At 42.9% G+C, this 235,367-nt stretch overlaps 1 protein-coding gene across 1 annotated transcript; it reads left to right on the forward strand.

The window, feature by feature from the left end:
• Positions 1-96,529: 96,529 nt before the first annotated feature.
• LOC126209794 (G-protein coupled receptor moody) lies at positions 96,530-228,408 on the forward strand. The gene is made up of 9 exons (XM_049938932.1): positions 96,530-96,666; positions 122,528-122,812; positions 162,050-162,260; positions 164,177-164,330; positions 182,991-183,132; positions 185,614-185,800; positions 201,952-202,063; positions 205,995-206,246; positions 224,907-228,408. Exons 1-9 carry the CDS (start codon positions 96,530-96,532, stop codon positions 225,032-225,034), a joined length of 1,608 nt encoding a protein of 535 aa, XP_049794889.1. The 3' UTR covers positions 225,035-228,408.
• Positions 228,409-235,367: the final 6,959 nt, after the last annotated feature.

Below are 235,367 nucleotides of genomic sequence, written 5' to 3' on the forward strand. Positions count from 1 at the left end.
GACTTGTATAATTGTTCAAAGGGGACGTTTCATATGTCGACCCTTAGCCGAGGATACCTCACTGGAATCTTCTGATTTTTTTTTCTTGTAGTCTTTGTAATTAGTGTAGCTTTTGTTTATTGCTAGCGCGTAATTGTAGAGAAAATCTCCTTTGTAGTTGCAGTCTTTCATTGTTGTACAGTAAAACAGTTGTGGCATGCATGTAGATTTGCACCAAGTATTTCGCAGCTGCAATTAACTAGATATTATTTTCAGTGTTATGTTAATGTGTTTTCTTATTTTTGCTCTTCAAATTGTGTTTTTCTGTGTTGTCGTGTGAAATACTGTGACAATAATGGCGTGTGAAAAACGTAATACTAGGCTCCAAAGTAAACTGCGAAATGACAGTGAAAACGAAAGCAGTGTGTTAGCGCCACCGAGTAATGAATTAACTGATGTTCAAAGTAATAATTTGGTAATTGTGCATAGGGAAATGGAGCGGGCGGCAATCAATGGCGTAGACAGTGAAACAATTAGTGAGCAGGGAAGCATTATCGATCGGTCGGTCGGCAACAGCTCGCCTCAGGAATCCGAAATGACAGGACACAATTTCGCAAATACTGTAGATTCAGGTTCTGGGTCATCACCGTTTTCTCAAATGAGTCAAGACACATTTTCTGCTTGTCAAAATGTGAATGTTGTCGGTGAAAATGCACTGCCAAAAAGCATAGAGAAACAGATTCCAGACACTAATACATTATTATTGCAATTAATGCAACAAATGGAACAAAATCAGAGACAAATGGAACAAAATCAGAAACAAATGGGACAAAAGCTTGAAAAATTAGACACAATGGAACAAAATCTTCAAAAGTTAGACACAACGCTCGAACAAAATCAGAAACAAATGGGACAAAATCTTCAAAAGTTAGACTCATTGGAGCAAACTCTTGAACAAACACGTGAGGATTTAACTAATGAGTTACATCACATTGAATCGAAATGTCAAAAAGTCTGTAATGACGTAAAAACACAAATTTGTGAGCATTTCCAACCTATTTTTTCGCGGCATGAAAATGCACTACAGAATCACGAAGCAGCCATAAAAGAACTGCAAACTACTGTTCACGAAAATCATGAGACCTTGCAAGCTAAATTTGACTCAGTTGCATCTACCGATTCGGTTATGCAACTTGCAAAAACTCAGGAAAACTTAAAGGACACAGTAGATACTCTGAAACTTGATTCAGAAAAACACACTGAGGAAATGTGTTCACTATCGGAGAAAGTAGCCGAACTTTCGGATCAGTTCACTAACTTATCTACGAAGGTAGATGATAATCTGATTGACACAAAACCGGTAGTCTTTAATGACACAGAAGAGAGCGAACAAATTAGGAAACTGAAAGAAAATCTGAATCAAATTAATACGCAACACCAAAGAGAAATCCGCGAAGTACAAGATCAGCTGACACAGGTAATACAAGAATTACGTATTTCAGAGGACACTCGCGCCCCAACACGGGCAGAGGGACTTAGAAATACGGAAAAGACGCAAAATAATAACACAGGGCATTTCGGAAGTTATGAAACAAACTGGCAATGTGCACCGAATTTTGAGATGGAACGGCCGACACGACCTAACAATGACCGATATGCGACTCGCCGACATGATGATTTTGACTATAAGCTGTTCATTACTACACGTAAATTCAAAACGTTTAAGAATTCTGCCAACGACATTCATCCACAAGCGTGGCTCCATCAATTCTCTCATTGTTTTCCTCCCAACTGGTCATTGGAGCACAGGTTAGAATTTATGTGTGGCTACTTGGAGAATGAACCAGCTGTAAGAATGCGATCGGTCATTCACGATTGTCACAGTGAAGGAGATTTTTATCATGCCTTCCTCTCAGCATATTGGTCTCAAGCTACACAAGACCGAGTAAAACATAGCATCATAATGATGAAACGTTTCGAACAATCTGAATTTTCCAGTATTATAAAATATTTTGAAGATATGTTGCATAAGAATCAGTATCTTTCAAACCCATACAGCCCCTCAGAACTCATCCGAATTTGCTTAATCAAACTGCCTGAACATTTACGACATATTATTTTGGCAGGACGTTGCAAAGACGACATTGAAGTTTTTCAGGGACTGTTACAAGAACTGGAAATTGACACTGACAATCGCGGAACGCGAGAACAGGAACACAACAATTACAGGTCACATCTGTCACAATTCCGCGATGACAGAAATAATACACGACAAGGCTATTCTTATAACGTAAATCGTGACCAAAACAGACACCACCCGTATAACAACCGTTGGCAGAGTAGTAATAATTACAGGGAAAGATCACCTCTCCGCGGTAATGACTATCACAGAGACAATCAGAGAAACAGACAATATGGGAACCAAAACAATTATTATTACGGGAGACAGAATAACTTTAGACGCAACGGTCCAGCGCGCAGTTACGATTCAGGGAGAAATTCTCCACCACTTAACCGACAAGAAAGAAACTACAGGAACTACCAACATGACGACAGACGATGTGATCGTAACGACAGACCTGAATTGCATCAGAACTGGCTGGATTTAAACAGGGCAGGGCCCTCTGGTCACGGTGAATTTGTAGAAGTTAGGTCTCCAAATCCCAATAACGACGCGCGCCAACAAAGAGACAATAGGCAATGACTCATACCGCAGGCAGCCACAAAACGTTCGTATGAGACTAACGACGCAGCTGCCGTAGCTAGTAATTACGTAAAAATGGAAGACATTAGGGACATCTTACTCCAAGAACACGACGTAAAACATAACAACATTGCATATGCTGTGATTCACATTACAGTAAATGACGTAAAATTTACGGCAGTACTTGACTCTGGCAGTCCCATTTCAGCAATTAGTGAAACAGCCTTTAGCAAATGCAACAAATCGAACGATTGCCCCACACTTCCGTTACGTAAGATCAAATTACAAGGTGCAATCTTTGGAAAAAGTGTAGATGTACGCCAACAAACCAACTTAGAATTCTTTTGTCAAAGCCACAGTTTCTCTATGAACTTTCTTATTGTTCCATTATTGTCGACGGAAATTATATTGGGAGTAGACTTTTTGAATGAATACAAAGCAATCTTAAACTTTCACGATGCTGAAATAAGTTTAGAGAAAGAAGGTAAGTCAATAGCTTTGAAATTTGAAGATTGGCTCTCAAACCATGACGAGGAAATTAATCGGCTTTACCTTCTGTTAGACAACAGTTCGGAATTTTCTACGGAACTTGACACTAACAATCACTCTGCAAGTACTGACAGGGGTGATATCGACGGCGCATTTGATACTTATGAGTTAATTCAGAATAAAATTCAAACAATTGAGAATTGTAATGACACTGATAGGCAGGACCTTTTTGAGATTTTACAAGCACATTCCACAGTGTTTACTCACAAAACAGGAACAATCAAGGGATTTCAATACCAATTTCGTGTTCGTGAGCATACTAAATTTTGTGTTAGACCATACGTAATTCCGGCGCATTATAGGGACCGTGTTAGAACAGAAATACAATCTATGCTTGACGAGGGCATTATTGAGCCTGCAGTAAGCTCATACAACAATCCATTACACGTTGCTGAGAAGAAAAATGGATCGATCAGGCTTGTCTTAGATTCGAGACAAATCAATACTATCATTATTCCTGAAACAGACAGGCCGCAAACGTTGGAAGAACTTCTTCAAAATTTTAATGGTGTAAACGTGTTGTCTTCCATTGATCTCAGATCCAGCTTTTATCAGATCGTACTTCATCCAGAATGTAGAAAATACACAGCTTTCCTTTGTTTCGGCGTTTGTTATCAGTTTCGGAAACTTCCTTTTGGTTTGAACATTTCTTCAGCAGCATTCATTCGCGGGCTAAATTCCATATTACCTGAGTTCTTAAAACGTCACATCACCTTATATGTGGACGATATTCTAATAGCAGAAGCTTCATGGGAACAACATAATCGCATCCTCAACAGTTTGTTACGTATTTTTTCAGAATCTGGAATTACAGTTAACTTGGAAAAGTCTGAATTCGGTAGGTCAAAGGTGAGGTTTTTGGGACATATTATTTCTTCTGAAGGCATTCAGCCGGATCCTGAAAAGTTAGAAGCAATCAGAGCCATTCCAGTTCCATCCACAAAAAGACAAGTCCGCAGTTTTCTAGGTCTCGTAAATTTTTACCGTCGTTTTCTGAATATGCAAATTCTTGTTACATCAAAACTTTGTTCTCTCACTGGAAAAAATACTATTTGGAACTGGGACGAAGAAGCACAGTTGGAATTCAATTCTTTGAAAGAATCTCTACTTAACGCGCCAATACTAGCTCATCCAGATCTGTCACAAGATTTCTGCCTTAGCACGGATTCTTCTAAAGTCGGACTTGGTGCCCATTTATTTCAAGAAGCCATAGAAAATGACACTACTGTTCAGAAAACCATTGCTTTTGCTAGCCGAGTGCTAACGAAATTTGAAAAAAATTATTCCGTTACTGAATTAGAAGCTTTAGCTATCGTTTGGGCATTTAACAAATTCCGTTTCTTTCTTTCTGGTAAGCACGTAAAAGTATACAGTGATCATCGTGCATTACAATTTCTTATGTCTTCAAAATTAAATCATGACAGGTTAAAACGTTGGGCATTGTTTCTGCAAGAATTCCGCTTCACAATAGTCTACATTCCCGGCAAGGAGAACATTGTTGCGGACGCGCTGTCACGCGCACCGGCTGGGCTTGAGAAAAGTAACACAGAAGGCAACATTGAGAAAAATTTCAGTATTCTTTACATTCAGAAAGTCGCCTTTGAAAACTTCATCACCACATCTTTAAAGGACATTGCTCATGAACAAGATAAAGATCCGATTTGGAAAGACATCAAAAGCAAATGGCATGAAAAGACACACACACTCAGATTCGGCATTATTATCTGGTTAGAAACAACATACTGTTCAAACGCTGCACTGTTGATGATAAGCTATGGGTACTCTGCATTCCTGACGATTTTGTTAATAAGCTCATTTGGTACATTCATTTCAGCTACGCACATTTTGGCCCACGAAAATGTTATCATATTCTTCGAACGACTTGTTATTTTAACAATATGGAAAAGTGAATTCGAAGAGTCTTGTCTATTTGTAAACTTTGTCAAAAGGCGAAACCATCTACTATCTCCCATCGTGCTCCGTTGTTTCCTATCATTCCTTCTAAATTAAAAGAATTTGCTGCTGTTGATCTCTTGGGACCGCTTGTCAGAACATCTAATGGATTTTCGTACGTTCTAGTCGCTGTTGAACTTACTTCAAAATTTGTTTCTTTCACACCGTTACGTAAAGCCACTGGACGGTCTGTATCCAACGCCTTCGTTAAAAATTTCTTACGTGCAGTTGGATACGTTAGTAAAGTCATTTCAAATAACGGACCGCAATTCAGATTTGCTGTTTGGTCACGCATGCTTCGCAACCATAAAATCAAACCTGTTTTTATTTCATTGTACTCACCACATTGTAACCCCTCCGAACGGATTATGAAAAAAATCAATAAGCTTTGCAGACTTTATTGTCACAGAAAGCATCAGCATTGGGACAGATATTTACACTTATTTCAAAACGTGCTGAATGAAATGCCTCATGATTCCACTGCTCTACCACCTACTCTTGTACTGAAGAATGAAAAACTACCGAACAGAATCAGAGAGCTTGTACCTTTCCCGAATACACGTAAACTTCGACACAAAGACATAATTGATTTGGCTCTTAAAAATATAAAATCTGCAGCAGACAAAAGGAAAAAACTACACGGTAAAGCAAATGCAAAGAAATTGTATATTGGTCAGAAAGTTCTCATTAAAGCTCATTCATTGTCACATAAGAAGAAACACTTGAGTCACAAATTCTTTCTAGTTTACAATGGACCTTACAGAATCCGACGTATACCACATGATAATTGCGTTGAAGTTGAAACTCTGCGTACTAGGAAGAGTAAAGGTTTACACCACATTTCACATGTAAAACCGTTTATAGAAAGATAATCTGCTTTTTAACTTTGTCTTTGCCATATAACTTTTCACTTTACATTGCTAGTAAGCTTTGTCAGACTTAGAATCAGTTAACATACAACAATGTTTGAAGTTAAATATCCAATCAAGAACCAAGAGAACTTATTTAAACAGAAATTACGAATGCATTGTTATTGTGAACAGATGACACAGCGTTATTGTGTGTGTACATTCTTGCTTGTTAGTTGCACGATTACGTAACGATTATAAGGCTCACATTCTTAGAACGTTTACCAGTACTGCTAATGAATTTTAATGCAACATTTTGGTTTACTTGAAAATACATTCCGAAATTAAAGTGCTTTCTGAGAGATACTAGATGACACACAGGTTAGTTTATGTGACAGCTACACGATTTTATCACGACGCTACTAATGAGTGACAATTTACAATGTTGCTTTTGCGGTGTATCTGTTTTATATCTGCACAGTTTTCTGAATTCTTCTGGAAAGAAAAACATGTTTTAGTAGTAACTTTTGTGGTATAGCTACAATGAGACAGCCTTTTTCGTAGCACAACAATACGTTACAGTACAGTACTTTCTTCATCACAACAATAAGCGTAATAACTAAGATATCTATACACAAAGCATTTCACTTTTGTTTATCATGAGCTAAGTACATTGACTTCTGCAGAACTTAGCTTTCGGAGGACGATAACTACGAGACTTTCACAGAGATTATCTTACAACAAGACGCACAGTTTAGCGCTACAGTACACGCATTTGAGTGATTAATTTTGTACTTAAAACATTTATTTTTAAAGATATTTGAAGTACAATGATACGAAGTTTTTCCGTGATACATTTCATTCCATTGCAATAATCTGTAACACCTGAGGGTATAATTACATTAATCCTCAGGGGGGTACACGCTTACTTTGTGTACCATGTGTGTGGCAACCACAAGGAACCCTAGCTAATATGGTATTTGCTTATAGAACTTTACACATTGGTACCATATTTCTGTAACACACAAATTACACAGCTATCTGATCATTTAACTGAGAGATAAACATTTTTTTTTTACTACGTCAGTGACAGATGTTTACGTAATTATACCGTTGGATAACTTCACACTTACGAAATTGTATTTTGTCTGTACTTTGTGAAATGCTCATATTTTTCTGGAACCATTGTGATACTATGAGAGCTTTGAATGATGTATTTGGTATGGGATCATGATTTTAAAGTACGTTTGAGGTAGATAACACTTTTGAAATGAGCAGAGAATTACTTTTAGGTTTTAAAATATTCAGGAAGCTACGACGATTTTGAGATTTGACTGAGGTGTTATGATGTTATTTTTACGACGACGATGTGTATTATGCTGCTGAGGTATGTTTATGGTCAAGAAGCTGATGCTATATGAGGAATTTGATTAAGCTACGTATTTCATATAATGAAATATTAAAGAAGCGTCGACGAATATATATATGTGTAATAAGGTAAGGAGTAATGAGTAGCGGTTAGGGAATCTGATATGTGAAAAAGGATGTTGGAAACCAAGAATCATACTTTAAGAGTTATGAAATGTGTGTAAATGCGTGAATGTATTACAATGCCGACGAAAATTTTTGGACTCTTTTATATTCATACGATTTTGTTTCTACAGATTTGTAACGCAAATTCTTGACCTATGAAATTTTTATATGAGACTGTCGCTGTAGCGAAAACTGCTGTCGTAAATATTTCAGTAAGAAAGGTAAGTGACCGTGACGTAATGCGTCTTGAGCGGCCACCTGTGCCAGCCACCTGGAGAAAAAGCCATTAGGTGGTAGAAAAAAAAAAAAAGGAGGCCATTATCCTCGCTATTGACGTTCCTTTGTAGAAAGCATCGCAACATTTCACGGCTATTGTCGTGCTAGTTGAGAGAAATGCCATATGGCGACAGAAATGCCTAATGAAATGACGAGAAATATTTTTACATCTGCACACCTGATTACGACAAGCGTCTTTCTACGAGAGTTGTGGGAATTTCTACTAACTTATGAAATGTCACATGACTATTGACTGATATTTTTATGCTTTGCCTTTCATAGTTGCTTATTTCATTTGATATCTAGTTTCCAGCTGTCTTGCAGCATTGGTTTCATAAAATAAAATTAAATGCATTTGCTAATGTGGACACTTTCTGTCAACAGATCTATTAAATAATTATTTTATGACCCACATTCTTCGAAAAAGGAGCTCTTGGAATGGAAAGAACAATAAGAAGGGACTAATAACAGGAACTGCATACATAATTTTCTTTTCAACTACTTGTTAATTTTTTTTCGTAGAGTAAGTTTTTGTGATGCATCACTCTAGTGTTAAGATGTGACGTAAGTTTTAAACATGGCCATTTTTACTGTAATACTTTTTCTGCTTGAACTTTGTCATGTTTAGGTATAAGTTTCTGCTGTTTGCCAGGCATAGTGTTATTGAATTTGACTTTGTATTATTCTGTTAAGCCAGTTTTACCAATGATTTATTTTTATTGTTTGCTGCGCATTGCCTTATATTAGTTGTAATATTACAATTGCTTTGCTAATTTCTTAATGCTGCTTGCTTCGCAAATCTGCGTTTTTTTTATTATTGCTGTTTATATTAATTGTTTTATGTTCTGCTGCATTGCCTCGTCCCTTAGTTTAGCATCTGAGCTCAGTAGATTTAAGTTAGCTTAAGAGGGGGTAGACTATATAAGAGACTGCGTTGCGATGAATTGAAGAAATGCATTTAGAAGTTATACAAAAAAAGTACAGAAAGCAGGTATAGGTAGGATTTTCTTGGAAATAAATAATGAGGTAAGAAATATGTGAAATAAATACAGAAAGCATGCTTGGATAGGATTTTTTTGGTAGAAGCAAAGGTTGAAATAAGACGAAAGATCTATGGAATGAAGTTTTGGGTTGGACTGCAGTACCAAATGTTACACTGAAAACAAACCCTGTCTTTTCCTTTTGTGTTATCCCACTAGGTGTTTGTGTACCCTTGTGTATTTGTTTTCTTCCTGTCTCTGTGTAGTTTCATAGAATTTTTTTTCTAATACTATTCACTATGATGAGGAATACTGTTATCCTCAAATATAATTGGTATTAATAATATGTTATTTAACTTGTAAATATGCTAAGCTATTATTTATTCTGTTTTGTTTTAATGCTCACATGTGAAGGTGATGTTTCAAAAGTTCTTCTGATCTTTATGTGTTTACTTATGTCATAATTCCTGTAACACTGATGAATATGTTTATTTCTATTCTTTTGTAAAGCCCCTATTACCTCAAATATTATCTGTATTATTATGTTTTTAATAATGTATTTTGTACCTTTGTTATTGTATTCTTATGTTATAAAATTGTAATTGACACCAGTTCATCAAATTAAGTAACTTGTAAGTTACATTTCACTGCACACATTTCTGTATAGTATATGGACAATATGTGAGAAGTAGGGACTGTTAGTGTTTGTATGTGTGTTAATAATTCAACAAGGGACTGGATAACAGCATTGCTGGTTCTAAGGACAATTCCAAAAACTTTGTGAGTGCACAAGTGGTGGTTATGGACTGGCTACATTATCCGCAAGACTCTTCGATGGTGATTGTGCACCTGCACAGTCGCAGCAGATGGCTGCTGGCCATCTCTACAAGGACTGCAGTGGGTCTACACCTTTGATGACCCACCAGTACCATTATCTCTACAAGGGCTACAGTGGGTCTGCATCTTTGATGACTCACCAGTACCATTATTTCTGCAAGGACTGCAGTGGGTCTGCGCCTCTGGTGGCCCACCACTACCGTAATCTCTACCAGGACTACATTGGGTCTACTCTGTGATGACCTACCTACCAATATTCTTCAAAACTTCGACTGACTCTGTGGTGGGTTTGCTCTGTTGTGGCCCATTACCTGTCTGCATGTCGAGTCAGCACTGTCTTTCCGTTGGAAGGACAACACTACTTCTTCAAGACTGCATGGAAATCCACTACTTCCATGCGCATTTTCTTTTACTGCGCAGACTTTGAGAAAAATACTGCAATGTGATGAACGATTAGGACTGTCTTTATGGACTGTGAGAAAATTTTAGCTTTTGACCAACATTGTATCAATAAGTGTGTGCATTTGACTTCTTTGTTATTGTAATTACGATTATGAAAAATTTTAACAAATATGTATTGGCCAGTGAAACGTCCCCTTTAAATAATTTTACTGGACTGTGCTTAACCTGATACACAATATTTTTAGCGCAACGCAATCTGACTTTCAAAATTCCCTACAAAAGAATGGCCCTGACTAACATTAAACTATACCTTTCACAAATCACTTACCTCACAAAAATCTTCGCTGCTCAAGCTACTGCAATACAGCGAGCGCCACTACTGCCAGCTAAATAAAAGATTCAAACTACTGAAGGCACTAACTACTGATAGGGATAGTTAGCAAATGAAAGATATTAATAGAGAACAAACAATGTATTTACCATATGATGATATCAAGGTAAATACATTGTTTGTTCTCTATTAATATCTTTCATTTGCTAACTATCCCTATCAGTAGTTAGTGCCTTCCATAGTTCGAATCTTTTATTTAGCTGGCAGTAGTAGCGCTAGCTGTATTGCAGTAGTGGGAGTAACCAAGATTTTTGTGAGGTAAATGATTTGTGAAAAGTACAGGTTAATGTTAGTCAGGGCCATTCTCTTGTAGAGATTATTTAAAGTCAGATTGCGTTGCGCTAAAAAAATATTGTGTGTCAGGTTAAGCACAGACTTGTATAATTGTTCAAAGGGGACGTTTCAAACTTCCGCTGAGCAATTGGCAGACACAGCACAGAGTCATCACCACTGCACAGTCTTGCCGAGTTCCGACTGAACTGACGCGAAATATTTCAGTGCGTCACAACCGACGATGCGAAAACTTCTTTCGTGTAAAAATATATGGCCAAATCACGACACAGACTAGCTTGGAACTTCTTCTACCAACCCACTTCGAACTCTGTCAAAGAGTCACAAGCTCTCTGCCCTTTCAAGCTCTCAGCATGCCTTTCCCCTGAAAAACCAAGCATTGGCCTCGCTTAACGACTTCAGGCCGTCACCACCCACTCTTACAAATTTTTGTGTACAAATGCAATTCAAAATCTGAATGCACCGTTAAATGCGTGCTAAAAATTTGAACAAAACTGATGCCTTGTACTTAATTCTACATGCAATAGTTTGCGCTCAAATTAATTTTAAATGGTTCAAATGACTCTGGGCACTAAGGGACTTAACATCTGAGGTCATCACTCCCCTAGAACTACGTAAACCTAACTAACCTAAGGACATCACACACATCCATGCCCGAAGCAGGATTCGAACCTGCGACCGTAGCGGTCGCGTGGTTCCAGACTGAAGCGCCTAGAACCGCTCGGCCACAGCGGCCGACTAAATTAATTTTAAACAATTGCAGATTTTAGCTACACTAATCAAAATAATTCTTTATCTCTGCGCCTTTATTATGTAGAGTATAGGCATGTATGGCACCCCTGTCTTCTACGAATAATTTGCCTGCTCTTTCCAATGCCGTAGTAAGAATTAGCATAGTTCTAATTAGTTTCCAATTACGGACAAAACTGTACAAACGTATAAACAATGGAAAAGGAGTGTGTGTGTGTGTGTGTGTGTGTGTGTGTGTGTGTGTGTGTGTGTGTGTAACTTTGAGGTTTCTTGTAATAAGATTTCTCTCTTACTAAATTTATAAAAAATAAATGTTACACATATAAAACACTCATATTCCAATACAACGTTGTCAAAAATTTCGTAGTATTCTGCCAAAAACTTCCGAAGATTTGCAGTCAGGAACATTTATAGTTCAATATAAGTACAAACGAAAATGTCCGTTTCTTCAAAGTCTCAAATATCCGGAAGTTCTTCACGGATTGCTCTGAAATTTTGAAATAACGTCTCCGAATATGTAATAAAAGGGGAAACGTTATAACAATCTGAATGTCGGTTTGCTCAAAATCGTTAATCTCCAGATGTTCTCGACCGATTGCTTTGCAATTTAGACACAGCGTTGAACCCTTCAGATTTTCACACATTTCTGTAATAAACTTTCAGACAAACAGATTTTATACCTTTTTGTATATAAATATATATGTAAAATATATAATAGTGAAACGTTGTTAGCAAACAGAAAAGTTATATGTATAACTTATTAGTTTACGATTAGAATACAACTACAGAAACTGAATTTGCAGTAACGGTAAACAAGGCTCAAGATCAGAGAAAGGTGGACAAGGAGTTGGACAAAGGGATGGGAGGGAATAGACATAGAAAAAAGGGGGGGGGGGGAGAGAGAGAGAGAGAGAGAGAGAGAGAGAGAGAGAGAGAGAGAGAGAGAGAGAGAGAGAGAGAGAGAGAGAGAGAGGGGGGGGGGGGGGGGGGGAGGGAGGGGGGGGGATCACAACTCCTGCCTTTAAGCATTCAAAACTAATTACGACTACTGCCTTCAACTTGCTTTACAGAGCGTCTTTCACCAAGTTTCGATATGCAAACATTTCTCTGGAACATTGTTTATACGAGCAGTATAAAATACACTTTTATATTAGATTATGACCTCTTGTGCTTACTTTACAGATTTATTTACACAGAGAAAAATGATTCTTAATGTTTCTTAGCATTAATTAAACTTTTGGGGCATGTTTTATTAATTAAAAAAAAAATTTCACTGGGCGTCCACACCCGTACTGTACAGCGTCTGGCCTGGTGCTCAGTGTTTATGACGTCATATCTCCTGAAATTTGTGTTGCACAATGACATAATTTTGCCCTGACATTCAGTGATATACAGGGTGTTACAAAAAGGTACGGCCAAACTTTCAGGAAACATTCCTCACACACAAAGAAAGAAAATATGTTACGTGGACATGTGTACGGAAACGCTTACTTTCCATGTTAGAGCTCATTTTATTACTTCTCTTCAAATCACATTAATCATGGAATGGAAACACACAGCAACAGAACGTACCAGCGTGACTTCAAACACTTTGTTACAGGAAATGTTCAAAATGTCCTCCGTTAGCGAGCACGCATGCATCCACCCTCCTTCGCATGCAATCCCTGATGCGCTGATGCAGCCCTGGACAAGTGCGTAGACAAGTGCTTTCATATGCCCCCATAAATGAAAGTCAAGAGGGTTGAAGTCAGGAGAGCGTGGAGGCCATGGAATTATTCCGCCTCTACCAATGCATCGGTCACCGAATCTGTTGTTGAGAAGCGCACGACCACTTCGACTGAAATGTGCAGGAGCTCCATCGTGCACGAACCACATGTTGTGTCGTACTTGTAAAGGCACATGTTCTAGCAGCACAGGTAGAATATCCCGTATGAAATCATGATAACGTGCTCCATTGAGCGTAGGCGGAAGAACATGGGGCCCAATCAAGACATCACCAACAATGCCTGCCCGAACGTTCACAGAAAATCTGTATTGATGACGTGATTGTACAATTACGTGCGGATTCTCGTCAGCCCACACATGTTGATTGTGAAAATTTACAATTTGATCAAACCTAATCCGTAAAGAGAACATTTGCACTGAAATGAGGATTGACACATTGTTGGATGAACCATTCGCAGAAGTGTACCCGTGGAGGCCAATCAGCTGCTGATAGTGCCTGCACACGCTGTACATGGTACGGAAACAGCTGGTTCTCCCGTAGCACTCTCCATACAGTGACGTGGTCAACGTTACCTTGTACAGCAGCAACTTCTCTGACGCTGACATTAAGGTTATCGTCAATTGCACGAAGAATTGTCTCGTCCATTGCAGGTGTCCTCGTCGTTCTAGGTCTTCCCCAGTCGCGAGTCATGGGCTGGAATGTTCCGTGCTCCCTAAGACGCCGATCAATTGTTTCGAACGTCTTCCTGTCGGCACACCTTCGTTCTGGAAATCTGTCTCGATACAAACGTACCGCGCCACGGCTATTGCCCCGTGCTAATCCATACATCAAATGGGCATCTGCCAACTCCGCATTTGTAAACATTGCACTGACTGCAAAACCACGTTCGTGATGAACACTAACCTGTTGATGCTACGTACTGATGTGATTGATGCTAGTACCGTAGAGTAATGAGTCGCATGTCAACACAAGCACCGAAGTCAACATTACCTTCCTTCAATTGTGCCAAGTGGCGGTGAATCGAGGAAGTACAATACATACTGACGAAACTAAAATGAGCTCTAACATGGAAATTAAGCGTTTCTGGACACATGTCCACATAACATCTTTTCTTTATTTGTGTGTGAGGAATGTTTCCTGAAAGTTTGGCCGTACCTTTTTGTAACACCCTATATATGCATACTGTTTGTAAAATGCATCACGAATACAGTTAGCAGTAAAGAAATAATAAATTATAACGTCGTGCCTCGTACCGGTCCTTTACAGCATTAGCAGAGGAAAAGTAGTAAGCGATAAATGTTTTTCCTTTGATCGTTTTGTGGGTGTTATCAGCGAGAAAAAATTTCGTAAGGTTTGGAATTTATATGTAACGTTTGTTACACGTCCCTATTGCTCTCGTTCTCGAACACTGGATGAATGGAGTCTGGGAATTCACGCACCCCTTTGATGTTTAGGTCGTTTCATATTTAGGGGGTTTGATATTTAGGTGGTTCTTACTGCCACAACGACTGTCGCCTGGCAGTTAGGTACAAGTGTACCAAGTTTAGTTGAAATTGGTCCAGTCGTTTGAGGTTTGAGGAAATGTTGAAAACACACACACACATGTTTAGTTGAAATTGGTCCAGTCGTTAGAGGTTTGAGGAAATGTTGAAAACAAACAAACACACACACACACACACACACACACGCGGATTAGGGCCTACTGTCTTTCATTAAATGAGTGAAGTAGCAAGCATCATTACATTTGTTTTCTTTTTTAAAGTCGCGCGTTATTTCTCACATAAACGATATTTTGTACTCCGAATCGTAGAAAATTATTTCCCTGCTGTCGTAATTTCTGTAGCATGTCAACTCCTACGGACTGTTCGGGTTTCACATTCCGGGAAAAAGTTTTCCAATCTGACAAGTCATCGCTGGTAATGTTCCATGTTAGCCTCCCTGTAACCCTGTAAATAAGCACAAACTGCATCCGACAAAAGAGCGTGTCAACACACACGCTGATGTCAAAAGGTCAAACGGAACACGGTGTAATTTCCGCTGTTTAAAGTCTGCTGTGTCATGTTGAACATTTCCCTGACAGGACGTTCACTGACTCCCAAAAGCCGCATTTTACAAATCGCAAAACATTCTCCATCGTGTTTTACTAAGGGGAACAACCATGTTGTTCCGTACGAATTGTTGCCTTTACAAAGAATCAGGAATGCTCGGGTTTGAGTATACTGATAACAACATTGTTTGAAAAAAAAAAAGGTTCAAATGGTTCAAATGGCTCTGAGCACTATGGGACTCAACTGCTGTGGTCATAAGTCCCCTAGAACTTAGAACTACTTAAACCTAACTAACCTAAGGACAGCACACAACACCTAGCCATCACGAGGCAGAGAAAATCCCTGACCCCGCCGGGAATCGAATCCGGGAACCCGGGCGTGGGAAGCGAGAACGCTACCGCACGACCACGAGATGCGGGCCACACTGAAAAAAAAAAAGGGAGAAGAAGAAACTAATAGGATATCAGCAACCGTCGACATTTATTTCATTACAGACAGAGGATAAGCTCGGATTGGAACGAAGGATTGGGAAATAATTAAGGAGTATTCTTTTCTACAAAATAATCGCGGCATTTCCCATAAGCGATGCCGGGAAGCAGCAAAATCGCCAATCTAGATGCCTTGTAGAAGATTTGATGCCCTCTCCTTTCGAATAACTGGCCAGGTCACCCTAATACACGAGGAAGGTAGACGTAACCTGCTAAAAACAGACCCGCATTATTGGGGTCGATTCGGAGTATGATATTTGAAGATATACTCCTTTCTAACATTATGAAATATCTCCACCAAACGCTCTATTCACACACAACCAGCATAATTTCAGAAAATGACTCTCTTATGAAACATAACTGGCCCTTTATTGACACGAATTATTGAATACCATTGACAAGTCATGTCAAATTAATTCCATATTTGTAGATTTACAAAAAGCTTTTGGCACCGTTCCGCACAACCGACATGTATCACATCACACCACTTCACTTGACACGATGGGTTATGTTACATGACATGGGTACTAATACTAACAAGCAAAAATAAAAAAAAAGTCGCGAATATGCCAAGATGTTTCGATTTAAATATCTTCGAAGCTGTCAGTTACGTCGAAAAGTTAGTTCTCCTCTTTTACATCCCTAACTGCCGAGGACATATTCCCCTTTATTGTGCTATAACAGGAGAATTTTCCGTTCTGGTTCAGATATAGATGGGAGAGTTTCGCGGATATGATACGAATGTTTAGGTGACAGTCATTAAAACAAAGGCGTTTTTCGCTGAGACGAGTTCTTTTCACGAAACTTCAGTCACAAACTTTTTCCTCCGAATGCGAAAATATTTGTTTGTCTCGCACCTACACTATGTGATCAAAAGTATCGGGACACCACCAAAACTTTTTTTTTTCATATTAGGTGGATTGTGCTGCCACCTACTGCCAGGTACTCCATACTAGCGATCTCAATAGTCATTAGACATCGTGAGAGAGTAGAATGGGGCACTCAGTGGAACTCACGGACCTAGAACGCGGTCAGGTGATAGGGTGTCACTTGTCATACGTCTGTACGCGAGATTTCCACACTCATAAACATCCCTAAGTCACTGTTTCCGATGTGATAGTGAAGTGGAAACGTGAAGGGACACGTGCAGCACAAAAGCGTACGGGCTGACCTCGTCTGTTGACTGACAGAGACCGCAGACAGTTGAAGAGGGTCGTAATGTTTAATAGACAGACATCTATCCAGACCATCACGCAGGAATTCCAAACTGGATCAGGTTCCACTACAAGCATTATGACAGTTAGTCCGAAGGTGAGAAAACTTGGTTTTCATGATCGAGCTGCTGCTCATAAGCCACACATCAGGCCGACAAATGCCTAACGACGCCTCACTTGGTGCAGGGAGCGTAAACATTGGACGATTGAACAGTGGGAAAACGCTGTGTGGAGTGACGAATCACGGTACACAACGTGGCGATCCGATGGCAGGGCGTGGGTACGTCGAATGCTCGGTGAACGTCATCTGCCAGCGTGTGTAGTGCGAACAGTGACATTGGGAGGCGGTGGTGTTAGTGAGGTCGTGTTGTTCATGGTTTGCACCCCCTGTTGTTTTGCGTGGCACTATCACAGCGCAGGCCTGCGTTGATGTTTTAAGCACCAAAGTTGATGGATGGCGATTGCATCTTTCAACACAATAAATCAACTGTTCATAATGCACGGCCTGTGGCGAAGTGATCACACGACGAGAACATTACACATCCCTGTAATGGCCTGGCCTGCACAGAGTCCTGACCTCAATCCTATAGAACACCTTTGGGATGTTTTGGAACGCCTACTTCGTGCCAGTCCTCACCGACCGACGTCGATACCTCTCCTCAGTGCAGCGTGAAAAATGGGCTGCTATTCCCCAAGAAACCTCTCAGCACCTCACTGAACGTATGCTTGCGTGAGTGGAAGCTGCCATCAAGGCTAGCATTACCGAGGTCGCCACGAACTTCTGTCATTTTCAGCCAGGTGGCCGGATACTATTGATCACATAGTGTAAGTAGGGAGAAATGACGATCATGATAAGATAACGGTAATCAGAGTTTGCACGGAATGGCGAAGGTGTTCATATCTCCGAATAGCTATTCAAGGTTGGAACCGACTGGAAATAGTGCGACAGTGGTTCTACGCACCCTCTGCTGGACATTTACCTGTAGCTTACTGTGCAGCCACGTACATGTAGGCGACGATGGAAGCGATAATGCGCGCAGAAAACACAAGGGATGTCGCTGTTGAAATTTTAACCAACGCGACATCTGTACCACTGTTGTTGTTTAGCCGACGCCACTTTGCTACGCTATCAAGGATGCCTCTTACACTCTCCAGGAATGAGGACACTAGATACACGACACCATAAACTCGTATAATGGGAGAAACTATCATAAAATTCAGAAAACCGTCTTTCAGAGCGGAAATTAGGAATATGCTCCCTCTTCAAGCGTATTTATGCCGTAGAGACGGCGCATATAAAAAAAATCATACAGCGACAATAGCTCAGACCGCGCAGAGACGCAGAATGTGTCTTATCTTCCACGCTCCATCCTAAACGCCAACGGAGACAGACTCTTAATACATGATACAGTAAGAACTACCTTCTCCCGCGCAAGTAGTTCGCAAAGCATAAGTGTAATACGGATGCGGTGCGTTTGGCTTTCTTTTGTCGTTGGTGTCTTCTCAGGCAGTACACGGGGGCATGCTGTAAAGTAATGTCTCCGGATTTTCTGTTCTCGGTATCGGTTGAGATGTTACATGTCACTCACATTACTGGGCCGAGTTTCCCGCTTCACTGACGCGAGCTGAAACCCACTGCCGCTAGGGCGCTCCGAATTGTAGCGTGTAACATAGCAGTGTGTAATGTAACCTCCGACTGAAACCTGTAACAGAATGGAAGCTGTGCACTGTGCTCCTTAATAGCATTGCGACTGGTGATGAAATCTCGGTTCGCCATTTTGACTCCAAAAACACGACAGCCTCAGGGAATCTCTGACGCCAAAGAAGTTAAAGAGGATGTATCAGCATGCAAAATCATGTTCACAGCGTGCTGGGATGTTGAAGGTGCGGTCCATTTGTAATTCAAGCCTAAAGGCACTACCATAAACTGTGCAAGGTACTGCGAGACCCTCAGAAAACTGAAAGCATTTAGCCGAAGAGTTCGACCGCACGTGTAGCAACCTGTCCTTCAGCATGAGAACGCCGGACCACACAACGAGTGCTGCGACATCTGAAAGAATCCTGAGTTGATACCATCTGATTTTCATCTGTCAGCAAGACTTACAGAACTTCAAGGACTTCACTTTGACAGTGATAAAGCGGAGCAAGCAGAGACGTAACTGTGGCTCCGTTAACAGAGTGTGACATTTTACAGTGACGGCACCAACAAACAGGTACCTCGTTGGGAGAAATGTGCTCGTCGGCAAGGTGACTATGTTAAGAAATACAGTATGTAGACATGAAGAATAAAGATGTAGAGTGTTAATAAATTTGATTTAAAAAGCTTTAAAAAGCATTCACATAAAAAATTCGCAGGCGTTATTTTTCACGACGCCCTTGTAGTATTATCAAATACTGACATACAATTGTCATGTCATCTTACTGCACAGGCAGAGTGTTGTCACTGAAGTACGTGTGTTACACTACATTTATGCATAGTGCTACAGAAAAAAATCCATCCAATATGGACATTTAGTGAGGGTTAAAAAAGCGACAAACTACACCATGTATATAAAAGCGTTTCTATAACATGAGGAGCAAAAACATCCTATCTAAAATTTCATTAATTTGTTGTTGGAAATTTCATCCTTATTTGTTTTTACAATGTAAATATTACAAAATTTAGGAAAATACTGACGCAGAGCTGGCCAGCTCCGCTAGCGGACACTGCCCCCTTAGACGGGTGGTTTTTCTGCCTCGGAGTCAGTCGGTTCTCAGAGCAAGACGGCCGCACAAGTGGGACAGTTATGAGTTACTTATTGGGCAGTTCAATAAGTCACTGCTGCAAAATACTAACGCGAATTCTTTACAGACGAATGGAAAAACTGGTGGAAGTCGACCTCGGGGAAGATCAGTTTGGATTCCGTAGAAATGTTGGAACACGTGAGGCGATACTGACCCTACGACTTATCTTAGAAGAAAGATTAAGGAAAGCCAAACCTACGTTTCTAGCATTTGTAGATTTAGAGAAAGCTTTTGACAATGTTGACTGGAATACTCTCTTCGAAATTCTGAAGGTGGCAGCGAAGGGCTATTTACAATTTGTACAGAAACCAGATGGCAGTTATAAGAGTCGAGGGGTATGAAAGGGGAAACAGTGGTTGGGAAGGGAGTGAGACAGGGCTATAGCCTATCCCCGATGTTATTCAATCTGTATATTGAGCAAGCAATGAAGGAAACTAAAGAACAATTTTTGAAAGAAATTAAAGTCCACGGAGAAGAAATAAAATCTTTCAGATTTGCCGATGCCATTGTAATTCTATCAGAGACAGCAAAGGACTTCTGAACGGAATGGACAGTGTCTTGAAAGGAGGATATAAAATGAACATCAACAAAAGCAAAACGAGGATAATGGAATGTAGTCGAATTAAATCGGGTGATGCTGTCGGAATTAGATTAGGAAATGAGATGCTTAAAGTAGTAAATGAGTTTTGCTATTTGGGGAGCAAAATAACTGATGATGGTCGAAGTAGAGAGGATATAAAATGTAGACTGGCAATGGCAAGGAAAGCGTTTCTGAAGAAGAGAAATTTGTTAACATCGAGTATAGACTTAAGTGTCAGGAAGTCTTTTCTGAAAGTATTTGCAAGTGAAACATGAACGATAAGTAGTTTAGACAAGAAGAGAATAGAAACTTTCGAAATGTGGTGCTACAGAATAATGCTGACGATTAGATGGGTAGATCATATAACTAATGAGGAGGTATTGAAAAGAATTGGAAAGAAGAGAGATTTGTGGCACAACTTGACTAGAAGAAGGGATCGGTTGGTAGGACGTATTGTGAGGCATCATGGGTTCACCAATTTAGTATTGGAGGGAGACAAAGACATGAATACACTCAACAGATTCAGAAGGATGTATGTTGCAGTAGGTACTGGGAGATGAAGAAGCTTGCACAGGATAGAGTAGCATGGAGAGCTGCATCAACCAGTCTCTGGACTGAAGACGACGACGACGACGACAACAACCTTGGGCAACAGAAGGTCGTTGTATATAATGTTGAAATACGCGTCCGTGATTAATTCATTTCGACCATTCAGTTTTAAATAATCGGGTCCTTCCTGTTTGCCGTTTTTATGTCTAGCTCCTTTTAATTTTAAACCTGAAGATGTCCGTTGGAAACACTTGCAACCCGTCACCTGTAAAGATAATTGTGGCTGTGCAGTAAAATAAAATTTACGTATTTATTCTCTCTATACCCTTCTTCCAAAAGTCTGTGATGAGAAATCAAAGTAATTAAGGATCAAATGAAGACTAACCGACTGTCATTTTTCCCAAGCACCGTTCGCTAACGGAACAGGAACGGCGAATTTGTCAGCTGTGTAAAAAGCATCCTGTGTCACACCCCATAGTGTGGTTTCCGGAGCTCAAATGTAGATTATTTCACATTTGCATTGTTAGTAATGTGTCCATAAATGATGGAAACAGTCTTAGAACCCATCCGACATCAAACCCTGAAGCTTCTGATATTTCGCTCGAAAGTGGCTAATTTGTTTCTGTTGTATGGTAATTTATAGTTATATTTATGGTATTTTCTGTGTGTGGTAATGTGAAATTGAACTCGTGAATAGAGAAATAGTTAAGCTCGTATTTAAGTTCGTAAGCAATTTAGTGATTCTCGAAAAGCGATCAGCAATGCAAAAGTTAATCAGAAATGAAACATTAAAATGTGTGTACTGCAACGCTTGTGGGCAGAGTGCAGTCTCTTATGTTAAATCCTTTTAGCAATAATACAAGCAATCTGACTTCCAGAAAAATATGAGACATAAATAACTACCAACAATGCCCTGTCTGGAAGGTGCGTCACTGTTAAAGTGTATCAGATGTTAATTATAAATGGCCTACCTGTTTGCGCAATGAATAAACGCCATTCTGCTGTTGTCTTCAATCCGCTGTGGCTACAAGCAATGCGATGTGTAATGAATACTTCAAACTATGGAACATATACAAAAATTATCTGCAAATAAATCTCATTACTGTAATGATCATTGTCAATTAAAGTTGAGGCACTGAGGGCCCCGTAGTTTGGTCCCTTTACTCCCCAAACCGACCAACCAATTAATGTTCTGTTCCTGAGAAACTAGGGAAAACAAAATTACGTATGTGACACTTGAAATAAAGAGACGAATGCTGATTGATGGAAAAACAAAGTAACCAAAGTAACTAACTGTATTGACATAGGTTTACATCACTAAGACAAAATATTTTAACACTTGGTATATTAAAAATTCACTTGACATTAATAGTTGAAAAACGTGAACAAATTCTCTTTACTTTCATATCAACACTTATGCTATCCATCTTCGAAGAAAAATCAATAAATCACACTCTGCTATCATAAAAATCTCCAATTCTAAATCCCTGACCAAATTAACTACTACGCTTGAATGTCTCGGCAAATGGGCTATTACAGTAACTTTTCAAGTCTTCTGAATGAATTTACAAAATATCTGTCCATAAATGAAATATAATATAAGAAAATTATCGCCGGTATACAGCACAGCCTAAAGACATCTTACCCCATCACAACTCCACACTCACACTCCCTCTCCCCCTCCCAAAGACTGCATTCTACTCACAAGCAAAGGTTGTACTAACAGCCTCTCGCAGCGTAACCTCGTTGGCAGAGTGGTTGCCCAGATGCTATTGAAGCTTTACTTCTCCGCGTGATGTCCAAAATATTAACAAAATTACAATTTTCTGTATAAAACAAAACCCTAACATGCTAGACGCTTAGCGGTAGTATTACACCATTACTACTAGAACCTCACTATGTAAACTCCTGCTGCCACTAAGAGCTAAAAGTGAAACCTTTCAGACCATGTGCTTTTTTAATTTCTCAGCTCATGATTGATCACGTCTAAGGAGCCACCTAATCGAGAAACTGAAATACGTGTCTGCTAAACACTGTGACAAACACACTAACGGAAAGGTTACCGAAGGAAACTGTCAAGATTCACAGTGCATCGATGTGATTCACTATGTGTGTGTGATAGAACTAACTGATGCAGTGGGTAAAACAACTCAGCTGTTTCCTCCTCCTCCTCCTCCTCCTCCTCATCATCATTATCATAATACATTTCCTCCTCCTCCTTCTCTTTCTTCTTCTCCTCCTCCTCTTTCTTCTCCTCCTCCTCCTTCTTCTCCTCCTCCTCCTTCTCTTTCTCCCTTCTCTTTCTCCCTTCTCTTTCTCCCTTCTCTTTTTCCTCCTCCTTCTCTTCATCCTCCTCCTTCTCTTTATCCTCCTCTTTCTCCTTCTCTTTATCCTTCTCCTCTTTCTCCTTCTCCTCTTTCTCCTTCTCTTTATCCTCCTCCTCTTTCTCCTTCTTTTCTCTCCTCCTCCTCCTCCTCCTCCATCTCTTCCTTCGTCCTCTGTATTTCTTGGATATCCCTCACCATCAGCAACTAAATGGACAAGAGTGATCAACGAGCTCCTGCTGCAAGCAAGTGCAAAGTACATACATGAGTACATTTAATTAATTTGCCGGCCTGTTGTGGTGTGCAACACGTATAAATTTCCACTTTGATGACTGGTTGCACCACTCGCAGTAACACACACTGTAGCACGTCCCCTGTTGTGACTCGGCCCTGCTTGTCGTCCCTCATCCGCGCGTTGCTCGCATGTCACCACACGGGAATGCCCTGCGCCCCCCCCCCCCCCTCTCTCTCTCTCACGTGGAGAGAGTTAATCAGCGCAGGAATCCTCGCAATCTCGCCGCGTGCCGTCCTCCCCAGGCGGATTAATTTTCCTCTTCTTTTCTTTTTTTTTTTTTTCCTCTCCCCTCCACCCTCTCCCACGCACGTGTATGGCGTTCCAGCCCGTCCAGTCCTGGCAGTTTTATATTCTGCCGCCAGGGGCACGCGCGTAGTCTCCTCACCTCTGCAGCGCTTACGAGTGTGTATGGGGAGTGTGAAATGCGAGTAATTTGAGAGGGAGGAGGCGTGCGCCCCGAGTTTAGGTATTTAATACTTCTGTCTCATGTTGCCGACGCTACAGGGGGAGCAACAAATGAATATTTCCTGAATTCTTGCACAGACTTTCTGAATTTGGGGTGTCAAGTGCCGTACCCATCACTGATGTCCCTCAGCGTTTCTCTATTGTTTCCTGTGAGACATACCTGTCTGCGAATATGGTACAAGGCAACTTAGAAAAAGCCAAGAGGAAAATTCTGAGACAAATTAAGAGGAACGAAAAAACTGATAGAAGCCGGTCTCGAGGAAGGTCAGTTCGAGGTCCGGCGAAAGTTTAGAAACACACGAGGCAATACTGACCCTATGATTTAAGTTAGAAGACAAACTGAAAAGAAATAAAACCTACATTTGTAGCATTAGTAGATTCAGAGAAAGCTTTCGACAACGTTGATTGAAATACACTTTTTGCGATGCTAAAGGTAGTGGGGTAAAATTAAAGCAAGCAAAGGTTTTTTGCATGTTGTAAAGAAACCAGACTGGTGTTAATAACAGTTGAAGTACGTGAGAGAAAAGTTGGCAGTTGAGAGGGAAGTGAGACAGGATTCTAGTCTTTGCCAGATGTAATTCAGTCTGTAAGTTGAGCAAAAAGTGAAGGAAACCAAATCTGGAGAAGCAGTTGAGGTTCAAGGGGAAGAAATAAAAACTTTGAGATTTGCTGATGACATTGCAACGCTTTCAGAGACAGCAAAGCACTGGCAAGAGCAGGTGAACGGAATGCGTAGTGTCTCGGAAAGAGATTATTAGATGAACATAAACAACGAATATCCCAAAAGTAAGGTCTCCTATTTTTTTACAAGTACATAGACCTGTTTATTTTTACAGTAGTTTACATCAGTTTACAGCTTGAACATTTAGCTATTTTTCGACATAATCATCATTTCTGTCGATGCATTTTTGTAGACGCTGTGACAGTTTTTGTATGCCCATGTCATACCAGCTCGCCGCCATGCTGTTCAGAAAGTTGTGAACCTCTTCTTTTATCTCGTCGTCGGAGCTGAATCGCTTTCCGGTCAAATTTTCTTTTAACCTAGGGAACAGGTGATAAGTCACTGGGCGCCAAGTCAGGAGTATATACTGAAACTGTTGCAGGAGAGCAACGGTTTGCCGAGTAATGTGTGGGCGAGCGTTGTCAAGGAGATTGTGGACGCCCTTGCTCAACATTCCCCTTCTCCGGTTCTGAATTGCCCGTTTGAGTTTTTTCAGAGTGGTGGTACTGTCAGCGTTAATTGTACACATTCTGTGTTGTGCTCTCCTGCAACAGTTTCGGTGGAACATAATCACCCACCCACCCTATAGTCCTGACTTGGCGCCCAGTGACTATCACCTGTTCCCTGGGTTAAAAGAACATTTGGCCCGAAAGCGATTCAGCTCCGAAGACGAGGTGAAAGAAGAGGTTCATAACTTTCTGAACAGCATGGAGGCGAGCTGGTATGACATGGGCATACAAAAACTGACACGGCGTCTACAAAAATGCATCGACAGAAATGGTGATTATGTCGAAAAATAGCTAAATGTTCAAGCTGTAAACTGATGTAAAGAAGAAATAAATAGGTCTATGTAAATGGTTCAAATGGCTCTGAGCACTATGGGACTTAACATCTGAGGTCATCAGTCCCCTAGAACTTAGAACTACTTAAACCTAAGTAAGCTAAGGACATCTCAGACATCCATGCCCGTAGCGGTCGCGCGGTTCCAGACTGAAGCGCCTGGAACCGCTCGGCCACAACGGCCGGCCAGGTCTGTGTACTTAAAATAAAACAGGAGACCTTACTTTTGGGACTACCTTCTTAGTTGAATTAAATCAGACGACGCTCAAGGAATTAGAGCAGGAAAAGCGACAATGGAACAGTAGACGAGGTTAGTATTTGCGCAGCGAAATAACTGGTACCGGTCGACGTAGAGAGGGTGTGATACGCAGATCAACTACAGCACGAAGATTATGTCTGAAAAGAAGGAATTTGTTAACGTGAAACATAAATTTAAGTGTTACGACGTCTTTCCTTCAGGTTATTGGTGGTAGTGTAGCTGTGTACTGATATGAAACGAGGGAGATAAGCAGTTCAAAAGAGATTGCAATGTTTCTTTTTTTTTCATTTAGAACGTGTAATAATGCGACTGCGATGAAAAAAGATTTTCAAAAGAAATGTAGGAAGACCATACGAGAGGTGGAGAACCGAAGCTGGCAAATTGCGTAATACATGAAGCGAAGAAGTAGTAGCCTTTTGTGATGGTACAACTTCTATTATACCAAGACCGGTTTCGAATCGCCTAGAGCTTCGTCTCCGGCTGGTACACACTTCCCTTCAAATGATTTAGTTTAGCATTGGAGATGTGCGGTAGTTAGTAGCATTCATCTCACTCTAGAAAACATAATTTATGCCAATTTCTATTACAAGCTGATACTGATCTCCCAGTGAAGCTAATTCTGTCATTGTAAACCCGTAGACTTTTCTTTCTGTTGTGTGGATTCTACATTATTCTAGTCTTATTGTAGTGGATTTTTTAGACTGATCTGAAACATTCCCTACTGCATCCTTCTATTAGTTGTTGGTTTTTTGTGATGGTAAATCTAAGTGAACAACTTGCAGCTGTGAAATTTTGTTTTCTGCTCGATAAAAATGCTGCTGAAACTGTTTTAATATTGAAAACAGCTTACCAAGATGACGCTATGGGAAAAACTCAAGTTTGCGAGTGGTTTGCTCCATTTAAAAATGGCGACATGTCGATTGCTGACAAACCTCGTTGCGGACAATCATCTGCTGTCCGAATCGCCGAAAATACTGAAAAAAGTCGAGGCGCGCGCGCGCGCGCGCGCGCGCGCACACACACACACACACACACACACACACACACACACACGTGCCCGAGGGAAGACTCGAACCTCCGACTGGGGGAGACGCGTGAACCGTAACAAGGCGTCTAAGACCGCGGGCGACCCCGCGGGTCTGTCAGAGTTTAGTGGGCTACCTTGGACGAACTGTGTTGGTCATAAAAGACCCGATTTGTGGCAGACAGGAGACCTTCCACCCCGACAACGCACCTGCACACACGGCCATGTCTCTTAAGACAGTTTTTGGCTAAAAATGGCACTGATCCGCTGCCCCACGCACCTTACTCACCTGACCTGGCTCCGTGCGACTTTTTCTTATTTCTACCAACGAGAAGGAGCATCAAAGAACACGGATTTGACAACATTCAAGAAGTCAGGGGAAAAAAAACTAGGAAGGATGACAAAAATTGTTCCGAACAGTGGAATCACCGGTGGGACAAATGTATCAATTGTAATGGAGAGTATTTTGTGGGGATAAAAGTTGTTTTGTAAACGATTAGAAAATAAACAGCTTTTAAAAAATATTCCGTTATTTTGGGTACCCCCCCCGTAGGCGTACCCGAAATAACTAATTAAGCTGACCACTAGTGATGCCAGTCCGTCTCGAAAAACACCTCTCTTCGTTTCGCTACTTACGTGTTAGCAGTTCGGATGTGCACATATTTTGGTCTGCCATGGAGTTTGCCGCCAGATGTCTCGTAATCTTACACTGACGTTCACGAATAGAAGAAAGGGGTTCCGGCAATTTTGTCTCGACGTAATAGCAGAATTAGGGTTCCGTCTCTCTCTCTCTCTCTCTCTCTCTCTCTCTCTCTCTCTCTCTCTCTCTCTTTTTCTCTCCAAATGGTTCGTGCAAAGAGAGCAGCGGTGCTGACGTGTGGCGTGTGGTACACGCTACGCCTAGTGAGTTGGTGATGAACAGCAGGCAGACGGGGGTTGCAGCCAGGCAGCTGCCTAGCTCGGGGCGGTGTGAGGTGCAGCCGACTGCAGATGCAATTTTTCTGCATTGTCTCTGATTGGCGAGCCGAACGTGCGCCTCTGTGTGCTCCGGCCTGCAATTTGCAGCGCGGCTGAAAAGAAAGTGGGTGGAGTTTGGCAGCTCTGGCGTAGCAGCATTGGTGGAGGGGGGTGGGGGGGGGGGTGGGGGAGGTACGTTTGGCTCGTTAGCCAGCGATACAGCTGTGAAGCGCGGGGAAAGGGGGGGGGGCGATCTCGCCTTCAGTCCCGTAGCAGAACGAGGAACGAGAATGTAGGTCGCTGGGATCCTGGCTGTAAAGATACTGCCTCCCAGTTCAAGAGACAGGACTTTTTAGGGTTGCGTGACTCAGTCTCTAAGGACGGAACCCTTACGAGGATCGCTTTGCTGTCCGTCTTTCTGTCAGTCCGCCCGTCCGACTGTTCATCTACATCTACATACATACTCCGCAATCCACCATACGGTGCTTGGCGGAGGGTACCTCGTACCACAACTAGCATCTTCTATACCTGTTCCACTCCCAAACAGAACGAGGGAAAATGACTGCCTATATGCCTCTGTACGAGCCCTAATCCCTCTTGTCTTATCTTTGTGGTCTTTCCGCGAAATATAAGTTGGCCGCAGTAAAATTGTACTGCAGTCAGCCTCAAATGCTGGTTCTCTAAATTTCCTCAGTAGCGATTCACGAAAAGAACGCCTCCTTTTCTCTAGAGACTCCCACCCGAGTTCCTAAAGCATTTCCGTAACACTCGCGTGATGATCAAACCTACCAGTAACAAATCTAGCAGCCCGCCTCTGAATTGCTTCTATGTCCTCCCTCAATCCGACCTGATAGGGATCCCAAACGCTCGAGCAGTACTCAAGAATAGGTCGTATTAGTGTTTTATAAGCAGTCTCCTTTACAGATGAACCACATCTTCCCAAAATTCTGCCAATGAACCGAAGACGACTATCCGCCTTCCCCACAACTGCCATTACATGCTTCCCACTTCATATCGCTCTGCAATGTTATGCCCAAATATTTAATCGACGTGACTGTGTCAAGCGCTACACTACTAATGGAGTATTCAAAAGTTACGGGATTCTTTTTCCTATTCATGTGCATTAATTTACATTTATCTATATTTAGAGTTAGTTGCCATTCTTTACACCAATCACAAATCCTGTCCAAGTCATCTTGTATCCTCCTACAGTCGCTCAACGACGACACCTTTCCTGTACACCACAGGATCATCAGCAAACAGCCGCACATTGCTATTCACCCTATCCAAAAGATCATTTATGTAGATAGAAAACAACAGCGGACCTACCACACTTCCCTGGGGCACTCTAGATGATGCCCTCACCTCCGATGAACACTCACCATCGAGGACAACGTACTGGGTTCTATTACTTAAGAAGTCTTCGAGCCACTCACATATTTGGGAACCCATCCCATATGGCATCCGTCTGATACCCTTCATCCATGGTTCGCAAGATATCATGTGAAAGAAAGGCGAGTTGCGTTTCGCAGTAGCGATGCTCTCTAAAGCCGTGCTGATGCAGGGACAGCAAACTTCTCTGTCTCAAGGAAATTCATTATATTCGAAAGAATATGTTCGAGAATCCTGCAACAAACCAATGTTAAGGATATTGGTCTGTAGTTTTGAGGATCGGTCCTTCTACCCTTCTTATATACAGGCGTCACCTGCGCTTTTTTCCAGTCGTTCGGGACTTTACGTTGGGCAAGAGATTCGCAATGAATGCAAGCTAAGTAAGGAGCCAATGCAGTAGAGTACTCTCTGCATTAAGAACCCTTTTTCTCAAGAACAGTTAGACGTATCAAGTTGAAACTTGTCACCTATTGAGGTCTATGGTCCCTAGGCACTGTAAAAATTCTAAATCAGTTCATCCAGAAAAGGCCGTTTATGTCACATGGTTTGATACTCGAAAACCCGTTAAAACCTATAGTGAACTTCGAGTTCACTTAGAAACAAGAAATTTGGCAAGAAGCAATTCTTCACAGTACAAGTAAAGGGAAAGATCTGCAAGTTCTCAATTTGTCATTATATTAAAAAAATCCTTTTTTTAAATTTTAATCTGTGTGTGTGTTGATCTGTGAAGAGCCCCTTCTTTTCTGGAACAGGCTGGCATATGAAGCTCAGATGTATGTAACATACTAAAGTCTGTGACCCTTTAGCGGTGTAAAACATTTAAACTTCTAAGATCATTCAGTACGAAAGATTCGGCCATTTATGTCATATATTTTGAAACTCGCAAAACCACTCATCAGAACCTATAGCGTATTTCACGTTCACCTGCAATCATAAAATTTGGCAATAAGCAATTTTTCACAGTACAACTGAAGCAAAAAAATCTGAAAATCGTTGAATTGCAACTGTATCTCATAAAAAATGTCTTTTTACCATTAGAACATACATTGCATTTATCATCCGTCAGTAGTGTAACAGACGAACATTACTGCATGGAAATATAAAATGAAAGTTGTAGTCATGTTTTAGTAATTGACACATATTTTAGTAAATGTTCTACAAACTCAAGCCCCGTGCTCGCTTCTTTGTGTATGCCCTGTATAGTCTGAGACATTACTAGACAGAGTTTCCTGTGGTCTTGGAATTCCCAGGTACGATATCTCCCCTTACCTCTGCCGAAAATAGGCAAAAATCGTTGAGATCTCGATTCCCACGAAATTTGTGCTACGAAAGTTGTTTCTAATGTGAAAAACAAAATATGAGAAAATGTAATGTAGTAACATATTGAACTACTACATAATACATTTATTATATGTGTATTAAAAAGAAGTACTACGGGCCACTGCATATATTTCATCAATAAAAGAAGCAAAATACGTATGGCAAAAAGCAAACTACCTTTCACACACCTCCGTGAATATATGCAAGTTTGCAAGGAACCCTCAATTGTGTGTGTCCTACTTGGACTCGGCCTTTCTTTTTTTCGTTTCATACAGTCTCATACTTACAGTAGTTGGTTGGTTTTTGGTAGTAGCAAAATCTGTTGAGTCCTTGTAGAACTGAACTAAGTAGCGTGTTACCAGAGCTGTTTGCTGTACGATAACTGTTAACTTCGTGTTAATACATAAAAATGTTTTTCAAATTGGATGACTAATTTTTGCTTTGTACCTGTTAACTGTTAATATGGATGTAATAAAATTTCAAAATGTGTACATTTATGTAATTTTCAGGAGGGACTGAAAACTTTATTAAAATTTAATATATGGCCACAGTAATTGTTCAAACACAAGCAGCAAAATGTAGGGACTGTGTGACACTGGCGTCGCTGCTAAGAGTGGAGTTGCAGTGGTCAGTGTGGTGGGGCGAGGGTACGTCGATAGGTGTCTAGACAATACAGATAAGATGTGTCTAGGGGGGAAAAATCAGAATAACAGACTGGACGCGGAATGGCAGATCTATGATACAGGAGAATGGCCGCGGTATGTGGCGGAAATGTTGCCATGTGGTACCCGCTGCACTGGTAACTGCTTTAAAATGGCCTCTGAGAATCAAGTACTCCAACTGCGACCACCCTTTAAATTCATATTTTTTGGTAAATAACAATGTTTAAAATCTGATCCTGGTTTCTGCCAACGATATTGCTTTCTTAACGATCAGTCGGGTTATTTTTGTTAGTACTTACTCAATAGTTACAAACATTAATTTCTGAATCCAAATGTTTATAAAATATCAAAAAAGCCATTACCTTTCTTTTTTCGTGTGTTGGATCCACTTGTATCGTAGCTGTAACTTGCAGAAAATAAATTTCCATGTACAGCATTTAGTTATGTGTTTCAGTAACTTAACATGCCTCACTTAGTTCCTGACTACCCACTTTTTACATACTTTTATATCTTCCTATTTTTGTGATAACCACAATGGTAAGTTGGTGGTACTGTGGACTCAATTTCACTACCACATAAGCATTGCATGTAATGTCTGAAATAGTCACAGGCGGAAAAGAACAGAGTGACGTTCATACTATACGAATTGAGTAGGGGGGACGGTGGGGGGCGGGGGGGGGGAGACTTATAACAAGTTAATTCTTCGAATGTGATAATGTAATTCTTAGGGCAGTTCACATGAGAACTCAGTAACGGCATTGTAATATTCATCCAGTCCGCAATACTAACACGCCAAACACAACCAAGACACTAGGAGATTTTTTTGTTTCATGGTAAAATTTTATTTGTATCCGTGTAAGAAGCCGGCGAATGGAGAATAGGAATCCTTGCAAAATCTATAACATATTCAAAAGCCGTAGTGTGATTTGTACAGAGAATAGGATGGGTGGGGTGGCTCTATTTCTACATCCGTACTCTGCAAACCACTGCAAAGTGTATGACAGAGGTTACTCCAAATTATACCACAAGTTAAGATTTGTTTCCGTCCCATTCACAGATGGAGAGAATGGAAGAAAGATTGCTTGAAAGCCTCCGTACGCTTTGTAATTATTCTGATCGTGTCTTCTGGATATGCAGGAAGCTGCAGTGTATTCCTTGATTCGTGACTTAATGCTGTTTCTTGATAAATTGTAAGTAGGCTTTCAGCTTTCATGGGATGGTTTGCGTCTGTCTGTAGACGTCAGCCAATTCCCGTTTTCAGCGTTTCCGTAACGGTCTACCAGGCATGAAACAAGTACGTGACCATTCGTGCTCCCCTTCTCCGTGTTCCTTACATTTGACGCGTGATGATACAGTCAAAATCAAAGAGAAATGACTAAAATATTTTTATTTATTTAAACGTTAGCGAATGCAGACCGACTCAGTAAAATTTTCCATGTTATAGTAAAAATTGCCGGCCTCTGTGACCGAGCGGTTCTAGGCACTTCAGTCCGTAACCGGGCTGCTGCTACGGTCGCAGATTCGAATCCTGCTTCGGGCATGGATGTGCGTGACTCCTTAAGTAGTTTTAAGTCTAGGGGACTGATGACTTCAGATGTTTAGTCCCATAGTGCTCAGCGGTCTGAGTAGATGCGGTAAAATACACAGCCATTCCACGCAACACAACGGACGACAGCCTGGGTGAAAAAGTGTGGTATGAACGCGAGGGCACTTAAGACTTCGTGCTGCGACTTCGTGGACAAGTATAGGAGGCAGTGTTCCACAAACGAGCGCATCCCACTCCTGGAAAGGCAAAAAGGAATTCTACTGTGTTTCACGATTTACGCATAAGCTTTAAGTCACCGGCCTTCAGTTAGGAGTTTTGGTTCAGTTCTGTACTGCCCATGTTCGGTATGTTCCTTTTCCTCCCATAATACACTCTTAACACTATTATGCGACTTACTTGTGACATTATTTTTTTTTTTTGTTCTCCTGTAAATCACTTACTCAGATGGTGAATGGCCGGGCTAGTTGGTCCCGCATTGGGGCAGATCGCAGTATTTCTGCCACTACGCTACCCCGTGATCTGCTCTGCGCTGGTGCTACGCCGCGTCCCGTACTGTTCCACCGTGGCGCTCGGCGTCACACCACAAAGTGTTAAGCTGTCAGAGTGAACGGTACTCTCACATAGTAAAGAGACGCGGTTTGTAGGCGCATGCTGTTCTCGCTGGCACAGTAGAAGGGCACCCACAGTGGTGGCTGACGGAAGCTGTAGGTTGTGTAGTGTGCAGAGGCCAACTATTTGTAAACAAAAAATCGCGGAACAGGCACTGTGTGTGTGTGTGGGGGGGGGGGGGGGGGGGCGCTCCCCGCCCTGGCGTCAGGTTTCACTGCGCCGCCTTCAGATCTCGGCGGGGAACCCCGCAGCTCTCTGAAGTGACCGCCCACAGCAGGGCTGTTTGTTTCCCGCGCGTTCGGAGCAGCACGACCTCTCCGAGAGTGAGAGGACTACACTGTTGCCTCGACAATTACATCTACATCAACATCATTACTCTGCAATTCACATTTAAGAGATTGGCAGAGGGTTCATCGAACCACAATCATACTATCTCTCTACCATTCCACTCCCGAACATCTAAACCTTTCTGTTCGAGCTCTGATTTCTCTTATTTTATTTTGATGATCATTCCTACCTATGTAGGTTCGGCTAAACAAAATATTTTCGCATTCGGAAGAGAAAGTTGGTGACTGAAATTCTGTAAATAGATCTCGCCGCGACGAAAAACGTCTTTGCTTTAAAGACTTCCATCCCAACTCGCGTATCATATCTGCCACGCTCTCTCCCCTATTACGTGATAATACAAAACGAGCTGCCCCTTTTTGCACCCTTTCGATGTCCTCCGTCAATCCCACCTGGTAAGGATCCCACATCGCGCAGCAATATTCTAGTAAGCTGTCTCTTTAGTGGACTTGTTGCATCTTCTAAGTGTCCTGCCAATGAAACGCGACCTTTGGCTCGCCCTCCCCGCAATATTATCTATGTGGTCCTTCCAACTGAAGTTGTTCGTAATTTTAACACCCAGGTACTTAGTTGAATTGACAGCCTTGAGAATTGTACTATTTATCGAGTAATCGAATTCAAACGGATTTCTTTTGGAACTCGTGTGGATCACCTCACACTTTTGGTTATTTAGCGTCACCTGCCACACCATACAGCAATCTTTTCTAAATCGCTTTGCAACTGATACTGGTCTTCGGATGACCTTACTGGACGGTAAATTACAGCATCATCTGCGAACAACCTAAGAGAACTGCTCAGATTGTCACTCAGGTCATTTATATAAATCAGGAACAGCAGAGGTCCCAGGACGCTTCCCTGGGGAACACCTGATATCACTTCAGTCTTACTCTATCATTTGCCGTCTATTGCTACGAACTGCGACCTTCCTGACAGGAAATGACGAATCCAGTCGCACAACTGAGACGATACCCCATAGACCCGCAGCTTGATCAGAAGTCGCTTGTGAGGAACGGTGCCAAAAGCTTTCCGGAAATCTAGAAATACGGAATCAATTTGAGATCCCCTGTCGATAGCGGCCATTACTTCGTGCGAATATAGAGCCCTGCTCTTTGACAAAGTCGTTGGACATAACGGTAAGACGTGAACAATAAAATACTGCACCGAGTAATAAAACAGGATCTGACGGAATTTCTTGCAACTAGTGAAGTATGCGATACCGCTTAAATTCCGGCCAGTTTGGTCTTGTTTTCGTTTGTAAAGTACGTAATCTATTACTATGGTTGTTTACCAACGTTATCAACAGTATAGCATAAATGTTCTCGTAAATGTATGTATTTATTTATTTATTTATTTGGTTATGCATGGATATATTCACTTAATTTAACGATGCAATTTGAATGTGTGTTTACAAAAATCCGACAGAAAATTCTGTTTAAACAGAACTACAGTATTTATCAATAATTTCAACAGATTATTTGAACTTCAGACAAAACTTTTGTCGCCATTCATCGCCGCGCGGTATTAGCCGAGCAGTCTAAGGCGCTGCAGTCATGGACTGTGCGGCTGGTCCCGGCGGAGGTTAGAGTCCTCCCTCGGGCGTGGGTGTGTGTGTTTGTCCTTAGGATAATTTAGGTTAAGTAGTGTGTAAGCTTAGGGACTGATGACCTTAGCAATTAAGTCCCATAAAATTTCACACACGTTTGAACATTTTTTCACCACTTATATTTTTGTAGCCGGCCGGTGCGGCCGAGCGGTTCTAGGCGCTACAGTCTGGAACCGCGTGACCGCTACGGTCGCAGGTTCGAATCCTGCCTCAGCCATGGATGTGTGTGATGTCCTTAGGTTAGTTAGTTTTAAGTAGTTCTAAGTTCTAGGGGACTGATGACCTCAGAAGTTAAGTTCCATAGTGCTCAGAGCCATTTCAACCATTTTATACTTTTGTATTTCTTATATCGGTATATGAAAGAAACAAAAGAAAAATTCGGAGTAGGTATTAAAATCCATGGAGAAGAAATAAAAACGTTGAGGTTCGCCGATGACATTGTAATTCTGTCGGAGACAGCAAAGGACTTGGAAGAGCAGTTGAACGGAATGGATAGTGTCTTGAAAGGAGGATATAAGACGAACATCAACAAAATCAAAACGCGGATAATGGAATGTAGTCGAATTAAGTCGGGTGATGCTGAGGGAATTAGATTAGGAAATGAGACACTTAAAGTAGTAGATGAGTTTTGCTATTTGGGGAGCAAAATAACTGATGATGGTCGAAGTAGAGACGATATAAAATGTAGACTGGCAATGGCAAGGAAAGCGTCTCTGAAGAAGAGAAGTTTGTTAACATCGAATATAGATTTAAGTGTCAGGAAGTCGTTTCTGAAAGTATTTTTATGGAGTGTAGCCATGTATGGAAGTGAAACATGGACAATAAATAGTTTAGACAAGAAGAGAATAGAAGCTTTCGAAATGTGGTGCTACAGAAGAATGCTGAAGATTAGATGGGCAGATCAGATAACTAATGAGGAGGTATTGAATAGAATTGGGGAGGAGTTTGTGGCACAACTTGACTAGAAGAGGGGATCGGTTGGTAAGACATGTTCCGAGGCGTCAAGGGATCACCAATTTAGTATTGGAGGGCAGCATGGAGGGTAAAAATCGCAGAGGGAGACCAAGAGATGAATACACTAAGCAGTTTCAGAGGGATGTAGGTTGCAGTAGGTACTGAGAGATGAAGAAACTTGCACAGAATAGAGTAGCATGGAGAGCTGCATCAAACCAGTCTCTGGACTGAAGACAACAACAACAACAACAATATCGGTATGTAATCGTTGTTGTACGATGACAAGAAGTTTCCAGTTTCAATATTTCCAGCTCTTCTTATCTCGTGTAATTACCAAAAATCTTCACATAAATAAATGTCATCAGAAAATTCTCAGTAAACTAAATCTGATGAATAATCTAAAAACTCTCACATAGTATTGACTCACTGAAAGTTCTATAAGCTCCGAGAGACAACAGCTTATCATGTATTGTTCGCAGACACAAACGGCGTCAGACTGTTTTTGCTGTAGACTAACACCTGTAAAGTTCGTTGCGAGGTGTGCGGTATTTAGACAACGAAAATAGTTCCATGTTTTATGTGTTGAGACTGGAAATGCGAAACTGTGTGTGAAATTTTATGTCGTATGACACACAAACCATATTTTCTGGCAGGATTACTATTAACTCCATGCTTTGTCATATTACGCAACATTTCAACGCCTCTGGGCACCGACACCGACACCATCTTAAACAGCTAAGTGGAGCGTCTGTTAAGGTTTTCCACGCATTGCACGACTCGTTTCAGGAATTTGTTCCCATTCTCTAAATGCTATTTGAGTTTATATTAGTACAGGGTTATTCGTAAGTACCAACGGTGTTTTATAAGACGTCTGCAGAAAGAGAAAGAGATACAGAAAAATGGCACCAGAAGAAAGACAGTGTCCCTCCAGTGTTTCGTGCCTCCGCTGTCTTTCTGGATCTTAATTCTTCCTCAGCTCTCTTAAATTCTGACTCCAGTACTGGATCCCCCACCCCTTCCCTGTCGACTCCTACTTCTTCCTCTTCAGTCAACAAAATGCAGACAAAAACCACAGACCCACTTCACAGCAGTCACTTCAAGCCAAATCAGTGTGCCACAGAAGCCAAACCTAAATACGCTACTCTCCCATACATAGGCCCACTATCATACCTAATAGCAAACTTATTTAAAAAGAAAAATATCACAATAAGCTTTTCCACAAATAATAAATTACAACAAAAAGTAATCCATGATGTAAATACCTCCAAGAGTCCCTACCGTAAATAAGCAACATACAAACTCAAATGCGATACATGCCCAAAATTCTACATTTAACAGACAGGCAGAAATTTTGAAATTAGATACAAAGAACACATTGATGCTTTAAGACTTGGAAACTTGAACAAATCTGCATTTTCAGGCCCATATTGCTGAAGAAAACCATTCGATGAGAAACACTGAGAACAACTTAAAAATTTCACATCTAGCAGAAAGAGGAGCCACCATGAATATATTAGAAGAAATAGAAATACACACACGAAAACAGCACCCCAGACTATATCCTTAATGAACAGAGTTAGCTAACACCCCTTTCCTGAAAAATTTCGAAAAATTATTTTCCATCCTCCAATGCGCCTATCTGCAGATCAAGTAGCAAATTTATATGTTACTATAATTCTCATGATGCTAAATGTAATCAAATAATGTACTATTGTATCTATACAGTACTAAAAAAACTTTATAATTAATGTAACAGTCTCAACTCAAAAAAATCAATGTCTCTGTACTAGTGTAAAATGCATTTCAGTTGCGTAAGTGAAAATATAATTGTTTCCAAACATAGGACATCTTCAAATGTTACGATATATCATAGCATCTGTGATACATGTTTGTAAACTCTTTGTATGTATCTAAACATGTGGTACGTGGTAGAAATCTTCTGAGTGACAATAACAATGCAATGGGAATATATTCACATCTGTTGGACGAATGTCATGGAAAACAAACACTCCAAACCGACATTTCACGTAAGTCACATGCAACGAAAATCTGTAACGCAACCATCTGCGTGTGGCGTGCTTATAATTACGTATTATTTATATTTTAGGACAATTAATCTGTAAAAAACACACCATGTTATAAGGAAAGCGTGTAAACCGTCTGAAGAGGAATCACGATTCGAAGCCGTTAACGGTACCCTTTGAATAAAGGAACTGAAAGTAAATTTGTGGCTGGTTGCTGTCCCAGCACCATCAACATTTGTCTTCAAACAACAGCCACCGTCTCCAGCCACTTTTCACACCATTCAGATATTTTTTCTAAATCGTTTTGCAGTTTGTTTTGATCTTCTGATGACTTTATTAGTCGATAAACGACAGCGTCATCTGCAAACAACCGAAGACAGTTGCTCAGATTGTCTCCCAAATCGTTTATATAGATAAGGAACAGCAAAAGGTCTATAACACTACCTAGTGGGTCCGCCCCCGGTAGCTGAGTGGTCAGCGCGACAGACTGTCAATCCTAAGGGCCCGGGTTCGATTCCCAGCTGGGTCGGAGATTTTCTCCGCTCAGGGACTGGGTGTTGTGTTGTCTTAATCATCATCATTTCATCCCCATCGACACGCAAGTCGCCGAAATGGCGTCAAATCGAAAGACTTGCACCAGGCGAGCTGTCTACCCGACGGGAGGCCCTCGTCACACGCCATTATTATTACTACCTAGGGGAACGCCTGAAATCACTTCTGTCTTACTCGATGACTTTCCGTCAGTTACTACGAACTGCGACCTCTCTGACAGGAAATCGCAAATCCAGTCACATAACTGAGACGATATTCCATAAGCACGCAGTTTTGCTGCGAACCGCTTGTGTGGCACAGTGTCAAAAGCCATCAGGAAATACAGAATCGATCCCTTATCAATAACACTCAACACTTCATGTAAATAAAGAGATAGTTGTGTTTCACAAGATCGATGTTTTCTAAACCCATGTTGACTGTGAGTCAATAGACCGTTTTCTTCGAGGTAATTCATTACGTTCGGACACAATATATGTTCTAAAATCCTGCTACATATCGACGTTAACGATATGGGCCTGTAATTTAGTGGATTACTCCTGCTACCTTTCTTGAATATTGGTGTGACCTGTGCAACTCTCCAGTCTTTGGGAACGGACCTTTCGTCGTGCGAACGGTTGTATATGATTGTTAAGTAAGGAGCTAATGCATCAGCATACTCCGAAAGGAACCTAATTGGTATACAGTCTTGACCAGAAGACTTGCTTTTATTAAGTGATTTGAGTTGCTTCACTACTTCGAGGATATTTACTTCTACGTTACTCATGTTTGCAGCTGTTCTCGATTCGAATTCTGGAATATTTACTTCGTCTTCTTTTGTGAAGGCATTTCGAAAGGCTGTGTTTAGTAAATCTGCTTTGGCAGCACTGTCTTCGATAGTATCTCCATTGTTATCGCGCAGAGAAGGCATTGATTGTTTCTTGAGGTTAACATACTTCACATACGACCAGAACCTCTTTGGATTTTCTGCCAGGTTTCGAGTCAAAGTTTCGTTGTGGAAACTGTTATAAGCATCTCGCATTGAAGTCCGTGCTAAATTTCGAGCTTCTGTAAAAGATCGCCAAACTTGGGGATTTTGCTTCTTTTTAAATTTGGCATGTTTGTTTCCTTGTTTCTGCAACAGTGTTCTAACCCGTTTTGTGTACCAAGGAGGATCAGATCCGTCGTTTGATAGTTTATTTGCTATAAAACTCTCAGTTGCTGCCATTACTATTTCTTTGAATTTAAGCCACATCTGGTCTACACTTACATTATTAATTTGGAATGAATGGAGATTGTCTCTCAGGAAGGCGTCAAGTGTATTTTTGTCTGCGTTTTTGAATAGGTATGTTTTTCACTAATTTTTCGAGGATTTGGGGATTACAATATTCGCTGGCCGGTGTGGCCGTGCGGTTCTAGGCGCTTCAGTCTCGAACCGCGGGACCGCTACGGTCGCAGGTTCGAATCCTGCCTCGGGCATAGATGTGTGTGATGTCCTTAGGTTAGTTAGGTTTAAGTTGTTCTAAGTTCTAGGGCACTGATGACCACAGATGTTAAGTCCCATAGTGCTCAGAGCCATTTGAACCATTACAATATTCAGTTTTGCTATGACAACCCTGTGTTCACTAATCCCTATATCGGTTTTGATGCTCGTTATTAACTCAGGATTATTTGTTGCTAAGAGGTCAAGTATGTTTTCAGAACCGTTTACTATTCGCGTGGGCTCATAAACTAACTGCTCGAAATAATTTTCAGAGAATGCGTTTAGCACAATTTCGGATGATATTTTATGCGCACCTCCGGAATTAAACATGTATTTTCGGCAACCTATCAAGGGTAAATTAAAGTCACCACCAACTATTATCGTATGAGTCGGGTACGTGTTTGAAATCAGACTAAAGTTTTGTTTGAACTTACCAGCAATTGCATCATCTGAACTGAGAGGTCGGTAAAAGGATCCAATTATTATTTTATTCCGGTTGCCAACAAAGACCTCGGCCCATACTAACTCACAGGAAGTATCTACTTGAATTTCGCGACAAGTTAAACTACTTCTAACAGCAACAAACACGCCACCGCCAACCGTGATTAGCCTATTCTTTCGGAACACCGTTAGGTTCTTCGCAAAAATTTCGGCTGAGCTTATGTCCGGCTTTAGCCAGCTTTCAGTGCCTATAACGATTTGAGCATCAGTGCGTTCTATTAGCGCTTGGAGCTCTGGTAGTTTCCCAACACAGCTACGACAATTTACAACTTTTATACCAATGGTTCCTGTATCTATGCCCGCATCTCGTGGTCGTGCGGTAGCGTTCTCGCTTCCCACGCCCGGCTTCCCGGGTTCGATTCACGGCGGGGTCAGGGATTTTCTCTGCCTCGTGATGGCTGGGTGTTGTGTGCTGTCCTTAGGTTAGTTAGGTTTAAGTAGTTCTAAGTTCTAGGGGACTTATGACCGCAGCAGTTGAGTCCCATAGTGCTCAGAGCCTGTATCTATGTTCTTCCTGTGTTCGCCTGCACCCTTTGTGACTGAAGCCCTTCTTGTGTTTTCCCGAGACCCTCTAACCTAAAAAACCGCCCAGTCCACGCCACACAGCCCCTGCTCCCCGTGTAGCCGCCTCTTGAGTATAGTGGACACCTGACCTATTCAGCGGAACCCGAAAACCCAATCACGTTTTGGCGCAAGTCGAGGAATCTGCAGCCTACACGGTCGCAGAACCGTCTGAGCCTCTGATTCAGACCCTCCACTCGGCTCTGTACCAGAGGTCCGCAATCGGTCCTGTCGACTGTGCTGCGAATGGTCAGCTCTGCTTTCATCTTGCACGCAAGACTGGCAGCCTTTACCACTTCTGTTAGGCGCTCGAAACCAGAGAGAATCTCTTCTGATCCAGAGTGACACACATGATTGGCACCGACGTGAGCCACCACCTGCAGTTGGCTGCACCCTGTGCTCGATTGTATTTGCAGTACAGTTAGGAAGACGGAGTGACACGGTAGTTTAACTGGATATCTACCGCAAGAAATGTCTTTCTGTACATACAAAATTGAAATACCTCGACCGAATGAATGAGAAAAGGCTAAGGAAAGCAATACTCCTGTATTTCTGGAAAAAGAAATCAACCCGTGGACTACAAAAATAAAAATAAAAACTCTCATAGATGTCAAGGAAACTTAAATACCTGGAAGAAGCTATTTTAAGAATATGAAATTTAGAAGGCGTTTGAAAGAATAATAAATTGGGACCAATAAGGAGTAATGAAAGAAAACGAGAACATGGGGAGGAGGTGAAGCACTGGAAACAACGAAGAAAAAGAGGTGTGGAATTTAAGTGACCTCAGTTTGTCAATAAAAAAGGCAAAAATTTTGGAACTTACCGCTATTTTTATCTGTCCTAAGGATTTCATATTTTTATCTTATACTGTAACATGTTGAAAGGCATTCTTAGATTTTACGTGCGAAAATCTGTCACGTTTTCCGGTGGTAGTTATTCGTTTCCTTACGTTTTCAGGCGTCGTGTTGTGTGTAGCTAGGGACGTGAACGCTTCACTGGTGATGAGGCAATCAACTGAGCTGAGATGTTTAACGCGAGAAATGGGTTAGATGTGACCCCACAACTGTTTGTTTATACACTGTCTTGTTTCCGTGTAGAAGTGTGGCCAGTCTCAAGGTGGCTTTCATTCCCCCCTACCCCTCCCCCCCCCCCCTCTCTCTCTCTCTCTCTCTCTCTCTCTCTCTCTCTCTCTCTCTCTCGTCTGTAGTACTGCAGTGGTTTCAACTAAACTAAGTTAGAGGATTTAATCGTCATAAAATTTATAATCACAAATTTTCAGTGGCTATAAGTAACTACCTAAGAGATATCAACAACGTCGCATAATTCACGCACAAAATCTGCGGTACGTTGACTGTTAAGAAAATGGTAGCTACATTTTAGATAGTACTCGTAGTAACACGTAAATATTCAAATTTTTGTCTGCATGTGATATCCAAGTAAATGTGTCACATTACTGAGCACCCATAACAATTACTGCACACGGGAAGTATCTGTCTTTATGTCACGTTGCCTCGTTATTGACCATTTTTATGAGGGTTACCGATCAGTTATATAGTTGTGCAGTTTTCCACATAAAGTTGCTATATGGGACTAGGGAGTGTATACCCCGCGTTTGTATCAGACAGCACAACTGGGGAGCACGCGGTCGGTCGAAGCATATTGTCTTCGCGCCCGAAGACAGAGCTGCGAAACTAACACATGAAGGAGGAGGTCAAATTCATCGGTGGTTAATACTCTGTACAGACACAACGATAAGCACTCGTTGTGTTTACAATACTGTAAATGACATATCGAGATCCTCTTCGCAGTCTCATTTCAGATTTGACATCTCGACTTTTATCGTGTGACAGATTCTCTGCCACGTAATGTAAATTCATATTTCATTTTTTACGAGTCCTTGGCCGTGACAGAATCATCATTGTTTCAGGTTGTTATCCCTAGTGTACATAGAACTTTGTTTATTGCGTTGTTACTCCCCCTCTACCACGCAGTAATGACCCTTCTGTATTTCTTGCAGGTAATGGATAGCAGAAACCGCATACGCACCTGCAGCGACGGCTGATTCTAGAGGCAGAAAAAAGGTCAGACTGACGAATTTACCTCTCACTATTTTCGTCGTAAAAAGTATTTGTGCTTGATATAGCAGACTACATAACGATTTTACCTGCGACTTTCTAATGTGCACACAAATTATGTGACGTATAGAGACTCCTGAGAGTGTGCAACAGACGTGACACATCGAGGAAACCGAGCATATTTTATACCAGCTTGTCTTCGCGAAGAACGTCGATCTCACATCCTGACAGGAATCAAAACTTCATTTATCGACACCGGTATCTGGAAAGTATCACTACTTTACTGATGTGGCAAGTCATGGGATAGTGACACACACACACACACACACACACACACACACACACACACACACACACACACCACAGTGGCGATGGTATCGCGTACACATGGCATAAAAGGACAGTCCAGTGGCGGAAGCGAGACAGGTGATTCATGCGAAAAGGTTTCGGACCTGATTATGGCCGCACACCGGGAGTTAAGACTGTGAACGCGGAATGGTAGTTGAAGCTAGACGCATGGGTAATACCATTTTGGAAATCGTTAGGAAATTCAGTATTCCGAGCTCCACAGTGTCAATAGTGTGCCGAGAATACCACATTTGAGGCGTTACCTCTCGCCACAGACACCTCAGTGGCCGACAGCCTTTCACTTAACGACCGAGAGCAGCGGCGTTTGCGTAGAGTTGTCAGTGCTGACAGACCGGCAACACTACGTGAAATAACCGCGGAAATCAATGTGCGATGCATGAGCTAGGACAGTGTGGCGAAATCTGGAGTTACTGACATCTGGCAGCAGACGACCGACGCGAGTGCCTTTGTTAAGAGCACGACATCGCCTGCATCGCCTCTACTGGGCTAGTGACCGTATCGGTTGGACCACAGACAACTGCTTAACCGTGGCCTGGTCAGGTGAGTCCCGATTTCAGTTGGTAAGAGCTGATGGTGGACCCCCACGAAGCCACGGACCCAAGTTGTCAGCAAGGCACTGTGCGAGCTGGTTTGGCTCCAGAAACGTGTCGGCCGTATTTACATGCAATGGACTGAGTCCTCTTGTGCAACTGAACTGATCACTGGCTTTCCAATTATTCCAGAATGAGATTTTCACTCTGCAGCGGAGTGTGCGCTGATATGAAACTCCCTGGCAGATTAAAACTGTGTGCCCGACCGAGGTAGGAGACGAGATACTGGCAGAAGTAAAGCTGTGAGGGCCGGGCGTGAGTCGTGCTTCGGTAGCTCAGATGGTAGAGCACTTGCCCGCGAAAGGCAAAGGTCCCGAGTTCGAGTCTCGGTCGGGCACACAGTTTTAATCTGCCAGGAAGTTTCTTTCCAATTATTATTTTCGGCTACTTGTGGGCCATTTGCAGCCACTTATGGACTCCATGATGAAATTGTTGTGGATGTCAATGCGCCATGTAAACGGGTCACAAGTGTTACCGATTGAGTTTGAAGAACATTCTGGACAATTCGAGTGAATGATTTAGCCACCCAGGTCACCCGACTCCAATCTCATCGAACCTTTGGGGACGTAATCGACAGGTCATTTCGTACACAAAATCCTGCACTAGCAACACTTTCGCACGGCCCAGTATTTCTGCAGGAGACTTGTTGATTCCATGCCACGTCCAGTTGAGCACTATGCCGGGTGAAAGGAGGTCCGATACGATATCAGGAAGTGTCCCATGACTTTTGTCACCACAGTGTATGTAGCACACAAAACATCAGTCGAAGAAATATCACACTGCCTAATCAATGTTTAAATTAAAATGTTTGTGGGCGAAGTTGACAATACCTCCAACACAACCCATTACCAATAGCTTTTGTTTTACTGCGTTTTATTTTGCCTACGAAGCTGCAATCTCTTTTAGGTAATAATCAAAAGAATGTGGTTAGAGTTTTAAAGTTTCGTGAATTGTCCAACGTCATTACCAAGATTTTATGGCGAAGGCTTTAATTTGTTGACAGAGTGATTGGCTTGCCCATATTTTGCGTAAGTGGCCGGCCAGTGACATTTTCCTGTGGCTTCCTTGTAGCTCCTCTCTCTCGTTTTACCAATGTTTTAGTCTCTTGTATAGCATCCCACTGTCTTTACGCGTATGACCACATTTTGTGTCCACATTCGTTTCATGTGTGCAAGGGCGCTGATAACCTCGGCGTTGAGCGCCCGCAAAGCCCCCCCCCCCCCTCCCACCACACCCACCCACACACACACACACACACACACACACACACACACACACACACACACACACACACACACACACACACACACACACACACTCCCTCTGTTTATTTTCTGTCTGTTGCTACTTTTGGTTCCCTTGTTGCACACTACAGTGGTTGTGGAGACGTGAGTGGTCATCACATCGTAGTTATCGCCAGACGTCTCCTGTATCTTTCGCAGCAGTGTATTTATAAATCGAGCTCCCTTGATAGTGTTACCGAGCTTTCGGGAATTTTCTCGAATGTTCTACAATAACCCTCTAATGTTCTACAACACAGCTTTGAAGCGATATACGAGTACAGTCGCACTGTTCCGCACGCCTGCAAGAACTCCGGACACTTAAGAGTTGCGCAACGTAATACATACAATTTCTCGAGGCAGTATATCTACTTATTCAGAAAAACTACGTAACGCCATGGCTAGTCCTCTCAGTCCAGTGGTGGCCAACTTCTTCATGGAACAATTCGAAGCACAGGCACTGGACTCGGCGACTTGCAAACCTAAGGTGTGGTACAGGTACGTCGATGATACTTTCGTGGTGTGGAGCCATGGTGAAGAACAGCTCGGTGACTTCCTAAGACACTTGAACAGCCTCCATGCCAACATAACATTTACCATGGAAGTAGAAAAGGACAAGAAACTGCCATTTCTAGATGTGCTGGTCACAAGGGACGGCGAAAACCTGGGACACAGCGTGTATCGAAAACCGCCTCACACGGACCGATACCTGCACAAACTGTCAAACCACCACCCGAGCCAGAAAAGAGGCATGATTAGTACGCTCGTAACGAGAGCAGGTCGAATATGTGAGCCGCAACACCTCAAACGAGAAATGCAACACCTGGAAACAGTCCTGAGGAGCAATGGGTACTCCACAAATTATATTAGAAGTGTAACTGAGCCAAACACTCGGCGAAGTAAGGAACCAGAAAAAGAAATGTCGGGTACGGCCTTTCTGCCATACATTCCCAGAGTGACGGACAGAATCGGCCGTATATTGCGCAAACATGGCGTAAAGACGATCTTCAAACCGACAAGGAAGATCAAAGAGTGTCTTAGATCGGCGAAGGAGAAAAGAGACCCACTTGCAATGTCGGGAATATACCGCATACCGTGCACATGCGGAAAGGTTTATGTCGGGATGACTGGACGAACCATTAACACCAGGATCAAGGAGCATAAGCGACATTGCAGGTTGGGGCAGGTGGAGAAATCGGCCGTGGCAGAACACGCACTGAATGAGACCGACCACGTAATAAAATTCGCCGACACGTAACTTCTGGCTGTAGAGAACCACTATCACACGCGCTTGTTCAGAGAAGCTGTAGAAATACAAAAACACGCGAACAGTTTGAACAAGAAAGAGGAAAGCCTTAAGGTAAACGGATCCTGGCTTCCCGTACTGCAGCGAACGACCGTCGCAGGTAGCAAGAGGAGAACCGCACCGGAAATGACCGCGGAGAAGCCCTCGGACGTTGGCGCGCCAGGTACATATAGTCTGCGCCCGCGAGCTCGGCTCCAGTTCACCACCGGCAATGGAGGGTGAAGCTTTGACAATGCCAGCCACTCGTGCTGGCGAAACGTCAGAAAAATCATTAGATGAACGTCGGCCGAAGAACCCGAGACAGAAGCCAATAGCCAGTTTGTCAACAAGTGGCCACGAAAGCCTCAACAATTTTGTAAATGTAGAATGGTTGTGTGAGCAAACAGTTTAAGCAACAAAAACTGATGTAGCTCAATAAACAAAATCAGCGAATATGAAATACGATACCAGGGAATAGAAGAAAATAATACATTTCAGTGCACTGATACAGTGATAACGCAAGACGAATGAGTAAACTTCCCAATAGAATTCCTAAATTCGCTCAGTTTTCCTGCACTGTCCTCGCAGAAAGTGCTTGTAAACAATACCATAGAACTGGGAACAGTAGCTGGAAAGATTAGCCGAGAAGATTAGGGTACAATATTATCGTCAATAAAGTGGTCCGTTAAACCAGTTGCGAATGTGAAAACCTTCAGCTGAATGATTCAAATGGCTCTGAGCACTATGGGACTCAACTGCTGAGGTCATTAGTCCCCTAGAACTTAGAACTAGTTAAACCTAACTAACCTAAGGACATCACAAACATCCATGCCCGAGGCAGGATTCGAACCTGCGACCGTAGCGGTCTTGCGGTTCCAGACTGCAGCGCCTTTAACCGCACGGCCACTTCGGCCGGCAGCTGAATGATTGAATGACAGAATTTGTGCCGACCGGGAATCGAACCCAGGTTTCGTGCTTATCTCGAGCAGTCGCCTTACCATTAGGCTATCCGAGCACGGTTCACGGCCAGACCCAAACTTCCACTTTCGATATTCGCCCCCATCAGACAAGCGACCTCCAGTTGAAATGCCTCCCATGTACCAGAATATACATACTAGATCCACGAGTGCAGGTCGTAGACACACGGTTGACGGCATACGGAAGTTGGGGTCTGGCTGTGAACCGTGCTGGGCTAGCCTAATGGTAAGGCGACTGCTCGAGATAAGCACGAAACCTGGGTTCGATTCCAGGTCGGCATAAGTTTTCATTTCCGTCATTCCATTGTGCAGCCGACTGAGTCCATATTCGGAACAGCGAATACATTTATTTCGTAACGGCTGTAGTTGCTGCAGTGCATTTTCCTTCGAACATGCGTGCACCTCCGAAGGAATTTTGCATCGTACATCTGAACAACGTAGGGAAGGCAATATTGTAGCTGCCTAAATGTAATTGGAATCGATGCATACAAGCCTCTGAGCGCGCTCTAATGTTTGTCTTCGTAATCTCGCAATACGTACGTGAGTGAGCCAGTACTACTTGATGAAATGAACACAACTAGGTTACGTCGTCTTTCTTGCATTTCTCGTTTGAGTTCGACGAGCCTATGTTCTACACTTCCATCTTGTCTTTGTACGATCCTAGCATCCCGTCCCGTTCGCTGCCTGCTATCACATCTGATAAATACTCTAAACACTGGAACAGTGAAGTAGTCTTTTTGCTCTTCTTCCTTCCAACAGAACTAACTCTGCTTTGTACGCTGCCGAGCGCGTCTGCTGCCTTGCGAAGAACATTTCTGTCCCCCTCATATACTGTTAGTCACAGGAACGTTTGTGCCCTTCATAGTACTGCCGCTCCACGACTGCCGAAACTGACTGTTCCGCGGAAGAAAGGGGACACCTGCAGTGGCTCCGGCGCTTTGGGAATCGGTTGCTGTACCGGAGGAGGGAACAACAAACCATCTCGGTGGAATTCCTCGGGGAGCAACGTCGGCCGGCCACGGGGACCTTGTTTCTCGGAGAACTGCCGCAAGTTTCTGGCAGTTACGACCCGACTAAAGAAAAGTTGGCGCAGCTCTCGAGGTTTTTCCTCGGAGGCGAAAAGCGGGCCGACCGCAGAATACGAGCCGGGGCAGCCCAATCTGCCGAGATCTCGTCTCAGCGGCGTGGGTGGGAGGGAGGGAGTGGTCCTCCACCGGCGTGTGCACCCCGTAGCAGTGTCTGATACGCGTGCACGGCTTCTGTCACGAGAGTGACCTGCTTATTGTTCTTCTCGTCACTTAATTCTGACATAAAATGCTTCAGATAGTTGGCTACGATCAAGCATAACAGTCTGCAGCCGAAAGGGCTTACTTTACCGTAAACGGGGAAAACAATAATGTGGAAAATAAGAGCCACACTATTACTAAATCTACGCGCTGATTTCAGAAGCGGTTACAGCACAATTGCAAGGCGTGAAAGAAGTTAAAGAACGGACCAGTAAGTACGAATTACGGGTCCTAATCCCGTAGTTTCAATAATGATGCAACAAAGAATACTCAAAACTCAAAGTCGGATTCAGAGATGATGAGAGAGCCTTGGACTACGTCGAGAGAGCTGTTTACTGTGAGTTTGAGCAACGTCTATACTGACATCCCATGAGAAATTAGGTGCTGACTGAACATATTCAGCATTTAAAGACGAGTTGGGCAATGAGATTCCACATCAGCAGCAGACCAAAAGGCTGTTCCAAAGTCCTTAAACTAAGAAATCGGAGAAGGGACAAAAGATGGTAGAAAATATTCGCAACCCTATCTTCTTGTTAACATCATACTATTTGCCTCCTAGTCTTCTTCGTCAGTGTCTCGACTGGTTGGCAGCTTTCCATATGGATCTACTTACTCGTGTCTGCATAATTAGACTCTTCGGCATTATGTGTAGCTTGTTTTAAAAAGTCCTTGCGGAGGTTCTCTTCGGGATGCCTGCCCTTGGAATGTTCCTTGTAGGAATGTACATTCACGAGGAGATGGCTGTGTCCTGTTATGTCACCATTAGATACCTGTCTTCTTTATTGTATCCTTCTCCTAATCACCTTTCCTGGCGAAATTCTTTCCAGGACATTCTGATTGTGATATGATCTGCCTGCCCTCTTTAAAAGGCAACTCCAGCATCTCGCCTTGAATTCAAGAGATTTCGTTTCATTTTTCACTGTTGTCCATGTTTCACAGCCATAACGTGCTATGCTCCAAATCCAGTTGTTAACCACCTGTTTCCTCCATTACCAACGTCGTTTGAACAAAACATTTTTTGTTTATTCGTGTACATCCTTTTGCTTCTCTGATTCTTTCTTTTATGTCTTCTCCGTACCTCCAGTCTTGCTTCTAATGCAGATAAACTTCGCCAGGCAAAATAGGTGAAGATTCAAAATGTGTCCCAGAATCAGTCATAACCGGACCAACGGAAGAATGCTCCTGTCGTAGCAGAAAGAACGCGAATACACTCCTCATTAAAAGATTCTGACAGAAAATTAGGGGACCAGCTGGTTTAAACTTCATTCCTTCTTACTCACCAAAAATTTCGTCATGCGAACGTATTCGAGCGCTTTTAACACAGACCATTCTATATCTTCTAGTATTACGCCTTCATACTAGGCATCTCGCTCTGTCTGTACAGGGCGATTCACGAAGATAAGCACATATTTTAATACGGTAGTCTACAAATAAAACTGAAGAAAATAGTTCATACAAACATAGGTCAGCAAATGTTTAATTACGGAGCTACGGCTAATAAAACATTTTGCCTGAAATTCAGCAACTTCCCTAATAACTTGACCAGGTTAAAGTAAAGCACTATTTCCATTTATTTTGTTATTGATCTGGTGAAACTAATAAAACATTTCCCACACGTGTATCTGCAGTAGTTTTCCAGAACATCCAGAGAAGCAAAGCTTACGAGAGAAGTAAATTCGTTTAATTTCCATTAACAATGTAGAAACGTTTACGTCATTGTTGGCAATCGTTAGTGAGTTGTTACAATCGTTTTCTAACCTTCAAACGAGTTAGTTTTCTGTATTGCTCAGTGAAAGAACATAATAACAGCAGTGTATTTAAGTGAAAGAACATATTAACTGTTGTAGTTTGTATATTATTTATGAAATAGGGATGCCTTTCAAACTTACGACAGAGGAATACTCCAATATGGAGTTTATTTACGGCAAATGTGACGGTAAAGCTACTGCTGCAGTTAAAAAATATCGCGTACGTAATCCAGATCGGAGGATTCAGAATGCACGGACCATTAGTGGAGTATATCCCATGTTATGGGAGACAGGCTCTCACTTAGCGTTCATAATCAGTACGAGTGCTCGATACGTGCAGACGATGATAAGGATATTATGGATGCTGTTCAACCTACCCCGGGTACACGACGTATCTCTCAACGATTAGGCATTTCACAATCTAAGTACGGTAATCTGTATCATTACCATAAACAAAAAGTGCATCATTTACATCCGGGAGATCCTCCCCTTCACTTGCGAGTTGTGCAACTGGCAGTGGACACATTTTTCAACATTTGTTAATATATTGTGAAATTTTATGTACACTGTACAACTTCCGTAACACTGAGCTTTGTTTTTCTCGGTTTAACATGAATTTACGTGTGCCACGGTATTAATGAAAGCAGATTATCTTACACATCCATACAGTTTCAGTTAAGGCTATTACCATTGTTTCTCCACCGAGCGAGGTGGCGCAGTCGTTAGCACACTGGACTCGCATTCGGGAGGACGACGGTTCAATCCCGTCTCCGGCCCTCCTGGTTCAGGTTTTCCGTGATTTCTCTAAATCGCCTCAGGCGAATGCCGGTATGGTTTCTTTGAAAGGGCACGGCCGACTTCCTTCCCAATTCTACCCTAATCCGGTGGGAACGATGACGACATCATTTGATCCCTTCCTGCAAATCAACTAACCAACAACAAAAAGCTCGAATATGTTCGCATGCCAAGCTTTTTGGTAAGGAAGCCAGAATGAAGATTGAGAGTGTCTTTTCAACAGGAACATATTCGCCTGTTTTGCTCTCTGGCAAGAGCTTTTCTTCGTTGGTTCTCTTCTTTTCCCTGCCGCACCTGGATGGGAACCTTGTATAAAACGAATTCTCTAAGTCTGTAGACATTTTATTTATACACTTTGATAAATATAAGCGACAAATAAGTACACACAATTCAAGGTTAACACAAAATCGTTTGCTTCACATTTTTTTTCTGGATCTTTTGCTTATTGATCGCAGTTAATCGAAAACGTCCGACTTATGAATTGTAATTTAAAAATTAAACATGTTGTTAGAAAAAATTTGCAGTCCCTCCAGTTTTCCCATTTTTAACGACAGCACTGCCGCTTTGGGCGTATTTATATTGGCGTGAAGTGCCCATTACGTAAAGACAACGCGTCAGTAATTTTTATCGGTAAAAAAGAATGCTGACTATAAACATAGTTCATTGGCCTCAGAAACCTTGCCATGTTTTCACTTCGTCAGTTAAAATCGGATATTACGAGAATATTTTATGTGCGTCAGTATGGTATATTGTGTAAACCTCTGCATCTCGGATTCGAGCTTCCTCGAGAACAGCGGCTTAGAGAAGAATGGTAAATATTTCGACGGTCTGCCATGAATATAAATTACTGAAGTGGCCACCCCCCACAATTGATACTTATCCTGAAGAAAAAAAAAAAATACGTTTCTCAGCTTTTGCTCAGGAACCGCTCATACACACAGTATGCTTTCACAAGCCGTGTAAGGCCCATTCTAAGCCGACCGGTGTGGCCGAACGGTTCTAGGCGCTTCAGTCTGGAACCGCGCGACCCCTACGGTCGCAGGTTCGAATCCTGCCTCGGGCATGGATGTGTGTGATGTCCTTAGGTTAGTTAGGTTTAAGTAGTTCTAAGTACTAGGGGACTGATGACCTCAGATGTTAAGTCCCATAGTGCTCAGAGCCACTTGAGCCTATTTAAGGCCCACTCTATACCGCACGTAATGCGAAAGAACAAACCGATTTGCCCAATTTGCCTGGGCTGGAGGCAGAGTGTGATGTTTAAATTTTGACACTCTGCTGTAGACTAGCTACAATATGTCCTTTCTTCAGATAGGTAGACAGATGCTCGCTAGGCGAAGAGCTGTCCAGAGCGCCTTGATCCCTTATCTCTGTGGTCGACAGAACCGGAAATATGACCCCCACTCCCAAATAACCGCACATTCGAGCTCAGCTTTTCGGAACATTTTGGTACCGTGCACCGATACTACAGTTTAGCGACAGTGTGGGCCATTACCGAATGGCTTTCACAAACCTACCGGTTCAGCTACTATTGGCAAGATACGGTGTGTGAATAAAGCAGACTGTGTGTGACACGAGTGATTTCCGCTGAATCAGTCTTGACTCTGAGCGAAACTCGCTTCTCTTCAGGAACGCCGTAATGCTTGGACTGTTTTAGGAACCTACGATAACCCTAAGACAGAGATGTGCGCCGCGTAGGGTTGAATAGTAGATGACGGATAAAAAAAAAAGATGATGATCCTGAACATAGGATGAGTGTGCGTCTGTCTGCAAGGTATTGTTCAACAGGGTTTACCACAGACGTATTGCAGGTTCAACCAATGTTTGAGGTACTTATCTGGTTCCCGACGAGTCCGCCAGAGGCGCTGCAGTCTCGATTGTCGTGCGTGTAGAATGACAGCGTGGCGGCAGAACACGGAGGGGTCGGCTTCTCCAGTTCCAGCCACCGGAGGCAGCCATGAGGCCCCCCGTGGAGCCGCCGGGAGCTGCTTCCAGTCCACCGAAGAGGTGTTTACACGCCGGAACATCTGCACTCTGTTTCCACGACTTGTTTGTAAACGCAGGACCGCAAGCGGCGCTTCGACACCAGCGGCAAGCGGCGCTCCTAGACCACAGACGCAGCCGCAGTGGAGGGTGCCAGCAGAGTCCAACGCTGCTGCTTCTACTACTACTACTACTACTACTACTGTGAGAGGTGTGAAACTGTAGCGTACACCACAGCATCAACTGTCACTGTCCATCTCCCGCACTTACAAGTTCCTCTCTCATACAGCCCATCCCATGTTTTCGTGCGGCGTCATCTTCTGTGATTAGTTTGCATCCATTCCATCACACTCCAAACGGCGCACGGCATACATGCCCATACCATGTCCATCGTTTAGCTTCCATTGTACCCAGTACAATCGTGTCAAGGTTCATTCTCGTAGCCGGCCGGAGTGGCCGAGCGGTTCTAGGCGCTACAGTTTGGAACCGCACGACCGCTACGGTCGCAGGTTCGAATCATGCCTCGGGCATGGATGTGTGTGATGTCCTTAGGTTGGTTAGGGTTAACTAGTTCTAAGTTATAGGGGACTGATGACCATAAAGTCCCATAGTGCTCAGAACCATTTTTTTTTTTTTTTTTTTTTTTTTTTTTTTGTTAAGTCCCATAGTGCTCAGAGCAATTTGAACCATTTTTCACTCTCCTACAATATCATCGTTTTTAATTTTGCGCAGTAATGTCAAATTACCGCTGTATTTCCCAAGTCCTATTTCCAAAATACTAAGTTCCTTTTAATTCTTTGAGCTATTCCCCATGTTTCTGCTCCATACGTTGTTTACTCTCTACAATAGTTGTAAATGTCGCGATCTTCATTCCTGGTATAATGTATGTGCTCCGTAACATTCGATCCAATTGTATGGCTGCCTGTGTACTTCGGCCAATATGGTTCTTAATTTGGCTTCTACTGGATCCATTCTCCTTCCGTCATCAGGTTTCTTACGTCCTTAGTTACCTGCTGGACGTATTCCAATCTCTTATCTTCCTCTACGGTTTTTATCCTCTATAGCTCCCTGATGTCTTAAGACATTGCCTATCATCCTGTCCCTTCTGCTTATCGTTGTTTTCCATATGTTTCTGTCTTCATACATTCTGCAGAGAACCACCTCATTCCTCATCTTATCAGTGCCCATAATTTTCAACATTCTCCTGCAGAAACCAGGCCTGGATCTAGGGAGGGGGTGGGGGAAACGGGTCATCTGCCCGGACGGCAATTTCAGGGGGTGCCAAATTCATATTCTTGAAGAAAAAAAACATTGTTTCACAAAGCGTCTAGCATCCAGCGCACGTTGGTCTATTGATTATTCGTATAATTTTAAAACGCATCCCGGATGATTTCTGAGCATTTTTAACACATTCCAAGTTGATTTCTGAACGAATCATTAGTTTATTTTTGAATGCGTGCATAGTGTACGTGACGTCTCTGCCAGGGGAATCCCCGTCGCATATAGAAATAAAAAACTTTCCACAGACAAAAGGACGGGGCTATACGAGCTGAGCCGAATAAAGCGGAACGGGCGAATGCCGATCGCTGTTTGTTTATGTGCCTGATTGGGTGTGCGAATGATCAGCGTTGTTATAATTATTAGCGAAATCCATAGATTCAGACTAACAGCGTCGAAATAAACGACTAACAGGAATAACAGGTAAGAAAGATATCATCCTTTCGGTGTAAGCAAGTAAATGAAATTTTGAGACAAAATTTTTGTTGTACGAATACGCAATAATGCCTAAGAGGAGAATAAACGCAGGATAAGTGAACCGGTAATTCCACAGGGTTAGCGAAATTAATCAGAGAAAAAGTTGTGACAATGGCAGGAATAGTTTCAGAATTAACGATGACAAGATTGATTGATACAGTAAGAAAAGAGAAGAAACAGGGACATCACACACATTATATGGAAGAATATGACGATTCCAAGTTTACATAAAAATTTCGTACTATTACTTTTCAATTTCATGCTTGAGAATGTGGTCCGTATAAATGAAATGTGAAACTATTTCCTAACAAAAAACTTTTTGCTTGTAGTAGGCCTAATAGGCATTTGATATTGGTACTTTGTAAATTATATTCTGTCGTGTTATTTATGTAAATAACCATTTGTGCCAAAACCGTTTTGCCTATTTGGCGTGCGTTACAACTGCTGCAATATTAGAAAGGCCTATTTAGTTTATCTAGCAGAAAGTAATCAAATTGATAAACCACACCAGTCTTTGGGACTATTCGTATTAAAAGCTTTTTTCGTATTAGACAACGACATTTTGATTTTTCATGTAGCAAAATTTTGACAGAACACAAGTACCCCGACTTCATGCGGGCACAGGCACATTTTGTCAGTTGCAGAAAAATATTGTTCCACTTTTATCTTCCATTGGGAATGATCCATATGTAAACAATATAACACTGTCAGAATATTAACTGTCTTCTAGTGAAAATATTAGGGGCACAATTGTTGACTTAGTGACGTATTGCGTCTTCTGTGGCCCAGGAAATGCCCCTTCTACTGCCCATGTTAATTATCACAAACGACGTTTAATGCTTGAGAGCAACAGAAACGTCTCCAACTTAGCATTGTTCCCATAAAAATGTAAACTATTTGTTCTTACTTAACCTAAATTTGTCGTTTCTTTTATTTACAAAAAAGGAAAAAAATAAAAGGTGATACTTCCTCAGATACGAAATGTAAATGTTGTGTTCCTTAATTATTAGTTTCACGCACATAGGGACATCCACAACAGTCATAAAACAGAAATTCGTTGTTACAAGAGCAGTGATACCTGGCAATCAGTTAACAGGAATATACATAATCGTAACATGTAAAGGAGGTGACTGGAAAACAGTGTTCTTAAATTTCTATTGAACTGTCACACGACGTTTTCTCGTGATTTCTTTCTTCAAGACTTCATTGATAACTAGATAGCCAGAAGGATTAGTAAGAGGGTGTGTATGAAAATATCAAAGATGGACAAGAGACAGTTTAGTCAATTATTCCAGTTCTCTGTTATAATTAAATGAAAATAAAATAAACAAATGTATATGGATTATTGTATTTTTTACCTAATATCTTTTGTTTTAATTTCTCTTTTATAACTCTTATTTTGAACACAATGACATTTTAACTGATAGTTGTTCCTCCATCCTCTGGTTGCTATCGTGTTACTTTAGAAGCACCACCTTCTGCATCTCTGGCAGTTCTTTCACATCTGAGAACAGGTATTTTTATTGTGAAGGAGAGCATTGTACAAAAAAGGTAGGAACACAGTGGAAGTGTTCCGTCTCCAGTTACTTCCCCCTCCCTTCCACACTGCATATAACAGGTAAAGATGATTGCACTATCCAAAATTATGTATGTAATTGATTAAGCATATCCATTACGGATATTTTAGAACCCGTGACTTAACTGAATGTAAATACATAAAAATGCAACCAGTCACTTTTTTGAATACTAATTTATTACTCCATGAACCGGTTTTCGAACCTTTTCATCTTCAAATAGTTTTCTGGAAGTTACATTACTATTTCTAGCATAGTGCTGGGTGCTTGCTCTGTGACAAGAAGATGGAACACGCCTTAATGTATCGCCATGAGTATTGTTTATGTGTCGACATGGATGCAAAATTTCCCGCGTTTATCGTGTAATCGGTAGACGTTAATCAGTTTGCAGTTCTAGACACGTACGCTAGGTGCGCTGCTGTAGATTTGTATTCCATAGGTGTACGGTGTAATAGGCGACGCTATAAATACGAGTGACGTACGCGGAATTAAGCACCGGGCTCTATTGTTGTTGTAGACCTAACTGGACGAGTGCGCTATTCCAGCGATAACTAACCGGAGAATAAAATGACGACGTACAATGAATTTTCATCAGTCAACCTGAAATTTACTCAGCCTCATGAGCACCTACATCTACGGCCCTGTGCAATAAACTGATAAAATTCCGTATGCATATAAACAATGAAATAAATTTTCCTTAGCTACATAGTCGCAACGAATTTAATCTTGGTATCCTGTTCTCTCCACAGTAAGTATAGAAAATACTCAGTTTTGGCGCAGCAAAGCACAATGCGGCCGTAAAATAGCATAATGCAAATAATATCAGTAGATAAGCTGATAAATGAATAACCTTGCAAATGTTCACTCAAAATACTGCATATTGGCTCAGCGCTGTGCAATGATGCCCGAAATGAAGCTGTTACAAACTTTAATACTTTTTCTGATTCTAGCAAATTAATATTTTTCTGACTCTGGTTGAAAAATGATTTATTTAAAAAAAATATTTTCATTGGGTTAAAATAAACAGGACATCGAAGAGGATGAGGTACTGATAAGGGAATATCCTAAAACCGGATGCTTCAGTTTGAAAATAGTATTCAAAATAAAGTTTCTCCTTCATAAAAACTGATCTGAAACATTTTACATTAAGTTCAGAATCAGTCAACCTCTCGACTGTTCTACAATTCTCACTTACTGTCGTAATTAAAAACACTTGGATTCTTACATGACAAAAAATCTGACATCGTTTGACGAAATAGATACCAAAATTTAACTTCTCTTTATCATGATTACAAAACACACAAAATATTTTAAATCGGGTATACCTAATTAACCTATACATTAAATCTGATGGAAGATACTTGGTTCCTACATTCAAGGGTCAGCACCGTAAAAATTAGCGAAATCCACATTTCGTTGCTGAATACGTAAAACTAAATATACAAAATTTCATTAACTTACAAATTTGTTCCAGTTACTTTCCCTTCGAGTTACAGTACCGATTCATTACTCTTCTACAATTGCCATGGGCAATAGTCAATATTTGCTAATGATCGGAATCACTTCACTTTTTGATAATCTTACATTCTCACAAATTAATAACACACACAACACCTTTATAGATATAACTACTACCTAATATTTACTGGCTCTGTGTGAGTATAAACAATATGATTCGTCCATAGACCAACGACTAAATTCTCCCAGCTAGCCACTAGCTTTAAGTCTTACTTACATCCTATCTACGACCGAGTGCAACGGCCACTGCTATTGCGCTCCGCGCGCCCCTACTTAACAATCTATTCTGCCTCTCAAGCAACATCTTTGGTTCAGTGGTGTCAAAGACACAACAACTTCTACATGTGACAATCGTTTCAGGTCATTTTTCATGAATTACACTACAACAGTGGGCTCCAAGTACAAGTGGATCCTTCACAGGCGCTTGCCATAAGGAATGGCACCCGTAGGGATGAAGAAGACAAAATTAGTCATTATCGCGTTCACATAGGCAATTAAACAGTGATACTTGCCGCGCTCTGTACGACAGTGTAACAGGATGAAAGCATAGGATGACTGTCATGGGATGTTGATAATTTTTAATTTTCGACCGTCCAGTTACGAATGAAAGAAACACAATCGTGCTTCATTCAGTTGTAATTAGATGGTCCAGACGTTTAAAATTATCAACGTACCGTAATATTACGCGCAACTGACGACGACAGGACTACAAAAGTTAAAGATGTTAATAGTATGACTACGTTACAGTGGGAAGTACCCTCTTGGCTGCACTTTACAATGATTCGAAGAGTGTGGATGAAAATACACCGGTTAGAGTCCCCTGTATCCTTTCAACCTGTGTGCGTATCCTAACACTAGGGAGAGATTCGAACGTTTCCCTGCTGCTCCTGCCGTCATCAGACCAAAGTTCGAGCCCATACTCCTAAGTCGGTGAGGTCTTTCACGCAAACAACACTCAAGCCGGCGTGAGAAACGTAGGCACGAGTCTCTAGTTAAACGGAAGAGATGAGCTCTGGAAGACTAGCTAGGACGCGGAGGGGCAGCCATTAGTTAATTAGCAAAGTTTTTACGTCCCCGCCACACTTTAGCCCAAACTTGTTTCCTCTTAATTAAGGCGGGCGCGGATTTCTCAGCAAGATCCTGCGCCGAAGACGAGACTTGGGCGTTCCTGCGGGACAGGACTGCTTCAGGTGGTCTACAGGTAATCACGAAAGGCAATTCGTCTGAGGTGCTCGCGGAAACGCGTGCTTCGGTGAACCATTCCCCCCCTCATCGAATTTTCTCGTGCTGAGAAATTAGAAAGAGCGGTCTGTTTTATTTGGTAAAAAGTTTCTAAAGCCAAGATCGCATAAATAATTTACCAACAGATTTTGCTCTCATCTTCAGGTCTTCAAAAATTAATCTTGTAAAATGTGGTGTTCGAGTTGTATATCTCCCCAAGTTGTCATGCAGGTAAAATGTAACACATAATGTAAAGATTTGCCACAAATAAAACATTTGAAAATCGAGAAGCACCTTGCGCATGCGTGCACGTCCATATATGTAGTGCTCACAGGTCATATTACATGCTACATTTTCTCTACTTGACAACTTGCGTCTTGCTGAGAAACTCGCGCCTGCCTTAGCTAAGAGGAAACAAGTTTGGGCTAAAGCATGGCGGGGACGGTCCATCTCAAAATGAACACAATTTATGAAATAATTTTTGAACACCTGAAGATGACAGCGAATTGTGCCGAGACTGGTTGTTTGTAAATATAGAAATACTTAAGTGATCTTGGCTTTAGAAAGTTTTTACCATTTTCCCTCAGTCCAACCTCATAAAAGCAGTATACTGTAGCGATGGATTTCAGTAATATCTAGCACATGTTAACACTCTCAGAGCGTGCTGTTGTTCTACTTAAATATTGCAGAAATTACTTGAAAAACATAGTCTTGCGTGAGTCTGTTTTTTCCGTTTGAACACTTTATTTTACTATCGATCAAATAATTTCGTCCCCTTGGGCATTATCAATCAATATGTAGGTTAAAATAGTCTACATCTACACCTACATTCCGCATTACATCTTATAGTGTGTGGCAGAGGATGTTTCACGCTCCACTGCCACTACCCTCCTTTGCCGATCCAGTCACGAATGGTTTGCGGGAAGAACGATTGTTAGTGAGTCTCGAGGTGAACTCCAGTCTCTCTAGTATTTTCGCAAGATATAAGAGTACGTAAGACGAAGTAATACAGCGGTTGGCTCTCCTAGGAACGTACGCTGATGCATACCGCCTCTCTTGCAGCGTGTGCCACGGGAGCTGGATGAGCATCACCGTGGTGCTTTCGATCCTGATACGATACACATTGCTTTCCTTTCCATTTTCTGCGTTTCCATCAGTCTTAGCTGGTAAAATGGATATGAGCGTTTGGCGTCGTTGGCCGGGAGGCCCCTTGCGGGGCAGGTCCGGCCGCCTTGGTGCAGGTCTTACTACATTCGACGCCACGTTGGGCGACCTGCGCGCCGGATGGGCATGAAACGATGATGAAGACAACACAACACTCAGTCCATGAGCGAAGAAAATCCCCGACCCAGCCGGGAATCGAACCCGGGCCCGTAGGACGCCAATCCGTCACGCTGACCACTCAGCTATTGGGGCAGACTTACCTGGTGCTCGTCCGAGACTGAAAACTAATATACAAGTATCGGTCAAACGAGGGTTTTGCAAGGTACGACCTCCTATATGGACTACAGTTCTACTTCTACAAACATAGTCCGCGAGCTAGCCGCCATCATGCGAAAGGTATCCTGTTCCACTACTAATGGAGCGAGGTATAACAACCCTCTATAAGCCTCGGTATGCGCCCTAATTTGTCGCACCTTCTCTTCGAATGGACGTTGGCGGCAGTAGAATCGTTCTGCACTCCGCTTAAAATGGCGGTTCTCTAAATTTTCTCAATGATGTTCCACGAAAAGAACGTCGCCTTCCATGCAGGGATCCCCATTTGAGTTGACGAAGCATCTCCGTGATACTTAGGTGTGGGTCGAATATACTGGTAAGAAATGTAGTAGCATACATCTAAGTAACTTCGATGCCTTCCTTTAATCTGACATGATGGGGATCCCCAACACTCCAGCAGTACTACAGAATGGACCTCAGTGGTGTCCCCTTTATAGACGAACTACACTAAAATTGTCCCAACAAACCAAAGTCTACAACTCGCCTTACGTACTGCAGTCACTATGTGGTTGTTGCCTGTCATACCGCTTTCCAACGTTGCGCCTACGTATTTAATCTGCTTGATGTCTCAAATGCCGCACTACTACGTTTGTATTCGAACATTGCGGGAATGTTTTCCCTGTTCAACTGCATTAACTTACATTTCTGTACACTTGGAGTAAGCTACCACTCATCACACCAACACTTCAACATTCCCCCAGTTGTTGTCAGTGTGGCTTCTGCCTTTAGTTTCCTGTAGCCTTTTCACGCACGATTCTAACACGAACATGAGTTTGTTCGACATCTGTATGCGCTATACCACCAATATTGCTTACTATGTGATTCTTTTTACTAATGCCACCGCTCTACCCCCCCCCCCCCACCCCCCACCCCCCCCCCCCCCACCCCCTGGGGGTCCGGGGGTTAGAATACGTCTAGGTATTCCTGCCTGTTGTAAGAGGCGACTAAACGGAGTCTCATACTTTTCGGCCCTATGAGTTCAGGTCCCATTCTATGGTTTGACCTGCCACTTTCAAAATTCTACAGAAGTGCGGCCCATATGGGGAAGGACGCCTTACGTGGTGCACGGGTTATCCATAGTGTTCTCAGATTCGATCTCCTGAATCTCTTGTCATGGCTTTGCATCTCTATCTGCGATTCAACTGTTCGGGCGAAGACACTTTCCAGGGTATGTCATATTCTTCCGTTGTCTCCTGTCCTATTTTGCCCCCATGACAGTATTGGATTTCTTTGCGGCCAATATCCAGCACGGTAGAAAGTCCGTTGTGGTGGGGCCGCCATGTACGCTGTTGGTTGTAGTCCCCCTGACAACACAGGCACCACACTGCTGCCTGAGCTGTAAACTCCCCACGCATGCCAAGGAGTAGATGCCTGTCTTCCTGGGCCATCAGGACTCCCGGCAACGGCCATCGTGCCAGTTGGCCTTTGCAGTGACTGGGGAGAGCCCCTGGTCGGAGTGGGTGGCATCAGGGCGGATGATCCACAACGAAGCGGACTAAGTCATCGCTTGCTGGTGACCGTACGGCACCAGCAGTCTCTAAGGTGGGCAAGATCGAATACAGTGCCGACAAGTATGACCCAAATCGTTTTCCTCCCTCGCTACACCGTGGGGGGGAACGCAGAGCTACAGAATGGAGAGAGCCGTATTCGTCTCGGTTTTTAGTCTGTAGCGGAACTGATGGGGGACTCTTTTTATACCTACGAAGCCTCTGCTGTCACCCCTCTATTGAACTCAGTCAGAAGAATATGTCGCAAACGTTCCGATTTCTGCACTTCGTTTTCTAGCGTCCACAGCTCCACTGACTATCTCCAAAATGACTTTTTGTAAACTACAGTGAACTACAAATAAAAAATTACATTCGATAAATAAACTCGTAGCAGTCGGAATACCAACATGCAAAACAAAAGTGCTACGTACTTACGCACCACCCTAATATATTAGACTGGATAACTTCTGTGGTTTCTCATGTTTGTTTGCGTTGTGACGTTAGTTGTTTACGCGTCTGTGTTGTCTTTCTGCGTACGCCGTATCACGGTTATTGGTCGACGTAGCACCCGTACAGAGATTTCCTCAGACAGCGCATTTGTGCCTAGAAAATGACGGGGTGTTCACCTGTCGAAATATCGAAGCCTGTCCGAAGACGGGACCCTGCGGCATTCCCGTACTTGTTCTGAACATATCCTACGGCGGGGAAAACCCGAGAACTGCTCGCCGTGCTCCCAGGTATCGTGGCGGCTAGAGTGTGCGTCATCTGGCAGGGGCACACGAGGCTCTGGAAACAGACCGGAGAAGACGCGGGGGGCCAGGAGGGCGAGAGGCTGGAAATGAAATACCGGGCTGTCTGGAGGCGCGGGGGTCGTTGTTTGGTTGGGGGTGGTGGTGGTGGTGGTGGTGGGAGTAGTCGGCCGTAATCAGTGAGCCGCTAAGCGGCGGGCCGGAGATTTATCGCCGATAAACATCGCAGATCCCGCTCAGGGCGTAAGTCGGCCATTGGCTGGCGACCCCGTGTCTACGTCTGCAGTGTGCGCTACCCACTGTACCTTAGTACAGCCGGCGTACAGTGAAGTGGCGCAGTTAGAGATTAGCAGCGAGCACGCGAGACAATAAATCAGGCGGAGGGCGCGGGATTAGCCTAACAGCGGGAGTCTAATACACAGCCGGGCAGGGGGGACGCCTATTGTTTGTCTGCGGGAGAGGGAAACGTGGAGGGGGAGCAGTCACACGAAATCTGACATCGTCTGGTTGCTGTTTCGACCTAACAAGGTACTGCGTGTATTTTCATTGTTTCTCTTAGTCTTGCAGTATTTAATACTTTTAAGTACGACGATTCATTAGAGCGAACCAGAAGATTAGCATTAACAAACGTCGTCGATTAAAGAGTTGAGTGAGGGAACAGCTACAACGGAAGAGGGTAAACTGGAACGCTCGGAACTGCACGACACGTTCATGCCAAAGACAGTGGTTCTAGTGGTTCGCGTGCAAAACTGCGCTTGCTATCGCGAGACACATTTCAATGATCGCCTGTTAGAGGTGTAACATACGAACTTTGGTAATGCGAAGAAGCTGAATACTGATGAAATGGGACGGAAAACTGACAAAAAGGCTGTTCCCTTCATCCGAGACTCTTCTCTTTCCCTCAAAGCAGTACCATCTTTCACTCTTCTACTGGGCTGCTAAGCCTAGCGCATCGACGAGTTTCATTCAGATATTACTCCCTCAGACTTTGAAAATCCCTCTTCGCCACCAGGTGTGGTTTCTCTCGCCATTACCCTAAAAAGAAAAAAAGAATTAACCAAACAGTGTTTTTTACCCTGTATCACAAATTTTATTGTTGTTACTGCACAACCTACGTTTCAGGTTATAAGCTCATTTTCAACTACATTTCTGACTCTCTAAGGTAACAGTACAAAAATAAACATTATGATAAGGCAAAGATAATCGTAACTTCTTAATGTATCGACTATCTTTGCCTTGTCATCATTTTTATTTTTGCATTGTCATCTTTGGGAATCAGAATACTTGAAAATGGGCTTGTAATCCGAAACCTAGATTGTGCATTTACAGTGACCAAATTTGTGAAACAAGGCAAAAGACAGGGTTTGTTTAGATAACTTACAATGTTTCACCATGAACGCACAGTTGATTCAGTTAAAAAGGGAGTGTGTCTGCTTCGCCAACTACACCGTACCAAAGGTATTCGTCTCCGTCGAAGTTGCCGTTAAGGACTGCATCATAGCCCTGGAAAGTGACCTGATTTTGGTCCGCGAGAGGTCTTTGCCTCAGACCTTCCGGACAAGTACGACGAGCCGCTCTCCACCAGCTGTAACACGTACGATACGAGAACAGGCAAACCTCCTTGGGAAAAGGATTATGCACTTTAACCGGTAAATTGAAAATCGATAACACATGGTGCAAAGAACCTGGAAGGGACATTGATAACTTCCCAATTACTGCAGAACGACTGCCCCTAAGGAAGAAAAGGGAAAATTCCAAAGCTATCCACGAAAAAGTCGAGGAGGATACTGGGGCCACTTGAACAAAAGAAAGATACATTGAAAAATTATGAGACAAATGTGGAAAAAAGGTAATGAGAAACAGTTGAAATATCCGTAGACCACAGTTATTCACGCGTACAACAACAAAAAAGCACACAATTGACGTGACTTACTGTCATATTTCCCTTTGCTCAAAATAATTGCGCTATCGGACAGCAAACTTCTTCTAATGATCTGACAGTTTTGCACAACTATTCGAAGTATGCCTGTGGGATTTCAGTTACGTGGTCAGAGCAAAGGGGAAGAGAACAGTATGCACGTCTGACTGAAGCCGCTCTTTCTCACTCAGCATTAATTTTGCACCCAAGGAGTCCAGTATATGAACCGCCACACTGTTCCACATTTTCAAACGATCATATTGGTGTGTCAGTGTCACAACCGGCCCTTTGCCAAGCAAATTGTAAACACAGTCCTCTATTTCGCTGCAAAAAGTCGTTTTTACGGCACATGCAGAAGTCTGGTGATGAAATGAACATCACGAAACTTTTTCGATTTTTTCACGTTATAGAGCAATAACATTGCATAAAGAAATACAAATCTACTCATTGACAGTATTTTGTCGTCTTTGGTGTGTTTTTCGTCCTGTTACAACAATATTTGGCTACTTGGCGCTACCGAAGATCCTCTTAGATATTGGATGGGTCACCACTGAAACGTATCTCGCCATAAAACAAGCATTTTAGAATGCGAGTGGCCAATGCCACTGTTTTTGGAATGAGCCGTTTACGAAGTGTGTGAAAAAAGCAACGAGACTGATTTCTTAACTACCAAAAGTTTTACTTTTTTTTTAAGCGACAATATTATCCCCCTTTAAAGTAGTTCCCTTCTGCAGCTATATACACTGGGGGAGTCGTTCTTCCCAGTCTCGGCAGCAGCGCTCAAATGCCTCAAATGGTACAGCTTTTAACATGTCGGTCACATTCTTTTGAATGCCCTCCAGAGTCCCAAAATGACGTCCTTTTAAGAGATTTTTCAATTTCGGGAAAAGAAAAAAGTCGCGAGAACTCAAATCAGGTGAATAGGGAGGCTTTGGAACAACAGGGAAAGCCTTTCGAGGTCAAAAAATTCCTTGATGGAAGTGGCCGTGCGAAATGGGGCGTTGGTACGCCATTTTGGCACAAGTCTTTCACATGTGCAGATCTTCGGCCAAAATTCGATGTACGGTGAAATTGTTTCACACCACCCATCATCCTTACTGTTAAAAGTCGGTCAGATCTCACAACAGTACTCACACATTTCACATTTTCGTCGGCTCTTGAACCTGAAAGTCTCCCTGAGCGATGTTCGTCCTCAGCGTGTTCTCGGCATTAAAAGAATCATTTGTGCCAGCGAGAAACTTGTCCTCTTGATAATGAACATTCCCCATAAGCCTGTTTCAACTTTTCAAAAGTCATGCTCTCGGATTCCCCAACCTTTAACCCAGAACGTGATGGCATAACGTTGCTCTACATTCCTATATTCCAAAAACACAACTTTACCGATGGCTCTCTCAAAAATTACGTAACGGTTGTGAGGAGCTGGAAATCGGACTGAGCATCTGGAACAGGTGAACGCACCGGCCTACACAAGTAGAACAGTACAGCGTTGCCACATCGCGCAGTGTTGTCAGTGTCGTTACTTTTCTCGCACACGACTCGCACATCCTACGCACGTTTTCGTGCGGTTCTGAGCGTTAGACGTCACGCATTCCCCTTTTAAATGCGTGTAGAAGGGTGATGATAGGGGTGATGATAAGGACGATGATGGATGATGGTGATCAGGAGGAAGCGAAATGAGACACTGATGGGAGGCTGATTACTGATGTAAAGCGTTCATTTCTACCACTCAGTTGATTTAAACTGCACTTCAAAGAAGATAAAGCACAGAAACCTGATGGTATTGGCAAAGCTCCAGTGCTGTTAAGCCACGCAAGATCATATTGTACTAGTTTAGTATAGGTATAAAAATAGGTGTACAGAACTACATGGTGAGCGATCTTGACCAATTCCTACTTTACAGAGCACCATCGCAACAGAGTGGGTACAGAGGTTCGTAGCAATCAGGGTGATGTAAAAGTGAAAGAAAAAACTCTTGTGATCCTAATCCAATTCTACTGGAATTTTATCCCACTTCCGAGCCTTTCTCTCATTTCCTTCAATACTTTTTAGATGTTCAAAACTGCAGACTTAACAGTCAGAGCGACATCGTGTGCAACCAATGCGTGCAATTAGTAGTCTGGGAGACAACCGAAGGCTTAGATTTATCGGGAGTGGTTTAACGAGACCGCCGTAAACATAAATCCAGATGCCCGGAGGGGGATTTGAAGCGACGTTCCGGTAAATGCGAGTCCAGTGTGCTAACCACAGCTGCACCTCATTCGGTCATAAATCTAGGGATAGCCGCCCCCCCCCCCCCCCCTACACCGTTTGTGGAGTCCTTAGAGAGTTGGCTCGGCACGAAGCGTCCAAGCAAATCTGCTACGGTCGTTAACAGGACACTGTAGCCGATCGGAAAACCGGACAGAGGTGCTAAGCATAATGGCGGAGGAGACGCCATGTCATTATTATTTTCTTCTGTTTAAGAAAATTGTCTTAACGTATTATAACGTTTCATACAATTTCACAATATTTAAAGCTAATTTTCTACATGGAGGGCGTTTCAAAGTCTTTGCATCACATGCGCAGGTGTGATACGTGATGTCACTATTCCGAGTGGCGCTACGTGTCCGCCTGTATTCGTTACGCCCCCGACAGCCAGCAGTGTGTGGCCACTCTGCAGTCAGCGTATGCCTTGTGTGTTGCCTATAATTCAGTCATTTGCTCTGCGTGAAAGGAGGCAGAGAGAGTTGGAGGAAAGAGTTGGAGCTGAAAACAAATAGGTCGCCAGATCCAGATGAAATCGCAGTTCGGTTTTAGAGAGAGTAATCTGCGGTATTCGCCCCTTACTTAGCTTTGATTTATCGCAACTGCCTCGCCGAGTGCAATGTCCCAAGCGACCGAGAAAAACGCAGGCGACTCCACATATAAGAAGGGTAAAAGAGTGGACCCGCAAAATTACGGACTGATATCCTTGATGCTGCAGTATTCTCGAACGTATCTTCAGTTCGGATATAATAAACTTCCTTGAGGTAGAAATGCTTCTGTCCACAGGTCAATGCAGTTTTAGAAAGGAATCCCAGTCAGCTTGCTCTTTCCTCGGGTATATAATGTAATGTAGTGGAACTAAATCAGGTGATGCTGACGGAATTAGATGAAAAGACACTAAAATAGTAGATGAGTTTTATTACTTTGGCAGCAAAATAACTGATCATGAGCGAAGTAGAGAGGATATAAAATGTAGACTGGCAATGGCAAGAAAATCATTTCTGAAGAAGAGAAATTTGTTAACATCGAATATAGATTTGAGTGCTAGGAAGTCTTTTTCTGAAAGTATTATCATGGAGTGTAGCCAGGTATGGCACTGAAACATGGACGATAAAAAGCTTAGACAAGAAGAGAATAGAAGATTTTCAAATGAGGTGCTACAGAGGAATGCTGTAGATTAGGCGTGTAGATCACGTAACTAATCCTGCGGTACTGAATAGAACGGGGGAGAAAAGAAATTTATGGTACAACCTGACCTGAATAAGGAATTTGTTGATAGGACACTTTCTGAGACATCAAGGGATGACCATCGTAGTATTAGAGGGAAGTATGTGGGATAAAAATCTTACAGGGGGACGAAGAGATGAATACAGCAAAGTTCAGAAGGATGTAAGTTATTCGGAGATGAAGAGGTTTGCCCAGATTAGAGTACCGTGGAGAGATGGTCTTCGGACTGAAGCCCACTACATTATCCTCCGAACCATTGATGAAGTGCAACAGGTAGGTTTCATGTTAGTACATTTTCTGTGAGTTCAGTTTAAAGATGTCCATCTTACTGCATGGACAAGCAGATGATTTATATGACAAAAAGTACCTCCACAGCTGTATCTTGAATGTCCGTATTTGGTCACACGACTAGTTTCGGCTGCACACTACCGCCATCCTCAGGCCCCATTGCTCCCAAAGGAGTACTTGATTTCCTTGGCGCATTTGCTGTGGGATCCTGGTTACCAGCACATGTGGGGTAGCATTCATCAGGAGTCTATACTCGACACTGTGTTGTCTCCAATGCCGTCACATGTACCTAATGTGCACACAGTGAGAACCTTAAGCGATGGCGACTCTCTTTTTGTCGAGACACGATCGAGAAAATTTAGAAAAGTGGAATTTTACACTGAAGAGCCAAAGAAACTGGTACAGCCGCCTAATCTCGTGTAGGGCCCCTGCGAGCACGCAGAAGTGCAGAAACACACCGTGGCACGGACTCGACTAATGTCTGAAGTAGTGCTGGAGGGAACTGACACCATGAATCCTGCAACGGTGACCATAAATCCGTAAGAGTACGAGGGGATGGAGGTCTCTTCTGAACAGCACGTTGCAAGGCGTCCCAGATATCCTCAATAACGTTCGTGTCTGGGAAGTTTGATGGCCAGCGGAAGTGCTTAAACTCAGAAGAGTGTTCCTGGAACCACTGTGCAGCAATTGTGGACGTGTGGTGTGTCGCATTGTGTTACTGGAATTGCCCAAGTCCTTTGAAATTCAAAGTGGACATGAATGGATGCAGGTGATCAGACACGATGCTTACGTACGTGTCACCTGTCAGAGTTGTATCTAGACGTATCAGGGATCCCACATCTCTCCAACTGCAGACACTCCATACCATTACAGAGCCTCCACCAGCTTGAACAGCCCCCTGCTGACATGCTTGGTCGTGGATTCATGAGGTTGTCTTCATACCAGTACATGTCCATCTGCTCGATACCATTTGAAACGAGACTCGTCCGACCAGGCAACATGTTTCCACTCATCAACAGTCGAATGTCGGTGTTGACGGGCCCAGGCGAGACGTAAAGCTTTGTGTCGTGCAATCATCAATGATACACGAGTGGGCCTTCGGCTCCGAAAGCCCATATCGATTATATTTCGTTGAATGATTCGCGCGCTGACAAACTTGTTGATGGCCCAGCAATGAAATCTGCAGCAATTTGCAGAAGCGTTGCACTTTTGTCACGTTGAAGTATTCTCTTCAGTCTTCGTTGGTCCTGTTCTTGCAATATCTTTTTCCGGTTGCAGCGATGTCGGAGATGCGATGTTTAACCGACGGACTTGGACAATGAGACACCCCACACGTCCAGAATTGCTACAGAGTGGCTCCAGGAACATTCGTCTGAGTTTGAACACTTCCGCTGGCCACCAAACTTCCCAGACAAGAACATTATTAAGCATATCTGGAATGCCTTGCAACGTGTTGTTCAGAAGAGATGTCCATCTCCTCATGCTCTTACACATTTATGGACGTCGTTGCAGGGGTCATGGTTTCAATTCCATCTGACACTACTTCAGACATTAGTCGAATCCTATGCCACGTCGCGTTGCGGAACTTCTGCGTGCTCGCGTGGGCTCTACACGATATTAGGCAGCTGTACCAGTTTCTTTGGCTCTTCACTGTATTTTGATAAAAAAAGTCCAGTTTTCCGTTATTCTTTTAATCCCATCAATTTTAAGAAGACTGCGCATCATGGAACTTAAGAGGTGGTCTACCCAAAAACTGGGGTTTATTGAATCAAAATGTATCAGATTCATTCAGGTGGTAACTGAAGTGACAGTAGTTCATCATTCTAAGAGTATTTGATAACAAATCCAGATCAAATGAAACTTACGGTCCCCAGAGAATTCGCATCAGTACATGATGAACCCCCTCTGGTGTGGAAGAATGCGAACGATCATAGATACCGATTAGAATCGTTTGATACATACTCCCAAGCATCTTGCGCCTTTTGTTGCAATTCAGCAGTGGGTTTTCAAGGCTCTGGAGAGCGAGTAAGTTCCCTCTTCATCACCTCCAGTACGTGTTCAAATGGCTAGAGATCTGTTGACTTTATTGGCCAGGCAGTTGTTGCAACCCACGAACAGCACGTTGCGTCGCAGTAATCGATGGTCGCCCACATCATGAAACCTGGGGTGGGACATGCGTGTAGTGGCCGAATGCACTCTGGAACAGGCGTGTCAGCAGAACTTCGGCATTTGCATGTACGTCCGTCACTCGCATACAGTCTCTCCTCACTGAAAACTCTCCACGTGTTGATTAGCCATTCTTGGTGGTGTCGCGGGTTCAGTGGTAGTGTGGTCAGAGGCACAAATGATCGCAACCTTGCTGCGAGCAGACGTTTCCCAGTGGTCTCGGTGACACAGGAGTTGCCACCTGGGCCCGGATTCCCTTCCTGAATGACGCTTGGTTGGCCACCGCCGCTCACACAGTGCGTCGATCTTGAGGTGCGGACGTCCAGACCCTGGTCAACAGGCGTGGCTGTGTCCCACAGACCACTGCTGGAAGCAGCGCCACACCACCGATACACTGTGCCCAACATGGGCAGCAATCCGTTGATAAGTACCAGGTGATCACAAAGTCAGTATAAATTTGAAAACTCAATAAATCACGGAATAATGTAGATAGAGAGGTACAAATTGACACACATTCTTGAAATGACATGGGGTTTTATTAGAACCAAAAAAATACAAATGTTCAAAAAATGTCCGACAGATGGCGCTTCATCTGATCAGAATAGCAATAATTAGTATAACAAAGTAAGACAAAGAAAAGATGATGTTATTTACAGGAAATGCTCAATATGTCCACCATCATTCCTCAACAATAGCTGTAGTCGAGGAATAATGTTGTGAACAGCGCTGTAAAGCATGTCCGGAGTTACGGTGAGGCATTGGCGTCGGATGTTGTCTCTCAGCATCCCTAGAGATGTCGGTCGATCACGATACACTTGCGACTTCAGGTAATCCCAAAGCCAATAATCGCACGGACTGAGGTCTGGGGACCTGGGAAGCCAAGCATGACGAAAGTGGCGGCTGAGCACACGATTATCGCCAAACGACGCGCGCAAAAGATCTTTCACGCGTCTAGCAATATGGGGTGGAGCGCCATCCTGCATAAACATCGTACGTTCCAGCAGGTGTTTATCAGCCAGGCTGGGGATGACGTGATTCTGTAACATATCGGCGTACCTCTCACCCGTCACGGTAGCAGTTACAAAAGCAGTCACGCATTTCCTCGAAGAAAGAAGGACCGATAACGGTAGATGTGGTAAATCCAACCAATACCGTGACTTTCTCGTCGTGCAGTGGAGTTTCCACGACAGTTCTAGGATTTTCGGTAGCCCAAATTCTGCAGTTGACAGACCCTCGGAGCGAGAAATGAGCTTCGTCTGTCCACAACACGTTACTCAACCAGTCGTCATCTTCCGCCATCTTTTGAAACGCCCACACCGCAAATGCCATGCGCTTCACTAAATCGCCATGTAACAGTTCATCATGTCGATGGATTTTGTACGGATAGCATCGGAGGGTACGCATAAGTCCCAACCAAACAGTAGTGTACGGAATGCCGGTGCGATGTGCGACTGCACGAGCGCTGACTTCCCCGTGCATACACGAACGCGCTACAGTCTCCATTTCTTCCTGAACTGTCTCAGCAGCATTACGCCTTGTGATCGGTCGACCACTACGGGGTCTATCGTCTAAACAACCTGTGGCTTCCAACTTCGAAATCATTCTCGCCACAGCTGCATTTGTCAACGGACCTTTACCCGTGGCTATAGGATAATGCTGAACTAGCACATTCCCCATTCCGATAATACAGCTTCACTAAAAGCGCCTTTTCAGGTAACGTCAACATGCTGCGACTGCTGGCGCATCTGATTCTCCCTCTCATTACAGCTCCTTTTATACACGATTGTCATACGCAGTCACTGACGTTTTGCTGTCCACCGCCATCTGTCGGACATTTTGTGAAGATTTTTTTTTTTTTTGTTCTAATAAAACTCCAAGCCGTTCCAAGCATGTGTGTCAATTTTCACCTCTCTATCTACATTATTCCGTGGTTTATTAAGTTTTGAAATTTATACTGACTTTTTGATCAACCGGTACATCTACTTTCCTACAGGGCCACAATGCGACCCCGTTCAAATGATTGAAGCTGTTCAACAGGAGTGCGTACTCGCCGATGGAGCGTGGTTGTACCCTAGTATGAATGGTGGAAACACTGCTCACCTCTAAAAGTAGGACAGTTAGTACCTACAGATAGGCCCACTGAACTCCATCTGATCGCAGATGGGCCGGCCGCGGTGGCCGAGCGGTTCTAGGCGCTTCAGTCTGGAACCGCACGACCGCTCGGTCGCACGTTCGAATCCTGCCTCGGCATGGATGTGTGTGTTGTCCTTAGTTAGGTTTAAGTAGTTCTAAGTCCTAGGGGACTGATCACCTCAGAAGTTAAGTCCCATAGTCCTCAGAGCCATTTGAACCATTTTTGACCGCAGATGACCGTGACACTACAGCCCCTCAGTATGTACAGTCGTGGACAAAACGAGCGAGACCCCTCGCCTTTTCGTTATGCTGATCCGCACAGCTTTAAAGTCTGCTACACAGCATAACAGCAACGCGACGAAGTGCTACCAACATAGTATGCACAGACGTGAAATTGAAAAACTATCTGAACTTTGTCAGACTTTTTACAATCATGTCGAAGTCTATATTAATGCTGATTAGTGTGTTAAACACAACACGTAAATATAAGATATAAATGAAAGAAGAAACGCTAATTAGTATGAACTGTAGTAATAAAAATGAATTTCAGCTTATCGATATAACATAACTGTTTTAGTAAGACAAAGTACCCCAGATCGTTACGAATTAGCAAAATATTATGCGCATTCGGCCGCGAAACGGTCTGTGTCAACGTTCAGACCAATCATACTGGATTGCTGTTGTGTAAATTTTCTTTACGTAAACAGCCATATCTTTAGATTGCGTTCACATATAAGCTGACCTTTTTACACCACCAAGGGACCGTATACCGCAAGAAATGCGATACATTTCTGCTTATTATGTCGAACCGTACTCGAGATACACGGGTTTGAAGGGTTGGGTGGACAGATAGACGATCAAGAAAGTGAGACTAATAGGGTTCCATTTTTACCGATTTACGTGACTAAATCCTAACAACGAAAATAGCTACGACAGTTACTGAAGATGAGGATCGCATAAATAACACCCCCTGCTCTTTATTCGAAATGTTCTAGTTATGCAGTCGATACACCAGCATATTAATCGTACAAAATTGTTGAGGCTTTCGTGGCCACTTGTTGACAAACTGCCTATTGGCTTCTGTCTCGGGTTCTTCGGCCGACGTTCATCTAATGATTTTTCTGACGTTTCGCCAGCACGAGTGGCTGGCATTGTCAAAGCTTCACCCTCCATTGCCCTCCAGTTCACCACCGGCAATGGAGGGTGAAGCTTTGACAATGCCAGCCACTCGTGCTGGCGAAACGTCAGAAAAATCATTAGATGAACGTCGGCCGAAGAATCCGAGACAGAAGCCAATAGGCAGTTTGTCATATTAATCGTAGCTACCCTTTTGATCCAAATCACCTTTAGAGAAAGCAAATAAAATCCATTTGCCTATACACGTGGTAATTCAGATCCTAGTATTTTAGAAGTGCGAGTATTCCCATAGCTTAAGAAACACTTCGGCTAATGAACGTTTCCTGGCTGTGGCGAGTCTATGTCGCTATGTGGCCATTTATTTCCTGGGATGGTGTAGAATTATCCTACTAAATTTACTCACTAATAACAGTATTTCGTATTTCGATAAACATCCCGAATGATTGGCACATAAGCGGTGACATAAAAGTAGAAAATTCATGTTTTTGAGTCTAGAAAGCTCTATGCAACAGAAACTGCAGATCATTTTGCCATTTTCATTGCGAAATTGCCGGTTTATTCACGTCTGGGGTAATAATAGAGGGCTGTTTGCCTGGGTTGTCTGCTAGCGAAGTGAAAGGTGTGTACTACTGCTAGGAACGTCTAGTTTGTTTTCGGATCTAATCTCGATGGAGGCAGATAAACTATCAATAAAGCAATTTTAAGAGAATCTCGAACCCCCAATTCGTTTTTTTGCTACCTTTATTCTGTACGGGCGCCCTGTGGATGTCAATATTAAACCCTTGTAGAATTTCATACTTGTTACTGCCTACTTTTTTCGCTTCTGTCAATAATTGAACCGACTTAAGTGTGGCTCTGAATGATTTTTAACTGAATTTCGTTATGAATCTTCACGCATTGCTAAATTTGCACACTTTCATGGTATGTCAGCAACGGTAATCCAGTATGACTGATCTGAACGTTGACACAGACCGTTTCGCGGCCGAATGCGCATAATATTTTGCTAATTCGTAACGATATGGCGTACTTTTTGTCTTACTAAAACAGGTATGTTGCATCGATAAGCTGAAATTCATTTTTATTAGCACAGTTCATTCTAATTAGCGTTTCTTCTTTCATTTATATCTTATATTTACGTGTTGCGTTTAACACACTAATCAGCATTAATATAGACTTCGACATGATTGTAAAAAGTCTGACAAAGTTCAGATAATTTTTCAATTTCACGCCTGTGCATACTATGTTGGTAGCACTTCGTCGCGTTGCCTGTTATGCTGTGTAGCAGACTTTAAAGCTGTGCGGATCAGCATAACGAAAAGGCGAGGGCTCTCGCTCGTACTGTCCACTACTGTACATACCATACTTTGGTGCCACAGAACACAGTCCTTGAGGGCGCCGTAGTTCTTTCTATGTCAGTGCATAAGGTGGCCTGTGGTACTGTGTGGCTTTTCTCACTTAGAGACATGTCGATCCCATCAGTGTTGACGAACTAGTGTTTCAGCGTACCTATTGTCCACGTCACGAACACTGGCGTTCGTGTCGCAGCCCAGCAGGTAGACGACACGTCAGCCAAACAGAGCCACTCGACTACAGCGCGACACCACCTGTTGCCGCTACCTGCTGGCTGCTCTCGCAGAACTCGCGCCGTCACCCAGGTAACGGACGCGACTTTGACGAACAACCGTATTTAGGACCTACATCAAGGCGCTCTAGGCACAACCTGGGGTGCGGACCTCACCAGGATAAACTAACCCGCAAAAAAAAGCCGTTATCGAATTAAATGTCTACACGGCACTATTTATATTACTAAATTCTACAAAAGTCACTACACGACTTAAGATTTAATGGTTTAATGAGATTTTTAAAAAAGATTAATTTTTCGTTTGACACTTCTGCTTTTAAATTTCTGTTCCCTTCGTATGACTATTAATCTGAATTTTAGGGCGCTCCATTGTTGTAGTTTATGAGAGGAGAGATAGAAAAGAAACATATTGCAGTAACAGCTCTTCTTGCTTCTACAATGTCATTTGTCTTCAGTGACGGGTGCAGAAAATAGACAGTATTGCGATACACTGGAAGGTGTAGCCATCATAACGATGTAATAGACATTGACAAATTCTTGTAGTTTTTTCCAATTGGAGGGACTGTAATCAGAGTAACATTTTTATACGTGTACATTAATATTTTTTTTTAAAAAAGAAAACTTTTGCTTATTTGAGTTCAGAATTTTCTGCTGGAACGCTGACAGTGGCCGCATGACGTTGCCACGACGTAACGAGTCACTAAGCTGTCAGCCTCTGTAAGTCTTTGTAACTATAATACGTTCCCTGCAAAATCTCATTAGTCGATAAAGTTTCCCTAGCTTGAAGGGCTCAAAATTTGTCCACGGCAACACCAAGCGAAGAAAAAAATCTGTAGTTCCTACTATTGCAGTAAAGGAGGTATGGAAGAAGCTGGGTCTCCGTAAAATCGAACTCACTTCAAACTGGAAAAGTTTCGCTATTCATTCTGTGAAGAGTCAATTTGACACGAAGCGCTGTGACTTCGTGTTTTTCGTATAGCTGTGTGATCTTAAAATGTCACTCATCGTTGGAAATCAATCGTTGTATAGGTGTAGTTCACTCTAGTGTTGTGTGGACTGTCTCTTCGCCTTAATGTTGTCTGAGTGTGGTACGGCGACCCTCGCTAAACACGTGTATTTACAACATACACTACGTCACTATTGAGTACGAGATGTGACTATAAAATACCGGCACTACTACTATGAAACATCTCATTTAAAAAACATGCATATTTTCATCCTCAGTGCACTCATTTGTCTCTTCTTCGCTCCAGGCAATTTTTCCATTGATGGAAACAGTGCTGGAAGTTTTGCACTGTGAGCTCCTTATTGAAGTATGCAGCTTTTCCCTTCGCTGCTTCAGTGGTTTGAGAAGTTGTTCCTTGTAATGCAGATTTGAGCCTGGGGGAATAGAGTGTATACGCATAATACTATGTCTGGCGAATAAGGTGGATAGCCTAACACTGGAACACCGTACTTCGCTGGAAACCACTATCTTGATTCAGAATCCATGATACGCTCTTTCACAATTCGGGTCTGTTTTTCTGATTGTAACGTTATTTAATGGTTTCACCTTCAGAAACCCACTGAATACACACATTTCCATGAATATCGAAAAAAAAATCAGTCATCGTTGCTTTGAATCTTGATACGTTCTTTCGACTTTTTCGCTGTCAGTGAAGTTGGCTCCTTCCAGTGCATGTATTTGTGCTTCGTTTCTGGACGATAAATGAGAAAACAAAATTCGTCCCATGCTATCACCCCTTTCCAAGAAATTAGGATCATTTTCAGTGGTATTCAATTAGTACAAACATTTTGCTACTCTATCCTGTGCAAGCTTCTTCATCTCCCAGTACCTACTGCAACCTACATCCTTCTGAAGCTGCTTAGCCTATTCATCTCTTGGTCTCCCTCTACGATTTTTACCCTCCACGCTACCCTCCAATACTAAATTGGTGATCCCTTCTTCTGGTCAAGTTGTGCCACAAACTTCTCTTCTCCCCAATCCTATTTAATACTTCCTCATTAGTTGTGTGATCTACATATCTAATCTTCAGCATTCTTCTGTAGCACCACATTTCGAAAGCTTCTATTCTCTTCTTGTCCAAACTATTTATCGTCCATGTTTCACTTCCATACATGGCTACACTCCATACAAATACTTTCAGAAATGACTTCCTGACACTTAAATCTATACACGAAGTTAACAAATTTCTCTTCTTCAGGAACGCTTTCCTTGCCATTGCCAGTCTACATTTTATATCCTCTCTACTTCGACCATCATCAGTTATTTTGCTCCCCAAATAGCGAAACTCCTTTACTACTTTAAGTGTCTCATTTCCTAATCTAATTCCCTGAGCATCACCCGACTTAATTCGACTACATTCCATTATCCTCGTTTTGCTTTTGATGATGTTCATCTTATATCCTCAAGACGCTATCCATTCCATTCAACTGCTCTTCCAAGTTCTTTGCTGTCTCTGACAGAATTACAATGTCATCGGCGAACCTCAAAGTTCTTATTTCTGCTCCATGGAAAACGTTTCACACATCAAGTTACTCTTCGTAAGCTCATTTGCACTATGCATTGCTCGCAGAGTGGCGATTACAAACGCTACGGAAATCAGTTCGACCGCACTGTTCGGCCCGTCTACTGAACCAGGAGTGTGTCCAGCCTGAACCGTTTTGCTAGGCGGCCATTCGGTGGGAAGCCGATGACACAGTGAGATTCGGCTCCTTCTCGTTACCCAAAATTACCTGAAAATTTATACTAGACTGAAGTTTTGGCTGTAGAGTGATGGCTGAGTAATAAGAGGTCTTCCCCTATTACAAAGGATATGATAATTCCAATCCCAAAGAAAGCAGGTGTTCACAGATGTGAAAATTACCGAACTATCAATTCAACAAGTCACATCTGCAAAATACTAACGCAAATTCTTTACAGACGAATGGTAGAAGCCGACCTCGGGGAAGATCAGTTTGGATTCCGTAGAAATATTGCAACACGTGAGGAAATACTGCCCCTACGGCTTATCTTAGGAACTATATTAAGAAAAGGTAAACCTACGTTTCTAGCATTTGTAGACTTAGAGACAGCTTTTGACAATGTTGACTAGAATATATTCTTAAGGTTGCAGGGGTAAAATACAGGGAGCGAAAGGCCATTTACAATTTGTACAGAAACCAAATGGCAGTTATAAGAGTCGAGGGGTATGAAAGGGAAGCAGTGGTTGGGAAGGGAGTGAGACAGGGTTGTAGCCTCTCCCAGATGTTATTCAATCTGTATATTGAGCAAGCAGTAAGGGAAACAAAAGAAAAATTTGAAGTAGGTATTAAAATCCATGGAGAAGAAATAAAAACTTTGAGGTTCGCCGATGACATTGTAATTCTGCCAGAGACGGCAAAGAACTTGGAAGAGCAGTTGAAAGAAATGGACAGTGTCTTGGAGGAGGATATAAGATGAACATCAACAAAAGCAAAACGAGGATAGTGGAATGTAGTCGAATTAAGTCGGGTGATCCTAAGGGAGTTAGATTAGGAAATGAGACAAAGTAGTAAAGGAATTTTGCTATTTAGGGAGCAAAATAACTGATGATGGTCGAAGTAGAGAGGATATAAAATTTAGAGTGGCAATGGCAAGGAAAGCCTTTCTGAAGAAGAGAAATTTGTTAACATCGAGTATAGATTTAAGTGTCAGGAAGTCGTTTCTGAAAGTATTTGTATGGAGTGTAGCCATGTATGGAAGTGAAACATGGACGATAAATAGTTTGGACAAGAAGAGAATAGACGCTTTCGAAATGTGGTGCTACAGAAGAATGCTGAAGATTAGATGGGTAGATCACATAACTAATGAGGAGGTATTGAATAGAATTGGGGAGAAGAGGAGTTTGTGGCACAACTTGACTAGGAGGAGGAATCGGTTGGTAGGACATGGTCTGAGGCATCGAGGGATCACCAATTTAGTACTGGAGAGCAGCGTGGAGGGTAAAAATCGTAGAGGAATGGCAAGAGATGAATACACTATGCAGATTCAGCAGGATGGAGGCTGCAGTGGGTACTGGGAGATGAAGCAGGTTGCACAGGGTTGAGTAGCATGGAGAGCTGCATCAAACCAGGCTCAGGACTGAAGACCACCACAACAACCCCTGTTATTTTAAGCAAAACCTTTATCTTTCGTTATATTCATTATGAATGACGAGCAGTAACTGTGATTCAAACTGGCAATTTATTTGGGAATAAATGTGCAACCAGACGGTTTTTAGTATTTTTATGCGATTTATCGAACCATTAACCGGTTTTCGTGTGACTGCAGAGTCATCGTCTGGTGGAGGTGCTACAGGAACATTACATATTGTGGACCAACTGCAGTTACAGGATGTAGTGGTGATGCTGACGAAAATGGCGGAAATATAGGTATCGGTGACGAAAAGGACAGACAGTTATATTTTCGGTACTTAGAGCGCACTGCAACGTGATATCTACAGCAAATCATTTCTGATACAGGGTGACAATTTTGACTATATGAAGTAAAATCGTCATAAGTTCTGGACGGATTGCGTTAAGATGTTCAAACTCCACGGTTGGTCGCGGGGCATGAAGGGAATTAGTATGCGCTTGCATGGTATAGTTTCCGGACGAAGCCAACTTTCATTTAGATGGGTTCGTCAATAAGCAAAATTGGCACATTTGTGGGACTGACAGTCCGCATTTCGCGATCGAGAAGTCTCTTCAACCTCGACGGGTGAATGTGTGCTGTGCAATGTCCAGTCACGGTATAATCGGTACGATATTCCTTGATGGCACGGTGACTGCCGGACGATACGTGAAGGTTTTGGAACATGATTTCATCCCCATTATCCAGAATGACCCGTATTTCGACAAGATGTGGTTCACGCAAGACAAAACTCCATCCCATCGAAGGAGGAGAGTTTTTGACGTCCTGGGGGGCGGGGGTGGGGGGGGGGGGGTACTTCTGGGACCGCCTTGTGGCTCTGAGGTACCCAGAGCTCACTGGTATGGGCCTCGATTGGCCGCCAAATTCTCCGGATCTGAACACGTGAGACTCCTTTTTGTGAGGCTGTATTAAAAACAAGGTATACAACCATTGTGGAGATCATGCAGAATTTCGCTATTCGTCTGCGCCACACCATCGCCAATGGTGGTAAGCATATCGAGTGTGCCATAACCTAAATCTGAATATCTGTAGTGACGTTTACATGTTGAATAAAGCGTTAGCACGCTGTAGTATGTAACTAATTTACGTTTTTTTCATATAGTTTAATAATTATCATCCAATAAATCACAATATGATGTAATACTGCCAAGGATGTGTATTTTGTGGAAACGGGTTTGCGATGGACATGACGGTGCAGTATACTGTAAGTACCGAAAACATAAGTCGTTCCGCCTCATAAACGTTTCGTTGCCGATAACTAAGTTTGTTATTTTCGCCAGCATCACCGCCACAGCCTGTAGCTACACTTCATCCGCGCTATAATTTTCCTGTGACACCTCCGCCTGACAATGACCCCGCAGTGGCTCTAAAACATGTCAATGGTACAATAAATAGTACCTGAAATTTATAAAATCGACTATAATCCGTTCATCATGAGAATAAACCTGATATATATATATATATATATATATATATATATATATATATATATATATATATATATATATATACACACATTGGTCAGAAGCCGTAGCACACGTACACTGGTGTTGTTGGTCTTGGAAGTAGGTCCTAGTTATGTTTCAGATATCTTATTACTGTGTTAAGTGAGATGAAACTTTAAAATATTCAAATGTATTAACAACCATCAACGTTTTCCTTAATCAAGGTTTAGCTACGTTGTTTTTCTTTCAAAAATCGTGTACGGTCACAGCCTCTGTAGCGTTGTCCTCTGATTGTTGCGATTTTAATGAGCAGTATGAAAATGGTTGCGCTGAGGCTGCTTTCTTTTCCGCAGTGAAACACGCATATGGTATAAGGTTAAAAAAAAAGGGTGAGAAACAGGATGTTCTTAATGTTTTCCATAAATTTACGGAGATAATCGGCTTTGAACTTTTCGTACCACTGCAGTTGATAAAGAAATACAATGACAGTATAGCGCAGTCGATAGCGTAATGGGTTGTTAACCAGTTGCCGTTATTCGTGTGTTGGTTCAAATTTCGCCAATATTTTCTTTTTCTCGTTCAACTTAAAACACCTACATCTCGCAATTATAGAACTCCTCATTATTTTTTAAGAATAATGAACGTCTTCTTGTTTCAAATTACATAATGGACTCGAAATTCCTGTTTCCATTTCAAATACAAATACTTAATTATGGATGTTTTATGAGAGACTGTTCATAAAAGTTGTTTAAATTAAGACATCATAACAAATTAATTTTTAAGGCAAAAATGAAAAACCAAACACTCTATATTTGGACTATGTCCATCGTTTTATACCACAGAGGTGGATAAGTATCGTAGAATCATGAAAAACAATCGTTTTCACAGCATCTAGTACATCATACAAATGCTGCATTTAAACTTTTGCTACTGTACCACTACAATATGAACCCAACAGAACTGACTTGGAGCCAAGCTGCGGGATTTGGCCCGAGAAGTAACAAGACTGTTAAGCTGTCAGACGTACTGGGACTAACGCACGCAGCTTTTTCACACGTCACTGCCGAACGCTGGTGGGATACAGAAAGGCTCGTCATAACAGAAGAAGAGAAAATGCTGCGCCTGGTTGGCTCAGTAGATTCTGTTGCCGATAGGCTCGTTATCAACGTAGCAGGTGACACTTCCAGAACTGAAATGTATTTCTCGGATTGGGATAAGGAAGGAGCTCAGAGATTACCAGACGAATGACTGTAACTAATACCTTCAGTGGCTTGAATATTTAACTGTACAGTGATATCCTTCAATACTCTCTTAACGTTACACACAGCTGGTGGAGAAACATTAGCCTGTGGTAATTTTCATCACCCTTGTTTTTAATTACAACAGTGCGTTAGCTAAAAACGATAACATGTTGCGGTTTACGCCTAGTCGTCAAAGGAGCGTATTGTTGGAGGTTTGCCGTATATTATTTCATTCTGCTTACAAATTAAATGACATTCGAAGCTGTATTGCTCCTCTGCTCGTGTCTTTTTACGTGTGACTGCAGGCTAGCTTTACCAGCTGTCCAGTGCTGTCAAAGTTAAATGCGTCGGTAAATCCCGTATTATCGCTAAGTAGATGTGCTCGTAACGCACAGCACAAAACGTACCCTTACAATTGTACTTGACAGAACCCGAGACAGCATGGCAGCAGTCCCACGTGAAACGGAAATCCAATGAGGTTACAGCAAACGGGGAAGAATACAAAGTGTAATGTTTACATCAGGTTTTTTCTTATGGCGAACGGATTATAGCTGCATGTCTATTCCCAGATCTCGATTACAGTTCAGTAATAATAAATGAACGAAAGTATGAGTTTTGGCGTGCAGGCAGGACGAAGATCTCCCCACGTTGTGTCACAGCATCCAATCATATTACTTCAGTTGGTGCAGACAGTGACCATACGCGCACTTCTAATACCGTCTGTTGTTTGTATCTCACTCCACTCCTCAGCTACTGCTGTACCTTCGCTCGACTGAGATGCGGAACACGGGAACAAAGCTTGTGGCTCCCACAGCCAGAAACGTTACAGTGACCCATAAAAGGAAAGGGGACAAAGCGCTCGCCAGAAGCACGTTCGTCTAACTACATATTTTATCCCACGCCTCGGTGCAAAGTTAGCTTATTTCTTGAAGGCGCATAGCTTCTTCCACCTGATTCTTTTATTCCGGACTGGGGGAAAATTCCGGCCAAAATATGCGGTCGCGCGCAGTAAAAGCAGAATCAAAAACCTCTCTCCCGAGAGTGGAGGCTGGTATTTGCGACCCCAATTCCTGCGCCGCGTCGGCCAGTTAGTTCTCACTCGGCGGTCGTGAGTGCTCGCCGACCGGAAATTGGTAGCGAAGCTCCACCAGCTTCGCTTACATACGAGGGCGGAGGGAAACCAAGAAAGAGCAGGCAGCAGGCTGCAGCTCACGCCGCGCCCTGACGTACGAGGATCCTGTTTGTCCGCCGCCGCGCAGGCGTGCCAACGTAACAGCCGGGCACTCGTCTTTCTGGTCCAGCAGAGCGGAAGGAACATCGCGCTCTCGCAGTGGGATTTTTGAAATACAGTGTTTTCCACTTCCAATTATTCTACAGCCGTAGGCCGTGCAATAAGGGAAATTCATTCTTTCGTAGGCCGTGCAATAAGGGAAATTCATTCTTTATTGCGCTCATTCATTCGCGACTGGTATTTTTTCGCTGTAGCGGAAGCCCCCTCTTTGTCAGAACATTGTTACCCTTGTGTTACTGAAATGGAATTTATTTCAACAGAGCAGTTCATTCAGTCAGAGAGGGAAATGTGTAATTTTTTGTCGTTTCCAGTGTGTGTTCTGCATCTAAATCTACATTTATGCTCCGCAAGCCACCCAACGGTGTGTGGCGGAGGGCACTTTACGCACCACTGTCATTACCTCCCTTTCCTGTTCCAGTCGCGTATGGTTCGCGGGAAGAACGACTGTCTGAAAGCCTCCGTGCGCGCTCGAATCTCTCTCTTCGGGAGGAATAAGTAGGGGGAAGCAATATATTCGATACCTCATCCAGAAACGCACCCTCTCGAAACCTGGACAGCAAGCTACGCCGCGATGCACAGCGCCTCTTACCAAATAACCCTGTGACGAAACGCGCCGCTCTTCTTTGGATCTTCTCTATCCCCTCTGTCAACCCGACCTGGTACGGATCCCACACTGATGAGCGATACTCGAGTACAGTTCGAACGAGTGTTTTGTAAGTCGCCTCCTTTGTTGATGGACTACATTTTATAAGGACTCCTCTAATGAATCTCAACCTAGTACCCGCCTTACCAACGATTAATTTTATGTGATCATTGCACTTCGGATCGTTCCGTACGCATACTCTGATATTTTACAGAAGTAACTGCTACCAGTGTTTGTTCCGCTATCATATGATCATACAACAAAGGATCCTTTTTTCTATGTATTCGCAATACATTACATTTGTCTATGTTAAGGGTCAGTTGCCACTCCCTGCACCAAGTGCCTATCCGCTGCAGATCTTCCTGCATTTCGCTACAATTTTCTAATGCTGCAACTTCTCTGTATACTACAGCATCATCCGCGAAAAGCCGCATGGAACTTCCGACACTATCTACTAGGTCATATATATATATATATATATATATATATATATATATATATATATATATATATATATATATATTGTGAAAAGCAATGGTCCCATGAAACTCTCCTGTGGCACGCCAGAGGTTACTTTAACGTCTGTAGACGTCTCTCCATTGAGTACAACATGCTGTGTTCTGTTTGCTAAAAACTCTTCAATCCAGCCACACAGCTGGTCTGATATTCCGTAGGCTCTTACTTTGTTTATCAGGCGACAGTGCGGAACTGTATCGAACGCCTTCCGGAAGTCAAGGAAAATGGCACCTACCTGGGAGCCTGTATCTACTATTTTCTGGGTCTCATTAACAAATAAAGCGAGTTGGGTCTCACACGACCGCTGTTTCCGGAATCCATGTTGATTCCTACAGAGTAGATTTTGCGTTTCCAGAAATGACATGATGTTGTTGCTGTTGTTGTTGTTGTTGTTGTGGTCTTCAGTCCTGAGACTGGTTTGATGCAGCTCTCCATGCTACTCTATCCTGTGCAAGCTTCTTCATCTCCCAGTACTTACTGCAACCTACATCCTTCTGAATCTGCTTAGTGTATTCATCTCTTGGTCTCCCTCTACGATTTTTACCCTCCACGCTGCCCTCCAATGCTAAATTTGTGATTCCTTGATGCCTCAAAACATGTCCTACCAAACCGATCCCTTCTTCTAGTCAAGTTGTGCCACAAACTTCTCTTCTCCCCAATCCTATTCAATACCTCCTCATTACTTACGTGATCTACCCACCTTATCTTCAGCATTCTTCTGTAGCACCACATTTCGAAAGCTTCTATTCTCTTCTTGTCCAAACTAGTTATCGTCCATGTTTCACTTCCATACATGGCTACACTCCATACAAATACTTTCACAAGCGACTTCCTGACACTTAAATCTATACTAGATGTTAACAAATTTCTCTTCTTCAGAAACGATTTCCTTGCCATTGCCAGTCTACATTTTATATCCTCTCTACTTCGACCATCATCAGTTATTTTACTCCCTAAATAGCAAAACTCCTTTACTACTTTAAGTGTCTCATTTCCTAATCTAATACCCTCAACATCACCCGACTTAATTCGACTACATTCCATTATCCTCGTTTTGCTTTTGTTGATGTTCATCTTATATCCTCCCTTCAAGACACTATCCATTCCGTTCAACTGCTCTTCCAAGTCCTTTGCTGTCTCTGACAGAATTACAATGTCATCCGCGAACCTCAAAGTTTTTATTTCTTCTCCATGGATTTTAATACCTTCTCCGAATTTTTCTTTTGTTTCCTTTACTGCTTGCTCAATATACAGATTGAATAACATCGGGGAGAGGCTACAACCCTGTCTCACTCCTTTCCCAACCACTGCTTCCCTTTCATGCCCCTCGACTCTTATAACTGCCATCTGGTATGTGTACAAATTGTAAATAGCCTTTCGCTCCCTGTATTTTACCCCTGCCACCTTCAGAATTTGAAAGAAAGTATTCCAGTTAACATTTTCAAAAGCTTTCTCTAAGTCTACAAATGCTAGAAACGTAGATTTGCCTTTCCTTAATCTTTCTTCTCAGATAAGTCATAAGGTTAGTATTGTCTCACGTGTTCCAACATTTCTACGGAATCCAAACTGATCTTCCCCGAGGTCCACTTCTATCAGATTTCCATTCGTCTGTAAAGAATTCGTGTTAGTATTTTGCAGCTGTGACTTATTAAACTGATAGTTCGGTAATTTTCACATCTGTCAACACCTGCTTTCTTTGGGATTGGAATTATTATATTCTTCTTGAAGTCTGAGGGTATTTCGCCTATCTCATACATCTTGCTCACCAGATGGTAGAGTTTTGTGATGACCGGCTCTCCCAAGGCCATCAGTAGTTCTAATGGAATGTTGTCTACTCCCGGGGCCTTGTTTCGACTCAGGTCTTTCAGTGCTCTGTCAAACTCTTCACGCAGTATCGTATCTCCCATTTCGTCTTCATCTACATCCTCTTCCATTTCCATAATATTGTCCTCAAGTACATTGCCCTTGTATAAACCCTCTATATACTCCTTCCACCTTTCTGCCTTCCCTTCTTTGCTTAGAACTGGGTTGCCATCTGAGCTCTTGATATTCATACAAGTGGTTCTCTTTTCTCCAAAGGTCTCTTTAATTTTCCTGTAGGCAGTATCTATCTTACCCCTAGTGAGACAAGCCTCTACATCCTTACATTTATCCTCTAGCCATCCCTGCTTAGCCAGTTTGCACTTCCTGTCGATCTCATTTTTGAGACGTTTGTATTCGTTTTTGCCTGCTTCATTTACTGCATTTTTATATTTTCTCCTTTCATCAATTAAATTCAATATTTCTTCTGTTACCCAAGGATTTCTATTAGCCCTCGTCGTTTTACCTGCTTGATCCTCTGCTGCCTTCACTACTTCATCCCTCAGAGCTACCCATTCTTCTTCTACTGTATTTCTTTCCCCCATTCCTGTCAATTGTTCCCTTATGCTCTCCCTGAAACTCTGTACAACCTCTGGTACTTTCAGCTTATCCAGGTCACATCTCCTTAAATTCCCACCTTTTTGCAGTTTCTTCAGTTTCAATCTGCAGTTCATAACCAATAGATTGTGGTCAGAATCCACATCTGCCCCTGGAAAAGTCTTACAATTTAAAACCTGGTTCCTAAATCTCTGTCTTACAATTATATAATCTATCTGATACCTTTTAGTATCTCCAGGATTCTTCCAGGTATACAACCTTCTTTTATGATTCTTGAACCAAGTGTTAGCTATGATTAAGTTATGCTCTGTGCAAAATTCTACCAGGCGGCTTCCTCTCCCATTCCTTCCCCCCAATCCATATTCACCTACTATGTTTCCTTCTCTCCCTTTTCCTACTGACGAATTCCAGTCACCCATGACTATTAAATGTTGGTCTCCCTTCACTAGCTGAATAATTTCTTTTATCTCGTCATACATTTCATCAATTTCTTCATCATCTGCAGAGCTAGTTGGCATATAAACTTGTACTACTGTAGTGGGCGTGGGCTTCGTGTCTATCTTGGCCACAATAATGCGTTCACTATGCTGTTTGTAGTAGCTAACCCGGACTCCTATTTTTCTATTCATTATTAAACCTACTCCTGCATTACCCCTATTTGATTTTGTATATATAACCCTGTATTCACCTGACCAAAAGTCTTGTTCCTCCTGCCACCGAACTTCACTAATTCCCACTATATCTAATTTTAACCTATCCATTTCTCTTTTTAAATTTTCTAACCTACCTGCCCGATCAAGGGATCTGACATTCCACGCTCCGATCCGTAGAACGCCAGTTTTCTTTCTCCTGATAACGACGTCCTCTCGATTAGTCCCCGCCCGGAGATCCGAATGGGGGACTATTTTACCTCCGGAATATTTTACCCAAGAGGACGCCATCATCATTTAATCATACAGTAAAGCTGCATGTCCTCGGGAAAAAATATGGCTGTAGTTTCCCCTTGCTTTCAGCCGTTCGCAGTACCAGCACAGCAAGGTCGTTTTGGTTAATGTTACAAGGCCAGATCAGTCAATCATCTAGACTGTTGCCCCTGCAACTACTGAAAAGGCTGCTGCCCCTCTTCAGGAACCACATGTTTGTCTGGCCTGTCAACAGATAACCCTCTGTTGTGGTTGCACCTACGGTACGGCCATCTGTATCGCTGAGGCACGCAAGCCTCCCCACCAACGGCAAGGTCCATGGTTCATGGGGGGAATGACGTGATACGCGAGCAAAAAACACGTTCTAAAATTCTACAACTGATAGATGTCAGAGATATAAGCCTATAGTTTTGCGCATCTGCTCGACGACCCTTCTTGAAAAGTGGAACTACCTGTGCTCTTTTCCAATCATTTGGAACCCTCCGTTCCTCTAGAGACTTGCGGTACTCGGCTGTTAGAAGGGGGCATGTTCTCTCACGTAGTTTGTGTAGAATCTTATTGCTACCCCATCACGTCCAGTGGACTTTCCTCTGTTGAGTGATTTCAGTTGATTTTCTATTCCTTGGACACTTATTTCGATGTGAGCCATTTTTTCGTTCGTGCGGGGATTTAGAGAAGGAGCTGCAGTGCGGTCTTCCTCTGTGAAACAGCTTTGCTCAGTTGGTTCGGTGTTTCGTAAAACATTTTGCCACGGATTTCCATCCTTTAACGGGAATAATTATCATTTCTTAGCTTGTTTATTTTTCGTCAAGGAGGACTAAGTCGCCAGCAGTTTAGCTAGTCGTTCTTGTGACCTTCTTGGGCAAGCTGTTTACATATTACATCACTGGCTCGCTAATCACCTTGGGTGACAAGTTGACATTTAAACACACTGCCTGGCAGAAAGAAAAGAGTGGAGCGCCCAGAAAAGGAGAAGGAAACGAAACGTCAGGGGTTGAGAGAGTACTTGATAATATACCAGTGATTACAGTATCGAATCGAATGTACAAAGAAACATCAGCGCTCTTATCATTCTGACATTTCCCCTCTCCGGCTAGGTCGCATGCACTTTTTCGTTTTAGAAGCTGTGGTGTCCCCTCTTGCGGCGAGTTGACCCACGACTGTTGTGGCTATTTTTCGGTATCTACACTGGGAGAGAATGTACTGCCGAACCGGTCCCCACCCCTGTTGTGTTGGGGTACAGTTCTGGGGATCCTACTGGCCAGGGGAGTATCTAAGGGTCACACAGTCAGTTCGCAGATGCACGTATCACGTGTGGACGGGCATTGTCCTCTTGGAAAATGGAATCACGATACTGGCCCCTTACGAGTAACGCGTGGGAAGACAGGAAGCCCGTGACCTATCGATGTGCCGTCAGCGTTCCCTCAGTCAGTGCCAGCCTCGGCCTGAAGTCGAACCAGGAGGCTCGCCACACCGCGACACCATGAGTAGCACCGCCGTGCCTCTCCAAAACATTTGAACAATGGGAGCTGTCACTAAGTCGCCGACAGTGGTGACCTGTGTCAGCACATAGCAGTGACTCGTCGCTGAACGCATCGCGGTGCCGTCTTATCGGCAGTGCGAGGTTGCCGATAGTACCTCTCTCACAGCACCACCGCACTGCAACCCCTCCCCCCCCCCCAATACGTCATCAGTGCGTGCTTCGCGCTCACGGCACTGCCCCAGCGCTAGCGTTTCGCGGTCCGGTTCCCAGCGGCAGCTGGTTCGTATGCCTCTCCGACCAACGGTGTGGGATGTCGCAGAGTGTCTTTTGCTCGTTCTCGGATGGCAGGCGCACATGTGTGGCCCCTCTCTGTCTTTGAGGTTCTGATAACGCTGTCTCAGAGGAGTACGCGGTGTCTCCACGTCGTTCGCAGTACTGAACATCTGACGCTCTTCAGCCCTCCTTTATATACACTACCTCCCCTTTGAACAACACTAAACGCGGACAACGTAATCAATTAAATAACCAATCAATTAAAACTGAGTGAATCTTCTCATTATGATAGTATTGAAGGGCGATCTGTTTTAATTGTTAAAAAACGATTCAGAAGCCAAGATAGCACAAAATATTTTTTATTCAAGACAAACGGCTTCAACAGTCTTTGCTGTTAGCTGCAGGCCTTAAGCTTTTTTTTTTTTTTTGGTAGTGAAACATGATCATTTTACGCTAAACCTCAAGGACAATACGTGAAGTGGATAAAACTCAGCACATTATAAACGTTTGTCATCGCCAAAATATTTAAAAACACACAGTCCCTTTCCCAAAAGACTGTGTATACACACACACACACACACACACACACACACACACACACACAGAGTCGCACTATCCTCTGTGTCCAAGTTGGCTCGGATGGATCGCCGGCACGTTAGCTCAGCGTGTTCGATCAGAGGATTTAGCTACCCGCTGCAATAAAAACCTGAGTGAGCGGATCAACGAACAACCTCAACGAGAGTCATCGGACGCCCGCCACGAACAATGAAACAAAAATGAGATTTTTAAAAAAATGGATAGAGCGTCTACCATGTAAGCAGGAGATCCCGGGTTCGAGTCCCGGTCGGGGCACACATTTTCAAATGTACCAGCTGACTTATATCAACGCCTGTATGTAGCTAGGGGTATATATATATAATCACAGATGCTAATCGCTTGATATAAATACGGTACACAATAGCACACTTGTTTGCGTATGCTGGACATCATGTCGCATTTTCGCTCTCAGTGAAGTCGGCCGCTTTCATTGCATGTATTGGCGTTTTGTTTCTGGATCATAAATGAAAAACCAAGATCCGTTATATGTTATCAGTTTTTCCAAGAAATTATGATCTTTTCAATGGTATTCAAAGTGTCTGTACAAACATTTTGAAGTGCTTCTTTTTGTTCGATCGTTTCGCAAAAGAGTTTCTCATGTTAAATTGGTTACGTAAATTTGCGTTACGCGTTCGTTGTTAATTATTACAGTTCAGCAGTCGACTGAATACTAAACACGAACAGACCTAATGAGATTAGCCCGCATCTCGTGGTCGTGCGGTAGCGTTCTCGCTTCCCACGCCCGGGTTCCCGGGTTCGATTCCCGGCGGGGTCAGGGATTTTCTCTGCCTCGTGATGGCTGGGTGTTGTGTGATGTCCTTAGGTTAGTTAGGTTTAAGTAGTTCTAAGTTCTAGGGGACTGATGACCATAGATGTTAAGTCCCATAGTGCTCACAGCCATTTGACCCTAATGAGATTACCTACTTCCCGATTTCTTTCAAACGTTTTTTACATTAAAGAGCGTCCCGGACGAGAATCATCTTCAACCTCTTATCTGCCTCGTTCAAAACGCTTGAGCCACTCAAAATTCATGTACCTGATAAGCAGCCTCCGGCATACACTTCTTTTAGTAAAAGGTAGGTTTCATGGGAAACTTCACGACAATTCGTTGCCCTGTTGCTACTCTTACCATTTTCCCGGCAAAACAAAATAACAGCTCTCCACAAACGAAGACGGGGGCCACACTGATTTGTCCACAGGCACCAGAGATACCGTATTCGACTCAGAAGGCTTCACAGCTACTGGTCGCCCATCTTTGGTGCGTGCGGACTTACTCTGTGACAGCACCAGTCCCGTTATTTTATACCCACAAAGTCCTTCAGAGAGAACCGCGATACCTTTGCATGTATATAGGGTAGAAATAAATTTGTGGAACATACGAGATGAAGTTGTAGGTTTAATTTCTGTGGAGGTGGTCTGTTCATAGCTATTTCATTTCATTCCATTCTGTCGCACATATTGATAGGTTAACCGCTTTTTTTATTACGAACAGTTAATGAGTGCTGTCCACCACTCTGGGATTGTTACCTTATTGTGTTACAGGTAGATACAGAAAAAGATACAAATGGAGGGATATGATATCAGAGAGACAGACAGACGAGAGAGAGAGAGAGAGAGAGAGAGAGAGAGAGAGAGAGAGAGAGAGAGAGAGAGAGAGAGAGAGAGGGGGGGGGGGGGGGCGTTGTGCATCTCTGACGCAAAATTCCGAGAACTCTCACGTTTCGAATCGACGAATACGTTGCTTCCTGGGTCTCTTATAGTGACCAATAAACCAAAAACAAGAGAAATTCGGCCGCATACAGACATGGACTCTCGATCTTGCTGCGTGTAACCCATGAATGGAACAAGGAGGCAGTAGAGTGGGAGAGACGCATTAGGTACCCGTCGCCATACGCCTTACACTGGCTTCCAGGAGACAGCTGTAGATGTGAATGTAGTTTAAGCAAAGACTCGAGAGAGCAGGAATGCTGCAGCGGTTCTAACCAAGTAAAATACAAGAGAAATGCGTCACGGATTGTATTCTAGCAAAGCGTGTGGTTAATGGGGCATACAAGCTCCGTGCAAACCTGTCCCTGGTACTTGGGTGGAATTAAGGAAGCGTTTGATAGGAGTCTGCGAAAAGAAAGCATCGCGTTTGTTACCCGAGCCAAAAACAATTATTATCGAAATTAAGGATGCGATCAGGAATGACATCACAGAAAGAGGGCGGCTGTTGAACCAGAACAGGACAATGGGTGAGAACACGGCGTTGGCGATGAATACGCTGAAATGGCACGCGTGAGATGTTCACAGTTGTGGATGGAGGCAGCCTTCAGCTGTGTAGCGGAGTGACGACACTGGCAATGTGTGCCGGACCGGGACTCGAACCCAGATTTGCTACTAGTCGGGAGCGGTCGCCTTAACCACTCAGCTGTCTGGGCGCGCTTCACGGTGAGATCCGAACTTTGCGCACGATAAGAGAATGGGAAAAGAAAGACCAGTCCTGGAACGGACAGAATCTGGAAGAAGACCATTGGGAGACAACAAGACACAAGACGCAGAGAGCAGCTGAAGTTTGATGTGAACCGAGGACGGCAGCAGTGGGAGGAAGTGTTGAACAGCAGACTATGAGGGAAGAGAGATCATTTCGTCCATTGTGAATCGTTTTTTGAAAGCCTACGACTGTGATAACGATGCGTTTGTTTATAAATAACTTTCTGCTAGTGTCACGATTTTCTTTTAATCACACTTTACACGTCGCGTTTCGTGAAACTATTCCCGTTTTCAAGTGTGCTTTCTCTTTGCACTACGCCATTTTTACGTAAATGTTTTCGATGTGTTAGGTTGATGCGAAGACGATCAGTGAACGGCCTGGATAAGCAGAGACGTTTCAGGAAGAAGATGGATTCGAAAAAGAAGATTATTTATTTTATTTGTCGCCATTTACAAATGACCTGCCACCGTGTTACTAAGACAGGTCGTACGTTCACAATATGAAATTTTACGTGTATAGAATGATATTTATTTCTTATTTTTAAAAAGGATTAATAATAGTGCAGCTTTAAATAGTTATAAACTTAGAAGAAATTAAGAAACAAAAATCGTAAACTTAGCGTTTTATGAATGCAAGATAGGAATTTATGAAGACAGAGAAGAATTTATAACATAACTGGCAGACATATTATGGATTTGGAACAATTTTTCTGAAATAAACAAAATTCTTACATTTAAGATGGGTAGATAAAAGGTACTAAACATTTACGAAATTAACAGAATTTTGGAAAATCAAATTGTAAACCATAACCATATTTTTAGGAATAATAAAAACAAGAGATAAGAAAGATGATAGTGGAAGAACGTCCCTTCACCATGTGTGAAAGACAGCGAGTGTCTTGGAATTGTCCATCAAGGCACCTACCGACAATCACAACTCTTCATCTAAATCTAACATCTACTCTAAATCTCCAAGTAACTAAACCTTAACCTAATTTTTTTAAAAGGCTGTTTGTTGTGTTGCTTATTTAGGGTATTTCTTCATTTTCATTTACGGTCGTGTCGGGATCAGTGTCCTGATTCCATCTCGGAATCAGTGCTGCTTTCCACGCTCTGGATTCCTTCCCGCCTTTGCATATAGGCACGTTTTCTGTGTCGTACATACTCTCTGTAGATCGCTTGGGATATATCGTCAGTGAGTGTGTCTAACATGGTCCATTGCTCTTGGTCTCTGAGCATTGCGTGTATGGTGCCTTGAATATTGTTGACGTTCAAGTGTATTGTGAAATGCCTGGGCTAGCAGGACAGAGCGGATTAGGTTGTAGAAAGAGGCCAAAATAAGTTGCTGTCAGTTGCACTCAACATACAAACTTTATTTATCAACACACAATATCACAACAAGGATGCAAAACACTCAAAACTTTAATCGATCCCCTTTCATTAACTTTAGATCGGCTGAAAGCCACACTCAAAACCCAAGACACAAGGCCTAAGCAAGAAATTGAAATACAAGCGCCGGCCGGTATGGCCTTGCGGTTCTAGGCGCTTCAGTCTGCAACCGTGCGACTGCTACGGTCGCAGATTCGAATCCTGCCTCGGGCATGGGTGTGTGTGATGTCCTTAGGTTAGTTAGGTTTAATTAGTTCTAAGTTCTAGGGGACTGATGACCTCAGGAGTTAAGTCCCATAGTGCTCAGAGCTATTTGAACCAGAGTACGCGCGACGCATACTTCCTTGCTGCTCCACACCAACCGACCGACTGGTCACAAACCGCACAGTCGGAATGTCCGCCACACCAAAGATAGTACAGAAGTACTAGTATCAATACACGCTGCTGCTGCCACTCACGGAGAGGACAGCAACATTAGCGAGATAACTGCAGGAGACACAAAACCACTGCGACCAAGGTTTAACCGAAGGCAAGCATAACTCGAGCCAGCCGCGGCTGATATTGTGTGTCTGATGTTGGTATATCGTCCGCAGAGAAAGGCGACGTGTTCTGGAGGGCTTCCTTCCCCTCATGTGCACGCCGACGTCTTGCTCAGTCTCACCCAGTTCAAATGCGTGGGATAAGGGCCGTCTCCTGTTAAGAAGTGGACCCTACCGTGGCTGGGATCCATATGTTTGAGTTTCAGTCTCTCCCTTACATCAGGAAAGAACTGGTGTAGCCAGCGGCCCGTATCACCTGTGTCCCGCTCACCTTGCCAGCTATCCATCCAACAGTTTTTTTGTTGGCGTCTCGTGTCAATTTGTACTCCGGTGATCTTTCGAACCTGGTCGCACCTTCCCACCTTAAGCCAGTGCAGAGCCGCTCTGTATCTTATCGTAATGTGTGTATTGGGTAGATTCTTAGCGCCACACAGACTGATACAACTGAGGTGGTGCCGAAAGCTCCTGATAGCCTGCCGGCCGCTGTGGCCGAGCGGTTCTAGGCGCTTCAGTCCGGATCCGCGCTGCTGCTACGGTCGCAGGTTTGAATCCTGCCTCGAGCATGGATGTGTGTGATGTCTTAGGTTAGGTTTAAGTAGTTCTAAGTCTATGGGACTGATGACGGCAGATGTTAAGTCCAATAGTGCTTAGAGCCGTGTGAACCTAATAGCCTAAGTAAGCCGCTCCTTTGACGAGGGTCCGATTTGTTAATAGGCTCAATCTGTGAACCCATGCGCTGGCGGCGAAGCTAAATAAACGATGATGATGCGTCCGACGAGAGCACAGGTAGAGACATCGCCGTTGTGGAGCAGGTGCGTCCTGCTGTCCTCGAGTCATCCGACCAGAGCTTGGCGCCCGGCGCGCCACCGCCTGTCGAGTGTACGGTGGACCTCAGTGCGCACCTCCCCAGCTGTTTCCCGGACTACCTGTCGGCCGTGATTGGCCCTTCCTGCCACGTGCGCAGGCACGTATGTGCGTGAGTGCGGCAGCCGCCGTGGGGGCGGCGTTCCCGCCGCCTGGGGCCCCCATCCGGTGTGCCGGCCGCCCCCAGGAGGCGGCCAATCAGCGCCAATCTTTGTTCCAATCGCCGCCTTCCGGGACGCGGCGGTAGGCGGAAGGCGACGCGGGTGGCAGGTGTCTGGACAGGGGCTGTCCGTCACTGGTGGGACCGCGCCGCACACGCCGAGGCTGTCTGCATTCACTGGCGGTGGCTGGCGAGCATACGCTTGTTCTGCGCACCTACGTCGCGCCTTCTGTGACGGTCAGTGAGCGTTCAGTGGTGTTCTGAGCCCTCTGCTCAGAATGCCGTAGCTTAATGCTTGGGTTAAACGAGATCGTAGCCAGTTGTTTAGTGAATCTGTATTCAGTTTGCCGCTGATGGTGGTGATAAGTGATAAATTCTGCCTAAGTGAGGAAAAGGCCTAATTTGCAGATTATAAGCTTAGTTAAAGCGGAAAGCACTGAAAGGTCTCTGTTGGATTCCTTTCATGTTAATTTCTTAAATCTGTTGTCATTTACAGCATACATTCCAGTTCTAAATTTACTGTGGTGTTTCTGACTCTATCTGGGAGGAGACTGAACAGTGGAATGTGTTACTTTTACGCCGGCCGCGGTGGCCGTGCGGTTCTAGCGCTGCAAGTCCGGAACCGCGGGGCTGCTACGGTCGCAGGTTCGAATCCTGCCTCGGGCAAGGATGTGTGTGATGTCCTTAGGTTAGTTAGGTTTAAGCAGTTCTAAGTTCTAGGGGACTGATGACCTAAGATGTTAAGTCCCATAGTGCTCAGAGCCGTTTGAACCGTTTGTTACTTTTACACATAAACAAGAACGATCTGTCACACTACTACACTTTAAAACACAGTTTATATATAATCCATGTCACACAGTGTCATACGGAACCCACATCGGCTCTCTTTTATATACTGTATATGATAAGATACATTTTCACAATCCTAAATAAGGCACCAGTTTAGTTATGAATTAAGTTTAATATGCTGAAATTTTAACGGTACAATGATCAATGTCTAAATGTCTAAATATAAACTGACTTATTTCTTTTTATTTAAATTTATATATATATCACCGGTTGTTGTAAGATGACTGTTAAAAGATTATAATTGTTAGTCTGGTTGGCAATTTGGTAAACTAGACTGGATGCCTGCTGAAACAGTTGCTCAGTAATGCAAGGATAACTTCCCCAGATAGCTCCCAGCTTTTAACCCGCTTTTATTATCTTGAATGTCAGCACCGCTTTCAGAACAACTTAATGTATCAACATTACAAAACGTGCATGCGCGTACCGCAACTGTGTCTTGGAGTAGTCAACAACGCCCATCCTCGTCCGTGCGTGCATGCGCGACCCGCCATCGTTCGTGGATAGGAATATAGCTCTGGAGACAAATCTGTTGAGGTGCTACGAGAAATGGTTCAAATGGCTCTGAGCACTGTGGGACTTAACTTCTGAGGTCATCAGTCCCCTAGAACTTAGAACTAATTAAAAACCTAAGGACATCACACACATCCATGCCCGAGGCAGGATTCGAACCTACGACCGTAGCGGTTGCGCGATTCCAGACTGTAGCGACTAGAACCGCTCGGCCACTCCGGCCGCCTACGAGAAATGGTTCTTGAGTTCAGTCGAGGGGTGACAGCAGCGGAGGCAGCCAGAAACATTTGCGCGGCGTATGGTCAGCGGACAGAGCACGGTAAGGAAATGATTTTCTTCTTTTAAGGAGGATCACTATGACATCAGTGATTCTCCAGGAAGACCTTCGGTGTTTCACGAAGATCGTTTGAACCTAGTAATCCATTATCATTCACGTCAGTGTATTGGAGAACTGGCAAATGTGATGACCTGTGATCATTCCACCATCGTGCGAAGAGAAAGGAGGTTAAAAAATCGGATGTATGGGTATCGAATGCTCTAAGCCAAACTCATAGAAATCAGCGGATGGCTGTACGTGCATCTCGGCTTGCTCGTCATTAATAGGCTGGTGAGCAACACCGACCATTCCTATCCTGTGTAGTTAGTGGTGACGAAGGAAAGGAAGGAATGGCTGAGCCAAACAAAGCAACAACTCCGGCTACAAAGACCTGCGTGCGTACACAAAGGATAGTGTTACTCCTGTGGTGGAACATTGTGCGTCTGGTGTACTACGAATCGCTTTCCCGAGGTGCGACTATCACTGCTGACATTTATTGTCAACAACTGAGACGTATTGCAGACGCAGTCCAAGAACAATGACTAGGAAGACTGCGTGAAGTGATGCTATTCCAGGACAGCGCCTGCCCACATGCTGATACACTGACAAAAAGCACCATACAGCACCTTACTAACCTGATCTTGTGTCCTCAAACTTTCACGTTTCTGCTCTCTATCGAGCAAGCTTCAAGGAACTTTCTTTCCGGATGAAAATGTGCTCCGAACATAGCTATACGTGTCATTCGCCTCGAAACCGTGTGATTTCTACAGTCGCAGACTCGAAATGTTTCCACAGCGTTGGCAGACTTGTAAATAGTGTGTGTTGTGTTTATTGAACTTACCGGAAAACGCTACGAACTTCGGTACTATCCCAACAGTATAAGAGTTTACATAATAACATAAAAGTCTCTCTTTGACTTTGCCCCCTTGCGTTGCAAGGAAATGAAGGCTTCTTCTGTCATGGTATTAATGCTTGCCCCACTATGTCTGTCTTTGATGCATGAAAGACTCACAGGCGTACATGGTGTTTCTCTCCAACAGTATTGCGCCGTATTTGAGGACCCTGAGGAGAAAATACTATTTCAAAGTATAGCTGAATTCTTACATAAACTATATCTACATACCGCTTCAATCGTAGAAAGCTTCGGGACTGGTTTAATACGCTACTGGCCATAAAAATTGCTACACCAAGAAGAAACGCACGTGATAAACGGGTATTCATTGGACAAATCTATCATACTAGAACTGACATGTGATTACATTGTCACGCATTGTGGGTGCATAGATCCTGAGAAATCAGTACCCAGAACAACCACCTCTGGCCATAATAACGACCTTGATACGTATGGGCATTGAGTCAAACAGAGCTTGGATGGCGCGTACAGGTACAGCTGCCCATGCAGTTTCAACACGATACCACAGTTCATCAAGAGTAGTGACTCGCGTATTGTGACGAGCCAGTTGCTCGGCCACCGTTGACCAGACGTTTTCATTTGGTGGGAGATCTGGAGAATGTGCTGGCCAGGGCAGCAATCGAACATTTTCTTATCCAGAAAGGTCCGTACGGGACCTGCAACATGCGGTCGTGCATTATCGTGCTGAAATGTAGGGTTTCGCAGGGATCGAATGAAGGGTACAACCACGGGTCATAACAGATCTGAAATGTAACGTCCACTGTTCAAAGTGCCGTCAATGCGAACAAGAAGTGACCGAGACGTGTAACCAATGGCACCCCAAACCATTATGCCGGGTGATACGCCAGTATGGCGATGACGAATACACGCTTCCAATGTGCGTTCACCGCGATGTCGCCAAACACGGATGCGACCATCATGATGCTGTAAACAGAACCTGGATTCATCCGAAAAAATGACGTTTTGCCATTCGTGCACCCAGGTTCGTCGTTGGGTAAACCATCGCAGGCGCTCCTGTGTGTGATGCAGCGTCAAGCGTAACCGCAACCATCGTCTCCGAGCTGATAGTCCGTGATGCTGCAAACGTCGTCGAACTGTTGGTGCAGTTGGTTATTGTCTTGCAAATTTCCCCATCTGTTGACTCAGGGATCGAGACGTGGCTGCACGATCCGTTACAGCCATGGGAATAAGATGCCTGTCATCTCGACTGCTAGTGATACGAGGCCGTTGGAATCCAGCACGGCGTTCCGTATTACCCTCCTGAACCCACCGATTCCATATTCTGCTAACAGTCATTGGATCTCGACCAACGCGAGCAGAAATGTCGCAATACGATAAACCGCAATCGCGTTAGGCTACAATTCGACCTTTATCAAAGTCGGAAACGTGGTGGTACGCATTTCTCCACCTTACACGAGGCATCACAACAACGTTTCACCAGGCAACGCCGGTCAACTGCTGTTTGTGTATGAGAAATCGGTTGGAAACTTTCCTCATGTCAGCACGTTGTAGCTATCGCCACCGGCACCAACCTTGTGTGAATGTTCTGAAAAGCTAATCATTTGCATATCACAGCATCTTCTTCCTGTCGGTTAAATTTCGCATCTGTAGCACGTCATCTTCGTGGTGTAGAAATTTTAATGGCCAGTAGTGCAAAAAAAAAAATAGATAAACGCTATGATGGTGGTCTTTATAGCTTCATGTGTTTTACGTGGTCTCTCCCTCGGTTGACTACAACGCAAAAAACGTTCATACAACCTCATTTGGGCCGCTAATGACCGTAGCAGTTTTGCGCCCCAAAACCAAAACAAAAAACCTTATTTGGGATATTGTTCAACCCGCACGTCAGATGTAACCTGCATGTCAATTAAGTCGTCCAACATTCGGCGCTTCATGCGAATTTTTGCATTTTGTCTTTTTCTGGTAGGTTCATATCGATCACACTTAATTATTTGTTTCGCTTCGAGAAAAGACACGTCCGAGTTTTGCATTTCAATGAAATCAGGGCAGACGTCCGGATGTTGGTTTTTCTTCGGGAGTCAAGTTGTGGAGGATACACTTCACATTTTTATCTCCTTCAAAACATTCTGGAGAACGTCTCGAACACCTGATTTAGAGACGTTGCTCCACTGCGATTAGTGACGTAACACTGTTGAGACATGACGTTAACTGACTGCTCACTACTGACCAGTCGAATGCTCGCCTATTATTGTCAGGTGTCAGTTCAAGCTGCACTCACATTCACTACGTCGGCGTCGCTTCTACGGCGGGAATGAAGTCAGTCACAGAATATTTTGGACGAACAACGTGCATGTTCTGAAAACCACTGTGAAAGTGAAGCGCGTGCCGACGCATAGTCTACTTAGCATGACACCACATGTTACGACCATCAAAAAGTGGTTCAAATGGCTCTGAGCACTATGGGACTTAACATCTATGGTCATCAGTCCCATAGAACTTAGAACTACTTAAACCTAACTAACCTAAGGACATCACACAACACCCAGCCATCACGAGGCAGAGAAAATCCCTGACCCCGCCGGGAATCGAACCCGGGAACCCGGGCGTGGGAAGCGAGAACGTTACCGCACGACCACGAGATGCGGGCTTACGACCATCCCTCGTCCCGATGGCATATTGAGTGCGGGAAGAACAACCACTTAAAAGCCTGTGGTGCCTGCAGAATCCAATAAAGGATTGTGCGTACAGTGTACACAAGGACTCAGCAAATAACTTTCGAAGAAGGGATCATAGTTAAAGTGTACAAGACTTCGTATTCCGTTACTTTCATTTTGACCTTCGAGCAGTCGTTGGTAGGTCCGCGCCAACAGCAGATTTCCGGCACAAGTAATATCGGCCAAACGACGTTTGGTGGGAGAACGCCAGTTACAGCTACGGAGTTCATTCGCTTGCTGGCGTATGTTGTGTTCTCCAATAGTTTACTGAACGTAACTTCTTCTACAGTACAATTGCTGGCTGTGCAATAGATGTAGACGTCCGTCGATCTAGCCGGAGATGTGGTTCCTCCCGGTCGGCTGGTACTTCGATCGGCGGTGCAGTACAGCGGCTTCGGTGATATCTTCTCGGAGACTCTGCTATAGCGGTTGCCATTAGCAGCGGACGAAGACTGGTCTGCCTTCGACCGGCCGGGCCTATATAGTGAGCTGGAGCCAATAGAAACCCGGCGTAGGAATCCGTGGCCGGACATGTCGCGGCGACCTCTGCAAGGAAAGATTCCTATTAATCAACTGGAATCTTCGGCGTGTTTACCTGATGTCTTCGCCTGTTTGGCTGTTGGTTTGTTTCCCTCATAGCGTGGCTGTTATGCGGTGCTGCCTGCCATTTAGGGGAACCCGATGGCAGACAGTACAGCGTACGACCGTGTAACGCGAAGTTTTCGAGAATACTGTGAGAACAGACAGATGATATTGTGAAAAGTTCCGAATCGACCGAAAAATTACGTAGGAAGTGTGTCCCAGTAGCCAGGTCTCGGCGTTGCCCTTCGTTTTTTGGTGCAGTTTATGGTCAGGAAGGATAATCCACATTGGTGTCACACTGGAAGGTGCAGTCTGTCGCGGTGCACCGGGCACTCAGTGTGTCTCCCTGGGTGTTTTCCCGTCTACTGTGCGGCGCAGCTTCCGGACGCGGCCGCTAGAGGCGCGACGGTGCCGATGCGTGCCGGTCCCCAGAGACCAGGATTTATCGGCCCCGGGCGGCGCTCGCCGGATTCCCTGAATTGTTTCGCGCCGCCCACCGGAGCATCCATTGTCGGCGCCTTCGACAGCTCACTGCCGCTACTGTGTGTGAGCTGGCCCTCCCCCCCCCCCCCCCCCCGTGCCATGTCTCCGCGCCTCGTCTACCGCTAGGCCGTCCGTGGACTGCCCGTCTTCCGACAAAAGAAACCACAAACCCAGACGAGGTGCACGCCGATCTCATTGCGTTACGGGCGGTCCCAAAAACGAGAACGTTCACTTCCTACGTCCACAGAGACGATTTTCGAAAGGGACAGACTCTTTCCAGATGTGAGGCGTCTTTCTTCGGGTGTCTGCCGGCCGAAATTTTCCATATTTCCTTCGCCCTCTCTCGACAGTCCAAACAACCTGCAGTGATTCGCTCGCTCTCCGCTGGTCCAAGCTGATAGCGGTCCCGCACATCTACATATACATCTACATGGATACTCCGCAGCCGGCCGCTGGTGGCCGAGCGGTTATGGCGCTACAGTCTGGAACCGCGCGACCGCTACGGTCGCAGGTTCGAATCCTGCTTCGGGCATGGATGTGTGTGTTGTCCTTAGGTTAGTTAGGTTTAAGTAGTTCTAAGTTCTAGGGGACTTATGACCTCAGCAGTTGAGTCCCATAGTGCTCAGAGCCATTTTGATACTCCGCAAATCACATTTAAGTGCCTGGCAGAGGGTTCATCGAACCACCTTCACAATTCTCTATTGTTCCAATCTCGTATAGCGCGCGGGAAGAATGAACACCTATATCTTTCCGTACGAGCTCTGATTTCCCTTATTTTATCGTGCTGATCGCTTCTCCCTATGTAGGTCGGTGCCAACGAAATATTTTCGCATTCGGAGGAGAAAGTTGGTGATTGGAATTTCGTGAGAAGATTCCGTCGCAATGAAAATCGCCTTTCTTTTAATGATGTCCAGCCCAAATCCTGTATCATTCCTGTGACACTCTCTCCCGTATTTCGCGATAATAGAAAACGTGCTGCCCTTCTTTGAACTTTTTCGATGTGCTCAGTCAGTCCTATCTGGTAAGGATCCCACACCGCGCAACAGTATTCCAAAAGAGGACGGACAAGCATAGTGTAGGCAGTCCTTAGAAGATCTGTTACATTTTCTAAGTGTCCTGCCAATAAAACGCAGTCTTTGGTTAGCCTTCCCCACAACATTTTCTGTGTGTTCCTTCCCATTTAAATTGTTCGTAATTGTAATTCCTAGGTATTTAGTTGAATTTACGGCTTTTAGATTAGACTGATTTATCGTGAACCGAAGTTTGTAAGATTCATTTTAGCACTCTTGTGGATGACCTCACACTTCTCGTTATTTAGGCTCAACTGCCAATTTCCGCACAATTCAGATATCTTTTCTAAATCATTTTGCAGTTTGTTTTGATCGTCTGATGACTTATTAGTCAATAAAGGACAGCGTCATCTGCAAACAACCGAAGACGGCTGCTGAGATTGTCTCCCAAATCGTTTATATGGATAAGGAACAGCAAAGGGCCTATAACACTACCTTGGGGAACGCAAGAAATCACTTCTGTTACACTTTCCGTCAATTACAACGAACTGTGACCTCTGACAGAAAATCACAGATCCAGTCACATAACTGAGACGATATTCCATAAGCATGCAATTTCACTACGAGCAGCTTGTGTGGTACAGTGTAAAAAGCCTTCCGGAAATCTAGAAATACGGAATCGATCTGAAATCCCTTGCCAATGGCACTCAGCACTTCATGTGAGTAAAGAGCTAGTTCTGTTTTACAGGAACGATGTTTTTTAAACCCACGTTGACTGTGTGTCAATAGACCGTTTTCTTCGAGGTAATTGTCCGCAACTCGTGGTCGTGCGGTAGCGTTCTCGCTGCCCACGCTCGGGTTCCCGGGTTCGATTCCCGGCGGGGTCAGGGATTTTCTCTGCCTCGTGATGACTAGGTGTTGTGTGCTGTCCTTAGGTTAGATAGGTTTAAGTAGTTCTAAGTTCTAGGGGACTGATGACCATAGATGTTAAGTCCCATAGTGCTCAGAGCCATTTCTTCGAGGTAATTCATTACGTTCGAACACACTATATGTTCTAAAATCGTGCTGAATATCGACGTTAACGATATGGGCCTGTAATTTAGTGGATTACTCGTACTGTAATCGGTTTTCAAGTATCTGCCCAACAAGTAAATGGCATTGACCTACAGACTTTAATCAAGTTTTGTTCTTCTAACACCACGATGCGAAATGGTAAACAACACCGAAACGATTTAACGTCCGGACGATTAAACTGCCAATCGAGAAACATTTATCAAACACACAATCTGCTTTAAGTACATAGGTTGATTCTTACGGAGAAGACAACAGCAACCAGCCACTTTTTGCAATGCTTTTATTTAGGTAAATAACGTCGTTAACGGTTGCGAACCGAAAGGGTCATCTTCCGACGGCTATCTCACGTTAAGATACGTTTTACATTAGCTTCTGCTCTTTGTTTTCCCAAGTGATGAAATTGCTTTGGGTAGTGGTATCGTACTACCAAAACAATATGAGAGGCAATGTCTTTTTAACTTTGTGTCTCGCAACAATTTTAATTGATGTAAACAAATTATTCTAGCGAAGATATTTTGGTTACTTACATTCAGAAATCCGTGCCATTACGTTCCAGTGCTGACTGCTTGCTGTAATGGCCGCCGAACGAGCCACATTTCCTACGTCTACGGTACAGAGGATATTGTGCCTGAAGACGCGCGAGTTGAGTTTCGCGTGACAGATGTTTTTTGGAAAATACGCTGATTTCTGTGGATCAGAATTTCATGCGCCAGGTAGGTCATAATGCAGTCTTGTTCTTGTACCACCAATTGTCGAACGTTCGTCGTATGATGCTGGCGGCGGTTACAACTAGTCATAATAACATTTCTCCATCATCATCATCATCATCATCATCAGCAGCAGCAGCAGCAGCAGCAGCAGCATCATCATCTATTTGCCGTGCACTTTGGGATAAAGGACTCTTTCACATTCCCAAGTTGGTGTTTGCGTCTCGTCAGACTATCTACCATTAGCTCACTATCTCGATTAATGCAAACAGTCCCTTCTCATTTCATCTCCCTATATTTTGTTTACCCATGTTTCCATTCCATCTTCAGTTTCTTAACGTTCATTATCACATTGTTCCCAAATGAACTCCAAGCCATTTTTGCCCTCTTGTTCATTTTTTAAGTATACATCCAATTGGTTTCAGTTGTCCTACGTATACTAATTCGTCAACTGTTTCTATAATTTTCCTCATATAGTCTCCATTATTCTATCGGAATACTGATTGTACATTATTTTTGTTGTACATTAATCAGCCTTCAGGGCTACTGTCACATTCCCTCATGTCTACATGCACATCACTACCCTGCAATTATCACTTACGTGCCTCACATAGGCGTCATCGAACCTCCCTAATACAATTTTCTCCACCGCTCCACTCCAGAATAGCACGTGGGGAAAACGAACACTTAAATTATTTCGTGTGAGCTATGATTTCTCGTTTCATTACGATTATCGTTTCTCTCTATGCTGGTAGGTGCTAACAAAACATTTTTTCATTCGGAGGAGAAAGTTGCCGTTAGAAATTTCGTGAAAAGATCTTGTAACAACGAAAAACGCTTTTATTGTAATGACTGCCTACCCAACTCGGTTATCATATACGTGATACGCTTTTTCGTATTTCGCGATAATTCGAAACGAGCTGCTCTCCTTTTAGTTTATGACGTCCTCCGCCTTCATATCTGGCAAGTATCCTACGCCGTACAGCAACGCTCTACCAGAGAATGATAAATCGTAGTGTAGGCATTCTCCTTAGCAGACCTGTTGCATGTTCTAAACGTTCTGCCAATAAAACGCAATCTGTGGTTCGCCTTCCTTCACAGTTTCATTGTGATGGATACAGTTTAAGTTGTTCGTCCTTGTAGCTGAACTGACAGCCTTTAGATTTGTCTCATTTGTCAGGTAACCGAAATCTAACGGATTCCTTTTAGTAGGCGTGTGGTTGGCCTAACACTTGTCATTATTTACAGTCTATTGCCGCTTTTCGCATCGTACTGATATCTTGTCTAAATCATTACGCAGCTTTGTTTTGATCTTCTGATGTCTTTACTAGACGGTAAACGATCATTTGCAAACCATCTGAGAGAAACAGTCCCCTCCTACATCGTTTATAAACTTCAGTTGATCCATCGTTTTCTGACGTTCTTGTGAATCCTATCCCACTTCTGAACTTCCCACCCTCTTGATGTAATGGAATGCAACGCTGCAGATGTTCTTCAGCAAACTGGTGTAGGTACATTCCATTTCCCCATACCAGCACGAACATAATTTTATCACTCCTCTGTTAAGTGGTAACGCTCCAGTACGAACAAAGTGTAGTAACTAACGCACGAACACACAGCAGCTGAATGCGGGTAACTCACACCGTGACTGGTGTAATTGCGCGGACAGTCTTCAACACTTAAAAAAAAGCGGGCACTTACCCCAGTAAAAGGAATATATACTGCGGCAATCATTTTCGCCGTTTGAGGATGACGCAAAAGCATTTAACACAGTTACGGCTGCCATCCCACGGCGGGCAGTGGATCGTGAACGCTTATTGCGAGATTTATCTCGTACAGAGCTGCGCTCCCCGTTTATGGAACTATAACAGCATTAACGTCCGGCAACAAAACACTCTTAACGCGCCTCTCCGACCTTATTAATGTCTCTGTTTAATAGTCGCAGTTAGCGGCGTGGCAAATTTTATCACGCCCAGTGTCCTCAGTACTGCATGGAAACTTCTCATCGCTTCTCATTTCGTTCCCCACGCCTTTTTATCCCCCCACCCTCCCCCACCCCCCGCCGCCCCCGTCCTAATTACACTGCCGACTCATTCAGTGCTCAGAAGCGTAGAGTACTTCCCCATGTAATGGGCGTGTGATGTACCAGGCAAATAGGTGACAGTGTACACGGCGTTTGAAAGTTTCTGCATTGGATGTTTGCAAGTGATAGATCGTGTCGCGGATAGCAACTTTTGTTACAGACAAAGTGTTGGCGGACGATTTCCGGTGGCGCCAGACGTCCTTTTGTAGCGATTACCCTGTAAATCCTCTATTCCTTAAGGGATCGAACTCCCGTGTATAAAAGAACTTCAGACGTTTGATTACTTTACAAATGATTAACATGTTTAAGATTTTACGTTAAGCATCTAAGAGAGAGAAACTTCAGGGAAGGTTTGAGAGTATGCTTAACGTTCATCAGAAGTCACTATGTGCTTTCATTTCGAAATACTGGATGAATATGGTCTGGGTAATATTCGCGCGGCGAGAAGCAATGTCTCAAGACAATACACACAGTTCCTAATACAATGCTCGCCTTGCTCTGTCAAATTTTTACCACAAGATCATAACTCTCAATGAGTAGATTATGAAAGCATCTTAAAATTTTTAAATTTGGACATTAATTACGCGAAATGGAATTGAAACGTTATCACAGCTCCAGAACATCGGAACAACATCAGATACTTTGTTGCTGGTATCAACATACCAGATACTAAACTATGAACACCATTCTATGACGCCAAGTTGCGACGCAGTGTGTCACAGGCGCCATAATAGTAGATTGGGTCTAGGTGTCGGATCATTCTACTAAACAGGGGAAATGAAATTACTGTTCGCTGATACCACGTGACGCTATGTTTAGCTGGTAGCCCAATGAAAGAACCGCTACCAAGTCGCTAGCGTAATCGGTATGTCCGAACAACCCCGGATGCCCCTCGTCAATATGGCGTACTTGCCAACACCGACACAACACCAAAAGATCAGACGTGCGAGGGCCATGTTGCGATACGGGAACAGAGACCGACAGAAGCGCTCCGAGTGGTCTGGCAGTGAACATCGAATTCGAGAAAATACGGCGCGATAATATGAATTCTTGTTTTGCGAAATACTAGTACCAGGTGATATTTTTCATTTTTATGGCTGGATCTGGTAGTCTGTTGGTAAAGTCTATTTATTTTTGAAACCCAATTTGAGTTGCATCGTAAATATGTTGCACGTATTCTGCTTAAGTTTTGCTCTCATCCATAATATTGGGTAGGGTAATTGATTCCTTATTTGTTTTTGTTTCACATGAAACAGAAGCTGGTTTCGTCGTATGTAATTTTCAGGACTCATGTCTATTTGTTACTGCTTACGAGTAAGTTTGTGAACCGCTCGATTTAATTCCACGTATTCTGCGTTATTTTTAATCACGTCCGCCTTTCGTACTCTCGCATTTAATGGAGGCCAACGAAATTTTCAGTCACTTTGCTAAAATGTACTGTTCGTACAACCTGTAAATACCGAGTGAAATCATTTGCGTAACTTCTGTCGCATTGTTAGCTATTGCAAGGAAGAATCCACTAGCCACCAAGACTACGAAGCATACTCATCTACATCTACATCCACACTCTTGAAAGTCACTGCGAAATGCATGGCAGCCAGCGCAAGAAACAACACAATTCAAAGCAGAATTACATAGACTACTGATGACGCGACACGGCGAAATGAAGTTGAATAACAAAGCTGTTAAATCTGCTAACATGCAGTTCTCCATTAAATGCGAGAAAGTACGGAAAACGGATGCAAACAGAAATAAAGTAGAAGAAAAGCAATATGCTTACAACGCATTTAAATCGAGCAGTTCACACACAGATTCGTCAGCAATAAGAAATACACGCGCTTCCACAGAACACTATGCGACGAAAGCAGCTTCTGATTTATGTGAAATAAAAACAAATATGGAAACATTTACGCCACCCAATATTGTGGATGCGAGGAGAAAGTAATAAAAATACTAGCAACATATTGACAACGCAATTCAGAGAGTGCAGTACACACGAGGGGTGGTAATCAGAAGCATAGTCTGATGAAACTAGCTTCAGTCACAGCTGCGTAGCGAAAACGAACATCACTAAATATCAGTCAATAAGAAAGCGAGGTAGTGCACTGGTAAACTTGTAGCGCTCCAAGGGACCTGGCGGCGAACCAAGGTCGTGTTGCCGAAGTCCTTATATCAGTTACACTCTCCCCCCCCCCCTCCCCCATGCCGACACCGTCACTGTTTTCTATCCGAAGACAGTTCGAGTAATCTCTCCAGTTTAGTACTGAGCTCGCTGCAAGATACATTTTTCCATGAACAGTTTACATGGGGCAAACGGGAACAACGCCTGAACGAACGTAACTCATGAACGATGATGGCCTTCGGCACATGCCAGCTAGCTACCAGTCCCACTCTCCCCACGTTCACGTTTCACGTAGGAAGAGACAGAATACGATTTTTTTAGTTATATAACAGACACGTACTTCAACACTCGCTAATCTATAAATATAAGCTTAAATCAAACAATGGAAAATCCAGGATGGAATGTAACAATACCAGAGAAGGAAAGTTGCTACTCACCATATAGCGGAGATGCTGAGTCGCGATAGGCACAACAAAAAGATGCACACAATTCAATATTATGACAAAGGCCTTAATGGCCGAAAGCTCTAATTCTGTGAATCTTTTTGTTGTGCCTATCTCCGGTATGTGTTAAGTAGCAACTTTCCTTCTCTGATATTGTTATATAAAAACTTAAATGTTCGTTTTTTCAAACTCATGTGTCTTCGAAAGTTCTTGACCGATTGCTTTGAAACTTTTACTATGGTGTGTGGCTGGCTGGCTGGCTGGGTGTGTGTCATTTCCTCCCACAGCTCTCTCTCCTCTTCACCACTCCCTCCGACCTAGAGTACTGTTTATTGTTTTTGCAAATTCAGATTCCGTAGTGGTTTTCTAATCATAAACCAAAAACTCGTCAACATAACTTTCCTATTTGTTAACAACTTTCACTATTGTATATATATATATATATATATATATATATATATATATATATATATATATATATATATATATATATATACTAGTGAAAAGTTGTTTAACAAATAGGGAAGTTGTGATTAGACTACCAGTACAGAATCTGAATTTGCAATAACAATAAACAAGGCTCTAGGTCGGAGAGAGGGGTGAAGACGATAGAGACGGAGGTGTGGGAGGAAATGACGTACGGAACGTCAAGGAGGATATGGACAGTGAGAGGGGGAGGGGCAGGAGGAGATGGAAAGAGACGTGAAGAAGGGAGAAAATGGACAGAGAAAAGGGGGAAAAGGTAATGGACAGAGAGAGAGACAGAGAGAGAGAGAGAGAGAGAGAGAGAGAGAGAGAGGGGGGGGGGGGGGGCGGGGCAACAAGGAGATGGGCGGAGGCACGGGAGAGGAGGAAATTAGGACGTACATCTAATTCCCATATGTATTAGAAACGGGTGATTTCCCTTCCCTATCTTTTCCATTTAAGGACACAGAGCCGACCGCTGTGGCCGAGCGGTTCTAGGCGCTTCAGTCCGCAACCGCGCTGCTGCTGCTGTCGCAGGTTCGAATCCTGCCTCGGGCATGGATGTGTGTGATGTCCTTACGTTAGTTCGGTGGTTTAAGTAGTTCTAAGTTCTAGGGTACTGATGACCTCAGATGTTAGAGCCATTTGAACCATTTTAAGAGAGTGATCCGCAGCAAAGCGGGACCAGGTACAGAAAGTATCACATAACTGCTACACCGTCTTGGCGCGTGCATTGGACCAGCGATTACAAGCAAGCTAATAATCTGGAAACACTGTGTGAACGGTATACGAACATAAGAGGCATCTAGCGCTCTGGAGTGTCTGTTCCAGCTCTCGTCGTTGTGAACCGAGGTTGGAATTGTCGAAAAAAAAAAAGAGACAGCAGCAGTAGCAGCGGCAGAGCGGCGTTTATCGGGCTCATTGCTACCGTGGAGATGGACGCCCGCCCAGTTCCCACTGCCGCCACTGTGCTCTCGCCGGAGACTCGCGGCAGTTACGCGCGGGGTGGCGGGACGCAGCCGCTCCTATGCTGGAAGGATGACTCCCCCTCACCGCAGTCCAGCACGACGGGGGATTCATCCACGGCCGGCCGCCTGCCTTTACTGTTGTTTAGCGCGGGCGCGCAGTTCGTCCGGCAGTAAAAAGCCGAGATGTGGCCGGTCGGAACACAGAGCAGGCGGAACTTGTTTCCCCGGTTTAACTGCCGCAGCTCCACTCGCTGCGTGTGTCTCGTCTGCCCTCGCTCGTAAACCTGCAAGTGCTACTTACTGTGACGTCAGCATTCAGATGACGCCCCTCCCATTTAGCATAAACGTCTACTCTGTCACTGTAAAAATTTGCGGTGGTGTATCGTGAATACTAAAAGGAAGTGACTGGGGAAGTTGTAAAATAAAGGGAATGTAAGCATATGGGATATGCCGTTATTGAAGAATGGAGGGAAATAAGTTGAGTGATGGACAACATTCTTCTCGGGTGTGCAGCCGGATCATAACGTCATCTTGAGACAATATTTCCGCGGTCCAACTGACCGCCATTTCAGGTGAGAGAGCTGGTACACGATCTCGCCGGAACTGACTTCTCAGCGCAAGCGGCGGCCCCTATATAGGCTGCAGAAGGTCCACAACGCGTGCGCGAGAAGGTGCCGTAACTGCCCTCTAGCGCAAGTAAACATACCGCGCCGCCAGTGGTGGAAACAGGCGAAATCGAGATATCGCTATTAAAAATTTATTCCGACGATCGAAACACATACCGTTGTTTTTTAATGTCTGATAACACCGGGTTCCGAGTCTTACTTAAAAGATAACCCTTTTCTCTATTAATGAGATTATCATATAAACTAATCTCTATAGATTCTTTTAAAACACAGTCCCAATACCGAGATGCAGGGACAACCATTTGTGTCTCGTGATACAGCATTCTATCTCCGTCGGTGAGACAGTGCTCCGCCACTGCAGATTTCTCTGGTTGAAGCAACCGTGTTTGCCGCTGGTGCTCAACACATCGGCCCTGAATGGTCCGGATTGTCTGACCAATATAAGCCTTCCCACAGTGGCAAGGGATCTTGTACACACCGGGCTTCCTCAAACCCAAGTCATCCTTAACAGAGCCAAGAAGCGCTCTAATCTTGGCTGGCGGACGAAAAATACTTTTGATATGATATCTTTTTAGAATTGTTCCTATCTTCGAGCAAATGCTGCCTGCAAAAGGCAGAAAAGCCACCGAGGCCTATATAGGGGCCGCCGCTTGCGCTGAGAAGTAAGTTCCTGCGAGATCGGGTACCAGCACTCTCACCTGAAGATGGCGGCCAGTTGGACCGCGCAAATATTGTCAAGATGACGTTATGATCAGGCTGCACACCCGAGAAGAATATTATCAATTATTACGCCGGGAAAGTCTTCGTAATCACAAGGTGACTGATGGCAAATGACGAGGACCTCTGCAGAAACGCCAAGGAAACGAGTGACTCCAAAACACTGGAAGAAACAGTTGTAAGGGGGCATACTGGAAGACTGTCATCGTTCTGGAGAGAGCTGTGGAGGGTAAGAACTGAAGGGGAACATAGACCAGAGCACACCGATGGCAAAGAAATCACAACACCAAAGAGGAGTCGCGCGACATGAGTGAGAGTTGGTAGGTGTGTTTCTACGTCTGGAAGACGGTGTCCAGTCATACGTTGCGCCAGTCGCATAAGAGTGGCGCCAGTAGCGCCACCTTGAGGATGCAGGTCAGGTTTGCTATAAATACGCACTGTAACGGTCGTGAGTGTTATTTACCTTTGAGATTGGACGTGATGAGCTGATGTTAGTCGCGAATGGTTGTAAGGCAACGAAGATACCGCTATCAGTACCTCTCTGTGTTTCAGGGAGGTCGTGTAATAAGGCTACGAGAAGCTGGATGTTCTTCCTCCGATATTGCGGAAAAGCTTGACAGGAATGTAGCCACTGTACATGACTACTGGTAGCAATGATCACGAGAATGTACGGTCGGGAGAAGACCGGGTTCCGGACGGCCACGTGGCACTACCGGTAGGGAAGATCATCGTGTCCGACGTATGTCTCTGGCCCATCGTACTGCATCTGCAGCAGCAATTCGAGAGCAGTTGGTACTACAGTGACGCAAAGAACTGTTACAGATCCGGTATTCGAATAACAGCTCCGAGTAAAACGGCCTGTAGCGTGCGTTCCACTTACCCTAACCACCGCCACTTGCCATATCAGTGGTGTCAAGCGGGAGCTCACTGGACGGCAGGTTGGAGGTCTGTCGTGTTTTCTGACGAAAGCTGGTTGTGGTTCGGTGCCAATGATGGCAATGAGTTCGTTAGGAGGCGGCCAGTTGAAGGGATGCAACCAACGTGTCTGGGTGCTGGACTTCCACCTCGAGTTATGGTGTGGGGTGCGATTTCGTATGATAGCAGACCATGGTGCGGCGAAATTTGGCGTTAATAGGCTATGGCAGTGGCTGTGAATTTTCTTGATCTACATCCACCGAGGTGACAAAATTCATGGGACACCTCTTAACGTCGTGTCGGACATTCTTTTGCCCGAGGTAGTGCAGCGACTCGACGTGACTATGTACTCAACAAGTCGTTGGGAGTCCCCTGCAGAAACACTTTGCCACGCTGCCTCTATAGCCGCCCATAATTGCGAAAGTGTTGCCGGTGCAGGGTGTTCTGCGCCAACTGATGTGTCTGCGTCACCGACTGATGTGTCTGCGTCACCGACTGATGTGTCTGTGTCCCATAAACATTGGATGTTGGGCGATCTGGCTCGCCAAATCATTTGCTCTAACTGTCCAGAACGTTCTTCAAACCAATCGCAAACAACTGTGGCCCCCTGACATGACATCGTTGTTTGATAAGTCGCACATTGTAACACGAATGGTGAGACCCTGAGGGCCCCACTGTGCTAACGGATACGTTAAACACACGTCCCACATTGATTTCTGCGGTTATTTCACGTAGTGTTGCTTGCCTGTAAGCACCGACGACCTTATGTAAATGCTGCTGCTCTCGATCGTTAGGTGAAGACCATCGGCCACTGGGTAGTCCGTGGTGAGAGATAATACCTGAAATGAAGTATTCTCTGCACAGTCTTGACACTGTGGATCGCGGAATATTGATTTCCCTACCTATTTCCGAAATCTAATGTCCCATATGGCTAACTTCAACTACCATTCCACGTCGTGCTGCTTAGTGGCTTAGTCAACACCCGATTCCCTCGCTAGCTTCTCTCTGCTGTCGCAGCGACACTACTACTGGCAGACAAAGATCACCGTGCTCGTGCTCACAACCTCTGTGGCGTTAGCAATCGACTATCGACAGCTACTGTTTGAAAAATGTTTAGCGTACAAATATGAAATGTGACACATCCAGTGAAAATAGAAAGCTGACATTACTTTCTTTGAATACCACCAATAAACTAGAAACTTCAGAGAATGTCGGCACGGAATATAGAGCCAGCACGTAAGACAGAAAGAAAGAAATGAGGCTTGTGGAGCATTCGCATGCTCGGTAAGGTCCATGTCATACAAGAGAGAGAAAAAGATTTCGTTATACTACATGCGTTCAGAATTTGATACAGTGATCATTTAGTGAGAATTTTTTTGTTATTAACTCAAGCCTTGTTTACTTTCTCGTAGGTCTTCCCTTAACGTGCAGTAGCTACGCTTGTGTGGTGCATGAATTCGGGGCACTCTAGTTCAATTTTTCTCTCTAGCTGATTAGAAACAAGTTGGGTAACGTGTTCTGGGTGTTCTCCAGCGGGAACTGGAGGCCAGTGAGGCAGGCAGGGAGTGAGTTCCGTGTTTGTGCCAGGAGAACTACGTCTAACAGAGTTACAACTCGCCGCGCCCCTAGACGAGAGAGCCGCGTCTGGGAACTGAACTACAGCAGAAGGGTTCCAGCAAGACGCGAGGGCGTCTAGAATTTGTGTGTGTGTGTGTGTGTCTTTAAGCCCACTGAGACCTCCAATCTGACGTAATGACACAGTATCAAAGATGACACAGCACGATCACTAAATATAGAGGTCAACGCACGCTTCCCACGCGATCCAACGACATAAAAGTTGCTATTAGCTTCTTTCTGGAACATGTCGCGTTAAGGGTACAAGAAAAAGCACCGTTTATTTCTTCATTATGCTTGTGCCTAAACGAGACTAGTGACGGACTTACGGAGCTAGGGACAATGAATCAGACGACTGCAAGAATTCTGCTACCTTGGGAGCAAAATGAAACATGAGGGACGAAGACAGGAGGAGACGAGCACAGACCAAGAGGGGGCTTCCCTCCGAAGAAGTCCACTTGCACCTACTTCTACATTCGTGGAGTTAATGCTTATGAGTTAGCAATCAATAGCTCAGTAGGCAGTTCTGTTGAAGAGGAATGGACATCTATAAAAAGGGCAGTCACAAAAGTTGGAAAGAAAAACATAGCTGCAAGGAAGGTAAACTGCGAGGAAACCAAGGTTAGCAGAAGAAATATTTCAGTTGATCGACGAAAGAAGGAATTACAAAACTGCTCAGGGAAGTTCAGAAATACAGAAATAAAAGCCGCCGGGGAATAAAATAAACAAGGGGAGCAGGGAAGCTAAGACGCAATGGCTGCATATAAAATGTGAAGAAATCGAAAGAGAAATTAATGTCAGAAGCACTGACCCAGCATATAGAGAAGTCAAAACAACCTTCGGTGCCGGCCGTGGTGGCCGAGCGGTTCTAGGCGATAGAGTCTGGAACCGCGGGACCGCTACGGTCGCAGGTTCGAATCCTGGCTCGGGCATGGATGTGTGTGATGTCCTTAGGTTAGTTAGGTTTAAGTAGTTCCAAGTTCTAGGGGACTGATGACCTCAGAAGTTAAGTCCCATTGTGCTCAGAGCCATTTGAACCAACCTTCGGTGAAATTAAAAGCAACGGTGGTAATATTAAGAGGGAAATGGGTATTTCGCTGTTAAATGCAAAGGAGAGAGTCGATAGGTGGAAAGAGTACACTGAAGGCCTGTATAAGGGGAAAGATTTGTCTGATGTATTGAAGAAATAGGAGTCGATAGGGTAGAGACAGGGGATCCAGTAAGAGAGCATTGGAAGACTTAAGATCAAATAAGGAATAAGGGATAGACAACATTTCAGCAGAATTTCTAAAACCGCTGGGGTAAGTGGTAACAAAACGACTATTCACGTTGGTGTGTAGAATAGGAGAGTCTGGCGATATACAATCTGGCTCTCGGTAAAACACCACCACACATTTTCGAAGATTTCACGAGGTGACAAGTACGACAACCATCGCACAATCAGCTGAACAGTTCATGCTTCCAAGTTACTGACGAGAATAGTATACAGAAGAATTGATAAGAAAATTGTGGATCCGTTAGGTGACGATCAGTTTGGATTCAGGAAAGGTACCAGAGGAGCAGTTCTGACGTCTCAGTCGATAACGGAAGCAAGACTGAAGAAACACCAAGGTACGTCCATAGGATTTGTCGACCTGGAAAAAGAGTTCGACAGTGTAAAGTGGTGTAAGATGACCGAAAGTCCGAGAAAAATAGGGGTAAGCTGCTGGAAAAGACGGGCGATATACAGTGTGTACAAGAGCAAAGAGTGAACAGTAAGAGCAGAAGACCAAGAAAGAAGTACACGGATCAAAATTTGTGTAAGACAGGGACGTATTCTTTCGCCCATACTGTTTAATCTACACATCGAAGAAGCAATGACGGAAATAAAGAAAAGGTTCAGGAGTGGGCCAAATTTCAAGGTCAAAAGAATATCAGTGATAAGATTCACTGATGACATTGCTATCCGCAGTGAAACTGAAGAAGGAGTTATAGAATCTGCTGAATGGAATGAGCAGCCTAATGAATAAGGGATATGGAATGAGAGCAAATCGAAGCAAGGCGGAATTCGTGAGAAGTAGCAGCAAGGAGAACAGGATTGGTGATCACGACGTAGATGAAGTCAAGGATTTCTGCTACCTTGGCAGCTAAATATCCTATGATGGGCGGGGCAAGGAGGACATCAGAAGCAGACTAACACTGGCTAAAAGGGCATTCCTGGCCAACAGAATTCTACTAGTATCAAACATGGAGCTTAATTTCAGTAAGAAATTTTTGAGAATGATCGTTAGCAGCACAGCATTGTATGGTAGTGAAACATGAATTGTAGGAAATCCAGAACACAACAGAAGAGAATAGAAGCATTTCAGATGTGAAGTTACAGAAGAATGTTGAAAATTAGGTGGATTGGTAAGGTAAGGAATGAGAAGTTTCTCCACAAAATCGGCGAAAAAAGGAATATATGATAAACACTGATAAGAAGAAGGGACAAGACGATAGGACATGTGTCAAAACATTGTAGCACAGGTATCTGTAGAAGATAAAAACTGTAGCAGAAGGCAGATTTTAATACATCCAGCAAGTAATTGAGAATGTCGGTTGCTAGTACTACTCTGAGATGGAAAGTTTGGGACTATAGAGGAGTTCCTGACAAGCCGCATCAAACCGTTCGGAAGCTTGGTGATAAAAAAAATTGTACCGAAGTGTTGTGGCGTAGCTATCTGACCAGTGCCAAATCGCCCCAACACGACAGCGCCAATGTAGTGTCCGGAACAGCTACACAAGGAGCAGGTCAGGTTAAGAACCATTTATCAGAACACTCATCCCTGTAATATGTAATACAAAGAACGTTTGACACAGACTTTCACAAGACATCCGGAATATCGTCGACGGTGACGCTTACTGGAAGTCCCGTTGTAGGTTCGCTGAAGACTGCCCCATAGACCCGTCGGGGTCGGCTCTAATATTACGTGTAGTGTGTGTATCGCTCCGTGGGCTGTAACGACGAGCTGCTCGCTAATTGGTTCACCGGGCAAGATGATATCATCAGACGTTTGATTGGCTTCTGAAGTGGGAGTGAGTGAAGAGTGGACGCGCCTGAGAGGTAGGCCGTCGGTGACACAGTGGTGTGCGGCGGGCTGCCGCCAGGCAGGCGCCGTCCGCCAAGAGAAGTACTTCAATACAACAAACAAAATGTCCGATACTCTCATATTACCCTACATAAAAAAGCTAATAAAAAAAGGACCGTCTCCATAGTGAATCTGACCACGGTATTCCAGCGGAAGTATCTATCAAAGTGTGCGCGGAGGATAGTCTACCTAGGTGGTGGTCACTTAGTAATTAAGAGCAATGAACAAGCTGATAAGCTGGTCAGGACAGGCGCGAAGACTTCATTTATTGGACCGGTACCTGCCTAACCATCCCTCAGGCGGTGGCAAAATCAGAGCTACGTAGCTGGATCAGGAAGCCGCACGTAGAATATTGGACCAAGTTAAAAAAAACATCGCAAGCTAAAGACGCCAAAGACTTGTTTCAAGAGATGTTCTGAAATCCTGGGCTCGAACAGGAGGCAGATCAAACTCGCGTTACGACTAATGACTGGCCATGCGAACTTTATGAAACATCTAGACACGACAGGTAGAGTGAAAGAAGCCCCTAAGTGCAGACTGTTTGGCGAGAGGGATGAAACCGCGTCTCATTTAATCTGCCAATGCAAAGTGTTGGAGAGCAAAAGACCCAGAATATTCGGATCCTTAATTCCTGAACGAACTGTTTTTAATAAAGAACTAATAAGGGGTCCCCTATAACTTTCTAAGGATACCGGCTGGCTCTACAAAAATGACAGGGAGAGGAACTGCACAACACACCCAGTAAGTTGTAGCCTAAGACGACTATTGTTCTGGCTCCCTGCACTAATCAATCCATCAGTCAGTTAATATCCTACACCGCACGATGTAAGCGAGTGACGTAAACCTGTTACAGAATGGCGGTGTTATTCCGATAGACGCGTATGAAAGGAATGACTGTGGCAACTTCGTGACTGGTCGCAGGTCACCATAGCTTTCCTGAGCACGTCTATCAGTGACCCAGTTTGTAATTTACAAAGGAAGACACTGCTATGAACGACAATCATTTGCTGGGTAGTTACCTAACTTGCAACATAATGCTGTGTAACTTAACGACTACTATTTTGTTTACGCAAATGGTATCAACTTCGCACTTGACATCAGTTCCGTCCTATGTAGATGAAGTACAGCACTAACATTTCCTGTACGACGCATGTTGTGTTATTACAGATTTAGGCACCTGATGCACACAAATGATATATGACAGAAAGAAGAAGCACAAGAAATATGATCTACCATAAATCTTTTGTTGTACTACAACTTTCAATTTTTAGGAAATGCAGGAGCATAACTTTTCAGTAGGTTTACGATCAATGTATTCTATTAATCCTTTACTGTGACACGTCTCACTGCATCTAAATTACGTTCCACCAGATGATGGTGGTGATAATAAAATAGTCGCTGACTAAAATGATGATATCAGGGTTGGAGAAAAATACGGAAACTCTGCGAGGAATCGATGCTTGCCGAAGCTAACCGAGCCTGCATGTTGTACTGTTGTGTTCGACCTCGAATGGCGCCTGCCCAGTGTTCTCAACACGTTACACGTGTCACTCGTGGTCACAACAGTCTTCTGTGTAGTTGTAGGTGCATCGTGTCGGAGCTAAGCGCATTTGAACGTGACCGAGTTGTTGGTGCTGTTATGGTCGGTGCTTTCCTAACTGAGGTAGCCCAAGTTCGGCGTTTCAAGAATCGCCGATCGAAGATTTTTACCGTAACAGGAAAACGTGCCGCTGAACCCATAAAATCTTGAGTATGGAGCAATGGAAGGAGGTCACCTGGTCGCGTGAGTCTAGTTGCACATTGTTTCCAACTTCCGACCGAGTTTACGTCCCAAGAGTGAAACAAGGCGGGGGTTTGGGCAGTCATGTAGTGGTACTCCATGGACTCCTGAGTACTCTGAAGGATGGCATTACTGCCAGGGGTTATGAGACCATTTCAGCTGATGAGGCCTATCGCATGGTACAGTGTTTGTTGCGCAGTGGCGATGCTAAGTGTTTCAAGGCGACAGGCCCCTGTTTACACAGGTAGCGTCGTCGAGGATTGCATTTGTGAGGACGAGGAGGAGTCGTCGCGTCTTCCTTGGCCACCAGACCCGCCAGATCTGAATATTACTGACGCTTTGTCATCTGCTTTGGAGAGGAGGGTGCGAGATCGCTCTCCACCCTACCTCAACTTGCCACTATTTTACAGGAAGGTTGCTATAAGATTACTTTAAAAACCACACAGGGCCGTCTGTATTCATCCATTCTGGACTGGCCGAAGGCTGTTTCGAATCCCAACGGATTTCCTGCACCGTATTAGGCATGGCAATGTGTTGTCTCTGGTGTGTCCATATTTTTGTCCAATTCGTGTATGTTGCAGTTTCCCGACTGTCATGTGGCCCTTTCTATACAGAAAAAACTCTATTAATATTTGTTCAAAATTGTACATTACCTGAAACACTATATTTTCGTAGAGGGAGTGTCAGATGAAGTGCAGCAGAAGGGTAGTGAATGAATGACACAACAATCTTTGCCCTTCTACAGCGACTGCAGATATACTGCATGATGCCAGCCCATCAGGCAACGTCCAACTCCGCATCATCAATTTAGCGTTTTCAATTCAGTGTAGAGTTGTTTTATAGACACCGTTTGAGGTTTGCCTTTCTGTGTTTTCCTGGTAAGAAGTAAAACGCAGTATGGAGCCCTATAATCCTCCCCTTCCTTCCTCCTTCCTTCTTCCGTCTATTGTCCACATTAAACAATGTCCAGTCCAAATAATTAATAATCAAAGTCTTTTATGAACATTTGAGGGGAGCGAAGATTACAATAAACCTTCAAGTTTACTTAGCTTGTCATGTTGAGATGAGTCCAGTTCTTTTTGTCTAGGGGTCTGATTCTTGAAGCTGACAATCTCACATCAGGTCCTGACGGTTAATTTGAGCTAAATAAATTTGAAGACTGTTATTGGAGGATTTTCTACACAAACATATTTTGACACATTTTGATATAACATACAGTATTTTGTTTTTTTCACATTAACAAAGCCGAAACTACGTTGTTCGCACAGAAATACCTCCGATCACATCAGAGGCAATTTTACGACTCCCACACTCTGCGGCAATACAATATTCCAAAGGGTTTACAATTTTTCTTAACAAAATGAATTTCTACTAGTTTCTGTTACAGTATTAATTTAGATTATTATTTAATAAATGAGTCCAGCAATAAACGCAGTAAACATTATAGGAATGCGTACTTAATAGTATAAATTTCAAGTGTGCCAATACTTCGTAATTTGAAAAGTTTCTAAAAAATACTTTTAACTGTACATTCGGAGCTAGTACTTATCGATTATAACATAGACTAAAGTGTTACAGAAAGTAATTTCTTTTCATACATTTTAGCTTGAAATATAACATACTGTGTATAAAATTATATGAAAGTTTTCAGAAAAGCAACTGAGACAATATTGACCTGTCCCAAATTCGGAAAAATAATACTGGTATCGACAACTTCTGTTGAGGAACAGCAATGCTAGAGGAGGATGTCCCGTCACAGCAGGGATGGCCTTCGTGGCAGCGCCAGTCTGCTTTTTACGTCCTCCTCGCACTGTCGATCACTGAGCACACTGTTCTGTTCCAGTTCTTTCGCAAAAGTTATATTAGCACGGAAAGAATTGAAGGCATCACCCAGCTCCGCATCATCAATTGAGGATTTTGAATCCAGTTTAGAGTTATCTTCTAGACACAGTTTAACTTTTATGTTTCTGTGTTTCCCCGCACAGAAGTAAAACGCAGTCCGGACCTAAGTTTTTCTGCGCGTGCCGGCAGGTGCGCAACGCGACGGCGGTGTTCATCATCAACCTGTCGGTGTCGGACCTGTCCTTCTGCTGCTTCAACCTGCCGCTGGCCGCGTCGCTGTTCGCGCAGCGCGCCTGGACGCACGGCGACCTGCTGTGCCGGCTCTTCCCGCTCTTCCGCTACGCCCTCATGGCCGTCTCGCTCTTCACCGTGCTCGCCATCACCATCAACCGATACGTCATGATCGGACACCCCAGGCTCTACCCGAGGTGAGTGCACAGCGCTTCGCTTCGCTGCGCGATCGGCGAACACCCAGGCGGGGAGCACTGTTACTCCGTGTCGTAGACGTTCCGCATCCAGCACCTGTGGAAAACTTTGTATGCCCATCTTTTCAGAGCTGGTTGCGGGACTAGGCTGTTCGACACAGGACGTCAAACACCTCTCGAGTGTCTACTTTCCAAACTTATTTTATTTGGCTACCAGTTTCGGCTATTTACTACGCTATCTTCAGCACCTGACCGACGTGTAGAAGGATTCCACCTCGCTTCTGATCGAAACAGGTTGAAGTGATCTCTTTCTCTCGCATTGCCTCTTTCTCTCTCCCACGATCATTGTCGTCCCCCCTCTCTCTCTCTCTCTCTCTCTCTCTCTCTCTCTCTCTCCCCTCCATGCCTCCCCCTCCCCCTCCCCCTCCCCCTACTGTCGTTCAGGACAAAAAAAAAAAAAAACGCGAGTATGTTCACATGACAAAATTTTCGGTGAGAATTGCGGAATGAGCATTGAGGGAGCTGATTCCCCTTTTCTCTGTCAGAGTCTTTCAACGAAGAACGTATTCGCCTTTTTTGTGCCCCGACTAGAACATTTTTCAGCTGGTTCCCTTCCTTACCCCTCTTACAGCAAGGTGTGCTCCTTATATAAAACTTATTCTGCAGATCAGTAAAGTTTTGACAGTGTACTTACATATTTCGACACATTTACGAACTTCGACACTTACAAACAACAAATAAGTACACTCAGCACAACACAAAATTCTGTCCCATTCAACCCAAGTTCGCTGTACACTGCTTTACATAAAAGTGCACAACAGTTTTAGGCTTCACCTACAGTGTACCAAAAAGTGAAGTGTTTGATTAGCAAGTACAAAGAATTTCGTATGACAAAATTATTTTTTTCTAAGGGGGCCGCGTGGCCGGCCGGAGTGGCCGTGCGGTTCTAGGCGCTACAGTCTGGAACCGAGCGACCGCTACGGTCGCAGCTTCGAGTCCTGCCTCGGGCATGGATGCGTGTGATGTCCTTAGGTTAGTTAGGTTTAATTAGTTCTAAGTTCTAGGCGACTGATGACCTCAGAGCCATCTGAACCAGCCATTTGTAAGGCGCGCTGCGTGGCACCATTGAATAATGTCCAGGTGAAGATGGCCTGTATACGCACGAAGTGCCAATTATAACGAGAAAAAGTGGCATAGATAGTCCCCATTTCTTATCTTTCCAACTTCGGCTACGATGATTAATTTTGCTGTTCAAATTGCAAAAATCATCGCCTACTGCTACTTCCTCATTGTCTACTTTAATTCCCTCAGTAACTCCTGACTTAATTCGGCTATTGTTAGTTACACTTGATATTACCTCCTTCCATAGATATTCCCTTCACGACGGCCGTGGTCGCCGAGCGGTTCTAGGCGCTACAGTCTGGAACCGCGCTACCGCTACGGAATCCTGCCTCGGGTATGGGTGTGTGTGATGTCCTTAGGTTAGTTAGGTTTAAGTAGTTCTAAGTTCTAGGGGACTGGTGACCTCAGAAGCCATTTGAACCATTCCCTTCACCTAATCCTCCAAGTGGATAGCCATCATTAATAACATTACAACGTCAAATGCAAATGAAGCTTTCTGGCAAAGCAATACTTGCTCTCTCTCTCTCCCTCCCTCCCTCCCTCCCTCCCTCCCTCCCTCCCTCCCCCTCTCTCCACCCTTTCTCCCCCCTTTCTCACCCGTCTCACCCCCGTCTCTCCCCCCTCTCTCCCCCCCTCTGCGCGTGCGTGCGTGCGCGCGCGCGCGCGCTTGTGTGTGTGTGTGTGTGTGTGTGTGTGTGTGTGTGTGTGTGTGTGTGTGTTTGGCACGGAGAGGGGGGGTGGATTCTCTCCCCCCCCCCTGCGTGCGTGCGTGCGTGCGTGCGTGTGCGCGCGCGCACGTGTGTGTGTGTGTGTGTGTGTGTGTGTGTGTGTGTGTGTGTGTGTGTGTGTGTGTGTGTGTGTGTGTGTGTGTTTGGCGCGGAGGGGCTGGGGGGTGGATTTGAGCCCCGAACCTCCGGCATTCGCGGACGAGTGCTCTACTGATTGACCTATCCAGGCACGAATCATGACTCACCCTTACAGGTTTACTTCCGCCACCCACCTTCCAAATTTCATACAAGTCCTCCAGCGTACTTAGCCACAGCCTAGAGGATTGTGTCCAGAATGAATTTTCGCTGTGCAGTGGAGTGTGCGCTGATTTGGAAGTTCCTGCTAGATTGAAACTGTGCCAGACAAGGATTCGAACTTTCGCGTGCAAAAACTCTACCAATGGCCCGCGATGAACTTAGTTGTAATCTGCCTGCAAGTTTCAGATCGGTATACACTCAGTTGCAGATTGAAAATTCATTTTAGAAACAGTTTTTATTCTTTCTGTCTGATCTTCAGTTCGTTTTCTAAACTTCTCGTGGATATCGTATACCTCGTGTTGTATATAAGAAAATATTGACATGGGGGTGGGCTTACAACCCTGTCAGACTCGCTTCTCAACTATGGCCTGCCTTTTACGTCCTGTTAACAACGCCTTGCGTTCTCCTCCCAAACTGATCTCCCCCACGTCGGCTGTTACCAGTAGTTTCCATTCTTCTATAGACAATTGGTGTCAGGACTTCGCGACGATGACTTACTAAAGTGATGATTTGTTAATATTCACACCTCTTCGCACCTGCCTCCTTTAGTATTGGGATTATTACGTTTCCCGTTTCGTCTGAGTGATTCGTGGTCATGCCACCCGCTCGGACATTGACGAGTGAACCAGCAAACTCTAGCAGCGGAGTCCTCGGCAGCAAAACTAGCGACCTCTGGCAGCGAACGCCTCTACTACAGATAGCTGACCAGTAGAGACCTCTACCAGCGGAGTGGTGAACAGCAACAGGGCTGCGAAAATTCAGCGACTTAACGTTAGGATATATACATCCTTGTTTCACTGCTTACCAGTTACTACGTGTTTGCATATTTCGCATGTTACAAAATAACTCTCTGCTCACAAGACGTAATGCAAACTTTATCTCTAGTGACTTTAACGCACACGAGGCGTTATATTAAAAATTATTTCCGCGTAAATTAATATTAATAAACACAATTTAATACACGGATTCAACCATTTAAAATAGAAGTGTGATACTGTATTTGATAGTTATTTTTATTTTTTATTCATTCCAAGTATATTGGTGATTTTAATATGCGCTGTAGGGCGAAGGGCTTTTATTTACATTAATCAGTATCAAAATAACTGCACTGCATTTTGGGATCAAGAATTTAACAAAAAATAGTAAATAACTCTTTCGCATGCAACATCAGTAGTGGAACCTTAATGGACTTGTCATTTTCTTCAACTTCGCTTATTGTAGTTAAACAAACGTCTCGCATGGATACTTGAAATATTTTCCATACTTGGTTAAGACTGCGACAGACAGTTTCATTAAGCGCAATTTTACGTGTGGACGTGGTAACATAATTTTTTTTCGTATCCACGAGAGAAGAGCCAAAGAACTTGTCATAGTAGTTAGGATATTCACTAACCAGTGCAGCCAGTGTCAACAAAACAGTAGCTATGCGAAATATATGACTCAGTTGCTGAAATCGCCGGGAAATTAATGTATTATAAACACTGAGTTGTAATAGTAAAAAAAAGGGTGAAACGAGATTAGCATTCAACACATGAAAAACCACTAGAATAAGCTGCTTTGATGTTAAGAGAGCTCGTTTTCATCGTTCGCCTATGTTATATCATTTAATTTAAGAAAAAACTGCTTATTCGGTTTCAAAAATCTATGCAGTACAGTACATGAAATACGTGTTGGTAAAATCTATGAAAGAAGTATACTTTGATCTGTTCAATATTAACTGTGAAAAAGTATGTTTTTTTTTTTTTTTTTTTTTTTGTTTTTTTGTTTTTTTTTTTTGTTACATTGGCAACCTCGATAGTAAAGACCATTCGAATACGCCATTTTCATTTTTCCTGTAATTTTTTTTACATTGTTATAATCCTCGAGGTATTATATAGTGCGATTGATTTTGATTGTGAGTCATTTCAAGGGAAAAGTATGCTGAAAATATACGTTTTGCGTTCTAGTAGTTTTACAAATTTAAATCTTCAGTTGCAGAGGTAAAGTAAACAAAAGGAAAAAATAAAATGTATAAAAATGATAGCTGTTAGCAGCAGCATAATCTGGCTGTGTTTTGTAGTTTGCTGGTGTGGTCCACGTGGGATCCGAAGCACGGACCCCACGGGGGTTCCCGGCATGCTCCACATGCCAGGGGAGAGGTGGAGGCTAGGGCCAGGGAGTCTGAAAATTCCAGCGCCGGCCGGGGATTGAACCCCGGCCCGGCTGGGGCTATACGCCCCAGCCGAGGCGCTGGAACGTTCCAGACTGTAACCGCTAGACCACCGAGGACCCCGGCCGTGTGTGGCTCCGGCAGTCCGCCACTTCCTGCTGTGTCTGTGTTTACACCGGGCACAGGCCGGGTCTGGCCGGCTGCACTGCGGGCGGACGCCTTGTGTTTACCTCCGTGTGTCGGCCGAGTCGTATGTTCACGACTCACTGGCCTGACTGTAGTTTCCTTTGATGGAATTCATTTGTAAATGCTTTTTAATTATTAGAGGTTCTGGACTGCTCTTACTCAATTTTCAGTGACTTCTGATATGGCTGTCTTTGAAAGTATGTCGGTAAGATTTTAGGATTCTAAAAAAGTTGGCATCACACTTATGGTATAAAAGTTGGTTTATTTTGAGCAAACTCGTGTATGTGTTTGTGTCCTTCCTATAAGACTACTTCCAGACGAGAGAGAGAGAGATAGATAGATATTACTGTTCGTTAATTTTTCATTGCTCGTCTTTCGTCAGTGACAAATGATGATGACATGGAAGCAGAGATGTCTTTCTACTTCTACATCCATACTCCGCAAGACACCTGACGGCGTGTGGCGGAGGGTACCTTGAGTACCTCTATCGGTTCTCCCTTCTATTCCAGTCTCGTATTGTTCGTGGAAAGAAGGATTGTCGGTATGCTTCTGTGTGGGCTCTAATCTCTCTGATTTTATCCTCATGGTCTCGAGATATACGTGGGAGGGAGCAATATACTGCTTGACTCTTCGGTGAAGGTATGTTCTCGAAACTTCAACAAAAGCCCGTACCGAGCTACTGAGCGTCTCTCCTGCAGAGTCTTCCACTGGAGTTGATCTATCATCTCCGTAAAGCTTTCGCGATTTCTAAATGATCCTGTAACGAAGCGCGCTGCTCTCCGTTGGATCTTCTCTATCTCTTCTATCAACCCTATCCGGTACGGATCCCACACTGCTGAGCAGTGGGCGAACAAGCGTACTGTAACCTACTTCCTTTGTTTTCGGATTGCATTTCCTTAGGATTCTTCCAGTGAATCTCAGTCTGGCATCTGCTTTACCGACGATAAACTTTATATGATCGTTCCATTTTAAATCACTCCTAATGCCTACTCCCAGATAATTTATGGAATTAACTGCTTCCAGTTGCTGACCTGCTATATTGTAGCTAAATGATAAAGGATCTTTCTTTCTATGTATTCGCAGCACATTACACTTGTCTACATTGAGATTCAGTTGCCATTCCCTGCACCATGCGTCAATTCGCTGCAGATCCTCCTGAATTTCAATACAATTTTCCATTGTTACAACCTCTCGATATACCACAGCATCATCCGCAAAAAGCCTCAGTGAACTTCCGATGTCATCCACAAGGTCATTTATGTATATTGTGAATAGCAACGGTCCTACGACACTCCACTGCGGCACACCTGAAATCACTCTTACTTCGGAAGACTTCTCTCCATTGAGAATTACATCCTGCGTTCTGTTATCTAGGAACTCTTCAATACAATCACACAATTTGTCTGGCTCTGAGCACTATGGGACTTAACTTCTTTGGTCATCAGTCCCCTAGAACTTAGAACTACTTAAACCTAACTAACCTAAGGACATCACACACATCCATGCCCGAGGCAGGATTCGAACCTGCGACCGTAGCGGTCCCGCGGTTCCAGACTGTAGTGCCTAGAACCGCACGGCCACCGCGGCCGGCACACAATTGGTCTGATAGTCCATATGCTCTTACTTTGTTCGTTAAACGACTGTTGGGAACTGTATCGAACGCCTTGCGGAAGTCAAGAAACACGGCATCTACCTGTGAACTCGTGTCTATGGCCCTGAGTCTCGTGGACGAATAGCGCGAGCTGGGTTTCACATGACCGTCTTTTTCGAAACCCATGCTGATTCCTACAGAGTAGATTTCTAGTCTCCAGAAAAGTCATTATACTCGAACATAATACGTGTTCCAAAATTCTACAACTGATCGACGTTAGAGATATAGGTCTATAGTTCTGCACATCTGTTCGACGTCCCTTCTTGAAAACGGGGATGACCTGTGCCCTTTTCCAATCCTTCGCTACGCTCTTCTAGTGACCTACGGTACACCGCTGCAAGAAGGGGAGCAAGTTCCTTCGCGTACCCTGTGTAAAATCGAACTGATATCCCATCAGGTCCAGCGGCCTTTCCCCTTTTGAGCGATTTCGTTTCTCTATCCCTCTGTCGTCTATTCTGATATCTACCATTTTGCCATCTGTGTGACAATCTAGAGAAGGGACTACAGTGCAGTCTTCCTCTGTGTATTTGCTCAAGTGAGCGCTTAGTCGACTTGTAGAAGGCAGAACAAATACTGTGTTAATAGCAAACGTTTTCCTGGTGCAATGAGAAAATATTCTTTATATGGGCCCCACCCGGCTTTTGGCTTGTTTGGTCACCTCCAAGTGACAACTGAATGTCGGAGGCACAGATAAAACGACGTGCGACTTACAGTTCATGTTGAGATGTAGAATGTTCACAACGGAAATCTAGATATTTAATTAAAAACAGAAAAAAGTTGTGAGTGCGTATCGTTACCTCATGTATGTGTGCATAACTGTATCTTAAATCAACACGGGGGGGGGGGAAATTACATTATTAAATGACGTTTCAGTTACGCAACTATTAAATTAAATTAATAAATTGTTTCATTTTACATACCTTGGCTTTAATAACAATGTATGTGTAAAAGTTCAGTATGTTTATTCCTCAGTTAAGAGTCATGAACGTGAGAAACTTTGGACCTTGCTGAGATTGGGTGCCTTGATGACGCAGATAGTCGTACCGTAGATCCAACCACAGCAGAGGGGTGTGAATCGCCAGCATCTCGTGGTCGTGCGGTAGCGTTCTCGCTTCCCACGCCCGGGTTCCCGGGTTCGATTCCCGGCGGGGTCAGGGATTTTCTCTGCCTCGTGATGGCTGGGTGTTGTGTGATGTCCTTAGGTTAGTTAGGTTTAAGTAGTTCTAAGTTCTAGGGGACTGATGACCATAGATGTTAAGTCCCATAGTGCTCAGAGCCATTTGAACCATTTTTTGGGTGTTGGGTGTGAATCTGTGGGGAGGCCAGAAAAACGTCTGGGGCTGCAGCCTTTTCGGTAGCTGTAGGGGCGACAGTCTGGATGACTGACGTGGCCTTACTGCCCTGGTACCGCGAACGCCTGAAAGCAATCCGAAACAACAGCCTTTATTCTTTTTTTCCCCTCTCGAGCGCATCTACGTTCTCTGTGTAACAGTTGCGGTCACTCCTCAGGCAACAACACAACTTACCGAGACTTACCACGTGTTTTACCTCATTCCTATTAAATGAAAAATCCGCAGCAGCTATCAGGTACATGAGCGTCAAAGTTGCTGTGATACATGTACAGCGCTTCTAGAAAAAAAGACACTTCTAAATTTGATGTAAGCAAGCACTTTAGAATGAACATAGGGCATTTGAGAAGACAAGAGGAAGGTAAAATGACACTTATAAATTTACATCTACATCTACATGGATACTCTGCAAATCACGTTTAAGTTCCTGGCAGAGGGTTCATCGAACCACCTTCACAATTCTCTATTGTTCCAATCTCGTATAGCGCGCGGAAAAAACGAACATCTATATCTGTCCGTACGAGCTCTGATTTCCCTTATTTTATCTTGGTGATCGTTCCTCCCTATGTAGGTCGGTGTCAACAAAATATTCTCGCATTCGGAGGAGAAAATTGGTGATTGGAATTTCGTGAGAAGATTCTGTCGCAACGAAAAACGTCTTTGTTTTAATGATGTCCAGCCCAAATCCTCTATCATTTCTGTGACACTCTCTCCCATATTTCGCGATAATACAAAACGTGCTGTCGTTCTTTGAACTTTTTCGATGTACTCCGTCAGTCCTATCTGCTAAGGATCCCACACCGCGCAGAAGTATTCTAAAAGACTAAAAGAGGACGGACAAGCGTAGTGTAGGCAGTCTCCTTAGTAGGTCTGTTACATTCTCTAAGTGTCCTGCCAATAAAACGCAGTCTTTGGTTAGCCTTCCCCACAACACTTTCTATGTGTTCCTTCCAATTTAAGCCGGCCGGAGTGGCCAAGCGGTTAAAGGCGCTACAGTCTGGAACCGCGCGACTGCTACGGTCGCCGGTTCGAATCCTGCCTCGGGCATGGATGTGTGTGATGTCCTTAGGTTAGTTAGGTTTAAGTAGTTCTAAGTTCTAGGGGACTGATGACCTTAGAAGTTAAGTCCCATAGTGCTCAGAGCCATTTGAGCCTTCCAATTTAAGTTGTTTGTAATTGTAATTCCTGGCTATTTAGTTGAATGTACGGCTTTTAGATTAGACTGATTTATCGTGTAACCGAAGTTTGAGTTCCTTTTAGCTCTTATGTGGATGACCTCACACTTTTCGTTATTTAGGCTCAAAAATGGCTCTGAGCACTATGGGACTCAACTGCTGAGGTCATTAGTCCCCTAGAACTTAGAACTAGTTAAACCTAACTAACCTACGGACATCACAAACATCCATGCCCGAGGCAGGATTCGAACCTGCGACCGAAGCGGTCTTGCGGTTCCAGACTGCAGCGCCTTTAACCGCACGGCCACTTCGGCCGGCATTTAGGCTCAACTGCCACTTTTCGCACCATTCAGATACCTTTTCTAAATCGTTTTGCAGTTTCTTTTGTCTTCTTAGGAGTTTATTAGTCGATAAAAGACAGCGTCATCTACAAACAACCGAAGACGGCTGCTCAGATTGTCATTCAGATCGTTTATATAGTTAAGGAACAGCAAAGGGCCTGTAACACCACCTCGGGGAACGCCAGAAATCACTTCCGTTTTACTCGATGACTTTCCGCCAGTTACTACGAACTATGACCTCCCTGACAGGAAATCACAAATCCAGTCACATAACTGAGACGATATTCCATAAGCACGCAATTTCACTTTCTCCACGAGCCGCTTGTGTGGTACAGTGTCAAAAGCCTTCCGGGAATACGGAATCGATCTGAAATCCCTTGTCAATAGCACTCAACACTTCATGTGAATAAAGAGAAAGTTGTGTTTCACAGGAACGATCTTTTCTAAACCCATGTTGACTGTGTGTCAATAGACCGTTTCCTTCGAGGTAATTCATAATGATCGAACACAATATATGTTCTGAAATTCTACTACCTTTCTTCAATATTGTTGTGACCTGTGCAACTTTCCAGTCTTCGGGTACGGATCTTTCGTAGAGCGAACGGTTGTATATGTTGTTAAGTAGGCAGCTAATGCATCAGCATACTCCGAAAGGAACCTCATTGGTATACAGTCTGGACCAGAAGACTTGCGTTTATTAAGTGATTTAAGCTGCTTCACTACTCCGAGGATATTTACTTCTACGTTCCTCTTGTTGGCAGCTGTTCTCGATTCGAATTCTGGAATATTTACTTCGTCTTCTTTTGTGAAGGCAGTGTTTAGTAACTCTGCTTGGGCAGCACTGTCTTCGATAGTATCTCTTATCGCGCAGAGAAGGCATTAATTGTTTCTTGCGGCTAACATACTTCACATACGACCAGAATCTCTCTGGATTTTCTGCCAGGTTTCGAGACAAAGTTTCTTTGTGGAAAGTGTTATAAGCATCTCGCTAAATTTCTAGCCTCAGTAAAAGATCTCCAATCTTGGGGATTTTGCGTGTTTGTTTCGTTGTTTCTGCAACAGTGTTCTAAACCGTTTTGTGTACCGAGGAGGATCAGCTCCGTCGTTTGTTAATTTATTTGGTATAAATCTCTCAGCTGCTGCGGATACTATTTCTTTGAATTCAAGCCACATCTGGTCTACACTTACATTATTAATTTGTGGAGATTATGTCTCAGGAAGGCGTCAAGTGAATTTTTATCTGCCTTTTTAAATAGGTATATTTTTCGAGGATTTGGGGATTACAATATTCAGTTTTGCTACGACAGCCCTGTGTTCACTAATCCCTGAATCGGTTTTGATGCTCGTTATTAACTCAGGATTATTTGTTGCTAAGAGGTCAAGCTTGTTTTCACAACCGTTTACTATTCGCGTGGGCTCATGAACTAACTGCTCGAAATAATTTTCAGAGAATGCGTTTAGCACAATTTCGGATGATATTTTATGCGCACCTCCGGAGTTATATTAGACACAAATCAGTTGGTTCTGTGGTCATGCCACACGCTCAGACAATGAGGAGTAAAGCAGCAAATTCTACCTGCGTAGTCGTCGCCAGCAAAACTAGCGCCATCTGGCAGGGGGACAGCCGACTGGTTAAGGGACCAGTAGAGACATCTACCAGCGGAGTGGTGAACAGCAATAGGGCTGCGAACTTTGAGAGACGTAATGTTTGTTCATACGGTTATGACAAAACAAATTGCATCATCGTTTCGCTGTTTATCAGTTGCCATATTTTTGCGTATTTACGCCACGTCTTAGTGGCTACGATGCGTACCAACAATTGCTGACTATTTGGTAGATATTTGAAATACATGACTAAATCACTAAAATCGCCCATAAATTCGTGAATTCTAAATACTGAGTAGTCATTGCATAAAGAAATGATTCAAACCATATTTTCGCCATAATAGGTTACAAGACATGAAAAGCCAGTAAGATAAGCCACTTAGTTATTAAGAGAACTTGTTTTCATCGTTGGCGTATCTTATATCTCACGCATTTCGTTCTGCCACAGCTATGACGTAAGAAAAAATACTATGTATTCGTTTTTTCAAATTTATGCAGTACAGTATATGAAATATGTGTTAGTACAATCAGTGTGTCAGTTATTCATACATTCGGTATTAACTGTAAAAAGCGTCTAGTATTTTTGTTGTTACACTGGCAACCAGCACAGTAAAGATCATGCGAATAAGCCATTTTCTTTTGTAAGTTTTTACACTGTTGTAATCCTAGAGGTATTATATAGTAAAATTTTTTTTGAGAGAGTTATTTGAAGAGAAATGTACGCTGAAAATACATGTGAATTGTTGTACTTACTTTTATAATTTCTTTTTCCTTGAAATATCTCACAAAACGAAATGCACGATATTTCAAATCTTCAATTGCAGCTGTAAAGTAATTAACAACGTTTTAAGCAAAAAGAAAAAAAATGAAACACATAATAATGATCACTGTTAGCTACAGCATAATCAGGTTGTGTTTTGTAGTTTTCTGGTGTGGTCCACGTGGGATCCGAAGCACGGACCCCACGGGGGTTCCCGGCATGCTCCACATGCCAGGGGAGAGGTGGAGGTTAGAGGCCAGGGAGTCTGAAAATTCCAGCGCCGGCCGGGGATTGAACCCCGGCCCGGCTGGGGCGAATAGCCCCAGCCGAGGCGCTGGATCGTTCCAGACTGTAACCGCTAGACCACCGAGGACCCCGGCCGTGTGTGGCTCCGGCAGTCCGCCACTTCCTGCTCTGTCTGTGTTTACACCGGGCACAGGCGAGGTATGGCCGACTGCACTACGGGGGGGGGGGGGGGGGGTACGTGACGTCTTACGTTGTGTTTACCTTCGTGTGACGGCCGAGTCACCATGTCCGCGACTCTTATATCGTTTGATCGAATTCGTCATTTATACCACGCAATGTCAGTTATTGCTTTTTAATTAATAAAGGTTCCGTGTAGCTTAGTTTTCAGTGGCTGCTAATTTGGCTGTCTTTGAAAGTATGTCGATACGATTTTAGGATTCAAAAAAATGAAGTTAATTACAATATGGTGTGAAATTAGGGTTATTTTCAGCCAATGTATGGGATTGTGCTTCTGACTGGAGTCCTTCCGATAGGACTGCTAACAGACAAAAGAGAGAGAGAGACCGAACACCATTCTTTTATTTTTGATTGCTCATCTTTTGTCGATAACAAATGATAATGTCATGGCAGCAGTAACATGTTTGTACGAGTGAGAGCTCAGTCGGTTTGCAGAAGCGATGAAAAACTGTGTTATATCGGAAATGCTTTCCTGATGTTCTGCAAAATATTATTTATTTGGTTGCGAACCGGCTTTTGTCTTTTTGGCCCCCACAGTGACAACTGAATGTCGCAAGCACAGATAAAATGACGTCCGACTTACTCATTCATTATTGACACTGAAAAATACATACAATGTTAAGGTCTTGGGTGTTTACAAAGGAAATCTTTTACATTTCATTAAAAACGGAAGAATATTGTGTTTATCGTTATATGTGTATAGCTGAATCTCATATTCACAGAGTGGAAAAAATGACATTCTTAATTACAGTTTGTTATGAAAATATTATACTAGAGTTGTATTTAATAATGATGTGCACAGTTTTTCATTTTTTAGCTAAATGTAATTATTTCTGTGTGACAGCATACGACTAACTTTGGACCTAGACGAGATAGTGTGGCTTGTGCGCCTCGGCAACACAGGTAGTCGTACTGCAGAAGCAGCAACAACAACAACAACAACAACAACAGAACGGTTGGTATCCGTGGAGACGGCAGACAAACCTGTGTAACATTCGCCAGTTTCCCCGATGACGGCATCCTTTTTCTCTCTTTCAGCTGTTAGTGCTAGCGTCGCCTCTGTGCCTGCACTCTTGGTGGGAGTGTATCTAGTTCACAATGTCCGCATGCACATTCTCTAGGGCAACTCCACCAATTATCTAGACGCACCACGCGTACTGACTCTCATTAAATGCAACATGCACAGTAGCTATAAGGTACATGAGCGTCAAAGATTCTGTGATACAGATACGGCGCTTGTAGAAATAGAGACAGGTATTACTGCTAAATTAAATTCAAGTGAGCATTTTAGAATAAACATAGGACATTTGAAAAAGGGGAGGGAGTAAAAATGACGTTTACAGATTTAGAACATACCTGACTCACATCACAAAATGGCGTAATAGTAAACGTTATATAAGAAAGCATGTAAAAGACGTTCGGATTGTGCTACATTACAAATTCATTGTGTTTTTAGTGCCATAAATGTCAATGAGTGTAATAAAGACTTTCATTATTGTGGTATTAGTAACTTGATCTGTAGATGGTTGGAGAAGCTGTACTTATTGTGCGGTGTGAAATGCACCTTGTGGGAGCTCGCTCTCTCCCTTTTTCTTTTTTAAAAAAGAAAGAAAAACACTATAATGAGACTCAGTCTGTTCGTTGAGACTATGATCGCGACGATAATTGTCTGTGTGAATATACTGTGTGCTCAGAAACAGTATAGAAAGGCGGAATAAGGGGAACCAGCCGCATTCGCCGAGGCAGATAGAAAACAGCCTAAAAACCATCCACAGACTGGCTGGCTCACCGAATCAGGGCTAACACAGAAAACTTTAAGTGCTCGTTTTTCCCTCGCGTCGTTCGAGAGTGGGACGGTAGAGGGACAGCTTGAAGCTGGTTCATTGAACCCTCTGCCAGGCACTTAATTGTGAATAGCAGAGTAAGCACGTACATGTAGATGAGAAGAGTCTTGCCTCAATCACTGCTGCCTACAGACTGTGTGACTTAACTTCCCGCGCTTGCTCTAGATAGAGCGCCAGTTCGCCCTTGCCATCTTTTCCACTCCCCAGAGCCACTTCGTGTCAAACAAAAGCGCACTGACTTTTACGTAGTACCTATCTATTACAGTTCCTAAGCGTGACCGTTTCTTACAATTGTCAAATTTACATCAACATGAACCGTTTACACACACAAATATATTTTGTATTTAAAGTCTTAGAAAATTATTTAACGTAATAAACAATTTACATAGTGATTTTACATACATTACTCACATGCAAAGCAAAGAACTTCAAGCTCCAGCATATACAGAAAAAAATAGTACCTATATGTGAAAATTTTAAAAGAAAAAATTATAAAAAATTTAGATGAACCAGAAAAATAGTGTTAAAAGTCTACTTTACCTCACAAAAGTGTGTGAAATATCAGAAGACAAAACTAGCGGTCTGAGAGGTCATCCATAGTAGTTAAGGGTTAATGAATATTTCTCGGCACCATCTACCCTGCAACACACAAGCTTTGCAGATTATTTTTGACTGCCCTGTACATTCTAACACGTTCGTAGTTTTTCCTTAATAGGTATATCGTAGCTGCAGAGCACTGTTGCCGCGTACAACAGACTACTTCACTTCGCCACCGACCACGTACTGTACACGATCTTGCGTGTCCACGGCGTAGGCGGACCCATGCAGTTCGCGTCGTACATTCCGTTGATAGGTTGTTGTCTTTAGTCCAGAGACTGGTTTGATGCAGCTCTCCATGCTACTCTATCCTGTGCAAGCTTCTTCATCTCCCAGTACCTACTGCAGACTACATCCTTCTGAATCTGTTTAGTGTATTCATCTCTTGGTCTCCCTCTACGATTTTTGCCCTCCAATACTAAATTGGTGATCCTTCGATGTCTCAGAACATGTCCTACCAACCGATCCCTTCTTCTAGTCAAGTTGCGCCACAAATTTCTCTTCTCTCCAATTCTATTCAATGCCTCCTGACTCGCATTCGGGAGGACGACGGTTCAATCCCGCGTCCGGCCATCCTGATTTAGGTTTTCCGTGATTTCCCTAAATCACTCCAGGCAAATGCCGGGATGGTTCCTCTGAAAGGGCACGGCCGACTTCCTTCCCAATCCTTCCCTAATCTGATGAGACCGATGACCACGCTGTCTGGTCTCCTTCCCAAAACCAACCAACCAACCAATGCCTGCTCATTAGTTATGTGATCTAGCCGTTGATAGGAAAATGTTTTAAATTTGACCATGTAGGTTGTACCAGAATGATAATTATTGAATGTTAGATATGGCCTGTGGTCCTCGATAAAAGAAAAACATGTCCTTCCTCAACTCCGCCGGCCGCTGGTGGCCGAGCGGTTCTGGGGCTACAGTCTGGAACCGCGCGACCGCTACGGTCGCAGGTTCGAATCCTGCCTCGGGCATGGATGGGTGTATTGTCCTTAGGTTAGTTAGGTTTAAGTAGTTCTAAGTTCTAGGGGACTTATGACCTCAGCAGTTGAGTCCCATAGTGCTCAGAGCCATTTGAACCATCCTCAACTCCTTTGAGAGTGTCGCTGCCGACGGGAAGACAGTGGGAATCTTACAAGGTCTTTAAACATCAACCTGTACTCCGCCATTAATCTCACAACAAATATTCCACGCGATCGTTCGACTAATGTACCATTCTACCTAGTGTTTGTAGCGCAAACACTACTTCAACAACAGACTTCCGTTTATCCACTGTCAGCTCATCTATGAATCAAATTATAGTAGCATGTAAGCCGTCTGACGGTAGATGTGTAACTTTAGAAGAGGTATCGGTGCTTTTTCAGTACGGTGCTTAATTTGCCTGGGCTGGAAGAAGTTTGTATTGTTTAAATTGTGACCGTGTACTGTATGTTAGCTACAATATGCCTGTTCTTCCGATAGGTATACAAATGTCGCTAGACCAGGGGCAGTCCAGAATACTGTTTACCTAGAGAACCCGAGATATAGCAGCTTGAAAATCGTATTTTTTTTTCTCTCCCAGCTTTTCGGAACGTATTGTTTCCGTGCACCAATAGATAAATGAAGAACTTTTTAGTGCTCGGTAAGTTGAAAACACTTCCTCAACAACGATAGGTCTTAATGTCATTGGACCTTAGCTGAGTTTGACCGCTTAATTCGGTGCATGTTGTCTGTCATACTCTGAACTGCGTAAAGGTTTGGTATTGTGATAACAATGAGTAAGACAGCTAAGTTTAAAAATGGATAAATCGCTTTAAAAGTAGACGCAGATCTGTAACGTCCGGGTCGGCCGTCAACTTCTCAAATGGACAGGAACATTGAGGCAACTGACCGAACTTTTCGTGGTGATGGACGCGACAGAATAGACAATACTTCCCTTGGGTTAAACAGTTCAATGTGTGCAGTCGTCCACAAATCTCTGAAGTGTCACAAAGTTTGCGCCTGTAGCATGCAACCTATAGACAACGTATGGATCTGCGAAATCTCATTTAAGGCGTATCGAAGAGAATGGAGAAGATTTTTTCAATCACACATAAAATGTAAAGGAGACGAACCACAGCCTACTGTTTCTCATCGTCACGTCAGTTCCATTTATAACGGTTCCTTCCAGACAAAATAATCTCGGGAATGACTTCCTAACACGTAAATTCGTATTCTATGCTAACTTTTTTGCCCTTGTCAGTAACGCTCTTCTTGCTATTGACAGTTACCATTTCATATCTTTTCTACTTCCACTACCGTCATTTATTTTGCTATCCAAATTCTAAATGCCGTCTCCTACTCTATCATTTCCTATTGTAATTCCCTCAGTAAACCTTGATCTAATTCATCTGCTCTCCGTTACCTTTGTTTTAGACTGTGTTCACCCAATCTTTCAAGTGTGTAGCCATCTCTCACAGCATAATGTCACCTGGAAACGAAGCTTTTCAAACTCCTTGGCAGATTAAAACTGTGTGTGTGTGTGTGTGTGTGTGTGTGTCTGTGAGAGAGAGAGAGAGAGAGAGAGAGAGAGAGAGAGAGAGAGAGAGAGAGTGGGGGGGGCTGTGACTCAAACCTGGGACCTCCACCATTGGCTGTTAAATGCTCGGCGGACTGAGCTACACAAGCTCTCCCGCACACCTTGCGGGCCTAACACTCTTGCAAGATGGGATATCTCGCGGAAATAGCTTAGCCACAGCCTAGAGGACTGTTTCCAGAATGAAATTTCGCTCTGCTACTGAGTGTGCGCGGCTTTAAAAGTTCCTTGCAGATTAAACCTTCAGACTTTCGTGTGCAAATCCTCTAGCAGGGGCCCGCCAAGAAACGCAGTTTTGGTCTGTATGAATGTTTCAAATGAGTGCACACTCCACTACAGAGTGAAAATTCATTTTGGAAATAGTTTGTATGCCTTCTCTGTGATCATATATTCGTTTCGCAGATTTCCCATGGATTTAGTATTCTACGTCTTCTGTACGGAAAATGACTAACACTGGGATGGACCTCAATCCTATGGTACTAATTTCACAACTGTGGACTTCCTTTTATGTCCAACTGCTGGCTGGTTTCTGCTCGAGTTCTACGTAACCTTTCACATCCTCTATTTAACCCCTGTTAACATAACAAAATCAAACTGTACATTCAGATTAAATTTCTCACAAATCTTTTCTACGTCTAAAAATACTAAAATGATGTTTTGTATTTCTTCAACCAGTCTTGTAACAATTAGTGTGTTCCTTGCAAATTGATACTTGCCAGGTTGACTGCTACCAGTTGCTCCACTCTAATTCGTGTCACTATTTTGCCACAATGACTTATTGAATAGATGGTTCGGTTATATTCGTATCTCCCGGTGCATTTCTTCTTCAGTACCGGGATAATTACGATTCTCGTTTTGTGGTCATGTCACCTGCTTGGACGTTGAGGAGTGACGCAGCGAACTCTGCTAGCAGAGTCCTCGCCACCAGAACTAGCGCCCTCTAGCAGAGAACTCCTGTACTACAGATAGGGACCAGTAGAGACCTCTACCAGCGGAGTGGTGAACAGCAACAGGGCTGCCAAAATTCAGCGACTTAACGTTGGTTTATACGATTATTACAAAACCAACCGCATCGTCGTTTCGCTGTTTATCAGTTATCACATTTTTGTGTATTTCGCATGTTATACATACAAGAGTTAATGCAAATTTTATCCCTAGTGACCTTAATGCACAAGGGGTGTTATATTCAACATTCTTTCCACGTAAATTAATATTAGTTAACACAATTAGATACACAGCTTTGAGCATTTAAAATGGACGTGTGACACTGTGTTTGATAACAACTGTTTATTTTTTATTTCATTCCAAGTACATTGGTAATTTTAATTGACGCAGTAGTTTGAAGGCGTATCTTTTACATTAATTACTATCAAAATAACTGCACTGCATCTTGCGATCAAGAATTTTAAAGACAACAGTACTTAACTTTTTCGCCTTACAATATCTGTGGTAGAACGTTAATAGACTTCAATTATTTCTTTCAGTTTCACTTAATGTAGATTAGCAAACGCCTCGCAGAGATACTCGAACCATTTTTCGTATTTGGTTAAGGTTGTGACAGTGTGTTTCACTAAGCCCAATGTAATGTATGCGCGTGATTATATATATATATATATATATATATATATATATATATATATATATATATATATATATATCGACGACAGAAAAGCCAAAGAACTTGTCATAGTAGTTACGATATACGTATACTAACTAGTTAAACTATTGCCAACGAAATAGTAGCTATATGAAGTACATGGGTCAGTCACTAAAGCTGCTTAGAAATTCGAATATTTATAAATAGTGAGTGATAGTCGTAAAACGAATCGATGAAACGGTATTTTTGTCTTATTAGCTAGCATTGAACACACTGATAAGAACAAGAATAACCTAATTTACTTCTCATGTAAACTTGTTTTCTTTGTTAGCCTGTGTGATATCACGCATTTCTTTTTGCAGTATATTTTAAGAAAACGTATCTCTGTTTTTGGAAAATGTATGTAGTGCAGCATTAGTAAAATGGAAGAAAAACAAAGTTTTCTAATATATTCAATAAAACTGTACAAAATATCTAATTTTTTGTTGTTACACTGAGCATGAAAAAGACCATATGAATAAGCCACTGTCATTTTTTGGACGTTCTTACATTATTGTAATCCTTGAGATTCTATATAGTACGATTGATTGTGAGAGAGTCATTTCAAGGGAAAAGTATGATGAAAATATAGGTTGTGTGTTCTAGGTAGTTATATAAACTGCAGAAGTAAAGTACATAAAAGCAAAAAAAAAAGATGTATAATAATGATCACCGTTAGCAGCAGCATAATCGGGCTGTGTTTTGTAGTTTGCTGGTGTGGTCCACGTGGGATCCGAAGCACGGACCCCACGGGGGTTCCCGGCATGCTCCACATGCCAGGGGAGAGGTGGAGGCTAGGGCCAGGGAGTCTGAAAATTCCAGCGCCGGCCGGGGATTGAACCCCGGCCCGGCTGGGGCTATACGCCCCAGCCGAGGCGCTGGAACGTTCCAGACTGTAACCGCTAGACCACCGAGGACCCCGGCCGTGTGTGGCTCCGGCAGTCCGCCACTTCCTGCTGTGTCTGTGTTTACACCGGGCACAGGGCGGGTAGTCGTGAGGTGTTTACCTCCGTCTGACGGCCGAGTAGTCGTCAGGTCCACGACTCACTTGCCTGACTCTAGTTTCGTTTGATCGAATTCGTCATTTGTGTGGCAGTAACTGCTCTTTAATAATTAAAGTTTCTGGACTGCTCTTACTCAGTTTTCAGTAGCTTCTGATTTGGCTGTCTTTGAAAGTATTTCGGTAAGATTTTAGGATTCTAAAAAAATAGGTATCGCACTTATGGTATAAAATTAGGTTTATTTTCAGCAAATTCATGTAGATATGCGAGTCCTTCCGATAAAACTGTTACCAAATGAGAGCGAATACCGTTCTTTTCTTTTTCGTCTTTTGTCGATGACAAATGATAGTGACACGGCAGCAGAGATCTATTTGCTCAGTTGAGCGGTTAATGGTTTATTTTATAGCAGGCGTTTCCCTAGTGCAGTGCAAAAATGTTCTTTATTTGTTCGCTAGCCGGCGTTTGACTTAAACTGAATGTCGCAGGCACATATAAAACGTCGTGAGACTTACAGTTGATGCTGAGATGTAGAATGTTTACAGCGGGTATCTTGATATTTAATTAAAAACAGGGAGAAGATGTAAGTGCGTTTCGTTACCTCACGTATGTACAACTGAGTCTGAAATTAACAGAGAGGGGAAAAAGGACATTCTTAAATAAGTGTTCATTTTAGTCAGCAATGAATTACAACGACGTGCAAATGAAAGCTAGCCCCTTTTTTAAAAAAAAAAAATGTAGGATGTAATGATTTCCGTGTGACAAGAATATGACGATCTGTGGATCTTGCCGAGATGGGGTGGTTTGTGTGTGTGTCGATCACGCGGATAGTCAGTCACACCAGAGAGGTGGCTGTCTGTCTGTGCAGAAGGCACACTGACTTATGATCCCTGAAGAGGGAGTATTTGTAGGCGCAACGTTACGGATGAATGCCTGATCTGGCCTTTTAACATCAGCCAACATCGCCTTGCTTTGCTACTACCGCGAACGGCTGAAAGCACAGACATTGAAGTCTCCCCCCCCCCCCCCCCCCCCCGCGCCACAAAGGGCTTGCAGTTTACCTGTATGGCTAAATGACGGTGGCAGCCTCTTTATTTGTTTTAACTGGTCAGTGTTACGGTCGCTTCTGTGCCTGGACTCTTGGTGGGGTTCTATCTTACCTTGCCACGAAACATTTGTTCTCAGTCTCCTTGTCCAGTGTATAACATTCACGTTCTTCTAACTGTCTTCACATACACTCACACAATAGTCTTCGTTGTCATTACCGTTCGCCGGGCAACATACAAATTACCGAGACGCACCACGTGTTTTAACTCACATTAAATGAAAAATGCAGAGTAGCTGCCAGTTACATGAGCTGCAAATATTGTGTGATACTTATATACGGCTTCCCGAAAGAGAAACGTGTTTGTGCCATGAAACGAGTGCAGTACAGGCATCAAATATTGTGGTATCAGTAACTTGATCCGTAGACAGGTGGGGAAACTTATAATACAGCTGCGGCTGTTACGCGATACGATTGAAGCTGTTGACATTTTAACAGTTTTCCTTAACGATGGAAGCGCGCAGTTGCAGACCATTGTCGATGGAAACAACTCCATTACTCCAGCGGCCACGTACCTTAGTATCTTCTGTGTGCAGTAATCCTACGTCCTCCAAATTTTCGGAGGACCTTCCGATTTATTATAGAAAATATGAAAACTAGAGTAAATTTGCCGAACTCCCTGAAATTTTGAGTTAATCTTCCATCGTCGACAGTGTACGCTGCTACATAACACATACCTGTAAATTATATCAAAACGAACCGTTATGATAACAATTACTGCCGCTGTGCGACTACGGAATTGTTTGAACGCGAGGGCCAGAAAAAGCAAACGCTGCCCAGCTGATGTATAACAAAAAGCGTGCGAGGGACTAGGCAGTTCCTCACTTTCACCAGGTGACATCATAAGCTTGTGCAAAGTAGTGGAGATACGATTCGGATTCTGAATCTGTAATGACAGTGCCCAAAAATGTAAAACACGCTACGAAATATAATCCCCAGTGTTAAAAAAAACGGTGTTCAGCGGTTGGCCCACATGCAGCAAGAAATGTCCTTGTAATGCCTACTGCTGTGAATGTGGTTGTGACCTGAAAATTACGTCCGGGAAAAGTCATTTTGCGAAGCACGCGAGTGGTCAGAAGCATGTAATTAATTGATTTTGAAAAGGCAACCTAACCTTACCAGTATGTAATCAGTCTGTGTAAGCTCAAGATTACATGATACAGTTAAAGCCAGTGAAATTCGCGTTGCCGAGCATAATTTACCGCTTCGGGTTATTGAACGTTTATCGAAACTCACGCAGGCAATGCGTCATGTTTCACAAGTTGCAAAACACATTCATTGTGGCTGAACAAAAGTAGCTGGAATCATAAATAATGTTACAGGCAAGGCAATTTTCGTGAAACTAATTGACAGACTTACATTTATTTCTCTTAACCTGAATCAACAGGTATGGGGTGCATAAGACATTTGTGTTTGGCAGTACGCGTTTTGAGGGAAGGGGACGAAGAAACTGATGCCTTTGTAAGACTGATTCCACTTACTGATGCTACTAGCGGTACATTACATCAGGAGATTATCAAGTTCATCTGTGACAATAATATTCCTTACAAAGAGAATGATTGGTTTCGCAGCGAATGGGGCGCTATTTTAGGGGCCCATCATTCCTTATCCGCTTTGTTTAAGCAAGATACTCCGGAACTGCTCATGATGAAATGCATTTGTGCCTCCACGCTTGTGTAACCCTTCCTAGAGGCATAGAGGACCAAGCGAGGGAGGTGTTTATTTCGAATGGTTCTGAGCAGTATGGGACTTAACATCTGAGGTCATCAGTCCCCTACAACTTAGAACTACTTAAACCTAACTAACCTAAGGACATCACACACATCCATGCCAGAGGCAGGATTCGAACCTGTGATCGTAGTGGTCGCGCGGTTTCAGGCTGAAGCGCCTAGAACCGCTCGGCCACACCGGCCGGCAATTATTTCGAGTGTAGCTAAAAACGTATTGGTAAACGGAAAGAGTTTCAGAACGGAACAGAACAGAAGCGGCGGATAATTCGCGTTACACCTGGAGCTGTGGAGAAAGTTGGCTCCAGAAGCCGCCGCCAATTCCAAGGCTGTCAAACTTTCGTCTCCGCGGTGATGAGATTACCGCACCTCTGATAAAGTGACGGGGGGGGGGGGGACTGCCCCCTCCAACTCTTGCTCGCTCGCCGTCTGCCCGAGCCCCTTAATCCGCTTCCTCCCGTTCACGTTGTTCCACTCCAACGAGACGGAGAACAAGCAGCTTACTCTTTCACAACCTTGGAATTTTTCGCAATAGTATCCGTGTACAATATTTTCCCAGTGTTCAGGAGCCTCACTTTCGAGTTAAAACTCGAGCTTTCACAGATGTTGCGCATCAGCTTCATCATGAGGTCACTGAACCGTGGGAATCGATGTCTGTCTCGTGTGCGAACACCTCAACAGTTGGTCGTGGTGGTCGTCGTCCAGTGGTAAAGTGCGGGCCTGGAAACAAAGGTTATGGAATCGAATCTCAGTGAGACAGTGGGATATTTCAGCGTACCTTTATCTTAGACTTCATCTTTCAACAGTGTGAGGATTCGCCAGGGTAGTTCGGTTTCCAAGATGAACTGTAGGTGCCATTTCACTGTAGGACTGTTGGGATAAGTTAGACACACGCGAGCCACGAAGTGGCCTCCTAATTACGAACTTGCTCGAGGCCATTGAGACACGAGTAAGTTCGTTTCTTCTCGAGTCTAATGCGTCTAAGTTAAAACAGTTAACACAGCCAACGCTATAACGTGAACTGCACCCATTTTGAATTCCCCGGTTACGGTTAACAACATGCGACTGGTTGATTATTACGGTCTAATATTTGCTTGTCTCTTACATTGAAATAAGTATGTTTCTTCATGTCAGGGCAGAGATGGTGGTCAGTTGGGACTACGTCTGGGCTGTAGGGTGGGTGTTTGACAATAACCCTCCAAATCTTGCGATGAGCTCGTTGGTGGCTTTAGCGATGTGCGGTCGAGCGTTATCCTGATGCAAACGCACCCCCTTGGACAGCATACCCCTCCTCTTGATTATTGTAGCGGTGGGCAAGAACTCGCAGAACAATACCCCCCTTCGGGTCCCAAAACACTGTTCCCATCACTTTGCGTTTGCTGGAATTTTCACGATCTCGGCGACTCTGAGTGCTTCCATTGTTTGGACTGTTCTTTGGTTTCGGGTGTGCGGTAGTGCACCCAAGCCTCGTCTCCAGTGACGATGGAGTAGAGGGATTCCTCACCATGAGTTCCGCGATCTTGAGGAAGTTCTTGGGCGCTTCAACGCGTTGACGTTTGTGGTCTTCGGTCAACATTCTTGGCACCCACTTCGCGCAAACCTAGGAATACCCTATATGCTCTGTCAAAATCTTCTCAACAGTGGTTTTGCTGACATCAGGGATCATTTCGGAAAGCTCACGAGCCGTCACTCTTCGACCTGAAAATACCGCTGCCTCCACTTTTGCGATTGTTTCGTCAGAAACAGATGGCCGTCCGGAACGCTCCTCATCATGGACGTCAGTACGCCCGTTCTTGAACTCTCTGCACCATTTGCGCACGTGTTGTACGCTCATACACTTGTCTCCATAGATTTCGCATAACTGGGAATGGATTTCTGCCGGCGCAATGTTTTACAGACAGCAAACGGATCACCGAGCGCAGCTCACATGTAGAGGGCGAAGCGAGGGCGAGATCCGTCACGTACGGCTGCCAAGCCAAGACTGAGCTCCGCAGGCAGCTCGCTAGGGAGGGGATTTGGAGTGGGGGACCAGGGTACACTACAGAATCGCGGGATCCACCGTAACAGCGCTTTTCAGGACTGCAGCGCCGTGGGAACCTTATTTTACGGACAACCCTCGTATGTTCATGGAGGACATATTGAATAGCATTCCTTGGCCGACTGCTACGGTGTTTTCACTGCCTAGATGGTGGCTATATCCTTTGCTCTCGAACACATCCGTTCATGCCCCGGCGAGTCGTTTCTTCTGTGTACTGACTCATTGAGCAGCCTACAAACTATCGACCAGTGCTACACTCGCCACCCTCTGGTAGCGTCCATTCAGGAGTCCATCTATGTCCTGGATCAGTCCCGCCTTTCCGTGGTGTTCGTGTGACTCATTGAGCAGCCTACAAACTATCGACCAGTGCTACACTCGCCACCCTCTGGTAGCGTCCATTCAGGAGTCCATCTATGTCCTGGATCAGTCCCGCCTTTCCGTGGTGTTCGTGTGACTCATTGAGCAGCCTACAAACTATCGACCAGTGCTACACTCGCCACCCTCTGGTAGCGTCCATTCAGGAGTCCATCTATGTCCTGGATCAGTCCCGCCTTTCCGTGGTGTTCGTGTGACTCATTGAGCAGCCTACAAACTATCGACCAGTGCTACACTCGCCACCCTCTGGTAGCGTCCATTCAGGAGTCCATCTATGTCCTGGATCAGTCCCGCCTTTCCGTGGTGTTCGTGTGACTCATTGAGCAGCCTACAAACTATCGACCAGTGCTACACTCGCCACCCTCTGGTAGCGTCCATTCAGGAGTCCATCTATGTCCTGGATCAGTCCCGCCTTTCCGTGGTGTTCGTGTGACTCATTGAGCAGCCTACAAACTATCGACCAGTGCTACACTCGCCACCCTCTGGTAGCGTCCATTCAGGAGTCCATCTATGTCCTGGATCAGTCCCGCCTTTCCGTGGTGTTCGTGTGACTCATTGAGCAGCCTACAAACTATCGACCAGTGCTACACTCGCCACCCTCTGGTAGCGTCCATTCAGGAGTCCATCTATGTCCTGGATCAGTCCCGCCTTTCCGTGGTGTTCGTGTGACTCATTGAGCAGCCTACAAACTATCGACCAGTGCTACACTCGCCACCCTCTGGTAGCGTCCATTCAGGAGTCCATCTATGTCCTGGATCAGTCCCGCCTTTCCGTGGTGTTCGTGTGACTCATTGAGCAGCCTACAAACTATCGACCAGTGCTACACTCGCCACCCTCTGGTAGCGTCCATTCAGGAGTCCATCTATGTCCTGGATCAGTCCCGCCTTTCCGTGGTGTTCGTGTGACTCATTGAGCAGCCTACAAACTATCGACCAGTGCTACACTCGCCACCCTCTGGTAGCGTCCATTCAGGAGTCCATCTATGTCCTGGATCAGTCCCGCCTTTCCGTGGTGTTCGTGTGACTCATTGAGCAGCCTACAAACTATCGACCAGTGCTACACTCGCCACCCTCTGGTAGCGTCCATTCAGGAGTCCATCTATGTCCTGGATCAGTCCCGCCTTTCCGTGGTGTTCGTGTGACTCATTGAGCAGCCTACAAACTATCGACCAGTGCTACACTCGCCACCCTCTGGTAGCGTCCATTCAGGAGTCCATCTATGTCCTGGATCAGTCCCGCCGTTCCGTGGTGTTCGTGTGGACTCCATGACACGTCGGAATCGCAGGCAACGAACTTGCCGACAGGCTGGTCAAACAGGCTACTGCTTCTGGTGACGGGCATCTCCGAAACTGACGTGCATTCTGTATTACGCCGTAGGGTTTTTCGACTTTGGGAGGTGGAATGGCATAATAGTACACACAACAAACTGTGTGGAAGTCTTCCGTGCGGTCCTCTCACAGGGTATCAGTCGTGCTCTGACGGCTCCACATTGGCCATACGTGGCTGACGCACGGTTACCTCCGCCATCGCGAGGACCCACCTCGGTGTCGGTGTGGCTCCAAATGACGGTCGACCACCTCTTGCTGGACTGCCCACTTTTAGCCGTTCTACGGCGGACTTCTCACTTTCCCAGCATCCTACCTTTGGTGTTGGGCGATAATGCCTCAACAGCAGCCGGCCGGGGTGGCCGAGCGGTTCTAGGCGCTACAGTCTGGAACCGCGCGACCGCTACAGTCGCAGGTTCGAATCCTGCCTCGGGCATGGTTGTGCGTGATGTCCTTAGGTTTAAGTAGTTCTAAGTTCTAGGGGATTGATGACCTCAAAAGTTAAGTCCCATAGTGCTCAGAGCCATTTGAACCATTTTGAACCTGAACAGCAGCTTTAGTTTTATTCGTGAGGGTGGGTTTTAATCATTCGGTCTAAGTTTTAGCGCACGTCCTTTGTCCCTCTGTGTCCGTCACCCTAGTGTTTTCAGGGAAGAAATTTTAATGTGTTGCAGAGTCACTGGCTTCTCCTTTTTATTCTCATGGTCAGCCAACCATGGTAATCTACTCTCTTGTTTTGATCTGTTCTACATGTTTTTTTTTTGCGTCTCTCTATGGTTTTCTTGTCCGATTTTGTCCATTTTAGTGTTTGCTGCCCTTCTGTTATTCTTATAGTTTTCTCCTTCCTTCCAGCTGTGTTTTGTATGTCTCGATTATTTTACTCCCACCCTTGTGGAATTATTTTAATCCGAACGAGGGACTGATGACATTGCAGTTTGGTCCCTCCCCCTCTCTTTTAAACCAACGAACCAATTATACCATATGCTCTTCTGATTTTATGTATCCTTCCCTCTACAGCTGCCTCTTCCAAACTATTTACTTGGATTATCTTCCCAAGATATTTAGATTTTTTCATGTTTCAAATTTGACTAATTGCTCTTTTCAGAAATGTCGGTGCATTTTTCAAAGTTCGTAAAAAAGTTTTTTTTCCTGCAGAAATTCTTAAGCTGGTCCCATTGTCTATTTCTTCTAAAAATTAATTTGTGTTACTGTGGATGTCGCATTTTCAGAAACTATAGCAAACTCATTTGCAATAACCGTAAGGTTTTGTCATTTAATAGAAATGACAAAACCTTATGGTTATGCATCAAGTTTTATATAGTTGACTTAGGACATGGCTTGTTTTAGGCAAACATTTAAATAATATTTTATGTTCTGAAGGAGACGTTATTACTAACGTTGAAACCTAGGTAAACCATAAAGTTAACCTGCAACTGTAGGCTGTATATTCTTATATATACACGAATGTGGTGGACAACCGTTCAAGTGTCAAGTAAACTTGCAATGTGAGCACCTTCTTAGCCTGAAATTACCATTCGGTCACATTGACACTCTCAACAGTGTACACAATATGTGTTGTCCACAAGTAGGCAGAAATACCCATTATTGTACGATTACATGATTGCAGAATAATCGTTGGAAACAGTTGAATCTATAAAGTACAGGGTGATCAAAAAGTCATTATAAATTTGAAAACTTAATAAACCACGGAATAATGTAGATAGAGAGGTAAAAATTGACACACATGCTTGGAATGACATGGGGTTTTATTAGAACCAAAAAAAAAGCAAAGTTCACAAAATGTCCGACAGATGGCACTGGACAGCAAAACGTCAGTAACTGCTACCGTGCAGGGTGAGAGGTACGCCGATATATCACAGAATCGCATCATCCCCAGCCTGGCTGATAAACACCTGCTGGAACGTACGATGTTTATGCAGGATGGCGCTCCACCCCATATTGCTAGACGCGTGACAGATCTCTTGCGCGCGTCGTTTGGTGGTGATCGTGTGCTCAGCCGCCAATTTCGTCATGCTTGGCCTCCCAGGTCCCCAGACCTCAGTCCGTGCGATTATTGTTATTGGCTTTGGGGTTACCTGAAGTCGAAAGTGTATCGTGATCGACCGACATCTCTAGGGATACTGAAAGACAACATCCGACGCCAATGCCTCACCATAACTCCGGACATGCTTTACAGTACTGTTCACAACATTATTCCTCGACTACAGCTATTGTTGAGGAATAATGGTGGACATATTGAGTACTTCCTGTAAAGAACATTATCTTTGCTTTGTCTTACTTTGTTATGCTAATTATTGCTATTCTGATCAGATGAAGCGCCATCTGTAGGACATTTTTTGAACGTTTGTATTTTTTTTTTTTTTGGTTCTAATAAAACTCCATGTCATTCCAAGCATGTGTGTCAATTTGTACCTCTCTATCTACATTATTCCGTGATTTATTCAGTTTTCAAATTTATACTGACTTTTTTTGATCACCCGGTATCTGCGAGTAGGCATATGGAGCGGTTTAAGATAGAACGACCACATAAAACTAACCACAGGTCAGGGAGATGCCAAACCGAGATTCATTGGAAGAATTCTCAGGAAATGTAGTCCATCAAGAAAGGAAGTAGCTGCAAAGAACTCATTTGATCTTTTATAAAACCAAACTGATCATATTGTAACGCGTCTTCAACATTGTTTTCTATTCTTCTGTATATTATTCTTGTCAGTAGCATGGATGCATGAGCAGACTGTGTGACAATTCTAGCACTTCTCGTCTCTTCAATCTTTAGAATTGTATGGATGATATCTTTCCGAAAATCAGATGATATGTCGTCAGAATCACACATCAACACACCAAAGTGAATAGTCGTTTTGTTGCCACCTTCCCAGCGATTTTAGACATTCCGACGGAATGTTGTCTATAGTTTCTGCCTTATTTGATCTTAAGTCCTCCAAAGATCTTTTAAATTCTTGTTCTAATGCTAGATCCTCTATCTGGTCCCTGTCGACGTCTGATTCTTAACTACGGCTTTTTTTTTTGTGTAGTGATAGCGGTGGTTCACATGTTTGTTACCGAATGTTGGGTTTCCGCTTCCCTGTCTAATGTGTAATGGACGGGCCCCTCCGTGCTAACATACGCTTACGCTGATTGGCAACTACGAGTTTAGAAAGTGCTTAGAAAATACCCGCACACAAACTTTCTTTACTGCTTCGCATTTTCTGAATCTGTCACTTCCTTCATTCTTTCGCGGATTTCCCTCGCAAGATAACCAATATTTCCCAAACGCAGAGATTACTTACACCGAAGAAAAATGGGGGAGGTGTATTCTCGTCTATATCTGCCTCCCCCTTCCCTTCCCTTCCCAATCTCGACCGCGTACCTTTTGCGGTGCTGCTGGTACCGTTTTGCGAGATTCGGCTCGGGGCTTCTTTCCTTCGCAGCGGACGCGGCACTAAAAGGCCGATAAAAATAAATTCGCCGCTGTCGCGCCGAGGGGGATAAATCCCCTCAGAGCGCGCGCGCGCCCTGATTTATGTGTTTTGATGTACTTTTCTGCCCTCACACCGCCGAAACACTTACTTCCGCCGCAAGCGAAGCCCATCAGTCGGGCTGCGTATACGCTCGCCGGAAACCTATTTCAGCTTACGTAGATCTCCTTACCAATAAAACATGCTACGCTTCTAAATACACTTGGCCTGACACAAAAAGTAAAGCGATCTGTTTGAAAATTACTGCAGGATAGAAAAGTCAGTTCGGTAGTGGAAGGAAACAGGCGCGCACACCGACAGACATACATGTACTGTCTTTTACAAAATTTTATCACATCTAATTACAGTAGCCAACTTGAAAAAAACTGAAAACAACAATAAACGCCACCAAGGGAAACAATTATTTTCCTTTGACATATTCAGTATAAACATTGAACAAGATGCAATTCTTTTGTGAAATCCAACTGCTCATAACAATTCTATCAGGCCTCCCAAAATGCAGTGGGCTGCCTCAGATTGTAATTATGATACACAGGGAATCACTCTCTTCAGTAATCTAAACCACATGTAAGAAAAAATTACAACACGTCTCGAAATGAAACAAGCCACTGTAAGCTTTACATTCTAAAGGAAGGCGTAATGTAATCTGAGAACCAAGTAACGCGGCACCACTGGGTAAAATGCTACCATAAATAACCAGACTCTACCAATGCTTGGACAAATATCAGGCATTAAATACATTCATCACAAAATCTCTCTCTCTCTCAGGGCAACAGAACACTAACCTGGAGCAGAATTATAAAGCATATTTACCTTTAAAACAATTGAAAGGAGAAGCACTTAAAAAGGCAAGGGGCCTGCTGATATACATATATTTCTCTAAGAAAGATTAGACAAATAAGCATAAACCGTTTGACCACACAGTGTACCTACTCCCAGTGCAGACTTGAACAGAATGCTCTTAAACAAGATCAGTCGGTTGCCTACTTCAATCCAAAACAAAAGAAACGCCATCATCGGTCGCAATATAATTTGACTTTTTTTCTTGTAGCTCTAGATTTCAGCTAACAATGCACCTATCATGAGTACGTTATAGGTAGTCATCTACACTCAACGTAACTATAACTTTAAGTGTGTTATCCATCTTCAGAAACTGTAGTTGAGTGTAATGAAATAATAAGCAACCAGCTGCATAAAAGACATTTAATTTCTTTACCGGTTTCGGTCCGGTCACTTAGTGCCATTCTTCACAAGCCAGTACAGGAAAATACACCACAAATAAGAAGTCAGATAAGAATAGTAAAATTTGGGATAAAAAGTTTTAAAAAGGTACATATTAATGCCTGTCGCATTATTTGCGAGTGTCTGTAGTAAAGTGCATACAGCAAAATGCCATGGTCCTAAAAAATATATGCAGGAGAAATAAGTAGCATAATACTGAATCCGTTAACGCCATAATTACTCTTAGATGCGTACATGTAAATCATGGTGTTTGCATAAAACTGGTACAAAGAAACGAAACAAAAAGTGCAGACATCACGAGCCAATGACATCCATATCTTGAAGTTGGTCTCAGAGCGGGGGTGAGAGTACGATAAAATAACAAAACAAAGTAACTATAGTTGCCATAAGGCATAAACAAAATTGTAACTGGATATAAGCAGCGTAGTAAACAACATAGAAAAATCTAATGATAAGTCAAGTAAGTTAATATCGACAAGTGGCGCTGTAGGTGGGAAATTCAGGAACTAATATCCATACCACTGCAGCGAGGGCAGTATCATGCTTCTAGGTAACCTGTCAACAACAACAAAGTGCGAAGCACGTCATGGGGCTGGAACACGTGACTGCATTAAGTTGAGAGACTGTTCTCGTTCATCAGCTAATATCAAGTATCGGAAAGTGACTGTACAGGGAAAGAAGCGTGGGCACAATTATATAATAATGGAACAAGTAGAATTGGAATGTATGCAAGTCGCAAATACGTTTCGTGAAAGAATTGCCTCAGCAGCTTTAATATCAGTTGTACGGCACTGTAACTTTCAGAACACGTCGGCGTGGGGATTTCAGTACGCCGGCTTCGGTGGCCGGTTCTAGGCGCTTCAGTCCGGAACCGCGCGACTGCTACGGTCGTAGGTTCGAATCCTGCCTCGGGCATGGATGTGTGTGATGTCCTTAGGTTAGTTAGGTTTAAGTAGTTCTACGTGACTGATGACCATAGATGTTAAGTCCCATAGTGCTCAGAGCCATTTTTTTGAACATGCCTGGGAAGGATTGAAAAGGGCTGTTTATGGACGATGTGACCCACCAACCACTCTGAGGGATCTAAGCCGAATCGCCGTTGAGGAATGGGACAATCTGGACCAACAGTGCCACGACGAATACTGGCATGCACCAGTGCAAAGGTACGTGCTACTGGGCATTAGAGGTACCGAGTGTGCAGTCTGGACCACCACCCCTGAAAGTTCGCTGTATGGTCGAGCAATAAAAAGGGCGAAAATGATGTCTATGTTGGAATAGAGATCAATTTTCTTACAGATTCTGGAACTCTCGGAACCTAGGTGATGCAAAACGTTTTTTCATGTGTCTATAATTGGGAAAAAAACGGCCGAGGAAGCAAGTGCAATAACTGAAACGCAGAGACAGTAAAAATATTCATACTACTGGCGTAACTTTCAGACCTTTGTTGGTCGGTTCTCTCACATTTAACGAAACACGTAAACGCAAAGAGTTGGGGAAACAACCATTTAATTGTTTTGGCCGCAGAGACTTTCGTTCGACTGAAAAAACTGACGGAACGCAAAAACAATCGACTGTCCCATCTCTACATTAACTTCTCCAGTCGCTATTGACTGTCCGTATGTTGAGTATTTGGATGTGCTACAGTGTCTGTGTGCCTTAGTTACGCCTGCTGAGCCAGAAAGCGGAGACACACACTGGGGTCAGTGACCCTGTGGGCGACGCCCCTGACCGCAGAGCTGCGGTTCGCCATATTTCAGATCCCCCATTGTCTGGCTTGGCCACGACCGCAGGCAGCCCAGAAGGGCCAAGGGCTGCGTTACTGACCTGCCTACCCGTCTGCCGCATCACTACCGTCTCGCCAACTTTGCTCTAAGCGTTAATTGGCAATACGATACTGTCTCACCTGTAACGAGGTATTCGTCATATTATGCATTGTTTAATTACGCCACATACGCTATAATACGTTTTGTACTTGATATACAACCCAACATTTTTAAACAATTACGACACGAATAGTATTAACTCAATTTTTCCATCGGTGCCTGGCAGAAAATGATAGTATTTTTAATGAGGAAACACTTCCGAACGTTCTGCAAAATTATATTTATGGAGTAACGAACCGTCTTTCGTTTTACTAGGCCATCTTAAGGAGACAACTGAATATTGCAAACACAGATAAAATGGAGTGCGACTTACGCAGATATTATTTACACAGAAGATAAGAAAATGATGACATACAGAATGTTTACAAAGGAAAGCATTACATTTTTTTCTCACGTAGAAATACTTTTTTAGCTAATAAAAGTATTTCTAAATGACAAAGTGTAATGCTTTCCTTTGTAAACACTCTTTACGTCATCAGTTTCGAATCTTCTGCATAAATAATGTCTGTGTAAGTCGCACGTCATTTTATCTGTGTTTGCAACATGCAATTTTCATCTGAAGGTGACCTAAGAATCCGAAAGCTGGTTCGTTACTATGTAAATACAATTTCGCAGAACGTTAGGAAGCGTTTACGATTTGATAACGTAAATAGAAAACAAATATAAATAATTATAGGTACGCTGTTTCAGTCATTTGTTGTTTATATTTTAACGCTACTTCGCACTTACCTGGTCGTGCCATCATCTTCAGATGGATTATGCTGCTTCATTTGCTCCTGACATAACGCATGTGTTGGCTGTTGGAGACACCGCACTGTGGCAGGGAGATAATGTATCGTCTTGCACTGGCGCAGAAACGTTTGCGTTATTTAAAGCACTGTTCTGTACTTATGTGGGGTATCTATACTTTCTGCATGTCTAAGTGAATACATTTGCTGTATGCTGCCTTAACGAACTCCACTTGCTTGTCACTAGACGCTGTACATTGTTACAATATTTGCAAGTCTTACATTTCAAAGGGTCTGGTCACATAGCAAGATTTGCTTCAAAGCTGTGGAGACATATTAATATTATGGAATCTTAGGTACACCTGTTATTACAGTACTGTGAAATTAATTAATTTATTTTTTTAAAAATTAAGTGAATAACTTGGGGGATCTGCTGACTTTGACAGGTATACATCATTGCTTAGACTAAGTACATGACACTGGATGATGGACTAGTTCAAGGGCTAGACGGCAGCGGTGTCAGAAGTACCCTCCGCCACATACCGCAAGGTACCCACCTTGCCATATGACTGTTATGGTCCAATGAAGCAGAAGATTTAACCATCACACTGTGGACAATGACGACCCTACTTGATGCGCTATGGAAGGGCACGTCTTTGTCCATACCGGAACGTTGTCAGACGTTACAGCCGCCATTTCTCACTCCAGTTGGCATCACGAAGCTCAGCTTTCCCCGTTACAACAGCTCGAACATACGCGATGAGTATCACTGGACAGATAAATTTGGAAAACCAGCATCTGTAAAAACATATACTGACATCGCGTGAAAACATACACACAGTAACAAAAGTTATGCATGTATCTCTGTTTCCAACCAATAGCTCAATACATAGTATCAGCCGGCCGAAGTGGCCGCGCGGTTCTGGCGCTGCAGTCTGGAGCCGCGAGACCGCTACGGTCGCAGGTTCGAATCCTGCCTCGGGCGTGGATGTGTGTGATGTCCTTAGGTTAGTTAGGTTTAACTAGTTCTAAGTTCTAGGGGACTAATGACCTCAGCAGTTGAGTCCCATAGTGCTCAGAGCCATTTCAACCAACATAGTATCATTAGAAATCTACATAAAGACCTAAAATCACTTACATTGGGCTAATATTGAGGAACACACGTTCTCAGTCAATTGCCAGCTACATTAAAAACTTGATTTCAGATAAGGCATGGTTTAAACAGAGTTTGAAAGACTTTTTAATAGGCAACTCCTTCTACTCTATGGATGAATATCTTAACAGGGACTGTTACACCAGCTTAAGTCAAAATGTCTATTAGATTTCAGTTTTGACACCACTTGGTCACAACAGGCAAGATTAGGTATTTTGTGTATGATGAATTTATAAAAACATAACTACGCTTCATTCTGACGGTGTATTAATTCTGTAAATATTAGCAATTCCCATTTACTGTAATGTATTCACCTATTTTGATAATCTCCTGACAAATGATCAGGGTAGGGAGTATTATATTCAAATGTTTTTGTGTAACACTTTCTGACATGTTCCACACCCACGAGCTCATTTTCGGGTATATGGAACGAAAACTGAATCTAATCTCTAATACCGATACGTCGTACACGTGTGTTGCTATTGTGACTGTTCCTGTACCGATCGGAAGGTAATCCCTGACGTTGCTTGTAAATACACTCACACAGTTACGATGAGCGCTACCTACAGGTGGAACAGTCTCCAGTGGATTGCAGAGTTTCACTTGCCAATAAAGCAGTAGGGGCGCAACAGAGACGTCCGTGGAAGAATCAGAGCCAACGTCCGTCGTGTCATGCAGGACACTGGCGCCCAATGATGGGGTGCGCATCATCACGTTACGCACAGAAGGCTTGTCAACGAGGGAAGTTGCTCGATGTGCGCATCGGAGTCAAAGTGATGCGGTGCGGGCATGGAATCGGTTCCAGTTGACAGGTAGTGTTCAAGACTGTAACCGCACAGGCCGTCCCTGTGGGATGGGTGCATAGGACCGTCGATATGAACGACTTTTCAGTCAAACGAACCGTGAAATTCGGCGTTGGACGTCATGTGTCGCAACAAAGTGTTGGGAGACGAATGCACGATGCGCGTCTACATTGCCGGCTACCACAGCGAGAACCGAGCCGTACACCGAAAGTCCACGGACTCGGTTACAGATGGAAAAGAAATCGTGCAGGATTGGCGTCGAGTGTTTCTCATCGACGAAACTTGGATCTGTCTGGACCCTAATTATCTGAGACAGCCCAGTAATATAGAACGGCTCCAACTCTGTGTTTCACACGTGCAACAAGGTGGTGGCGGAGTGATGCACCACATGGGGCCACCGTACACTTCCCGTTGTTGTCGAGGGGCGTCTCACTGCTTTCCGTATAGGGCCGAGATTCTGTGCTCATCATACTTTTATTGTGAACACGGTCCTCCAGCATTCTAGGATCATCAGGATGCATTGGCCCACCTGTTCTCCGGGCAGAAGGCCAACTGAACATAACGAGCTGTTTTTGGACGTTGACAACGCGGCTTATACAAAATCGCCATTGAAGAGTGGGACAATTTGGAGCAGGGCAGGCCTGATGATCTCGTCGATGGTATGCCACGACGAATTCAAGCTTATTTCCGACCGAAGGAATATTCCATCACGTATTGACGTTGCTCAGAAATAGCGTCTCGTAGGAGACAGACGATTTTTTCGTCACACAAATTCTTCGAACTAATTTTATTCTGACACGATACATGTAAATTATACACTACTGGCCATTAAAATTGGTACACAAAGAATAAATGCAGATAATAGACGGGTATTCACTGGACAAATATATTGTACTGGAACTGACATGTGATTACATTTTCACGCAATTTGGGTGCATAGATCCTGAGAAATCAGTACCCAGAACAACCACCTCTGGCCGTAATAACGGCCTTGATACGCCTGGGCATTGAGTCAAACAGAGTTTGGATGGCGTGTACAGGTATAGCTGTCCATGCAGCTTCAACACGATACCACAGTTTATCAAGAGTAGTGATTGGCGTATTGTCACGAGCCAGTTGCTCGGCCAACATTGACCAGACGTTTTCAATTGGTGAGAGATCTGGAGAATGTGCTGGCTAGGGCAGCAGTCGAACATTTTCTGTATCCAGAAAGGCCCGTACAGGACCTGCAACGTGCGGCCCTGCATTATCCTGCTGAAGTGTAGGGTTTCGCAGGGATCGAATGAAGGGTAGAGCCACGGGTCGTAACACATCTGAAATGTAACGTCCACTGTTCAAAGTGCCGTCAGTGCGAACAAGAGGTGACCGAGACGTGTAACCAATGGCACCCCATACCATCACGCCGGGTGATACGCCAGTATGGCGATGACGAATACACGCTTCCAATGTGCGTTCACCGCGATGTCGCCAAACACGGATGCGACAGTCATGATGCTGTAAACAGAACCTGGATTCATCCGAAAAAATGACGTTTTGCCATTCGTGCACCCAGGTTTGTCGTTGAGTACACCATCGCAGGCGCTCCTGTCTGTGATGCAGCGTCAAGGGTAAACGCAGCCACGGTTTTCGAACTGATAGTTCGAGCTGCTGCAAACGTCGTCGAACTGTTCGTGCAGATGGTTGTTGTCTTGCAAACGTCCAATTCTGTTGACTCAGGGATCGAGACGTGGCTGCACGATCCGTTACAGCCATGCGGATAAGATGCCTGTCATCTCGACTGCTAGTGATACGAGGCCGTTGGAATCCAGCACGGCGTTCCGTATTACCCTGCTGAACCCACCGATTCCATATTCTGCTAACAGTCATTGGATCTCGACCAACGCGAGCACCAATGTCGCGATACGATAAACCGCAATCGCGATAGGCTACAATCCGACCTTTATCAAAGTCGGAAACGTGATGGTACGCATTTCTCACAACAACGTTTCACGAGGCAACGCCGGTCAACTGCTGTTTGTGTAAGAGAAATCGGTTGGAAACTTTCCTCATGTCAGCACGTTGTAGGTGTCGCCACCGGCGCCAACCTTGTGTGAATGTTCTGAAAAGCTAATCATTTGCATATCATAGCATCTTCTTCCTGTCGGTCAAATTTCGCGTCTCTTGCATGTCATCTTCGTAGTGTACCAATTTTAATGGCCAGTAGTGTACATATACCTGAGAGCAAATTTTTGGCTTTCTGTGCTATGAATTTCGAAATTACGGGTTGATGCAAAACTTTTACTGATGTGTGTAAAATGATGACCACTCTGGCACTCATCATTAGATTTGAAAGAAAGGCCATCCAAACGACGACGCATCTTGCTACTGGACACTTTCTGACTTTTGAAGAAGAAGAAGAAGAAGAACAAGAAGGAAAAGGTGATTACAGGTTGACCATGAGAACTTTGGTAGGGAAGGCGAATGGCCGACGACGGTCTGTTCGGAGAATTTTAGGAAAATGTGGTTCATCTGTAAAGGAGACCGCATATCGGACGCTGGTGCTATGTATTCTTGAGTACTGTTCAAGTGTTTGGGATCCGTACCAGGTCGTATTAAAGGAGGACATCGAAGCAATTCAGAGGGGGACTCGAAGGTTCGTTACTGGTAGGTTTGAACAACACGCAATTGTCCCGGGAACTCTAATGGGAATGACTGAGGGAAGGTGACGATCTTTTCGAGGAACACTATTGAGAAAATTCAGAGAACCTGCGTTCAAGCCAACATAGTCGAAGCAAGTTTATTTAAAAAAAGGTTCGAAGGAACACCCCAACTTTGAAGCCATGTTTACAGACACACTAGACACACATCATATAGCTGTAGCGACTCCAGCGTTCCAAGCGGTTACATTTCACACTGCAGTGAACAGAAGACGAACGGCTTTTATGATCAGATCTACGGCGAGGCCCTAGATTTTCTTTGACACATCAACTTTGGCCTAACAAGGGAACCTCCCCATCGCACCCCCCTCAGATTTAGTTATAAGTTGGCACAGTGGATAGGCCTTGAAAAACTGAACACAGATCAATCGAGAAAACAGGAAGAAGTTGTGTGGAACCGTGAAAAAAATTAGTAAAATATACAAACTGAGTAGTCCATATGAAACACAGGCAACATCAAGGATAGTGTCAGCTCAGGAGCGCCGTGGTCCCGTGGTTAGCGTAAGCAGCTGTGGAACGAGTGGTCCTTGGTTCAAATCTTCCCTCGAGTGAAAAGTTTAATTTTTTAACTGCGCCGTAGTATGGGGACGCTGCACCTAAACAAACCTCGAAACACACGACGTCAGTCGACTACAGCGCACGGAAGAGAGAGTATTCCTGCTAACGAGGCTCCCTGGCTGGCAGTTAACTGTTCGCTACTTTGGACGAGAGTGCATTAAATACGTGAGATGTTCCCATTGGAGAGGCACGTCCTTTCGTCTACTAATCGCACGGTTTTGAAGTGCGGTCGCAAAACACAGACATTAAACTTATTACAGTGAAGAGAGACGTCAATGAACGAACGGACAAATCATAACTTTGCGAAAATAAAGAAAGCAAACTTTTCACTCGAGGGAAGACTTGAACCAAGGACGTCTCGTTCCGCAGTTTCTCACGCTAACCACAGGACCACAGCGCTCCTGAACTTACACTATCCTTGATGTTGCCTATCTTGCACATGGACTACTCAGTTTGTAAAATTTGCTGATTTTTTCATAGTTCCACACAACTTCTTCCTGTTTTCTCGACTGATCTGTGTTCAGTTTTTCAAGTCCTATCCACTGTGCCAACTTATAAGTAAATCTGAGGGGGGTGCGATGGGGAGGTTCCCTTGTAAGCAGAGAGCGTCCCCCAACACTACCGGTGTCCGTGTCTGCAGGCTGTACCGGCGGCGGTGGCTGGCGCTGATGGTGGCGTCCACGTGGCTGCTCGGCTTCGGCGCGCTGGTGCCCACGTGGCTCGGCGTCTGGGGCCGCTTCGGGCTCGACGACAAGGTGGGGTCGTGCACCATCCTGCACGACCACAACGAGCGCACGCCCAAGGAGTTCCTCTTCATCGTCGCCTTCGTCATACCCTGCATCGTCATCGTGGTAAGTACGTCAACTCATTCTTGGCTACTGCCTGGTGGGAGCCCACTGGATAAGATGGTCTTGACTCTGTAAAGGAAGTTCAATGAATACAGACTACGTAATTAACTTTTTGTCCTCTCCCTCCACCAATTCCTAACCTCCCATCACCATCTCTCTTTTCCTCTCTCATCTTTCTCCCCTAACTCTTTCCTCCCTCTTTTCCCTTTTCTACCCCATTTTCCTCTTCAGTCTCACCTTTTCTGCTTTTTTTTCCCTACTTTCTACACCTCATCTTCTTCGTCCTTCTCCTCTTCCTTGGCAGTACTTCCGAATATGCCACAGCTGCCAGATTGAAATTTCTTCTTTCTGCATATATTAGACATCTGCCTTTTACACCTCCTCGGTTTAAACTATATCTTTCCACCTTTTCCTCAGTCTTCTTAAATATCGTCTGCCCACTGGGAAATAATTCGTCATTAATTTCGGTATTCTGTCGCGGTATTCTGTCGCCTTCCATTCTTTTGACATGGCCTTTCCAGTTGATTGTGCATTTCCTAATCTGCTTAGTGATTCTTTTCTGTCCGAGTTCCTCTCTGATGTCAGCATTCCACCTTTCCTAAAGCCCGTTTTCTTCTCTAGCAAAATATTTTCAATTCGTAGTTGTCTTCCGGCCGCGGTGGCCGTGCGGTTCTAGGCGCTTCATTCCGGAACCGTGCGACTGCTACTGTCGCAGGTTCGAATCCTGCCTCGGGCATGGATGTGTGTGATGTCCTTAAGTTAGTTAGAACTAATTAAATCTAAGTTCTAGGCCACTGATGACCTCAAAAGTTAAGTCGCATAGTGCTCAGAGCCATTTGAACCATTTGCATTCAGTTATTCAGTTGCCACCCCCCCCCCCCCCCCCCCGTCTATTGTCACATCTGTGCATGTTACGTGCAGCTGTTTTCTGATTGCCAAAAAAGTAAATCATCTTATCGACTCTTGCTCTCTTTCAGCCCAGGTCATTCAGTGTATCACCTTACACCGGAGAAATATATTTATTATAAATGAGAAGTCTCGTGGTAATATGCCTTTTCTGTTTCTGGTTTCCTTTCCACTGTTTCCTATATTATAGAGGGTCTTACGGTTATAAGTGCACATATTGTGATCCATGGTTTCTTAATAGTTTTGTACCCGCTTCAGTGTGTTAGTTGTTTTCTTTTTTGTATGCGTTCAACACTCACATTATTTACTGCCTGGTCGTAACAGCACTGTTACGTGGACCACGCCTTTCAGAACAGACAATTGAAGGACTTATTTCAATAGTGGTACAAGTCCATTGCCTCCACTTTCCTGCCTATAATGCTTCTGAAATTAATGATCCAAACAAACAGAAAGAAAGGTTCATCTCTACCAAGAAGCCATATGCTTGAATATTTCTGGTATCTCAACTGCAGATTTTTCAGCGCTCATTTAACTTTAGGACTGTGTATCTCGAAATGAGCAAAAATGGACTTGTGCCACTATTGAAATAAGCCCTTCAATTGTTTCCATACTTCAGTTCCTAACTTGTTGCCTAGGGAAAATAAATGTCAATGGCTTGCTGTTGCGAAACCTAAAAACTGCTACTCGTGATAGTCTCTTTATAATCTGCGAATGAAGTAAATACTGATGTAATGCCGTTCAGTCGCCAACAAAGATATCTCCAGTTATGCCCTGTACATTTTCAGTTGGGACGTTTCCAACTCTGGCGCCCAAGGTCTCCTCCACTTCTGACAAAGTCATCTTTATTTGGGGTGTTGACTGTCCCTTGCAACAGGTCGTAGTAGTTCTCCGAATCGGCATCGCGCCTTAAACTGCTTAAGACTAAGGCCAGGCTGGATACAACCGCTTTCCTGCCTCATCCTGTCCTGTAGTGTCGCAGCGGTCTGTAATGAAATCGTGTCTTATTGTTCCAGGTGTGTTACGCGCGCATCTTCTACATCGTGCGCAAGACGGCGCTCAAGTCGCGTGGCCCCCGCGGGGGCGGTTCCAGCGTGGCAGCCGCCTCCGCCAACAGCGGGGGCGGCACCGCCGCCTCCAGGAAGGCCGACGCCGCGCTCTCCTCCTCCGGTAAGTCGCTCCCACAGTCTCGCATCTACACGTTTCGAGCCTCAGCTCGTCTTAAGGTTAACGCTACGAATGTTCGGATAACAATACTCAGTTTATATTTCTTGCAGACCGAGTTCTATTCGAAATGCATATTACACTGAACTGTTGACGCTACTTTTCACATGGCCACCGTTGCCCTCCTGTCTTACAGTAACAAAGAAATTTCGTCCAGTCAGTAATGTACTTTAAATAAGTAAAGTACCTCAGTCGCCACTGCTTTGCTTCACGTAATGCTGCGTTTTGGCGTAATATAGGGTAAAGGACAATGTTGTGCAGAACTTGAGGACAACGGCAACTTCAAATGGTTCAAATGGCTCTGAGCACTATGGGACTTAACTTCTGAGGTCATCAGTCCCCTAGAACTTAGAACTACTTAAACCTAACTAATCTAAGGACATCACACACATCCATGCCCGAGGCAGGATTCGAACCTGCGACCGCAGCGGTCGCGCGGTTCCAGACTGTAGCGCCTAGAACCGCTCGGCCACCCCGGCCGGCACGGCAACTTCCGTATGATTTGTCACCGCCAAGTTACGCAGCTCGATAAAACTTGGGCCATACTCAGAATAACAGCTACGGCATAGAAGGAAAGATAACTGAGGGAAATACGCAATAAGACTATTAGAAATCACACTTACGGCAAGTTGAAAAACAGAGGCAGATATACAGGGTGTTACAAAAAGGTACGGCCAAACTTTCAGGAAACATTCCTCACACACAAAGAAAGAAAATATGTTATGTGGACATGTGTCCGAAAACGCTTACTTTCCATGTTAGAGCTCATTTTATTACTTCTCTTCAAATCACATTAATCATGGAATGGAAACACACAGCAACAGAACGTACCAGCGTGACTTCAAACACTTTGTTACAGGAAATGTTCAAAATGTCCTCCGTTAGCGAGGATACATGCATCCACCCTGCGTCGCATGGAATCCCTGATGCAGCCCTGGAGAATGGCGTATTGTATCACAGCCGTCCACAATACGAGCACGAAGAGTCTCTACATTTGGTACCGGGGTTGCGTAGACAAGAGCTTTCAAATGCCCCCATAAATGAAAGTCAAGAGGGTTGAGGTCAGGAGAGCGCGGAGGCCATGGAATTGGTCCGCCTGTACCAATCCATCGGTCACCGAATCTGTTGTTGAGAAAGGTACGAACACTTCGACTGAAATGTGCAGGACCTCCATCGTGCATGAACCACATGTTGTGTCGTACTTGTAAAGGCATGTTCTAGCAGCATAGGTAGAGTATCCCGTATGAAATCATGATAACGTGCTCCATTGAGCGTAGGTGGAAGAACATGAGGCCCAATCAAGATATCACCAACAATGCCTGCCCAAACGTTCACAGAAAATCTGTATTGATGACGTGATTGTACAATTGCGTGCGGATTCAACATTACCTTCCTTCAATTGGGCCAACTGGCGGTGAATCGAGGAAGTACAGTACATACTGACGAAACTAAAATGAGCTCTAACATGGAAATTAAGCTTTTCCGGACATATGTCCACATTTGGTACCGGGGTACATCTTTTCTTTATTTGTGTGTGAGGAATGTTTCCTGAAAGTATGGCCGTACCTTTTTGTAGCGCCCTGTATACGTGCGTATGATAAACCCCTTCCCTCAAAAATATCTCTCCTTCATACCCGCTCTGTGTTACCACAGATGTGACAGTGATCTCACTTGTACTAAGACAGCAGGACACCCGAGGCGCCTATTTACTTCCACTGCCGTAACTTCTAACCCATTTTCGCCAACCGGCAGTCTTCTACAGTTGTCCCCTGCGCAGAAAACAACACAAGTTCGTGAATCAGTTATCTTGAAGCCGTACGAAATTCTTAGTGAGCAACTGGTACGATGTAAATAATTAAATGTCCGAGTAGTTTGTTTATATCAGACGCCACTCGCTTTTTGTGGGCCGAACCCGAGAAACTGCACAATTACATTCCACTTTAGAGTCACAAATAATTTTCATTCTAGATCAAAATAATGAACTGCGTATTTGATCTACATATACGTAATTACTCTGCTATTCACAATAAAGTTCCTGGCAGAGGGTTCAATGAACCACCTTCAAGCTGTCTCTCTACCGTTCCACTCTCGAACGGCACGCGGGAAAAACGAGCACTTACATTTTTCTATGCCAGCGCTGATTTCTCTTATTTCATCGTGATGATCATTTCTCGCTATGTAGGTGGGTGCCAACAGAATGTTTTCGCAGTCGGAGGAGAAAACTGCTGATCGAAATTTCATGAGGAGATACCGTCGCAACAAAAAACGCCTTTGTTTTAATGATTGTGCCCCAGAGTGGCAATCTCCCCTATTTCGCCATAATACAAAACGAGCTGCCCTTCTTTGTACTTTTTCGATGTCATTCGTCAGTCCCACCTGATGCGGATCCGACACCGCACAGCAATACTCCTGAATAGGGCGTACAAGCGTGGTGTAAGCAGTCTCCTTAGTAGGCCTGTTGCACCTTTTAAGTGTTCTGCCAATAAATCGCAGTCTTGGTTTGCTCTACCCACAATATTATCTATGTGATCGTTCCAATTTAGGTTATTTGTAACTGTAATCCTTAAGTATGTAGTTGAATTTACAGCCTTTAGATTTGTGTGACTTATCGCGTAATCGAAATTTAGCGGATTTCTTTTAGTACTAAATGTGAATAACTACACACTTTTCCTTGTTCAGGGCCAATTGCCACTTTTCGCACCATACAGATATCTTATCTAAATCATTTTGCAAGTCGTTTTGATCATCTGATGACTTAACAAGACGGTAAATGACAGCATAATCCGTGAACAATCTAAGACGGCTACTCAGATTGTGTCCTATGTCGGTAATATAGATCAGGAACAACAGAGAGCCTATAACACTTCCTTGTGGAACGCTGGATATTACTTCTGTTTTACTCGATGACTTATCGTCTATTACTACGAACTGTGAGGAAATCACGAATCCAGTCGCACAACTGAGGCGATACTCCGTAGGCACGCAGTTTGATTAGAAGACACGTGTGAGGAACAGTGTCGAAAGCCTTCTGGAAATCTAAAAATATGTGATCAATCGACGTTAGTGATATATCGACGTCAGTGATATAGGCCTGTAATTCAGCCTATTCCTCCTACTTCCCTTTTTCGGTATTTGTGTGACTTGAGCAATTTTCCAGTTTTTAGGTACGGATCTTTCTGTGAGCGAGTGGTTGTATATAATTGCTAAATATGGAGCTATTTTATCAGCATACTCTGAGAGGAACCTGACTGGTACAGATTTTGGACCGGAGGCCTTGGCTTTATTAAGTGATTTAAGCTGCTTCGTTACTCCGAGGATATCTACTTCTATGTTTCTCATCTTGGCAGTAGTTGTTGACTGGAATTCAGGAATATTTACTTCGTCTTCTTTGGTGAAGCAGTTTCGGAAAACCGTGTTTAATAACTCTTCACAGTTGTTATCGCGCAGTGAAGATATTGATTGCGTCTTGCCACTGGTGTGCTTTATGTATGACCAGAAAGTCTTTGGGTTTTCTGCCAGATTTCGAGAAAGAATTTCCGTAATTACTATCACAATGTTCTCAACTACATGTCCAAATAACCATACATTGATAATAAAATCTTAATCCGATGCCGGCCGCGGCAGAAACATGTCTGTCCTCCGACTGCCAAACCAGCACTGTTCTTACAGCCGAACCACTTTGCCCGCCATAAGGTTAGCCGCGAACCGAAGACCACCGAAGTGCTTCGTCTGCCATTTCGTTTAGCTGTTTTTGTTATTCTGATGAATATCAATACTTGATAAATAATAGAATGATAGCGAGAGATGCTTTAAATTGAAATGTAAGTAAGTACACTGTTTAGTTTGTCTAATATTAATAACAGAAGATTAGCATTTTGGCGTGCAACTACCGAACGCAGCAGCCAATCGTGGAGAAGAACCACAATTTCGGCGGTCTCTCACGATACCCGTGCCGAACAAGCCATGCGTCATCGGTACCTCACACGATATTACGTCACTGCTGCCTTCTGAACTGCTCTAAGAAGAGCTTCTACACTCCTGGAAATTGAAATAAGAACACCGTGAATTCATTGTCCCAGGAAAAGGAAACTTTATTGACACATTCCTGGGGTCAGATACATCACATGATCACACTGACAGAACCACAGGCACATAGACACAGGCAACAGAGCATGCACAATGTCGGCACTAGTACAGTGTATATCCACCTTTCGCAGCAATTCAGGCTGCTATTCTCCCATGGAGACGATCGTAGAGATGCTGGATGTAGTCCTGTGGAACGGCTTGCCATGCCATTTCCACCTGGCGCCTCAGTTGGACCAGCGTTCGTGCTGGACGTGCAGACCGCGTGAGACGACGCTTCATCCAGTCCCAAATATGCTCAATGGGGGACAGATCCGGAGATCTTGCTGGCCAGGGTAGTTGACTTACACCTTCTAGAGCACGTTGGGTGGCACGGGATACATGCGGACGTGCATTGTCCTGTTGGAACAGCAAGTTCCCTTGCCGGTCTAGGAATGGTAGAACGATGGGTTCGATGACGGTTTGGATGTACCGTGCACTATTCAGTGTCCCCTCGACGATCACCAGTGGTGTACGGCCAGTGTAGGAGATCGCTCCCCACACCATGATGCCGGGTGTTGGCCCTGTGTGCCTCGGTCGTATGCAGTCCTGATTGTGGCGCTCACCTGCACGGCGCCAAACACGCATACGACCATCATTGGCACCAAGGCAGAAGCGACTCTCATCGCTGAAGACGACACGTCTCCATTCGTCCCTCCATTCACGCCTGTCGCGACACCACTGGAGGCGGGCTGCACGATGTTGGGGCGTGAGCGGAAGACGGCCTAACGGTGTGCGGGACCGTAGCCCAGCTTCATGGAGACGGTTGCGAATGGTCCTCGCCGATACCCCAGGAGCAACAGTGTCCCTAATTTGCTGGGAAGTGGCGGTGCGGTCCCCTACGGCACTGCGTAGGATCCTACGGTCTTGGCGTGCATCCGTGCGTCGCTGCGGTCCGGTCCCAGGTCGACGGGCACGTGCACCTTCCGCCGACCACTGGCGACAACATCGATGTACTGTGGAGACCTCACGCCCCACGTGTTGAGCAATTCGGCGGTACGTCCACCCGGCCTCCCGCATGCCCACTATACGCCCTCGCTCAAAGTCCGTCAACTGCACATACGGTTCACGTCCACGCTGTCGCGGCATGCTACCAGTGTTAAAGACTGCGATGGAGCTCCGTATGCCACGGCAAACTGGCTGACACTGACGGCGGCGGTGCACAAATGCTGCGCAGCTAGCGCCATTCGACGGCCAACACCGCGGTTCCTGGTGTGTCCGCTGTGCCGTGCGTGTGATCATTGCTTGTACAGCCCTCTCGCAGTGTCCGGAGCAAGTATGGTGGGTCTGACACACCGGTGTCAATGTGTTCTTTTTTCCATTTCCAGGAGTGTATGTAGTCGAATACGGTGGCTGTAAGCCCAGAAATATTACGCACTGAAGCCACCGCGATTTATGGTGGCCTCCTGGACATTCCAGAAGGCAGGACGTGGTTCTTAACAGGGTTTGTGAGGCCAGCGCATGCCCTGCAACGTATTCCCATACTGACCACAAGGTTGGTAAGAGTTACGTTCCTCCAACAGAGCTGTTGGGTAGTCGGTACACGTGGACGTGTTCCAATGCGCATCTCACAAGCGGTCAATGACATTTAAGTCGAGGTAAGGGCTACGCCAGTCCATTCGCTCGACGAAAGATCCGTACCCTAAGACTGGAAAATTGCACAGAAAAGTAGTAGGAATAATCCACTAAATTACCCACCCATATCGTTAACGTCGATTTGGAACAGGATCTTGGATGTTGTGTTCGAACATTATGAATTGCCTCTAGGAGAACGGTCTATTGACACACGGTCAACACGGATTTAGAAAACATCGTTCTTGTGAAACACAACTAGCTGCTCATTCACATGAAGTGTTGAGTGCTATTGACAAGGGATTTCAAATTGATTCCGTTGATTTCTAGATTTCCAGAAGGCTTTTGACACTGTACCACACAAGCGGCTTGTAGTGAAATTGCGTGCTTATGGAATATCGTCTCAGTTACGTGACTGGATTCGTGATTTCCTGCCAGAGAGGTCACAGTTCGTAGGAAAGTCATCGAGTAAAACAGAAATGATTTCTGGCGTTCCCCAAGGTAGTGTTATAGGCCCTTTGCTGTTCCTTGTCTATATAAACGATTTGGGAGACAATCTGAGGCGCCGCCTTAGGTTATTTGCAGATGACACTGTTGTTTACCGACTAGTAAAGTCATCAGAAGAGCAAAACAAATTGCAAAACGATTTAGGAAAGCCACCTGTATGGTGCAAAAATTGGCAGTTGACCCTACATAATGAAAAGTGTGAGGTCATCCACATGAGTGCTAAAGGAAGTGCATTAATCTTCGCTTACACCATAAATCAGTCAAATCTAAAGGCCGTAAATTCAACTAAATACCTATGAATTACAATTACGAGCAACTTAAACTGGAAGGAACACACAGAAAACGTTGTAGGGAAGGCTAACAATAACGTAGCAGATCTACTGGTCTACCAACATTACGCTTAGCAGTCCTCTTCTGGAGTACTGCTGCGCGGTGTGGGATCCTTACCAGATACGACTGACGGAGTACATCGAGGGAGTTCAAAGAAGGGCAGCACGTTTTGTACTATCGCGAAACAGAGGAGAGAGTGTCACTGAAATGATACAGGATTTGGAGTGAACATAACTAAAACAAAGGCGTTTTTCGTTGAGGCATAGTCCTCTTACGAAATTTCAATCACCAATTTTCTCCTCCGAATGCGAAAATGTTTTGTTGGCGCTGACCTACATAGCGAGAAACGATCATCATAATAAAATAAGGGAAATCATAGTTCGCACGGAAAGGGGTAGGTGTTCATTTCTCCCGCGCACTGTACGAGATTCGAATAAGAGAGAATTACTCTGAGGGTGGTTCGATGAACCCTCTGCCAGGCATTTCAATGTGATTCACAGAGTATCCATGTAGATGTAGAAATATCCTCTCGTTCCAAAAACTCCTCCATCCCCGCAGTGGCTGATTCCCATCCATAAAAATGAAGTCACGGCCGAATGCAGCCCTGGAATGGCGCACTTGCGGTTCAAATGGCTCTGAGCACTATGGGACTTAACTTCTAAGGTCATCAGTCCCCTAGAACTTAGAATTACTTAAACCTAACTAACCTAAGGACATCACACACATCCATGCCCGAGGCAGGATTCGAACCTGCGACCGTAGCGGCCACGCGGTTCCAGACTGCAGCGCCTTTAACCACTTGGCCACATCGGCCGGCGGCGCACTTGCGGAAGCAGTACAGTGTCACAATAGCATTGACCTGTCAGTGTACCGTGTTCAAAGAGAGTACGCCCACGCAACTTTGTGGCTCCCCACCCCATAACACGTGGACCTCCGGAACGGTCATGTTCGGTAATGCTGGGCGTACTCTCACTGGCGGTAGGCGAAAACACAAAACGGACCCAGGACCATAACCGAACACTGCAGTTTTGGCGGTCCTGCTGTTACGGTGTGGGGAAGCATAATATTGTGTGGGCGTACTGACACGGTACACTCAGCGGTCAATGTTCCTCTGTTGGAGGAATGGAACCCCATACCTATCTTCTATCGCGTTGCAAGGCATGTTTGCCTGTGGCGATCTCACGCGCTACTGAGAACCATGTCCTGGAGGCCATCATAAATGACGGTAACTAGGCTGTAATTATTGACTTTCAATAAAAGTGTCGTCCATGTTCGTCCCATTGCGTATTTCCTTCTGTTGCCTTCCGTACTATACTGTAGCAGTTCTGTCTATGTATGGTCCAAGTTTCATCGAGCTATGCCAACGTTACTGTCGTCCTAAAGTTTTCCACGCCAATGTATTTGTGTGATGTAGCGTTATGTTGTCGACGATAAATAAGACAGACAAAAAAAAGTGTCTGTAAACTCTTAATATGTGACGTTAGAAATAATGTTGAAGATTAGATAAGAGGTAGAGGGGATAATTAACGAAGAAGTACCGAATTTAGTGGGGAGAGGAGAAATTTGTGGCTCAGTTTGACTAAGGATAGAGTAACTTGGAGAGCCGTAGCAAATAAATCGAGGCAGAGGACCACAACAATATGCACTGAAGCGCCAAAGAAACTGGTATAGGCAAGCGTAATTGAATACAGAGATACGTAAACAGGCAGAATACGGCGCTGCGGTGGGAAACGCCTATAGTAGACAACAAGCGTCTGGCGTGGTGGTTAGATCGGCTAGCGCTGCTACAACGGCAGGTTATTAAGATCTAAGGCAGTTACGTGTTACAGTCGGCGCACGAGCGATGGGACACAGCATCTCCGAGGTAGCGACGAAGTGGGGACTTTCCCGTACGACCATTTCACGACTGTACCGTGAATACCAGGACTCCGGTAAACATCAATCTCCGACATCACTGCGACCGGAAGAAGATCCTGCAACAACCGACAACGACTGAAGAGAATCGATCAACGTGACAAAGGTGCAACCCTCCAGCAAATGGCTGCAGATTTCAATGCTGGGCCATCAAAATGTGTCAGCGTGCGAACCATTCAACGAAACATCATCGATATGGGCTTTCGGAGCCGAAGACCCCTCGTGCACCCTTGATGACTGCACGACACACAGCTTTACACCTCGCCAGGGCCCGTCAACACTGACATTGGTCTGTTGATGACAGCAAACATGTTGAATTGTCGAACGAGTCTCGTTGCAAATTGTATCGAGCGGATGGACGTCATGAATCCATGGACCGTGCAAGTCAGCAGGGGACTATTCTAGCTGGTGGAGGCTCTGTAATGGTGTGGGGCGTGTGCAGTTGGGGTGACGTGGGTCACCTGATGCGTCTAGGTACGACTTTGACAGGTGACACGTACGTAAGCTTAAACTGCATCCATTCATGTCCGTTGTGCATTCCGACGGACTTCAGCAATTCCAGCAGGACAATGCGACACCCCACATCTCCAGACTTGCTACACAGTGGCTCCAGTTTAAACACTTCCGCTGGCCACCGAACCTCCCAGACATGAATATATCTGGGATGTCTTGCAACGTGTTGTTCAGAAGGGATCCCTACCTCCTCGTACTCTTACGGATTTATGGGCAGCCGTGTACTTCAGACATGTTGAGTCCATGCCTCGTCGTGTTGCGGCACATTTACGTGCTCGCGGGGGCCCTACACGATATTAGGCAGGTCTACCAGTTTCTTTGGCTCTTCAGTGTCCATAACGTATTGTTGATAACTTCCAGTCGAAACCTATCCTGGTCGATCATTGCAAATGTTTCTGCAAGCGTTCTTTAATTCATAATTCGGTAGTTTTCAGAAGGCGTCACATATTGTTTTAGTTGTAAAACGAATAAATCGTCGTCTTGGTCATGTAATACCAAAAATAAGAGGGCGAAGAGTTCACTAAGATACCAAATTTGGTATGTAGGATATCCACAACTGAGACGCAAGATTAAGTAAATTAAAAAGATCGGTTTCATTTGTACTAATGATTATTCAAACCAGACTTGGTTTAAATAAACTTTAGTACAACTGAGGCGGATCTACTTAAATCAATCAATCAGTTCTCTAAGGACTGCCTTCAACTAGCTGAGTGAATTTCAAGTTATTTCTGCGCATGCGACCACTTGATGGCGCAATATTTAGCCACAGCAGCAGGCTACCGTGACGGTAACGGTTTAGTGGACGTGAGTGTTTGATAGATAATGCCACACTGGTCAACACCATCTGCAGGAGTAACTGAAACTTGGCAGTATTTTACGCTACTGACGCAAAAGAACTTAGTTCCATTTGAAATCGTAGTGGAAAGCTGCTAATACGACGGGAAACTACTAACGTGAGTTCCAATGTAGCCATACTTGGCTCCACCAGTGCATGAAAATATCGATTCCTGTGCCACAGAAATTGTAGTAGTAGTAGTTTGCAATTACTGGCTGCTAAATAGGAAGAGTTGGCACAGTCTTGCAAATATATCGCAACAAAAAATTTCGATTGTGTAATAAGCAGGATATCGAAATACTTTATCAAAATTACTGTCTACAGAATGAAGTTTGTTCACAAGACGTCTTGGTACATCCCCTTTGAATCACTTTCACAGTTCAGACATTTCGAAATGGTGGGAACTGGAATGTAAATTCAAACAGACTTATCAGTGTGTATTTTGGTTGCTACAATATACAATGACAAGGGTTTTACATATGTCAAGTCAGCCTACATTTGACGCAAAAAAAGGTCACAATACAAGTACAGCTGAATTCAGTTGAAAATGGGGGCCAGAGAGATAAGAGACACACCAAACTGCAGATATAAAAGCTTGCTTGCACTAAGCAGCACACGTGGATACCACACTCATATATGCAGAAGAGTATGTAAATGTGCAAACGAATTTCCTCAAAAGTGCACCCGTGCAGACAAATTTTTACAAAAGTGCACACATGCAAATGAATACGCACAAAAGTGCAGCACTCAGCTCCAACACGCGCCTGAGAAGAACGGTCCGCCACCAGGTTTCGACGAAACGACGACGACAACAGGTGGTGGCGGATGCGGCAGCAGCAGCGGGGGCGGCGGGGGCCGGAGGCCTTCGGTGCGGGGGCGGGCCGCCTCCCGCGACGACACTGGCGTTGCTGCTGTTCCCGGTACGTCTGTAGAAGACCCCCACCCCCACCCCAAACCCAGCAGAACTCTACACGTTCCTCTGCGAGAGTGAATTCTGCAGCATGAGGCGCCAGTTACTCTTCCAAGAATTAGAAAAGAAACTAGCGAAGCTCGATACATGTAGCGAAATATTAGAAAACCCTGCACGCTCTCACCAGCTTTGCATCCTGTAGCATTCATCACTATAGTTTAGAGTGACCAGATTTTCCACGTGAAAAAAGGGACATTTGCAAAAAAAAGTGACACTAGAGGAAAAGAAAATATTCTGCATCACCTTAGGTAAAATAAATAAAAACTAAACTTTGTACACATAAAAAATCATGTATTTTAACAAGACACTTTAAAACATGCTTGTAACGGCACTGCATCACGTAATAATTCATCGTTTTTCCAAGAACTGATTATAGTTCAAAATACTGAGAAACTGATAGAATGATTTCTAGCAAGTGAACACCAATGTAGACGCCAAAAATCCGTCGACCGTTTAGCTATTGTATCAGGAACACTGGTACTAACTTTGTAATTATCAGAAGACCTAATATCTTACAAAAACTTTGAATTGGCTAATAGCAGGTGTTAAAATGGTTTTTCTCGTCAATCCTAAGGGAATTCAAATTCAGAATACCCTTTGCACAGCAGTATTTGTGCCTGGTACAGCAAGAGAAGAAGTCGCCAGCGTCTCTGTACAAGAAGTACCTATGCTTTTAAGTGTATGGAATGCATCACAGTATCTCTTATATGTCTCCAAATTAATTTTATCCCATTCGTCAAGTTTCTTGGAACCAATGTTGATCACGCATTCTATACCATCAAACAGTACATCTTCATCTATCTGAAATTCAGATCACGAAACAGAATTTTCATTTTTTGAAATGGATAAGTCAACTTTTTAGGAAAGTCACAACAGTGTCATGAAATAAATTGGTAATCGTTTTGTATTTTCACTGAGTGAAAATGCCTACCTTTTCCTAGTTAATTACGTAAATTTCTGTTACGGATTTTTTTTCTTTAAGTATCTGTAACTCCTCGGCTGATTCTGTAGCTGAAATCGTGGTTCGTTCCAACTTTTGGATTGAATTTGAAAACATTTTCAATTGGGTTTGTGTGAAATGAAGCCAAAGAAGTGACTGCGGGTTCTCAAAAACTGTTTCAGTGATGCAGGACACTTATCCTGGCATAGAAAATAAAAATTCAAAGGTTCATACATATCAGTAACTCTTGTAATTCCTGGCAACAATGACATTTACGTATTTCTAATATTACCTAGAACTTACAAGCACAGTGTAAATGTGAAAATATTTCAATATTTTATTCACTTTTTTTTTTTTCTCTATGTCACTAGTTTGAACTCCCTTCTGTACCACATGGGTGGCGCAACCGACTCCTTCAATGTTCAGTTTATTCCTCCCTCTTGTAGCCACCAAAGTTGGTATTACAGTTACTGCATAAAATACGACAATCTTGTCAAATATATTTTGTATTTTTAAAATATCCAGAATATAGCTAGCTTTTCTCCACCAATGTTCTGAAGACAGATTATTTTGCACTGAACGCCTTTGGTAGCAATGAAATTCCTAGCTAGAGACAGCACTAGCTTTAAGCCTTCATGATTTGGTGGATCAACCACCACAGACACTTATTTAGCATCTTTAAATTCTGACAACTTCATGCACTGCGTACGGCGACAAAACGTTCGTTAAAATCGAATCGCATTCTGTCCTATAACTTGTGGATTTCTCCTCAAATAGGTCTCTAATGAGCAGACCCCACAGCCAATTGAATGGAAAGAACGACTGTGTTTTACAAACCACGCTCCTCCTGCAGCGATACGTTTCTCTTCCTCTGTTTGTAGTTTATTCGTGTTTACAAAGGAAGTGATACTGTTAAAAGTTCTCGCAGAAACTGCGAACAGGTGCTTCTTTTTCTTTATGTGCTGCGATGTATCGACACATCCTCGATGTTCAGTGGAAAAAAAAAAAAACTGAACAACACAATATAGATATACCTTCTACCTTCGTTCTCGTGGTTTCCTTCAAGAAAGGGAGCTTTTGTTTCATGGTTTTCGAAAAACAATACTTTCTTTCCCGATAATAACGGACACGATTCAGTTTCACACACAGCAAAGAACAGTCAGTGGAAGCACTACAGCAGCAAGCTTGCCAAACCCAGTGTTGAAACTGACGCCCACTTCTCATTGTTGTCTGCAACAGTCCGAAGACATCGTGTCGGTTGCAGATTTATGTCATCTAACTGTGTAACTAAAAATACGATTGAACGTTGATAGCCCCAAACGTTCTTTAACGAAAACTTGTAATACCCGTCCGTGATTTCTTCAGTAGCAAATACCGATATGAACTGCGAAGCTCTGGCACTGAGCATGTCCACGGAAAAATCTTCTGTTTACAGCTCTTCTCATCCCGTGAGCAAAATATGCTTCTTTATTCCATCTTTGCGTTCAAGACAAAGCCAGACCCAAGAAAATGTTTTAAAAAATATGTCTATGACATTAAATTGACGTAAAAATAAATAAAAACACAAAACGAAACAAAAAGAGAGAGTTAAGGTTACTGATGATTACAAAAATCGAAACATCTGCCGTCCCGTTGAATATTTTCCGGTACAATGGGACACGAAACGAAAAAAAAGGACAGACCGGTTAAAAACGGTTCGTCTGGTCACCCTACTATAGTTGCCATCGCATCTTTTATTTTAGTGGCAAGTCGAGGTCCATGTCCATGAAGCTAGTACAGAGTGGAAGAAGGGATGCACATTAAGCTAGATCTACCAAAGATCAAGGAAACATTAAAATCGCTAAAAACTATAGACGGGCGATTTTGACAAGTCACAGATGTTGATTTCGCCATCGACTTCTAAGGCTGATAATAATCGACCCTAAAAAAAAAAAACGAAATTAAATGAACTTCTAGACTGGCGTCATAGACAACGTGTAAATACATCTAATATCATACACATTCAACAATTAACATTACATATTCCACAATATTTTGGCTAGAGACTGTAAAAATAACATTTTTGTCAGATTTTCCCCATCCCGTATGTTGCGTCATTGACGAATAGCGTATCGTGCTTCAGAAAACAGTCGTTCGGGAGCTGAGGATGCGGCTACACGATTAAAATATTTAGGTGTTCAGATAATAACCAAACTGGGATGGTAAATCCGTTCCTCTTCCAGTTCGCGAGTTATTCTTTTCTTGATTATATTCACTCCATAAACCATATTTCGTTTCTCTATGTTCATGTAATGTAGGATAGTTGTTTCGATAGCAGCAAGCAAAACTTTGATGGATTTGATCTCCTTCGAACATGCTAAAGCATCGTGAAAGTGTGTTTTCTGGAATCTTGGTTCGAACAACGCTGATACGGTTAATGTTTTACCACGACAGCTTGATAGCAATTGCTTTTTCGTATTGGGTATGACTTTACTTTTCAGCTCCTCTCCAATGCTCTGTACTGCTTGCACACAGTATATTTTTGTGATCAACTTACTAATTATTTGGATTACTTTACTCTTTCCAAGTAAATTTTTAGGCAGAGTTCACGAGTAGCCACAGACACAAGTGGTTGTCAGCATGGTGGTGCACTGGCACGGTAATTAATGATATCATTAATACCGGGACACAGTTGAAAAAAAAGTCGTTCAATCATTTAGAACACTGAGTTCCGTTTTGTGGATACTTCTTGGGTTTAATTCTTTTCTTAGCTCATCAGTTTTTCCTACACCGTGTTTAAACTACATTGCAGTACCTTTCGCAGCAGTGTAACCAACTAGTCCAGTTTGTTCACTATATTCTTTTGCTACCAAATAAAGCATGTGGGTAAAACACAACATATTATGGCTTCTTGCATTGACGTCTTTGAGATATTTCCAAAAAAAGATTGGTTAATATCATTTAAACATTTATAGTGATGGAAAAATACATTTTCTTAAAATTGGTGGTAGATGTTGTATTTTGTCCTTAACATCGATGTTTACACTGCCAACAATTGTTTTGTAAACGTTACACGTCGCTGGTATAAACCATTCTCTCAAACAGAAAGCTTCAAAAAGTCATTGTCATTAGCATCAAAACTGACTTTATTACAGAAGAAAACTGTAAAATATCTCTGAATAAATATTAAAAAAAAGAGTAGTTTATGTCATTTACGAAGGGAAACTGAGTACAACATTTCTTACATTTTAGTCTGTTATTCCAACACAACGATCGGTTTATCGCCTTCGATACCAAAGACTGCCAAAATAACAGCTTGCCGTGTGAGAGCAGCAGAAACTGTTAATGTCTCATGCAGTATCTCTCCGGCTAGGGTTGGGCAACACGATTCTTTTTCCCGATTCGATTCAGTCACACACTGCGAATCGATTCCTACGATTCGTTCACGATTCATTCTAGTCTGCGATGGCACGATTCTTACGGAATGCAAAAAGTTCTACATCTTACTCACAGATGGCAGGACATGTCTGAAATTGTCAATGGGGTTAGAATCGAACTGTGTCATTATAAGATATGCCAGAAATAGTTTATTTATGAGTAAACATGCATATGACGTTACAAGTGTGATTCGCGATTTATAGTGTAATGCCTTAATTGATGAATGGTCTCGTTTGATTTGATTGCATCTATTGTTTTATTTCAGTATGCCAGGAAAGAAGAGTCGATTTTTGCGAAAGGTGGTTCAAAATTGCTTCCTTTGTTCACACGCATCCTCCACTTGACTGCCATCTGGCGGTCGTTATCATTCGGCACAACTCGGCATGATTCGGAAGTTGCGTTCGAGGCATAGCGTACTAAGAATCGATGAATCGTCACGACTCGGAAACACGCAATCGTTCTTACGATTCTTTTGAACGACGATTCGTCCGTATCACGAATCGATTCTTACGATTCTTACGATTCTTTATTTAGAGTCGTTCACGAATCGCCACAACTCTACTCTCCGCAGAAGCCTCATAGCAACTGAACAATGAAACAATGGCCCATCTGTAGCTCGCTCATCCCAGTCGGCGACTACAAGCATCTAGTCAGTGTGCAACGAGAGCAAATGCCGGCTAATACAATAAATTCCACCACTGAATTATTAAACGAAAAACAAAGTTGCATAGCTCAGAATCTTGATATCGAATACATCCTGACCCATGTATTCTTCGCCAAGTAACGAACAGAAGGTATTTATACCCGCTGTAGCACGTTCGAGCACTCGTAGGAAATTAGGAGTAAAGTGCATCTTTCTGATGTTATTCCGAGCTGCATGATTCACGCGATGATTTTCTTTTAAAACAAAAGCTTCATCACGACGACACGCAATGCTTCGTAGAGATGCATCTAGCTTTTAGTGACAGTCGCTACGTTTTGGCTTGAACGCTTGGCAGGCTCTCTGTAGATTCCATAGCGAACCATTTTTATGCTGTACTCGCATAGCTGCTGCTTCCAATTTTGCGAAACATTGTAGCAAATGACGGTCGCATTGCCGCTTTTAGTATCGCTGGAAACTAGAAGAGAGGAGACATGGTGTACCACTATTAACAGCGAAAATGGACGTGCGGACTTTCACACAAGCAAAAACGAGCGAGATAGTTGCACATGTGTGGTTAGGAGCGCCAATGTTGTTGTGATTGTGTGACCTCAGTATGAAATATTGTTCTAGTTTGTACAAATGTATTTGAAATACAAACTTTATAAAAAGAGTTGCCATTCATGCTAGCGTTAACAATATAAAACACGCACTTCTTAATGTTCTGCAAAATTATGTCGATTTGGTAACGAACCGACTTTAGACTTACTACGCCATCATCAGGTACCAATTGAATATCACCAGTACAGATAAAATGACGTACAAATTACAAGGAAGATACATAAATGACGTGCAGTGTGTTTACACAGGGAAACATTACGGTTTTTGTTGCACAGAAATAGTTACATTAACTAAAAACGCAAACAAATCTTTCTTTACGTAGAGAAACATTTAACAACAGGAACCAGTCAGTGGTTACAAAAACTTGTGCCTCATCTCATATATTTCAGATAATCTCGCAAAAAAAAGTCTCACACAACCATATACCTGTATTTCATAATATTAACTGCGCATCAGTATTTTTGTTCAATAGTAAGGACAAACCGCAGCCCTTGGCAGATGCGGGTACTGTGAAAAAGTGTATTCTGGTCATTCAGGCAGCATGTGACACTGGTGTACTATTTAACAATATTTATTGTTTTACAAATCAGTTTTCTGCTGTTACGTTATCGTCAGGTACAGCAAATCAGTGCAGGTGCAGAGAACTTCAGTTGGTTCCAAATATGACAAAGGTTAATGTTTGGCTGAAATGGGAAGGATTATTTCAGTAATAAATGTGATGTATGATATTTAGATTAAATATGTGACACATTAAATATGAGTGTTACCCAGAAGGTAATGCAACAGATTTTTCTTCAACAATTCATTATTGAACATAATGAGAATTGCACACATGAAATAATGGAGTTTTATCCACACACCCTATTTTTCCACGTTATCTGCATCCTGTTCTATGGCCTCCCTCCAGCACAAAACAAGCCCGTCAGTACAACACTACTGAATATCCGAGAGTGCGGATAATTGCATCCACACTTCCTTCGGATGACCTGACCCCCCTTAACAAGCGACTAACTGTACTTCTATCGACAGCAGATGCTCGATAGACTTTGCACAAGCGTTTAGGATTATTCCCAACAGTTTCTTTCTCTGCATTGAGAAATTCAATGACTGCACATTGCTTGTAACGTACGTCACCTACAGACGCCGTTTTGAAACTGTCCTACAGCAACGCTATCTGTCGGAAGTGACGGAAACTTGGTGCGCTCACTTAGGAGACTTCAAATAATACACATTCGCATTCGTAGCATTGTTTTCAGCTGAGAAAAAAATGCGGTACATTACTTTCTGGGCAACCCTCATATTAATGTTATTGCGCAATTTTAAAATCACAGATACACACATTTATCTTCGTAGCTCACGATGATGTAACAGCTGCAAACCGGTTTGTAAAATAATGAATGTTGTAGACTATTACACTAGTGTCATGTGTTTTTTTTTTATTCCAAATGTTATCATGATCTTTCAAGCAACAATAGAAAATTCAGTCACACTGAAAGTTCACATTTCAGTAGAAGTTTCTCGCTTTGAGGAGGGCGTCGTTAGTGAACAAGCTGATATTCCTGCTGCGGCATTGGAAGAGATGATTACCAGAGACAGTTTCTGTAACAGGAATATACATCTACAGATGCTGTATGCAAAACCAACATCTGATCAGTTAACAAATTCATTTCGGTCGTAACATATGAATGACATGTGTTTACAAAATGAGATTTTCACTCTGCAACGGAGTGTTCAAATGGCTCTGAGCACTATGGGACTCAACTGCTGTGGTCATAAGTCCCCTAGAACTTAGAACTACTTAAACCTAACTAACCTAAGGACAGCACACAACACCCAGCCATCACGAGGCAGAGAAAATCCCTGACCCCGCCGGGAATCGGACCCGGGAACCCGGGCGTGGGGAGCGAGAACGCTACCGCACGACCACGAGATGCGGGCTGCAACGGAGTGTGCGCTGATGGGAAGCTTCCTGGCAGATTAAAACTGTGTGCCGGACCGAGACTTGAACTCGGGTCCTGAGTTCGAGTCGCGGTCTGGCACACAGTTTTAATCTGCCAGGAAGTTTCGTGTGCTTACAATACTCAATTCTCATCTTTCGCAAGTATTCAATCGTAAATGTTGCAAATGTCTACATGCGATGGAAACAAATGAACGTCGAACTGTACGACTTTCACCTTTTAGCAGAGTATAGCGCTCTGCTGAATGTAGTGGTGTGATGCTTCTAGCAGCCAGGGCGCACGCCGTGCTGGAGAACGGCGCTGGAGCGGCGACGCGCTTGGAGGCAGGCTCCAGGCCACTGCTGCTGGACGTGCCGAGGACAGCCCACGAGCCCTCCTCCTCCTCTGGCATCGATGTCAGCAATGCGGGGTGAGTACACTGGTGAGAGGATTGGGGCAACAAGTTGGGAATGATTTGTTACCTAGTATACGACAGAACCAGTAAACCTTTGATTCTTTAAAGAATTAGACTCGCATGTGTAAAACAGATTCAAGCAACTGAGTAAAAATGAGTTATTGTGTTGAATATTTGACCTTAGATATTTAAGGGAGAAGAATTTCAGTCAGGTTGCAGGTGGCTAAGTGCTCTCATTCCAAAACGCTGTACGAGTAGAGTCCGTTTATTTGCGCACAGTGAGTTATTACGCCTTATCACATATACGAACTTTCTAATTTTAATACAGTAGGACAAGTATTAAACTTTTACTTGCTAATGAGTATATTACAACAGCACATTAAATTTTTAAATTCAGTCAACAACACAGGTAAACAATGATTATCCGTTTTCAAATATGACACCTGTATCCAGAAATATTGCCATTTTTGTCTTATCACACTTGGTCTTTTGTGATTTTCGTATTTCTAATTAAAATATCATTAAAATGCAATCTGTCCACTTAATGAAACAGCAGTCCAAATATTTATTTAAAAGTAAACAACCAGTTAAAAAATGGTTCAAATGGCTCTGAGCACTATGGGACTCAACTGCTGTGGTCATAAGTCCCCTAGAACTTAGAACTACTTAAACCTAACTAACCTAAGGACATCACACACATCCATGCCCGAGGCAGGATTCGAACCTGCGACCGTAGCAGTCGCACAGTTCCGGACTACGCGCCTAGAACCGCGAGACCACCGCGGCCGGCAAACAACCAGTTAGAAGCATTTGATTTTAAATTACTGCATCCTTGCAGGTTCAAATGGCTCTGAGCACTATGGGACTCAACTGCTGAGGTCATTAGTCCCCTAGAACTTAGAACTAGTTAAACCTAACTAACCTAAGGACATCACAAACATCCATGCCCGAGGCAGGATTCGAACCTGCGACCGTAGCGGTCTTGCGGTTCCAGACTGCAGCGCCTTTAACCGCACGGCCACTTCGGCCGGCCCTTGCAGGTACAAGTATGATTAGATAGAACATATCGATGGATGGCAGTACTTTTCACTGTTATAATGGAGGAATTATATAGAGGTTATTGAACTAGTGCTGAGCAAGAGTATCTGGAAGAGTGTTGCAGTGCACTACTGTGTTTTGGTTTATTTGTTGGGCTGTAAGCATGCGAAGGAGAAAGTGTTTGAACAGTCCTGATATATTGTGTTATATTTGTAGATGTTATGATTGCCATTCAGAAATGGAACATAACCGCATTTGTTAAAAATGTTTATTTTGCTTAGTCTTTGAGGGAAACCAGAGGATCAGGATAAATATCATGCGCCTCAGAGTGTGCAGCTTTTTTATTGAGAAGGTATGAAAATGATCAAAGTGTAAAATAAAGCCCAGTGGTCACTAAAGAACCATCTGGATGACTGTTCAAAGAAAAAACGGGAATGATATATCCTGATTTGGACTCTGCAAGAACTGTGCCACATAGTTTTGGTGTTCCTGTATCTGTCCCCCCTAAGAACCTTCAGATACTGCATTCTGAATTAAGTTCTGCATCTGATGAACTTACTTAAGATTCTGACGGGGAAGGTGTGCAAGACATGCCCCAACCCTTGGCATAACCTGACCTAAACAATTTGGCCAGAGATCTAAATCCCCCCAAAGGATGCTGCAAAACTCCTAGTTTCGAGGCTGAAAGAACAGCACTGTAGATTAGGAAGACTCTTTAGTACTTAGCTGACAATCCAAACCTCATTAACAAGTCCGATGCAGAGCACAAGAAAGATGACTAGAGGCCGTTCATTGATTCAAATAAAATAAGTGTCATTATCTAATGACAACATTGTAGCGTCAGTCACAGTTGCTCAATGTGTCCATCCTACTCGAAAAAGTAATTTACAGTGAACATCAGCGGTGATTGGAAGCTTTTGTGTAGGCTATTAGGTCAACAACGAGGTCATACCAAGTACCTGTGTTAAATTTGTGAGTGGAGCAGCGGAGATACAAAGAGCCCTTGAAAAGTAGGAGAAAGGCCCTGAAGAAATGCTCTGATTTTAGGATCCAACATCATAATGATGAAAAACTTGGTAGATACTCACCTGACCAACAAGTTTCCTCTGTTCTTAGAGGGAAAAGTCTGAGAACTACATTCCTATTACCTTTTCTCAAATGTGTTGTCTCTCTGTGAAATATTCTCTCTCCTCTGTCACAGCAGGGCGCATCTCAGATAAAATTCATTCTCTATTCAGGATGTCCGTCAGCAAAGCTCCTCTCTCACCCCTCTCTCTTGCAGCAGACCCACTCCCTCTGTCCGTGTACAAGTGATAGTAGTAACATATCACTCGTGTGTTCAGGCATGTGATGACGCACATTATTGCACAGATTCCAAACAAAATTACCCTCTTTCAAAGTACGTGTACCCTTCAGTATCCCCGTAATTGCGTCAGCTTACCTCACTTGTGCCGGCAGGAGCCTGTGCGACGAGGACGACACCGCATCTGGGGGCGGGGCCGGGGCCGGGGCCGGGGCCGGCAGCCGCAGCGGCACGCCCACCTCCCTGAGCAGCCGCGGGGGCGGCAGGAGCTGCGGGGGCCGGCGGAGGCGGCGCTCCGGCAGGTCGCCGTCCGCCGTCGCGCTCGGCTCCGCACTCTGCCAGGTGAAGCGTCTCTCGGGTCCTACATCTACATCACCGCTGGACTCGATATTGCACCAGTTGTAATCAGTGTGACAAGTGCACTGTTTTCCATGTTCTCCTGACCCACTTTATGTACTCTCCACTGTTAGTGCTGCCATTAGTGAGTAATTACTGCACCTTGACATTGAACAAGGCCAGTGGTCTCATTAATGTGACTGGAACACGTACTTCTACAGCTGTCGACAACTGTCCATCCCGGATGATGTGCTGTATTTTCCACACCAAAAAATCCTCAAACCTGTCACAAATTTCATATTTCAAATGACATTACTTTCATTAATAACCGTGGGTGTGTGACATTGACAAATACTTTCTGGGAGTCAGGATATACTGCATCCAGCTGATTACGCAGATCTGTGGTTGTCAGGATGTGATTTCGATTTTGCGTGAATAATGTTTTTGGCACGGAGGTGGTCATTCTGTAGGAGGTACCTCCCAATGTTTGAGCTCAGAATGTATTTTAAAGTTCTACAACAGGTGGACATCACTGATACTGGGCTGTGGTTTTAGTTTTCTGGACGACTTCTGCTGTACTCCTTGTAATCGGGTGTGACCTGTGTTTTCTTCCCATAAGTGGACCCACTTTCTTTTTTGAGGGTTATAATGTTTATTAGGGTTAAAAAGAGAACATTTTCTACATCATTTGAGTAGCAAATCTTAACTTTTTTGCCATCTCATTTCACCAAAATCTGCACTGCCGACCTTAAGTGGTGGACGTGACTGAGCGCAAGTTTTATTTCGAAAGAATTAGATTTATACTTCACTGGTTATGTGAGGAATGTTCCACAGATGATTTTCAACAACAAACCTAATGAAATACAAGTGGCAGCGTAGTTTCAGCTCTCTGAGACTGCAGATGTGTGTGCAAGTTGCACTTGTGTGTCTACTGCTGACAAAGGCCTTAATGGCCGAAAGCTATGATTGTGTGAATCTTTTTATTGTGCCTATCGTGGCTCAGCATCTCCGCTATATGGTGAGTAGCAGCTTTCCTTCTCTCGTATTGTTACATTCCATCCTGGATTTTTCATTGTTTGAAAAAATATCATCATCTTCACTTCATGCATTCGGCCTCTGTTTCACTCTTTTCTTTTTGTTTGTCCATCACTTCCATGGTCTTTATTGTCTTCTTCCCCAAACTGGCTTAAATTATCTTATCTAGAGACATAATCCTTCAAGATCTTCATTCCAGTTTCTTCTACTTTCTTAAGGATGCTCAATTCTTTCCTAATCTCGAAATCTGTCAGCTCTTGTGCATCAGTAACCTCATTTCTGTTGCTTGTGTGCGACTTTCTTCAAATTTACTTGTAACCCACGATTCATTTCAGTAAACAAGCATTAGCGCTGCCATTCTCTTGAAAAATTTCAGTCTTGTTTCTTTTCTCATTTTATTTTGTACACATCTGTTCATTGTACTATATGTATTCCCAAATTTTGCTAATTTATTCTCTATGACTCCACATATGAAATTTGTTATTAACAATCCGAACGAATTCAAAAGTAATAGCAGTGTACATGGCTACAACACTAGGAGAAAGGATGATCTTCACTACTCAAGGTTAAATCTAACTTTGGCTCTGAAGGGGGTAAATTATGCTGCCACAAAAGTCTTTGGTCACTTACCTAATAGCATCAAAAGTCTGACAGATAGCCATATAGCTTTTAAAAGAATTTCTTAATGGCAACTCCTTCTACTCATTAGATGAATTTTTGGATATAGTAAGTGGGTAATTTCCCCAACCCCAACAAATATATATATATATATATATATATATATATATATATATATATATATATATATATATATATATATATATATATATATATATATATATATGAAAGTGCTGGCAGGTCGACAGACACACAAACATACACACAAAATTCAAGCTTTCGCAACAAACTGTTGCCTCATCAGGAAAAAGGGAAGGAGAGGGAAAGACGAAAGGATGTGGGTTTTAAGGAAGAGGGTAAGGAGTCATTCCAATCCCGGGAGCGGAAAGACTTACCTTAGGGGGAAAAAAGGACGGGTATACACTCGCGCACACACACACACACACACACATATCCATCCACACATATACAGACACAAGCAGATATATTTTTTCCTACGTGGAATGTTTCCCTCTATTATATATATATATATTAAGTGTCACGTAATATTTTGTATGACACCTTTTATTAACCTGACACGTTTCACATCATTACGAAGTGTTGTATTCATGATCTCTGGAACAAGTACTAATCTAATCTTAAGTCTCTTCTGGTACAGACCTCATATCCTTTGTTCACGTCATAGATTTCTACCCTCGTATTTTCTTCTGCCAAGTTTTTGTCCTTTCTCCATTTTATGTACGCATCGATTTGAGATATCAGCAAGAAATGTTCAGAACATATGTCCCCTGTACACTATTGTCTCTAATACTTTGCCTTCTAATTTCTCATTGATGATAAATCTTTATAGACAGCATTAAATCTTCAAGCTGATCATGTATATTTATGGATATCTTTTGTGAAAGAATGTATTGGTTATCTTTAGTTTGTTAAAAGAAACAAAATCTGTAATGAATCTTCCACTGTCATAAATGACTGTGACTCCCATCGTTCCCACGATCTCTATGATAGTATGGGGAATAAACCTATCAATATTGTTTGATGCTTATTGCCATACTTGTCCAAAACCAGTTGCAATTTGTCATAGAAATCTGTAGAATCCTCTTTCTTTCCCTTCATCAGGGGCATAAAATGCAATAATAGTGAAGTTTTAACTGTCAAAACTATAATCCTTCCATTCATATAACTGTACCATATAATTCTCTTTTCCTATCTTTTATGGATGTAAATTACAACCCTTTTGCTTGTCCTGTGTTGCTACTTTTTAAATATTTAACAAATTCTTCATTTTAAGACAGTGTTAGAATTTGAATGTTTTCATCTTCCCAAAATCTCTCCTTTCTTTGGCTGTGTTCCTGTATCCTTTGTTCTGCCCATATTTTCCCTGTTTTCTTCCTTTCCTTTAATTCAGATTTCATATTCATAATTTTGTTTCTGAATTTGCCTCTTTCATTTACCTATTCATTCCTACCTCTTTTAGGTCTTATTCTATTTCTCGAAGTCAGTTCATTTTTTCAGTTGTTTACTTCATCGAAAAGCATCCCTTTTAGTAAGTTCTTGTTCATTCAACATACAGCCAGCAGCAAGTCGTACTCTTAGCTCACTTATTTGTTTCATAGTTTAATTCTAAATTTCTTTGCGTGTTTTGTGGTATTTACATAGTTTAATTCACAAATTTCTAGAGTTGTAGCTACCAATATAGTGTAAATTCGCGTAGTTGTCAGTCATCTGTTTGTTTTGAACGGCTTGTGAGATAAAAGAGAGGGAAAAAATTGTTAGGGACTGCCCCTGTTGTGTACGGATACAGGGGGAATTGGCCACCGTCCGTAAACCGCTGGAAGCTGTGTTGGCCGTGTCGACAGGCTCCAGGCTGTTGCCCTGGGCTGTGGTGACATTGGGACACCCGAGGCGAGAGCTTTGGAACCTGTAGCATCACCTGGGATCTCTGATGCCATTGCGCCCTCGGATGTCCCTGATTGGCAAACCGTGGCGGGGTCGCGAATCCCTGGGCAGAAGGCGGAAGTTGTTGCTGGCCACAAGGCCTCCGTAACAGGTTTGAGGTGCTGCCCACTGCTGAAAGTACTTCTGAGCCAGCAAGGGCGGCCTCGCCTGTCGCGGCAGTGGCCGGTCTTCCTGAGAGGTCCGGACAAGTGCAGAGGGTGGAATTGCTTGTCATTGGGAGCCCCTTACGGATACGGCAGCTAAGGACGGGAAAAAAGCCAATGTGCACTCCGCGTGCATACTGGGGGGAGTCATTGAAGACGTGGAAAGGGTCCTTCCGGATGCCACGAAGGGTACAGGGTGCAGCCAACTGCGGGTGGTGGCTCATGTCGGCACTAATGACATGTGTCACTATGGATCAGAAGAGATTCTCTCCAGCGCCTACCTGAGTTGGTGAAGACTGCCAGTCTTGCTAGCGAGATGAAGGCAGAGCTCACCATCTGCATCATCGTCGACAGGACCGATTGCGGAACTTTGGTACAGAATCGAGTGGAGGGTCGGAATCAGAGGCTCAGACTGTTCTGCGACCGTGTAGACTGCAGATTCCTCAACTTGCACCATAGAGTGGTGGGGTTTCGGGTTCCACTAAGTAGGTCAAGTGTCCACTACACACAGGAGGCAGCTACAAGGGTAGCAAGGGTTGTGTGGCGTGGAATGGGCGGTTTTTTGGGTTAGGCAGTCTCGGGAAAGATCAAAAAGGGCTTAAGTCTCCAAGGGTACAGGGCAAAGAAACGGCGAGAATCCACCAAGCATGTTGGTATTATAGTTGTAAATTGTTGTACCTGTGTTGGAAAAGTACCAGAGCTTCAAGCGCTGATAGGAAGCACTGATACTGAAATCGTTATAGGAACAGAAAGCTGGCTAAAGCCGGAGATAAATTCTGCCAAAATTTTTACAGAGGCGCAAACCGTGTTCAGAAAGGATAGATTAAATAAAGTAGGTGGTGCTGTGTTTGTGGAGTGAAGTTGAAATAGATAGTTCCTGCGAATTACTATGGGTAGAGGTTATAGTCAACAGCCATACCAAAATAAATGGCTCCTTCTACCAACCCTCCGACTCAGAACGGTTCAAAGAAAACTTTGATCTCATTACAAATAAGTACCACACTCATACAGTTATAATTGGTGGAGACTTCAATCTACCCTAGATTTGTTGGCAAAAATACATGTTCAAAGTCGGTGGTAGAGAGAAAACATCTTCCGAAATTGTAGTAAATGCTTTCTCTGAGAATTACTTTGAACAATTAGACCTCTTAGCCACAAATAATCCTGATCTAATAAAGAGCATCATGACGGATACAGGGATTAGTGAACACAAGGTCATTGTAGCGAGGCTCAAAACCATATCAACCAAATATTTATTTAAAACAGCAGATAAAAAATTCGCTTGATGCCTTCCTAAGAGAGAGTATCCATTCCTTCCAGGCTAATATGTAAGAGTAGACCAGATATGGCTCAAATTCAAAGACAGAGTAGCAACAGAAATAGATAGATTCATGCCACCTAAGTTAATAAGAGACAGGACTCATCCACCATGGTACACAAAACACTTCAGAAGCAACGAAAAAAGTATGCCAAATTCAGAAGAAACTTAGTGCGGACATCAATGCCAGATGCTTTTAACAGTTTCCACATTGGGTTTTCTACCATATTTTGAGACAATGTTTCAAAGAGATTCTAGTTGTGTGTAAAGTACACCAGTGGCAAACACAGTCACTGCACGATAGTGATGGAAATGTTACCAATGACGGTGCCACTAAAGCGGAGTTACTAAATTCAGTTTTCTGTAATTCCTTCATGAAAGAATATGAAGTAAATATTCCAGAATTCTAAACCAGAACAGCTGTTAGCATGAGTGACATAAAAGTAGATATCTTAGATATTGCGAAACAACTCAAATCACTTAAGAAAGGCAACCCTCCCGGTCCAGATGGTATACAAATCAGATTGCTTTCAGAGTATGCAGACACAATAGCGCCTTTCTTAGCAACCATATACAACCGGTCACTTGACAAAAGGTCTCTCCCTAAAGACTGGAAAGTAGCATAGGTCACACTAATATTCAAGAAAGGAAATAGTAGTAACCAATTGAATTACAGACTCGTATCACTGACCTCAATTTGCAGTAAGATTTTGGAGCATATTTTTTTATCTGTACTCGAACATTATGAATCACCTTGAAGAAAATGACTTATTGATACGTAACCAACACGGATTCAGGAAATGTCGTTCTTTTGCAACACAGCTAGCCCTTTATTCCCATGAAGTAATGAGTGCTGTCGACAAGGGATCCCAGATTGATTCCATATTCCTAGATTTCCAGAAGGCTTTTGATACCGTTCTTTACAAACGACTTTTAATCACATTGCGTGCATATAGAGTATCGTCTCAGTTGTGTGACTGAATTTGTGATTTCCTCTCAGAGAGGTCACAGTTCGCAGTGATAGACGGTAAATCATCGAGTAGAACAGAACTGATATCTGGCTTTCCGCAAGGTAGTGTCATATATGATCTAGGTGATAATCTGAGCAGCCCCCTTAGATTGTTTGCAGATGATCGACTTCAGTTACAAAATGATGTAGAGAGAATTTCTGTACAGTGCAAAAAGTGGCACTAAACAAAGAAAAGTGCGAGGTCATCCACATGTGTACTAAAAGAAATCCGATAAATCTCACAAATCTAAGGGCTGTCAATTCAACTAAATACCTAGGGATAACAATTACGAGCAACTGAAATTGGAAAGACCACATAGATAGTATTGTGGGGAAGGCGAAACAAAGACTGCGCTTTGTTGGCAGAACACTTGGAAGATGCGACGAACCCACTAAAGAGACAGCCTACATTACACTTGTCTGTCCTCTACTGGAATACTGCTGCGCAGTATGGGATCCTTACTAGATAGGATTGACGGAGGACATCAAAAAAGTGCAAAGAAGGGCAGCTCGTTTCGTGTTATAGCACAATAGGGGTGAGAGTGTCACTGATATGATACGTGAGTTGGGGTGGCAGTCACTGAAACAAAGGGGGTTTTCTTTGTGGCGAGATCTATTTACGAAATTTCAGTCACCAGCTTTTTCTTCCGAAGGTGGAAATATTTTGTTGACAGCCACCTACGTAGGGAGAAATGATCGTCATAATAAAATACGAGAAATCAGAGCTCGAATGGAAAGATTTAGGTGTTCCTTACTCCCATGCACCATTCGAGAGTGGAATGGTAGAGAAGTAGTATGAAAATAGTTCGATGAACCCTCTGCCAGGCACTTAAGTGTGAATATCAGAGAACCATGCAGATGTTCATTGTGTATTTTTTGATCAGGTTTGTGTGTTCGTATAATTTTTCGGTTGCTCTCTTAATCCATATATCATAAACTTCCATGAGAATTTTAGGTTATATTTATTCTATCTCTGTGATATCTGATGCACAGTTTTGGTTATATCAGATGAGTAGAGTGTTTCTGGTAGTGCAGCTATTGGCAATAAATATTGAGTATTAATTGTATAAAAGTGATTGGTGGTATGGCGTTGTTCTGTTCATAACACCAACACAACAAAGAAAGGAATAAGCCCCTATCATTAAAAACATCACCATAACTGTTGACATATTTATGCCATTGTGAGACAGAATTGTCAGCGCATTCATGAAAAATTGTTTGTGGTTGCCAATGGAAACATTCTTGTATCTAGGCATCCACCTTTTCATCTGAAGCAAATTGATGGGCATGAAGGAGGGTTTGGGATTCTATGGGGGATGTGTAAGGGTTTCCCAAGGTACTTGTAAAAACAGGCACGTGAGCTCAGGGAAAGTCATGGTAACCTTTTTCTTTGACTGCAAAGTCCCACTCCTGAATGCCTTCCTGGAATATGTGGACACCGTGCAAAAACCAAAGTGTAGCATCAAGTCCAAATGCCCAGGAATGTTGATGGACAGCATCGTTCTGTTGCAGGACAATGCACACTTGCATATTGCCACAGTTGTTTCACTGGGAACCTCTTCCACATCCTGATCTCATCTCACGTAATTTTCATAATTTTCAGAGGCCTGAAGAAAGACGTTCATGGCCATTGATTTGCTTTGGATGAGGAGGTGCACGCCTGGGTACAATTATGGTTCTGTAGGCAACCCCAAACATTCCTCCATGGACCGTCTTGTCTCACAGTGGGATGAATGTATTGAAAGTTATGGTGATAGCATTTGAAATGATACACAGTTCAGTTACTTTTTCCATCAGTCTCATTTAAATTTGACTGTCCTTTATACATTCCCAGATACACCACTTTTTAAGCAGGTGTTCACAGGTATCTTGCAGTTCAGCATCTCCTTGTTGCTGTCCCAATAGATGCCTGTGACCGTTCATCCTGCCCTTCTTTGATATATTCAATATCCCCCATTGGTTGTATCTGGTCTCGGTCACACACACTTGAGCAGTATTCTAGGACAGGAGCCTTGTAAGCAGTGTCCTACTAGACTGATTTCATGTTTCCAGCATTCTGCCAATGAAGCAAAGTCTGTCACCTACTTAACATACGATAGCAGGTTGTCTTCTGAGACTGATCAGTCATCTGTGAATTAGAGGTCACTGACTGCCCTCTGCTGAGTCGACTAGCAAGTACCTCTACTTTCCAGGCTCACACACTCATATCTCGAGTGTATTATAGGGGGACAGGGCACAACCGCTGTGGTGGCCGGTGAACTGGCTGTCAGTAAGACAGGATGGAATGGCCGGACACAGGCTGCGGATGTGAATGATACATACCATAAATTTAACACCTACCTCTCTGTAGTTGACTGACTCAGGGCATTTAATTCTCCCTCTATTGATGCAAAATCTGCACCATGGGAGGTTTCATCATGTTCAGATACTGTCATTGTTGTTATTCTGTCAAAACATATGGAGCACAAAAAGTCGTCACATGAGAACACTAATCTCAACCTGAACAGTCTGGTTTTTTGTTTGTCTTATGTATCACTGTAGCCCCAGTCAGAAGACATTTCAAACAGTCCTTTTTACAAAACACACTGCAACTGTATCAACTGGCAAAAACACAGAACTCACTGGATGGTCTCAGATTTCTTAAGTCTCTTCAGTAAAGAAATTAGCACTGACCAACTACAATACAGAAACCTGTAATGAACAAAAAAAGACAGAGACACTGACAACAAAGTGTAAGAAATATCTGCAACAAAGACAATATAAATTAGCATTGTAACAAGGAAATAACTTCAGTGAATACATACACTACCTTTGAAAGTTAAAAACTGTCTAATTTAAAAGTAGAAGCTCTCCTTTACAGAGTCAACAGGCAACAGTAAAAGAGCGTTGACAGATATGTCCGAACAGAGGCTACCATTGTAATCATAAACCAATTATCTTTCAAATAAAAAAAAACTGTAAGAAAATATCTAGAACTGTTACAGAAATACAGCATTTTAAAATTTTTTCTGAAATTCGCATCTTCAAAATGGTGTTCGCAGTGTCATCTTTAGAGGCCTGTGTCTTGGGGCAGGAATTTTTGTGGAGAAAACAGAAAACTACGTCTTTCTTACTTACTCCTGAATTTTAACATACGCTAAATTCAATAACATCCGAGACTGTGAGGGTAACCCCTCCTGACTAAAGTGATAACGGATTATGCCTATGGCAAACCGTCAGTAAAATGACCCTGGTTATAACAGCCCTTTATCCATGTTAGTTACAAGTGCTGCTGCTGGATGGAAGGTTATCTGTGTCAGTGATGTAGGTGGCCACGGGCGTGCCGTGTGCCAATGTCAGTGGCTCACACACCTGGCAGGCAACACAACTGCCGGTGTCAGTGTGGGTGCAGGGACCGGATGTGAGTCGTGTGCTGTTGGCAATGGAAGACAGAAGCAGCTCCTCGTGGCCACAACGATGACACACTGAGGTAGACTGTGTCAAAATCGTGGTGCCCAGCATGACCAAAGACAATGGCACATGCACAGCCTGCGTGATTGTCTGCAAGGGTCGGACGCCAGCGACAGTGTAGCAGAGCAATGAGCACGGCCCTGGTATAAACTGGATCCCACCAGGGAGGTGAACAAAAGGTAGTCACCCAGTGGAGTGGAGGCAGATCTCAGCTCGGGCAGTCAGGTGCGCAGATGGTGGTAAGTGGTCTCGGCCGCGAAGTCGTCAGCTGCCATCCACATCTGTACAGGGGGTTATGGGAAGTGTAAGTACAATATTGTGAACATTGGTACTTTAATAGGTACCCATTTCTGTGTGTCTAAGTCTTCCTGTAACACATCGCAGAATTTAGTATCTGTCGTTTTCTGCACGATTGTAGCTGTGGCATGAATTTGGATCTGCCTGTTAGTATAGACTTCCAATTTTGCATCTTCAATAGATGACCTGCAGCCCAGTGGAAAATAAACATCTATGTCTTGTTTGTGCCACATGCACTTGAAGGTACTAACTGACTGAGAAACACAGTACTCATAACAGCTACAATTATTTGTCTGCAAATGAGGTAAATATTGATGTAATGTTGTTCAGTACAGTGTCCTCCTTCAGCAACAGAAATATATCCACTTATACCTTGAATACCCTGTACGTGAGCAAGCTAGTTATTTTTTCTCCAACAGCATCACTCCCACCCAGAAAACAGTAACAGGCTAGAACAGCTGAGTATTGCTGTCGGGTGATGATGGTTTTGTTTGCACTGGTTTTCTATTTTAGTCAACTCCACCAGAACTATAAGATAACCCCCAAGTCTGGCCAGTTTCCCAAACGAATATTCTTTCCCCCCCCAGTGGTGCCTGTACATCACGCAGACAACCACTTCCATCTCGACAATTCATATCCCCTGGTGAAGCTGTGACGCAACACTGTTATTTATTTATTGGTCCAAGAATCAGTTTCATACATTGTTTGTACATGTGATATAGGACAGTGGTAAACCTAGTTTGTTTACGATACAGTAGTCATTTCGATTACATTGTTGACATGATAAAAATGCAGGTAGGTGTACTACATTGCTTCTACATGTTGTAATAGCAGTTATCTTACTTAATAACATGATAAGCAGAATGTAAACTATATTATGAATTGACAATTAGTGAAATGAGGTTTAATTATTATGATGTTCCATAAATTCAGACAAAAATAGAAGCAGAGGTCATGCAAGAACTGTTTTAACTTTAAATAATGTTGGTATGCATTTTAGTTAAGAAGGCATATGGTTATATAACATAGCTCCAGAATGATACACTCCTCTTTTACATAAGTTTGTATTTACTGTGTTCCTGTGTAGGTTCATCTTCAGTCTAGTTTCATATGTGTGTATATCATAGTTGTGTTTGAAGAGATTTTCCTTTTTTAAGATGCTCCCTCTTGTGAAAATTAGTATTTCGTATGTATGCAAGCAAGGCAGTGGCAATATTTTCAGAGTTTTAAAAAGGGGCCTGCAGGAATCCTTACATTTAGCCTTTTTTATCACCCTGATAATCTTTTTCTGTATTTTAAATGGTTTTTGTAGGATTTGTGGAATGCCCCCCAAAAATTATTCTGTACATAAGTAGCAACTGTACACTGCAATGATACATTGTTAGCACTAATGAGCAGCTTGTATTTTGAGTGAGGATCCTAACAGCATATGCTAGTGAATTCAGTCTCTTATTTAAATTGTTTAGGTGTACCTCCCACTTCAGATTTTCCTGGACATGTACACCTAGAAATTTTGTATGACTGACCTTCAACACATTTTTTTCCTTCAATGGTGAAAACAGGGTTTGCAGGATGGAGGTTTTGTGTGGTATGAAAGTTAACTACCACAGTGTCATCTGCAAACAGTGCAGTGGTTCCATCACGTATTTTGCTAGCCAAGTCATTTACATACAGAAGAAATAGGACAGGTCCTAGAACTGACCCTTGTGGGACTCCCTACTTGATTTTCTGCTCATCACTGTAAAAACTAAAAATGTTTTGTGTTTCATTGCTGTAATCTGCTGACGATTCCTGATGTATGACTAGATCCACTTTTCAGACTGGCCTCTAATTCCATAATTATTTAATTTACACAAGAGAATGAAATGGTGAATTACTTCTAAGGCTTTACTTAGACCCAGAAATATCCCAGATACATGTTTATCATCCACTGCTTTTAATACTTCATTTAAGAAGGCAAAAAATTGCTGACTGAGGTCACTTTCCAATTCTGAACCCATGTTGGAAGCCACTTATCAGCCTCTCTTTAACAGTTTTCTTAAATAATCTTCTAAGGAACATTTTTACCATAATTGTGCTGAAGCCTGAGAAAACTGAAACTGGTCTATAATTGGCAGTATCACTTTTTTCACCCTTCTTATGCAAAGGTGTTCCTTTTGCGGTTTTTAGATTATTTGAAATTACACCACTCTCAAAAGATGAATTTACTTTGTCTGTTAGTGGTTCCACAATAAATGTTGCACTGCCTTTGATAATAGCATCTGGTATCTCATCGACACCCACTGAATATTTATTAGGTAATTCTTTTAGGATTCTTGACAGTTCCTCAGGTGTTGCTGGATACAGGAATAATGTGTTTCAATGAATTTTTTTGATCTGAGTGACCGGTTGGATGTTTGTCATGGTGTGTATTTATTAACTGCTGCGCTATATTTGAGAAATAACTGTTGAAAGCACTAGCAACATTTTTGGGGTACTGGCTAGTTTATTTTTATCCATAATGAGCTCTGTATTACTGTGATTAAGTGCCCTGGTACCCATTTCTTTCCTTATAATTTGCCAGGTTGCTTTAGTTTTATTCTTGGAATCACACAGTATTTTTTTCATTTTCTAGTTTTTTTGCTTTTGAAATAATTCGTGTTAGTATTCTTTTGTAATATGCAATAAATTCAGAACCGGTATTATGCCTGGAGTACTCATACAATCTCCTTATCCCTTTTGTAATCGACTTCTTTGTTTTTGTAGTAGAGTTTCTTGGGAAAAACCATGTAAAAAAAAAAATGTTTGAATGGACCCATAGACTTATCATAGTTCTCATTGGTGTCATTACAGTCATACACATCTTTCCAACTTTCATCCTCCAGGAGAGAACAAAAATATTCCACATTTTTTATACTGAAATTCTTTACAGTGTGTTGTATTTGACTGGGAATTTGGTGTCCTGAAACATTCATTGCAAGAATTTGAGCATAGTGATCGATAAAATCCATGTTTACAACTTGAGTGTTGTAGGCATATTGGCACGTATTTATCAAGATCTGATCAATAATAGATGCACAGGTAGGTGTTTCTCGAGTTGGTTCAGTTACTGTTGGACTGATGTTTGAATAATTGTAGTAAATTTATAATGTCATCTCTGAATTTATTGGATTTCGAGAAATCAATATTAAAGTCACCACATATAATTATGTTTTTCTTGGCAGAATGAATTTCTTCCCAGAGCTCCTCCATATGATTCTAAAACACTTTTTCTGTCTCCACCTGGCGATCTGTATACACAAATAATAACTGTATTTTGCCTTGGTAGTTCAGCAATAGAGAGTTCTATATCTTTTTCACAGGGCAGTTTATGGAATATAGTTACACTATTGAATTCAATATTTTCTTTAACATATATACAAGTACCCCCATGACTCGATATTTTCCTACAAAATCATTGCTTGCAAGTTTGATCTGAGGAAGGTATGTTTGCTCTAACCTATCTTGTTTGAGGCATTGTTCTGTAAAGCATAGTACAGAAATATTAAATGATATTATTTCTATTTCATTTAGTTTATTGAGGAGTGACTGAACATTTTGATGGAGTAGTTTAAAATTAGGGACAGGGAGGGAATCATTTTTTCCTTGACCACTTATCTCACTATTTGAGCTAGTGTACTTAGTGATAAAAAAAATCCTCATATTTTCCAGGGATGGTATTCATGGTGTTTGCTGGTTCACCATTTGTGGGTTCCTGCCTTTCTTCTGTCAAAATGTTCCCAATTTTCACTTTTTTCTGTCATTTTTCCCACCCCTCTGTCCATAAACGACTGCCTTGTTGCTGCATTTGATGGCTTGAAATTTGACCTAGTAAGTGTGTTGTTATGACTTTCATTGGGCTTATCTTTGGTTATAAAATGGTCCATAACTGTTTTTTCATGAGTGGCACATTCACTTCGAGACTGTCACTTTCTATTTGATTATCCGTTTGCGTATCCATTTTTCCTGTACCAGTACTTGGTTTTTCAGTTTTCACCATGTGTATGAAAGAAGCAACCCTATTACAAATGTGAATCTTTCCTTGTTTGTTTGGATGTAAACCATGATTTGCATATTCGTTTCTTTTCAGGCATTTGATTTCTAAATTCGCAGATAATCTCTTCCTAGACACGCCCATGGCATTGTTGATGTTTTCTAACATAGTGAGGCTTGCAGCTTTGATTTTTCCATGTAGACCTTATGCGTCATGTCTAAGCGGTACTGGATGAATTATTACATATGTTTTTTTTTTGTGTGAGTTTAAGTATGTATTCCAAAGAATCTTTAATGTTCCTCTGCAATTCTTCTAGAGGTTCATCAGTGTCATTTGTGCCACTAATAATGATGAATGTACCATTGTCGGAGAAGTAATCAGTTAATTTGTCTGCGTTTTTCACAACTTCTTTAATTGGCTCCCCAGATTTTATAATACTTTGCACACTGAATTTTTTGCCTAATTCGTCATGTAGTATACTCCCACAGTTTCTGCCATGACTGTCGCTTAAAACAAGAACTTTATTTCCTTTTGTAGCAGTTGTTAGAAACCTAACAGATCGTGAGTTTTCACACGAAACATGGTTACGGATTTTCACTGCATTTTGCTTATTATGAGGTATTTGTGCTTCTAAATCCTTGATTTTAATCTTCATAGCACTGTTTTCTTCTCGCAACACTTTAACTTCCTTCTTGATCACTTGACACCACTCGTCAGAATATGCCGTTGTTTCTGGCAGAATTTTCGACGCACTTTTCTTTATCAGCGGTTCACATTTTGGTGTTTGAAGTTCAGTAATTTCCATTTTTAGTGTACTGATACTAAACTGTAGACTGGATACTTGTTCATGTAGTTTTGATATTTCGTCCTTACAATTTGCACACAAGTTCTTTTTACTGGCAATATTAACATTTTTTCTGAGGGGATGCACGACATTCTTTTGCACACTATTGGTTGGCATAGACATTTTACTCAATGACTGGATTGGGCAAAGGGTGATAGAAGGGCATACATAAGTGTAAAATACACACACACACACACACACACACACACACACACACTCTCTCTCTCTCTCTCTCTCTCTCTCTCTCTCTCTCTCTCACTCTGCAACTCCCCAGGAGGAGGAGGAAAGGCTCAGCTAGTTTTTGTCTTTGTCCTGTTGGGGTCTTTAGCCCAGAGAATGGTTTGATGCACCTCTCCATGCTACCCTACCCTGTGCAAGCTTCTTCATCTCCCAGTACCTACTGCAGCCTACATCCTTCTGAATCTGCTTAGTGTATTCATCTTTTGGTCTCCCTCTACGATTTTTGCCCTCCAATACTAAAGTCATGATCCTTTGATGGCTCAGAATATGTCCTGCCAACCGATCCCTTCTTCTAGTCAAGTTGTGCCACAAAATTCCTCTTCTCTCCAATTCTATTCCATACCTCCTCATTAGTTATGTGATCTACCCATTTAATCTTCAGCATTCTTCTGTAGCACCACATTTCGAAAGCTTCTATTCTCTTCTTGTCTAAACTATTTATCGCCCACGTTTCACTTCCATACATGGCTACACTCCATACAAATACTTTCAGAAACGACTTTCTGACACTTAAATCTATACTCGATGTTAACAAATTTCTCTTCTTCAGAAACGCTTTCCTTCCCATTGCCAGTCTACTTCAACCATCATCAGTTATTTTGCTTCCCAAATAGCAAAACTCCTTTACTGCTTTAAGTGTCTCATTTCCTAATCTAATTCCCTCAGCATCACCTGACTTAATTCGACTACATTCCATTATCATCGTTTTGCTTTTGTTGATGTTCATCTTATTATATACTCCTTTCAAGACACTATCCATTCTGTTCAACTGCTGTTCCAGACATAATTACAATGCCATTGGCAAACCTCAAAGTTTCTATTTTTTTCTCCCTGGATTTTAATTCCTGCTCCAAATTTTTCTTTTGTTTCCTTTACTGCTTGCTCAATGAATAGTTTGAATAACGTCAGGGATAGGCTACAACCCTGTCTCACTCCTTTCCCAACCACTGCTTCCCTTTCATGCCCCTCGACTCTTATAACTGCCATCTGCTTTCTGTGAAAATTGTAAATAGCCTTTCGCTCCCTGTATTTTACCCCTGCCACCTTCAGAATTTGAAAGAGGATATTCCAGTCAACTGTCAAAAGCTTTCTCTAAGTCTACAAATGCTAGAAACGTAGGTTTGCCTTTCCTTAACCTATCTTCTAAGATAAGTTGTGAGTATTCCCTTATTATGGATACCGTTAGACCCATTGACTGCCCTGGCCTACAGTTTGTTTGTTGTTTGCAGGTGGCAGCAGTGTTTGGCAGAGGGCGCGCACCCAGCGGCAGCCCCTGCTCTGTCCGCAGATACAGCAACAACAACCTGGCCGCTGCACTGCCCACCAGCCCCCCCGTCCCAGGTAACTAACGGACTGTACAGTGTCATCGTCAGCTGTTCAGGCTAGTTCTGGGAATGGTGCACAGGCTGCAAGAGCAAGCTGCTTTCCAACTGACTAAAACTATGTATCTGACCTGAACCCAAACTTGTGCCTTTTGTGGACAAGGGCTCTTACTGCCGGAGCTACTAGAGCGTGCCTCACAACCGTCCCCCTTATATGTGTGTGGAGGTGTAGTAGTTGGCACACTGGACTCACATTCAGGAGGACAATGGTTTGAACCTGCATCTGGCCATCCAGATTCTGGTTTTCCATGATTTCTCTAAAATCACTCCAGACAAATTCGGGGTGGTTCCTTTGAAAGAGCACGGCCGATTTCCGCCCCAAACCGACCTCGTTCTGCATGTCTGATGACCTTGTTGTTGACGGGACATTTGAAGCGCATCTCCCTTCCTTAACAACCAAACCCACAGCTTTCCTTCTGTCAGTACCTCTTCTCCTACCTACGACATATCTTCCACGATGACCATTCGCAGAGGAAAGAATATTGAGGATAGATGACTTAGACACAGTCGAATAATCCGTCACAATTTGAGAACAGTTATGCCCGTGTCTTCTGTACTAGGAGGAAAAATTTTCTCTGGCTCAGAAATGTTTTCAGTATGCCTTCACAAAAATTTTTCATCTTTTTTCCAACAACATAAAATGTGTCATAGGTAATAAAGCAAGATTAAATTTTAACCCGAAATAATTCCTTCTAGGCTATTATGACCATTCCTATGGCCAACTTTTATTTAAAAACAGTTAATCTGTAATTGAAAAAGGAACAAAAGCACCCAAAGCTAGTTTTTAAGTGAAATTCCATGAGTAAAGCAGACAAAAGTTCACATAATTGTACTTTTGGTCGACTTGCAGTGTCAGAGAATTTTTTAAAATTATCTCAATGATTACAACATCCACCACTGCAATTTTGACCTTTTGGTCATTTTAAAATGGTGATGTGCTGAAAACACAGCAGTAGTCAACTTTTAACATTAAAGATAAAAATTGTGAGGGCTTCTATAGCTCATCACATACATCATTGTTTTGTGACAGTGTGAATTTTACAGCAAGTTATGCATGTATCCAGATATTGTAGTGTAGAACAGTTTACTTTTACTAACAGTTTACTTTTACTAACAGGTTATAATTCGGCCAACTTTAGCAGTAATAGGTAATATTTCAGCCAAAAAATGTGTATCCTGTATTTGTCATATTTTGAAGGACACAAATATAAAACATGAAATAGTTGCACAGTCAACAATGTTCGAGGTGATAATGCCACAAATCACTGTGACTCTTACTACAAAGCTTTATTTATCAGGACTGTAATAGAGAAGCAGCATAACACATTAGTCAGCTGGTTGACATAAGACACTCAAAAAGCTAATGGAAGGCATATCTTGCGATAACATACATTGCACACTTGATCACATTATTCAGTTTGAATACTAGTTCAGTGTGGTTCAACATGCCAAAAAGTGCTCCAACAGCACAAAGGCGCAAGGTTCTGTTCCTGAATTTGGAGAGAAGTTCTTCACCATTGATAGGGAAATATTATTTTGTGACTGTGTGAAGTTAGTGTGCAAAAGTGTTTTAACATGCAACAACAGTGTAATACTGCTCAATACAGCAGGTGTGTGAAGAGAAGTGCTGAAAATTAAAGCAGATAAATACTGTTCTTTGAGAAGACAAGTCCATCTTCAGCCATACAATCATTTGTGTGAGATGACAGTGTCTTGCAACATCTCACTGAAGTAGCTGAAGAATCCACAACACATCCAATTCCAGATGAATCTACATCGAGAAAGAAATGTTTGTGTGTGCACTACGAGAAGTTGCTCAACAAAATGTGGATTAGTGTTGCTGACAAAAAGGTCCGGGAGAAAACACTGATGTGGCTGGGCATTATGTTGCAAAAGTTGAGAAGCGTGGAGAAATGTTCCTCCAACATGTGAAACTTTCAAGACTGTAAACAACTTGCCATTTTGTTTGACAAGTTTATGAATTTACAATGGCTGGATGGTGTAAGCAGAGGCAATGTTTTGTTGCTAGAGACAGGTGGTATTTAGTAAAAGGGTAAAGCAATCAAAGGGCTTCAGAATCTGCACCTGCCTTGTCCTTGCATTACAGAAGAGGTGTGACAAAAATTACTCTGATGTGTACAAATTAATTGACTGTGGGAAGAAAATCCATGTGAAAGCTCTGCTATGGGTGCAGAAATTCAAGGAACTAGCATCTTCACCGCCCCCTCCTCCCCTCAGATTCAGGCTGCTGAGAATTACTGTACCAAAATAAAGACAACTTTCAATTTTTGTCAGCTTGACAGCAATGAATCAAGCATGGTAAAAATTGTGAGAGGTCATTACAGATACCTTGTCTGGAAAATTTGCACACAGCAGTGCCTATATTTCAGTGGTATCAAAAAACCTTCAGATGACTTGAAATTGGTGGTACTCAACTGTGCTGGACATTGTGCAGAAACTGAAGATAAAAAGTTCTGTCAAACTAATCTGGAACACTGCTTTTGGTGTGTGGCAGTGAAAAATGCAGTTTTACTGTTTTCACTTTACATGCAGGGTTCTGTTAACTTACGTTACCCCACATAAAAAAACTTCCTTACGTAGAAAAATTAATTTACCCCCATCTCAAAAACTCAACTTGACCAACATTACATTACCTTACCTAAAAATAAAACTTGACTTGCTTACTTGAAGAAAACTTAACTTGACTAACTTACCCGAAAAAAGCTTAGCTTGACTTGACATGTTTACCTAAAAATAAACTTGAGTTGCTTACCTTAAAAGACAGATTGTTTTGCTTACCTGAAAATAAGCTTGATTTGACTTGCTTACCTAAAAAGAACTTGCCCCTGCCCCTTCTGGAGCCTCGGCCTCACCACACTGCCCCCCCCCCCCTTTCCCGAAATAAGCTATTAGTTTCAAGCAATACAAAAAGGAAGTACTACCCTCTCAAGCAGGTCAGAAATGAATTTTGTATTACATTTTTTTTAATGCAACAGGAATGCTTATTGAAAAACTTACATGAAGCCATATTTTTTATGGTCTTATTTATGTATGTTTTAGGTCATAAATGCTTCCACATTTTGCTCTTTTTCACATCATTAAAATCCAGGCCCTAGTCACGAAATTTCATGCTGACTGCAGAGTGGTAATGAAACCTGTACTCCCCAGACTTGAAGGAACAGATAACTCTTCCCTTGTATTCAGAATTACATAAATCCACTGCAATATATGTTGGCACTTTTTTTTAGCCTAAATCCATAATGAATTGCACAAGCAGAACATTATGTTGTATTTATTAAAAGTTCTCTCCCATTCCTGCTGAACCTTCATTTGTTATTTCCTTGGCCTCTCTGTTTAGATACCAACAAGACTTCATTTGCACGAGGCAGTTACTACAATTTAGACAGGTCAAAAATTGTGGTGTAGCATAAAGTTTAATACTTTGAATAAATCCTTGTAAGGAAACATACTTTGCATAAATTATGCTGAATGTCAGCAAAGGTGTCTACCTTCCTCTTAAGTATGGATGCTAACTGATAACTGTGCTATTTGCTTCCCATTTGTTGTCTTTTGATGAGGATTGAAATGGAGGTAGCAGCGGGGATAGAACTACTCAACTTAGCAGACAATATTTGGAAAACCATGTAAGCTACAAACAAAGCTTGCATGAACAGTGCAACTAAACAACAGGGTAATTATGTCTGTCAGTGTAGCAGTAATACGACACCTGCTCTGTCAAGTTTTACATATTAAAAAACCAAAACACTTGTATAATTGGTATGGTCAGATTCAAAGCAGTATTATAAATGTAAAGTGGTTGTTAAAAATGCCTTTAACAGTGCAGCGTGATGATTTGTACATTGGCGAGCAAACATTTATGTTGCCAACAGGGAAGATGACGACGAAGGACAAGAAGCTGCTGAAAATGATCCTGGTGATCTTTGCATCCTTTGTGGTGTGCTACCTGCCCATCACGGTCAGCAAGACATTCCACTCGGTCACCAACCTGCACGGGCTCAACATCGCTGGCTACATCCTCATCTACCTGTCCACATGCATAAACCCCATCATCTATGTCGTCATGAGCTCAGAGTACCGCCAGGCCTACAAAAACCTGCTCATGTGCCGTGCCTCGTCTGGAGGTAAGTATTGCTACCACTATGGGCACTCACGCAACTGTTCAGATTTATTACTGGCCTTAATTGTGCAATGGGTCATGTCTCGAGTTAAAAAAGAAAACTGTAGTAGGCCACTAGCAATACATGTCCTCTGTTCTTTATCAGGGTTGCCACAAGTTCTGGAAATCAGGGAAATCTGGAAAAATCTCGTTTTGTCTCAGTAGGTGTAATTGTTTGTTTAATGAGATGTCAGGCAGCAGCTGAGTACATGCGCCATTTCCCTGCTCCCTCATTCTTACCGCTTCTCCTGTTTCTATCTCTACCTCTCCCCTCAGCTTGCAGCCAGTACTTCTTGCCTCTAGCCTAGCAGATGCTGAATCTGATGAGAGGCAGGGAGGCGTGATGAGTGGTCTGTTTGGATGTGATTCTCAGAGACCGTTGACGCAGCTGTAATGTGTGCACGAGTGATATTATGAATGTGTGTGTGTCTGCTGTCATTTTCTGACAAAAATTTAGTTGAGAGAGTGTGATTGTCTGTGGCCCAGCAATCATCTTTTACGGTGAATTACTACCTATCCTCATTATTATTGATTCTCAGAGTATTTGAATAAGTTATTTGTTGCACAGACTGATCGCCACGGTCTCTTTTCGTCGACACGGTGTCTGACTCTTGAATAGCTGGCCACACTGGTGGATTTTCGTGACGGGCCAAAACAGCAGGCCATTTCTGTAATGGAGCAGGCCTGCCGACCTGAAACCATTCGTTTGCCACTAATGTGCAGGCCCTGCCTGTCGGATCTAGTCTCACCGATCTGCCTGCAGGCCAGGTCCATTTGTGTGTGGCATTATGCAATGGATTTTCATGGGCTGAGGACTGCGGTGCTCCTCGGTAGGTCAGGGGTCGAGGTCACACGCAACACATTTCAGGAATTGCGACTGTCTCACTGCAAGTACAGTGTGGCATATTATTTCTTGTAGTAGATTTTGGCACTTCGAAAGTAGTTTATATATATTTGATCTACAACTTTGCTTCTGCCGTTTTTTCTTGAAGTTCGGGGCTTTATAGAAAAACTTAAAATTCATAGTACTGCCCATTGCTGGCCACTACATTCTCCCATCTTTTGGATAGCACACGAATCCCGTGGCGGAAGAACTTGGCGTCTTTTGTGGGGATCCGTGAGTCGATTCAATTTTTGCACTTGTTCTTATGATGGGAAGTGCTGGTCAGCCAGACTTTATGCCACTGATCAAAAAAAAAAGGCGGTAGCCAGAGAGAGCAATGTATGGAGAATACAGCGGGAAGAATAGGACTTCTCAATTTCAACATTTCTGTGTATAGTTTAATGGGTTTGCGACATGGGTCAAGCACTGTCCGGCTGCAATATTATCTTTATGCATCTATCGCTTTATTGTGGCCGTTTGTGTTTCAGTGCTGGGCTCAAAGGCATCAGTTGCTTTCGATAATGACGTCCTGTGACTGTCTTCATCTGTTTCAGTAGCTACAAAAACGTTCTGTCTTCCATCGGCATGCTGGTCTTTGACATCAAAATCACCGTTCTTAAGGCGTTGAAAACATTCGCTGCACGTTCTTCTGCTAATAGTCCCTCATCATTGGTCTTACCCAGCATTTTAAGAGCCACAGCCACAGGTTTATTCATGTTAAAGCAGAAAATGGCGAGAAATGGTTGTGTAAGTTGACGAACTTACTCGAGAATAACCTTATGATGCAATCACATATCGACTAATATTTTTATGGCATTATGTTTAGAGATGCGTACGCTTGTTGTATTACACTTATGACCAACCACCTGAACCCCCACTTGCCGCTACTGCCGTCTATTGCAAAATGGTGGAAGCAAAGTTGTAGACCTAATATTAGAAAGTATGGACGATAAGAGGAAGATGAAAATTGTGGCAGTCACTGATGGTTTGTTCGCTATGTACCCATATATTTCTTGAAAGGAAACTCACATAATACCTGTAAAATAATAGATATAACACAGTCGGTAATAACCGACAATAATGAACATAGTGAAACAAACATTTTATTGGCAGACACCTATAGCGTGCGCTTCCAGCTGGCTGGCGGCGTCTTCAAAGTGTGGCGAGTGACATACTCGTCATCTTCTGGCGAAGTGCCGAGACTTTGTGGAAGCCAGTCCCTTCGTATCTGCAGCGTGGCCCCCCACCACCTGCCTGCGGGAGGCCGGGTGCAGAGGAGCCGGAGGGCGGGGTGGAGGGTGAAGCAGGTGCACCGTCAGAGCATTCCAGTCGTGTCTCGTGAGCTGGTCAGTTCTTGGTGCATTCGTGGCATTTTGCAGCTAACGCTGGATTCCAGGCCGTGCTAAGTTGATAACCTTCATCCCTGTCCACGAGATTCTCGTGGACCCGTATTTCTATCGATTCTTTAGTGACACTGTCCCAACAGCACCCTGGTGTTCTCGAAATAAAAGGTGTGGTTTTCTTTCAAACTTTCAGCTATAGCAGATTTCTCTGTCTGTCTAAGTTGGGTGTGTGTGATGTGTTCCTCGCACCTTTTTGAGATTCAGCACTGCATTTGTCCAATGTACTGTACACACTTGGACAGACAGAGAAATCTGCTACAGCTGAACATATTATCAAAGAAAACCACACCTTTTATTTCAAGAACACCAGGGTGCTGTGCTGAGCCGGGTGCTATTAGGACAGCATCGTCAAAGAATCGATATAAATATGGGTCCACGAGAATCTTGTGAACAGGGTTTAAGGTTGTCGACATAGTGCAGTCTGGAATCCAGCATTAGCTGCTGCAATACGCTGTGAATGCACCAAGAACTGTCCAGCTCACGAGACGTGACCGGAATGCCCCGACGGAGACACGAACGGCACACCCGCTTCCCTGTCCACCCCGCCCACCGGCTCCTCTGGATCCAGCCTCCCGCGGCCAGGTGGTGGGGGGCCACACCACAGGTATAAAGGGACCGGATCTGCAGAGTCTCGGCACTTCGCCAGAAGATGATGAGCGTGTCACTCGTTGAAACGTCGCAGTTTGAAGAATCTGTCACCTGGCTAGAAGCCCGAGAACTCTTCACCAGCTGTAAGTGGCAGGAAAGCATACATTCACAATTGCAAAAGGTGTCAGTACTTAAGATTTTTTGCTCACACATTTAGAAATACAGAATTTCTTGACAAGTTCTGTCTTTATTTACCCTTGAGATCTCAAAATTTGTCAGGCAAATTGCTAAAACTTGTCTGAAAGTCAGGAAATTTCAGATGGGGAAACTTGTGGCAACCCTTATTATTGGAGACTTTGCTTGTGTGTGCTTTCAGCACATGTACATTTCACCCTCTCTGTGGCATCTCTTCTTCTCTGTGCCTGTCAAACTCAACCTCAACCTCTCACCTCTCACCTCTCACCTCTGTCTGTATCTTCTCCTCCCCTCTCTTTGTCCATATCATTCTCTCCCCTCTTCCATCTGCCTCATCCATCTCCTCGCCCTCCCCTCCTATATCAGTCTCAGTATCCCCACACCTTGCTTATTGGCAAGTGTATCCCCCGCAGTACAGTAGGCTGATATTACTCCCACAACATGCCTTTCATCAGGGGAGCCTACTTGTTAGGGTCCAGAGAACTGTTTTTTGCCCCACAAAACAGGTTGATACCATTCCCCATAAGCCAATTGCCTAGGAGGTATTGTCTTTGATTAGTAATCAAAACATCCTTGGTCCTGGGTTTGAACCCCGACACTGTTTAAATTTAGAGTCAAAATCATTAGTATTGGCAGCTGCAGACTTCCAGTGTAAGACGTTGCCCCTCATTCAGTCAGTGGCCTTGTCGAAGAGGCTGGATGGGCAGACGGAGGTTCAGTACACTCTCTTGCCTTTGGAGTGGGAAACTGCCCAAAAGGTGGAAGAATTAGCAACAATCAACAGCATGAGGATGTAGAAGGCAATGGAAACCACATGTGATGTGTATTCACAAGACAAGGCCTGTAATTGAAAAAGTGTCATGATGATCTCTCCATTGGCAAAAGATTCTGCGGTAGTCCCCCATTCAGATCTCCAGGAGGGGACTGCCAAGAGGAGGTGACCATGAGAAGAATGTTGAATAAACAACAAAAGGGTAAGATTGTACAAGTTGGAGTGTGGAATGTCAGAAGGCTGAACATGGTAGGGAACCTATGAAATCTGAAAAGGGAAATGCAAAGTCTCAATCTACATATAGTGGGTCAGTGAAGTGACACGGAAAGAAGACAAAGATTTCTTGTCGCACGAGTATAGGATGTATGGACAGCAGCAGAAAATGGTATAATGGGAGTAGGATTTGTTACAAATAGGAAGGTAGGACAAAAAATATATTACTGTGAACAGTTCAGTGATATGGTTGTTCTAACCAGAATTGACAGCAAACCGACACCAACAATGATAGTTCAGGTAAACATGCGATGTCACAGTCTGACAATAGAGAGACAGAGAAAGTATATGAGGATATTCAATGGGTAATGAAAATCTAAAAGTCATGTGGGGACTGGAATGCAGTTGTAGAAGAAAATATTACAGGAGAATATGGGCTTGGGACAAGGAATGAGAGAGGAGAAAGACTAATTGAGCTCTGTAATAAATTTTAGTTAGTAATGGCAAATACACTGATAAGAAACCACAAGAGGAGATGGTATACTTGGAAACGGCCGGGAGACACAGGAAGATATCCGTTAGATTACACCACGGTCAGACAGTAATTCCAAAATCAGATATTGGATCTTAAGACATAGCCAGGAGCGGACGTGGACTCAGATCACTATGTAGTAGTGATGAAGAGTAGGCTGAAGTTTGAGAGATTCGTCAGGAAGAATCAATATGCAAAGAAGTACTAAGGAATGAGGAGGTATACTTGAAGTTCTCTGAGGCTGCAGGCAGTTCAGTTGAAGACGTCCATTCACCTCTAAAAAGCGCAATCACAGAAGCTAGAAAGAAAAAGATAAATACAAAGAAATGAGGGGTAACAGAAGAAATACTTCAGTTGATGGATGAAAGAAGGAAGTACAAAAATGTTCAAAGAAAATTCAGGAATATAAACATACAAGTCAGTTAAGAATGAAATAAATAGGAATTGCAGGGAAGCTAAGGCGAAATGGCTACAGGAAAAATGTGAGGAAATCAAAAACGAAATGATTGTCAGAACGGACTCAGCATGTAGGAACGTGAAAACAACCTTTGCTGAAACTAAAAGCAAGGGCGATAACATTAAGAGTGCAATGGAAATTCGACTGATAAAAATGCAGAGGAGAGAGTGAATAGGTGGAAATAATACATTGAAGGCCTCTGTGAGGGAGAAGACTTGTCTGACGACATGATAGAAGGCGAAACAAGAGTCGATAGGGGATCCAGTAACTGAATCAGAATTTAAAAGAGCTTTGGAGGACTTAAGATCAAATAAGGCAGAAGGAATAGATTACATACTATCAGAATTCCTAAAATCACTGGGGGAAGTGGCAACAAAATGACTATTCACATTGGGGTGTAGAGTGTATGACTGTGGCGATATACCATCTGAATTTCGGAAAAATATTGTCCACACAATTCCAAAGACTGCAAGAACTGAGAAGTGTGAGAATTGTTGCGCAATCAGTTTGAAGCTCATGTATCCAAGTTGCTGACATCAGTAGTGTACAAAATAATGGGAAAGAGAATTGAGGGTACAGTAGACGATCAGTTTGGCTTGAGGAGAAATAAAGGCACCAGAGAGGCAATTGTGACATCACGGTTGATAACAGAAGCAAGACGGAAGAAAAATCAGGACACGTTCATAGGATCTGTTCAACAGTGTCAAATGGTGCAAGATGTTCAGAATTCTGAGGAAAATAGGAGTAAGTTATAGGGAGAGGTGGGTAATGTACAACATATACAAGAGTCAAGAGGGAATAATAAGAGTGAAAGACCAAGAACGAAGTGCTCGGATTAAAAAAGGATCTAAGGCAGGGATGTATTCTTTCGCCCATACCGTTGACTGTATACATCAGAGAAGCTATGATGGAAATAAAAGAAAGGTTCAGGAGAGGAGTTAAAATTCAAGGTGAAAGGATATCAATGATAAGATTCACTGATGACATTGCTATCCTCAGTGAAAGTGAAGAAGAATTACAGGATCTGCTGAATGTAATGAACAGAATATGGATTGAGAGCGAATTGACGAAAGATGAAAGTAATAGAAATGAAAACAGGGTAGTTGGTCACAACATGGATAAAATTAAGGATTTCTCTTATCTAGGCAGCAACATAACCCATGGCTGACACAGCAAGAAGCAGGCTAGCACTGGCAAAAAGGGCATTCCTGGCCAAGAGAAGTCTGCTTGTATGAAATGTAGATCGTAATTTGAGGAAGAAATTTCAGAGAATGTATATTTAGAGCACAGTATTGCAACATGGACTGTGGGAAAACCAGGAAAGAGAGACTGAGATGTGGTCCTACAGAAGAATTTTAAAAATTAGGTGGACTGATATTGTAAGGAATGATGCAGAATCAGTGATTTAAGGAATCTATGGAAAACACTGACAAGAAGAAGGAACAGGATGGCAAGACACCAGGGAATAACTTCCATGGTACTAGAAGGAGCTGTAGAAGCAAAAATTTTAGAGGAAGACAGAGACTGGAATACATCCAGCAAATAATTGAGGATGTAGGTTGCAAGTGCTTCTCTGAGATGAAGGGATTGGCACAGCAGAGGAATTTGTAGTGGGCACGTCAAACCATTCAGAAGACCGATGACCCAAAAAAACTGTTCCCACCCAACATGCCTGTTGGTCAGGCAGGGCAGCCTAGACACCAGGCGTTGGAGAAGAAACACGTTTTTCCCATGTCTCTGCTCCTATTGGAGCAAGGCTTTGAGCTTCATTACCCTTAACAATGTGAACAGCCACATTTTGCATTTAATGTTTCTGACACATTATTTTCTCCTTGATTCATTGGAGAAGGTTCTTGTCTTATCAGTGCACTCAATTTTCAGTTTCCCTTTATAGTTCCACATCTCATATGCTTTGATTCTATTCTCTCTTTGGTTTTACTGCAGTCTGTGATTAAGTTCTGTGCTATAGACGTACTTTCTCAGAAATTTATTTCTCCAAATAAAGCCCGTGTTTGATACTAATAGACTTCTTTTGGCCTGGAATGCCCTCTTTTCCTGTGCTTCTCTGCTTTCCATGCCGTTCTTGCCTCATCCTCTGTATGTTATTTTACTTCTGAGGCAGTAGAGTTACTTCTCTTGATCTACTAAGGGGCCTCCAATTTTAAGTTTATCGATAATCACATTTCTGCTCCTCTTGATTATGGTAAGTCTTTTTCAGCTTTCATTAAACTGTTTGTTCCATTCAATGGGTCCTCTAATTTTTCCTCTTACTTTTTCAAGAGTGGTGCTGATGTAAAATCAAGAAATGAGAGTGGGAAAAGAAAGAAATAGTGACTGAGTTAGATACCCTCATCTCAATGCAGCCCAACAGCCAACTTACTTGCAGATTAAAGGATCAACTATGTTATCATGTATCCGGGATTCAACTCTAACAACCAAGAGTAGTCCATGCTTTTGGAGTTTGAGAGTGTTGCCACTAATGTTGTAATCTCAATGGGTGTGATTGTCCCCATGTTGGTGTTGCTTAAGTAGATCAGCTGCATTAGTACTTGTCTTAACCTGTACATATGTTGTGCTCATGATACATGCTATGCCCTTGTGCAGCTGAACACCTTCAATTTACCTTTTGTATGCTGTTCTTTTTGCCATTCTAAGCTTAGTTCTGAAGGATGTCTTACATTCAATATGAATTGTAAAAAGTTGTCTTTCTGCTTAGTTCCATTTTCAGAAGTAGTTTTCTACATATGGTGCAAATATAAGATATTTTGTCTATAGCATTGGTAAGTTCATCTGTGTACCACTTAATGTCCTTCTCTATAGGTTTGCTTCTCCAGCTGGTTTTTATAAGAGCAGAACAAGTATGCCACAAATGTAAATAAATTTGAATCAAGTTCTCAAAAGCAGTTTGTATCATTTATTTCCTTTTGACACAGGTACACATGGCCCCACTACCCCTACTTTTGAGGGGAGTCCTTCAATTTTGTTTTGGTTTAGCCTAAAATGTGTAATTCTCCCACCAGCAATACTGATAGTGTAGAAATTCCTTTCAAAGCTAATAATGATGTTAGCTACACAAGCTTTGTCACGTATGGCCTTTGTATTGCTACAATATAGATTGAACATTATGAGGAGGTAGAAAAATGACTTGCTGACTCTCGTTTCCCAAGAGATAGTAATTTGTGTTTTAGATTTTAACCAATTTTTCATTATTAAACCATTTCAGAACATTGTGCGCTAATACCAGTTTTTGTGAATCTTGTATCCTCTTTAGCAAATATACCTGCCCCACCATTCCGCTCCCCCTCCATCATCCCTCTGATACCCATACCTGAATAACTGTCACTGAGCTATTGTTGACTCTCTAGTTGTCAACTTTCCTGGTTTTATTTGGTACAAACATTTCGAATATTACCAGTTACTGTGACTGTAAAGGAGTCAAATAACATGTAAAAATGAGTAGAAATACAAAGTATTTTGAGTAAACCCAACCAGCTGAAAAATTATCCTTTTGGAGTGTAAATAGGCAAATAAGCATCTCTTTTAAAGACTTTTACATGAAAGAGGGAAACCAACTTCTTCAAACCTTGTGTCACCTTCCTCGTTAAAAATCTGGTAGCATGCAAACATATTCATGCTCATTTAACACCAAACATCCAAACAAAATCCTTTTACCCAGTATCTCTTTATACACTCCTGGAAATGGAAAAAAGAACACATTGACACCGGTGTGTCAGACCCACCATACTTGCTCCGGACACTGCGAGAGGGCTGTACAAGCAATGATCACACGCACGGCACAGCGGACACACCAGGAACCGCGGTGTTGGCCGTCGAATGGCGCTAGCTGCGCAGCATTTGTGCACCGCCGCCGTCAGTGTCAGCCAGTTTGCCGTGGCATACGGAGCTCCATCGCAGTCTTTAACACTGGTAGCATGCCGCGACAGCGTGGACGTGAACCGTATGTGCAGTTGACGGACTTTGAGCGAGGGCGTATAGTGGGCATGCGGGAGGCCGGGTGGACGTACCGCCGAATTGCTCAACACGTGGGGCGTGAGGTCTCCACAGTACATCGATGTTGTCGCCAGTGGTCGGCGGAAGGTGCACGTGCCCGTCGACCTGGGACCGGACCGCAGCGACGCACGGATGCACGCCAAGACCGTAGGATCCTACGCAGTGCCGTAGGGGACCGCACCGCCACTTCCCAGCAAATTAGGGACACTGTTGCTCCTGGGGTATCGGCGAGGACCATTCGCAACCGTCTCCATGAAGCTGGGCTACGGTCCCGCACACCGTTAGGCCGTCTTCCGCTCACGCCCCAACATCGTGCAGCCCGCCTCCAGTGGTGTCGCGACAGGCGTGAATGGAGGGACGAATGGAGACGTGTCGTCTTCAGCGATGAGAGTCGCTTCTGCCTTGGTGCCAATGATGGTCGTATGCGTGTTTGGCGCCGTGCAGGTGAGCGCCACAATCAGGACTGCATACGACCGAGGCACACAGGGCCAACACCCGGCATCATGGTGTGGGGAGCGATCTCCTACACTGGCCGTACACCACTGGTGATCGTCGAGGGGACACTGAATAGTGCACGGTACATCCAAACCGTCATCGAACCCATCGTTCTACCATTCCTAGACCGGCAAGGGAACTTGCTGTTCCAACAGGACAATGCACGTCCGCATGTATCCCGTGCCACCCAACGTGCTCTAGAAGGTGTAAGTCAACTACCCTGGCCAGCAAGATCTCCGGATCTGTCCCCCATTGAGCATGTTTGGGACTGGATGAAGCGTCGTCTCACGCGGTCTGCACGTCCAGCACGAACGCTGGTCCAACTGAGGCGCCAGGTGGAAATGGCATGGCAAGCCGTTCCACAGGACTACATCCAGCATCTCTACGATCGCCTCCATGGGAGAATAGCAGCCTCCATTGCTGCGAAAGGTGGATATACACTGTACTAGTGCCGACATTGTGCATGCTCTGTTGCCTGTGTCTATGTGCCTGTGGTTCTGTCAGTGTGATCATGTGATGTATCTGACCCCAGGAATGTGTCAATAAAGTTTCCCCTTCCTGGGACAATGAATTCACGGTGTTCTTATTTCAATTTCCAGGAGTGTAGTATAGCCTTCACACTCAACATCTCCCTCTCACTATCACTGCATCCTTTTTCTCCCACTGATTTACAGTATATATCCCTATATCTCACTGCCCCAGTCTACACAATACCTCAGCAACTCAAAAATTCTGGAGGGGGCGGGGCAGTGGGGGGGGGGGCAGTGGGGGCAGTGGGGGGGGGCAGTGGGGGGGGGGGGGGGGCGGGCGGTCAACTTATTCTTTCCCCTATATTTGCGTGTTTGTTTGCGTGTTTGAAATGTCGGTCTAAAATGCACCCTTCCCTATATGAAGGGCGGTCAAAAAGTTTCTGACTCCAGATAGTTACCATAATGTCTCGCACAAACACAGTCTTATGCAACAGTGAAAAACTGGGTGTCTGACTTCAAATATGGAAGAATGTGTGTGGGAGCTGTGCCAAGAAGTGGAATACCTGTCACTGTTGCCGCTGATGAAACAGCGGCTGCAATTCACAGTACGATTTTGCAGGATCATTGAACAACACAAAACCACATCTAGAATCTCCTCTGGGTGTGCAAATGACGTTGTTGTGGATATTGTGGGAATGTAGAACATTTCATCTCAGTGGATCCCGAAAGACTTGAATGCACATCAGAGACGGGAGTGTGGGCAGTGTTGTGAAGAAATCATCTGCCAATCTGAAGATGGCTTTCTTGCAAGGTATGGGACAATGGACGAAACATGGGTTCACCACTTTGATCCTGAGACAAAACAACAGTCACGACAATGGCAACATCCTTCATCCCATACCCCAAAAAAATTTGGGGTGCAAAAAAATCAGTCAGTAAGGTGATGGCATTGGTCTTCTGGATGCACAAGGGGTAATTATGGTGGATTCTTGCAGAAAGGTGTAACTATAAAGGCATCATACTATTTCACTGTTTCGGAGAAGAGAGAAAGACAAAAAGGTGTGGAGTTCTTTTGCATCAGGACCACACACCGGCACCCAAATCACCTGCAGCACTGGACACTCTGCTTGACAAGTTGGAATTGTTACATCATCTGACATGTTCTCCAAATTTGACTCCATCAGACTTTTTTTAGGTTTGGGAAAAGAAAAAAGATCTCAAAGGATGACAATTTGACAATGATGATGCAGGGAACGCTTGGTTGGGCTCAGAATTGAAGAGCTTTCATTTGAATGGTTTGCAAAAGTTCTGTGAGCATGCTTGCAACTGTATTAGTGTACACAGGTATTATATTGAAAAATAAATTGGTATTATGAAATTTCTGTCATTCTTTATTTGTTAGGCTAGAAACTTTTTTGACCCCATCCTTGCACTTACGTGTTGAAGTTTGCCAGATTCTGTTGTCCCCCACCAAAGCCTGTGTATGGTCTCAACTCATCTCTCTTTTTCTTTTACTGCCACTGTCCATCAAGATTTCCTCTCACTGTGATTCCCACTGTTACTCCCTTCATCCCTCTCATTTTCTCTTTCAGTGCCACTTTTTCTCTCCGTTTGTCTCTCACTGACATAGTCTCCTCCCTCTTTCACTGACACTGTTCTGTGCTACTCTCTTACAGCACAAAAAGCATGAATATGTTCAGAAGCAACAGAGCAGAATGAGGATTCAGGCAGCTGGTTCCCCACTTTTTTTGTCAGCAGCTTTGCAACAGGAGCTTATTCACCTTTCTGTGCCTTGGCAATTTTCAGCTGCTTCCCTTTCTTTCTCTGCTGCAGCTGGGTGTACTGCTTATATAAAGTGCATACTATAGGTTAAATCAGGATGGGATAATGACAGATTACTACTCACCATATAGCGGAGATGCCAAGTTGCAGATACGCACAATAAAAAGGCTGTTGAACAAGTAAGCTTTTGGCCAAAAAGACCTTCATCAGAATTAGACAAAACGTCAATCAGGCCCAAACCTCCTTGCAGCACCTCCCAAAAATGTTTAAATGTGTGTGAATTCCTAACGGACCAAAGTGCCGAGGTCATCGGTCCCTAGACTTACACACGACTTATGCTAAGGAGAACAAAACACACACAGGGTCTGCGCAGCCAGTGACATGGCGCCTCAAACCACACGGCGCAGTACCTCCCCTCCGTCCATAAAATTCTCCTACCGTGCAATCCAAAATTCCTCAATCCCATATCACAAACAACTCTTGCCCTCCAGGAACTAGAGCAGCACGCACAATGCCACCTCAAGAAACACTCGAACCTGTTCACTTCCTACTCCTACCTTGGGCTACCAATACCCACCACCTCTACAACAATCTCCTACACACCACCCCATCGCTGACAAATCCTCCCTTGCAGACCTACTCCACCCTCAAAAGCCACTAACAGCACTATACGTAATCAAGAACCTATAGAGACCCAAAACACAGTAATGAAACTTTCCTCTAAAAGCCTTAGCCCTACAGAAGTATCAGATCTTTTCAAAGGCCTCACCTTTTTCCCCACTCCCAAATTCAGTCATATAAGATTTGTTAAAGATGTTCTCACATTCTCCCGGTCCCTACTGTGGAAACATTTTTTCACCTTTCACCACAAACTCTACCAAAGACCATTGTTGCACTCTGCCTGAGTCAATTTGCTCCTCCATCCAAGTGTGATCCAGCTAAGCTGCAACCACTGTGCTGTGTGTGTGTTTTTGTCTCATTCTGATGAAGGCCTTCTAGCTGAAAGCCTACTTATTTTACAGTCTCTCTGTTGTGCATGTCTGTGACTCATCAGTTCTGCTATAAGGTGAATAGTGATCTACCATTTTCATAATATTGTCATTATTGAATAATATAGGATATTAGTTTTGACAGTGCATTTATATACTTTGACACATACAAACTATAAAGAAGTACGTATAAGAGAAGGTTAAAATAAAATTGTTTTGTTTACATTTTTTAAAAATACTTTGCTCATCAATTTCAATTCATTAAAAATGAAAATGCTCAACTTATGATTTGTATCTTGAAAGAGTAAATATGGTATTAGAAATATTTTACCGAATTATCAGTTTCAGATAAAATGACTATTAATTATTAAGTTCTTTTCTTTTCAAATATGTTAAGATGCTTTCTTTTGTCATTGCAGTGCAGCATATTTATATAGACATGAAGTGTTACCTAGAGACTGTGTCACAAAGTTTTATTGGTGAAAAAAAATGCTGACCACAACCTAGTTTCGTGACTTCAGAACCCTTGCCATTTGTTCACTACCTCAGTTAAAACTACATTAACACCTCAGACCTGATATTACCTGCATCAGTACATTAACTTTGAACCTCTGCACCTTGGTAATGGATAATGATATTTTGATGAACTGCCATGTACAAAAATTATAGAAGTGGCCATCTCCACAATTGGTGCTTTTCCATCCAAAAATCACAGGGTTTCAAGATTTTCTTATAAGCTATCTACGGTCCACCCCAGACCACATCTAACCGAAAGAACCAATCAGTTTGCCTGGGCTGGAGGAAGTGTGTAATTTTTAATTATAAATTTTTGACCCTGAACTGTACAATAGCTACAGTATGCTCGTTCTTCTGATGGATATATACAAATGATGGCTAAGGCAAATTCCATCCAAAAACACATTACCCCTTATCTCTGTGATAAATAGAGCCCAAGATATGAACCTCTGAAAAAATTTTATTTTCATGTGTGGTTTTTTGGAACATATTGGCACATGCACAACAACATGTTTCGGACTTTGCGCACCTTGAGCAGATGTAATATGTATCATTTAAATGTTCAGTCAGCACATTGTTAAAAAACATCAACTGCAATTTTGATGCTGCAGCTGTCCTGTGCAAAACAACATGGGACAATATAGAGCTCTCATTATCAACAGTTTATAATACAGGATGATTAAAATTAAAAGTTCCAGCTTCAAAACATTGTAAAAAAAGAAGAGACTGCTGCGCAGAGTAAGGTCAAATTTGAGCAGGCTATGGTCAAGGAGAAGGAGAAGGGGGGGGAAGTGAAAATTTTCCCGCAAGATGATGCTGTGAAGTGTCACAACGTAAATGGATTTAGCTGCAAATGACAGATGAATTGCAATATGGTGGTTATTATGTGAATTGTTCATTAAACTAGGTATACCTTGGAATGGGCATGACTGTGTCTGGCAAAAGACATATTCAGTATCCTATCAACCATTTTGTGGTACAATTTGAAATCGAGAAACAGCATATTCCACGACACATTGGGGTCATTTTCAGAATGCATTGTGCAATGTGCGGTCTTCAGCTCAGCTGTGTTTGTAATCGGAGCACTGAACACAGCTTTTTCAGGTAATCATAAAGCCAGAAGTCACCTGGATTAAGACCAGGTGATTCAGGCTATAAGGAAATGGTTGCTGGTAATTATAGCATTTCCGAAATGCCTCTGCATTAGCTGTTTCACTGGCTGTACAATGTGGGGAGGAACACTATCTTGCATAAAAATTATCCTACCCACATATCCATGCTGTTGAAGGGTTGGAATGATTGTGTGCAGAAGACTCTCATAGAATTTACCACTGATGGTACATGTAACAAAACTTGTAGGATTCATCTGCATGGTCCTACAGTAAAAAGATGCTGTCAACCCACATCGTACAAACATGTTTGCAGAAAGAAGTGGCACTGGTTGATGTGTGTGTGTGTGAATTTTTTGTTGCCCATATTCTAAAATTCAGTATGTTGATATGTCCTTGGAGATGTACATGGGCTTCATCTGTTCCATGACCATTCACTGTCCATTTCCATGTGATCAAGAAATTCTAGAGCAAATGTATGTCTTACTGTCTCATCAGCATGAAGTAACTCCTGAATGCAGATAGCAATGCCAGATGTTTCATGAAAGTTTGTGCACCTTGCTCACAGGCAGCCTGCCCAGCTTGCTGTACGGTCTAATGCACTGCTTCTCAAGCGGGAAGGCGCGCCGGTCCCTGGCACGAATCCGCCCGGCAGATTAGTATCGGGGTTCAGTGTGCTGGCCAGCCTGTAGATGGTTTTCCATCTGCCTCGGTGAATGTGGGCTGGCTCCCCTTATTCCACATCAGTTACACAACGTCGGAGACTGCTGCGCAAACACTATGTACATGTACACACATACTCATTCTACCACGCAAACATTGGTGTTACGCTCGTGACATTCCCGGGGGACGCCATTCTCGTACAAGAGCTGTACCAGCAGTGTGTGATCCTGCATTGAGAGTCATGATGAGCCACTTACACACAAACTCAGGAACAGCCAGGTATCCCGCATCTTTTATTTTTGCATATTCTGCCACAATTTTTGTTTCCAGAACATTTTCCCCTTCTTCGACAATATTGTATTCAAATTTGACATCATTCCAAGCGTGGATCATTTTTTACAGCATTTTCAAACTGGAACTTTCATGTCTCTACTTATCTATCAAAGTAAAAACAGAAATGGTAACATCAGCAGTCATGAGGGTGACAGTTGTCAACTAGAGAACACTGTGGGGCGGCCGGTTGTTCTATATAGTTTGCCGTCTTTCTCGTGGGAGTCTGGTAACTAATTTTGTGGTCAGCCACAAAGTGATGGAGAACATACTGACCTTAGTTTCCAGTCTGCATGATCACATTCTGGTCCAGTTCACTGAAATAAATGTTCTATTCTCCTCCTACTTAGTGGGATCAGGACTACAAACTTTCATTTTAAATGAAAGTTCTAGTTCATACATATATTGAGTAAAGTCTCTCACACACAACACCTTGAAAGTCACTACGTTCAATTGACAGTAAATTTTCTAATGGAAACAACTATATTTTCAGTTCAGAGGTGAACTCTGCAGTACGTTCCTACCAGATTCTTTCACCTCACGAGTCCAGTCGTCTCTGACATCATCCGAGGCAGAGCGCGATCCGATGTTTAACAAATGTGGATCTTACAATCGCTGAGTGTGAAGTGCACCTTACTACTGCCTCTTAGGCTGTATTTGTATAGGTGCCGCAGCAGATGGCTGAGGGAACATCTGTTTACTGCCTTAAAAAATGGCAGCAGCCTCAGAACGACCGCTTTCTCAGACACATAATCTTCAATAATGCAGTCATGAATTAATTCAGAATCTTCTTAATTTTTACATGTATTGAGGTAAGTTGTTTGAAAGCACAGAAAAAGTTTGAGCTTGCCTGAATAAAAACTTTGCCTTCTAGAATTTTTATAGTGGAACTAACGGTAGATCGTTACCTCTAAACCATACATTTACTAGAACTTGCAATAGCTGTTATTAATACTACAACTGTAAACTTTTGTAGGTTTTATCATCTGCTTTAACCAAAAAAATTTTTATCATTAAAATTATAGACACTTAATCATACCATTGGGTATATTTCAGTTACAAAATTGGTTTTCACTTAATTACTCAAAAACTGTAAGAGATAACTTAACATGGTCTCGTAAGTTATGATTTTTAAGGTGAACTGAAGCATAAAACAAATTTTTACGATTCTAAGTCAAGTTTTTAATGCCTTCCATTTTTCTTGAAAAATGTGGATTCTGCTTGTAATTTACACCACTTATTTATGAACTCCATAGGCACCTTCTGACCAAATTTTGGCTTTCTTATTTAGTGCCACTTTATTATTTTTTTTCTGAAAACTGCATTTTTACGGAAATTGACAAGTCTATGTACATAAAGACTTGATATTTGAAACATTATTACAATAAACTATGTTAACATAAAGTTTTAAACATAAAATTTAACTTTTAATTTTATAGTTAATTGTGGTGCAATACTTACGTGCTACGTGCAGATGCATTAAGGTGACAGAGCACTACTAGCAGTGAAATGGGGTTAGTCCCGACACACTCGCTCTCCTCTTATCTCACACACAATACAGTGTTTAAAAACAGAGATGATGTGACTTACCAAACGAAAGCGCTGGCACGTCGATAGACACACAAACATACACACAAAATTCAAGCTTTCGCAACAAACTGTTGCCTCATCAGGAAAGAGGGAAGGAGAGGGAAAGACGAAAGGATGTGGGTTTTAAGGGAGAGGGTAAGGAGTCATTCCAATCCCGAGAGCAGAAAGACTTACCTTAGGGGGAAAAAAGGACGGGTACACACTCGCACACACACACATATCCATCCACACATATACAGACACAAGCAGACAAAGAGTTTGGCTTTCTAGACGAAAAGGTTGTTTAATAGCTGAAATGAACTGTTTGTGGACTAGAAACTCTTTGTCTTTAAATACGTCTTTAAATATGTCTGCTTGTGTCTGTATATGTGTGGATGGATATGTGTGTGTGTGTGTGCGAGTGTATACCCGTCCTTTTTTCCCCCTAAGGTAAGTCTTTCTGCTCCTGGGATTGGAATGACTCCTTACCCTCTCCCTTAAAACCCACATCCTTTCGTCTTTCCCTCTTCTTCCCTCTTTCCTGATGAGGCAACAGTTTGTTGCGAAAGCTTGAATTTTGTGTGTATGTTTGTGTGTCTATCGACGTGCCAGCGCTTTCGTTTGGTAAGTCACATCATCTCTGTTTTTAGATATATTTTTCCCACGTGGAATGTTTCCCTCTATTAATTTATAACAATACAGTGTTTGTTTTACTTCAACACAATGTAAAGAAACTTATGTTTCTATTTTTCAACAACAGTCAACTTCAAACAAGAATGGTGAAATACTGACTGTTAAAATGGAAATTGACGCAATGTAAAGTCACATCTTTGGACAGGGCGTATGAGCAGCAATATAACGTAAACAAAATGCATGGGTGACAATTACCACTTTTGTATTCCCAAAGAGAGTGAGCATGACTGCCAATAGTCGAATGCTTATTTTTCTTTTTGGCACAGAGCAATGTTTTCTTTGCTGACCCAGGTGCAGAGCATCTTCAAAGGAAGTTATACCTCTTGTAGAATTTCTGCACCACTCCTATACTTGTTACAAGGACACACACATGAATCACCATACTGTTATTTTAACCTGCAATGCACTTCCACAGGTTTAACACCTTCACTATTCAGAAAGATGAGTCAAACTCGAGTGCGGTACAAGTTGACAGTGGGGCAGCCATCTCTGCACTGACACAGCATCCTATTCTGTGAAGTAACAACAGGTTGCCACCTATCGACCATTTTTCGAATTACGAGGATAACTCCCACAAAAATCAATGGTAAAGCTTCTAGGAATTTTATTGCACTTTTAAGGTTTTCATTTGAAGCATCCTCATGTAAACTACAGCTTTGTTAGAGGCAATGATCCCAACTTCAGACCTGTAAAAAGTGACTATTTTCTTGCCCATAGGGCTTACACTGTTGTTCTCTAATGAAGAGCTATGGTGCCATTCTTAGCTTGATCCTTTTCTTTCGAGATGGAATGACCACTGAAACAGATAGTGCAGCTTAAAATAGAAGTGAGCGAATCAGTAAAACAGGGATTCCTTTCCCCTCCATTCGGTTTTATCAAGTGCTTTGTAGTGTAACCCTCAGTAAATCTGCTGTCTACCTCCACTCTCATAAATATTAGCCGGCCATTTTTGAAGGTGGAGCGACACCCGGCGGAGGCGGTTCTGGGGCGGGGGCGGGACAGCAGCCGCAGCGGCAGGACAACAACCTGATGGAGCTGGCGGCGGCAGGGACAGCCGGCCGCTGCGGGTCACAGCGAGCATGACGGTGACGCCGGAGGCCGTGGTGGCGACGGGGGCGCCACCCCCATCCCCACAGGGAGCTCGCGTCGGCTGCGGGCAGCGGCAGTGGGCGCAAGACTTAGTCGGCGTGGCCTCCCTGCAGTGGGTGAGGGACGGGCCGACGGACACAAAACTTGGACGCCGGCACTGCGGATGTGTCATTCCTCTGTGATGGGTGAGGGAGTGCCAAGTGTTGACCGCCTCACAGGTCTCCATGTACTGCCACACAGCAGAAATGGTCATCAGTGAACATGTCACTCGTGTTAGTGTTGTACAGTTTTCTCTTCAGTTGTATGCCTCAACCTACCGTGAGAGCTGAGGGCAGTGAGCTGTTGTGGGACTTAAATTTTGTGATAAACGGTGACAGAAACACCTCTGCTTTCATGTTCGGTTGTCCATATTTTGTAACTTGGACACTTTCAAGTTATACAATGAAAGAGCTGTCCAGATCCAGTTTTGTGTATGTAAAACAACTGTAACACCAGGAAAAAGTTGGGAATGACAACTCTCACTTCAGTGTCTTTGTACACAATGTTGTTTATTTTCTTGCAGAAACTCAAGCTTTTGAACATCATCTCCATGACTTTTGACAGGAGCAACTGACTACTGTGGTGCCCTCTTATACAGCTTCTGATCGGTTAGTGGACATCATCATTATTTCATTCTGTCAAAGTTTGTGTGTAGAGGCCTGCACTGGTGGTGCCACTACCCGTGTAGTGGCGTAAATAAATTGCCCAATTTCTTCGCATCAAGGGCTCCCTGTAATGTACTACTAAGATTATATAGCTGCTAACCCAGCTGAAGTAGTAGTGGCACATTGTAATTTCTACTGCCTTTTTAATGACAGAATCCCATTATGAGTAAGCAATGGACAAGACAGTTTCACTGAACAGTATTTGTCATGCTGTGCTCAGCAACTGGTCGTTTCCCAAGTTTTACTGCACTGTTGATACTCTGCACAGCAGTCAGAAATGGTAGAGATGGACTGATTGTGAGTATATCAATCAGTCATGTACGTAGCAGGGACTGTGAGACCATGTGTGCATCATCTCATTTATCTACTGAAATCATCATAAAATAGTTTTTATGTCTCATATTCCAAGGACCCTACCAGTTTGGCTGGATATAACACCGCAAGACAGAAGGAGCATAATAAGTAGATCGTCACACGATTGTTCAAAATTATCACATTTTTGTTTCTTTCAGACCAGGTACTTCAGATCGTTAATCTCAGAATATAAAAAGATAATTCTGTGTCTGACCATCGGAATCAGGTGTGGCTGTGTTCATCAACACAATGCTCTGTTCACGACTAGATGACAAAATAAACTTTACTGTGTGCCAGATAGTAACGAAATAGGTGAACCTACCTAATTGCCGCAGAAATTTGTATCAGCTTTTTGGTGGTGTATATGCGATTCAGTAAACCTCCGTCATCAGCTTCTGTGAGAAATGTACGACAAAAGAGAATTAAGTTTCTCATGAACAGGGAACCAACAGCTCACCACATATTATTAGAATGCAAAGTAACAATGCATACCAAGAATAACCAAATGAGGTAATACTGTCAGATTTTGTGCTGAAATTTATCATGCAGAAGTGACAATGGCCAAATGCAGTTTCATATTGAAGAAATGTGGACTGTTCACCCAATTTCCAGAACTGGAATGTAGTCACTTCCCTGAACATACACAGCCACATGGAAGGATTTGTTGGTGCTTAAGTTTTTTGTCATGATGTGATGACTGCTTTTGTGTTCACGTTGGTTTATTTCCCTTACTGATACAGCTAATTGATATTTAAGTATGTTTGAATTATCTGTTGTAGTTTTATCTCAGTATGAAAAAAATCGCTTTATTGCACTTCCATTTTTCAGAATTATGCTCAGTGTCCTCTCATCAACATTTTGTTTTTAAAACATGAGAAAAAGCTTAGCTGGAGTGAGCTTAAGCATTTGATCAAATATGTTTTCAAACCAAATAGTTCACCTGTAGTTTCAGTCTCATGGAAGTGTACTTGAAAGACTGAATAAATTGGCGCAGCATTGAGGACAATGATTGTACAGATTCCCCATGTAGGTTTTTCTTTGATTTCCATAAATGTCCTAAGATGAATGCAAAGATTGCTCCTTTGAAGGACACATCTGATTCCCTTCTCCAGTCTCAACTTGTGTTTCATCTCTAATGGCCTTCTCCTCAATGAAACGTTACACATTTAGGGTCCTTTTATCTCTCCTAACTGAGAGAACAGATGTTCAGGGAGACAAAATATACAAATTATAATGTACTTGTTATGCACAAGGAAATTGGTTTGATTGCTATGCAAAAATTAGGATATGATATATGTCAATAAAACTTGACAACATGTTCTTTATTGGTTATTTTTTCTTAGTAGATTGTGCAGCTTTCTTTTCTAATAATCTGTAATGAAGTGTGAATATGCTGTTTAAGCAAGTACAGAAAGAATTGTGTTAGTTTGTTCTATTTCTACCATAGAATGCGATGGTGACTGTCCATTGAAATGCATCGTTTATATCTAATGTGGAAGAATAAAGATGTTTCATTGTGTAAGTGCAGCATGATCACTGGTGTCTTTGGAGACTATAATAAGCGTTTTACAGTTCTTTATCTGTACAAATTTCTTTGTGAAAACTGCAACTGTTTTACCTTTTACATGCATGTGAATCACATCCTATGTCATTAAACATCACCAATGTCCAATCTTAATATTTTGTAGTGAAAGTTCAAAGGGTAAATATTTACAGACTAATAAAGATGTGACCCATTTACATGTGCATGTATTACTGCATACCACATAGGTGCATTCCAAGAATAATTACAGTAAGTATTTAATCTCAATGATATTAATGATTTCACCAATGACTTATTTTTGTGGTCGATATCTCTTCATACAAATGTCTTAGTGCGTAGCTCGATGTGTAATCAGTCATAAAAGTTAGCTGTTCCGAAACATCAAGTGCAGGCTCTAGATTTTTAGGTTTCTGTTTCTTTATGGAATTGCCCTGCTCTCATCTCTTTGCTTGAAAATTACTAAATGTATGGTCGGAAGACAATTATGTGCAATTTGGGGAAAATGTATGCAGAGATGCATAATGTAGTTAGAACAGGGTAAAATCTTATTTTTATATTAAGTGTGGGCTGGGTTACCCAAGAAGACCAATGATTACTTATAAGTAAAGAAAATTGAAAATGCTATCAAAGGAGAAGGCAAAAATCTGGTATCATTACATTTGTAAAGAACTGAAATAATTGTCATTTAGCTTTTTTAAACTATGTAGTTTAAGTCCTACTTGCCTCAGAAATGTGTAACATATTTTATATAACTGCAAGATTGCAAAATGGTGTTCTAAGGATGTGAGCACAGTCAGTTTCATCACTGATGATGTACAACTGTTTCTCAAGATAAACATATAAAAAGACATGTCATTAATATTTTGTATTTATATATTTTGTTTGTCAGTTTGTTTTTCTAGAGTTTCTGGTAATAAAGCAGTTTGTTTTGCAAATATTTGACACAAAAAGTCTGCATGTATGATGTTCCATAGGTGTAAGGATTGACATTAATCAGTGTTACAGTTAGTAAGTCACTGTAAATATGAATGTAACTATAGACTGTAAATTTATTTACAGGATAGTGCCATGCAATATGGAAGGTGCACCATTAATATGTATGTTATTAAGAGTTGGGAACTGTGTGATTTCACATAATTATAAACAGTTTTGCTATTTTCTGAATATTTACTGTTTTATATCAACTATTATGAATACTCTTGTAGCTTTTTAAGTTAACTAGCTATTTAGGAAACACTAAACATAATAAGTGTGAATATAAATGTACTGAACTACGCCGGTATATAAAAGAAATAATATAATTGTTTTTCATAAAAACAGTAAGTTACATTAGTAAAGTGATAATAAGTCTTCGATGGTACGATTCAAAAATATTTAATTCCATAGAAATCTGTGACTAAAGTAGTAATTTCATTATTTTCTGGTGGTAAATAATGTACACCAACTTGGCATCAAAAAATGAAATGCTGAAAGTAATATTTTTTTATTTGATGTTATGGAGAGGAAGCACTGGAAAGAGACTGAAAAATCCTTTGGCAAAAGCTTGTGGATTAAAACACTGCATTAGTCTATAGGAAAATGAATTTTGTATTGGCAATAAAAATATACAGTAAAGTGGTCAGTTCATGACAGGAAGCAATTTCCCAGTATCAGTTAGTGAAAATGAAATATCACAAATTGTATTAATGCTCATATACTAATTTTCTAGTCATTATTGTTTTTTTATAAACAGATGTATTTCAAGTCATTGTAAATGGGTATATTATATTACCAAAGATGTATGACCAACTGACCTTTATGCTTGTGATCCATTTTGTCTGTCAGCAATCGCTGGTTGTGTTGTTTTGCAACTAGATTATCACTGAAAACAGTTAAAAGAAATGATTAGTTGTTTTAGATTGGAACCGCAAAACATGTAACAGATAATTACAACAAACAAACAGCCCTGGACACAGGCTAACCTCATTTACAAAATGATATAATCTGGGCACTAAGCAGGAGGGCCACCCCTAACTTTGAGTCAGTAGTGTATTTTGTTACTGTCTGAAGAAACAGACTTCTTACACGTTTCAGTATGCCAGTATTTCTTTTTTTTTCACCAGTTGAATGGAATGTTTCATAATTTCCACTCATTATTAAGCCATCTGTTTATCTTCTACTGATGATCAGTACTCTTTCTATGCAATTGTTTACCAGACATCCAGCTTGTTATTGGATTCTGTTTCTGATACTTGCCATCCCATGACCATTATCATCATTTATCTAAGGTATGATATTTGTAATATGGTCCATAGAAGGAAGAGAAAAGCATCTTCCTGTTGTACTCAATTTTTACATTCATACAGTATTAACATCCTATAAATTTCTTAGTAGCTGTTACTTTCTCTCCATCTAATATTTTTTTTGTGTGAAATGTTGAAGGTGATACATGGACGTAATTGTATGCCTTCCCCCTATGTAACCGGATGACTGTGATTGGCTTGTATTTCTGAAAGTACTTTCCAAACAGCATAAATGAGGATCTTCAGTTTATATCTCTGGTTATAATGTAGCGTTGTTTATGAATGTCTAAGCTATTTTTCTTCACCGTCAGTTGTGAAATAGTTTTTTTTTTTTTTTTTTTTTTTTTTTTTTTTTTTTTTTTTTTTTTGCCTACATTGTTGGATGCAACTCAGAAACAACACTACCGAACTTATTATTTATGTCTTCCCCCCCCCTCCCTCATGAAATTTTTCAGAGGAAGAACTGCAAGGCAGTAAAAATACATATGGCTTAATAACTAAAATTAAACAAATGACTTACATCACTGTGGTATAAGAGTTCGAAAGAGAAATGCAAGAATTATCTTAAATTCATCTTTGTCTGAGCATGATTATTTTTTAATGTATAATTTTATATGTCGTAGAGTTCCAAAAACTGTTTTCCAAGTATGTATATAAATAATGGATACAAGGATATGGGGTGTAGTTTAAGATCAAGCAATGTAACCAAAGGCCCACAGAATTATTTATTAGATGTAGTCATCATGTTACCAATAAACTTGTAGTGTGTTTAATTTGATTTGCTAATATTCAGCATTAAACAGATTTCCAGCATCATATAAAACTGACTTCAGTCACAAACTTGGTTCCAAAACATTCCCTTATGTCCATACCGGACAAACAATGTAGTAGAGAATGAGAGATTCATGTCATGGCAGAAGTACTATTCTTTCAGTGTGTGTAACATCTACACAATGGCAGCAATCCATTCAGTGGTTTAACTACCATTAAAAATGTACTGGTAATTTAAAAAAAATAAAAGCTTTAACATTAAAAATAACTAAGTAGTAAAGGAGCAGAGCATTGTGAATCTTAAGTATTATTTTCCCGCATGTTAACTTCCAATAATTTATTACTCAGAAACTAAATTTCAGTTTAAACTAAGGAAAACACTGAAACACTTAGCTAAAATAATGCTGTCATGAAACACTCCAGATATTGGCATAAAAAAATTGTTTGAGAAGCATCAGGATGACAACACTGCCATCAAAAACAGAATTTTCTCACCTGTATACTTATCAGAAAATAGTGGGTAAAAAAAACATGTTTATATCTCTTTGGTTACCATTTCCTGTTTGCTATAGCAGTCATTAGGCACTTTAGTGCATAAATTTTTAACTTTTCTTTATGTCTTAGATACTATTTGATTAAAAATTGATGCATATTTATTTGCCATAATTTTCAGAAACAGAACATTTTATGATGTTAATTTCTTCATAAATTTTAGCTTTACTTGCAGGTCAAAGCTATATAATTGTCAATGATAGGAGGGTCACAGCTATCCAGTGTTGTGTTTAGCCATTAAAATTAATTTGATTCTACTGGAGAACATAAAGCTGACATTGGCCTGAAAAGAATTTGTTTTATATTATAAACCAATTTATTTATATGATGTAATTTGTGTCCGTTCACTATCATTCATTTTATTACACTTCAAATAAATGTACATTTACAGAAAACTAAGTGAATTACTATTATTTTCATACTACCTCTAAGACTAGGTTTCTTACAACACTACAAGCAATTTGCTGTAAAAACATTCCAGTGAAAGAGCATGATGTTTCATTTGCAGAATTGGGGGGGGGGGCTTTTTATCTAACAATGGGGAATTTTGTTTATCAGCCTCCAAAAGGCTGTCAACTGAAACTATTATGGATATCAGTGTAATGAAACAGTGACATATGTTTGTGTGGGACAAGAGGGTATCTTTTTACTACCCTGTCTGGAAGAAGCAATCATCTCTACCTCTTCCAAAGGCTTCATCAAAAAAGGGGCTGCAGGATGTGATACCATGTTTAATTGTTCAACAGACAGTCACCTACTACTTAACAGTTTTATCAAAGTAGAAAAATAAATCAACTCTAATTCATGTAGTAGGATATTCAGGCACAGGTAAAATTTATGAACCTACAGTACTACTGACCTGGTCCCTACATCTCTCCTCCCTTCTTCCCTTTGCACCCAACTTGTCAATCCCACCCTACCTTTCTCCATATTTTTCCTTCTCCTTTTCACCCTGCCATGTTTTCTTGACTCCTTCCATAACTCTAATCCATTTTCTAAAACATCTCAAACCTTTAAACTGCTTCCCTTCCATACTACCTTTAAACTTCTGTTGACCACCCTGTTTTCGTCTCTTTCTCGCACTCATCTCTCCTACTTTTATCACTTCTCAATATCTCTACACTACATTCACTCAACCGACTCTTCTCCAATCCACTATTCTTACTTTATTCTATTCTGATCTTGCGTTCTCGTCCATGGAACATGCACACACCCAACCACCACCACCACGATTTGTACTATCACCACTACCAAACACTACACTTTACAACACTAATTTGTCTTTCAAATGAGATGAAATGAAAACACAAAGTATCAGAAAATTTGCTGTTTACCGACATTAAGTAACATAGATTATCAAGTTTAGGAAGTGAAGAATGATAGACCTAATTATCTTAATAGCTGCTAGCATAAAAAGACTATGAAGTTTAGTCTCTCTCTCTCTCTCTCTCTCTCTCTCTCTCTCTCTCTCTCTCTCTCTCTGTGTGTGTGTGTGTGTGTGTGTGTGTGTGTGTGTGTGTGTGTGTGGTTGGATCACTATGACTGTTTTAAAGGAATCCTTACATATTTCTAGTCCTATGTTATTATTTACCTGTTACTGCAGTGTATCCAAAGTACAATACATCCTCATTAACATTTTTAACAACTCTGATTTAATATGAAATGATGAATAACTTTTTTTTTTTGTTAGAACTTCAGAAAAAAAGAACATCTTATTTTTGTTTATTGTGCACCTAGCTAACCAAAAAGAATATTATCTTCAATACCATGATGTTACAGTGCAGCCACCTGCACCAGAAAAATATTTGGAAAAAGCATTATCTAAAAATTTTCTTTATGTTCTTGAAGCATATGCTTTACCTTAATTATATAATTATGTTCATAGACTTAAAAAAAAAAAAAATTGCTGCTTCGGCAAGATTCAATACTTTTTCTATGTGTAAATAGGAATCCATTTTCTTGAACCATAAGTACATTTATTTTATCAAAACTTTTACACTGGAATGTGCGTTGCTAAACGACATTACTGCTTTCCTATACCCAACTAAGCTTACTCATAAAATTAAGATAATATCTAGTTATATGTGGCACCCTCAGTTTCTGCACAAAAAAAAACTGAATTTATCTTTCCTCTCATATCTGTGATATAACATCTCCCAATGCGATACTATTCAATGATCTATCAATAGAACTCAAATACCAAGTCTAACCTGGGAAGTAAGAAAATATACTTCCTTTTAATATTTTCTTGCATATTAACATAGATAGATGCAATACCTCAATGAAGTCAGATGCAGACTTCCTACACAAAATAAAAAAACTTACACAGGTGTTTTTCTACAGACAAAATTGCATCTTCATAACAGTAAACCCTCCACTGTGAGTAGCCATAATTTTTTTTCTCCCAGCAGCCTCTGTTATCCAGGTTCTCTCCGGTAACTCAGACAGCAGACAATAATTGTAGTTGAACAATTGAAGCCCAGGAAGAAAAATCAACAATGTAGGAAAAGACAGATTGCTACTTACAGTCAGAAAAACAAGTAAAGTTGCAGACCCTTACATAAAGCTTTCGGCCACACACAAGCGAGCAAGCTTCATGAACATTTGACTGCCAACTACAGCATCTCAGACTGGAATGTAACTGTCATGTGGGATTCAAACAGCAATCTGGAGTGGCTGGGAAAGGGAAGGGATTGTAGTGTATGGGTGGGGAGGGAGACAAACCTTGTCTGGTGAAGTGTGCAGGGACTAGAATGCCATCAGGTGCAGTGTCAGAAGGTTGTGGGGGAAAAAAATGAGAGGAGCGGAGAAAGATGTGTGGGTGCGAGACGAAGAACGGGGAGGAAAAGATAGGATAGAGGGGTTGAAAACTGTTGGGTCAAGGATGTGGGGACACTATGTTATCATAAGTTGAGGCTGGGATAATTACGGGAGCAGAGAATATGTAGTGAGGATAACTCCCTACTGTGCAATTTAAACAAAGCTGGTTGTGGAGGGAAGGATCCAGATGGCTTGGATAGTGAAGCGGCCATTAAAATAAAGTGTGTTATGTTCAGCTGCATGTTGTGCTACAAAGTGCTCTACTTTTCTCTTGGCCACAGTTTGGTTGTGGCCATTCATTCTGTTGGACAGCTGGTTGCTAGTCATACCAATATTAAAAAGTTGTGCAATGATTGCAGCAGAGCCAGTAAATGACATGGCTGCTTTCACAGGTGGCCTGGCTCCTGGTGAGGTAGGACAGACCTGGGACAGGACTGGATTAGGAAGTTCTGGGTGGTGGATTGGGAAGGTTTTGCACCTGCATCCTCAACAGGGGTATGATCCTTGTGGCAAGAGGTTGGGATTGGAAGTGGCACAGGGGTGGATTAGGACATTATAGAGGTTGGACAACAGAACCCAACTTTACGAGGGGATGGATTTATTTCAAGTAGCATGTCCCTCATTTCAGGGGACGACAACAGGTAATCGAAACCCTGGCGAAGGATGTGGTTCAGTTGTTTCAGTCTGGGGTGATACTGGGAGATGAAGAGACACTCCTTTGTGGCTGGTTCTTGGGGGTGTGAGGGGGAATGGCATGGGAGATCTGGAAATAAATCCAAAACATGTCACGCACAGTTTCTGATCACTAAAGTCATTATTCATCCACTGTACAACATTTTATGCATCCTAGCCAGGTGAACTACAGATCTACGCGTATTTCTGGCATGCTCTTGTGCAACAAAGGCTTCCTTTCTTAAGGATGAGTTACAGAAGAATACAATTCCACATGACAGTACTCAGTGAAAATAAGAATACTAGTTTACTGATTCATGGCTCTTCAAGGTGAGTGCTCACCGTTTACCGTTAGTCTGCTGATAGGAAGAACATTGAGGCATTAATTATTGCACTTAGCCTTACCCTCACGACCGTTAGCAGTGCATTGTGTGTAATAAACGTGGCAGGAAGTTATCTTGAAGGATGTACACTGTGAAGTGGAAACGGTGCATGAACTTCGAAAGACAATGCTCAATGTGTGTCCAGTTCTGTGGGAACATGCAGTTTCTTGTGTAGTGTGGCTAGCTGCATGCGCAATCTGTCAATCACAAAGTAATTTTAATCAGAGTAAATGTGTGATATTATCT

This window comes from Schistocerca nitens, chromosome 10, assembly GCF_023898315.1.
Source record: "Schistocerca nitens isolate TAMUIC-IGC-003100 chromosome 10, iqSchNite1.1, whole genome shotgun sequence".
Classification (NCBI taxonomy): Eukaryota; Metazoa; Arthropoda; class Insecta; order Orthoptera; family Acrididae; genus Schistocerca; species Schistocerca nitens.

Excerpts from the sequence above, each read along its gene's own strand:
- LOC126209794 (XM_049938932.1), top strand. The coding sequence starts at position 96,530 with ATGTGCGTGAGTGCGGCAGCCGCCGTGGGGGCGGCGTTCCCGCCGCCT. Across the intron at positions 122,813-162,049 it reads CACCCCAGGCTCTACCCGAG|GCTGTACCGGCGGCGGTGGC; the intron begins GTGAGTGCACAG and ends CCGTGTCTGCAG. Across the intron at positions 183,133-185,613 it reads ATCGATGTCAGCAATGCGGG|GAGCCTGTGCGACGAGGACG; the intron begins GTGAGTACACTG and ends TTGTGCCGGCAG.